The sequence below is a fragment of the Eulemur rufifrons genome, chromosome 29 (genome assembly GCF_041146395.1).
Source record: "Eulemur rufifrons isolate Redbay chromosome 29, OSU_ERuf_1, whole genome shotgun sequence".
NCBI lineage: Eukaryota > Metazoa > Chordata > Mammalia > Primates > Lemuridae > Eulemur > Eulemur rufifrons.
Window position 1 is genome coordinate 39,867,190 of NC_091011.1, and position 288,358 is coordinate 40,155,547.

At 34.9% G+C, this 288,358-nt stretch overlaps 1 pseudogene; it reads left to right on the plus strand.

Annotated features, from left to right (window-relative positions):
* Window positions 1-8,919: 8,919 nt before the first annotated feature.
* Window positions 8,920-199,369, plus strand: LOC138376979 (heterogeneous nuclear ribonucleoprotein A1-like 3; annotated as a pseudogene).
* The last annotated feature ends 88,989 nt before the right edge of the window (window positions 199,370-288,358 follow it).

Here is a 288,358-nt window from a genome sequence, read left to right on the forward strand (position 1 = left end):
AATGGCCTCCAGTTCCGTCCAGGTTTTTGATCTTCAGAACTATAAGATAATTTGTGTTGTTTTAAGCTACCAAGTTTGTGGTAACTTGGTACAATAGCATTAGAAAACCCATACAGTTATTAGAGGAAATGAGCTGGAAAGGTAGGAAGTGATGGCCAGAAAGTGAGAATGAGGTGCTTGAAACTGAGATTATGGAGGGAGGGAATGCCGTGTTTGGTAATGACAAGGCCCACAGTAAGACCAGCTATAGTTGAGGTAGGATGGATAAGGAGATCACTTGAGAAGAGAGTCAAGGAACCAAGTGATCAGGCTATAGGAAGTGAAGTATCACCTATGGGATAATGAAATCATAAGGAGAATGTCAAAGACGGATATTGAGCCAAGTGTATCCGTGCTTGCCCCTCTCTAATCCATTCTCCATTCTCTTTGAAATCTAACTCCTGTCATGCCTTTTGCTTTCTTAAAACTCTTCAATATCGTCTTGATAATGAATTTGGGATAAAATCCAAAATCTGTAGTGTGGTCCAGAGAGCCGCACATGATCTGGTTCCTTCCTGTTCTCTCTGTGTCACTTTCCTTTGCATTCAGTGTTTCGGCCACACGGACTTTCCTCCAGTTACAGGCATGAGTCACGCTCCCTACTGCCTCAGGGACTCTGTGCGTGCTGTACCTTCTGCTTGGCACACTCCTCTTTTCTTCTGCTCTCATTGTCTCTACTTAGTTAAATTTTCCTCATTTTTATCATGTTGGTTCAAATGCTGTGCCTTTAGGGAAGCTTTCCCTAAGCCAGTGGACTATGTCACTTTTATTATGTTGTGCTTTCATAGCATTTCATACACTTTTTTATTCACGTATCTCTCACATTCTGCACATATGTGTATACATGTGTGTCATTGTTTGATTAACTCTCCTGATGGATTGTAAACTCATTAAAGGTAGGAACCTTGTCAGTCTGTTTAATGTTGAAAAAAATCAGAATTTCCCTCAGACAGTGTTTTTTGCTTCCTTACTATTATTATGACAAACTTCTATTATCCATTGATTTTCACATTGCTATAAATCATATAATGTATTTAAATCCATCAAATTTACAGCTTTCAATTAGACAATAATAATTTGAAGCTACAGTGAGAAACACGTTTTAGTTGAAGCTTCATCTATTCAAGGATGAGAATAGGAGATAATTTTTAAATGATCTGTGTAGTAACTTTTCTATAAAGAACTTAAAAATGTGGTTGTATAGCTCACATTTCATTTCTGTCTAAAAATGGTCTTACTGTGGCTGTTCATTTATTCCCTATTCACCAGGACTATTGGTTTTTCTCTGCTATGTATGCCAGAGCAGTTGAAGATATGATTACAAGGAAGTGGACTTGTTCAGGAAATCTAAACTTTCATCCCAGAGGGTTGCTTGTAGGTTTGGATCAGAGTTGCAGGAATTGCCAACAAACTCACTGTCTGTGTACCACATCATGGTTTCCAGTATCAACTTTTTCAGTAACAAAAGTAAAAAATGGCAAAGAAAAATGAGGTAAGAGGAATTTAAGGATAAAAATGATTAAATGACATATAACCAAATGCAATGTGAGGAACTTGTTTGGATTCTGATTTAAACAGATCGACTGTAAGACATTACACATAAGATAATGACAGAATTTGAGCACTAAGTGAATGTTTAATGATAGTGTATTAGGTATATATGGTCATGTAACAAATTACCCCAAAGTTTAGTGGCTTAAAATAACAAACACTTACTATCTCACAGTTTCTATGGGTTAAGCATTTGGGCACCACTTATCTGGATGCTTCTGTCTCAAGTTCTCTCGTAAGACTGCAACCAAGGTGTCCTCTGGGGCTTCAGTTATCTGAAATCTTGATTGAAATAACGTGACTGAGGATCTGCTTCCAAGTTCACTCATGTGGTCGTTCGCAGGCTTCAGTTTCAAGCTGGCTGATGGCCAGAGCCATCAGCTCCTTGTTACACAGGCCTCTCCCTGGGGCAGCTCACAAGCAAGGCAGCTTGCTTCTCCCAGAGTTATGGCTCAGAAAGAGACAGACAAAATGAGAGAGAGAGAGAGAGAGAATATGATGATGAATGATGGCAAGTAGCCATGGCCTATGGAGGGGTGTGGATATTGAGGAATTGAAGGAGAACAAGAGAGAGTCAGAGAGAGTAAAAGACTATTCACAAGATGAAATTCACAGTGTGTTTGTAACCTAATCTCCGAGTGATATCCCATCACATTAGCCTATTCATTTATAGGTTTATAGGTTCAGGTCACACTCAAAGGGAGGGATTACAGCAAAGGCTTGGATACTAGGAGGGGAGGATCACTGGGGACCATCTAAAAAGGATGCTTACCACAGATATTAAGAAATTATTGCTAATTTTTTTAGGTATGATAATGATATTGTGATTATGTTAAAATATTCCTTATCTTTTATTGATACATACTAAAATATTTATGGATGAAGTAATATTAAGTCTGAGATTTGCTTCAAAATAATCCAATAGGGAGTGGGAAAGTGAATGGGAATATAAATCAAACAATGGGGCCAAGAACTGATGAACATTAAAGCTGGATAACAGAGCATGCAGATTCATAGTATTATTCCTTTTATTGTAATTTTGTGTTTGTTTGAAATTTTCTTTAATTTTTTTAAAGGAAATAAAGATATTTTGGTTTTCATCAACCTGATTTTTGTGTTTAAGACAATAGGTCTTATCTGAGTCAAAGAAAAACAAATTTATTCAATGTGCCTCCTAAACTCCAATAGTAGTAAAGTAAACATGGCATGTTTTTATAATTGATATTTGCATTGCTTTATGTCTCTTCACACAATGCCAAGTTCAGAAATTTCTGATATTTCAACAAATTCACATTAAGGTCTCATCTGTTTGAATAAAATTTCTGTGGCTAACTGTCACAGCAACTTGAGCAGACTACCCTATCTTAAAAGTCCCCTGAGGTTGGATACTAAGGATGACGACAACTGAGAAGAAAATTCACCAATTGGTAGTAGAATTATTCCCCAGGCCCACTCCAAATTAATTGTTAAACTCTGGCCTAGTAAATTTAAATACTAGCAGTAAAATGTGGCTGCATCTTTTTGTCTAAAGAAGTTGGGAGATAATATGTAAAGAATGCTTATTTTAAAAGCATTTATATGGTTAAGATAGAAACAGATCTATATATTTTTATTCTTCAGTTTACTTTATTTGGTAGATAGTAAGGACGTGGTGTTTTTCAATTCTCCTTGTTTTCCACCAGAGTATATAAAATGACCTTTTTTATAACCCCAAGGAACTAAGACTAGAAATATTAGATTAATAAACAAAAATAAGTATGACATAAAAAATGAGACCTAGTATCTGCTCTCAAGATATATTAAAGTTCGTCTAAGAAGATAATATTCATAAAAAGGACAAAATAAGTTCCAACAGGATCACCAAATGGGGGATAGAGATATTAATAGCAAGTGACACAGGATTTGGGAGGAGGAAAGGGATGACTGTGAGTTGGACTGCCAAGGGAGGGTTTCAGTGAGGAGGCAGAGCTTGTGGCTATAAGATTCAGAACTCTGACGAGAGAAAGCGAAGGGACTAAATGTCTCCTCTTCTTCGTATTGTGTGTGTTTATAGAAGAAAATATTTCATAAGATACTGAACACATTATTTTCATTTATAAAAGCAAGTGTAAACATATAAGACTACCTAATTTTTTACTTAAACCTGCCACAAAGTAACTAAACCTTTCCTCTGAGTAATTCTTTTACATGAAATTGCCACTGTAACCAGACAGAAACACTCACCGTATGCTTGTTTCTATTCCTTTGAACGGACCTTATGTGTCAATGAATAGCTATCATCTTTTGCATCACTATTTTGGAATTTGCTTACCTTTATGATGTTCCCCAAGTTCTCCGTGAAGACTTCCCTCATCCCTCAACTGATGGCATATCTCTTCTATAGTCTTCCATTGAACTCCTTGTCTGTGTCAAACATGTATTTGACAGTGTATTCAATATTTTTTGGTTTGTGTCCTTTTCTATGAGTGTCTGTAATATCTCTTTGGGTCATGGGTTAATTTTTTGAAAGACTAGGCCAGGTCTCTTCCTTTTTGTATACGTGAAAAACCTTGCAATAGTGGATTCGCAGTACATGCATGTTGAAGGAATCATGAAACAAAATGATTTGCAGAGCTTTGAGATTTATTGACTTTTATTCCACTGCTGAGTGTGTTCATGTGTCACCTGCTCAGTGATATGTATCGAACTGTTTTGTATGGGCTCTGTTCAGTTTCCCGGGGAGGATGTGTTACTTGTTAGCTCATTTACTTGAAGAGCTCTTTCTTGAGAAATCTTACAGGCTTTCAGGAGCAACATAGGATTAAAATGTTTTTAGGCTTCTCTTCCCTCAGTATGTTTCAGGTACTTATTGTGCTGCTGTGTCCCAGTCTAATTGCTGTGATGCTTTCTCTTGAGATGCCATACGAAAGAACAATATGAGATGTACCGGTGAAAACAGTACAATCCAGTGGGGCAGAGATGATAGCAGAATCATGTTGTCAGATTAACCTTTAAGACTTCTTTCAGAATTTTGTGTAAGGGGAATCAATTAAAGTAATTTAATGATAATTTTGAGTCCATTGAGTCTATCTCAATTGTTTGTTAATTTTTTTAAAAAAGATTAATACTTGGATAGTATATTTGATATGGAATTTATATATTGTCTTTATAATTTAAAATGTAGTTTATATTATATCTGATCTGATCTCTTTTTAAGAAGACACTAAAGCATGCTCAATGGACTTCTGAGTTGACAAGGAGGCTGTCCGGCAGTTATTGAGACTTGGAATAAAAAAAAAGTAAAGCAAAACAAACAAAAGCAAAAACAAATAACAACAATACTAAAACTAACCAGAATATAGAAAGATATACAAAATGAAAACAATACATTTATTAAGATCTGATGTAAAAAATATATGTACCATGTCCTAGAAGGAATTTTCACTAACAAGCCTCCGATGGACCACTGAGAGTTTGGTTACACAGGAAGAGGGTAGCTTTCTAGCCGCTACTGCTACAAATCATTGCTTCAGAGATATTGGATATTTACTAACTAAAAGTAAAGCCATTCTCTTAATTCAAGCAAGTAGATTTCTGAGCAATGTAGAGCTTTTTTATTGATGTCTGGAGGTTCATTCCTAGCTTTTCCTGTAATGCAATTTTTTCATGGGGAAGAGGTGATATATTAATAGTACAACCATGTATAAAAAATTATTTGCAGCAAGGGGTGGAAATGGGAAGTGCTAAAGCATGCATTTTGAGAGGTGTACTTTTTTTTTTTTTTTGCATTTTTTTCTTTTATTTCAAAATATTATGGGGATACAAATGATTTTGGTTTCATGGATTGCTTTTGCAAAGCTTGAGTCAGGGCTGTAAGTCTGACCATTACCCAGATAGTGTTCACTGTACCCATTAGGTAGGTTTTTGCCAATCTCCTCTCCCCTCCCTTCTGTTTAATTTCCATTGAGTTTTACATCCCTCTGTGCATATGTATGCTCACTGGTTAGTTCCAATTTAATAGTAAGTACATGCATTGTTTGTTTTTCCATTATTTAGTTACTTCACTTAGGATAATGGTCTCCAGTTCTATCCAAATTGTTGCAAAAGGCATTAATGTATCCTTTTTCATGGCTGAGTAGTATTCCACGGTATACATGTACCACATTTTCTTAATACACTCATGAATTGATTGGCACTTGGGTTGATACCATATCTTTGCAATTGTGAATTGTGCTACAATACATATTTGAGTGCAAGTGTCTTTTTGATGATAGAAAGACTTCTTTTCCTTTCAGTAAATACCCAGTAGTGGGATTGCTGGATCAAATGGCAGGTCTACTTTTAGTTCTTTGAGGAATCTCCATACTGTTTTCCATAGAGGTTGTACTATAATAATTTGCAGTCCCACCAATGGTGTATAAGCATTCCTTTCTCTTTGCATCCATGCTGGCATCTATTGTTTTTGAACTTTTTAATAAAAGTCATTTCAACTGGGATAAGGTGATATATCATTGTGGTTTTAATTTACATTTCCCTAATGATTAGTGACATTGAGAATTTTCTTATATGTCCATTGGCCATTTGTCCATCTTATTTTGAAAGCTTCTATTCATGTCTTTTGCCCACTTTTTAATGGGGTTGTTGTTTTTGTCTTGCTGATTTGCTTGAGTTCTTTATAGAGTCTTATGATTAACCCTTTATTGGATTTATAGCTTGTGAATACTTTCTCCCATTCTGTAGGCATTCTATTTGCTCTGTTGATTATTTCCTTAGCTGTGCAGAAGGTTTTTAATTTAATTCAGTCCCATTTATTTATTTTTATTATTGTGATTACCATTGGGTCTTTCTCATAAACTCTTTGCCTAGGCTATATCTAGAAGAGTTTTTTCCTACATTTTCTTCTAGAATTCTTATGGTTTCATACCTTACATTTAAGTCTTTTACCCACCTTGAATTAATTTTTGTGAGTGGTGAGAGATATGGATCCCAATTCATTTTTCTGCATGTGGTTATCCAATTTTCCCAGGCCCATTTATTGAATAGGGTTACTTTTCCCCAGTGTATATTGTCTATTTTGTCAAATACCAGTTGGCTGTATGTGGATGGTTTTACATCTGGGTTCTCTGTTCTGTTCCATTGGTCTGTGTTTCTATTTTTGAGACAATACCTAACTGTTTTGGTTACTGCAGCTTTGTAGTATGGTATATAAAGAGTTTTTTTCCCCTTGTTCATAAATTTTTGCTCCCAATAAATTTACTTTTAGAAATCTATCCTAAGCAAATAATCAGAGACAACATGATGCATATCCCCATTCCATTAGGTATTATCACCACAGGTTAGTGGACATGTCTGCTAGTCACATAAAAGTATTTATTAACAACCTGAGATTTGACTATAAACTGCTATGTGTGCTTCATTTCTGTAGATGTTGTGTATTGTTTTGTGTTGTGCTGTGTGCACCATGTATGATAAGATATTTGATTTTGCTGGGGATGACATAAGATAGGGAGCTCCATTCACAGCTTATGGGACTTTAAATCTACACAGTTCTAGGAAAGCAATTTTTAATATGTAACTCAAGCTTTAAAATATACAAATTGTTCAACACAGAGATCCCACTTCTAATAACCATCATAAATCAATACTCAAGTAGGTAACAATTTATATAAAAGGATAGTCAACATATAATCATTGATAATGGTTTAAAGTTGAAGAAACCTTGTTTGTTCAAAATTAAATTTTATATTTATTCAATAGAACTTTAGGTTTTCATTTAAGAAAATTCATGTTTTCACAGATAAATAATCTACAAAATGCTGTTGATAAGTGAAAAATTACATTTCTAAACAATGAATCTAATTTTATATTAACAGTATACATTTATCTATAAATACATGTGCAGAGAAAGGGAATGGAATCAATAAATAAAAATGTTATCTGTAGAATTTACCATGGGTGATTTTTCCTACTATCTTATATATTTATTTCAAAATTTCTATCAAGAGTATATATAAATTATAAAGTCTGAAATGAAACATTCCAAAATAAACCAAAAAGCGATCATATTTTCTTTGAGAAAATTAAAAACCTTTTGAAAAACACCATGGATTTTTAAGACAATTCTTCTAAAAATTCTCATTCTCCTACATTGTAGGATATTAATAGAACAAAAAATATGATGGGAGAGTAAAAGTCAGGTTCTGTTCGAAAATCTCCAGGTTTCCTCACCTGACCTTTACATTTACACAACACTTTGCATGCTACCATCTGTCAATCGATTCTCCTAACTGCCCTGTGAGGTTGGCAGGTCAAGTTTCATTTCCAGGTCTTACATATGAAATCATTGAGACCCAGAGAGGTTAAGTGACTTGCCCAAGGTATCCCAGTTAGAAAGTAATAAAACCAAGATTAAAAACCCACATATCTTCTAGTCACACACTTCCCTCCCCCCCCCCCATTGCTCTAAACTATTGTGCTGAAAAATTAGAAAAGAGAAAGACAGTGATTGTGTTCTCTTGAAAGCTATTTGAGTGCATTTCTATTAGTGCCAGACAGCTTTGAAGTCATTGATTGCCCCTGCGAGATGATGAGATTGTGCTACACAGAACTTGGCCATCGTTACCATGTGATTTTCAATTAAGAAGAAAATCAAAAGTATCCCAGTGTCGTGGTCATAACTTGAAGGGTTCAGACAAGCTACCAGCTGCATACAAATCAGCTTTGTCTGTGTGTGCAGACTTTAGTCTTTCAGAAGAAGTGCTTTTTTCACACTTGTGGCCTAGCTATTTTATTTTTCATGCCATGGATGTTGTCATTTGTGAATTAGGTCTTTAATTTATTTTTGACTCTTGGGAAAACTTATTCCAGAATCTTCATTGAAAAATCACTACAATGATACAGAATGTGAAAGTGCATTTTTGAGAACTGAGCAACTCTGAGAAGTTCATTAGGAAGGCAACTGGGGAAAGTATAAAAAGCTCTAGACTTAAAGATCTGGGATCAATACAGCCAAGCTGCTGGTCTAGCTGTCTAACCTTCAGCAAGTCGCAACTCTTCAGCTTCATAATTCATAAAATAGGACTATTAATCTCTATCTCACAGAGTAGTGAAGATTAAAATGAAATGACACATGCCAAAGAGTCTAGCTGTGTATCAAGTGCAGATTTGCTGAATACATATCTGTTTTGTTTTATTTCAATGTAGTGGTATAGAAACAGATTTTTGGGATAACATTAGCTAGAGACTTTAAGAGACCCCCAGAGCATCTTGCTGTGAGAAAAGGTGATTTTATGAAGGAAATGTGGGTGGTGCCATGTGACATTCCCTTATGAACTGGCCACTGAGGTGGACATGAAGGAGCCACAGAAAAATGCTGTCATCATTCCTGCTAATGGCAGCTGCTCAGATGTCATCATTGACCTTAATGTAAAGGGTAAGAAGTGATCTTTCTCAAGTACATTGTAGAGAAGATAAGAAGGACTTATCCACCTCATTCTATTTTTTGTATCTCAATTATAAAGCAAGCTGCAGCTGTCAGAAAACAAAATTGACTTGACTGTCAATTTTATTGACAATAATAGCTTTATCTTGTTAGTGCAAATAACACAAAGTAGTATGTGAACTGCGTACTTGAAGTCAAGCAAAGTCTGGATTGATTTTATTAAGCATTTTCTTCTTGTTTATCTCTTGGTACACTTTTTTGTTGACCTGTGTAAAAACTGAATTATTTTAGTAATATGTTTATAAGAAGATATGTAATTTCTCCAAGCCAAAAACTGGTTTTTATTCTCCAATTTCTATCCTACCATCAATGGGGTATAAATTCTGGTTCCAATATATGTGGACCTCAGTTTTATATTTTAAAGTTCTACCCCAATTAGTCACTATTTCACAAGCTCTGTATTTTTATTCTGTTACTGATGTCTCTAGGTCCCAGGCACTCTGAATTTTATTTTTAAATAATGTACTTGACGTAATTTAGTTTTAGGGTCTCCTGGGTGTCACGAATGAAATGATTTCATGACCTTGATATCATGCTCAGCAATCATTGATGAATCTTCCCTTAGGATGTCTAGAAACTCTTAACCAAAAATTAAAGATGACAAATAATTATCAATGTCTCAGAATGTATTAATAATAACTTAATATTAATGCTAATGTAACAACACATCAGGATACTTCTTGTGGTTAAGTATGAAGATGCAGAAATCTTTTGTCAAGTTACCGAGCCAGAGACGTGCTATGATCATTTGTTTGTTTATCTTTGTTCTCGGCGCTACACCTAGTGACTACTTGGAAGGGTGTACCGTAGGTATTCCTTTGCAGAGTATATGACCAGGCCCTGTGTTCTAGGTTCATTCATTCACTCATTCATTTAACAAATATTTCTTGGGTGCCTACTGTATACTAAGCACTGGAGTTACATAAAAACAAACTGGAATTACATAAAAACAAAAATCCACAGCATTGTGAAGCTTATATTCTAGTAAGAGTGACCAACAATAAACAAGTAAAATAAATACCGTGTTAAGAAAGGTGTCCAAGTTACTGCTGTCAAAGATGAGTGCGATGTGCACTGCCTAGGGAATGGACACAGTTGAAGCTCAGACTTGGGGGGATGGGGAGGCATGGGCAATAATGTATAACCTGAACTTTTGTACCCCCATAATGAGCTGAAAAAAAAAATAAAAAAAAATAGTTAAAACAATTAGTTGATCTTCTCATAAAAAAAAAAAAGAAACCAGTAAGTATGTCCACATATGAGACTTGCCTCAAAAAGTTATTTTAATTGATCATAAAATATTTGAAAATCTCCAGGTAAAACATTTTCAGGTCATGAAAATTCTACCATTGTTAACATGTTGAAACATGACCCTATCCTAGTTTGTACTCAGATGACATGGTTTAGGATTGGTTACTAAGCAAATTATCTTGAGTATTTGTGTGGATAACCTTGGTTTTAGTCACTATCACTTTGTACATGGTATATAACAAAGCAGGGTCTTTTTCTATGGCTTCTAAATGACCCTGAATTTCTTAAGAGTTGTTCTGAAAATATTTGAGCTGCAGAAGCCTCATTGGAAGAAGCATGTGACATCATCTTAAAAGCTGACCACTTTCCAAGGCAACTTGTATTTGGAAGTTTGCTTTAGACAACAAAAGTTAATATATCTATCTTATGACTTTATCATTATTGACTGAACTGCGTGAAATGTCAATTTCATGGCAGCAGCCCATCCAATAGATGGCAATCCTGGGCAGTGTTGCTCCTGGGCTCATAGACAGCAACGTGAACATCGCCAATATTCTGAGGGCTTGGGAAGATCATTATTAGGTAAGACTAGGAAGGATAAGCTGAACCACAAAATTATCTTGTTTATAACAAGGCCCAATAACAGGACCTGGACTTGGCTCTCTTGGAATGTCTGGGTGGACGTCAGAACAAATTGCACTATTAGGATTTGATAAAAAGCCTCATTTGCTGCTTAAGTTTAAACATTACCCAGATGAGTAGAAAAGAATATGGATAAATATTCAGCTCTTTGCTTTTTCAATGTCTCCCAGTGGATATCATAGTGGTTGGGTGAACATTTAAGAAACAAATCCTGGCAGTTAGAAATACTGTGTTCCATAAGTCCTTTGGGCTCCGTGTGGGAGGTGTGAGTACCTAAAAAAAAAAAAAAAAAAAAAAAAGAAAATCTAGGTTTTGTTAAGGAGGAAGGGTTAGCAGATGGTAGGTAAAAAACAGAACCAGCTGCACACTCCAAATTAAAATTGAAGCCATCACACATTTTGTTTGCATATGCTACTAATAGTTGCTTTGAAATACAATAAATTGTCCTGCAGGGTCAACATAACAATCTAGTTGGCACAATTTGTACTTGATTGTATTCATTATTGTGTTTGCTTGGGTTGTGAATAGGGCTTTACTATTGTTGAGTAAACACCAGTTTAGTCTTTTCTTCAAGGCATATCCATATCCCAACAAACAAACTTATTTAAGGATGTGTGCTGCAAAATATTAATAATATAGCAGCTGCACTATTTAGGAAATATAAGAGGAAAAGTAGTCACTTAACTCAGAACTCATAAAAAAGCCTGAAATTGTTTCTTATTGTACATCTTTATTTGTCCTTTATCATTTAGAATTTTTTTTATCTTGGACCTTGTAATAGTCTATGGAGAATATGTGAAACCTATATTCTGATTCCATGGAGTAAAAGTCATTTTGCAGTCTCTCGATTATGCTCACTAATTCCATTCTTGGTTTTTTGCTTTTTATTATCTAATGGGCAAAATATATAGTTTAGCCACTATATATGTTTCTAATTTAAAGGAATGCGAACAAAGTTAAGTGATGACGATTTGTTGCTTTGAGTGTTGAGCATTTTCTGCTGTTCTGTTTCCTCCTCTTTCTCAGTGTTTCTGGGCACTAAATTTGAATTCTGAGTGAGTTCATGTTACTGAGAATAGTCTTTAATAATTTGGTCTTATTATGTCTTTCACACCTGAGGTTGTAATGAGTAGTTTGAGGTTATAGTAGTGTCACTTTTGAGAATTACAGTTTCAGGGCCAAGACAACGAGTTGAGAGCTGTTAAATTCCTGGGCCACAAAAACCAGTACTAATGAAAATATCGCCACTTGTAAAATCACTAAATTTTATCTAAATAGACGATATGGTTTTTCAAAAGCTTCCAAATGGTGGTCCTTGCACACTTCTAACACTTGGAATTAATCTTATATTCATTGCCAGGGAAATCCAGGTGAGCCACTATGTGCAGAGCAGAATGCATTAATTACTACAGTTGACTGTCACACCTGCTGTGATTTCCTTTGGAAATGGTGGCTTCCTGGTTGCACAAACTGACATACTGCACCACACAAAATTATAATGTCTTCCCTCTCTGGCCAACTACGTACTTGTCACCTCTATAACCGTTACAATCTGTATTTATGTAGGGTATTCAGTTTTACTTTTTGCTTTGTAATGTGTCTCAAATGTATAGAGCTGTAAAACAAGCTTCCAGTGTATCCATTGGTAATTTTTATTTTCCATCTGTTGAAGCCATTTCAAGAAGCTGGTCTCTTACTAGCTCAAACTCAGAGCCCAGAAAATAATAGTTTATAACATTCCCATGGTGTTTTTATAGTCATTTTTTTTTCCTGGTACTTAATTTTTTCCTTCTCTGGGTGACAGTTTTTTACTTCCAGCATAGAACTGTAGGTGTTTGGCTGTCTCTTTTTTGATTTAATACCACACACTGTGTTCCACTGCTACAACATGTGTGTACAATAAATTTTCTTGTAAACTGAGGATTTCAAGGCTAAGACTCTGTCAAGCTTATATTTTCAGAGCTCTTGAAATATTTTCCACTTAGTAACCTCTTTGCATTACTTGAAAAGCTTTTATGGAGTATGTCAGTCAAAAGGATGACTCTAACCAAAGAAAGAACAATTTAGAGGTTGATTTTTAGCATTAGTATAAGCTTTATAGGTGACTCGATGGCTGTAACCATTTTCATTGGAAGAGTGTTCAAAGGGCCAATATTTTGCCTCCATTTTCATGGTGTATACTAAGGGAGATAATTGCTTATCAGATATCCAGATATTGTCTATTTTCCAAAACTCAAAATTACAGTGTCCATTTTTAATTACTCCATTTTGAGCTTATGTTTATAGGAACAGAATATGAGACATGGATTATTGACAAGATGACATCAAAGTAGGTATGTACAGGTATTGGTGTATATATCCCAATCCTCCATTGGGTAATTATGTTTCCTTGCTTGACCAAAATATCGGGGTGAAAGCAGTGTTTTCAAAGACAAGTGTGTCTCTGTGTTTCAGAATTACTTGGGTCACCTTCTACATTGACATTGGCCTGCCATCCACAGAATCCAGGACACACACTACTGATCCTATCAGTAGTGATGGGAGCAATTTTAATTTATGAAGACTTCCTAGGTGACTCTTATGTACTCTTTGTCCAACAAAGAGTGTATGTGTGTTTGTGTGTGTGTCTGTGTGTGTGTGTGTGTGTGTGAGAGAGAGAGAGAGAAAGAGAGAATACAATACAGCATTTTTGGCTGCACTCAGCCAGGTCGAAGAGGGTGATGGTGATTCTGCAAGGGGTGCTGAGACTTGGCATTACACGTGATAGGATGATAGTGCCTGGCTATAAGACCTGGGACATGATCCAGTGTTGTCCTTTTGACTTCAAAGCATTTTGATTTTTCTCTTGGCCTCCATTGTGGCAGATTGCTACAATGCAAATTCCCAATTCATATCCCCTTGTGTATTTAATAAGTAGCTCTTTGCCCTCATTCCAATCCTGAATTATCATTTTGGAAACTTGTCAATGATAACTACTAATATTTACTAAACACCTTTGGGGTGGCAGGGCTGGTTCTAGATAATTTATATGCATTACTTTATTTCATTGTCCCAATTATTTTGTAAGTTTCTCATAAGGACCTTTTCCATAGGTTTCAGAGCTAGTAGGTGGCAGAATATGGAATTAATGTAAGGATTGTTTCTATGACCTTTTTATTTAGTCCACAAACTCTAGTGCCCATCGGATGTGAAGCCTATTTTAATTTTAACCAGTTTCTCTTATGTTATAATGAAGTCTTTCTGCTGAGGCTCTGTTGAATAGATAAATATTATATATCCATGGACAGATCTGGATTGACTATTTGCCTGGAATTTCCAGTGTTAACCATTGCCACCTGTGTCTTAAGCTCCCATCACACCAGGTTAGACCTCAAGTCTGTCTTAATCTGTGCCACTGCATACTTTGCTTTGCTTGGTATCAGTGTTGGCCCCCACCTCAACTGATTTCCCTTGCAAGTCACGTTTCCAAGTTTATGCCCACACACAGTTGCGAGCCAACAAATATGTCATTTGTGTAACATAATTTATTTAGCATTCCAAATGAAAAACCCATGGATGCACTTGTGATATTGTTTATATTCCAATTCAAAAACATAAGGTATGATTTTTTTTTGTAAGTTTTCCTTGAACAAGAAATTCTAAGGCAGAATTTTAGATGAGACAATGCTTTCTTTACCACCCTATTTTGACTCCAAAGGTCTTCATCTTAATATTCAATGTTTATTTTAATTAATATAGATATTGTCTCTATCTTCAGTTGGAAAAAAACATACATGCAATAAACAATAATACTAAATACTTTTACATATATTCATCTTTCTTATTTGGGGGGCACAAATTATTCTGGTGGCAGAATCCAGTCCCTTTGCTTGTATGGTCATACTAAGACTGGGCTGCCATGACTGTTGAAATGTCTTACACTTCTTACATCCCTCTTTTGAGGGAGAGAGCAGAATTTCTCAAAGTGTCTTTCATGGACCACTAGTAGAGATGCCCTGGGGGAGATATTTCATGATCATATATGCAGAAATTCCTGTATAATATATCCACACCTTTCTTAGAGATTCCCAATACACTTTAATGTATTTAAGGCTCTAAGAAGTCTTGATGAGAAAAATCTCTTTTTGTTTACTATACTTATTTGACCAAATCCACTTTGCATATTATAAATATCAACATCATATGGAATTGATTTTTAAAACAGTATTAATTCTTTTTCCTAGTTTATCCTATTTATTCAACAGTCAACATTTAATAACATTTTTATAAAACACCTGCTATGTACCTTGCAGAGAGATACATGCATAATCAAGACACAATCTTGTCCCTGCCCTCATGAAACACACAGTCTGCTGGAAAGACCAACACATGCGTCAATAATGCTTCTGTTGGTATGATATGCATGCTCAAGGTATGGGCACATAAGAGGAATAATTAACTCTGTCTGGCATTTGGAAATTAAAAAAAAAACCTTAATTGTAAAGGATGAGTAGGACTAAGCCAGGTAAACAAAGGAGAAAGGACCATTTTATGTGTGAAAAACAGCGTATGGTGAGGCATTGCTGTACGGAACAGCAAGTTGTTATTAAAGGATCAGCAAGCACCATAGTATTGCTGAGGCCTCAGGAGTGCTGACATAAAGCTGGAACCTAATTATAAACACTCTTGCCTGTTAAGCAAAATAGTTTTCACTTTACTCTGTGGATGATGGGGGAGCTTCTATTCTGTAGGTGATGGGGGAGCTTCTGTTTTAAACTTTAAGGACAGTCCTGACATTTGGTACTCTCTTAGCCTCACCCAAAACTATTGTTAAAAAAAACTATTCTCTATCTATATCTTCACAATATAAAATTATCTTCTCTTTTATTCTTCGATGAATGATCATAGAATAAGAAAGATGCTTTTGTACGACTTTAACCAAACTTTCAAGTGTGTTATATCACCATTGCCTTCCTTCTGTATGGTATATACATCTACCCTTCTAACAAATTTGTTAGCATAATTGAGATGGTTATTTGACACATAATTTATAAACAAATAAGAGATAACAAAATATTTTCTGCAGGATTTAGGGTCCTTATCCCAAATGTCCTCAGTTTCACTTTCAGAATCTTATTAAACTTGGATGCTAGACCATGCATGAAGGATAATATGCCTTGCTGTTAGTAAAATGAGTGCTGCTTCCGTGGTAATCACCTTAGATTGGCTCAGAACAGCGTACCCACTTCTGTGGCTGCATGGAGAGAACACTGTTGCTTAGTATGACAATGTCAATGGAATATGCCATTCTATTAATCTCCAGCCATGGGACACAGAATTTCCTACATAATGTGGTGATCAGCCATTTCTGTTATGATTTTATGGCAAAGGCCAACTGGCTAATGCTTTAATTATTGAAGAGATATTTTCAGAATTACAGCACAGAATTCACTTAGGGTGATTTCTCTCCATATCTCAAGGACAACTAGACTGTCTTGGAGGGCACTGGGATATTTGAGACTTTGGGTGATAACCTTTTCTTTTTAATTTTCAAAATTTATTTATTTTTTTTGGTTATAAAAATCTTTATTGAGGAAATGTGAAAATACAAAAGTATTTAAAAACTAGCCAGAATCCCATCACTCAGAGAAAACCATTATTAAATGTTTAGTACTTCTGTCCATATCCGTCTTCACTTCCATGACAATATCCATGTCTTTTTCTATGGCCATGTCTCATAAAATAAGAACAATAGCACCTAACTCTTATTGAGCCCACAAAGCCACTCGGGAACGTGCTATACTTTCATTCACATGTAAATATACATATGGGACAGTAGCTCATTTCAAATATATATATTTAAAATTGATGGCAATCTTGCTGTACAAATTCAATTCTGGTTTTTCATTTAATTCCTCACTTCTAGTAGTAAGAAGTTGCATTTCCCTAGAAATTCTGTATAACGACTTAGTGTCATAGAAATGTATGTTGGTTTATACAATAGGGATACAAATATATTGCCTAACCTACTATATTTAATACTAACATTTGTTTGAAATAAGTTTCTATTATTGTACAACATTTTCATTATTATATAAACCTGAGGAAATATTTTGAGTTCTTTTTAAGGGTAGTTAATTAAAATCCTTATAACTGACCATTGTTACATAAAAGCTAAGAGACAGATTATAAATTCTAGAAATTAGTATCAGAATCTATTTTTATTTTTTGATGTAATATATTTCAATTTTGATTTTTTTATAAGGCATAATCTGAGTTTTGAAAAATGTAAACACTCGTGCACCAACATGCTTATCAGATATAGTTTCCATGATCCAGGAAGGCTCTTTTGTGCCCCTTCCCAGGCAGTCTCCTGCACATCTCCCAGAATTAATCACTCTCCTGATGGATTAGTTCTGACTTTTTTTAACACAGAATTATACAGCAGGTACTCTTTTGTGTATAAAATAGCTTGGTGTTTTTTTAACGGAATTAGTAAGTACTATAGCATCAGTAGCAAACTACAGGTTGTAGGACAAATCCAGTCAATAAAGTAAATAAACTTTTGTAAATAAAGTTTTATTGAAACACAGCCACAATCATTTCTTTACATATTGTCTGTGGCTTCTTGTGCATTTCAACAGCAAAGATGATTATTTGAGACAGAGACCATATGGTCTGCAAAGTCTAAAATATTTACTGTGTCTTTACAGAAAAGTTTGCAAGTCCCTTAAATATGAAATGTGTGTGTGTGTGTGTGTGTATATATATAACATATACACACACATACATATGTGGATGTAATTGTTGAAGTATCAGGAGTGCTGAGAGAAGTAGAGGTAGATAAAGCTGAAACTTGATCATCCCTTACCTGTTATGCAAAAAAATTTTCACTATCCCACAGGTGATTGGTAGCTTCTGATGGTAAATTTTAAGTGCAAAGAGTAGGCTGCTTTTATGAAGCATCATGTTTTTGAGACTCATTAATGTTGTTTCTTGCATCAGTTGATTCCATAACTTGGCTATTGTGAATAGTGCTGCAATGAACATGTGCATATAGTCATCTCTTCATCATACTTATTTCAAGTCCTTTGTGTAACTATCCAAAAGTGGGATTACTGGATCATATGGTATTTTTAGTTTTAGTTTTTTGGGGAGCTTTCATATAGTTTTCTATAATGGCTGTATAGTTATGCATTGTTTAATGATGGGAATACATTCTGAGAAATGTGTCATTAGGGGATTTTATTGTTGTGCCATCACAGAGTGTACTTACACAAACCTTAAATAGTCTAGCCTACTACACATCTAGGCTATTTGGTGTAGCCTATTTCTCCTAGGCTACAAAACTGTACAGAATGTTAGTGTATTGACTACTGTAGGCAATTGTAACACAATGAAGAGTATAATTGTATCTAAACATATCAACATAGAAAAGGTACAGTAAAAATATAGTGTAAGGTATAATCCTAGCACTTGGGGAGGCTGAGACTGGAGGATCATTTGAGGCCAGGAGTTTGAGACTAGCTTGGGCAACACAGTGAGACCCCATTTCTACAAAAAAAGTGAGCCGGTTGTGGTAGCATGTACCTATAGTCCCAGATACTCAGGAGGCTGAGTTGGGAGGATCCCTTGAGCTCAGCAGTTCGAGCAGTGAACTATGATCACAACACTGCACTCCAGCCTGAGCAACAGAGTGAGATCCTGCCTCAAAAAAAAAAAAAAAAAGGAAAGAAAAAAGAAAAAAATATATAGTGTGAGAGATAAAAAATGGTACATATGCCTAGGGTACTTAGCATGAATGGAGCTCACAGGACTGGAAGGTGTTCTTGATGAGTCAGTGAGTGGTGAGTGAATGTGAAGGCCTAGATCATTACTGTGCATTACTGTAGACTTTATAAATACTGCACACCCAGGCTACACTAAATTTATAAAAATATTTTTGTTTCTTCAGTAATAAATTAACCTTAACTTGCTGTAACATTTTTTCTTTATAAACTTTAAAAATTTTTAAACTTTTTGACTCTCTTTTAATAACACTCAGCTTAAAACACACATTATACAGCTGTACAAAAATATTTTTATATCCTTATTTTATAAGCTTTTTTCTATTTTTAATTTTTTTTTACATTTTGAATTTTTTATAAAAAACTAAGATATAAACACATACATTAGGCCAGGCCTACACCAGGTCAGGACCATTAAGACATCACTAGGGGATAGGAATTTTTCAGCTCAATTATAATCTTATCGGACCAACATTGCATACTCAGTCTATAATTGACTAAAATGTGATTATGTAGTGCATACCTGCATTAATTTACATTCCTTCCAACAGTAGAAGCTTTTTATTTAAGATTTTTTATTTTGATGTATTCCCACTTGTCTATTTTTGCTTTTATTGTCTATGCTTTTGGAGTCAAATAATCATTGGTCAGCCCATTATTCTGCCCAGACTGCAATTATTTTCATTGTGCTTTACAAAATGTGAAAGAACTCCCACCATTTCCTAATTTCCCAGTGGTCTACTTTTTAGTTCTTATATTGTCTTCTTGATCTTGTGAAAAACTTAATACCAGTCTAATGTAGACTGTTGTTCTTTGTGATAGGTTCAGAACTATCAGTTGTACTCCTTTTGCCAATCATCAAAGGTTAAACATTTTTTACCTAAACAAAAAATAAGTAACAGAATGAGTACAAGTGTAGTAAACAACATAGGTTTCAGGCACCAAAAACTCAGAGTAGAATGCTCATTGGCTGAAAGCAATCAATATGATACCTTTCACTTGTCTTGGAAAGCTGATGGCACTGAGAGTAGGGGAAAATATATATTAACAGTGTTCTGTAATTGATGTTTATATATATATGTACATGCTGTTTTATATGTATATGTACATACATACACACATGTGTATGTGTTTGTGTGTATATATGTGTGTTTGTTTACCTTTTAGGAAAATATTTCAGAGATAAATGGCACTATAATTAATCAGTAATATTAATCATAGTATTTACTTAATTTTAAAAGGTCAAACAGATTTTGAGATGTTTTCTTTATTCTTAGTCTATATTTTTTTCTATGCCAAATGAAGCTCTGTGTACTTCAATCATGAGTTTTCCAACTCTGAAGCACAAATTATTTGGGAAAGTGGTATAATTAGGGAATGACAAAACAGTTCTTATCTACAAAGTCTAGAGGTGTTTGAACCTTGGTATCCTATCTGAAATATCTGTTTAACTAAGTTGGGAAATTTAGCACCAGACTTTCTAATAAATCTCAAAGGCTGATTCTTCCCTGACTGAAAATGAGAGGTAGAATGTCAATAAGAGTATTTCAGCCCTCAGTCTGTCTGGCTAGTTGGCTTCATTGGTTACAGCATGGTGCTAATGAAGGCAAGTTCAAGGGTTAGAGCCCCTGTGTGGCTTAATTAGTTTCATACTGAGGAAAACCTCTGTTCCAGGGCCTGAAATGCTCTCTAACTTTTGCCAGCTGTATCACCAATGCATGCAAGTTACAAGGAACAAACTAGCTCATCATTATCAGCAAAAATGCATGAAAATTTATGAATAACCTGCTAATAGTGACTGGATATTATGGTTTGATCTTAAAATTGCTATTTTCCAGAAGATACACCTCCACAAAGAATTTTTCTGCAGTCAAATCTACAAAGATATGGAGAACTTCAAAAAAACTTCACTCGAATTCTCTGGTAACTTCAAATGCCTTTGGAAAATTCAGGAAAAATACTTTAAGTAGGTATGTCAAGTAGGATGTCTTCTGCAAGATTATTTACCCATATAAACACTGTCTTTCCATAACTTAATATTGTTAGGATCTCTTTGTTTTTATTTTTATAAGCATTGAAAGTTATCAAATACTATGGGAATTCTAAGAGTTTACTCATATCTTTGCCAATTAGTCATTTATTTAATGAATATTTATTAAATAAGCTTAGTAGACATTGGAGATGCTTTGGTGAACTTACGTAGGTGTGGTCCTAGCACTCATAAAGGTTACAGTCAAGGTGGAGAGGAGGCTAAGCTCTAAGTGGTAAATAATGAAATGAAAGAATTACAGACTGTAGTAAATTAATGGCCTAAGCAACTGAATACTGAGGTGGAGAATAATGGGGGTGGAATGGGATGAGGTGGGTTGAATTCTGAGTACATATTTTAAATAGAGATGAAAAGGAAAGTCTTTCTAACAGAGTAGAAATTTCAGCTGAGATGTGAACCATGAGAAGGAAACTGCTATCCAGAGAAAAGAGCAAAGAATAGTCCTTACAGAGAAAAGAGCAAGTCCAAATGCCAGGAAGGAAGAAATGTTGGGTACATACAAGGAAGTGGCCAATAAGATTGGAGAAGACTATTTAAGATCAGACCATGTTATGTCAATTTTTAAAATTATTTTTTCTGAATGCATTAGAAAAACTTAGGGGGGTTTAGTCAGATGTATGCAGGATGTATCGAAATTTTGAAGAATCACTCCTGCCACTATGTGGAAAGCAGACTGTAGAAAAGTCAGAACAAAAAGCAAATCAAATCAAAGTATTTTGAAGCAATTTAAAAAATTATGGGGATACAGATTAGTGTTTAATGTCTATTTTGGATAACTGATAACATTTGTTGGTAGATTGTGGGAAACAGGTGGATCCAGGATTCCCAGCTGTGAATACCTGGATCTATTGTGGTTATTAGGGATCTAGGTGAACCTGAGAACAGAGTAGATTTGTAGTACAGGGCAGAAAATCAGGGGTCCAGTTTTAAGTCAAAATGTTTCTAATTGGAATCTTCATTTTAGTTTTAAAGTTGAACGTTTTCTGATAATTGGATATTTAAAGAGTTATTGATTATTGAATAAAATTATTTTTAGGATTTCTTAATTCATGTGGTAATGTTTTAACTTTTATATTGACTTTTTTAATGAATCAAATAATCTTATATTTTAAATACTGGCTTTTTAACAAAAACACCAAGTCTATGCTACTAACAGAAATTTTCAGGTCTATTCTACTAACAAAAATTTTCTTTTTCAATGTAGACTTTTTGCAGCCTAATGATATTTTTTTAAGGTAAATAACTTTTTCTAATAACTAACATGGGGACAGGAGAGTGGAAAGTTGCCATATACTACAGAAAGATCTAAGGATAAATTACTCAAATGAGGAATCAAATTTTATTGAGTGGTTGCATTTCTAAGATCACCCTCTTGGGTGTAATTTCTTATAAACAAATTATAAAATCAGTATCACTTTCATGCACAGAGTGTTTTAACTTAAAATTCATTACAGATAACACCTTCAAAAAGAAGTCTGGTAATCTCACAAATTACTTACCACACTTATCTCCATTATAGAGGAAAGACAAATAGTAAACTCAATAACTGAGACACTTACCATATTCATTGTTGATGAGTCAAACAGGTTATACTTACTTTTTAAAAAAAAAAAATTTGTGATATATTTTTCCTCTACATTTCTAAAACAACAGTTTAACAATAGTTTTAACAACATTTATGTTGTTAGCCATTAAGTTAGTGATTATGTATGTCTTCTTTAGAAAGATTTAACACCATTATCTGTCCATTTCATGGCATATGAGAAGTAGCATATTGGAAAAGAATAGAGTCAGAATGCCAGAGGCAGCCACTCAGAAAGTGGAACAAATGATGGCTAAAGTCTCACCAGGACAGAAATTATTCATTCAACAAATATTTGCTGAACATGTGCCATAAAATGTTATTGCTATTAGGGATACAACTGTGAATAAAACACATTTGAATTGTTGCCATCGTGATGCCTATGTTTTAAGTAGGGGGTAATGACTTAAGGTGTCAACGTCTATACTAGACCAAGTACGACAAGACCTATTGATATCTGGACATTTGATGGACCAGTTGTTTCTTCAGGCCTCTATGGATGGCAGAGACAGTCCAGAGTGCAGGCATATGTAGAGTGATCACTTTTCCAGTTCTGCAGCATAGAGGTGCCTGCTGTAGTGACACCTCTGATGTCTGTGGTACAGGTGTTTGGGGGGTGGCTGTGGAGCTGTGGTCTTGATTACGGGTATGTGTGGAGCAACAGTGGTTCCACAGTCTAAGGTATGAGCTCACTTGCTGTGCCAGTGGCTTTAATATCCAAAGTCTAGGTGCTTGCAGTGTGGCCATGAGGCTGGGATCTGGACTGTGGGTATGTGTGGAACATCTACATTTCCAGGGTTCATGGTATGTTCAGAGTCTGTAGGGACTGTGACCCTTTTCCTGGATGGCAAAATAGTGGCTCCTTCTAGATGGGGGAAACGGCAGCGTCTTCCTCTCTTGGGAGTCTCTGATAGCAATGGCTGTTGGTTACATCAGTGGTAAAAGCTGTTGATATCCTCTGTAGAGCAGGCTGCTGGCCTCCATGTTGGTGAACACTAAGGGGATCTCTGCTGAGAAAGCTGCAGGAAGTCTGTGGCTGAAACATGGGCTGTTGAAGGCCTCAGTGGCAAAGGCTTCTGGGGTCCTCCACATCATAGGCCACTGGGGATACGGTAGGACATGCCATGTGGCTGCGTGGCTGACAACAGCCCAGCCTTCTTTATTATTAGGCATCTTCAGAAGTCTCAGGCATGCTGATCTCTGATCTCCCGAGCAATCTTTTTTGTGTGGTTATTCTTTTTTTTTTTTTTTTTTTTTTGCTTCACTGTTGTGGCACATTCTTAACTAGACTCCTGAGTCCTTTCAGAAGTGTTTTTGTTTGTGAATAACTGTTTAAATTGTTGTTATTTGTGGAGAGGGGATGCTTATATCTCTTGCTTTGTCTTCTTGTTGATATCACCTTTACATTTAATCAGTCATTTAAGGGAGAAGGCACCCTCAACATTTTGTGTGACCCATTTTATGATGCCAATTTTTATATAAATTAGTTTCTCTTAAATTTACTTTGGAATATACAATTCAAATCCTGCATAATCATCAAATATATTAATATTAATACAATTTTATTTGCTTACTTTGTTCACATTTTGATCTAATGCTTAATAGCTAAACAGCATTCTTTAAAAATACTTTTTTATACCCAGACTTTTTTATATTTCAAAATCAACTTTTCTTTCTCAAAGTCTCTGATTAGTTTTGCTGGTCTTGTTGAGGGAGTGAGTTTTCATGGAGGAAGAGCACTAGACCAAGAACTGAGAGGAACTTAATTCTAGCTCTGACCTGTGATTATAAAACTGTTTGACTTTGGGTAAGTCACTGAGCCCCTCTTCCTCACTTAACTTCAGTTTCCTCATCTGAAAAAAGGTAGGCAATGTATCAAAGGATACATTAAGCTCAGGCTTATACAGATTCATATTAGCATATGCTGTTCACTGTTACATTGGGCCAAATGTATCCCAATACTTAGAAGCCTACATGTCTTTATGTATGATGAAAGACAACTTTTGAGGACTGAGAAATAATCCATGTGAAAATAGATATTGGTTGAAGTTATCTTTCCTATTTAATATTGACTAGAATGACTGATTGTTCCATATAATAGTATCGATATAGTCTGAATGTTTGTATCTCTCCCAAATTCGTATGTTGAAGCCCTAATCCCCAATGTGATGGCATTTTGAGGTGAGGCCTTTGGGAGGTAATTAGGTCATGATGGTAGAGCCCTCATGAATGGTACTCCTATAAGAAGAGAGAGGAGAGACATGGTCTTTTATTTTTTCACTGTGTAAGGACACAGCAAGAAGGCATCCATCTGCAAGCCAGAAAGAGAGTTTTCACCAGGAACCAAATTGGCTGGCACCTTGATCTTGGACTTCTCAGCTTCCAGAACTATGAATAATAAATATCTGTTGTTTAAGTCACATGGTACTTTGGTACTTTGTTTTAGCAGCTCAAGCTGACTGAGACAATTATCTACAAAGAATCAGAATATCCGTAACATAAAAGAAAAAGAGACCTATGATAATTTAAAATGAATTTATTATTTATTGATTTATATTAGAAATGCAATAAAATCAGATTCTAGGAAATTTCCAAGTTTATATAGTATTGCTTTCTTCTTAGGTGAGAAAAATCATAAAACAATTAATGTTTTATTCTGCACATTTTGCTCTTGCCATTATTGATGGATGATATTTTAACATTAAAGATCAGATAACCTTCTGATGCACAGCCAGTTTTCCTCACATGACTCTTTTGATAGACTTAGATGAATCAACTAAGTAAGAATATATGCTAATTTTGCTTCAAGGGTATAGGCTTGGTAAAAAGGGGTAAAAGGAATCAAAACTATGGACTGGTGTCTTTCTGTAGTGACTTGAAAGACAAGATTATAAAAGTTATTTAGTTATGTAATTGTTTTAAATCTATTAGTTTTGTAGCACTGCCCTGTATTTTTTCCCAGGGTAAGAATTTATTCATTCTATAAATAATTATTTATTAGACACAATCTAAGTTATGACTTGACCAGGCTCTTAGAAAAAAATATATAATCCTATGGTCATTCTTATTTAACACAGCCGATTCTTTTCGGCATTCTCTTAAGAAGTCAGGGCTTCCAGCATTCTCCCAGGAACAAGGGAGCAGTGATGGTCTGCGTAAGTTGCCTTGGCAGCACTGATCAGCTCTTGTCATAGCTCTAAGGAAATAATGTGCAATCACTCTGAGTGCTGCTCCCTGACTAGTTTTGCCTCCTGGCAAGAAAGTACAAGGCTCTTGTCAGTAACAGTGATGGCTCCAATAGCAGATGCTGAGAAAAGTAGGGCGGAACACCTCTAGGACTTCTGACTAGCACCCCCACACAGCATTTAATAATGGCCACAAGCTTTGTCTGATTTGGGATGAAAAAATTTGAGAGAGTGCTGAAGATTTCACATCTCTTTGAGCCTTCGTCTTCAGGTTGAGTGCTGCCCACTGTTTAAGGGGCTGTGAGTCTGTAAAGAAAGGAAAAAGAGGTTTCTACTTTCCTTATCTCTATCAACTTAACTCTTCTAGTGGTCCCTGGGAGTGACTCATCCATTCAGCTATGAAATAGATGTACAAAATATGTCGGCATTGATTAGGCACCCATTCCGGAAACCTTGCAACATCCACATGCAATCAAGATGAGGGTTGCCACGGCGCTGTACGCTCCTACATGCAGACAGCAAACAACTCTGAAAGTGTCTGCTTTGTTTAGTCTAATATCTAGGGCAAATACAAATCTCATTTTTGTTTGTTATATTTCTTTGTAAAAAGTGGATTCAAAATAGAGTTTAGAGAATGTGTGAAGAGTCATAAAGATATCTAATATTTTTAAAGATCTTATTCTGTGAAGGGGATCCTTTTTAGCATGTAAATGGAATTCTTTGGAGAGAGAACACAGGCGTTGTCCTCAGAGTCTCCTGAAGCCTAAAGTGTGGATTGCTAAGAGGTACTTCTAAAAAGTGAGCTCTGATTCACCAAGTTTTGCAGTAAATATAGAGGAATGTGTGTTTGTGTGTGTGCGGTAGCCAGTGTCTCCAGCATAGCTGGGTGAGGGCTGTGGAGGAATAGAACATGTTCCTAGCCTTTTATCCATGGGGATGGTTAGGAGTGAATTTCTCAGGTCTGTTGGAATCCTCTCTCCGTGCAGCTGGCATCTGGAACAGTGGTATTTCATCCAGACGAACTTTGAAATCTTGGGATGGGCCTTACTAGTCTGAAAGCATATTGTGTTATCTCCTGCTTTGAACGGTCACCTCCAAACTGATATGTTTCCTTATTCTCTGCCAGGGTAGATCCAGGTTGTGTGGAGCCTGAAACTTATGCAATCTGGAGAGCCCTTCTTATAAAAAGAATGTAAAATTGTGAATATGAAAATATCTAATTATTTAGCAAAGTTATAATAAATTACACATTTAAAAAGCTGATAAATACTATAAACATCACAAATCTCAGGAAAAAAAAAAACACATTTACAATATTTTTTTCCTTGCGTCTTTGTTTGCATGGTCTCTGGCCATCACTTTATGTGGCAGTGAGTCTTACAGTATTTTCTTTAACAGAGTAGACAGTGAAGTTAATCTTTCCTGTAACATGGTTGGTTTATTTATTTTTAAATTAATAATTTTTAAAAGTTTATTTTGGTTTTATTACTTGGTATGATAATGTCATATACATTCTTAGGATTTTTGTCAAATTTGAGGAAACCTCTATCAAGAGTGTTCCACATACATATCGCACGATTTAGAAGAATTTTCTGCAGATAATCTTCTGGCTACAGCATCTTAAACTTTGTTTCTTCTCCCCTAGCTTCTGTTGCAATATGCCTCAAACTTCATTTCTTTCCCATTTCCAACATATTCCAGCTCCAGGTACCACAGCATCATTTCATTATGTGACCCCTGGTCTGCCCTTTTGTGTCACCTCAATGGGTGAGTTAGTATAAAGTTCAGAGAGGGGATTCCTAAGACCATTTCTATATTAGAATTGTTGGCACCAATTAAACTATACTTGGAAGTGATTGAAAACTTAAAACCCTATTAATACATATTTCACTAAAAAAAATTCTATCTCCCAAATCAATTGCCTCTTATTCATATATTCCCATGGCCACTCCAATACCATTTTATAGGAGGGGCATTGTGATAGAAAGGAAGTCTGAATCAGTGTTTCTCCTGAGTAACTAAGGCCTAATCCTGGGCCCTGTGTTTTAGAGGGTCTCTCTTTGGTCTTTCCCCGTCTGTGCTCCTCTCCACAAATCTGGAAGGCAATAGAATGTGTCCTCCCTTAGCTGGTGCCTAACCCAACTCTCAGCCCCTCCACCACCTACCACTGTTTTCCAGATATCTGGAGACATGGAGCTCCTTGCCATGCATAGCCTCAAGCCCGCTTCCAGGGCATGACTGGGAATCTCCCCCACATACATCCCCTCATTCTGCAGTCCAGTTGTACAAGTCCCTGAACCAGGGTAGGGGCCATGTGCAGGAGCGGAGGTGGGGAGAGTACAGATGGAGCTCAGACATGTGGGTTGGAATGACAAGCATGCTGGGGATCTTTCCTTGTAAGATGGAGTCTGGAGTATGAAGCAGGTGTAGGATGGGCTGCAGGATGTATTTTTGCCCAAGTTCCACAAGTTTTAGGGGTTAATCGTATTGTAGACAAATAATAGAGACCCGAAGCCCTTCTGGCAAAATCACTTGCTTTTGCATTTTATACAAAAATATGACCATGTGAATGCTTTGCTAGCATCTCCCAGGGCCTTGGAAGGGACCTGTGTGAGTGTGGCGTCCTGAAGATCAAGCTGCATTAACTTCTCAGTAAATATCTGTGTTCTTTGCCATTAATGAAACTATACATCGAATCAGTGTGCCTGTTGGCATCTCTCCATCAATTACATCACCTTCCTATTGAAAAAATACTAAAAGGCTTTATGTATTAATCTTGAAAAATCATTAAAACTAATCTTTGTCATACTTCATTTATCCTAAGTTCTATTATCAGTAAAATTAACTACATTTTAACAGTATCAAGAAATTTTGTAATATGTAACAACTTGGATGAACCTTGCGTGCATTATGCTAAATAAAATAAGCCAGTCACAGAAAGACAAATACTACATGATTCCACTTATATGAGTTACGTGAAATATTCAAATTCATAGAATCAGAGTGGAGTGATGATTGTAGGGGCTGGAGGAAGGGAAATGACAAGTTATTAATCACTGAGCATAAAGTTTCAGTCAAGCAAGTGAATAAGCTCCAGAGATCTGCTGTAAAACATTATACTTACAGTTAATCACAATATATATTGTATATTAAAACTTTGTCAAGAGGTTAAAGCTCATTTTAATATTTTTACCACACTAAAAAATATTGAGAAACCAAAACCAAAAGAAAAAAGAAAAAAGTTTCTTGTTAGCCAAAAATAAACACAAACTTCATTCAAGTTCATACATTTTAGTTATTGAAGAGTCCTCTAGCCATTAAGTTAGTCATTATGTATGTCTTCTTTAGAAAGGTTTAACACCATTATCTGTCCATTTCATGGTGTATGAGAAGTAGCATATTGGAAAAGAATAGAGTCAGAATGCCAGAGGCAGCCACTCAGAAAGTGGAACAAATGATGGCTAAAGACTCACCAGGACAGAAATTATTCATTCAACAAATATTTGCTGAACATGTGCCATAAAATGTTATTGCTATTAGGGATACAGTTGTGAATAAAACACATTCGAATTGTTGCCATCATGATGCCTATGTTTTAAGTAGGGGGTAATGACTTAAGGTGTCAACGTCTATACTAGACTAAGTACGACAAGACCTATTAGACTTAGAAACATGAAGTTTACTGATGACCCTGACATGAGCACAGTTCAGTAGGGTGGAAGTCTAATTAGAGTGCATTTAAGAGAAAATGACAGGGGTAAAATTAGCAAATATATTTGTAGGCACTTTTTTAAAAAGTTTGCCCTAGAGGATGGAGAATGATGAGGCAGTACCTAGAAGAGGTAGGAGAGTCACTTACTTAAGGACATAAATGTCATTGTATTTTGTGTTGATGAAGAAAATCCATTAAAAGGGAAACAATGCATGATCAAGCAGAGAGAATAGAGAATCATTTGAATAATGTTTTTGATTAAGTGAGAGGTGATGAGATCTAATGGAGGAGTAGAGGGTTTGTTCTTAGGAGGAGCAATGATAGTTCATTAAAGGGAACAGAAAAGAATAAGGTGATATGAATCAGATGCAATTGGTTAGGCCAATGTGATAGTGGGAACTTTAGAGCAAAGGTATCAGGTGAAAAGCAAGAATGAAAAAGAAGATATTGGAGATTTCAAAAAATATTAGATATGAAATAATCATTTATCAAAGTGAGAAAAATGAATAGACATGGGAAATGTAGTAGGGTTGAGGGCTGGGCAGTATTAAAGGCTCACTGGGGATTGGTGATTATGAACTTAATGTAAAACCAGCCTGGGAGAGTCAGTATGAGTGTGTGTGCACATGCGTATGTGTTTGTATGTGTGTCCTGAAATTTTTCTTTGCCAGAGACAAGTTTGAAGTGGGTAAAGATTGAATTGAATTCCATCATGGTTGAAGCATGAACAAGAAAAATAGAAACAAACAAAATAAGGGAGTTGAGAATGTGTGCAGGGTGGATAAGGAAGATATGAGAGTGAGAAGAACAATAATAAAGTTATGGGACCTATTGATTGTAAATTCATTTGGGCTCAAAAAATTGTAGGAATAAGTACAAGAAAAGGAATGTTGGAATAATGGGAGGTGGTTGTTAGAGAGTGGAGAACTTAAAATTGAGAGTAGGGCAAGGTTCCAGAATTTGGCAATGACAAAATCAAGGGCTTTATTGAAGTAGAATAAAGAGATTTTACTCATATGTGAAGAGAGGAGGTCAAGGAACTAGAGTGCTGGATATGAAAAGCATCACATTTGTGATTATTATTTTCAGGAATTATGCTAGCAGTCATGTTGAAGAGAGTGACAATAAGCCAGGAAACTAAAACTTTCAGGGAATGAGATAGAGTGACGTGGAGGTGGGTAGATGACTTCAAGAAGCAGTTAGGGGGTGCTGCGGACTGGTGACATGAGATTCAAAAGTGGGGAAAGAGGGAAAAAGGCAGTTTTAAAATATTGACACTGTCTAATCTAGCTTATTAAGTATATTTTGATTATCCAGAATAACTATGACACATTTTTATAACTTTCAGTATATTTTAATTTAAAATACACAGAAATGTATATATTTTAGAAAGATTTTACTCAATACCCATATACATATATGTGTTTTTACTATTTGGTGCTTAAAAGTATAATAGATGCGAGCTAAAATATAATTATATTGATACATTGAAAAAATAATTAATTTACATTTACCTTTAAAATTATTTTACAATAGAAAAATAAGTTGGTCAATGGATAAAGAAATACCATTTAATAAAATTCAATACCTTTTTATGATAAAACTTATCAAAATAAGATTGGAGGAAATTTATTTAACTTTGATAAAAGGTCTCTATTGAAAATTTATAGGAAAAATTATACTTAATGATAAAATTTGAGAAATAATTCTTTCAAACAAGCAATTTCAAATGCCTGCTATTACTACTTTTATTTAATATTATATTTTAAGTTTCAGCCAGCACAGTAAGATATGAAAATGTACAAGAATTGGAAAGGAGGAAACAAAAACACTGTTTACCTGAAGATAATATAAATACCTATCTCGAGAATTCAAGAAAATTTACATATAAACTATTAGAATTAATAAAAGAGAAGAATTATTAATTCTTATCAATAAAATTAATATACAGAAACTATTTGCATCCTATATGACAGTTTAAAACAATACAGGTAACTTCAAGGTAGGAAAGCATTCTTTGAACCACCAAAACTATAAACCAGAAGTTGATAAATTTTATTATATTAAAATAACAGCAACATTAGCAACAGCATCTCTTCTGAATTACAGACACTAAAAGAAAAGAAAAAGATAAGTCACAGCTTTGGAGATATTATTTGAAATACATATAATTCACAAAGGATTAGAAACTTGAAAATACAAAGAAGTTTGACAAATCTTATAAAAAAGGAAAAACTCAATGTAAAAACTTGGAAAATCAGAGATGTGAAACCAAATAGTCAATAAACATGTAAAAATATTCAACCTCAGTGGTAAGCACGATAACACAAAATTAAGTCCTACGGTAGGCAAAATAAACACCCCCAAAGATCAAAGATGTTCCCAGAAACTGTGAAAATGTTACGTTATAACGCAAAGGGTATGTAATGTTGCAAATGGAATTAGATTGCTAATTAGCCAACCTTGAGATGAGATTATCTGGATTATTTGGGTGGGCCCTATATAATCATGGGGTCCTTATAAATGGGAAAAGAAGGCAGAGAATCAGAGTTAGAGAGAAATTTGAAGATGTCACAATACTGGATTTGAAGATGGAAAACGGGATCATGAGTCAAGGAAAGAGGAATCCCATAAGATCTAGAAAAGGCGAGGAAACAGGGTTTTCCCCTGAAAGCCCTGGAAGGGATGCAGCCCTGCGTGCTTCTTGATTTTAAACCCATTTTGAACTTCTGACTTTCGTAACTGAGAGTGATAAACTCGTGTTGTTATTAATTTGCGTTGTGTGTGTGATAATTTGTTATGGCAGTATTAAAAAACTAATATAAGCTCCAATATGGCAAAAAATTTTTAAATTTTAAATTTTAAATATGGCAAAAATTTAAGTCACCAGGATAGCAAAGACGTAAAAGTCTCACAATCCCATATGTTAAGAATGTGGAAAAATGGGAAGTCTCATATACTACTGGTGATAGAGCATAAATTATTACATCCTCTTTAAAGAACAATTTTGCAATGTCTAAAATGTTTATAACCTCAGAATCAGCATTTTTTTCTAGGTCTATCTTAGAGAAATTATGACACATATGGACAAAAAGACACATACAAGAATTACTATAAATATAGTATGAAGATTTGAAATAAAAATAATTTTCCATCAATTGTAGAACAGATAAATAAATCTGATGGAATTGTATACACCAGGTGAATGGACTAGAGCTACTTATATCAACATGGTTAAATTGCAAAGATATAATTTTGAGCAAATAAAGCAAGTTTCAGAAGGTATAGTATGTACATGTGTGTATACACATACATACATATATAAAAATATATATATATACTCATATATAATACACACATAGGTGTATATATATTACATCATTTGTAAAATTCCCAAACAGGTAAAAATTCTCTCTATTGCTTTGGAATACCTAATTATGCGGTACATAAAAAACATCTATGGGAACCTAAATGGCAATATCAGGATTTTGATAACATCTAGTAGAGTTTGAGGATTGGACAGAAGGGTTTCCTTTTTAACTATAATGAAAGTATGGATGTTTCTTATCTTATTCTCTATGTTTTTTAATATGCCTAAAATATTTAATAAGTAAAAAAATAAAGTACATGTATAATTACTTAAATTATAGTAACCAAATTTGGCTATGGTAACCAAAACAGCATGGTACTGGTATAAGAGTAGAGGTATAGACCAATAGAATAGAATAGAGAATCCATAAATAAAACCATCTACCTATAACCAACTGATCTTCAACAAAGCAGACAATAACATACACTGGGGAGAGGAAACCCTATTTGATAGATGGTGCTGGGAAAACTGGATAGCCACATGCAGAAGAATGAAATAGAACCCTATCTCTCACCATATAGAAAAATTAATTCAAGATGGATTAAAGACTTAAATGTAAGGCATGAAAACATAGAGATTCTAGAATAAAATGTAGGAAATACTCTTTTAGACATTGGCCTAGGCAAAGGATTTATGACTAAGACCCCAAAGGCATATATAGCAACAAGAAAAATAAACAATGGGACTTAATTAAATTAAAAAGCTTCTGCACATGAGAGTGGGAAAAAATTTTAAAAATGCTTTGTCACAGCAAAGGAAATAATCAACAGAATTAATAGAAAACCTACAGATAGGAGAAAATATTCTTACTCTATACATCTGACAAAGGACTGATATCCACAATCTACAAAAAACTCAAATTAGCAAGAAAAAAACACACAACCCCATCACAAAGTGGGAAAAAGCTATGAACTGAAGTTTTTTGAAAGAAGATAGACAAATGGCCAACAAACATGAAAAATGTTCAACATCATTAATCATCAGAGAAATGCAAATTAAAACCACAATGAGATACCACCTTCCCCTATCAGAATGGCCATTATTAAAAAGTGAAAAAAACAATAGATGCCAGTGTGGATGCAGAGAGAAAGAAACACTTATATACTCTAGGTGGGACTGCAAATTAGTACAACCTCTGTGGAAAACAGCATAGAGATTCCTCAAAGAAATAAATGTCGACCTATCTATCATTCCATAGGGTAGGTATCTACCCAAATGAAATGAAATCTTTATTAAAAAAGACACCTGTATCTGAATGGTTATTGCAGCACAATTCACAATTGCAAAAATGTGGACTAGGTCTAAGTGCCCTTCAATTCATATATATATATATACCACAGAGTGCACCTCAGCCAAAAAAGAAATGAAATAATGTGATTTTCAGCAATGCAGAGTGAACTGGAGATCATCATCCTAAGTGAAGTACCGTAGGAATTGAAAACCAAACACTATATGTTCTCATTAATAAGTGTGAGCTAATAGATGGGTACACAAAGCCACAAAGCAATATATGTAAAGGACAAGAGAAACTAAGAAGGTGGGAGGGCCAGAGGGTGAGTGTGGGATAAAAACTACCCTCATGGGTACAGTGAATACTATTCTGGTGATGGGCACGCCACAAGGCCTGATTTAAGCATTATAAAAGATAGCCATGGAACAAAACATATTTACCCCCTTAATTAATATTTAAAAAATAAAAGCTAAATAAAATTAGTTTAATTTTACACTGTATGTAGCAAGTGTTAGGTGATCATTGCAACTAAGCACAACTTTTTCCACTGAACAAAGACTGGATCAAGTAATTTTTCTAATAAAATTGTATAAAACTTCCATCCTAAGTTGTGATTAACTTTGGTGGCAAGGCCATAAACTGGATGCTTTTTGCAAGAATATTCCAATTTTTTCAATGGCCTCTCTTAATCTTCGACATTTATCATTCTCCTAGGAAAAAATATAGGTTTATTTTCACCTCTCTTGATTTGGAATGTCATCTACAAAACTATGTTAAAAATAAATAAATTCAAATTGATATAAGATATTTTATTATTGGAACAATATAATTTTTACCCTACCTTGTGGGTATGTAAATTGCTACACTTGAATTTTTAAAATGCTGAATGGTATCTGCCTCAGATCCACCCACAAGGTTAGAGACAAAATCAACTTCTGTCTGTCGTATTATCAACATCTCTCCTTTCAAGGGTCATCCAGATACTTGCAATGGGCCCCTTGTTTTCGCTCACACTATTCACATATGGGTGTTCACTGTCCAAACCCAGTAGTCTGGTTTTACTGCTTTCAAATCAAGCTGGGGCATGAGGGGCTTGGTCTAAGGTAGGGGCTGATGACTCTGGTTTCCCAGAGTTACCATGTATCGTTTCATTCTTTGCATCCTACAAATCCCCAAGGCCATGGAATAAGGTGCTGCTCTTTATCATTTGAAGGATCTATCAAAATACTCCCCCTTGATCTTGAGGAATCATGTTTTGGGGGCTTTTCTTTTCACATCAACCTACAACCCTAAATGTTTCCCCCTTCCCCAATCCCTCCACTGTAGTCCCACGTCCACCTTCATTTTAGTATAAGTGGACATAATCTGCCTCAGTGAATCTCTAAAAGCAGACACTGGACTTTTATTTTTTAGGGTATGGAAGCTGGCATCAGTCAGGTTTGTGATTTTTATCTTTTAAGCATACAGCGAAAAAGAACATGTAATTTATTTGGCAGTATTCCTTGTCTACTCCTCAAAGAAAACTGTGGTGAATTGTACTTCCTGGAAGGTTAAGCTCTCTGAATTTTGTCTATAGTCATATAAATTTGCCTAAACACTTTTATCACATATGCTCCTGAGTATGCCAAAATTAATGCCAGAGAGTTTCACTGGTCCCGTTGAGGGCACAGTCTAAAGGGATTGATGTAAGAACAGACAGCAGTCTTGTCCTGGATCAGTCTCAAAGGCTAGGGGGACAGAGCCAAGCCTGCTAATCCTGCAGGGGGTCATTCTCACAGTCCAAAGACTCATCTGGAGGATGCATGATCCTGCGAATTACAAGGATGATATCAATAATGTTGGCATAATCAAATGACAGCTCACATTGTTAATCCTTCTCAAGTCCTCTGGAATCTCTGGCGTGCCTGATTCTTTGTGATTGGAGTGAAGTTGAACGGGCCAATGTGTCTGCTTAAAATTGCAGCACCGCACGTCTGCTAGGAGCTTGGGCTAAATTCACAGGCTTTGTTGTGAATCGCCAAAACAATCCAAGAGAATTCATTTCCTTAAATGGTTATATATCCTTGATGTATTTGCCTCCTAATGACTCTCTCATTCTGCTCAGCAAAATGCTGTAGGACACCAATAGCCAATTAATAAGTGCCTTTAAATTAGACAAATGGTCATTTCATAGAATAGTGACATTCACATTATTTGAAGAAATCACACATGGAGAATGGTAGCAGATGTTTTCCACTCCCACCATTGACAGATCAGGCAGGATACAGAGACTTAAACTGCACCAGGAGGAATTTAGGTCAGTGTGAGGAAATCAGCGTGCATTTAAAAACTCTTTGTGTATGTTTAAAATATGTTATAATGTTTTAAGAAACAGCCCTTCCTTTAGAAATGCTGTTAGAGAGCTTCTGTTGAGAGCTGCAGCTGTCTGGGTGCATTCAATGGAGATGATTCAGCTGGGAGGAGTATTATCTCACAGGGGGAAAAAGAGTTCAGAGGCGTGTGAGTATACGGTTAAAGAATTTTTAGAACCAAGATTCATATTCTAGAATAGTAGCATCCAAAGTGGGACTGCCTTTCCTAAGGATTAGACAAGAGTTTCCACTGAAGTCCCGGAAGAAGAGATTAGAACTAACACTGTTTGTTTTTTGATTTATGCTTTATGTTATATTATTATTATATTGGTGTTCTGTTAATATATTTTTGTTTTATAATGTACATAATAGATTCATTTGTTAGAACATGACTATAACTTATAAAAAAGCTACTATGTACATCTAGAGTGCTGGCAAATTCTTATTTACGATTTTACTGATATGGGTGCAGCTTCAAAACAATTCAGAAACTCTATAATTCTCTTTAAAAGTCCCACATGGGAGCAGAAAGGCCAATGACACCTTGATGGTGACAAATAGCTTCTGAGACCAACGCTGTGTTTAGCCCGTGTCAGACCTTGGTAAGAGTTTGAAGAGGCAGCCCTGTTGGTGAATGTGTCCCTGGGCAGTGCCTGGCTTGGCAACCAGAATATGGGCTGGATGTCAGCCCATTCCCTTCTCTTTGAGCACTCTTGTGCAGAGCACAACCTGCACATCCTTACGTGGCAGCCTGTCTAAGGCAGATGAAGGACGCTGGGGACAGAGCAGTTGAAAGACTGTTGTATTCTCTCTGCTTCCCTTCCCCAGAAGAATCACAGAGCTAAAAAAAAAAAAAAACCCACACACACAAACTAACTCTTTAGATCTGCTGAGATGATTAGCTTTGATATAAATTTAGGAACCAGAAGGAGAAAGCAGTAAGAATGCTTAAATGTCAAAATACATAATGGCTTGCTCAAGGATACACATATGCTAGATTAGAATTTAGGTGTATCGTTATCAAAGGGTATCCAATAGAATCATAAAGAAAATTGAGTTTTAGTATAAAAAAGTTATCAAAACTAGATACATACAAATTGAATCAAAGGCCTCATGAATCTAGATTTTCTTTATGTGTACATGTGCTTTAAATAGGTATTCTCTGTGTCTATGTAAAATAATATATAATTATTAGAGTTGATGTTTTAATAATACAGCGAAGGAGCAACAGATTATATGCCGACAGGCCTGAGGTTGTAGTCTATGAACAAGTTATTGTCTCGGAATCTCAGTTTTCTCATTTTTAAAGGAAGGGATCAGACTATATACTTCATAAGATTCTTTAAAAGCAAAATACTAGATTGTGCACATAGGAGGTTTTTAGCATTTCAACCCCTAGTAAAATGGAATAATTAAAGCCAGTGACAAAATCATATACAATCCCATGGATAACAAACTCATCCATTTTCTACCTGTGGCAATAAAGAATTAACTCAGCAAGTTTGTCTTGTCCAAACCCTGTACATTCTAAAGAGAGATTTGGCCTTTGTCTGGCTCCTGGGAGGTAACCTCTAAGCCTTTGGAATATTCTGCCTGGTAAGAGTGTATTTGCTTACCTGGAGGCCTTGGCCCATACCAAAGAGTCTATATTAACAATGTGATTTAAAGTGGGGGTCTTGAGTCATGCAGATCAGCTTGAGGTTTTGACCCCCTGTTGGGTCTGGAGACTAAAGTCAGCCATGTGAGTGGTCAGCTATGCCTATGTGGTTGATCCCCCATTAAAGACCCTGGACGCCAAGGCTCAGGTGAGCTTCCCTAGTTAGCAATGCTCTATGCATGTTGTCACACATTTCTGATGGGCGAATTAATTGGTTAAGCATGACTCCATTGACAGAAGACAACCAGAAGCTTGCAACTAGTGTGCCGGGAAATTTACTTGATATGCTTTTCCTGTTGCTGATTTTAATCTTTAATTTTCCACTGTAATAAGCCATGTCTGTCAGTATAATAATTTATTTTTTTTGTTGATCTCTCTGAGTTCTTCTAATAAATCATCAAACCTGAGGCCGGTATTTGGGAGCCCCAAATAATATTACGTCTGATTCCAAGTGGGCTTCCTGGATATCATCTTGCGTATTGCTGTTTCCTCCATTTTTATCCACATGATCCTTGGATTCCTTGTACTGGAAGAAGTATTGCCTCATTCTGATGGATCTTGGTGCTCTTGCCCCAGCTGTCACTGTTATCTGGAAAATCCACCTGGAGGCCACGTAGCTAGTACATTGCCATTTTTTAAATTGGAAATCGAGATTTATTTAAACAACGATAAGTCAACAGGAATAGGAGCTGGTCCAACAACCCTAGTAACGGAGGTTTCTGAGTGTGAAATGAGATCAGTAGATGAGGCCTGACCATCAGTCAGGAAGCTCAGCCTAGCTGTTCCAGGAGGGCTAGTGGTTTCAGCTTCTGGCTCAGATATGAGCCTTCAACATATTAATGAGTTTTCTCCTTAAGACTTAGTTCATTTTCTCTTTGGTTGCCCGAAAAGACAGTAATACTGCATGAGCTTCTCAAGAAGCTGGAGAATCCGCAGGTCACTGTGAAATGCTGTCTCTTCATCTGTTTTTTTTTTTTTTTTTTTTTTTCAAATTATTAATGCCTGTGTGCCCCTAGTTTTGAAAGAAACTCTAGCGGCAAAGCTTTTATTTTATTTCCTCTTCCAAGGATCATGATAAATTGTTCCTGAGGAAACAATATTAAAGCATCTCAGTGGGCCAGATAGCTCTTTCCCAATAAACACAAGAGTTATGTCCATGTCAGACTTGGTGCTCCATTAGGGTAAACTTCCTTTGGGTAGTATTTGGGAGTAAGGAGTGGGGGCAAGAGAGGCGACTTTGTTCCTCTTAGTACAGAGAGCTGGCTGTCAGCCACCATTGTTGTTATTTGTTTGGTTTTTTAGTGCATACTTAGGATGGATAAACATCATTTTTTTTCTCCCCAGAAACCACCTAAGTTCTTTATGCAAAAGGCTCCTAGCCCTACCAAACCCTCCAGCAACCTCTAGCTTTTCCAGTTGGCTCAGACATATTAGATTAGGCTGAGCTCACACAACTAAGGACAACACATTGGAAAACCATTACAACTTTTCTTTTTTAATTTAAAGATACACCTCTGACATTCAGTTCAATAGTTTAGACCACAGATCAAAAGGAAGCAATCCAGAGGAGCTTTCTGTTGGCCTGTTACGTACAAGTATAACCACATTATTGTTTATAGCTGGCATTCACTGTGATCTGTCAGGTTATCTGATCTGTTTGGTTGGCTATATGTCATGGTGGTTCATGATATTTTGAATATCAACCCCTGGCTGGGATGAAAATTAATGTCAAATGCTTGGATCATGAGACTTTTTTATAGCTATTGGAAAGGTAGAAATGGTAGAAAGGTAGAAAACCTTTTGCTGTCTATAAAACAACTAAGAATATAGGTTTTGTTCCTTCTGAGCTCAGATTGACACATCAGTTTATTTCTCAAATGCAGCACTTTTTGTTGCTTCCTCATATTCATTCTGCTTTTCTTCCTGGATAATACTGTTAGCCGAACACATTACCATTAGCCAAAGTTGTGTTGCTCAGCTTCCTTTGTAGGAATATTTGAGCATGTGCTTCGATTTTGGCAAATGAGATACAAGCAGTAGTTTTAGGCATGAATTCAAGAAAGTCCTTAAAGAGAGAGGCTGAGACCTTTTTCACCCTTTTCTTCTTTCATTGTTCTTCCTGAATGCAGATGTGATGGCTGGAGCAGTGGGAACAATATTGCATTACAAAGAAGACTACAACTAAGGATGACAATTTAGTGAGATGGAAGGAGTCATGTCCCTAAAAACTTCATGCATCATTTATAACAATGCTAAACTGTCTTCCTGTGGATCTTCTTTACATGAAAGAGAAATAAATATCTACCTTGTTTAAGCCACTACTATTATAAGATTTTCTTTTGTTTTTAGCTAACTTTAATTTTACTTGAACAGTGAAATTCCTTCCTTGTTCTATGATTCTAAGTATAATTGACTGTACTCATTCCTGTAAATCTAAATATAATTGAGTGAACAACCAAGAAGCCTTCTGATAATTTCTAACCACTAAATCATTGCAAAGCATTCTCTATCGTGTAATATAGAATCAAAATTTTTTCATTTACTAGATGTACAGACTTGTGTAAGAGAGAGGTCTCTCTAATGTGCCTGTTTTTCTATGTCCTGTAAAACCAGCTTATGGGACTGCTGTGCTGATTAAATGAGATGATGTATGTAAAGTGCCTACCACTCAAAGGTATTCTATAAATGTTAAGTGCCCCTTGAAATTCATTTTCTGGTAACCTATAAGTTTATCTTTGTATCATTACTGCTTAGCACATTGCCTTGCTGAGAATACACACTAAATAAATGATTCTTTAATAAAATGAGGTAAAGCTTCTATAGGGCATATCTCGATTTCTTCTTCTCATTGCCTTTTCACTCTTTGGGTTATACAAAATGTTGTACTAATGTTCAGCAAGATTGTTGGGCCACTTAAACTCCCAATTTACAACCAGGGAGTTGGTTTAGAATTGGGTAGAAACTGGCTCTTTATTCCCTAGTGTGAAAAAAATACAGAATTACTCAATGTACAAGATTCAGTTGGAGATGGAAACGAGCACTGTAGTTGTTTTGAATGCAATAAGCACCATTTGTCTTAATGGCATATATAATTTAGAGTCAAGACATAATGAGCAAAATTATTTCTGTATAAAATTTTCAATAACATTAATCTCCAAAACATGCAATGGGCCTGTTTTAACAAATTAGGTAATTTTCTTCTCCCCAAACACATACTACTATCTTCGTGTGTTTCTGTTTTCATTTCTATCAGAAAGAGAATCAAGGAGGTAAGAAGAACTGATAAAGACCCTGTGGCACAGCCTTTGTGTTAATGTAGGAGTTTGCCCCAAACCAACCTGAAGACATGGTAAAAGAGAATTTTTCCTATTTAATGACCTGCATGATCTATCATGATTTTTTTCATGTGCAAGCAGTTTTTATTAATTGTGCTCTCTCTGTTCTTTTCTCAGGAGTGTCTATGAAAAAGATCTGGTACCATCAAAAATGTTTTATGATCTTTTCTTCATATCCTGTGGTTCAGAGGGCATATTTCAGATGTTAGAGAGGGTGGGGTTTGGAAAGAATAAAAGGGTGGCAAAATAGGTGAAAGGAAAGTGGAAAACTTTCTTCTTCACCTCTATAAACTCTCTCTGAAAAATACCAGACCTCTTCACCCAGCAGATACATAGCATTTGAGTGATACTGTTTTAGTTCATCTTTAGCCTAAAGGAAAAGTAAACTTACTGAAATAATGACATCATATTGGAGACTCTATGAGAAACTATTATCAATAAAATTACAAATCTCTCTGTATTCTTTTGTCGCTTTCCAGGATCCACTAATATGGACTATAAAGAAGGCCACTCCAATTTGCTATCCTATATGATGTATTTGAAAATTATTAGAATTTTTAGAGGACATTAAGAAATAAATAGAACATGGAGAAAAGTAGGATAAAAATGCAAGTATTCTCAAGACTTGCAGATTTGGGAATTAAGAAAGTGGAAGGGCTAACTTTGAAGTTGAGCATCTTATGTGAACAGTATCTCGTGAAATGTTACTGAAAAGAGTCCCCTAAGCTTTGCTTTATAGATTCCATGCTGACACACACATCAAACTGTATTTGGATGAAATCCAGATATTATTTCTATTTTAAGTAAAATTAGTTGAGACCTCAATGGCTTTAGGATATTTCAGATAGGTATTTATCAGGACTTTGTCAACATATAGTGCCCTCAGGGAAGATCTGAGGAGCAGACAGTCACGGGGAGGGAGGATGAGACGTGGGCGGCAGACCTAGGTGAAACACTCATGTGACAACGGCTGTCTGAGGCTATGCACTCAGTCAACACCGCGGTGTTCTGACAGGGTCTGCCTCTTCCCGCTGTCAGCGGTGAGCGGATCCCGCAGTATCAAAGGGCCGGAGTGAGAGCACAAACACTGCCCCTGAGAATAGGTTTTGTGAATAATTTGTTCACACTGACAGATTTATTTATTCTGTCTACACTTGTGCTATCAAGGTCCTGGGAGAAATTCCTTTCCAAATGTACTCTGACACATCCTCGTATGCTTCACATTAGGAAATGATACTGCTTTTTGGAGATATTGGGACGGTGTGTGCAAATATATACTCTATCTAAATCACCTCATCCGTGAAACATTTATCCTCACAGAAATTTGTACCCTCCTAATGCATTAAACTCAAATCCTATATGCTGAAATACTAAGGAAGCTATGTAATAATTAATGGATACATATATGACGCTGTTTCTTTTAAACTCCCCTACTGCTTTATTTATTTATTTTTACCATGGGGGCATGAAATTGCTTTTATTTCCATTTCTTTTTCTTCTAATGTTTAATTTCTTTTGAAAATATGAGTTAGGAACTTTGAAGCCTTCTTTTTCTTTGTTAGGCTTTTGTGTTTAAGGAAATGTACAGTAGAGCAGGCAATATGCAAACTTTAAAATCAACTGAAGAGAAAGATATTCTTTGTTTTTATTGTTGTTTAACAATTATTTTTACATGAAAAACACATTATTTTTCAAATTTTTTTTCCATTAGAATTAAAGCAGCTTATGTTTTAAAGATCATGAAATCAGAAAATATCTAATCCGTTTTGACATTTGTAGTTTTTAAATGCTCAAGGAATATATTTTTCATCTCAAAGCATTTTAGATTTGTGTTTAGTTATGAATATTCTCCCTGTCACTTAGGTGGGTTAGCATATAAGGAATGATTTCATCTGCAAGGCAATTACCAAAACTGTTTCTAGTAGGATCTAACTAATCAAATCATTTATTTTAAAACCACTAATAGGATATATGTATATATTTTTAAATGAGATATCTGTGATATATAATAGCAGTTAAATGTTGATTTTTAGACATTATACGATTCAAAAACCTACAAGGTGATACTTTTCCATTTTTGATATAGTAGTACTAGATATTTTTTGATACAATTTTTGAAAGTTGTTGAAAAATTAAAAGCTATTCTAAGTGTGTGTGTATGTGATGCATGCATGTGTGTAGATCTTTCTTCTACTAGATCGTAAGCTTCTTGATGTAGGGACAAAGTCTTTGAACTCTATGTCTCCACCTTATTTATATAGTTAGGTACCAGAAACTTGCCTGCCACATTGGACGTATTCAATAAATATTTATTTAATAAATGAATGAATTAACAAATAAACAAAGCAAAAATTAAAATATAACCCTAAGAGAGAAGAAACATTTACAAAGATCAGTGTAAAATGGCCATTGCTTCTTTTTATGGGTAATTTTATAAACTTTTCGTAGAATTACATAATTTCCCAGCATCAGTAGTGCATTGTAATTGATTGTTTTATAAAGGTTAAATTGAAAGTGTTGTGTGTTTCAAAAGGCAAATGAAAACTTTGAAACTCATGCCCATGGTGTTAAGTGATTAGTGTTCTAGAGACTTGGAGTTAATTATATCTTAATGATCACATATTGTAGTTAGAGATTTCTCCTTTTATAATCCCAGTTTCACATAGATATCATAGTCTCAATCATGATAAATTGATAAAGGTATTAGAACTATGTTGGATGTGGGTACTCTAGGAAAGCATCATTCGTTGCTATTAGAATACTGGTTGGAAGGATAAAATAAGTCAGTATAGGTAACTTGCAGATGCCTTCCAAAATGACAGAGCTGTGTGTATATGAAAAAAATCAAAAGCCCTATACTAACACCTGAGAGTAAACCTCAATTTTCCTCTTAATCATGGCATTAAAGAGAGAGTCTTGGATTTATTGAAAGTATGACAAGATTAACCATCATAATATTAAAAAATAAAATTATGATTAAGAACTGATTTAGAGTAGTGGAATATTATGGTTGAAAAGGAACTTAAATATCTTTGAGTCTAGCCTCCCCCTATGTAATGCTCTTGATACTTAACAAAGAGTAAATAGTCCCCAAAAAGTTAAGAGACTTGACCAAGTTTACACAACTTGTAAGTGGTTAAATCATTGTTGAGAGCTAGCTCTGTCATGATCTTTCACACCTTTCATCACCCTGCCTCTCTGGAGAGAGCTATCTTTGGAACTCTTTTCCACTCCTTTCTGCAGCCCTTCATCACAGCAAGGCAAGTCACGGGGTCCAGTGCTTTTACATTTCTTCCATTGCCACTTATTTTATGGAAAAAGAAAAAGTGCTTTTATCAGAACCATCAGCAATTGAAATGGAGAGGCATTTGTATAAGTGTACTTTTTTAAAAACAAGAAAAGCGATTTTTTGATATTTGATGCCTTAAAAAAGACTCCAGTACCTAACAGAGCACTTACCTAGAGCATACAAGATCTATTTAAAAATGCATATTGGATTGTATGGTACTTCTACTTTTAACTTTTTGGAGAAGCCTCCATATTGTTTTCCATAATGTCTCTACTACCTTACATTCCCACCAACAGTGTATAAGAGCTCCCTTTTCTGCATATCCTCAACAACACTTTCCTTTTTTCTTTTTGGTACTAGCCATTTTAACAGGGGTGAGATATCTCATTGCAGTTTTAATTTGCATTTCCCTTGTGATTAGAAATGTCAAGCATTTTGTTCATATTTGGCCATTTGAATGTCTTCTTTTGGAGAAATGTCTATTTAGGTCACTTGCTTATTTTTTAATTGGAATGTTTGTTTTCTTTTTATATAGTTGTTTGAGTTCCTTATATATTTTGGATATTAACCCCTTATCAGATGTATAATTTGCAAACATCTGATACCACACCACAAATTGTCTCTTCACTCTGTTGTTTTCTTTCCTGTGCAGAAGCTTTTTAGTTTTATGTAATGACATTTGTCCATTTTTTCTTTTGTTTCCTGTGCTTTTCAAGGCCTATCCAAGAAATCATTGTCCAGACCAATGTTGTGGAGCTTTTCCCTGGGTCATTCTTCTAGTTGTTTTATAGTTTCAGGTCTTACATGTAAGTCTTTAATCTATTCTGAGTTGATTTTTGTATATGGTATGAGATAAGGATCTAATTTCATTCTTCTGCATATATATGTGTGTGTGTGTGTGTATATACATATATATATATAGTTTTCCCAACACCATTTATTGAAGAGACTCTCCTTTCCCCATTGTCTGTTCCTGTTACCTTTACTGAAAATAAGTTGCCTGTATATGTATGAATTTATGAATTTATTTTTGGGGTTTCTATTCTGTTCCATTGCTATATATGTCTGTGTTTATGCCAGTACCATACTGTTTTGTTTACTATGCTTTGTAACAGATTTTGAGATCAGGTAGTGTGATGACTGCAGCCTTGTTGCTTTTAGTCAAGATGGCTTTCAGAGTCTTTTGTAGTTACATTTGAATTTTAGGATTATTTTTCCTATTTCTGTAAAAAATGTCAGTGGTATTTTGATATGGATTGTATTGAATCTGTAGATTGCTTTGCGTAGCAATTCCACTTTGGGGTATATATTCCAAATAAATGAAATTGGTATATCAAAGAGATATCGGTACTCCCATGTTTAGTGCAGCATTATTCACACTAGCCAAGATAAAGAAACAATTTAAGTGTCTACCAGCAGATGAATGGATAAAGAAAATCTGGTGTGTACACACACACACAACAGAATACTACTTAGACTTTAAAAAGAAGAAAATCCTGTCATTTATGACAACATGGATAAACCTAGAGGACATTATGCTAAGTGAAATAAACCAGACACGGAAACAAATATTACATGATCTCAATTATATGTAGAATCTAAAAAAGTTGAACTCATAGAAGGAAAGCATAGAATGGTAGTTATCCAGAGGTTTGAGAGCAGGAGGGAGGCATGGGAGATGTTGGTCAAAGGGTACAAAGTTTTAGCTAGGTAGGAGATATAAGTTTTGGAAATCTATTGTACAGCGTGATGACTATAGTTAATAAAATGCATTGTATACAATACTTAAAGATTGTTAACATAATAGATTTTAAACATTCCCACAACAAAAATGTGTTAGAGGTGATGAATATGTTAATTAGCTTGATTTCAATTCCCAGTGTATACATATATCAAAACATCACATTGTATATCATAAATGTATAAAATTTTGTCAATTAAAAAGTTAAAAAGTACATATCGTATAAATAACTATAACTTTAAAAGCAGAATTGTTATAGCGTGTGACATCATTTCACAGTTGAACTTCCTTAAACATCAGAAGATTTATTGTGAATGCTAGATTCGGAGATGGAAACAGATCCAAAGGGACATTTGGCATATAGCATCTTTCTTGGTGCTCTCCTTGTGAATGGTCTCATTCTAGCATCTTGTAAGTTTTGTCAGTAACCCACTAAAATGTTTATCCTATTATTTGCATATGAAAGATCTCTTTTTCTAGTAGCATGTAGATCCTCATTCTTATTTAGAGATGAAGTTGGCTTTGGTGTTTCTAATTTGTTTACATCCTTATATCTCTTTCCACAGCTCAGTTGTTAGTTTGACAACTATTTCCTTCAGTCAGACAGTATTATCATGGCTGTGCCAGTTAACAAGATTTGCTCTGTAGAAACCATTAATGAATATTAAAGTCTTGTTGTAGGAACATTCTGTTACTCACCATTCCACTTCCCTGTCTGCTTTTTGAAACTAGCTAATTGCAAGCAAGCTTTGATTCCATTTCAATATCTATGTTTTTGAAGCAACTTTTTACAAATTAAATCTTACAAAGACTGTGCAATAATATATATCCTAATTGTGTTAAGAAAGTATGACTATACTCCAAGTTATAAAAATTATATTTATAAATATTGATAAATGCAAATGGCCATAGTAATATTCCTAATGTATATATAGGATCTGTAGCAGCTGGAGTCATAATTTGATGTGTTGTAATCTATGACCAACAGGTGGCAGCAGTTCCCAGAAGGTTCTCACCAGAGAGTATATAAAATCATACAACGGTTTAACTTTCTTATGCTTTATTCTTCACTAAGGTTGTGTAAAACACAATGTATTTAAACTGATTGATAGACATCTCTGCTGCTTTAGAAACAAATTACTTTATTCAACTGTGTTTAAAATTATACATATAATGTACATTTATTTATTATACTATGCTGAAATATATATAGTAAACCAATAACTAACTGATTTCCTTTGTGTTGAAGGAAGTTGAGAAGTAATGATGCATTGAGTACATTAACTCTTCTAACTCTACATCCCTGGGGATGTTTTAAAGGAATGACTTTAGTGATTTCTTACAGATTTCCATTTAGGTACAACACAGGACTGGATTTTTGTTGTTATTTAGAAGTAGGGCACACCACAACTGTGGGAGTTTGTAAAATTCAGAATGAGATGTACTGACAAGACCATATCTGATAGTTCTGTAGTGTGCTGTCCTTTATCAAAGAGGATGTTTTGCTGTGTACTTCGTTGTGCCCTTGAAACTTTAAAATCATATATTAATTGATTACTTGATTTTTTCTAATGTATCTTTCATCAAAGAACACATTAACACAATTAAACAAATCAATACATTAATAGAAAAGTTATAGAACAAATCAGGGTCATTTGAAGATGTACTCTAACTAATTAGCCATCTAACAGAATGACATCTCCAACTCCCTCCAATGTTACACAATCAGTGTTAAAAATAATAGTCTAGTATCTGCTTCAATCCTTGATTTATTACATATTTTTGGCAGTGTATAGTGATGTTTTTGGTTGTCACAATTAAGAGGGAGGGTGTTGCTACTGGCACCTAATGAGTAAAGGACAGGTATGCTGATAAACATGTTACAATGCACAGGCCAGCCCCCCATGAAAAGAATTATCTGACCCAAATAGTCAATAGTGACAAGGTTGAAAAACCCAGGTCCACAATAGATAGTCAGCTAGAAAAATCAATTATATCTCTATCTTAGGAATGCATACACAGAAAGGCCAACAAATTGGAATCCAGGTGCAGAAGCTAAAAGGTGAAACTACAATTACAGCAGGCTTTTTAAGAAAAAAAGTCTATCCTTTGATGCATCAAAAGACTCTAGTGTAAAAAGTGCTCTTTCCTGAAAATTATGTCTGGTTCAGGAGCTCCAAGGGGCAAGTTTATGTTTCTAACCTTCTACAAAGAAAAAAAAAATCCCTTCATAGAGCCTCATTAACTACCCAGCAAAACCAAAAGATTCAGCATATCCAACATGTTTGCTAAACAAATCTTGCAGTGAATATAACCATTGAATTACTACCACATATCTAGTTGCCTTTGAATTTTCGACGTTATTTTCCAAAGACTAAATGCCGAGCAACCATTCTTTCCCTAGTTATCTTGCTTCAATATTTACAAAAACTGCTTTTCCACTTTGTGAATTAAGGGAATATAGGGAAATCTCATGGAGTTACTCTCTTGCTTTTTTGGTCTGACTTGTCCTTAAACAATTTGTGAGTGTGTGTGTCTGTCTGTCTGTGTTCTATGTGGAAACATTCTAAATACTGGAATCTTTCCATGTTCTAGAAAGTGCTAGTAAAAAAATATTTTGTGAGACTGTGACTACATGGACACTTAGAGAATATTTAGAATATCATCTTTGTTTAATACAAATACAGTTATTTCAGCGCAATAAATAGAAAATATCACAGCACATTTTTTAAGATTACTGTTAGGCACTTTATATAATATTCTTCTTGTAAAAAATGTACTATATCAGGGCCTTGAAATCTGACTTGGTTTAAACTTTCATATTGCTACATCCACATGTAAATGGTTTAAATTTTAAACCATTGCTTTCATTCCTAAGAAGTTTCACCGTGGCATCTAATAAGTACCTTTCTGATTCAATTGAATCTTCTTTGTAAAAAGAAAACAAAAAAATAGCAAAACAAGAAGTGGAGAGGTTAAGCTGATACAATAAACAAGTTTAGTGTAATGATCCAAAGCTCAATATGTCTGGAAAAATTTCTGTATCATCAGGTCCTTAGATTTCCAGCAACTAAACAAGCAGAAACTCAACTTCTCCATGTTGCAAAGTCTTGACTTTCTCTATTTTGTAATGAAAAGAAATGTGTCTCTGGTTTTATAGAGCAAGGTTTGTGCTTTGGTTAAACTGATAAGCATTTTTCAATTTTCTATACAGGGCTTATTTGCTTCGTGAAGGATGTTGTATAAAGAACAAAAATGAGATTAGAAATACAACTTTGGCCAAATGACATTTTCACATATTTTAGGATACTATGAAACAGAGAAAAAAAGGAAGGAAGGAAAGAAAGAAAGAACAAAAGAAAGAAAGAACAAAAAAAGAAAGGAAAGAAAGATCTGATAATATCTATGATGCTTTTATATTTAAACACATTGCACCAAAATGAAAGTGTATGACAAATTGTTAACAACGACTTGTATGTTTTTGAGGAATGCTTTGGGTAGTATATAAAACAATTCTAAGAAAAAGATATTGGTCTTCGTAGGATTTATTTTTTCTCCACATGCATTCTCTATAGTTCTTTATTCTGTTTTAAGTCTTATATAGTAACACTTGCATAAAGAAAAAATTCAGAATATTTACATGAGGCCAAGATTTTCATTTCTGGTTGAATTGGGGACAACATAATTTGTCCATTTTTTTTTTTTTTTTTTTTTGCCATTATTACTGAAGAGACAGCATAGCTCAGTTGGTCATGTTATATCTCATGTTCACTTATTTAATGACTGCTTACTGAGCGTTTACTATGTGTGATGTACTCTTCTGCTTGCTATCCATGAAATGTTTTAAAATCTTTATGTTTAATGTTCCCATTTTAACATTACTATAGTTCTCTCATGAATGATTGTGCTTATGACTGTTAGTGAAGTAACTCTAATTATTCTTATGGTTCTCAAAGTGACTTCTTTTCTTCCAAATACAATTATGAGCACTATTCCGCTTGGTGATTGGGTATAAGAATTTAGAAAGACTTCCAAACATCTAAAGAACAGAGAAAACCTGGATAAGTCAAAGTACTGTTTCATTAATTAAATTTCTTAAGTACTTTCCAAATTGTTTTGTGTAGCATTAATTTATATGCAAGCCCAGGCAAATGAAAACTTAGATACTTGAGGTGAGTTCATGTTTTGTAATTCCAAGCATTAAGCAATTGTTGACTTCGGATTTTAGTTAGTACTCAAATAAGTTGAACATGACCCACATAGGGAGAAGGGAGTGAATTCAAGATATTAATTAACTCTTTTTAAACCCGGTGTCATAGTTTAACTATAAAGGTTCAGTATAGATAGTAATCTCTTGTTTAAATACAATATGAGATATTAGCCCAGGTCACCCATTTGGGATATGGGAGTAAGGAAGCCTGCTTTGCTTTAAAAACCAGTATCAAGGTGGGAAGAGAAGCAAAGGAAAACTTCCATCTTCTAAGAAAACTAAAATCGGTCTCACAATATATGTAAAAAGCAAAGCAAAGCAGAACAAAACAAGACAAAACTAAACACCATCAGTAGCATAGCTCAGTAAAGCATGTTTCTTCTTTTTCTCACATATATCCTTCATGTTGAATGTTGCTATAATAAAATATTCCATTATATTTTTTAAGATTCAACCAACCAGCTGGTTGTAGTGGCTCACATCTATAATCCCAACAATTTGGGAGGCTGAGGCAGGAGGATTGCTTGAGCCCAGGAATTTGAGATCAGCCTGAGCAACATAGTGAGACCTCATCTCTACAAAAATTTTTTTAAAAATTAAATTAAAAAACTTTTGCACAACAAAGGAAATAACCAATAGAGTGAATAGACAACCTACAGAATGGGAAAACATATTCACAAACTATACATCTAACAAAGGACTGATATCCAGAATGTACAAAGAACTCAAACAAATCAGCAAGAAAAAAAAAGAAAAAAATGACCCCATCAAAAAGTGAGCAAGTGACATGAATAGAAATTTTTAGAAAGAAGATAGACAAATGGCCAATAAACATATGAAAGAATTCACACTATTTGGGTGATGGACACATTTATAACTTTGACTCAAAATGTACAAAAGTAATTCCTGTAACCAAAATGTTTGTACACTTATGATATTCTGAAGTTAAAAAAAGAAAAAAGAAAAAAATGCTCAACATCACTAAGCAACAGGAAAATGCAAATCAAAACTACGATGAGATGCCACCTTACCCCTATCAGAATGGCCATTATTAACAAGAGGTGCTGGCATGGATGCAGAGAGAAAAGAACACTTATACTGTTGGTGGGACTGCAAATTAGTATAACCTCTGTGGAAAACAGCTTGGAAGCTCCTCAAAGAAATAAATGTAGACCTACCATTTGATCCCGCAATCCCACTGCTGGGTATCTACTCAAATGAAATGAAGTCATTTAATCAAAAAGACACCTGCACTTGAATGTTTATTGCAACACACCTCACAATTAGAAAGATGTGGAATCAACCTATGTGCCCTTCAATTCATGTGTAGATAAAGAATATGTGATATATACATATCATGGGGTATAACTCAGCCAAAAAAGGAATGAAATAATGTCAATTGCAGCAATGTGGTGTGAACTGAAGACCATTATCCTAACTAAAATATCTCAGGAATGGAAAACCAAACACCATATGTTCTCACTAATAAGTGGGAGCTAATAGATGGGTACACATGGGCACAAAGCAATATAAAGTACATGAGAAACTAAGAGGGAGAGAGGGCAGGAGGTAAGTGTGGGGTTAAAAACTTACCTGTTAGATGCAATGAATGCTATTCTGGTGACAGACACACCATAAGCCCTGAAGTATGCATTATAAAAGATATCTGTGTATCAAAAATACTTTTACCTCCTCAGTTAAATATATTTCTAGGTATTTTATTCTCTTCATTGCTATTGTGAAGGGTACTGAATTTTTGATTTGGTTCTAGTTTGACCGTTGTTGGCGTATAGGAGTGCTACTGATATGTGTACATTGATTTTGTAACCTGAGACTTGGCTGAATTTATTTATCAATTCCAGCAGTTCCATGGCAGAATCTTTGAGGTTTTCTAGATGTAAGATCATATCAGCAGCAAAGAGTGATAGTTTGACCTCTTCTATCACCATTTGGATGCCCTTGATTTCCTTCTCTTGTCAGATTGCTCTGGCTAGGACTTCCAGTACCATGTTGAATAGAAGTGGTGATAGAAAGCATCCTTGTCTGGTTCTAAGCAGGAATGCTTTCAATTTTTCCCTGTTCAGTATGATGTTGGCTGTGGGTTTGTCATATATGACTTTTATCATTTTTAGTTAAGTCTCATCTATGCTTATTTTGTTAAGAGTTCTTATCATAAAAGGGTGCTGAATTTTGTCGAATGCTTTTTCTGCATCTATTGAGAGGATCATATTGTGTTTGTTTTGGCTTTTATTTATGTGGAGAATTACATTTATAGATTTGCATATGCTGAACCATCTCTGAGATGAAGCCTACTTGGTCGTGATGGATTATTTTTTTGATAAGCACATGAATTCGGTTTGCTAGGATTTTCTTGAGAATTTTTGCATCTCTATTCATAAGGAATATTGGTCTGTAGTTTTCTTTTTGTGTGCCTTTTCCTGGTTTTGGTATCAGAGTGATGTTGACTTCATAAAACATGTTGGGGAGGATTCCTTCCTTCTAGATGTTGTGGAATAATTTCTGCAGGATAGGCACCAATTCTTCTTCGTAAGTCTGGTAAAAATTAAGATGTGAAACCATCTGGTCCAGAACTTATCTGTTTAGAAAGGTTTTTTATTGCTGCTTCAATTTTGGTACTTGGTATAGATCTGTTCAGGAATTCTATTTCTTCCTGATTGAGCCTAGGGAGGCTGTGTGTTTTTAAGAATTTGTCCATATCCTCCACATTTTCAAGTTTATGTGCATAGAGGTTTCTATACTATTCATAGATGGTATTTTGTATTTCTGTTGTATCAGCTGTAATTTCTTCTTTTTCATTCCTGATGGAGCTTATTAGAGTCCTTTTTTTTCTGCTTCTCATTAATATAGCAAGAAGTGTGCCAATTTTGTTTATTTTTTCAAAGAACCAACTTTTGTTAATCTTCCATGTAGCCTTTCTGTTATCGATTTCATTTAGTTCTACTCTGATCTTTGTTTTTACTTTTCTTCTGCTGGGTTTGGGGTTGGTTTGCTCATCCTTTTTCAGTTCTTTAATATGATTCATTAGACTATTGATTTGTGATCTTTCTGTCTTTTGGATGTATTCAATAAATTGTGCTGGGAAATCTGGATAGCCATATATAGAAGACTAAAACAGGATCCGCACCTTTCACTTTTCACAAAAATCAACTCACAGTGGATAACAGACTTAAGCCTAAGGCATGAAACTATAAGAATTCTATAAGAAAATGTTGGAAAAACTCTTACAGACATCGGTCATGGCAAAGAATTTATGAAGAAGACATCAAAAGCAATCACAGCAACAAAAAAAAGTAAATAAATGGGACCTGATCAAATTAAAAAGCTTCTGCACAGCCAAGAGAACTATCATGAGAGCAAACAGACAACCTATAGAATGGGAGAAAATATTCTCATGTTACACATCCGATAAAGGGCTAACTAGAATTTATATAGAACTCAGGAAAATTAGCAAGAAAAAAATCAAACAACCCTATCAAAAAGTAGGCAAAGGACATGAACAGAAACTTTTCAAAAGATGATAGACTAATGGCCAATAAACATATGAAAAAATTCTCAATATCTCTAATCATCAGAGAAATGCAAATCAAAACCACAATGCAATTATCATTTAACTCCAGTTAGATGGCCTTTATCAAAAAGTCCCAAAACAATAAATGTTGACATGGATGTGGAGAGACTGCTGGTGGAACTGCAAACTAGTATAACCTCTGTGGAAAGTAATATGGAGATATCTCAAGGTGCTATAAGTAGAACTACCATTTGATCCAACAATCCCATTACTGGGCATCTACCCAAAGGAAAAAAAGACATTGTATAAAAAAGACATCTGCACTGGAATGTTGGTAACAGCACAATTCACAACTGCAAAGATGTGGAAATCACCCAAGTGTCCATCAATACATGAGTGGATTAATAAACTGTGGTATACGTATACCATGGAGTTCTACTCTGCCATAAAAAACAATGGTGATCTAGCACTTCTTGTATTATCCTGCATGGAGCTGGAGCTCATTCTACTAAGTGAAGTATTCTAAGAATTGAAAAGCAAGCACCACAGGTACTTACCATCAAATTGGTATTAAATGATCAACACTTATGTGAATATATAGTAGCAACATTCATCAGGTGTCAGGCAGATGGGAGCGGGGAGAAGGGGATGGTTATATTCACACCTAATGGGTGCAGTGTGCTCCGTCTGGAGGATGGACATGCTTGAAGCTCTGACTCAGATGAAGCAAAGGCAATATATGTAACCTAAGCATTTGTACCCCTCTTATATGCTGAAATAAAAAAATAAATAAAATAAAAATACTTGTACTCCCTTAATTGATATTTTAAAATTTTAAAACAAGATTTAACCTACCTAAATTCCCAAATCTGGTGTCCTAGGGTTTACCACCCTTGAGGACCTACTATTCAATATGACTTCCACCATTAGGGTTATGTCCTACTAGTGGCTAGGCCTAGTGGATGGATCCCTATACTGGTCATCACAAATACAGACCTAGTTGCCTCCCTTATTGCTTCCTTAAAAGCAAAGCAAAATTCTCTCAGGTTTAAGATACCAGGTTTGTTCTTGTCAGAAGTAGGCAAAGGGAAAGGAGAAATTCAGGACACAGAACTGTAAGTTCAGCTGCTTGTCCCCATGTAAACAATCTCCTGCCTTTTCATCATCTGGAACAGTTTTCCCCACATGGATCATTTCTATCCTCTTCCACGGTACACTTGAGGCTTTTGGTAAATTTCCACCTGTATGAAATGTCTTGACTGGAGGATGAGGTGGTGGTAGGGGTAGAACATCCATATCACAATATACTCAGTCCTCTCTTTTCCCCAGGAACAGGAGTTACCTGTTCCTGTTGATAAGCAAATTAGGTCTGTGGTCAACAAATATTTGGAGAATACAAACAAGGGTATTAAATGTACTAGGTGTATGCTCAGTAAATATTAATGTGTCCATTTTACATGCCCTTATAACAGAAGCGTATATGAAACCTAGAAGAGCACAAAAGAAAGATTTAAAAATATATTTATTTTTGTATTGCCAAAAGAACTTCTGCATGCTCTTTCATTATGAATTATTTACATTTAAAGAAGAAAGTAAACTATTGTGATTCATAATGAACAAACATAATATACGGCTGCCTAATTTTTGATGCTAAGACTCACTGCCCACATATGAAGGGGTTCGTTTTTTTTTTTCAAAGTCACCTTTTGGGATAATGGAGTGGAGTTTAGGAAGTATAATTGGTTGTACTGAAAAATAAAAATTTTCAGTTATTATATATACTAGAATAGAATTTTTTTAAATTTATGCAGTGATTTTTTTTAAAAGATAATGTATAATTAGGGAAGAAAACCAACTAGAAAAGATTGCTAAAATGAGTGTTTAATATTTCAGTATTTCTGAAATTAAACACGTAAATAAGAGTAAGATACTATGCATTCAGCTTTTGTAAATAATATTCAATTAAAAATAAAATTAAATAGATGTTTATATGAGAAAGAAAATATAAATGATGTAAGATGTGAAACTATAAAAAATTATTCACGTACAGTGAAAATTAAAAATTTAATTTTAAAAATAGCATGATTAGTGGACATGTCCTCAAAAGTAGTAGATTAGCTGCAAAAGCCATTTAAAAGTGATGTCCTTTTTATCTAGATTATTTGGTATTTGTATACATTATTTTAAAAGATTATCATAAACAAGATAAGAACATGACATTGAGCTTAAAGAAACTGTTATCAGGAAATTGAAGAATACACATTGTTTAATTGTGACATTGTACCTTTCAACAATGACACAAGTATCAAATTTTACAGTTACTAAAATTCCCCACATTGTTCTGACATAAAGAAAACAAACTTTGTTACAGTGAACAGGAAGAGGAACAAAAGAGGCGTCAGCGATGTAATAACATACACAGGGTTAAACAGTTCTTTTTCAAAGAAATGTAGAACTAAAATATTCCTAAAGGTCACATGCCATCTCTTCAGCCCATTTAAGTCTTCTGAAATGCCACTCTGAAGTAAAATAACTACCTCTCCAGAAGAGTCATTCCATTAGAGAGCCAACTAACATCAGTACAGAGATAAATGGGAGAACAGAAATTGATTTTACACTTGTGCTGTAAGTGTGGTCAAATGTTATAGGCCAGCACATCAAATAGGATTCCAAAGAATTGCTCTGCCTGAAAAATAACAACATAAGAGGATGTGGTTAAATACAGCTTAATAATAGGTCTGATGTGTTCAGTGTATAGTAAAATATTTATTTACTCTTCCCTATTTGTAATACTGTATGACACACTCATATATCAATTTTCTTTTTGCTAATAAATTTATCTCAATGTCCCTGCAACAGATATGTTTTATCCTGACTCATTACTATACATGTACTTACAACCATGCAGGCATGTAGCAGCAATGATTTATATCAATATTTTGTTTGATTTAGGATGTATAGATTGTGCCTAATAAAGATATTTTAATTAAATTTTATTTTATATGATGCCAAGTCCACATGCAAATGTTATCCAGATGAATATTTTAAAACTACTATTTACCAAAACTATTGAACTTCATTGGACCCACTGGAAGCACAAGATGAATGTTTACCTTTCAATTTTCTGTAGTTCCTTTGCCTTCTCCACGCTGGTAAGTTGCTATAATGTTCAACTGGGACTCGCCATTTCTTTTCAGATATTTTACACCTCACTGTGGTTGAATAGAGTCAGGTGTGATAAATGTGATACAGTGGATTCCTTCCTTACTGCACTAAAGAGTCTCAGGAGGTAAGTAGAAAGCCTGGCAATGACATTTTAAAAAGCCCTGGTGTGTTCTTGGCAGCTTAACAAGAAAGTCATAGCTAATATATTTTTTTTCCTCGTGTAGACATTTAGGGTTGTTCAAGACCGAGATAGCCTTTCTTCACATATTGCTGAGCAAGTGATCAATTCCAGTGTAGACCAAAGGGTGAATGAATTCCAACAAAATAAGGAAAGATTGGAAATTTTAGTTCTTTCTTAAAGATGGTTCTACAGAGTAGCCATTGAAATCCACTCTGTCTCTTCCCCATTCTTTCCTTCATGCTTGTCCACCCTGTGTCTACAGATTTTATAATCTCCCACCCTCTCCACTACCTTGGCTTATTTCCTTTGATTCCTCCATGGAGGAGAAGAGAGACTTTGAGCCATGCATATCATCCATACATTATTTTAGGATATGGGCTGTCCTATGGAATTCAGCTCTGTGCTCTGGGGGGAAAAAATCACTTTGTCTAACTTTAAGTGTAATTTTGAGAGAGATGGAGAAAGTGTCGTATTTTCAACATTCTTTTACTAGAAGTTGCACTTTATTTTTTTTTTTTTTTTTTTTTTTTGAGACAAAGTCTCACTTTGTTGCCCAGGCTAGAGTGAGTGCCGTGGCGTCAGCCTAGCTCACAGCAACCTCAAACTCCTGGGCTCAAGCGATCCTCCTGCCTCAGCCTCCCGAGTAGCTGGGACTACAGGCATGCGCCACCATGCCCGGCTAATTTTTCTATATATATATATTTTTAGTTGTCCATATAATTTCTTTCTATTTTTAGTAGAGACGGGGTCTCGCTCTTGCTCAGGCTGGTCTCGAACTCCTGACCTCGAGCGATCCACCCGCCTCGGCCTCCCAGAGTGCTAGGATTACAGGCGTGAGCCACCGCGCCCGGCCAAGAAGTTGCACTTTAAATGCATTACTTTCCACCTCTTGAAATCAAGATTGACTCTAAGAATTTAAAACACAGCTTTATTTTCTTGGTTAGGAAAGTAAAACGATGTAAAGAGTTAATACAAAAACAGAGTACGAATCCACTCATGAATTGATGGGCATTTGGGTTGTTTCCACATGTTTGCAATTGTGAATTGTGCTGCTATAAACATTCGGGTACAGGTGTCTTTTTTATAGAATGACTTTTGTTCCTCTGAGTAGATGCCCAATAATGGGATTGCTGGATCGAATGGTAGGTCTACTTGAATCTGCTTAAGGTATCTCCATAATGCTTTCCATAGGGGTTGCACTAGTTTGCAGTCCCACCAGCAGTGTATGAGTGTTCCTGTCTCTCCTCATCCACGCCAACATGTGTTGTTTTGGGACTTTTTGACAAAGGCCATTCTCACTGGAGTTAAGTGGTATCTCATTGTGGTTTTGATTTGCATTTCCCTGATGATTAGGGATGTTGAGCATTTTTTCATATGTTTGTTAGCCATTCTTATATCTTCTTTTGAAAAATTTCTATATGTATACCATGGAGTATTACTCAGTTGTAAGAAATAACAGTGATATGGAGTCCCTTTTGTTCTCCTGGATAGAGTTGGAACCCATTCTATTAAGTGAAGTATCTCAAGAATGGAAAAGCAAGCAGCACATGTACTCACCAGCAAATTGGTTTCCCTGATCATCACCTAAGTGCACATTTGGGAATAACATCAATTGGGTATTGGACTGAGGTGGGGGGTGGGGAGAGGGGATGGGTGTATAACTACATGATGAGTGCGTTGCACACCATCTGTGGAATGGACACGCTTGAAGTTCTGACTCGGGGGGATGGGTGGGACATGGGCAGTGTATGTGGCCTGAACTTTTGTACCCCCATGATGATAAGCTGAAAAAAAAAAAAAAAAAAAACAACAAACCACACAAAACAGAGTACGTTTGAATGCAGATGATTTTGACAGTGATGACAGGATTGTGGAATTTGGTATTAAGAAATACTTCAGGTCTTACCTTTCTTTCATACTTGGTCTTCTTGGTTAGATTAGGCACCTGAGGAATCAAGGGTTATCAGGTTACATAAAGATGACTAATTCCCCACTAAGCCCAGACTGTTTCTGTTGCCATTACACAATGTTAACCACCCCCATCTCTTGCCCTTTCCAGCTTTAACCTTCTTGGCACATAGTTCTGAAATTAGGTCAATGTAATGTTTCCATCTTCCTTGAGGAATAAAGTGCCTTTTCCCAATGTAAAAATATACAGATAATAAAACATATATTTTTTCATATGCCTATCTTTTGGAGATAAATGTGTCTTCTCATATCATTTTTATTCAATATTATACTAAATTTCCTATCTTGTTCACTAAAGCAAGAAAAATAAATACAAATATTCAAATTAGACAAGAAGAACTAAACTATGTTAATAGATATCATGAACGTCTATGTGGAAAATCCTGAGAAATCTACAAAAAAGCGTCTAGAGCTAATAAAGGAGTTTAGCAAGTTTCCAGGATACAAGTAAATCTACAAAAATCAATTATGTTCCTACACACTAAGAATAATAAAAAATTGAAATTTAAAAATTACTATTCCAAAAGTGAAAAAATTATGACATATTTAGGGAAAAAATTGTCCAATATCTAGAACCTTGTACTATATTTTATGTTTTATTTATTGGCCATGTTTCCTTCTAAACTAGAAGTTTTTCATGCAAAAGGGTACATCTTATTGTCTATTCTATATTTAGTATCTGACAGCATGGTAGGAGGTCAATAAATATTTGCTGAATAAATAAATGAATTATCTCCTGAGTCTGTGCTTATAAGAGATGAGACTATAAATGCATAATACGCTACAGATACACTTTCTTTAACAGTCCTAAGATATGTTCTGACTATATACATCTGTAGCAGAAAGGAAATGTCAAAAATTATTTAATAGCTGTTGACGACACCCAAGAGATGGTAATTCAAAGCCAAGAATGTCCCCAGTCCATTTCTTTTAATATAGAAAATATTTCAGCTTTTATCTATTTGACTCTAAGTATATTATCTAAAATAAATCATAACATATTGGTTTCATTCTCTATATTAAAAACTAAAAGCATTGTAGAGCAACCTTAGAGAAAATCTGAATAAATTGGAAAATATCAAGTGTTCATGAGTCAGATGACTTGCTTCACACCATGTACAAAATTTAACTTGGATCATTAATATAAAGTGAGAGCAAAAGATCTTATGCAAATCTTCTGGAAGTGAACATAGAAGAAAATTTTTGTGACCTTGAGTTAGGCAAAAATTTATTTACTAGAACAATCCCATAATAGTAAAATCTATAAAGGAAAAAATAATAAATTGAAATTCATCAAAATTAAAATTTTTTCTCCTTTAAAAGACACTTAAGAAAATGAAATGTCAAACCACTGAATGTGTGAAAATATTTGCAATGTCCTCATCCTGCACATATTAATATAAAGAATACTTATAGCTCAATACCGGGAAGACAACCCAATAAGAGTTGGAAAAAATATCAGTCATTTTATTATAGATGATATATGATTGGCAAATAAATGCATTTGTCACTAGAGAAATACAAATTAAACCCATACTATGATACCAAAACACACTTTATTAAATGGCTAAAATAAAAAAAAAAAACAGTATTCCTAGAGTCAATAAGGTTATGCATCAGTTGGGACTTTCAGGAGCTGCTACTGGTAATGCAAGAGGCTACAGTCATTTTGGAAAACATATTTACAATTTCTTATGAAGTTTCACATATACTTACCATATTACCCAGCCATTCCATTCCCGGGTGTTTACCTAAGATAAATAAAAAGACTTGTATTCATAGCAACTATATTCATAATAGTCAGAATCTGGAAAAAAAACAAATGTCCATCAATTGGTGAATAAACTATGATGTATCCATGCAATGTGATGTATCACAATATAAAGGAATAGACTACAACTACTCATAGCATTATAAATCTCAAAAGCATCATGCTATGTATAAAAAGCTATACCAAAAAAAAAAAAGGCTACATATTGTAAAATTCCATTCATATGAAAATTTAGAAAAGTGTGACACTGATAGTAAACAGATCCACAGTTGCCAGAGGATAGGGGGTAAAAGGGAACATTTTGGTCTGATGAGAATGTTCTATATCCACATTACCTACATTTTCAAAGCTCATTAAATCATATACCTAAAATTGGTATATTTTATTATATATAGATTATATCTCAGTAAAGCTGACTCCCCATTCCCCTCCACCCAGAAGGAATCTGAGCTTTGTTTTGGATCAGCTGAATTTGAGGTTTTGTTAGATATTCATGTGAAATTGTTTAGTGTGAAACTGGGTAACAAGAGAGACAATCAAACTCAAGTTCTTGATCTGAGCATAGAGATGACAAAGATTGACTACGGGTCACATGGAGGAGAATATTTAAAATGAAAAGATAAAATGTCAAGTATGGGACCTTGTATGTTGCTGAAATTTTGGGGATGGATCATCACCTAATTTGACCAAACTGAATAGTTAGAGTTGATTACTACCAAGTCAATTTAGTCAAACTAGCAATTATAGAGAAGTTAATGATTATTTCACATTGTTAAAGTGCTAAAATTGATCATTGTGCATTGACTTATGACTGTAAATGCCTTTCAGAAGTTTTTACTGACATACATGAATAAGTATCTTGAAATTAGACCAGTTATCCTTAGAAATGAGGATAAAAGTCCCATAGTAGATAAAATAATTAGCAATAAATATCAAACTGACAATAGAGCTCTTTGGCTTGCTAGGGTTTATTATAATTATTGAAATTTGGCTACTTCTCATTCATGACTTTTCAAAGTCTTTTGCCATAAAGATTCCTGACAAATTCCAAGCATAAAACATATGTATGTTAACTAACTCTTCCAAATTTTATTTGTTTCATTTACTTATTTGTGCTTCTTCAATTGTTAAAATACATAAAAATTTAGCAAAAATTCATAAGACTTACAAATGTCATGTATGTAAATTCAGTTAAAATTATGGTCTCCTATTGCATATCTTTAAATACAAATTTTAAATAAGGCTATTTCAAATTGTCACTCTTTTTGGACTCTAATTTCTGACTACATTCAAGTGGACAAACTGTAACTGTAATGTTTTATTTATGATTTTTAATGAAATTTTCAGTTCATTTACATTGCTCATCCAATTTAATTTTACAAGTAAATTTCCTGAAGCTCTGAATTAAGTCTTTTATATGGAAGTTAACAACTCAGCATTTTCTGCACTCATTTTCTTTAATTCTATAAATCTATAAAAGCAGACAAATTGAAAAGCCAACTTTTTTGTTTTTATAAGAATATAATTCACATACGTTATGTGTAATTGTTTTCTTCTCCATTATCAGAAAAAAAACATACATGTTACTTGATTTTACCAAAAAGTGATAGTGGATTTACCAGAAAATCATACTGAGGTCCTCTTGTCTTACTTCTGAAACATACTATCTGGTTTCACGAGCACTGCTGCTCTGCTGGGTGTGCCCTGACTGTGAGTATATTCAGGAGGCTGAAAGAGGAGCTCACAAAAGCCCAAGAGTAGCCATATACACAGTTACTCTTTAAGGACGTGGCCCTAACAATTTGTTTCCTTCATAAACTATTGTAACTCATAGAGCAACTGAAAAGAATCCTGCATATTTAACCATATCTGATTGAAAGATAGAACTGGTTCACACTTGGGAAGACGTTACCAGTAAACAGAGTGTGAGGGAGATTTAAAACCTCAGGGCAGATTAGCAACAAATCTTAATAATTGAAGTGCTCCATGCCAGACAGCTCCCAACTGGCCCAGTCAGTGACATGCCAGTGAGTGCAAGAAAACAGGCCCTCTGAGCTCAAATCCTTGCTTCCCCTAATGAATTACTTCTTCACTTCTCAGTGAAGCCAGGTGCACATACCCATGTTGGAAGAACCAGGAGCTGGTGTGACTGATGAGATGACTTCCTGTGTACATTTTGCATATGTATCCTCTCAAGAAATCTTAATTACCCAAAGTAATTTGTGCAAGTCTCCTTCTTAAAACCCTAAGGAAGCTGACATGTGGAAAGAATGATTAAAAGTAAAATGAAACTAAACAAATAACAACAAAAGTTGAAAAATGAAGATGGTATTACTTGTACCTAGGTCCCTTGATACACCAAAACTCTCAGGAAGTATTTAGATTTTGAAATATTTAAGTTATGAGTTCACATGTTGAAACTTGCTATTTTTCTCAACATATTCATCAAGAACATGACACAAATGATAATTTTTGATATTCTTCTTGAAGAATGAACCCCTGATTCAATCCAGCTCAGTATCAGAGCAATATAGTAGCAAATGTATACAGAGTTATCAAACATGCATCTAACATCCATAATTTGTATCTCCAAATAGGAGCTTTATACAGAATGCTATTCCTGAAATATAACTCCAAGAAAAGTCCAATGAAACTAGATTAACTTTATCCCTTTAATTTTTTTTTTTTAAGTCTAAAAAACTTAAAAGTTTTTCTCTGAGAAGTTTAGTTAATTGGGTAAGTGTCCTTTGGTTTTTTTGTCTATAGCTGTACCCTTTAATGAAGCAAAGACTATCTGAGAGTCTGAAATCCTAGAATTTGTCAAAAATAACAATTCTAAAAAGGGATGGAATGATGTAATCAGAGAATGATGATATCATGTGGTAATAGCAAGATAAGTTTTAGAACATTTATTCAGCTCTAAAATTCAAAAATTTTATTTTTTTGAACTTATCATAAGGATTGGCTGGTACACATTTTATATGAAACTAATTATACCCTAAATATTTAGTTGTTATACTTGTCATGGGCTAAATTTTGTCTTCCCTGCCAAATTCATATGTTAAAATTCTAGCCCCCAGTGCTTCAGAATGTAACCATAATATGGAGATAGGTTCTTTAAAGAGGTAATTAAATTAAAATGAGGATAATAGGGTGGGCCCTAATCCAATATATCTGGTGTCCTTATAAGAAGAGGAAATTTGGACACAGACAGACACAGAAGGAAGACAGTACAGAAGGCTGTCATCTAGTAGCCAAGGAGAGAAGCCTGGTACAGGTCTTTTTTTCATAGCCCTCCCAAGAAACCAACCCTGCTGACATCTTGATCTTGAATTTTTTGCCTTCGTAACCATGAGAAAATAAATTTCTGTCATTTAAGCCACCCAGTCTATGGTATTATACTTTGTTACAGCAGCCCTAGCAAATTATTAATAATAAAATGCTTTCTGTTGAAATGGGCTACATTGTAAAAACAAAACTCTACATGGGGAATTTTGTACTGAAAAAGATAAGTTACCCAGATTTAAAATGACATTTTAGAAAAAAATTATGTCCTCAATCATAATATTTGGAAGTTTCATGCCAAACTTTATGTAGTTTTTAATCACAAAAAAATAATTAATTGTGGTGTGAAGAACATTCTTGATATACTTAAGTTTAACAATTTCACTTAACAATTTTAAAAATCCACACACATCTCTTGTTAGTTTACCTTTGAATTATAGATACTCAATTATAGATACTCAAAATCCTCTCCTCAGTGCTGTCATTCACACTGTATTAATAAAAGAGAACTGTTTAGAATGAGGAAAGTGTTGCCACTTACTTCCAAATGGTATTTTAGTACACATTAAGAGATACCAATTAATTTTGAAGGATTTTGTAGTGTACTATCTTTATGCAGTAGATAAATAAAATTAAATTTATCTATAAGAAAAAAGAAAAGAAGAAAATTCTTTTATTAAATAACCATAAAATCAACTTTGTATTATTTTTTTTTCTTTTTTTCAGATTCAGCTTGGAAGAAATCAACTTTGTGTTATTAATGATGTATGATAGAGCTGAGTTTGGCAAATATTCTTCTGCAAAATGCCAGATAATAAGTATTTTAGGCTTTGCAGATCATATAGTCTCTGTTGCAATTATTTAACTCTGAAGCAGCTATTGATACTATGTAAATGGATAGGTATTGCAATATGCTAATAAAACTTTATTTACAAAAATAGGTAGTGGTTGGATTCAACTCACAGGTTGTAGTTTGCCAACCCTGTGATAGAGGATAAAAGGTGTACATAAAAGAATACAAAAGAAAAATGGCCTATTGTGTGTCATATTCGGTTTTGAGGGAGTTTTGTTTTGTTTGTTTTGTTTTTTAGTTGAGATTTTCTTTTCGTAAAACTACAGGATCAGAATTTCTTCCACCTGACCCCATTTTAAAATAAAAAAAAAAAAAAAAAGCAGATTCACTCTCTTTGGTGAGGTAAATTTGTAACACTGTTATTTGTCTAAGATTTTGAAAAGTAGAAAACATAATTTTATAGTTTTTTGTAAGGGTTTTATTTATACAGTTTTCCCTAACTATATACGAACTAAAATAAAATCCTAAGCCCTCCATTGCTGACTGAATGGACTCATTCTTGGTCAAGGGGACCCCAGAGAAACCTTAAAAATGAGTTCCCAGTCATGATGGGATGGAGGTCAGACATTCCTCATTATACTCCCTCCCTTACTAATAGCTGTCAGGCTTTAATCCTAAGGGCTAAACAGAAACCAGTCTCATGATCCAGACCAGCAATTTTTCCTGATAAGAGACCACCAACCATGAAGTGCTTTTAAGCACTGTGGAACACACACGCAGAGGGTTTTCATGTCCTTGTTTCACCTTTTTGACATAAGAGGGCAGCCATTTCTGAACATGAACCCCATAGAAAGGCATAAAGCTCAATTATGCAGTGCATGTTTCCCTTTTCATAATATTCATGACTCTTCCTATTACTAGGTAGATAGTGAGGGATTCCTGGTCTCCTAGGGACAAAAGTGGGTGCTGTTGCCCCCATCTTGGTCCTGCCCAACCCTAATTCTCCATACTGAAAGGAGGGAATACCCTACGAATCTGCCAATCATAACTTAGCACACCAGTTGCAAAAGAATGCAGAGGACTCTCTAGCCCACGGGCCAAGCAGCATAGGTATCATAGAGTCCAGCAGTCACCTAGAACATCCTGTATGCATAGTAAGACTCCCAACTGTCCAGTGAAAGTGGTTCCATGGTGATGTCTGGGCCACTGGGGAGGTCCCTATCCAGGAACTATAAAATAAGATGCAAACCATAACCAAGTCCCCCCTTTTATTTTTGCTGCCTTCCTTTGGCTCTCCTTTTGCTGTGACAATGAGTGTGGTCATCATCTATGGTGTTATGTATCATGCTCTATAAACCTATATCTTGCTCTTATCCTATAATCCTATCTTTCTCTCCTCAATAAACCTCATATTTTCATGCTTTCCTAACTGTAGTGCATCTGGTCATTCTTCAGCCATGAGTGGGCCAAGAAATCTGACATTTCAGACTGAAACCTGACATATTTGGTGCCATGACTCAGATGTTTCTCTCTAGGCAAGCTTGCAATCCGTAGTCTTGCCCTTTGCTCTCACTTTTCCACCCCTGCCATTTCTGTGACTCGTATCTTTCCGCCTATGCAAGCCTTTCTTCATAATGCTCTTGCTCTGGGATTTCCTGTCCTTGCTTTGGCTTTTCTACCCTTGCCATTTCTGTGACTCGGATGTTTCTATTTGGGCAATCCAGCTCGCCTTTCTCCATGGTAACACTCCTGCTTTGGTTCTTCCTGCCTTGAACGCTGGAGGGGGCTATTGGTGCTTGGTTTCGCTTGTCCACCCTCCCTATTTCTCAGACTGCATGGTTAAGTTCTTGGCTAAACCCACGTATGTGACGAGTTTGGGAACAAGTCCCTTGTGGTAGGGAATTCATCTTTTAATTTGATTCTCTTTAGAAAAGAGGGGTTTGTGCTGTAAATTTTATGTTTCTGGGCTTTGAGTTGGTTTTGATAATGGACTTTTCTTTATGATCTGATAGGAAAGAAAAATCCCCTTCCTGTGTTAAGGCTATTGATGAGCCCACCCCTAGTTTTATCAGCACTGTCTGGTTCACTTGCTCACTCGGTAATAAGCAAAGTGGGACTCAGTGCCTACTTTGTTAGGGTCCTTTTAGGAACTGAGGGTTTATAGAGCCCATGGATATGCCTGCACATGAAGAGATCTGGGTTACCTTGAGGCATCTCTTCTGTGTCTGTCCCCAGCATGTCTCCCCCACAGGGGGTACAAATACCTACACCCTGGTTTTATCAGGCCTTTCCCCTTCACCGTCAAGTTGCTTCTTTCGCTCTGTCCCATGATGTGCCTTATTAATTGTGGCTGGCCACCCAATCAATGGTGCTTTTACAAATGAAACAGGCTGTTTTACCAACAGATATCCTTGTTCTGTCACTTAATAATGAGAGGATCCTAGGTTGGAGAGGTCGTACCAGCCCCTCTTCCATCAAATCAGAAAAGAGACACCTGGACTGGTACTTCAGCCGCATGGCTGGGGCTGTTACCTGGGCATGCCCAGCTCTAACAGATCCTAGCAGGTATAGCCTCTTGCCTTTCTCCTTTGCCCCTTGGCCATGGGGTCATCACGTAGGGAAACCCAGCTCTAACTGACCCCAGCTGGCAAAGTCCCCCATGTTTTTCCTCAAACTGGGACAAGTTTGATCCAGATGCTCTAATATTTGATCTTATTCTGCACAACTGCCTGGCCACAGTACAAGCTGGACAGTGGAGAATGGTGGCCACCACAAGGGAAGCTAAGTCACCCCACCATCTTACAATTGGACCTCTTTTGCAAGAGGGAAGGAGAATGGGCTGAAATACCATATATGTAAGATTTCTTTTATTTACAAGAAAATCCTCAGTGGTCAAAAGTGTGTACAGAGCCAAGTGAGACTACAGTGTTAAGAGATCCTCCTCAGGTTCCCACCTATCCTGAGCTGCCCCATACTCAGGAAGGGCTAAAGGGGGCACTACAAAGGGGTTGGTGTTGCTGTCTGTACCTTCACCAGGGGGAAAGGAGGCTCAGCTCCTGCCCTTGGTGGAAGCAGTGGGGGAGTTTGGACTAATCCTGGTCCATAAGCCCTTTAGTTTAATACAGTTAAAACAGGATCTGGGCAGCTACACCAATCACCCTGATAAGTATGTAAAGACGTTCCAACATTTGTGTCTAGCTTATGACTTGGCTTGGAAAGATGTCCATGTTATTCTAAGCCAGACTTTAAATGATTTTAAGAAATCCAGAATGTTAACGGAGGCACAAAAATTTGCCACCAGATTACCTATTTCAGATCCTAGATATCCAGTGGGTAAAACAGTGGTACCTGCAACTGACACAGCATGGTTATAAATCCTCAGAAGAGAAGTGGGAAAGAGAGAACATTTCTAGTATGAGTCCAGGCTGACCTCAAGGCCACCAGGCAAAAGGCTGTCAATTATTCTAAGGCCACTGCCATAAAGTCAGGGCCTGAGGAAAACCCCATAGTCTTCCTGGATCAGCTCTGGGAGACAATAGAGAGACGCATGACTCTCAATCTTAACTCCTATGAGGGAAGAGTGATGTTAAAAGACAAGTTCTTGACCCAAGCAGCACCAGATATTAGGAAAAATCTCCAGAAGCTTGTCCAGAACCCTCTCTGGTGACATGGTGGCTGCCACTAATTCTGTTTTCTATAACAGAACTTCTGAGCTTGAGTCTCAGGCTCAGGAGGAGTGGAGGAAGGAGGCTAGGCATGCCCAGTTAATGGCAGCATTAGCGCTCACATTCAGACCAAAGCCAAAGCCTCCACCAAAGGAAGGGATTCCTGGGGTCACATCTGCTGACGTGAAGGGCATTGGGCCAAGAATTGTCCCAACAGGGACAGGCCACCCAAGGCCCCTTGTCACTGGTGCCATCAAACAGATCACTGGACTGCACTCTGTCCTATGAGATCATCCCAGGAGGGGAGTCAGTCCCCATACCGGATCATGGTACAATAATGAAGCATACCGCTCCCATCTGCCCTCTGGCAGATAATGATCACTGGACCGGAACCAAGGGTAATCCTCCTCGTGGCAGTTAAACCAGTAAATTTTGTAATACTGGGGCTGCCTACTCTGTCCTCCTCAGCTATTCCGGAAAACTGACCACTCAATTATGTATGGTCACCAGAGTCTCTGGGGTCCCTACCAAACAAATGTTTAGTTTCCCTTTGCTTTGTTTGTGGGAGGACATGATTACAGAACATTTATTTCTGATAATTCCTAATGGCCTGCCTGTTTGAGGGCCATAGCAGCCATATATTTATACTCTTGCTAGAGGCCACTTATTAGTGTTTATTGACACTTTTACTCATTAGATTGAAGCTTTTCCTTGCAGGACTGAAAAGGCCCCTGCAGTTTCCCAAAGAATTCTGGAGGATATCATATCTAGTTTGGTCCTCCCCCAGTACTTACAGAGTGATAATGGTCCTGCTTTTGCTCCACAGGAAATGGCTAGATACCAACATGGCCTTCAAGTATCTCAGTTCTTGAAGACATTACAAGAACACAAGCTACTGCCTAGAGACCCTTTTTTCCCTAAGTCCTTTCTGTCAGCTGGGGAACTTCATCAAACCACAGCTCATAAAAGCATAGGATGGGTCCCCCACATCTCAGCTAGCTCTGGTGTGGAGAGGTCTTACTTTCTACCCCAACCCCTATCAAAATTCCATGCACACCTGCTTGTATCCATCATTCTCAGGTGAAGCCATGGAAGGACCAAAATGAAACTCATCTGGCCCTCACGAACAAAAGGACTCTAACACCAGAGACAAATACTCATGTACTCCCTTGGAGGACCTCCAGTGCCTGTCCAAGTGGACTCCTCCTGCTGTAGCTCCTTCAGATAAGTGACAAAACTATCCATGAGCAAGTCACTGTTTTCCCTGGCAAACCAAACTTCCACTTTTTGCTTTTATGGGAACAGCAGCTGCTGTTGGAGCAGCAACAGGAGGCACATCCAGGGACTGCAACAGTCTTTGGCTATGTAGGCAGCACAAGCTCTGGTGAAAACTAGCCATGCACTTGCCCTCTTACAGGAACAGTTGGATTCACTGGAGCAGGTTGTGTTACAAACTAGGCGGACCCTTGATCTTCTAACTGCAGCAGAAGGGCACACCCACTTGTTCTTAAAAGAGCAGCGCTGCTTCTATCTTAACAGACTCCATCAAGCTACAAATGGTCCTAAGTTCTCCACCAGCCCTGGCGCCAACCTTCTCCTCACACTTACAACTACCACAACCTACCGAGAACATATACCAAAGTCCCCGGAGAGAACCCCAGGGAACCTGTAAGAGGCCACCCTAATAGGGATTGACATCCCTACTCAGCACAAAGCAGCCAGATGAGTCCACAGCCCTACCCAATGGTTTGGGCCTCTAGAATAGAGAGTGGGGAATATTTAGATAGAAAAGTTCTTTTAAAACTATTTTCCTCAAAATAGCTTAATACTTTTTAATATCACATAAAATACTATTTTTAAAGAGATTCATCCTGTGTGTGCATGTGTTGGTTCAAAGGACATGATTCTTTTAATATTTGAGAAAAATTTGGTACAGGGAACATTTATTACAAAACCATTTCTTGTGGAACAATAACGTGTAGTTCCATGGTGGAGGCTGCCTGATGTTTCTCAGGTTTAAATGGCCCAGGTGAGATAAAGGAAAATTCAGCAAGGTCACAAGAGAGAAAAGATTATCCTTAAGTAGGAGAGATTACTGTGTCGCAAGCATATAGAAGGAAAGAATTTAAGTATTTCTGGTAGCCTGCTGTTTCCTAAAAGGAGATTTTAGTAAGAAGGAACCATTAATCATTTAGAGACAGTTTAGGGATATTTACACATGGTATTAAGAAAAAAATGATTAAGTATGAAATGTCTGATTTCCTTAAGTACTATGTTTGACAGTTCATATCTCTGACATTCCACTTTGCCACTTCTTGGTTTTGTTGTTTTGTTTTGTTTTGTTTTGTTTTTTTTGAGACAGAGTTTCGCTCTTTTGCCCTGGCTAGAGTGCCATGGCATCAGCCTAGCTCACAGCAACGTCAAACTCCTGGGCTGAAGCAATCCTTCTGCCTCAGCCTCCCGAGTAGCTGGGACTACAGGCATGCACCACCATGCCTGGCTAATTTTTCTATTTATGTATTTTTAGCTGCCCATCTAATTTCTTTCTATTTTTTTTTTATAGTAGAGATGGGGTCTCGCTCTTGCTCAGGCTGGTCTCGAACTCCTGACCTCGAGCAATCCTCCCGCCTCAGCTTCCCAGAGTGCTAGGATTACAGGCATGGGCCACCATACCCAGCCTCCTGTTTTATTTTTATTGTTAAGGTACATTCTCATTCTTTCAAATGCACAATTTGGCTTGTGATTATCTTTCAATAATTTTTAGAGCAATTTTTGTGAAACTATGAATAAGTCAAAAAATAAGTCAAAAATTCGTGTTATTTTTGAATATGAGTTCCATTCCATCGTGGAACCAGTGCAGTACAGACAGCTAGAAATATCAATAAGTGTTTGGGAAGGATGTGGCTAATGAATGCACAGTACCTGGATGGTTTAAGAAGTTCTATTCTAGTGGTTTTAAGCTTGAAAATGAGCCACATGGGCAACCTGAGAGCAAGGTGGATAACGATGAGCTAAAAGCTATAGTGGAAGCAAATCCATCTCAACCTACATGTGAATTAGCAAGGTTGGATGTTACTATTACAAAAATATTGGGCCATTTGAAACAAATGGGCAAGATAAAGAATCTGGATAGATGGGTACTGCATGAATTAAATGAATGTCAGAAGAGAAATCATCTCAAAGTTTGCCTTTCTTTGCTGTCATGACATAAAGGTGAACCATTTCTACACTGAATTGTTACAAGTGATGAAAAATGGATTTTTTTTTTCACAATCACAGCACAATGGTATGGAAACACACATTCCAAAACTGCATATTCATCACAAAAAGCTAACGCTGTCTGTTTGGTGGTCTGGTGCTGGTATTATTCACAATAGCTTCATGAAACCTGGTCAATCCATTACAGCGAATGTCTACTGCAACCGACAGTATGAAATGATGAGGATGCTTGTGATTAAGCAGCCAAGATTGTTCCATAGAGACAGGTCAATCCTCAATGCTGGACCACATGTCACACAAACAACATTGCTCAAACTACAGAGGCTGGATTTGGGAACTCTCTATTATCCACTGTATTCACCAGATCTTGCTCCAACTAACTACCACTTCCTCCAGGCTTTGGACCATTTCTTGCAAGGAAAAATATCCAATTCTCAACAATCTGTGGAAAACGCCTTTCACGATTTCATTGCCTCTTGCTCTCCAGGCTTCTTCACTGCTGGCATAAACAAGCTTCTGCTATGATGGCAAAACTGTGTCAATAGTTTAGGTATATACTTTGATTAAATTGTACCACTTCTTGTTTCAAATATAGTAAACTAAACTTGATTCAAAATCGGACATTTCATATTTAATGACCTAAATCGATTCAAAGACCAACCTTTTTTATCCAGAAATGCTGAAGGGAACCTACTCAAAATAGTTGGCTCTATAAAACACAGGAAGGACTTTAAGAATTCATTACATTAAATAATATAAATAGCATGTGTGCTATGAAATACAATTTCTCTAACCAAAGGTTAAAAGTTCTGGCAATTCTCTGGTTGTTTGACAATTCTAAATGAGACCTTTTACCTAGAAACACATTCTGTAAATAAGTTATGAAATATCCTTGTAGTCATTTTGCTATGGTAATAGCATGACATTTGTCACTAATATGATGCAGATATATTGTTTATATACTTAGGGTGCCAGAAAATTTGATATGACATTAAAATGTAACTGAATGCCTCTGGTGTCAGTTCTGGCTCATTTAGACACTGTCTTTGAATGAATAAACAGCTGAGTTTATGGCACCTTTTAATTTTTTTCTTCTACTTGATTTTAATAGATTATTACATCTCTCAGAGCTATTTGAAATGCTTTCCTTCATTCATTTACAACATAAATTAACATGTCATTTTTTTCTCATGAATTTTTGAAAGCAGATAGGGTGGTGACAGTACTTGTACAGTGTGCATCTGTATACACATTTCAAGGCTTCAAGTCACTTGTAAAACAATAGGCCCAAACAAGAGTCTGTCATAGCTATGTGATTATTTTAAGCTAAAATTGCAACGTTGACCTTAGAAAATAAAACAATGACAGAGTCATGGTAAAATAAAATTCAATTTTGGAAATAGCAACTACTGGTTGTTATTTACTTTCTATATTCTGAAACTGGAGGTTACCATTTGACTTTGAGAGGAAACTTTTTTTGAATATTGATCAATATGATTCCAATAATCTTTTCACATTTGCAATATACACTGACTTCTTTTCTTTTTTGGCACTTAAGTAAAATAAACATAATAAAATTAAAAATAAATATAATCTTTTACCTGTTGGATAGAACTACAATCTCTTTTGGTAAACAATATTATCATTACACTCTGTATGGTAGTATACGATAGCTTGACATTCACTGCAATATTTTGAAATGTATATTAATTCATCTAATCTTTCTCTTAATATTTATCAATCTGTTATTCTGTATTCTCACTGCTTCCTATGGATTTCATTGATTCAATGTTATATGTCCTTCTTCAATGATGTGTTTGCTATTATAATACATCCCTGCTTCTCCCTGAATTAAATATCAATCCATCTCGGAATCAACCAATATTTTCTACTATTTAACTTTATTGTTTCTATTATTCTCTTCAAGGTATTTTAGAAACTACACTATCTGGATAAGTGTACGTAACAAGTTTTCTACAGAAATTAAATTTTTGCCTGTCCTAATCTGCAAATTTATCTAACTCAACCAATCAGCTTAATTTAACTGAACCTGTAGAGACATTCAGCAGAAAAACAATACTTCTCCTCATCACTATTTGTGAAGTTTTCATAATAAATATAATAAGTAGAACCAATAGTATGATTATATAATAGAAGTAAGGATTCTTTTAAATAAACAGTACTAAATGGAGGTATGCTGTTTTACTATGCATACTTATTATATTGCCAAACTATATGAAATTATTCATATTCATCCATTGTGGACCTACAAAAATTATAATTTTGGAAGATTATAACCTAAATTAACTCCAGAAAAGCATTTTTAAAGAAACACTTACTAAACCTAGCTGCAATTTTACCACTCAGACATCCTTCTGTTATCTCTTTCCAGAGATTTTTCTCAGTGACCATGTTTACACACTAAAAACCACATAAACAAAATTGGGATCACAAATGAATTTAAATATTGCTTTAAATATTCTTTATAATTTTTGTGAGACTAAATACTTTAAAAATTGTATTTATGACTAAATATTATTTTTTTATAGAGGCATAGATGGTAGCAAAGTTGCTTACTTTGCCTGCCTTGTTTATTATTGTACCCTTAGCACCTAACACACTATCTGGCACAGAATAAACAATAAATATTTTCATTTGAAATGATTAAGCGGAATGATTAATGTTGAGAATAGTAATGGCTGGTGGTCAAAATCCCTTCTCCTCTCTGTGATTTGTCTTCATTCTTGTTTTCTTGTTTATCTTTTCAGTGACTTAGCTATTTCCCCTGCAATATGAAGCCTCTGAGGTCACTCCTCAGAGGGTGTAGCCTTGGGCATGTGCACAGTCACCATAGCATGGCAGTGGTTTTAGCAGGCCCCTCTTTGTCTCTTTCTCTGCTTCTGTTAGTATCACACCCTGATTTTGGACTTTCTGCATTACCAGCTGATGGCTCTATTGTTTTAGACAATGTCATGGGACATGCTTTCTCTAATTTCTGATCCAACTACGTTTAGATCCCTTTGCAGAACACCCCAATCATTGCAGGTGTTCCGACTCAAGGAGGGCTCTTCTTAGCTCTCCCTTCCCATGTGTCTCTCTGATAAAATAGTTGACTTGTGGTTTAACTTACTGCTCTCATGGAGCTACCTGCCTTGTCTTAATTGGGTACTACTCAAATCATCATCATTTGTGACAATTTCCTTATGCTCAAACTTCTCCACACTCTACTTCAAATAAAGTTACTTCTTTTGGGAAGAAGTTTGGAACTCCCTGTCTTATTGACTGCCATGTCCTTGGGCCACAATCTCTGCTCCACTATGCTAGATCTGGGAGTGAGGAAAGTGGCCTGACTCTCTCTGCGTGAGTCACCATGAGCATGGTGTTGGGCAGAGGTTACTTTTTTTGTTTCTTAAAAAGTTACTTCCTTTTAAAAATTTATTTTATTTTTTAATTGACAAATAAAATTTATATATACTTATATGCATACTTTGTAGAATAGCTAAATCAAGGTATTTAACATATGTATTACTCTATATGCTTATTTTTTGTGGTGAGAATATATAAAATCTATTGTCTTAGCAATTTTTTTTTTTTTTTTTTGGAGACAAAGTCTCGCTCTTTTGCCCTTGCTAGAGTGCCGTGGCATCAGCCTAGCTCACAGCAACCTCAAACTCCTGGGCTTAAGCAATCCTTCTGCTTCAGCCTCCCGAGTAGTTGGGACTACAGGCATGTGCCACCATGCCCGGCTGATTTTTTCTATATATTTTTAGTTGTTCAGATAATTTCTTTCTATTTTTTAGTAGAGACAGGGTCTCGCTCTTGCTGAGGATGGTCTCAAACTCCTGACCTCAAGCGATCCTCCTGCCTTGGCCTCCCAGAGTGCTAGGATTACAGGCGTGGGCCACCACAACTGGCCAACAATTTTTAAGTATAAAATATATTGTTATTAACTGTAGTCACCATGTTGTACAGCAGGTCTTGAACTTATTCCTCATGTCTGATTAAAATTTTGTGTCCTTTGACCAACATCTTCCCAATTCCCCAAACCCATAGACTCTGGTAACCACTATATTGCATTCTGTTTCTGTGAATTCAACTCTTTTACCTTCCACTTATGAAAGAAATCAGGTAGTATTTCCCCTTCTGTGTATGGCTATTTCTCATAGTATAATGTCCTCCAGGTTCATTCAGTTGTCACAAATGACAGAATTTCCTTTTTTAAGGCTGAGTGGTATTCCACTATGAATATATATCACATTTTTAAAATCTATTCATCTGTTGCTGAACAATTAATTTGATTCCGTATCTTGGTTATTGTGAATACTGTTGCAATGAATATGAGAGTTTTGATTGCTATTTCTTTGTGGTCTATTTTGAAATGAGATAATGTGATGCCTCCAGTTTTGTTCTTTTTGGTTAAAAATTGCTTTAGCAATTTGTGGTCTTTTGTGGTTTTATAAAAATGTTAGAATTTTTTTTTTTCTATTTCTGTGAAAAATGCCATAGGAATTTTGATAGGTATTACATTGAATCTGTAATTGCTTTGGGTAGTAAGAACATTTTAACAAAATTAAGTCTTTCAACCCATGAACACAGGGTAAATTTCCATTTATGTGTGTCTATAATTTTTTTCATCAATATTTTATAGTTTTCAATGCATAGATCTTTCTCCTCCTCTGTTAAATATTTTTCTAAGTATTTTTTTGATAGCTAGTATAAATGGGATTGTTTTCTTTATTTCTTTTTTAGATAGTTTATTGCTACTGTATAGAAATGAAAGGTGGCTGCTTCTTGGCTTGCCTCACTGAACACAGAAACTCTGTCCTCCTGGCAAGGTGGGCTAAGACAATTAGCCCGTGAGGGTTCTTGGCCTGCCACACCTGAGATCTGTGTGAGAAAGGGAGGCCATGACCTCTAGGCTGCATTTGTTAGGAAATTAGCCTCTGCAACTTAGAGCTGAGGAAATGAGAAATGCTGGCAGTCTGCTTCTCCAGTGGAGATATCCCTAGAATGGAAGCTAGGGGGAAGGGAATTCCTGTCTTTGCCACACATGCCCAGAGTAGAGCTCCTGTCATCTTAAGCTGCAGGGGAGGGTGAAAATGGAAGAGGCAAGTCATATCTCAAATGTCACAGATTCTTATTGTTCTTACTGTTCTTATTGAAATTTAGATTTTCTTGAGTAACTGTCTTCATTTGCTGTCTGCCCTTAACAAAATTTTCTGAGACTTTACATTTTCTCCAGAAATAATTTTCATAAGTTATATTTGTTTCACTGGGGAGCATGTGTGCCTGCAGAGCTTCTTGCTCAGTCATTATGGAAATGGAACTCCTTTGTTAAGTTTTCAATGTTGTCCACAAATCACCTTGGGTGGGTTATCGCTATAATTATTAAATTTGTATTTATTCTGTCCTTTATATGTTTTTTTTTCTTTTTTTATTGCTTCCCTTGGGAACTTTTCTTTATCTATGACCTTGGGAACTTGGTTATGTAATGCCTTGAGGTAGCCTTTTTTGGGCTAAATCTGGTTGGTGTTCTATGAAATTCTTGTACCAGAATATTCATATCTTTCTTTAGGTTTGGAATGTTTTCTTTTATTATTTCTTTGAATAAACTTTCTATCCCCATGTCTCTCTCTCCCTTTTAAGGCCAATAACTCTTAGATTTGCTATTTTGAGGCTATTTTCTCAATCTTTTAGGCATGCTTTGTTCTTATTCATTCTTTTTTTTCTTTTTTCTCTTTTAACTGTGTATTTTCAAATGTCTTCAAGAAACAGATTGTTTCTTCTGCTTAATTAATTCTGCTGTTGAGAGATTCTGATGCATCTCAATTTGTCAATTGAATTCTTAAGCTCTACAATTTCTATTTTTTTAAAATATTTCAATCTCTTTGTTAAATTTCTTTGATAGTCTTCTGAATTCCTTTTCTGTGTTGTCTTGAAGTTCATTGAGCTTCTTCAGGACACCTATTTTACATTCTTTTCCTGAAAGTTCACCTATCTCCATCACTCTGGGATTGGTCACTGGTACCTTATTTACATCATTTGGAGAGGTCATATCTTCCTGGATATTCTTGATGCTTGTGGATGTTTGCTGATGTCTAGGTTTTGGAGAGTTAGGTGTTTATTTAATCCTCACAGTCTGGGGTTCTTTGAACACATCTTTCTTTAGAAGGTTTTCTGGATACTCAAAGAGAATCAAATGTTGTGGCCTAAGTCTTTGGTCACTGTAGCCATATCAACACAGGATGTGTCCCAATCCCAGTAGTGTTGCCACTCTTGCAGGCTCCTAGTGGTACTGCCTCAGTGAGCTTAGGGAAGGTAGAAGAGAATTTGCTGGATTGCCAGGCAAAGTCTCTTACTTTCTTTCCTCACTTTTTGTGCTGGGCTGCTAGAGTTGAGGGAGGAGTAGCATGAGCACTTCCTCATGGCCACCAGTGCCAGGTCACACCTGAAGCCAGCCCAGTCTCACTCAAATCCAGCGGTGAGTGTGGCCTGGATACCTCTGCTGTTCTTTGTCATATTGATCCAAGGTATTACATGGAAAACTCTAATCCCTATAACTTTGTGCTGCCAGGGATTTTTTTCACCTTTCTAAACACTGTGTTTAATTTGAGGATACTGTATTTTCTGAATAAAATGTTCATTTTATTGTACTGTATGCCCCAATGAACTACCACCATTTTCCCCCTGCATGTTCTATTAATAATTTGGGAATTGCATTCTCTGGATAGGAGTTTTAAATCTCTGTGTTTCTTTTCATAGTTCGACTTACCATCTCTTTGTCATTATCTCAGAATCTCATTTATATTTACCTGTCACCAAGACCACAACTTATCTTATATTCTTGTAAATTGTAACTCTGATGATCATATATTTGTTCTAGGTCTCAGTTTGCTTGGCACTGACTTGTTTACACCAGGGATTCCAGCGAAATAATTATGTTGCCCCTTTCCCTTGATAGTGGCTAGATATAGATAAAAATTTTTGATCTGTCTGATTTTTATCTTACCAACAAACTGTGCTCCTAATAAATGGCCTTATGTACCCATTGTAGTATAGTTCTAACCTAATATTTTATTTCTTTACATTTTTATGTAACAACAAAAAAGTGAATGGGGATCACAATATTTTAAGGTTTTCTTTTTGTGTTCTCCTCTTCTTCTTATAAATTGTTATATACCACAGGACAGAAAACTTACTACAGTAAAACCTGAAGCAAACAAATCACAGAGAAAGCAAAAGAAGAGCTGAGTTTGTGAAATGTTCAGTCAAATTTACATGAAAAATTGGTTTAGAGGAAATAACATAAACTTTCAAACCCCATAAGGTTTATATAAACAAAGACACTAGACATTTAAATGGTGTCATTATAACAATGCATTATACTGAAATACACAGGTAAATAGCTTTTGGCTGTCCTTATTATAGATCGTTATTTTCTAATCCTTAGAAAATGTTAATAAGCATATCAGAAATGGCATTCTTTGCTTTTGCCACTTTATCTGTTAAACTCAGAATGGATTTAAAGCAATTGTAAGAAATAGATTTATCTCTTCACAAAACCAAAGTAATAGATAAATTCTTTTTTGTTGGATTAAGGAATGAATCAGTGTTTATTTAATATTTAAATAGCAAACGATACAACATAGGCTGCCAAATCCACATAACAAGTATTATTCTCTTATGATGCTTTTAAAGACATCAAACACATATTTTAAATGAGATTTTAAAACTTACTGATAGAACATATGCCAATTCCAGCAGCAGTATTTAAAAAATGATTGATGAAATAGAAGTGCATCTTACAAGAAAATCTCAAGCCTTTTTAGCATTTAAAGTATACATTTTGAAGTATGAATATATTTGAGCAATTGATATCCATGTTTTTTAGACTAAAATTTAGTTTGAATCTTGAGTCATTATTTAAATTATTTTTTATTATTTGAAAAAGAAGTCATTTCTTACTCATGTATAAATGTGGGATTTGTTTTAAAGGCACATGTAACTCCATGTATAGTTTTAAGTAGTAAGAAATTATCTACTCTCAAATTTCTGATAGAAAAGTACTCAAAATATTTGTTTGTAGCCAAGGGGATAAAGAGAGGAAGACTCTTAGGAATTATTTCAGGGATTCTCAGTGGTCCACAATGATGATATGCTTTCAGAAGTCCTCAGTGATTTTCACTTTCTAGCATTTATCTCAAGGGCCTATATCATATTCCTCCCAGAAAGATCAGAAGTCTTATGTAGAGAAACAATTCAATCACTCACATATTACTCATCTATTAACCTTGAAGATCAAGAAGACAACCAAGATATAAGCAAACAATTATTTTAAAATGTCAAAAATAGATTCTACATGTATTTTATTATTGGGTCAGAGCCATTTTTCCATCAATCACAAGTTATTTAATGTTTATAAAGAATTCTAACCAGCTTGAATAGATGATGTACCAGGTTCTGTGAGTTCTTAGTAAAACTTTAGAAAATGTCTATGGAGAAGATATTCTTAGAGACAGGTAAATGAACAAGATCAAGAAAAGATAGCTGGGTTTGAAGGAAGACAAAAGTGTTAAAGAACAGAGGATTGTGCCATATTGTAACAATAAAATTTAAAAAATTCCTTTTTTTTCTGACTCTGTTGTCTGTTTTAGTTTGTATCTTCTCTCTCTTTTACTGATATCTTTAGCCATCTACTCTCATACCATCTTAATGATACATTGGGGAATTTGTTTTTCTGAGGTTGAAAATATCTAGATTGTTGCTAGATACAATGACATTTTTTCTACTCTATTACCTTTGGTTTCTCAGATACATTTTGAGCAGATCACCTCTGCCTTCCCTGAGCCTCTGAAGTATTTCAAAACCCTGGTGATCTGAACCATCTTACTTCTTTCTCTTTCTTTGATTTCAACAACCCCTCCCTTTTTTCTTTCCACAGCTTTCCACTATTCCATAATTATTGTTTACACCAGGGATCAGTCTTTTTCCTATTTTTCCCCCTTTATCTCTTCCCTTGAGGATTTCACCTGTTCTTCTGACATTAGATATTGCCTCATCAGTGATAATCTCTAAGTAGGAAGTGTGGTGATGGAAGAGTAATGAACGAACCCAAGTCTGAAGGTTTTCACAGAAAGAAACCAGGCAACCCATAATTGATTTTTTTCTACTGTTTAGGAGGTATGGAAAGAGGGTCAACATTTTATGTTTGTTTGCTTTTTAGTTTTATAGGGCTTTTTAGAGGAAAAACTTTTTGCCTTTCTTAAATAGTTTGCCATAAAAATTATAAATAGATTAGTATCAGAACATTGAAGTGAATGGAAAGAAAAAAATTGAACAAAGGTAGTATGTTGGTATCGTCTATGTGTAGCTCAAAATTTGTTCTTCTTCATTCTTCATAGACTTATAGCAATATCCTAAACATCACTTAAAATATCACTCACAAGGGATTTCTGAACGGGTTTTTCACTTAAAGTTAAAACTTGCAATTTGACGGTATTTTAATCAACCTTTTTGGGCTTAATTTTGCTTATTATCTATAGTTCTTGGCCCAGGGTTCACTTTATGCCTTTTTAAGGAGGAGGACAACAAATTATTAGTGTGTTTTCTGGAAAGCTTTGAGCAAAGCTGAATTTCTCTTACATTGTTTATTTTGTAGTTGGTAATATGCCCTAAAATTATGACTCACATAATTTTATTGAGAAAAATGATATAGCAAGTATGAGGAGGGAATATAATATTCTTTATGCCTTTTATAATTTATTACATAGTTATAAGGCAGATTCTCATGAGAACAGAAAAAATAGATGAAACTCTCCCTTTTTTGGTATCATTTCAATGCATAGTGAGGGTTTTTTTCTCCCCTGAGGAAAATATATTATATATAGTAAGCTCCTTTTTAAGATTTGCTATGGTTTCTTGTATTTGGATTTATGCCTTTGTTAACAATCTGTGTGAAACTAAAGTCACAACACACAAAAATGAGAATGTAATTTTTGTACAGTAGCCCCAAATAGAGCAACATACTACTGCAAAAATTTCACAAGATGTTTCAGGAAACTTAAGACTGTCCTTTGGTCATACCCTTGCCTGGTCATGAGATGGGAGCTGGGACATCAGGCACTGGTAAGGAAAAAAGAAAAGGCAAGTGGCAAAATGTGCCAGCTATTCAGCACTATTACTTAAAAATTCTGTTCTCGGAAACCTAAATGCCAGCGTATCACTGATCAGAACCTATTAGCACGGTCACCCTTATACACAAGGAAGGTGGGGTCTTTAATTATATACATGTCTACATATAAGAGGTAAATGGCTAGTGGATGGGCAACTAGCAGTCTGCCGTACAACACTAAACACATATCTCAAGGGTAAATTTGCATAAATTTTCCTATTCATGTTTCACAAGAACCCTTCCTGTTAGGTAGATGTTACCATTTTCATTTACAGATGAGGGAATGGAGGTTTAGATGGGTTCAGTAACTTGCTTGTGGCCACATGGGTAGCAGGGGTAGAACAAGGAACTGAACTTATCTCTACCTGACACAGTTGCTGGGCTCTTAACCAACATACTTCACTGCCTCTGAGTTGCTGGTCCCTCATCTCTTGTTGCTTTTATTTCAGGAAACCAGCACTGGATTCCAAAGATAAATTAACTCCTCTGAATGACATACAGGAAACCCAGGGTGATAAACACAATATACTTTTTAGAACAATTTCAGGCCCAAGATGTCTACAAAGACTTTTGAATCTGCTTGCTTTGCATTTTCTTGACTTATTAAGGAGACAAGGCACCATGACTTGGCCTAATACTGTGAAGAGCATTCAAAGATGGAAAGAACTTCTTTTTATGAAGTGATATATCAAATCTTATGTTTCTGAGAGTGGAGGCATTCTGGTTAGCTTCTGTGCTAAAAAGATAATAATTCTGAATCAGTTGATGGATAATTAGAGTAGCAGATGCTATTGGTTGATTAACCTAAAACCTGTTCCCAATTCTCTTTTCCTTCCTTGCCTCTAGGGTAAGGGCTGCATGAAAAAGCTGCATCCTTGCTGTTTCAATCTCTCTTCACACCATGGATGGTCAGGTGATACAACTCTGGTTAATGGAATGTAAAAAGTCTCTTGAGGATGTTATTAGGAAATCTTTTGCTTTCCTGTTGAAAAGGACAGATGCAGCAGACATCTTCCTTTCTTCTTTCTACCTGGATTTAGAACAAATGAGTGGATCTTTTGTTGCAGTTATTTTACAACCAAAGATATTCAGAGAAATACTGGCCTTGATATCGAGTTACTGAATCAATGCTTCCAGATTTCTTATTTTCTTTATCTACTCTTTATTATGTTGTCCTTTACTTCACTCAAAGTTATTTAATGACTAATATAATTAGCCATTGTCTTTCAACAAGCACATAACCACCACTGGATTGATTTGTTTCAAAAACAAACAAAAAACTGGGATGTATTGTCTTAGTGTAGTGATATAAAAATTCCTTTGTAAGCCTTTTTGGACTTGAAAAGTAAATAAGTTTCATATTGAATTTAGATAGCCACAATAGAATTACTAACAAAGGATTATTTTGTTTGACAGGATTTTCATGTAGAGTCAAAATGAGCATGAGACATTAACAAAAACTGGATTTGCTTCATAGCATGTTATCAGCTTTTGGCTTTCCAAAACCGGGTAAACTAATTATCTCACTCTGCTGCAGTTGTCATAACAAAATATCATAGACTGGGCCTTGAACCATAGAATTTATTTTCTCACAGTTCTAGAACCTGAGAAGTCTAAGATCAAGGTGCTAGCTGATTCTGTTCCTGGTGAGGACACTCTTTCTGGCTTACAGATGCCAGCTTCTTGCTATATCCTCACATGGTGGAGAGCGAGAGAGAGTCCTCTGATGTCTCTTTCCCTTCTTGTAAGGACACTAATCCCATTACAGGGGCTGCACTCCCATTACCTCATCTAAACCTACTTCCATCACAAAGTTTCTGCCTTCAAATGCAATCACATTAGGGGATTAGAGCTTCATATATGAATTTTGGGAAGACGCAAACAGTCCATAGCACCAATCTTCTAAAACACAACGGCTTAACAGGTCCTCAGTTTCCCCATCCTGGAAAGAAGTCCAATCCACTCACTGTTCATGGGATGCCCAACAGTAATGATGATCCATTGTGCCACTTTTTTTCCTCTCTTCTCAATCTGGGCTAACAGGTAATATAACCTTATGTAACTCAAAATTTTCTTTTTCTATACAAAAAAAGAATTAGCAAGCAGAAGCAAGGAATATGCTTTAATGTTTATTTATTGTTTTTTTCTCACCAGCAGAATCTCTTAGCTCTTTCTCCATTTCAGTATTGTTTTGTAACCTTGGGTCATATCTAAATTTCTTTTTAGAGTTTAAATTATGATATGCATAATAAATAGCTGTACCACTTTAATTTATACATTTAATTGTTGTTAATTTATACTGTGTTTGTTCTCATTGTCTATTTTACATAGTTCATGTGAATAGTGGCTGAGAATTTACTAATGAGACTGTACATTAATGTAGATGACAGAAGGATGAGATTTCAATAAAGACAGGGAAGGTGTTACAGATGATGAATGTGAATGAAATTTAAGCAGCAGCATTGAAGATCTTGGTACTATTTTCTGTGGTCATGATGGTGGAGAGAAAGTGTGAACATATTAGTATATTTCTCAGATTTCTATTTTGTCTGATGGTGATGGCCTGGTATTACCTTATCTGAATTTGGGTGAATTTAGGTCAATAAGTCCATTTGTGGACATACTAGCTTTGAAGTATTTGCAAGATTATCAGATATAGATGTTCAGTAAGCAGTTACTTACATGGATTTAAGCTGGTAGCTTAAGAAAAACAAAAACAAAAAAATAAAAACAATAACTAAGCTACAGATCTCAATTTGAGAAGCAGAGAATAAATGACTGTAGATGAATTCATAAATGCAGATGAGTTTGTCCAGAGATAATGTGTAGATTTAGAATGAGACAGAAGTGTGCTTGTGAGGGATCCTGAGTAACTCCATCATGTAAAAGGTGGATGCTTAGGTAGAGAGCAAGGGAAGTTATATAACAAAAGCTAAGGACGTAGAGCTATTTAAGGAGAAAGACACCAAAAATATCAAATCCTGCAGAGTATAAATAAAAGATAAATGCTAAATAATGCCTACTGAATTCATTCATTATAAGAACATTGCTTAACATAGCTGGTGGCAGAGGGAATAGGGATAGTGGAAAAGGAAAATTTTATCAGTATATAGGACAGTAAATGTAAAACTACTAGATAGAGAGAAATATAGATGGAAGAATATATACATTTTTTAATTTAAACTTTTATGGTAAGCATGGATCTATGCTGAAGAGAAGAGCTAATAAAGAGATATTGAAAATGCTAAAAAGAATGGGATTAATAAATGGAAGATACTTTAAGAAGGAAAAGAGGCTGTGTGTGTTCTGTATTGTAGGGAGGATGGAGAAAGGCTGCAGCAAGAATTTGGGGTGCACTGGTATGAATACCATTGTTAAGAAGTTGAATAATATCCTTCCTTCAATGGGGAAATATTAAATATTTTTAATTAAGATATCAAAGATATTTTATTTATATTTTTAATTACAATTTTAGTTAACTATGGTGAGAATGAAATAGAGAAAGTAAGACTTGGTTCAAGAACAATGGAGGAAAGTAAGGCAGAGGGAGACGGACAGGGAGTAATTGAAGGAATTTATTTTTTTTTATTTCAGCATATTATGGGGGTACAAATGTTTAGGTTATGTATAGTGCCCTTGCCCCAGCTGAGTCAGAGCTTCAAGCGTGTCCATCCCCCAGATGGTGGAATATTAATTTGGAAAGATCAGTAGTGCTTAATAACCCACTAGATGTGGAGAGTAAAAGGTGGAATAGATAGAAGATTTGAGGGAGATTTAAAGTTCCTAATATGGGCACCTGATGAAAACATGACAAAATAACTAGGAAGAATTTGAATTCTGAATTCAGACGCTCCATTTTAGACATTCTTAATTTTGACGGCCTATGGAATATACAACTGGAAAAATCATTTAGATGGTTGAAAAAGGAGGATAGGAAAGTTGATGGACGACAAAGGCTGGAAATAGGGCATAGCACTGAGACATGGATGATTGCTGAAAGCACAGGAGCGGAGGCATTTGCCTGTGACACTAGGTATAGAGAGAGAAGATGAGGCCTCACATGCAAACTTGAGGAATACTAACGTTTAGAGGCAAGTGGCAAAAGGGAAACCAGAGGGTGAAAATTATGTTCAGAAGGGTAAAAATTGAACTAGAAGAGAACAGAATCACAAGAAATAATATCCAATCAAATTCTGTTCAAATGCTAGAACAAGATCAAGTTATATAATTTAGAAGTGTCCATTGAATTTGCCACTGGAAGGACATTTGTGATCTGAAGTGAAGATGTTTTAGTTGAACGATGAAGAAAAACACCAGATTACAGAAGGCTAAATTATTTTTTTCTCTTTTTTTTTTTTTTTTAGACAGAGTCTCGCTCTGTTGCCTGGGCTAGAGTGCCGTGGCGTCAGCCTAGCTCACAGCAACCTCAAACTCCTGGGCTCAAGCAATCCTCCTGCCTCAGCCTCCCGAGTAGCTAGGACTACAGGCATGTGCCATCATGCCCGGCTAATTTTTTTTTTTATATATATATTTTTTAGTTGTCCATATAATTTCTTTCTATTTTTAGTAGAGACAGGGTCTCGCTCTTGCTCAGGCTGGTCTCGAACTCTTGATCTCGAGCGATCCTCCTGGCTCGGCCTCCCAGAGTGCTAGGATTACAGGCGTGAGCCACCGCGCCCAGTCAGAAGGCTAAGTTATCAATGGTACTTGAGGAACTGCAGAAGAGTGCAAACCACTCTTTCAAGACTTTGGTTAATGAAACCAGTGAAGGAGAGGACACAACAGGAGAGGAGTTAATGTTATTCTTGCCTTAGGTCATTTTTCAGTAGAGTTTTGGATAACTACAAAAGCCCATGTTTATTGTTTTCCATCAAAGTAGCACTTGCTTCAATATAAGCGTCAATGATACTGCATATTTGTGCTCTCTTCTTTGGATCCATGTTTCATGGACTTAACAGTGTGGAATTGCAGATGTTAATGAAATAGTCCAAAGAGGAAACTGAGGCCAATATCATTTAAATGTTATGACTTAAGACACATACTACTTTGTTAGTGATTAGTGGCAGAGATTTGTAACTTTCTTCAGGGCTTTCTTTGTAGTCTCATAGATAACTTAATTTGATCACCCTAAACAAGATTGAGTATTTTAATAAAGTCTTGACTAGTGCCATGTACACTGTGATGATAACATTTAAGAAATATCAATTCTATCCTGGGAAGTGATGAGTGTCCTGTAATTACTTGTTTTCATCAGAATCTTATTATTCCTTTTATTGCTTGTTTTTATCTGCATCTTATTATTTCTACCTATGTTAGTGACTATTTTAGTTTAACTTTTCTATTAGGTTACAAATTAAGTTTAAGAATTTTATTTTTGGCCAGTAGTGAAAACTAGAAAATCTGTTCTTCGAAAGATTGTCTTTGAATACTCCAGCTGGAGGTTACATCTTTGGTCACAAACCTACCTCTTCCCAGCTAAATTGTATCTTGAAATATTTGATACCCATATGAGAGTCTTTTTAAATGCCACATGTTCATCATAGTGAAAATGTTATGCTATTCTTATTTCTTAGAACTATTATTTGTATATTCATCTTATATTGCTACTTGAAAACTAGTGATGTCTTTATTTGAGGTTGAAAGCAGCTAAAAATATTTCCTTGGCATTTTCAGCCTTTTAAAAATAGGATTTTAGATGTGGCCCATATATACTGGCATTACATATTTATATATAATTTATATGCTATCAGTTATATATTAAATATATAATATATATGAAAATGTGTGGCAAAAAATATGTACCTACGTATCAATAATATAAGAAAAAGTATTTTATATCTACTTAATTAAAATGTAAATAGGGAAACAAATGACCAAGAGATCAGTTTATTCTGTCATGCCTTCCTTAATGACATTAAAATCAGCCATAATACAATGCCTTTTCAATGCTAAAATTATTTTATATTAGCTGAATGTTGACATCAAATAAGAAAAATTTTGAACAGATATAAAACATGATTGATTCCAAAGATGTATATCTAAAGAACGTAAATTCAGATACAGATTAAAAGATTCTAGAAGCTATTTAGCTCAGGTTATTTTTGTTTTTAAACTTGACTCTGAGCAAGTTCTGAAGGTCTGTGAAACCTTTTCATGAGCTGACCCTGGAGACATGGGGCTGCGGGGAGGCAGGGCAAGGGTTTGGGTAAGTCATGACCATTCCTACTAAAATCTTACCAGCTGGGAATTTATTTCTGTTGCATATTGAGCTTCTCCATGGGCTTTCATTCAAAGAAAGAATTTTATAGTTTAAAAGTGTGATAATGCAGACTTCTACTTCTCCTTCATTGATAAGAAAGGAACTGACTTCTTCCAGATCACCCAAGTGAGTTGCAGAGCCAAGTACAGAGTACAAGTCTGATAACCAATAGTTCCTCCTCCCCCAGTTTACTAAAACCATGTTATGCATATAAGGCTACCGATTTTTCTCATGTTTTCCTTGGAATAGGGAGAAATTCCATGCAGACTCATGATTCACAAGATTTTAGTTTGAAGGGGATTTTTGAAATTAAATCTAAAGTCTCTCTTCAGGCAGGAATCACTCTTACATTAGAGAAAGTGGACATACCTGCAACTTCTTGTAATGGGTCTAGGACAGGAAGCCCGCTATCTCCTCAAATAACATATTTCATTCCTGGAGTGTTCTCAACATTAGGAAGCACTTTCTTGTCTTAGCTAAACCCTTGTTACTGTACCATCAACCTATTAGACCTCAGTTTTCTCTTTAGAGTAACAAATAATAAATCCAAACCATTTTCCCTTTGGTAGCTAACTGTTTGAAAATAGTTACTGTGTCTCCCTGTAGAATTTTGTTCTCCAGGTTGAAAATTCCTCATTCTTCCAACTCTTCATCAGGCTGTCTGACCACTGAAGAGTATATGGCATTGTTTCTTTCTGTTACCAGGGCAATATATTTCTAAGACTGCAGTCTAGGATTCTCCTAAGGGAATATTTAGGAGTGAGCATAGGGATGTAGCCAATTACACACATATTGAACTCTGACTACTAAGTCTTTTCTCTTTTTATGTGAAGTGCTGAACATTTTGTTGCCTGTCAACCTATATTTGTTTAGCTGATTTTATAACCTAAATATAGAACTTCCTGGCTCTTTCTAATAAATGTAATCTTATTTATTTCAGCCTATGTACTATGTTATGCCTATCATTTGAAATACAGTCGTGACATTTATTATGTACACTGTGGTTATATTTTCAAGTCACCTTGAACTTCTATACACATGCTTTTATTCCCCATACAAGCTGTAGATGAACATTGAGAAGCACTACTATGCCAAGAGAAAGACCTACACACATATGCACACACATGCACGCACATGCATATACACACACCAGGTAGGCATAGAAACATTACTATTCATACATTGTTTCTAACCTTTACGAATTAACCAAATTGTACTTTCAGTGTCCCGTATTATACCATCTTTTTTCATTACCATATTTTAAAATACTTTGTAAATCTCATGCTAAAATTAAAATGCACAGAGTCTATATTGTATGGCCTTGACCTGATAACCTAGTTAACTTTAAAAGAAGAAACAATATTTTTAGTGTATCACAATTATGTGAGTAATTTAAACTTATTGCTCATTATGTTCCCATTATCCCCAACTTTGAGATGTGCAGTTAAATATATTCACAGCTTCACCCCAGTCCTCTCTCTGTAGTTTCCCTGTCACCTCTTGTTTGGAGGAGGAAAGTTGTCTGCCAGTAGTTTCTTTAGGAAGCACTTATGTAACAATATTACCTGAGTTCTTGAATGTTCAAAATGGTTTTTTAATAACCTTTATTCTAAAAAGACAATTTGGCTAGATATAAAATCCTGGAGATAGTTTCTTTTTTTTATTATCTTCTGATGTTAAATGTTATCATGTAGAAGTCTGAACTCAGTGTAATTCCTCTCTCATCCACCCTCTCATCCTTTTTTGTCTAGCTGTACAAATAATTGCAATAATTCTACTAGGACAAATCTTGCAATTTCTCCTGTGATTTGGAATGAAATTATAATCTGTAGATTTAAGGTTTTCTTTTCTAGTATTTACAGGAAATTTTCTTCAATTACATATTTTTTCCTTACACATTTTTTCTATTTCATTGTTTTATTAATCTTCATTGGGTACTCAAATTTTGTATATGGTGGGACCATTTTCCAGTATTTTCTATTGGTGACTTTCTTTCTAACCTTCCCTTTCCTTCCTCCCTTCCTCTCTCCATCCCTCTCCTCTCCCTCTTTCTTTCATCCTTTCCTTCCTCTCTCCCTCTCTCCATCTCTCCTTTCTTTCCTTCCTCCCTCCCTTTCTTCCTTCCTTCCTCTCTTTCTTTCTCTCTTCTTTTGGGACTCAGTTGGTTGCCTTTCTCATTGCCGTGCTGTGTATTCTACCATAGTCTTTGTGGTGTTTATTCTCTCTTATACTTCCTGTAGTTAATCCTTCTTTGTAAAGTAGTTTTGTATTTTTCTTCTATCTGGAGTTCTACCAATTCATTTTCTGCTCATATTGGCTGGCCATCTCCTCCCTGAGTTCTTCTATTTCATCTTTGTGGCCTTCTTTCATAGCTAAAATTGCTTCACTAAGGTTTTTTCGTTAAATATCATAATTGTCATCCACATTGAACAACATTTTTTCTGACATTCTTTGTATGTTTGTAAAGTTTTATAGATTCTTTTCCCATTTTTTCTTATAGTTGTTTTATATGTATGTATATTTATCTTCCTTTCTTACTCATGTTTGAATGTTTTGGGATTTTCTGTATCCGCTATCTGTAGGAGGTTCCAGACAATAGTAAAAATGTACCCCACAAGATCTATGCATTTTACAGTAAGACACACAAGTTTACAACAAAAAGTCCTATGGTCAGAAGAGCAGACAATTTCTTTGCATGCTCAGTATTTCCAGCACCTAACACCTTCCCAACCTGCACACTGGCAGCCTCTCTGAATCCTCATCAGGCATTATGTACATGATTGTGCCCAGTTCATACATGAGATCCTGGGCTCCCAGCTGCACCATGTTGAGGAAACCACCCAGGAAACTCCCGATCTCATGGCCCACCTTTGATGCAAAGCATGAACATACTGGTGATGACATGGTAGAAGAAGTTGACCCAGTCCTCCAGCCACTCAAAGGACAAGGACAACCCTCTTCATGCAGCTTAATTACACTTCTCTCTAGATGATGCACATAAAGAGGAAGAGAGCCCAGGTAAACTGAGAAATGGCATTTGCCAGTGCAGAACACTTCACTCCAAGGTTCACTTGCTGGAGAAAAAAGAAGTCATTGAGAACATTGGGAAAGTTGTCTGCAACCTTATGATCTGGGCCATTACTATTTTCTGGTTGAGGAAATATTAAACTTGTGATGTTTAAATAACATTAAATGAAGTTTTACAAGAAGTACTGGAATAGAGGTCATCAATAGGCCTACCTAAGTTTGGACCCAGCTGGGTGCTGCCTAAGCAGGAGCAGCAGGATCAGCAGAGGTTAATGAAGAGATTTCAGCAAGGGAAGCAACAGAAGAGCAGAACAAGCAAGCTCCTTTGCAGGATTATGCTTACATGCTTCAAGTTCTGGCTCCTGTACACCTGGCAGATTAGAGTATCATAAGCAGAAGAAATGGCAAATACCACTGAAATGCTGGTAACCTTGGTAACTGTGATTGAGAGTGTCTTAGTGTCTAATTCCATCCTCCTGAAGTGGTCAGCAACATGGCAGCTCATGAAACTGATCATAAAGACCATCCCCTGGGCCAAGAATGCTGGGACTGATGGGGTCTACAACTTCTTTCAGAAGTCAGAATACACAGGCAACCCAATCTGTGGTGCTCAGGAATACCCTCAATTACTATTTTCCCCATTTTAAAGGTAAGAAAAATGAAGCTTAGAGTGGCCATTTAATCATGTTTGCAATTAGAAAATGGCTCTCCTTTCGTATCTAGACCACTTTGGACTTGGTAACATGGTTCTGGGCATCCTGATACATAATTTATTCAGTAGCACCAATCCTGCTGCTCAGAATTGCTCAAGGCCTTCATGTTCTGAAATGTGTTGCCACAGATACCATCCACATAAGAAAGTTCAATTTAGGTCCAGAGAAATTCCAGCAGGACATCCCTGTCCTCACTATGCACTGTTCCCTGGGTCCCATTCCAGCTGAGCAGAGTGACTAGACAGCTACAGTTAGAGGTAGATAACAGCAGGGTGAGCTCTATTTATTCATTTATTTACTTAGGGTAAGAAACATTTAAATATATTTAAAATTTAAAGGGAAATTCTAGAAGTAAGGAAATTTTGAATATTTCTGAGAAAGGAAGTAAATGGCAGGTTGAGGTATTTGTTTTGGGCCTTTGATGGAGGGCTTGATTTTGTTTAGGAAGTGCGCAACCCCATTCTTTGAGTCAGAACACAAATAATAACCTTGGTTGTGTACGGATTTAAAATTTATTTGTGAAGATAAGAGACTCTGAGAAAGATCATGCTTAATGATCTCATTTTTTGGACAAGGCTGGAAATGAGATTTTTTGTTGAGAATTGTGGTAGCAGGTTTTTTTAAATGAGGGATTTGCAGAGGGTGTCAAAAGTTTAGAAAATCTGGGAAAGGAATGGATAATGATCAAATGGTTTAAAAATACTATGTCAGTGGTATTGACAACCCTACTGAGGTTAAAAAACTAATTTTAGGCGACCTAAAATGACAAAATAGTATTTTTTTCCTGTATTCATGTCATTCTGATATAGGAAGAGAGAAAAGATATTGCACCATTAATTTAGGATGAGTTTATGCTTGAAAAATATTGGAGAAGGGCAGTGGTACCAGGAAGTTGAAGGAGTTGGGGATAGGGTAGTGCAATAGATGAACTGCAGCATTCAGACAAGATTGGGAAGAGAAACCAGGAGGCCAGGAGCAGTCTGATACAGTAGGAGAAAATGGGAGACCACAGAATCCCAGGTCTCAATAAGATCAAAATACCCATAAAATGGCTTGAAGGATGTGGATGATTAGATGATTGTGCCCAGGGAGTAGAGTATTGGAATTTAAAATAGGAGGTAGAAATAATGCATTGATGAGTTGGCATTCCAACAAATTTCCCTTCCTAGGCTTTTGGTTTGGGAGGTGTGGCAGATGAAAGAGTCCACTAGAGGGGGCTGCATGAGAAATGGTATCTTCATGCTACAGTACATGCCAGGTGGAGATGAAGGTGGACGATGATTATGATATAGATGAAAGTTACTTTCTGAAGGCTTACTGTGTGCTAGGCTCTGTCCTAAGTTCCCTGCATATATTTACAGGTTTGATCTTCATAATACTCTGTGAGGTAAGTACTATTATCATCCCAATTTATACATGATCAATTAAGTTGCCCAAATTTATAGAGCTACTAAATAATAGAGAATGGACTTGAAAATAGAAAGACTAATTTCAGAACCTGTACTCTTAAACTATTAGGCTATACTGCTGCTTGGAGATAGACTGTTCTGAGAAAAGGTTGTAAAGAAAGTGCGTTTGTTAATAATGTATAGGAAATCCCAGAGGGCACACTGGAAAATGTTGAAGGTGGAGGGGAGCAATGGGAAAAGGCAAGGAGGAGGCCAAGAGCAGTAAGATGGTGATTAGGGATGTGAAGTGCAAAGTCACCTTGCTTGCGAGAGGATCTCTGCTGCTTTAAGAATGCAGAGAAGATGAACACTCTATTCTTACCAGGCACTCTTATGTGTTACATCATTCATCTTTTTTTTGGTAATGGAATATGCCTCCAAACATTTATCCTGTGGAAATAGGCTCAAACCAAGGATTCTTACACATTTTGAGTCATGCATCCTTACATGATGAAAGCTTTATATTTTCTCTCTAGGGAGAAAATGCACATAGGCATAAATGCAGATGGAAAATGTTTATTTGCCAACATTGTGGGAGAACTGGAGAAGGTATATGATTTTGGAAGAGACCTATAGGAATGTAAAGACTGGATGATATTTCCCAGGTGTCTTTATAAGATAGGGAAGGCCCTGTGTGATAAACACAGAGATTTGGAGAGAACAGAATGTGTGGATACTAACAAGAAGAGAAATAAATCCAGTGAAGTCTTATGAGCTGCTCCTCCATGACCTCACAAATTTTATTACATCCATAAAACTCATGATATGTTTGATGTGATTGGAATTTCACGTGGAGGCAAGTGAGAGGAGGCAGAGCTTCACTTCTGGTTTGAAGGTGAGCACAAAGCAGACTGCCCTGACTCCAGATCAAAACAGAAAGAAGCACAAGGAAGGCACATATAATGTGCTTTTCAGTGTCCCAGGCCCTAAACCTGGAGTTTGGCTGAAATTTTGCTAAGCCTCTAAGGGCAGAGAAGATCCTAAATCCCATCTGAGTCACATGCATATACTGGCAAGACTTTTCCCCTGTTATTTCAAGGGCCTCTCTGAAGCACATCCACACAGCTTAGGCTAAAGCCTTGATCTGTGAAGATATTTCTCTAACACTATTTTGGCTTCAGACAACAAAAAAGTGTGACCCTAATCAATCACCAGCAGCCTCTTCAGTATATGGGAATCTAAGGATTTCTGAGAGTTTCCATTTGTGTGTGTCTGTTTTTCCTTCATGCTTCACTGAAGATTGAACAAGTTCAATACTGAAGCCCCTTCCTGTACAGACTTGAGCACTGTGAGTGTCTTACTTGTCGTGTCAGTTCTCCGCTTTTACCATTTTGTTCCCTTTGATGTGGGACCTGCGCTGGAGGCATTCTGAGGGAGAACGTGGGAAGTTTGAAAGTGAGGCCACCTCCACTGCCCAGAGGAATGCAAAGCCCCGGCACACACAGGGCTGAGTTCAGTTTTCTTCTGCTGGTAGAAGGGGAGTGTTATTTCACAGGCTTTTGTCTGCTTGATGTTGCTGAAAAAGCAAAAGTTCTCAGGAATAGCTCTGTGATATCACTGACCTCAATTGATTTGGAAGAAACAGTAGCTTCCAAGATGTTTCTGAGTTGTCAGACTGAAGCCTACATATATTTCCTATTTTCTTCCTGTCAAAGAACGAGACCATTCTTGTTAAAAATGACTAGAGATTACATTACATAGACTTTGCACAATATTTTAAACAGGCATCAAATGTCTTTTCATGTCTCTGTCTCTTAAGGAACATAGGAGATCCAACAGAGAAGGTAAAGGACCCAAATTAAGCAGAATTAGAAACAAAAACTGTTCACTTGGGTGGGACTTAATTAAATATTGAGAACTAGGCATATGAAATATAAAAGTGAATTTGATACTCTCAATGCCCTCACAAGGTTTACATTCTAGCTATGAATGTAGACACAAAGGTAAACATAATGCTGAAAAGCTTTTAAAATGATACTCATTTAAAAAGTGACATGTTCATACAAATGTGTAATTTACCTGAGCATCCATATGTGAATTTCAAAAAAAAAAAAAAAAATAATAATAATTAACGCAATAAGCTATTTTTTAGATAATAAACATGGAGATAGTCCTAGACTCCTGAGTTCATTTGGTTTGCTCTCGCAAATTTCAGCATGTTTATACAATGTCTGAGCTCATTTCAGGGGTATGCATTCAGGACTGAGAAGAATATTTAGTCTAGAGGTGCCCAGATGTGGTAGACACGATTCTAAAATGATCCCCAAGGACCCATGAGCTTGTATAGTCCTCTTCCCTTGAGTGTGCAGAGTGTATATTAACCTGTGAATACTGTGAAGTATCACTCCCACAATTATGTTAAATTATATGGCAAAGGGGAAGGGATTTTTCAGATATAATTGAAGTCCATAATCAGTGGACTTTGAGTCAATCAGAAGGGTGATTATCTCGAATGGGCCTGACTTAATCAGATGAGCCCTTTAAAAGAGGAACTGAAATCCTCTTTGAGTTCTAAAAGTTTCTTCCACTGGTCTTGAAAAAGGAAACTGACATGGAGTGAAGGGAGGCCACATGCCAAGGACCTGAGAGTGCTCTCTAGTAGCTGAGAGCTATCACTGGCTCATAGCTAGCAGGAAAATGGGAACGTCAGTCATGCAACTTTAAGAAACTGAATTCTGCCAACAATGACATGAGCTTGGAAAAGGACCCCAAGCTCCAGAAAGGACTGTCATGCAACTGACACCTTCAGTGCAGCATGTAACACTTTGAGCAGAGGGTCCAAGTAAGCCATTCCTGGACTCTTCATTCAAAGAAACGGTGAGAGATAGTACAAACATTTTGTTCTATGCTGATGAATTGTGGTAATTTTGTTATACAGGGATAGAAAATGAATGTACCAGAGTTAATCGGTTAACTAGTCAGTGAACATCTATTGAATGGCTACTTTGTGTAGTAGATATGCTTATTTACAGACTTCTGGGAAAGAGCTGTTTAATATTACCCAATTTTATTCAGAAAGTGGGCAAAGGGCTCTTGAAATTCTTGAAATGCTATGGGCTGTGAATGGCAATTGGCTGGTTCTTTCCTTGGGCATAACAATTAATGGTACACTGGGACATTTTAGTTTTTTCTGGAAAAGTTATATAGATTCCTGTGTTTATTTTAATAAAATACTTTAAAACCAGTACATGATAAACATACATAATAATAAGAGATATATAATAGATAATGAGTGTTGGGGACTTACAAAGTCCAAGGCACTGTGCAAGATATTTTATTATGAATAGCTCATTTCATGCTCATATAACAATGTAAAATTAGCACTATGATTTTCTGTATTTTACACAACTCAGGTTTGTGAACTTTAAAGCCGGGATTTAGAGCCACATCTGTGGCTTGTCATTTTGGTAGTCATTTCTATAATCCAAAATAAGTGTGTGAGTCTTCTACAATATTAAATTTCATGGTGATTAGTTTGCATTAGTTTCCTTCCAAAGTATTGTTATTTGCGATAACATAAAAAAAGAAGACAAGGGAATGGAGCAAGGCGACCTCATAGAAACCTTCAGGGATCATCCTTCTGGATGAACACCTAATTCAATAACTATTCATGAAAAGAAGAACCAAAAATCAGATGAGAGATCATGCTACCTGGTTTTAACCTTATATTAAGGAAAAAGGCACTGAAGAGGGGAAAAAAGATAGTCTTGGATGGTCTATGCCACCCCTCTCCCTTCCCCTGATAGTGCCAGGCCAGCATGCTGAGTGAAGGGAAAATCTGTGTGCCCACGGGAGGGAGAGTGAAGTGATGGTGGGGCTTTGAATTGAAACTCAGGGGTTCCCTGGCACAGGGGAACACAGTACAGAGCCGAATTATGCCAGTGTCCAGGGAGGAAGTATTTTGACCAGCCCAGCCAAAGGGAAATCCTCCGACTCAAAGCTCAAGTTCCAGAGGGCACCACCACCTGCAGACAAAGAAGAGACTGAGACCTGGACTAAATTTGTAAGGCAGTTGGGCCAAAAAGGCTGCAGTCCTTGGGCAATTCCTGTGGCTTTTCTGGTCCCAAGCCAGTGGAGTTGGGGTGCACTGAGCCCCGGTAAAGAGTAGGAATTTCCTACTAGATGAGGAACAGGGGGAGGAAATGGCTTTGCTATTAGAAAGAAATGAATAGCCAAAGAGCAGAGGAAAACGTCTAACAGAGTATCTATAAGGAGCAGCATGAGATGAGTCTGGGAAGCAGTCAAAACTATGAAATCAGTCTCTTATTTCCTACTAAGAATGTTATACCCTGTTGAGTAGACAATGGGAACTATTCAAGGAGTGTGATCAGATTTATTCTTTGATAGTATTCTGAATAGAAGTGTGGAAGATGGTTGAGAGGAATACTGAAGTAAGGAGACAAATTATGAGTTTTTCCCAATAACAGTCCAAGCAACAAAAATATGGTGGTTGTATCTAAGACAGTGGCAAAAATGATGTGAATGGAAAGAAGATGATAGATATATTGGAGAGGTATTTAAGAAGTGGACTTAGCAGGATTTGGTGTCTATATGTTGGCTGGGGATTTTAAAGTTGAGATAGGTTTTCAGCTCTGTTGAGTCCAGTTAAGTATCCCTAACATAGTGGGAGACATTGGGTTGGGCTGGAGGAAAGAGGGGGACTTGATATTTACTTTAAGATATATTTTATTTCAGCGGTGGTAAGGTCCAATGGACAGTTCGATAACAGCATCTGTGGCATCAGAGAAGGGCCTGACCCAGAGACAAAGATTTAGGAGTTAAGGATTTAGCTGATGCTACGGGTGTAACTTAAATCTCTGTGAGAGAGTGTAGAATGACGGAAAGGGCACGAGGAACCAATCCTGGGGCAAATAATCATTTAAAGGGAAAGTAGCATAAAAGTAGCTGAATATGTAAGCCAAAAGCTGCCAGCCGAAACATGGTGGATTTATAACAGTGAGGACAAAGCCAAATGAGCATATTTCAAAGTTGAAGAAAAGGTAAACTTTAGCATATGTGGCAGAGAATTTGATTAAGGTAAGGACGAAAGGGTGTCCACTGATCTGAATGTTAGGGGATACACTGGCATTTGCATTTTTGCTTCCAGTCACCACTTTCCTTTGTAGTATTGGTACCTTGATTTTGTTTTGTGGGAACTTGACCTTCCCCGCTCTGGGTTCATATGTATTGGTAAAGCTGAATATACCCCAGGATCCAGGGGTGAGACACATGACTTAAACCAAACGAACAACACTTTCTAGCCTCCTGGTCATTGTGATTGATTTAGGGAAGGCACACAACACAGGTCAGGCTAATCAATAAGATAAAACGTGCTGGACTTTTTTTTAACCCTAAGAAAAGAAGATTTCTCTTTCTGGTTAGGTGCATAGAGTAGGAGCTGGCCCTGCTTCTGCCGTACTGTGACCATGTTTACCCTGGGAACGGAGACAACGCTGAAGAAACCTCCTTTGTACCATCATAATATCCTGAAATAAAAAAAAAAAAAAAGAACTGGAAGGAAACCACAATCTGACTTAAAGCTAAGCTCAACCCTGTACTGTTTAGTTACAGGGTCTGATATATTCCTTTTGAACCCCTGAAGCAGGACAGGGGTGTTCGTTCTATTAGTGTAAATATACCTTTAATGTGATGATTTTACATTCTTCTAAGAAAAACAAATTTATTTTATTTATTCATTCAAGAAACAGGTACTGAGAATCTATCATGTGCCCAGCACATTTTTAGGCACTAGAGATAGAGAAAAAAAAGCCTTTATTTCCCTAGGATATGCATTTTCATGGGAGATACAGACAGCAATGTAAGTAAAAGCATGTGCACACACACACACACACACATTCCATAATTCAAATAGTAACAAATGCCATAGGGAAAATAAGAATTAAAAATTAGTGTGATTTTATGTCTGTTCAATGTGGGAAAGATAGAGAGGTCAGGGGAGAGAATTGCTTCTCATCCTGTCAGTGAAAGGGAACATTATTAGAAAATCTAAAGCATCGAAATTCACTCAACAATCCCTTGATCTTCAGAAAAGGGGCTTTCCCTTACTTGTTTCCTATCCCATACTCCCAGGAAAATTTGCAGTAGCGTTAGTGTTTCTCTTTGAGAAGTTCAGATCCAACTTTAAAAAAATATTTAACTGTGTAATATGAATTGCATCTGAAGAAATAGCATCTAAAGGACTTGGTTGAGGTCATTCTGGGTTTTATGACCTTCAACGGTGAATACAATATTAATTTCAAAAGGGAGATCACCTAAATTGGACGGACTTTGTAATGAAATGCTGTGTGAAAGGTGAATATTCAATCACAGGCTTCAGTTGTTGCTTTTGAACATGTTTCTTTAAAGCTGGGTTAAAGAGGATGGCCTGCCATAGGATTACAAGAAAAGGGCTGTCTTGGCAAGCGAACAGACCCTAAGCTGTGTCCCTTTCATCCATCTTTAAAATTAAAGTGAGGTTCAGCAGATACCTTGAGGAAAAATATTAAATTGCAGATTGTGCAGTTTTGTTGTGCCTGCAATTTCCCAATGTTGCTAGTGAGAAGCTGAGAAGGCCCTTAAAAGCCTTTGTGCTTGGCACCTGCAGAAATCTAATTTCTGATGAATAGGGCCCTAATTGGGTCAATTATTCTATTATACTGCACAAGAGTACTTCAAACTGCTGCTTCAGTAAAGAGAGGCGCTTTAGTCTCCCCATTGGTGTTCTCCAATTTGAACAGAACTCAGAATCTCACGTTTAACTTTTCCTTTCCCAGTGTCAATTTTGTCTTTCCACTCTCAGTTTATCATATATGAGTCAACTGCTAAATTAAAGTGAAACCATGTTTTCACCTCCGAAACCATGGCTAAGATAACAAAGGAGATTTTTTTTTGACTCCTTTAAAAATTGTTTCTCATACATTTGCAAATACATGCAGCAACTACTTTAGTGCATCTTGTTGGAAGGGAATAGTCTTTTGATTAATTATTATCTTTAGGGGAGGAATAACACAGAAGAAGAAAGAAGAGTTTGCATTTTATTTGTGGATTATATTATACTTTTGCACATATGTAAGGCTCTAATTTCAATTTTATTTGCTTATTATTTCAAAGGATTGCACCAGTTTCTTTTTCATAATCACATACAACTTGGGAGTTAGCAATGAAAATAGAATTTTGAAACTGACACATCATGACACTTATAGACTCATTATTTTAATGAAATTTATTTCTTAGACATTTCCTTTATGCTAAATGTTCTAATTTGTAACTTAAAACAGAAACCACTGTAATTAGTATGAGTACTTTCACTCATGAGTTGGTCTGTGCAGAGATGGAATTATGCCATTAATGGCTGTTTATTGAAAAGGCTGTAATACTGGGCAATAACTTATACCCTATGAAGAAGCTTTTGCTCAGGCTTGGGTACAGCAGAGTGGACATCATCTTAGCTTTTGTAAGAGGCCAAAAAGATGCACATAATTTAAAAAAATGAATTCAATAATGTGTTTAATGACATATTTTGTAAGAAACTCCAAATTTAGCATCCAGCACATATTAATGACTCAAAATGCTAATATTCTTTCTTTTTTGAGATATGCTAGGGATTACTAGTCCCTGATCCTGGCATAACAGAAAACAAAACAGTGAAAAGATGAGCAAGGCACAGTCCTTATTTTTAAGTAGTTTGTAGTTTAAAAGGAGATTACAAATTGCATGCTTAATTGTAATATAAAATATTCTATAGTAAGTGTCATCAGAGGGCAAAAACAAAGTACTGTGAGGGCTTAAAAAGCGTGTGTGCGGATATGTAAATGCATATATTTGTGTGTGAATGTGTGTATTTCCATTTTGTAGCATCCTGTCAAATTCATTTTGTAATCTTTGAGCAGATGCAGGTCTGGACTTAAAAATGTCAATTCTGTATCTTTTCCAAGGTATGCATTGATACTTCCCACAGCCTACACTGAAATTGATTTTTCTACGCTTGCTCTGATAATCATGAATCTAGCAAGGAACATGGTTTGATTGATGTTATGGTGAGTCAGAGGGAATAAAAATTAGTATGCAACTTTTTCTGGTTTCTTTCCAGCAGGGCCTAGAAGAAGTTGTATGATTAGTGCTTTATGAGAATTCTCTATGGATTAATCTACCTCATAGAGACAGTACTATTGTGATTAACTTTCTTCCTCAAAGAAATTACAAAAGTTGAAAGTTTTATTTTTTAAGTCTTTTCATTAATTTAAACTTAAAAATATGGTAAAGTATTTATAATAATATACTTTTGACATTCTCTCATTAATATATTGGTCCCTTTTGGTTTTATTTAAATCAATGTTTTAACTGTACTTTTTCATTTTCCCACTTATCATGTATAGTTCTTTGCTATGTCTATTGTTATGTAGTTTTGCTACTCCTTTAAAATATTAGCTTTCCATAGAAGTCCCATTACCTAATCGGTCATGAATTTAAACAAACTTAAAATATTTGTCACATCTGCCATTGAAATAAATAAAATTCTAGGGATCATTTATGACAACTATGTGCTACAGTATCTGAGGTATTCTACATACGTGATCTCAATTAATCCATATGAATCTTTGAAAGAGATAACAATATCCCCATTTTAAAGATGAAACTGACACCCAGAGAGGTTCATTTATTCATTCAAGTTTGCACAGTTAATAAGTGGCCAGGTTCATTTTGTCTGAGTCCAAAGTCCTGTCCTTTTTGACATTCTATTCATCTCCAGTCCCTAAGTTACCACCTTACACCTGCTTATGGAATCACACAGTTTTAGAAAGTTCGAAATGCTTTCTCTCCTGAAAAATTCCTTTGAATATACATTCCCACAAACTTAGAAGCAGTGGTCTAAAGATTAACTTTTTCCCATCATTTTTAAAGCTCAAACTTCAATGTAATGTTGTTCCCAAAATAAGTGGAACAGATATGGCTTTGATCATTAAATATGTTTCTTTGAAGATATAAAGTAAGAGGAGGAATGCCTCCTTCGGGCAAAGAACCTTCTCCCACAGTTCTCAATATAGCTGAGCAGATTGGGTCAAATATGCTATAGGCTTAAAATGCTCATATATAGACTTCAAATACTACCCTCACTCAATCATCTCTCCTGCCTTCAGTCAGTCAGTTGGTCAGAATCATTCAGTCAGTGATTATGTGGGAAAAAAGACACAGTCTTTGCCCTCAGGGAGTTCTTAATCTTTTAGGGGAGGCCAGACATGCACACAAATAGTTATAAGGCAGGATGTAAAAGACACCTCAAGGAGTCCAATAAGATTGATGTGAAATAGGAGAAGCAGAAGAAAGTATCATAAACAGAGAATCCTCTGATCTTTTTTGACTGTAAATGCCATGAGTGCTGGGACCATGTGTGCTTATTTGCTAATATGTCTCTAGCATACAGCATGGTGCCTGGCACATAGGACATGCACTATATAAAATTAGATAAATGCATAGGTAACCCATTATACATACTCATAATTTCCAGGAAAATGAGGCGGTACAATCTCTTAGCCGATTATTCATGCATACCGTGTCTAGAGTAAGTTGCAAAATGTATCCTTTCTTCCCTTATCAAGTCCACAGTGGTTGTATAGAGTCCATTTCAGATAAACATCCATGGGTTCCCTTCACACTCTGGGATCTCTTCCTCTTCCTCCCTAAGATCCTCTGGACATTTTCTGCCCTCTCTCTACTACCCTCTTCTATAATGGAGGGACAATGACATCAGATACTCCCTAAGGAAGCTTTACATCTTTCAAATTCACCATAATGAAACATCCTAAGATGTAAATAAAACTTTGTCTTGCCTATTACTGACTGACTTTCAAAGCATAACCCAGATCTACTATTTATTATAGGGATAAAGTCTTTGCTATTATTTTCTTTTGTGTTAGTAAGATCTCCCTCTGGGATGGAGGAGGGAATAAAAAGGCCTTGGGAGCATGTGTGGCATGGAAGTGGGGTGGAGCAAGGTGACTTTTCCTGATGTGCTAGAGTGAATAAGCAGTGGTAAAGAATCCCTTGACACAGTGGAAGGGAATGTATTCTTGGTGGAGAGAATGGCATGTGCAGAGAAAGGGATTTGTAGCACATGGGGCATGATTGGGAAAGGGTGCAATCATTTTACTGGAGTCTGGGGTACACATGGTAATGCACTCAAGTTGCCAGCAAGAACATCTCCATTTCCATCTGCAGAGCAGATGTCATGCTCCAAATCTTCTCCATCCAGCTCTGAGTTCACTTGTGGCTGCAGCAAGCCACTCTGAAAAGAGCTAGTGGCTTTCACTATAAACACTCCCTGCCTGAAGACTTTCTTAGGGGCCAGAGGAGTTTCCTCAACCCCAATTCTGGCAGTCAGAAATGTGCCCCTGCAGTGAACCTTCAGTCAATGCCCCATCTTCCACCTTTGGTGAAAACCAAATCTACAGGGTAGTTTACGTGATTTCTCAGAGTATCTCTTGAGGTGGAACGCTGTAGCATGGTCATAAACAATACCCTTTCTTGTCCTTGTGTCTTCTGTGGCTAAGTTTTTCATCAGAGCCTGCTTTGGGAGGAACTTAAACTAAGACACCATCCTAAAACTTATGATTCACTAAGCCCTTTACTTTCCTTAAAAATAAATAAAGAAAGAAAAAAATATATATTTGTAATATATATGTATATATAATATAATATATGTGCACCTTTTCCTGGTGCATATTTGTTTTCCAAACAGAGATGTAGCCTAGCAAAGGAAACCGGAGAGAGAACTTGGACCTACAACTTTTTGATTTACTACACACTGCCTAGATCAACAGGGGACATGCTACTCCACCCTAGATGTTCTAAGCATACTTCCTTGAATTTACAAATGTACACAAAATCCAAAGACTTCTTTTAAAATTATTTTTTCTGTTGTCTTCATTTCAGTTCCTCACATTAGATGGCCTTATAATGACAACTATTTGAGACTATTTTAAACCTATATTTACAAATCTTTTCACTATCATATTATGGTGAACATTTGGGGGGTCCTGTAATATCACTTTAGCATCCATGATCTTTCCTGACCATAACCTAATGTACGTGGAAAATTGTATTCATCCACGTAAAAAACCTTCTGCTTTATATCTTGTGGACATCAAAACCTAGGTTTTTTTTTTTTTTTTTTTTTTTTCAATTTTTCACCATTGCTAACTTTAGTATTCTTTTTTGGTATTAATTTGATTTTTCCTCAGATTGTTGTCTTTTATTACGAAAACACAATCTCAACGAAAATATATTCATTTTATTACCAGCCTAATTCATCATTATTTTACACTTTCTAATAATTTACTGACTATGCTACCTAGTAGTGTCTATATAATTGATTGACATTCCACATAGTGTTATGAAGTCTATATGCCAAAGGTTTTTTTTTTTAATTAAAGGGCTTAGACATTTAAAACCAAACTTTAACATTGTAATTATTTTGTTAATAATGCAAACATTATTTTAGAATTAAAAGATTTTGCAAGAACTTGGCATGAAAAGGGTGTAAATGGAACATATAAATATTAATTCTATATTGCTCCTAGTGTCTTACATTTGTACTTTTTTATATTAGGGTAGAAAGCTAACTGAAGGATTTACAAAAAGATAAAGAATAACCCAGCAAAGGGCAAGGAGATTGAGATAAATGAATAAGCAGAAACAAGACATGTTTAATCAAGGAGAGTAATGTATTTCAAGAAAGATTTATTTAATTTCTGTCATCCTATTACCTCTATCATAGTTTTGGTTAGAGATGGACTTTATTTGGTAGTGGAATAAGAATAAGATTTAGAGAAAGTTACTCTTCTGTCAAACGGCTTATAGCCACCCAGATTATACATACGGTAGCATTATGTGCTCAAATGTGAATATTTTCTTAATCATATATTGAATGACCTTAATATTAATATAAATTCAATATTTTGGGCTCACAGGGACACTCCTAAAGCATGTTAAGAGTAAAAGGTTATTGATGTACATCAAAGATAACTAAACTCACAATTTCTTAGTCTCACATATTGCATCAATTAAAAAATCACTTGAAAATGTGTTTTCCAATGAGAAATTTTAATAAGAATTCCAAAGAAAATATGAGTTACAGTTATTCATTAATTCATAAGGACTATAAATTTGCTTATATGTAAACTATTGTTTAGATATCATTACACGGTTTTAGAATTTTATACTATCTTACTTTCCTTGGCATTGCTAAGTAATACACTGAAACTTAAATTTTGGGGGAGAAATCAAAGTCAGTTTCCTGCAGAGAAAATGCTAGATTTGGATTCAGAAAGCAAATGGATATTTTTGATCTTTAAATTTCCCCCTGCAGGTGATTACGGTTCAAATCATGGTCTAAGCCTCTGGAAACTGTATTAAAATGAGGATTCTCATTTTGTCTGGTAAAGCGAATACTTTGCATAACATATACTGCCCCAGGTACAAATACTATTTTTATAGAAAGTGTTAGTACTTCTGCTCTCTAAAACAAAGTTTTTCAAAATAGGATTTTTCAAATGAATAAAAAAATTTGCTTTTATATAAAGAGAGTTTCTTAAATGTGCAAACACATGGGGAAAGCTTTCTACTAATATGGACGTTAAAAAACTTTACAAATTATTAGACCAAATCTAGACTCCCAAAGAAGATGAGACACCACATAATCTTAACCAATGCTGAATCCTATTTGCTATTGACAAAATGAAACTAATTGGGAATTGCTTCCCTGGCATAACTCTTTTTTATTTCAGTTATAGACTTCTTTCTTTGTGTTTGTATTGTGTTTGATAATGTTCAATGTACCTTTACAGGTTTTATCTCCTTTGATTCTCTCATATGATCTGCTTTGTTCCCAGCATGTCAAAACTAGTCCAGAATGACAGTCATAAAATTGTACCTTTATGCATTGATTGATCCTGATACATGGTCAACTCAATTTCCAGGTAAATCAAATGGTCTCTTCAATGTGCTTTGTAGATACATACATTTGCTTTCTAAAATCTCTCTCACTGGTCTGTTTTACCCCCAACTTTAAATAATTAATTAATTACTTTCTCTCATTCACTCATTCAATCCTCAAATATTTACTGACATCTGATTTAGTACAACTCAGTGTGCAATTCCTGTCACGGGCTAGCCAAGATATTGAGTTCAAACCTTATCGCTTGACCCAACAGAGCATGCACGGGGTTCATGTTTTCTCTGGTGTTCTAATTGGAAGCAAAAGTAACAAATGCAACCTATTTAAACAAGAGAAGATATTACTTTAGCAAAAAGATACTTATTACAACATAAATACTGTTCCCCTCAGCAGAAATGAATTCAGGTTTCTGCAGATTGTCAATTTTCCAGTTAAACTCCCATTTTTTGTGATGTTTGCCACATGATTATCAAAGGGTGTGGCATCCAATAACCACAAAAAGCTAAAAATGGATAGTGTGCTGAAGTATTCTTGACCTCCAGTCTCTATTAACCTGTTCCTTTGATTAAGTCAACTTTGTAGTTTACACAGAGTTGGAAGGCTATTATCCAAACTGATTCAAGATAATTATTCATTAGGTAGTCCAAATATATGCTACAATGGCTCTTCCAATTACTATTAAGCAAAGAAGGGAGGGTGAAGTTACGTATTGCCTGGACTTCAACCAGTAGAGAAAAGTTTGGATTGAATGAGGTCGTTTAGAACATTTCCTGGTAAAACAAATAGATGGTTTGTTGAGTAATAAAAATATTACTATATAGTATTATATAAACAAACAAGCATTAAATTGTATCTGCCTTTAAGACATTCTCAGTTAAGTTCAGATAAAATAAATAACCTGAAAGAGAGGATAAAATAATATATAAGTAAAATGTTGTGCAAAGTAGGAAGGAGGATATTATTTTGGTAGGGGATGTTAGTAAAGATTTATGGAATAGGTAGCATTTCTGCTTTGTAGCATCAGAAAATACTGAATATATGAAAATTGGAAGGAGGAGGAGGTCAACCATGGCATATAAAATGAATGATTTGAACAAAGATATGGAAATGGAAACAAGGACTTAAAAGGAGAGCAGCAAGTTCTAAATTTTCCTGGGGTATGAGTTGTATATGGGCTTGTGAAACTGGGCATGGTCCTGCACATAGCTGAGGGATGAATTTTGTAATTAGGACTCAGTTGTAGACAGCAAAATCCACTCTAGCTAGATTAAATAGAAAGGGAATTAAACAGTTAATTAAATATTTCATAGCATCATTGGAAAACCCTGGGAAGGTGCTCTGGCCTGTGTTTCCAGAGCTATTTCATAGGTCCAGAATCACATTAAAAAAATGACTTGGCAAGGGAACAACGCCACATTAGTCACTCCAGGAAGCAACCTTGCTTCCTCTAAAACAATCGGGGAAGAGATTCACTCAAAAGGAGATGTTACTGTAGCTTCTTATCCAAGAATAGGGATTGCCTATATGGTAGAGACTCTCCCATAGTTGCAACATGCAGCTACTCAACATTTATTGAAGAGCCTTATGCCTACCATTTGATATTCCCACTTCTTTCAAGTCCCGAAAGGGTGTCCATATTTTACGATAAGCAGTATGCAAAGATCCAGCTACAAGAAAATTTGAGGCACGTGCTCTTTATTTTCTAGCCGCTGACAGAATACCACAGTCTTAGTAGTCAGAGAAGCACTGAGTGATCCAATATGTCGTATATTTTAAAGAGCTCTTGAATGACGAGACATTGCTTGGTGCCTATTGGTACCCACTGGGTAACCTTCAAAGATTTTTGAGTAAGAGAGGAACATATTAAAGACTGGGCTTTGGGAATACTAATCTGGTAAATAAGCAAAGTGATTTTTTAATAATTTATTTCATGTTTCTGTCTGAAATGAATTATATACGCTTTGGATGTCAACTGAATAGGTGGGATATTTGCCATTAAAAAATACCTTGAATGAAGAATCGTCTAGAGGTTTTGATTTCTTTGTCACTACATTGAAGAGATAATTGAGTCTGGGCAAAGAAAAAGATAGCCAAGTAAGAAGAAAGTGAAGAAAAGGCAGCTAATAAAAGAAATCTTGGAAACACCTATATGTATGGGTTATAATAAGGTAGGGAAAATATAAAAGGAGAGATAAAAGAGGAGAGATAATAAGTAGGAAAATCAATCAGCATGAACATTTAGGGAAAAAATGGAAAAAAAAAGATTGACTCAAGACTAGGATGATCAATAATGATACATGCTATATACTTAAATTGAGTTCTTAGAATTAACAACTGGATAAAAGTGAGCTGCTATATATTTTAAAATATCAATTTCTGTAGAGTGGTAAGGATGGGGGTTTATTGCTGAGGATTAGGGATTGAGTGCTCTTTGAAAAGTCAAGGCAGGAAATATAGTGGAGGTAACGCCAGTGTAGTCTTTTCCATAAATAAGAGAGAGAGAGAGAGAGAGAGAATGAATCTCTGCCTCTTATTTTATTATTTTTAAAAATTTTTTTCTTTACAGTGAATCTTTGCCTTTTCATAGGAATTTTCAATGTGCTAATGTTTATTATAATCCCTGATATTATTGGATTTATGTATACACTTTTATTGTTTATTTCCCATTTGTCTCTTCTATGTTTTCTCTTTGCTGATTAATTTAAAATTAATTTTGGATTAATTAAAATGCTTTGAATATATATTGTTTATTTAGATATATCTGTTTATGCTATTATAATTTTCTGTTTGTCCTAGAGAAGATAGTACCCAGTCCTTACTTTTCATAGTCCATTTAGAATTATACTTTAGCAATTTACCAAAATGTAGGAGTTTTGCAACTACATATATGCATCTACTTTCATTCCTATACTTTTTGTTGTAATGACGTGTTATATATGCATATGATACAAACTCTGCAATATGTTAGAATGTTTGAACAATAAGTATTTTAAAAATTTAGAGAAAATATATTTTATATTTACCTATATATTTACAATTTCCAATGCTCTTCATTCCTTTTTCTAGATGTGAATTACCACCTAGTATCATTTCCCCTCAGCTTGCAAAACAGCCTTTAGAATTTTCTGTAGTAAAAAACTGCTGGCAATGAATTTGCCTAGCTGTCTTTTTTCTGAAAATGTCTTTATTTTCTCCTCATTTTAAAGAATATTTTCAGTGAATATAAAATTCTAGGTGGAAAATTTACTTTTTTCCCAGCAATTTAAAGATGTTCCACTGTCTTCCAGTCAACAGAGGTTTCTAATGGAACTCAGCAATAATTAAGACTTGTTGTGCTCATGTGTATTAGATGACTTTTTTTCTGGCTGTTTTTGGGATTTTTCAGTTTGTTCTCTAATTTTTATTTGTGAGTATTATATGCCTAGATGTGGTTTTCTTTGGATTTATTCTACTTATATTTGACTGAATTACTTGCATCTCTAAATTTAAGCTCTTCCACAATTTTGAAAAAAATTCAATGATTATTTCCTCAAGTATTCTTCTACTCTCCCTTTTTCTTCTTTTCTTTTACAACTCTACTTGCATGTATTTTATTCTTTACAATTTTGCCTGAGGTATCTGAGATTATGTTCATTTTTTAAAATAAATTTTATATTTTGGAATAATTTTAGACATGCAGAAAAGTTGCAAGGTAGTACCAGGAATTCCTGTATACCTCTCACCCAATTACTCCATTGCAAACATCTTATATTACCATTGTACATTTATTAAAACCAAGAAAACATCCTGGGTACATTACTGTTAAATAAACTGCAGCCTTTCTATGTGTTTTGCCATTTTATTAATTAATTTCCCCTTTCTGTGCCAAGATCAAATTCAGGGTACCACATTGCATTTAGTTGTCAAGTCTGCTAAGTCTCCTTTGACCTATAGCAGTTTCTCAGTGCTGCATGACTTTGAGAGGTTAGAGAAGTACTGGTAAATATTTGTAGAATCTTTCTCAACCTGGGTTTGTCTGACATTTTTCTTGTGATTAAACTGAGGTTATTGGTTTTGTAAAGAATAGTATAGAGGTGAAGTACTCTTCTCATCACATCATATCAAGAAGCACATGAGATCCACAAGATATCCATGGTGATAACTTCATCGATTAGACAAGAGAGTGTTTACCAGATTTGTCCAAAGTAAAGTGACTATTTTTTCCCTTATCTTTGGAAATGAATCAGTAAGTCCAGCCTCCCCTCACCCCAAAAGTAGGGAGATTCAGCTTCGATTCCTAAAAGGGAAACTAGCTACATATATAACTTGGAAATCTTCTATAAGAAATGTGTCTCTTTTTAATTTTTTGAGGAACTTCCATATTTTCCTCCATAATAGCCATACTGATTTACATTCCCACCAAAAATATGTAAGTGTTCCCTTTTCTCCACATCCTCATCAATACTTATTATCTTTTACCTTTTTGATAAGTTATTTTAATAAATGTAAGGTGATATCTCATTGTGGTTTTTATTTGAATTTCCCTGGTGATTATTGATATTAAGCTTTTTTTTTTTCATATACCTATTGGCCATTTGCACGTCTTCTTTTGAGAAGTGTGTATTTTGCCCATTTTCAAAGCAGGTTTTTTTTTTTTTTCCTTTCTATTGAGTTGTTTGAGTTTCTTGTAGATTTTGGAGTTCACCCCTTATCAGATATGTGGTTTACAGATATTTCCTTCCATTTTGTAGTTTGTCTCTTTACTTTATTGATTGTTTCATTTACTGTGCAGAAGTTTTTAGAGACAAATATAATCTCATTTGTCTATTTTTGCTTTTGTTGCCTGTGCTTTGGGTTGTATCTAAAAAAAATTATTGCTCAGACCAATGTCATAGAGCTCTTCCCTTTTATTTTCTTCTAATATTTTTATAGTTTTGCATCTTAAATTTAAGACTTTAATCTATTCTGAGTTGATTTTTATATATGGTGTGAGATAAGGGTCTAATTTTATTATTTTTTCTTATTTATTTAATCACTTATATCAGTATGTACTTATGTATATTTATTATATGTTATATATTTTGTGTTATAATTCAATAATATATTATACTTATTTTGTTGCTCAAATTATTTCAGCATTGACTGTGGGGAGTACTTTCAGGTTGGTTTCTGTGTCACATGCCCTCATCTGTTGAGTACTTTGTTACTTTTTGCTACTATAAGATGCTCCAAGCTCATCTTATATTTTCCTTGTTTCAGCCTTAGAATAAACCATTTCGCCAAGAAGATCTGGTTTCTTCTTTTGGACAATAGTATTTGAGCATTGGATGCTGTTCATTTTATTATTTTTTTTTTTCACTGTGTGCTCCATATTGGATTATCTGTATATTCATCTATCTTCAAGTTTTCGGCCTCATATGGCCTTTCTATTCTGCCATTAAGCCTTTCTCTCCCCAGAGATCTGGTCTGACTTTATATAGAGAATTTTCTAAATTCATACTTTGAGTTCATTTATTTTTATTGTTTGTATTCCTCTACTGAGAGTCCAAATTTTTTTCATTCATTTCAAATGTATTTTCCTCTGCCTTTATTTCCTTAAAAATAGTTATGGCTTTTTAAAAATCTGTATTTGCTAATCTTAATGTCTGGATTGTTTTAAGATTGTCTCTTGTTGGCTTTTTTCTCTTGAGAAAAAAAATCACATTTCCCTATATTTTTCATATACCTGTCTGCCTTAAATTTTGTCCTGGACATTGTGAGTGACATATTGCAGAAAACCTGGATTCTGTTGTATTCCTTTGAGAATAAGTTCTTTTTTTTCCCTTCCATCTCCCACCTCTTTTAAGCTATAATTTAACTTGTGTGGAGTTGAACTACAAACTCTGTATTTCTTGCATTGTGCAGCTCCTATGATCTAAATGTTTGTGTACCCCCAAAATTCATATGTTGAAATCTTACCCCTCAAGGTGATGTTATTAGAAAGTGGAGCCTGTGGAAAGTGATTAGGTCATGGGGACAAAGCCCTCACAAGTGGGATTAGTGCCTTTAGAAAGAGACCTCAGAGAGATTTCTGGCCCCTTCCACCAATGTGAGGTTAGACTGGGAAGTTGACCATCTATGAGGAAGAGGGCCCTCACCAGACACCAAATCTGCCAGCACCTTATTCTTGGACCTGCCTACTTTCAGAACTCTGTGAAATAAATTTCTGTTGTTTATAAGCCAGTCTATGGTATTTTGTTATGACAACCTGAATGAACTAAGACAGTAGCACCTTAACTGTCATTTGTTTTTGAGTCTTGCCTGTGTTGCTTGGAACCTACCTTATGCATGTGTGGTTCAGGAAGCAGTCATTAGGGCAAAGTCAATGACTCACTCTTTTCATAGATTTTCCTTCTCTGTTTCCATAAAACAGTAAGACTGTAGGTTTTGTATCAAAATCTTAGCTGTTGCACATGGTACTGACAGGGTAAAATTCAGGCTGAAATTATTAAACACAAAAATAAAAATATCCACCCAGTGATATTCCCTTCTTCTCAGATAGAACCCCCCAGAATCTGCTTCTATTCAGTCATTCTTTAGTGTCTATGGATAATTGTTTCTTTTCTATTTTTACTAGAATACATAGTTATGTTTTGTGGTCTGTTGGTTTAACAGGGCAATAGTAGAAGCAAAAATATTAAAAATGACACAATTTTGGGGGAAAATATACTTGGTTTTGAAATATTCTTTATATATATTAAGATTATATGATAATATGAATATTATTTCAAATACAATAATATTTGTTGGGATATTTTCTAATTTTACTTCCCAGACAAGGTATGATATACTAAATTTACTGATTTGCATTTAGAATTAACAGAAAATGAAACAAACCAAGCAGGGTAGACTAGTGAAAAGAGAGGCATGCTAGTGTAAAAAAAAAATCTCTTATATATAAGAAAATTTAAGACTTCAGATAATGACAATAAGCCCATTTTTGTTCTGTGAGTTCTTCATTAATATGAATCACTGATATACAGAATATACATCTACACTATAGTAGAAATTTCAAATTAAAACTATAGTAGTACTATGCAATTGTTAATCTATCTAAAACAATATAATTCTAGTGTATGCTTTCTCTATTTTACTTCCTAGCTATGAAAAAAGGAAAATTCACGATTTCCTGTTTATTATGCCTATTTTTGTTATCCAACAAAAGTCTTGTTCATGAATAGCATTGCTTTAGAAAACTCAGAAGTTAAATTTGCAGCTCTTTTGCCAGATGCACTCAAATGGGCATTGTCGGGACTGTTTATTTTTCTCTCCATAACAGAATCTAGCTTTTATTAACAAAAATGTATTCTTCTAAAATACTTAATTTAGAATCTTTGTTTAAGTGGAGGAAAGATTAACTCACTCTTTGCCAAAAATTCATGTTATGATTTACCAAGTTAATTTTTATAAGATTGACAATATTATAAATTTTTAAATGCCTATATGGTATTCAGTTTTTGTCAAAATTGAATTCAGGCACTGTTTTTGCTTATACGTTAATATAAAATAATTATATTTTTCACTAATAATTCCTGCCAAATTAATAAATATCAGTAATAATGGGAATTGTGTCCCTTCATTTTGCAAAATAAAATTTTTTGTGCCTGCTTATTATGATTATGTATAATGTTTCTTGAAATATTTTTGACACTTGCCATTTGTACTGTACTTTATATTTTGCAAATTTAATTGTAATCCTTCAAATAATGTTATAGCTCTTTTTTACCAAATCAATCACGTAGAGACTTACATTACAGTGTTTTTCCTCTTTCATATGATTGGAAGTGTGTGACAGAGAGACTGAATCATTTGCACATGTATGTTTTTCTGAGAAGCACGTGAGAATAATTTTCTATATTCTGCTCTTAAAACTGCTGTTAAATTTATCTGAGTTCTTAGTCCATGCAGTTACCAATTCTATAATAATGAAAATCAAAGAAAATAATAAAACAACAGGCTTAGTAATGCATGGCTTTTTAACTCAAAGAACTTCCTTTTGATTTCTCTTTAAGGATTCCAACTTTCCAGTTTACATCCTGCCTAAAGTTGCTTTTCTGGCAATTGTTATTGTTTAATAAAAGAATTTTGTTGGTTGTTGTTTATTTAATTAAAGAAGACTTGCTAAATAAGAAAGCAGAGGGTGGTTTAATGGTACTCAGTGCCTAAATTTGCATTCTGGTCCCACCATTTATTAATTGTGCATCCATGAGCAGCTATCTCAGCTTTTTTGTCTGTTAAATGGAGCTAATATCAGTACTTTCCAGATGGGTTTATTAAGAAGATTAAAAGATTAAATGAGATATTCCCTGTAGAACTTTCAGAGTAGCATCTGCCACATAGCACGCATACCCTATAGTATTATGCACTGATCCTATGTGTTATGGACTCTCAGAATGATGCAACAATATGACAATTCATAACATCAAATATGTTAGCATTTATTAGAGTAAAAAAGCCCTCTCTTTTACTTTTTTGTAAATATGACATACTTCCATGTATGATTTTTGCTATATTGGTGTTATTATGACACTTGATTATCCCCGGTGGTCCGTAACAAAGAATTGAATCTAAATACAATAAAGGATATAGTATCCTTGTCTTTAAAATCATAAATAATGCCTCTTTTTTTTTTTTTTTTTTTAATTTTTATTTTTTGTTTGTTTTTCAGCTCATCAAGGGGGTACAAAAGATCAGGCTATATACATTGCCCATGCCTCCCCATCCCCCCGAGTCCGAGCTTTAGTTGTGTCCATTTCCTAGACAGTGCACATGGTGAAAGGAATTTCTTATAAGAAAGAAGATAGTTCCTTCAGTGTAGATTTCTTTCTCCTCTCATATCTTACAATATTTCTGATTTTTTGCACAAGTGATATATTTCCAAACTCTGCTTTGCAATACACCACGTAATTTCTCTGTTCCTCTTAACACCAGGTAATTTTTTAAACTCTTCTCAGCAACATTGCTCCCAACTAGACACAATCCACTCTGCTTCTTCCATAAAATAGTGATAAATGAGTAGAGCAGTGACCTTTTATAATGAGAAATATCACAAGACTGCATTTCTCACAGTATTTCAAGTGCATTTCCTCCTGAAAGATCATAAGAAACTGCCTTTTATGTTCTTCTCACTGTAAAATTGGTCAGCTCTTGGATTTTGTGCTGATTCTTTCATGTGTAGAACCAGAAGGGATAAAATTCACCACATTCTATTAAAATAATCAAAGGCTTTGGAAGCCTATTAATGTTCTTATTTAAATGAACAGAATCATAAAAATTATGTAAGAATATTTGCTTTATTATATTTCTGAATATTAGTCAATATTTCCTTATATGTTTAGACTTCTGAGTTGTAAAATTCTATCCTAAATAGCCTAAGGATTTAAGAACAATAAGAAGAATATTATAATGAATTGGGCCTTTGATAAAATGGGATTTTTGTTCCCACAAGCTTAAAAGCAGAGCTTACATTAAATTATAGTTTTATGTTCTTGACCAACCCAAGCAGAACTGAAGCATCTGGATTAAGCGAGGTTGTGAGAAGTCATCAGTCAATTCTTCATGGAAAAACCCATACCACTGTAGTCATTTTGAACCAATAGATGTCAATTTCATGCTTTCAGGGAGAAAGTTATTCCAGTAATTTTCTTTAGTTGTCATTTGTAATATTGAGAATAAACTGTACCTAAGCCTCTGTGATAGAAAGGGTGGTAATTTGTACACATTTAGGAAAAACTGTAAATTCTTACCAGTGTTTCTGAATCTCGTAGGGAACAATATTACCACCACAATAATAATATGAAGTGCTTTGAAAGAATAATATATTGGATAAAGTCCAATGATAAAGTCTTCTTCTGATTAGAGAACAGGGGAAATGAGGCATGGATTAAGAAACTTTTGAGCTTGGAGTGAGACAAGACAGAACTTTATAAGGTATTAGAGGGAGCCCTATTCAAGCTTGAGAACACTATAGAAACAAAATAGGCATGTATGCAGAGACGGTGAGGGCAAGTTCACAATGTCACAATATGTGTGGAGAAACAAGTTATTGGTGGAGCAAGCATCCTGGGTGGGTGGGTACATGTAGTCCTCTGATCTCTTGGCATCATAGTGAAAAGGAAGCTTGTGTCATACATGGCTGGATGCACCTTTATTATACTACAGGGAAGGGATCCTTTACCCTCCACTCTTACACTTTCTTTTAGTACCAGCATGTGTCAAAAGTCAGGCAAATTCCTCTCCCCGGAAAGACTATTGTTCCCTTCTCAGAATATATCTTTGCTTCTCCTACTATCATAACTAGGATTAGGTCATACCATAACTGGGTCAGAGCAAGGGATTAAAAAAAGATGATTAAAAAAGGGTCTCTACCCCAAAGGAAATACAAACCTAGCCTCAGGAGCCAGGGGATTACATGCAAGACTGGACCCTGAGGATGCTTCATCAAAGGGGTCAGGACCTAAGTTAAAGAAGGAAGAGTTTATTGATTTGGTAACACTTTCTTGAAATACAAGATTTAAAACCCTGCCAAAGATCACAAGAGATAGGAACAAATGTGCTATGGTCGTGTTAAGTGAGGTCAAAATGCCAAGTTTTCTTTGTCAGACAGTGGAAGAAGGATGAAAAACTCAGGGGAATGTGCATGCTTGAGTGAATATACTATGTAATGCTGAAAAATCCACCAGATTACTGTGTTCTGTAGGAATGCCCAGAGGATGTCACGTTTACTCAGGTGATAAGGCTGGTAGTGGTAAGAAAGTCATAAGAATCACTAATAAGTTCTGTGGTTATTTTCTGTTGCTTAAGAATGATGGCAGGACCATCCATTCTTATTACTGATAGCAATAGAAAAGACAGATCTCTGTGGAACAGGTAGGCAGGGCTTAACTATCCAAAGCACAGCAGATGCAATTATTGTAAAGACTGGCAACATCCAGGTGGAATTCAGGGCCTCTTGTACCACAGAAAATTATGGAGATTATTAATAGAACGTGATGTCCCAAGGGGCATAATATTTGGGTAACCAAAAGGAATATCAATCAACTTGCACCCTCAGGGGAATTTAAGAATGGATAATCAGGAGGCTAAGGATAGTAAACCCAATAAAAAACCACAATCCCTGCCTCGTCTCTATACTTCAGCCAATTATCGGACCTGGACACTGTTAATTAAATGAAAGGCTGTATTCCTAAGAGAAAGAACTCTGAAAATCATGACACGTACATGGTAGTAAATTCCTACGTTCTTCTCTTAAAGAATTTACAACCATTTACTTGTGTAATATATACTGGGGAAAGGGAAACATTTTGAGGATTCTTGGACACAAGGTCCGCGTTGACATTTGTACCCAGAGACTCAAATAGTTGTCATGGTCACCTTGTTAAAATGGAGACATGTGGGGAACAGGCAATGAACAGGGTCCTGGCCCCAAGGTCTGAATCACAGGGGGTCTATTGTAGACTTATTCTGTGATCATTTCTCTGAATGTATAATTGGGACAAACATACTTGGTGCTTGGCGCAAACTCTACGTTGGGTCTTTGGCCTGTGTGGTAAGAGCTACACGGAAGCTCGTGTGGAAGTCCAAGTGAAATGCTCTGAAACTGACCCACCTCTGGCTTAGATAGTATATCAACACGATACTATATCAGGGAGGAGGCCATAGAGATTAGTGACACATGTAAAGATCTAAAGGATGCATGAGTGGACATAGCCATCATGATGGTATTAAATTCACCAATCTTATCCTTATGGAATCCAGATGGATCCTGATAATACCTCAAATGAGAATTGCAAAATAATGAAATAGAATAAACAGTTACATTGTTCAAGATTAGAGTTTCCTAAAAGAGAGAACTGAATTTACATCCTGACAAAAGGGTATATGTCAGGGAAAATTGGCCCAGGTGAGCAACATGACATTTTCTAGTAAAATTACAGGACACTAGAATAAGAAAGAAAAATTTGAGCTTTCAAGGAGAAATATCAAATCTCTTGTAAGGACAAAATGTCAGATTGGCTTCAGATTTCAGCAACATTCAACATCAGTAGACAAGGGAAAAACATATAAACAGAAAAAGATAAAAGTATGTTCTGAAGAATACAAATACGTAAAGCTGCTCTTCAGTTAGAAAGGTCACAGTCAGGCTACTTTGAACATGCAGTATTTAGGGAAATTTTCTACATGGGCTTTTCTTGAGATTGCTAGAGGGCACACTTTAGATGAAAAGAGATGACTGGTGAAACTATGACAAAAGGACTGGCAATAAACATTAAAACTATTTAATTGTAGAATTAAAACTGTAATGAGTGGATATGGGGGACTAACAACACATAAGTGCTGTATGTCTTGACAAAGCAGAGAAGACATGTCGGGCAATACTTGCTAGGGAGAGGAGCTAAGGTGTAGATTAAGTAGTTTCTCACAACGCCTCATTTCAAATAGCTGAAATTCAGAACATATTATGTTAGTCTCACAAATCAAGCAATATAAGTATAATCATCTTCAACATTACAAGGGTACTAAATTAAAAAGAAAATCTTACTGACTAATACACATTATGTTGGTGAGGAAAAGGGATTGGAGGAATCAAGGAAAAGAAAATATAATATTTTTATTATTGCAAATATTAAAATATAAAATTGTTTTAATAGTAGAGAACAAAAAGCTTCATGTAAAATTATAAAGCTAACCAGACTAGAACAATATTTCATAAAAGCAAAAACTACATACACTTACTCCCCCCATATGTCAAGAAGCAAAGAAACAGACTAAAGTGAAGAAAAATTATTCAAAACACTATGCAAATAAAAATTAAACAAAACAAACCTGCTAAAATCAAATGTGTTTATTGTGTTAATAAAATGTAAATTGTCTCAAGTCATCTATTAAATGACACAAAATTTCAGATTGGATTTCAATGAAAAGCTAACTCTGGGCTATATAGCAGAGAACTAAGACAAAAGTGAAAGCAGAGTTCATGATCTTAATATCAGACAAATTGGAAGTCAGGTCTAAAAGCAATAAATGGGTTTCAGCTTCTGCCCATGAAGGATTAATTGCTATGACAATCGCTGTTCACTGTAAACAACTAGAAAACTAGAAAAATATGTGAAATAATGATTTCCAGAGGGGCAGAAATGTGACGTCCAAAATGTTAAATTAAGTTTAGCCTAAAGCTGCCTTGTTACCTATTGTAAGTTTGAATAAAGATTTCTCCATATGTAGTGAACTGTAACCTAACTCAATGTGTACAGAGGCTATTACCTACTCTTATAACAAATAATGGAGTCTCAGTCAACTACAGGCAGCCAAATGTTCAAACTGTGCTCAAATAAAGCCAATGATGAGCTCTAACTGATCCAGTTGCTTCTGTACCTCATGTTCATTTTCTATACATCGCTTTCCTTTTTCTGCCCATAAATGTTATCTGACTATGTGAAAGCCTTGGCGGGCTCTGAACCTATTCTGGTTTTGGGGACTGTCTGATTCACAAATCATTCTTTGATCAATTAAATGCTGTTACATTTAATTTGTCTAAAGTTTTTCTTTTACCAGAGAGACTAGAAACAATTGGTATGGGCCCTAGTTTACTCACTGGAGACAATTTCCTGATTGCATTACAGGGAGAAGAACCAACACAAAGCCTAGCTGAAATGAAAAAGAAAAAGAAAAAGAAAAGAAAACAGAGCTCAAAATTCTGGGAGGCGAAGGGGCTAGAGTTTGAAATTTTGAAAGTGAGGGACAGGAAGGGACTAAGAAAAGAGGGAGGGTGGGAGAGAGAGGTTAGGAAAGTGCACACTTTAGAGAATTTTAGAGGGGGCTCTCTCAAGTCTTTGGCTGAGGACTGACAGGTGCGTGTGCATGCATGGGACAAAACATTCCAATGTAGAAGAGAGAACCACTGAAAACAGTGAGCAAAAACAATTCAGAGAGCTCTTATAGGGCCAGAAATAATTTGTGTTTCTCTATTCAGAGTGATGAAATCTTGTACTGCATGAGGCATTGGGTAGAATCCACCATAACAAAGCTTTTTAAAATCAAGTCTCAAATGATCAGTTGGATCTACACATAATTCACCTGTGCCCAGTACAAAAGCTAATACACTTTAAAGGAATACATCAAAATCTAGGGCCAGAAATATACATCCAGAGTGAATTTTATACATGTATAAAATTTACATCCAGAGTGAATACAAATTAACAGACATGCAAAAAAATGCAATCCATAACCAGGAAAAAAAAATCAGACAATAAAAAAATGACTCAGAAATCATGGCTATGGTAGAATTTGTAGACAAGGATTTTAAAATAGTTTATTAAACCCATAAATATATTCAAGAATTTAAGGAAAATGTAAATGCAATGAGAAAAATGGAAAATAGAAAATACAACTAAATGGAAGTTCTAGAGATTTAAAAAATACAACATAATGTATGAAATAAATATACACTGGATAAAATAACATCAGATTTGATATTGCAGAAGAAAAGATCATGAAATTGTTGACAAAATCATAGAAATGATCTAAAATGAAGCACTGAGGAAAAAACAAAACAGAAAAAATTTCTAACTCACCTTTTAATGTGTTAGATTATCTTTGTGAGTTCAGTACCTGATCTTCATCTATGCAAATTAAATGGGCTTACATTGGAGAACTCTTCTTATAGAGGTGATTTTTGTCTACTTCTGCTGAGATCCAAGATTTATCTCTGACCTGAGACAACTTCAGCCCCCCTTAAAGCAACAACAACAACATTCTGATGCTAGTTTAAGATTCGGTTTCCCTGTTATAGTGCTATTTTTAAAAAATCCAACCACACACACAGGGCAACCTGTATGCTCCTGTCTGTCCAAATTTCATGACTAACAAATCTGTAACAAGCTCATGAATTTTGTTTTGTTCTATCTACAATCTAGCTTTTCTATAGTGGGAGAATCTCTCAGACTGCCTAATATTCTCTACATCAGAAATTAAAGGTCTATTTTTATTTTTAAAATAAATAAGAGTTACAGATAATACATGATATTAAGGGATGTTTATCAAAATGTTTATTCTAGTGATTACATTATGGGTGGTTTTCATATACTTATTTTTTCCTGTTTTAATTTTCTAATCTTTCTGTACTAAGCATAAATTACTTTCATAAAAATATGTAGATTTTTGGAAAAAATAAAACAAAAGAATGTGTAAGCTTTCTTGATTTCTGTTTTTGGGTTAATATGCCTAAAGTTCTTTTTGTTCTCTGCTTCCTTACTTATAAAGAGACCATCCGTAGCTATGAGATACTGACATATTTGTTACTTAGAACCAATCCTTTCAAGAATTTTAGTCTTTTGAGTGTAGTTGTTTTCTCTCACCTGTATCTTCAAGAGTTACTTTATCTTCTGAGATTTCCTCTCATTGAAGAGAATCAATGAGCCATTTCTAACTGGCCTGTTTTATATCTTTTCCCATTTCTCTCAGTGGGGACTCCCAACCTTCTGGATGAGAGATTATGAATATTAATTCATCCTATCCACCTATGCCACAGACCACTGGATCACATCTATAGTCATAGCAACCGGTTTTGAGACCTGTTCATGTCCTCTCTAATTTAAGAAGTTGCCATATTTTATAGACTAAAATAGTTTGAAGCACAAGAGTAGAGGCTGTATTCTGTGGTTTTGTATTGCTCTGGTCTATATTTCATCTGATCTTTTATAAACAATGATCCACTACATTAATGGACACCTCACTTTTTGATGAGTCACTTTGCTTAACCATCTTGATGCCTAGAATATTTGCATTCAGGAATACTTTGACAGGAACTTAAAATAAATTATTAGAGTTTTAAACTTTTATTTCTATAATCAGTTAATAATGTATAACAGACTTTATCTCTCAGTCTTTGATACTTATTCCAGAAGATAAGAATCATGGTAAGAAATGCATTAATTTCATGGTTGGTGTGGTGGTCAGAGATAGGATGAGAATCTGAAAAGGTTTGAAGCTCAGGGATGAGTGGAAGGCCAGGCCTGGGGTTAAGAGGAAGGTGATGGTGTGAGATGATGTATTCTACAATTTGAAGCAGGCATTTTGACTTAGCTGAGCTAAAAAATAGTCATTTCAAGATTTTCTACTGATTTAAAGATGGCTGAGTAGGACAAGGCTACTAGCCCATATAGGGCTTTGCATCCCTTGAAACATGTTCTATCCAGACCATAAAACTCTGAGGCAAACAGATTGGTGAACAGCAGAGTCCTGGTCCTGGGACCAAGAGGCATGCTGTCTAACTTCTCAACCCTTTGAACTTGAACCACCCCTACTAATCATGACTGATTTGATACTCTGAAGGGGCCATTGCTGATGGCTATTCTGATTAATGCCATGTGGCAGTAGTTGCAATTCCCTGTGACTTTCCATCTGGGTAAATAGCTGTCATCATTAGGTAATGGCTGCTTTGCTAGGCTATCAAATTACTAAGCAGTTACTACAATCCAGTGATGATTTAACATGATTTGATTTAATAATTAGTTATGATTTTTCCATTTCTACTTCTAGATAATAACAATTTAAAGTGTCCTCTTTTTGCCTTCTTTTTCTCACTCTTCTGGTATTTGTGTATTCTGTCATAAATATACTATATCATTTTTTAGAATGAAATAATGGAGCATCTAATGGCCACTATAATTTAACTGTCATAATTTTCTTTAACAGTTGGAATATAACTCTTCATTTTTTCTCTTCTTTTTTGCATAGTTTCAGGGGTTATAGAAGCCTGGGAGCTATAAGGAATGAAATTTTATATTAAATCTCAGGAAAGAACCTGGATGGGTTGATGTGATTAGAAACTCTAATGCCATCTATAGTGCTCACTGGGATAGGAGGAAAGTTATCAGGAGTGTGGGATGCTTAAGCCCATTTGTGAAAATTTGCTAGATCCCCCTACATCAAGAGTTATTCAAGTTATTGGTTATGTAAGTTTTCTACAATGGTGATTACTGATCACCTGAAGAAATCACCATATAATCCATTGCTCAAACAAAGGCAAGTTTATTGCTTACTGCAGAAAGAGAATATGCTACCTTAACAGAATCCTAGTAGCACCTCCAAAGGGGAAATTTAAAGGCAGAATATTTACAACTTTTGAGTAGCCTGGTTCAAGGCATGTCTTTCTATGTAATATACTGAATGCACCTGAGAAAATTTCATTGTATAATAATATATAATTGTAGACAAAGCACAGTGAAATTTTGAAGAGAATACTCAAACAGTAACCAGCCATTTGCTGAACTTAGTTGAGCTATCTGTTAGAGAAGGGGTTATTTTATCCTAAAGAGGGCCAGCTGAATAGTGTATAGTTCAACTAAATGTATTTTCAGGAAAGAACCTGGATGGTTTACAGCTCCATGTTCCTGAGGAAACATTTTCTGAAATAAGAAAGTCATGTTAATAAAGACTATAAGTTTTAGTGGCTGTAAATGGTTTTTGTTCTCAATACATTGACAAAAAATAAATCCATAAAAATTAGGAATATAAAGAAAGGGACAAAGAAAAGGCTAATTTTTATAATACTGATAGTAGTATCGATAGTATAATCCATATCACTTGTCTTGTCCTGTGGAAAGTATTTGACATAAAAATATCAGTGAAAGCTTTAAAGTTTATCCTTTTGTCATATTTGGTAACTTATGTCCTAGGTCAACTGTAATATTTGACTCTGATATCCCTACTACTTCTTACTTTGTACACAAAGTAATGCTTCTTAAATATTAAAACCTATGTGAAGGAAATCTTTGAGTACACTTAAACATCAAAATTATCCAAAATAAAAATTGAGCCAGTAAGGATTCCTGGTTATTAAAAATAGGGTCCAACTCTAGCTGACCTAAAGGAAAAACTAATTTATTCTAAGGATTGTCTAAAAAAAAAATGCATTGGAAAATTGAGCAGAGGATGCTATTCAAGTTATTGCAGTAAGTAGATTGTTCATTAATGAAGAATGTCTCAGAAAGGGAGGAAGCCTGGGTTTTACTGAGGCAGATAAAATAAGGGAGTCAGGTGGAAGTCAGTCATGACTTAAGGACATCTGATCCTACCACAGGAACAATGAATAAAATTGGGGTGTTTCCAAATCCTTAAATAACTTTTTTGAAATAAAAAAATACAGGACAGTCAATTGGTCCAGCTTAGCTCACATGCTCACCCTCTATTTTCTAAGCAAAGGAGGATATATTGATATATCTGTCCTTATGCCTTCCATGACGGGAATAGGAATCCCGATTTCCTCTTTAATGGGATTTCCCAGTAGGAAATTATTCCAGCACTGGAGCAGGCAAAACCAATATATCCCTATTCATGGGGGATTGGTTGCAGGACCCCTTACAGATACCAAAATCTAAGGATGTTCAGGTTTCTGATATAAAATGGTGTGGCATTTGTATATAACTTATATGCATCCTTTTGTATATTTTAAATCATCTCTATATTACTGGCAATACCTAATACAATGTAAATGCTATGTAAGTAAGTTTTATATTGCATAGTTTAGGGAATAATGCCAAGTAAAAAAGTTTGTACTTGTTTAGTTCAAATGCAACCATTCACTTTTTTCTCCAAATATTTTCCATTCCAGATTGCTTGAATCCATGAATGCAGAACTCATTCCATGTTGGTTGAATCCATGGATGTAGATTCCATGTATATGGAGGGCCAACTGCATATACACATTCATATAAAGGCACGCACATGTATGCACACACATGTGTGTGTGTATGTGTGTGTGTAAGAGGGGGAGGGAGGAAAAGGAAGGAAAGAAAAAAGAAAAGAAGGAAAGGAAGGAAAGAAAGAAGAAAGAAACTATGAAACAATTGATATAAAAATTCACTCAGTTAATACTTCTTTAGAAACTATAATCCAAGGGTCACCATCACCATCCTTAACAAAGATGTTTACTTTGGGTTTACCTTCTGGCTGTCGGTTTTTCTCCTGTGCTCTTTACACACCTTTTCCAGCTCCCAGAAACCAACTTTTCCCTTTCATTGTTCTCACTGTTTGGAGGTCTTGAAACTTCATCTCCTTTACAGGGCACTCTTCCTACAGTGGGAACATCAATAGGTGAATGAGGGGCAAGACACGCTTCTTGCTACTGTTCCATGACCTTTTTATCTATACCTGCATAGATCCCTGGGGCCTTTAGTTATTGAGAGATTGGAGTAACTAGATGGGTTTACTGTAGTAAGAGGGGAAAATTAAAACTGTATCTCTTGTATGATTGTACTCCATAGTTGAAAATAAAAGCAAAGACTAAAATTAAATTCTTCACATGGTTTATCTGATGAAAACACTTTAGGTCTTAGCATATCAGCCTTTTCTTTGGCTCCTTAGTAATCCAAAATGTTATCTCCTGAAGCTTTGAAAGTGCACGTCTCCAACTTCTTTTTAGGAATATTCTATGCAGGGCCGCAGCAATCCTAGCAGGCTATAAGGCTGAAATCTAGTCTTTGATATTCATTTCCTATGGCTGCTATAACAAATTACCACAAATTTGACTGCTTAAAACAACAGAAATTTATTCTCTCATAGTTCTGGAGGCCAGAAGTTCATCATCAATTTCCCTGGGCCAAAATCAAGGTGTCACCAGGGTCACACTCCTCTTGAAGGCTCCATAAGAGAATGTCTTCCCTCTTCTTTCAGCTTTCTGTGGCTGGTAGCATTCCTTTGCTTGTGGCTGCATCATTCCAATGTATACTTTCATTCTTACATTGTCTTCTCCTCTTCTGTACCTGTAACCTTCCTCTGCTTCTCTCTTATATAGATAATTGTAATTGGATTTAGGGTTTACTCAGATAATTGAAGATTATCGCTTCATGTCAAGATCCTTAACTTAATCACATGTACAAAGACTCTCTTTCCTTGTAAAGTAACATTCACAGGTTCCAAGGTTTAGGACTTAGTATCATTGGGTGGCCATTACTTAGCCTATCACATCATTGCTCTGCCAACTAAGCTACTCACTCAAAATGGTCCCTTTCCTACTTCATCCTTCTAGAGGGGGTGCCTTTTTGAAATTCTGAATTTTGAAATATGTAAGGTCTCAACAATTTTGGATTATATCCCTATATTACTTTCTCAGAAAATATTAATGTATTCAAATTTTAAGAGCATAACAAAAAGTGACTTTCAGCCAACTCTGTAGAAAGATGAGGCAACCATACAATATCTGAAACCAAAAGGCTGAATAAGATTACTTACTTAAGTAAAAGAGAGCCATGTTGGTCAGACTCAGCCTACTGAAAAACATAACTGATTTTAGATGGACTTTGGGGAAAGTATTTTTTTGAAGTTGGGTTGTTTACAGCAGAGGAAGTAGATCAACACAGTCTTTAATGAGTATTCATTAGAGTGAATCTGCCACCTATTGGCTGACCTTCAAAGCCTGAGACTGATACTGATATAGTCAGCTTACTGAGGGATGTTCTTGAAAGGTAGGTGTCTTTGATTGATTACATGGGATTAAAACCAGTTCTGTTTTATAGAACTGACATTGACTGATTACAAGGATTAAAATCAGATCTGCCAGATCTGCTTTAATGACTGACAGACTTTCTAGAAGCGTGGGGACATTTTAAAATAAAAATTCTAAGTGCACACTAAACTGGTATGTTTTCTTCTCACAAAGTATCTCTTTTAGAACATTATTCTTGAAGACCAAAAATCTTCTCATAAAATCTTTTTCAGGACCTAATTGATGAAATACTTTCCTAGTTCCATTAATTCAAATTTGGAAATGGATGTAGCTTGAACATGGCAGCTCTGGCAAAAACCATAGAAATAATTTGAATAACAATTTTGTATCATTTGGTCAGGACTTCTGAGGTAAAGTTGGGATGGTTAATGGGTATAAAAATATAGTTAGATAGTCAGAATGAACAATATTTGATAACACAACAAAGTGACTATTATCAACCATAAGCTAGGGTATACTGTAAAATAACTAAAAAAGTGAAATTAGAATGTTCCTAACACACACACACAAAAATGATAAATGCCTGAGGTGATAGATACTCCAATTAACCTGACTTGGTTAATTCACATTGTATGCCTACATCAAAACATCACATGTACCCTGTAAAGATATACAACTATTATGTATCATTATAATTAAAAATAAAAGGATGTTTAAATCTATGAGGTAGAAAATTTGCCATTCTTCAATATGTCTTATCATTTAGTTTCACTACTACATCACTGTCTTAGCTGTAGAAATTCTCATAAACTTACAGTGATCAGATCTGTGCTGGTATTATTTTCACTAATAGCAAAAGAATCTCTAGTGAATCTGACAACTTATTAAAACTTTTTCTAAATTTGAAGATTTTGGTGCAGATGAAATGTCTAGGAGAGTGAGGATATTAGGTAGTATGGCCAATTTATGTATTTTATTCATTTTCATATGATGAAATAATTAAAATGATCAAAAAATTTGAAATAAAAATGCCTATGTGTCAGGAAGGAATTTTATTTCTTATTCCTATCCTTTTTCTTCCCTATCTGCTACCTACTTAGAGGAAGAAAATATAAGAAGGAATAAAATATAGTTGTAGATGTGATTCAACTATGGTCACTGGGCTATGAAGTGTTCAGTGGTACAAGGGGTGGTTTGACTTGTAGATGTTCTGTCCTGATTAGTCTGAAAGACTTAAAGCCCGCTCCCATGATGCATCATTAGGCAGTGCCTCACTGGAAGGAGTCTGGCAGGCACTCAGAATGTTAAGGATTGTGCCGTTGCTTCAGAACCCTAGAAGAAGGAAAGAAAATGAGAACAAGACCAATGATTTCTGGGGGAAAAGAGAGGAGGAGAGACACCCTGAGTTCCAGCCTTAGTGAACTTTGAATTAGAAGATGAATGAACAAGAAAAGTAAATAAATGTTTTATGTACCATCTAGACTCTGCATGTATTAGAGATTAACTAATGACAAGTTTGGTTGCTTACCAGAAGATACTTTACTGATTGCCTTCCCTTATACTGCTTTTCTTTTGCTTGGGATGCTCTTCTTTCAGCTCATTTTCATGCTATAATGCCTATGTCATCCCAGAAAGCCATGCCTACTCCACTGTAAGAGATGTTCTTCTAGCGAACCATCACTCTGTGTCTTTCCTTCATAACACTTATACCACAATATGTAATATCTTGTGCAATTTTTAGTGTTACTAATTATCTGCCTCTTCCAACAGAAGATACTCCATGAAGGTTCAAGGATATGGTGAATCCAACTCATTCTGCCTTGTAAGACTTATAATTATTTGGGAAGCATCACATAATGGTGTGTTAGTGCACATCTTTTCCCAATATAATATTCTGTGATATCACTTTGGTTAGCTTGAAATCAGCCATGGTGGAGTATTTACACTAGGGATATTGGCAAATGCTACAAAGCAGGCTTTCTTTTTCTTAGAGTTGTTGATCATTTTCCAGCACACCACTGCTAAGGACAAAGTTGTTTTGATTACTATATTCTTGGTTCCTAGTACAGTCGTGGGCAATAAATAGTAAATATTGTTGAATGAATGCACAACAAATTGAGAAGTTACAATTATTTTCAGCTACAGTATATATATATACATATATTTTCCTTAGTTTCTAGGACTCTCACTTAGCAAATTCAGACTCAGTTATCTTTTGTTTGACAGCAAATAGGTAGGAAAATAACACTATATGTCAAAAATTTTTTGCTTACTTTTGATAAATATTTTTAAGACTATGTATTACAGGAGAATTTTTGCTTTGGTATACATCCAAAGTGGTTTTGAATTTATTAATTGTACTAGATTATTGGAATGAACATTATTCAGGGTAATTGGGCAAGGCAAAAGTCAGCCCCCTTCTAGGAGAGGTTGGACAGACACATTGTAAAGAGCACTGGCCCAGTGAATCAAGTGATTGATTCCGGGCTCTAACTCTGCTACTAATCAGTTCTGTGACTTAAAGAAAATCATCACATTTTTCTGAGCCTCATTTCTCTAATCTCAAAAATGATAAAATTGAATTGGACAATACTTTAGCTTCTTCCAGTTTTAAGATCCCACATTTAATCTTTCTTGCTGGTATATTTTGTTATCTTTTAAAAATAATTAAAACCATATCTAAAAATTACTGGGAATGTATGTCCTGGGCATACCTTCTTGTCATTTATTAATTATGCCTTTCTACTTACACATCTGTATCATCTCTGTGACTTGTACATTGTATTCATATGTCCCTTCTCCTGCTATCTCTCTGCTATACATGATAAAAATTGGTATGTTAATTTTTTTAACCTTTCCTGTTCTTTTTCTTCCACAATCTGAAGCTTCCCTGCTCCTCAGACTTCCCAGTACTTAACTTCAAAGTCCTCCTTAATCTATTTTATACCAAACTTACTTGTAGAACCCTTGCTATGCCTCTGTTACGTATAATTTCCCCCACTAATTTTCTTTTTAAATACTTTGTCTATGTTTATGGTCTTTTGTACAGCTCTGTGTTTATCAAAATGTTCTTTTAGTGTGTTCTTTTAAAAGCAATTATAGTAGGCAACAAACTGTCCAAGCTTGGCATTTTGTACTTCGTGATTAAATTATCCTACCTCAATACAAACCTAAATTTCTTTTTGTTCCCAGCACCAAGTAGCCTCTTTATTATTTTTTGCCTGTGTATAAAATGTAGCACAAAGCAGTTCTTTGATAGGAAGACTTTTCAACATTTTTATTTGATATTCATTTGGAACATTGTACCGCTTATTTTCCTTTTTATTATAAAAAGAATCCTATAGATCTTCTTAGAGTAGTTGAGAAGTTCATGCTTTAAAACAAGTTGCAAACATCTACTGCTGCTCATTCATATTGTAGAAAGTTAGATAATTTTGCTTATACATTTTGGAAGGCATAGAATTTTATTTTTTCCTCCATCTTCCATCTTTTGCCTCACTGTTTTGTCTATGGGGCTTTCATTATTGCCTACCGGTTTAGCCACTTGGCCATCATATTCTCTAGTTTACACCAGAATCCCTTTGCATTATAGGTTTGAAACTTTTCATTATATCAAGGTATAGAAAATCATTATAATCAGATTTATTTCTTTATCAAGGAAAGTGTGCATATAGCCTAGAACTCTTATAAGCCCTTTAGAATTATTAACATTAATTGTTTCAAAAGGACTATGAGGTAGGTACTATTATTAACCTGATTTTAAATACAAAGAAACAAAAGTGAAGGTAAATTAAGTAACTAATCCAAAGCCAGGCTACTAATGACACAACTGAAACTTGAACCCAGGCTGTCTGGCTCGAGAGCCCAAGTTCTAACCCAATATTCTATGCTGTTTTTAAAAGATTCCTTCTTGAATCAAATCAATAAAAAAATTCTAAGAAAAAAAGGATCTGAAGTAATAAAAATTTCTTGTGTTTTGAAATTTCATGTTTTGTCCAAGCACGACTGAGCTCGTTCTCTTATAAAAATCTCAAAGCAGTGCTTTCAAAAGGAATGAATGCCTGGCCACGTGATTACCTTTGTTATAAGCTCTTTTGCCACTCTATTTTATGAATACCTATCCTTTTCCGTACTGAATAGTGCACATTTTAAATAGTAAAAAGTCCTATTATAAAATACTTATTGAATTGATTTTTTGAAACTGTGGAATTATTTCAGCGCTTCAGAAGGAGAAGAAATGTTTAGAGAAGGTAATTGTTTTGGTAAATAGCTTTAGAGTATGTAGAGTGCAGCCCAAAGCAGTCTATAAAGGGAAGGGATATAAACATAGTGTCACTAAATGACATTGTTGGTTAACCTAAAATTGTAAGGATTTTCATTTTTGTATTATTTGAAAGTTAATGACCAGTAAATGATAGTAATGAAACTACTGAAGAAAAGGGGTGATTGTGATCTTAATTATCTGTTAAATAACTACTCATTTGCAGAAATATTTATTTAGTATTTTAATCATTATTTTGCTTCTTTTACATAATGGTGTATATAACCAATTTGGTGAAAACTCTACAAGGGCAGAGTACAACTTCTCCTGCAGATTAGTAAATCTGTTCAATTGAATCTAAATTAAAGAGGACCAAAGATAATTCTTATTTTGGTTATAATTATAATGGGAATACCCCAATAATTCTTGAATATTTGTACTGGTAGTCCCAGAGCATTTCCCTCAATTTGCTGGCCTGGACAACTAAGTGATTTATTAATAGTACATGCAGATTTCACTGCAGTCCAAGGACTGTGATAAAGGGTGAGTCATTCTCACTCCTCTCTACCTCTCCCCGGCACAGCTTGTCCTCTATTACTTTCCCAAGCCTTGCCTACTTCTGGGAATATGTAATATTATTCCTTTCTCCACCACAGTCCAAGACTATATAATAAAACCAATATATACAAACTCTGTTTACATATTCAAATCAAAGAGACTTTAATCTAAGGAAATATTTTTTTTTTTTTTTTTTTTTTTTTTTTGAGACAGAGTCTCACTCTTTTGCCCAGGCTAGAGTGAGTGCCGTGGCATCAGCCTAGCTCACAGCAACCTCAAACTCCTGAGCTCAAGGGATCCTCCTGTCTCAGCCTCCCGAGTAGCTGGGACTACAGGCATGTGCCACCATGCCCGGCTAATTTTTTCTATATATATATTTAGCTGTCTGTATAATTTCTTTCTATTTTTAGTAGAGATGGGGTCTCGCTCTTGCTCAGGCTGGTCTTGAACTCCTGAGCTCAAACGATCCGCCCACCTCGGCCTCCCAGAGTGCTAGGATTACAGGCGTGAGCCACCGCGCCCGGCCAAATCTAAGGAAATATTATTTCAGAGAGGTTTAGCTTTGTTTGTGGTTGTGTTTTTCTTTTTCTTTCTTTTTTTTTTTTAGACAGTGTCTCACTCTGATGCCCGGGCTAGAGTGCCATAGCATCAGCCTAGCTCACAACAACCTCAAACTCCTAGGCTCAAGCCATCCTCCTGCCTCAGCCTCCCGAGTAGCTGGGACTACAGGCATGTGCCACCATGCCCGGCTAATTTTTTCCATATATTTTTAGTTGTCCAGCTAATTTCTTTCTATTTTTTAGTAGAGATGGGGTCTCACTCTTGCTCAGGCTGGTCTCGAACTCCTGAGCTCAAATGGTCTGCCTGCCTTGGTCTCCCAAGTGCTAGGATTATAGGCGTGAGCAACCACGCCTGGCCTAGGTTTTTTATCTTTAGTTTATCAGTAGAACATTCTGGTGAACAGAAAGTAAAGAAAAGATCACCTTTGAAAAGATCAGATGAGTCTGATGAGAAGATAGAAAAATAAATTTCTGGGAAAATGCATATTGATTTTTGTCTACTTAGTTATAATATAAAAGCATTCAAAGGATTGATAAAATTATATAGTGAAAATAGTGCTCAAATTAAGAAAATAGTCAAAGATCATATATTTCTTTTAAGCTGTGAACTTAAAAGATTGCTTAAAGCAGTTACTTCAAGATAATAATAATCAACTGGACTCACCTATACAGGGATAAATATGTTTTAAGGCATTTTCAAACTTGGTATTAGAAAAAAAAAGTTCAGCAGTTGACAAACCTATGAACCTAGTGTTACATATTGTCACAAGTTTTAATGAAAAGGAAAAAAGGAAGACATTTTGTTTGTCCTCCTTTGATGTGGGGGAAAAAAAATCTTTGAATCTCCCTGGTACTGGCTTTTATTTTCAAAAGAATATTGCTTGTTGAAATTCTTGAACTTCTTTTTCCTCACCTCTAAACATCTTTAGAATGTTTCTTTATGTGTTACAAATAAACCCATGATATTCTAAAATATTTATTTTTGGTATCCAAACTATGAATGTAGCATGTAGGATTTAATACAGTAAATTAATAAGTAAAGAAGGAGAATCTCACATTTCTAAAGATTTAACATTTTGGAAAGATACTTTGTTAATGCCCGTTGAAATCTCATTTTATTATTATTGATGCTGCTATTGTTGTTCTTTCAAAGAAACTCCAAAATTTAGGAAATCACTGGAGATAAAAATTATATTTAAAATTCTGGGAACAAAACATTACAAGTAGCTGGAACTTTTAATAGGATGTCTGTAAGTTTCTCTTGAGTTTTTGCTAGTCTAAATATCATGTGGAGGTAGATTCCAGAGGCTGCTCCTCAGATATTTTCATTAAGTGAGACTGGGATAGATTCCAGATATTTATTAAGATGAGAATTTGACATAGATGGTCCAGAATCTTAGTTTAAGAAAAAACAATGTCTTTTCTACAGACATTCATGTTGGGAGGATGATATGGCATAAAGCAGAGGGTGGCCTCCACGCCAACGGTTAGCAAGGAGCCCAGGCTCCTAGTCCATGAGGAGATACATTCTGCCAACCACCTAAGTGATCGTGGCTGCAGTCATGCTTCCAGGCTGGCTCCCATGAGACACCTTAATTGCAGCCTAGTGAGACCCTAAACATACCACCCAGCAAATCTATGTCTTCACTCCTGACCCAGAGACACTTAGAGATAATGGATGTGTGCTGTTTTAATCCTTGAAATTTGTGGTGATTTGTTATATAACAGTTGACCCCAATCTAGATTTAAGAAACACTTCTGGACCAAAACTTGATTGCAATATTCTAAAATATTTTACTTAACTTCACCTACTAAATTCTTATTGTAAAGAAATAATGCTCTGCGTATCCTTTGAGAACTCGTGGTAGAATGACTGCCCCATCTTCATGAATAGACAATGAGGCTGGATTGGATTTAAACACCACGCGCTTCCCTAAGGCATTTTGTTATCACGTCAAATTTCTATATTTTTGCGACCAGTTTTTGTATCTCCCAGTGCAATGCACTGCTTGAGGGGTTTGAGATCACATTTAAATAGAGAGAGATGAGAGAGAATAAAAATAAGGAATGATCTTTGGCTGATGAGATTAACCCAGTAGAAAATGTGTAAAATTTGTACATAAAATTTATACTCTCCGAATTGAATCACTGACTTATATCAGAGGGAACAAAAGTAAGCATTTAGCATGTGTGTTGTTGTCATTAAGCCAAAAAAGTAGATTTCTTGTCAATTAAGGACTGCATTTTAAAGGGAATAATCATATTCTGTATACTGGAAATGAGCAACTTTGATTAGGAGTAGAAATGCTATAGATTTTATTCTTCAATGAAAACAAATTTTGGTATGCACAACCGCTATAAAGAAGGAATAAGATTGCTCTAAAGCTAGTGATAAATATTCATGGAAATAATCTAGACAGATAAGAAAATAACCAGTTTGTGCATGTAAGGTTTTATCCCTTGATTTTAGAAGGGATTATTTTAGTCATGTGTTTAGAATTTTTAAAAAATCTTGAAGCAGAGTTGAATAAAGAGAATATAAAATTGGTAAGTATTGGAATCGAGGACTGTGCTGAATCTCTCTTGAGCTCCAAAAATAATCCAGACCCTCTAACAATGCAGCCTGGTCCAGGAGGCCTGGTATTCTGTCAACAGCCTCTTTCTGTTTCAGGTTTTAACAAATAAAGGTGTATAGAATTATTTTTATTTGATAACACAGCTGGATTTTTTTTTTCTTTTCAACTTTGAAGGTTTGTAGTATGGCTTCTTAAGTCTCACCTACAAGTTCAGCCCATGAGAGATGAGATCTGGGAAACGTTAAAAAGATACAAGCAATACTGTACGACCATGACATGCATGGCTCCTCTTGCTGCTGGCCTCCTTTTGACATTGCAGCCTAATTGCAGACTTCTCTGGATGGAATCCTGGTTATTCATTTACTAGATATGTCATCTTGGAGAGTTTCTTAATCTCTCTAAGCTATATTTTTCTTCTTTCCAAAATGGGGATTATGATTTCCACTTCATAGTAATGTTGTGAGAATTAAGTGAGATACTCTATGTAAACCACAGGGAATTAGTAGATTATGAATGTTAAATAAATATTGGTAACGATTTTGTTTTTCCAGTAACTGGACCCTTTTGCCACCTTTCCTAGGGCCAAATCTAATTCTCAGTAATGTCGCTTTCTGCTTAGGTTCTCTACCTATGTGTCTGATTGGTAGAACGTCCCCTACCCCCAACATTCTACCAGTTTACCTTCCTGCACTGCATGCCCTGCCTTTGATTGCACACAGCTGTACTGAGTCCAGATTCTTTGCCATAGGCCTATGATTATGTCTAGTTCGGGAGTTTCACAGCCAGGGTTTAAACTACTTCCTCGTTGACTTAAAATTCATTCAACAAATTTTGATTGAAATTATAAGGTAGGGCACAAAGGGTACAATATCTAACACCACACAATCCCTGCTTACATCTTGCCTAGAAAGATAAGAGGTTGGAGCCATGTCTATTTTTTAGCAAAAATGTTAGGTTTATAGTAGATGTTTAAATAATATTCACTAAAGTACAGTAGGCCCTGTTTTGCTTATCTATAAAATGATTTTAGATTAATATGTCTCAAACACAAGTTCCAGGCATACTAATAAATGCTTAAGATAGAAGAATTCTGAAATAAAAACAAACAAAACATAACCATAACAAAATAAAACTTTGAAAAACACAAAACAGCAATTTTTTTTTTTTTAAGATTCACAGTACCTGTTAGCATACTAAAGGCGTTGAGAAATTCTGAATTAAGTAAATCTGTTTGGTAGTTCTTAAAATTTCTAAGTCTAGAGCACTTTTCCACATCTAATAAGACACTGTTTTATACGATATCTATTTAGGAAACACCGTAAAGTCTCTTTCACCTTTATTTGTCGCTACTTCCAAATCTATAAGAAAGACCATCGTCCTGGAGAGTTCCACCATCAGAATGCCTGGGTCTCCCGTAGCTCCATCTGAAGGGAAATGCCTTGACCAATTGAATGTGCAATGATTAAGTAGATATTTTAAAGAGCACATTCCCATAATTATTCTGTGCTAACTGATTAGACAAGAATAGGCATGTGACTCAAGGGCTTCCCCCTTTTAACCTGACATTAACCAATTAGTTTTACTCTCTAAGCAATTTGAATTAAGAAATATTAGGCAAATAAGATATTTACAGCTGAAACTTAGAGATCATTCTACATATCTGGGTTTGCAAACTGGTGCAAAGCACATACGTTTCTGTATTTAAATATTGTATTTGCCCACCTGTTCATGGAGCATGCACTGTCCAAGTCACTAAAACCTCCCATTCCCTAATCCTTGTATTCATCTGCTTCATTCATGTTAGGTTTCAGATTCCTAAATCCATCTGTGATTGCCTCCCTTGAAATAAAGAATATCTAATGTGGTTGGGATGTAATTTGTAGCCCTTAGAAGTAATGGAAGAAGCAGCAACACATCTGTATTTGGGATGATATTGTGGCCATTCACCTGAATTCCAGAAGAAAAAAAAGTATAGTATCCATGAAAAGAAACTAAAGTGAAATGAGTTCAATCTTGCATGAATAGTACATTGACATTTTTGCTCTGTAGCCAATTGGTAAGATCAAAAACAGTCATCCACTTTAAGAGAATAAAGAACCATGCAGGTGGTTAAGGTCCACATAGGGATGTTCCTACTCCTGGCATCTTACTCGAACTCAGCTCCCATATTTTTTCCAGGAAAACTCTGACTTCTTGTGTGGAGCCTGGGAGGGTGGAGGGCTGGTGAGCACCTCTGAGGAAAAAAGGGAGAGAAGTCATGTCAAGTACTGCCACTTGTTTATTTAGAACAGTGATTCTTCCCCGAGCTCCTCGGATTTTAAATTGGCATAACTTGCATAGACATGACCAGCAAATCGTTTTTGTTTCTCTTTTAGCAGGACAGCCTGAAGTCCATAGCTTGGTGAAAGAAGCTGAACTCCACAAGCTATGAGTACCCATTTTCTTTAAATCACTCATTTAACTTGACCAAATAGGTTTTGGGTTGCAATTGTTGCATTTCCTTTTCTTTCCTGTAATACCCAAATTTTCTCACTACCCTGTGGGCAGCGAGTTTCCTTTTCTTCTTTGGCGAAGGAACAGTAGTTATAATTTCAAATGAAGTTATTCAGGCACACTTTTGTTGACTCTTAATGGAATCCTTTTTAGAAATAAATGGAGGCATTGAAAGTATATTTCCTCTTCATCAACAACAGGTTACTAAATCCCACAAAGGCCTTTTAAAATGCTGCTACTTCTTGGGGCAGCTGATTTCTATATTTTGGTTTACTCTGAGTGTGAGGAAAGAAGGTATTACTCAAGGTACTCATTTCAGAAATGCCAGAAAACAAATACTTCTTACACCTTTATTTTCAGGCATTATTGTTTATGAATCGGTAAAGAAAAGCTGACACGCAGAGCTTGTGAATGTAAGGAGAGGACATTGTCCATCTTCTGCACAGACTGTTGAAGTTATTACAACTATAGAAAGAACTCTGGCCAGAGGCAAAACCCGAAAATCATAAATGCTTTCCTACTGTGACTCACAAAATTGTTCCTGAATACCTTGCTTTGCAGATTATCATCAAAGTTGTTTTATGTGACAAAATTGGCACAAACATGTATAATGTTCCCTTCCACATTACCAGACAAATTGGAATCCTTTAAACTGTGCTAGTGTACTGTCTCCCATGTCCCTAGCTATTGTTTAAATATTTCAAAACTGTTGAAGAGGAAACTTTACATATGACTCTGTACTGTAGGAAAAACAAAACAGAATGGAGAGATTTAACTTCTAATAAATGCAGAGCTAGACAACCACATACCATTGGTTTTACCCTCTTTTAAATGAAGGTGTGTGCATTCATATTGATTTCCAGTCATTTTTATATCTGGTATTCCTATAAATCTAGTACAGATATTGAGAATCTGAGTTTAGGAGTCAGAGAGGCTTGGATTCAAACATGACTTTGTAACTTCCTGGTTGTCTGATCTTGGGCAAGTTACTTTACCTTTTGGTTCCCCTTGTCCACATAGGCAAAAGTTGTGAAAATATCTCCTTATCAGAGTTTCTTTGAGATGAGATGAGGTAAGACATGAAAATAACATGGCACTGAGCCAGGCTGTAGTAAGCACTGTAGCTTATGATTCTTGGTTGCTCTGAAGCAAAATGAAACAAAAAAAAAATTGTGATAAAAATATTAGCACTAATTTATAAATATTTTCTTTGAATTCGGCAGAATTATTCAAATACAATTTTGCCTAAAGACAATATTATTATGCTATTCATTCAACAAATATTTATAATATCCCGCCTATGTATCAGCCTCTTGGGATATTTCAGAAAGCAATAGGTACACAATGTTCTGCCCTGCTGACATTCATAGCTAAGTTTACAAACTTTTAACAAAAATTCTTTATCCTTTGAATGCTTTTTTCCCTTTATTATGCCTAAGAAGCAATAATTTTAATTACATTAAATTGCTATAAAAGCACATGCAAATGAGTCTAAAATCTTAATTTGATTAGGAATTTAGAACTTCTCTTTAATATCAGATTTAGGAATACAAATTTATCTCATTTGTATGTTTCATAACTTTCTGCTCTTACTTTGAGTTTTTTGACTTTGCCATGCTGTGCTGCTGCCTTTGAATGTACCCTCAGGTCTTGGAAAAATGTGGCTCAAGGTTATCATATACAGCGGCCAGGAATCAGAAGCTGGACATGCAGGTCAAGGGTCGGTTTCCAAGGGAGCCTGGGGCTTAGTCCAGTCTGCTTGCCTTGTAGTGGGGTCAAATGGGACTGACGTATATTACCTGCACACCTACCCATTTCTCTCAAACACAGCACTTTATAAATATGCTGAACAAGACCTACCCAATAGTTTTCCTGATATAACAAGACTACTTAATATTTTTTATTGGCACACACAAAAAAGCTTTTTATTAAAAAAAAAATCCCTGCTCTTCATTTTCCTTTGTCAACATTAGACTCTTATAGTTGATTCAAGGCACTTCTACTATTATGTAATGATTCAACGTGTTTAATAACATTTTTTCATTTAATAGTATTTGTGGAATCTTGTTAAAGGCTTTTGGAAAGGTGTCTATGTTTTTCACTCCCCTGCCCCTTATCTCCTTGTTTATTCATTCTACAAACTTGACTTTTTTCTATAAAATAAATCTTTCCAAGAAGAAAGGTTGCAATATGTTCTGTTTGTTCAAATATTTATAACTTCTTTGTTTATTTGCATTGGCATTGAATTTACTTAATTAAAATAGGTGACAATTTTAAAATTGAAAACAAGCAGGACAAATTTCTCCACAGGTGGGTTCTGAACTTCGAAAAATATTTATTTAAACACATTTAAATATGTATAAATTCACAGTGATATGAGACAATTTTTTTTTTGTAATTACAATGACAATGCTTATGCATCTTAGACAGTAAATATTCATCACCTCAAGGTACCAACTTTGCTCAGAGTTAGGAAAATATACAGGAAGATCTTTAAAGTAGGTGGAGCAAGTTTGGGCAAAAAAGGGAATAGTATGATTTAAAGGCAATGACTACCTTGTAATATGGCACAGGCCATTTGTCACATACATTCTTGAGGAAGCAGCATTAGGACACACAAAGGTAACACAACAAGATTGAATAAAACCAGTGCAGGTGGCAAACAGATTTTGGAGTGGAGGGTTCCTTTTTAATTTTCTTTTTTAAAATCTTACTTTGGAAATTGGACATTTATAAAATAGCACATGTTACTGGAACTTCTCCCAGGTGAAAGGATAGATTTACTTTCAATATAAAATTTTAGTTGTTAGAATAAAAATAAAAACTTTGTCAAAATCTTTTGCTTATTTACACTTACATTCTTATTCAGATTTGGATTGTTTTTTGGAGTAGCAAGAATTTGAGATTTTAAGTATTGGCTATTATTTTAGGAAACATACTTAGGTCTGTGTTTGGGGTGGCGGTGTCACAGTCTACATTGTAGTGGATTCAAGTAATAGAACATAAATTTATTGTGTCACTAAACCCTGTCAGGCCTACCATTAAAGTATCTTTTCTATCTAAGCTTCTAACTATACCTTGTTGTGTTACGACTTGATATTTTTACAAATATTATTTATTTCATCTGAAATACCCCACCACCATATACATCTAGCAAAAATAATACTTTGAGGAAGAGATAAAGAATATCATTCTCTGTGAAAATTTTTTCTGAAACTCGAAAGGGCATTTGCAACTCCTTTCATTGTGTGGGCAGTGATTAGTTTTATAATAATGCATATCATGCCATTTTAATGTTATCTGGATATGTGATTATATCCCTTGCTAGACTTTGAAATCTTTGAAAGCAAAGACTATATCTCATTGAACCTTACTGTGTAGGAAACCATATAAAGTAGACACTCAAAACTGGGAGCTGGATCAATGGAATCGATATTGTCTTCAAATTAATATTTTATTTGGAAAGTTAAAATTGAGTCTAAAGATTTTTAGGGAGAAACAGTCACTTATTTGATAAATCAATTACTTGCAAATGCCACAATAATTATTAGATATAGGAGTTAAATACTTCTGGGATTAAACAGTATCTTTCTACAAAAATTTTATGCTGTTATATTTTATGTATAAATTACATGTATTATATCATTATATCATTTTTGATAGATAAAATGGACTTGTAGAAGAGAGATTAATGCATATACTACCTGTCAGCATGCAGGTATACTTTGCTAGCAGCTAGAATGTGTGTCTTTTTTTCTTAAATTTCAGAATATTAATGGGGTACAAACGCTTTGGTTATATATATTACCTTTGCATCTACCAAGTCAGAGCTATAAGCATGCCCAACCCCCAGACATTGCACAGCATAACCATTAGGTGTGAATTTACCCGTCCCCTTCTCCCCCCTGCCACCTGCCTGACACCCTATGAATGTTACTTCCATATGTGCACATAAGTGTTGATCAATTAGTACCAATTTGATGGTGAGTACATGTGGTGTTTGTTTTTCCATTCTTGTGATACTTCACTTAGAAGAATGGGCTCTGGCTCCATCCAGAATAATACAACATATGTTAGTTCACCATTGTTTCTTGTGGCTGTGTAGTACTCCATGGTATACATATATCACATTTTATTAATCCACTCGTGTATTGATGGACACTTAGGTTGTTTCCACGTTTGCAATTGTGAAAAATTATCTGAAATGCTCTGCTTCTGTACACCTCTTCTTGCTGTTTTTCCTGTGTAGAATTCATTTCTCCCAGATATCTGCATGGTAGCTCTCCCCCTTCTTTTGCATTTTTACTAAATGTCACCTTAGGGAAATCTACCTTATCTAAATATTCAAACTCCCGATACATGGTATGTTAACTCTTTCCTTGGTTTAGATTCCTTCTTAGGAATTATCATTATTTAACATACTAAATATTTTACCTATTGATTTTGTTTATTTCTCTACTATAAAATCAGTCACATGAAAAAAAATTTTGGTCACATAGTTTACTATTATATCTTGAAGACGCAGAGCAGTGGATGATAATCCTTAATCTCAAATACTCTGAATTTGGGCATATCCTGTTCTTCCTCACCCCTCTAAATTTCTTATGGCATCCATTGCAGCATCTCCGAGACCAGGCCAGACACTACTTGGGTCCTGAGCCAATAGTGGCAGAAAAATATCTTGTTAATATTGAGATATTTAAAAGCATTTACTGACAAACTTGCCTTAAACTCTGAAATTTTTGAAAACAAAATCCATTTATTGCTATATTTTGTTCTCTATTCTTCCTTGAATCTGGCTTGGATTCTATTGGATTGTCTTCTGTTCTTCTATTAGATTAGCTCTTTCTTCTACTAGATTGTCTCCTAGTGAATTGAGAGCCTTGGAACATTCTTTCCATTGAAAAATAGGATTCCTAAAATTGTGTAAGATTGAAAAATTTATATAAACCAGAAAGATTGGTAGTAATATTTGAGAGCTTTTAACATTAACTTAGACAAACTTTATTGCTTGAGATTTTTTTTAAACATTGTTTTTTATATCCACTATTGTAAATGGTCACTATTTTGCTCAAGCACTCCACATTCAACCTCTATCTTATTTCCTGTCAATATATGATATTTATAGTTCCTTCAGAGAGAATATTACGCCATCAGACATTAACTTCCTCAACTACATATCAATTTCTCTACAATTTACCTATATTGATACTCGTTTTAAAAATATTTAAATTTGATTATAATATACACAATAACATACACAAATTATAAGTATACAGTGCAGTGAATGTTCATGAAGTGAACAGATCTAGGTAATGACCATCCATATTAAGGACCAAAATCTTACCAGCATCTTTTCAGTACCTCTCATTCCCTTTTCCGATTAAACTGTATCTCACAATAATCACAATTCTGACCTTAACTCCATATGTTTTTAGCTGTTTTTTAATTTTATATAAATTAAGTCATATAGTGGATACATTTTTACTATGTCTTCTTTTTCGCCCCAAATAATATTTGTGCTGTTAATCCTTGCTTGTGGATGTAGCAATGGTTTGAAACGTTTTATTGCTGTATAGTGTTCCATTGCATAAGTATTCAATGCTTATATATCCATTTTACTGTGAATAGCCGTTGGTCAGTTTCCAGACTGAGCTAACAAAATATTGCTATTAGGAATGTTCTTTTATATGTCGTTTAGTACATATATGCACATACTTCTGGTAGATACATACTTAAGAGTAGAATTACCTATTGGATCCTGGAGTATTATTCCTCTGTTCAGGGACAATAGATAATACCAAAGAGTTTTCCAAAGTGATTATACAAATTTAAACTCCCATCAAAAATACATGAGAGTTCCATTTGCTTTATATCCTTGCCAAAAATTGTTGTTTTCTGTCTTTTTCATTTAGTTACTCAAATGGATGTGTAATAGCAGCTTATTTTGATTTTAATTTGCATTCCTCTAATTTTTCAGAGTTCTGACAATGGTCTTTGTAGGATACATAACAAATATTTTCTTTCTGCAGCTTGTATTTTCAGTTTATTTTTATTGTCTTTTTATTAAGTTATAAATCATAATGTAGTTCAAGTTTATTAACTTTTCAAGTTTATGGTTAGTGCTTCTTGTGCATTCTTTAAAGGTAACTTGACCTACTCCAGGTCAAATACAGTAGAAATAAAATACAACTGAAATTCAATACTCAGTAGATTGAGGATTAAAGAGAGAAGTGATACATTGGAATATAAGTTATTAAAAAATATTTGGAATGAAGTATGTAGAAAAATAATAATGAAGATAATAAATAATAAAAGAGAATGTAGGAGATACAGGGCATAAAGTTTAGAAAGAGAAACTAAATGGTCTATCAAACCCCCTTTCCCCAAAATAGAAAAGAAGAAAGAGAAACTGGATAGATAGGACAAATACAAAATAAATAATGAGATGGAAGATTTAAGCCCTTACATATCATTATATATCTCACATATAAACTGACAAATCCTGGAATAAAAATAAATCAATAAAAAATGGTAGCTTAACAGGTAAGAGGACAAAAGACTTCGAAAAGAATTTCACATGACCAATAAGCATATGAAAAGATTCTCAACCTATTTAGTAATTGGAGGAATGCAAATAAAAAATGAACATAAGGTACCATTACATATTTATCAGATTGCTAAAATTACAAGATTGACAATATCAATTATTGGTGAGAATGTGGAGCAACTGGAACTCTGATTTCAACTTATTTGGTCACTTTGAAAAGGAGGAAAGTAGTGAGAGAAAGAAATTATGAAGGGCTCTTACAGCTCTGGTAATAGTCCATTTTCTGATGTGGGTGGTAATTACATGCCTGTACTAATGAAAATGCATTAATAAGTATACTTATGATATTTGTACTTGTTTGTATGCTTGTTATACTTCTATAAGATGTTCAATAGAAATAGTCAATCCTTTTAACTGATAAGCTCAATATTCTCACCAGGAAACATAGTGCAACTGCAATTCAGAGATTTATTATCACACAGACTATTACAAAGTTAAGATTCAGGCTGAAAATCTGTATTCTATTAAATGTTCCTGAATAGGGTAACAATGTAGTAAATCATTTAAAAAAATGAATGTAAGTGAAGTATCACAAGAGTGGAAAAACAAGCACCACATGTACTCACCATCAAATTGGTATTAATCAATCAACACTTAATGTGCACATATGGTAGTAACCTTCATTAAGCATCGGGAAGGTGGGAGGGGGAGGAGGGGATGGGTATATTCACACTTAATGGGTATGGTGTGTACTGTCTGGGGGATGGGCACGTTTGTAGCTCTGACTTGGACAGGGCAAAGGCAATATATGCAACCTAAACATTTGTAGCCTCATAATATTCTGGAATAAAATATATATACACACACACATATATACATATGTGTGTGTGTATATATATAAATTTAAACAAAAATGAATGTATATGAAAAGGTACACCGAAGGAGTTTATGAAGTTATTTAGTGTATATAGTATTGATTTCATTTTTATATATCAGGGAGGTAAACACCAGAAAATTTCATTATATAACACTACAAAATGTTCTGTGATCTTGAAGTTCAAAATCAATTCTGATCAAGTGATCTCTAAAAATTTACCATGTCTTCCGAACATTAGAGGAAATGCAATTCATGTACAACCTCTTGCACTACATTTGCAAAAATACTTCCCCATGGATATAATGACTTTCCTTTGTCTTCATCATTTAAACCACAGTTTAGGAGTCCTTTCATTAGGATAACCTTTCCCTGACTCTTAAGTAACAGTATGATGTCCTTCCTACCTTTGTATTTGTTCCAAATTACCGATTGTTATAGAACTTCACTAATGAATTTTATGGGTTTACTATTTACTTTACCAAAGCTTTGAAGTCCTTGAAGATAGGGATTACATCAAACAAAAGTACAGCATATTACGCATTTATCCTTAGACTAGAATATATAGCACATTTCTCAAATATATTTATTGCATAGTGAGTAAAGGAATACATTAACGAATGTGGTGCTAGTCTCTGACCAATAGTCGAGATAGTGCAGTTACTAAATTGTGAAAGCAATTTTGAGAAATATCTCTTTTAAGGCTACATTCACAAATGGCAATGATGAGGTAATATAGCTTTTACTGGAAGTGAAAATTGAAGTATTCCACAGGCCATTTTTAATGTAATTATCTCTGATATCAACTTTGTTACAGTTTTGTATTTCTTTTTTGTATGTCTGCATTTAACACTTAAATTTAGTTATTGCTTTCACAGCAAATAATTTTGACATAGTTTTCCATATTTGTCCAATCAGATTTTACTCTCCCTGAGGCAGCCTTTGGAAGAGAAAAGCACAAACATTTATTTTATTAGAATTGCCAAGGTCTCAAACCATGTTTGGATTTTATATATTTTCTAGTTGTTCTGCAGCACTGTTTTTTTCCCCTGCTTCTCATAATACTTATAACATACTTATTTCGTCCCAAGATAATAATTTCTCCTCATTTTCTTGGTTAGTAAGTGCATACTAGTGCTTTTTATATATCATGAGAGTTCATCTCCCAATTACCAGTGACTGTTTTGATATTATGTATCATTTCCTAAGAGTCTAAATATTTCTTCATCTATTTCTGTTTAAAAAGGGCCAGTGGGGCACATATTAAATACATGTTTTCTTTCTACATTTCTCCTATAAAGGAAAATATATATAAACACCCACTTATACTTCTGCCTATCTAGCTATCTATCTGTCTATATATTTATATTTTTTCCAAAAAGAAGAATCAAAGCTATCATAAAAACTAAATTTTCCCGAATGTGCCATTAAAATTGAAGAGGCCAATCTTGAATATGTACTCAAGGAAATCTCAGAAGTGTGAATGATTGCTGTTTGGGGGAGTGTATTTCTCTGATGCAGCAATAATCTACCAATCTGCCTTCCAATTCTAATTGTTTGTTTGGATTTTATTTCTTTCTATAAATAAGGTAATGAGACTCAGGGCTTGAAGGGCAGAAATTTAATTGACAATGCAATAAACAGCCACCTAAAATAAGCTTTCACAAAATGATACCACTACTCATTGGAAAATTCAACTGTATTCAGAATGAATATAAATGGTTACCTTTTGCAATATTGTATGAAATTTAGTACCCTTTGAGAATCCCTTTCAATCAGTATTAAGCAGAAGATTCTTTTAAAAGAAGTGAAGATTAGCAATTATGTTTTGAGATTTCCCAATACTGCTTTAACATTTCTCTGGTGGTTTAGATGATGTATCTGTACACTTCAGGGTAAATTCACAAAATGTAATACAAACTGGCTATGTTTTATTAGGAAAAAGTAGAGCAGATATTTTTACAGGCAAAAATATTTTTTAGTTCAGCACCTGCACTATTTTGCTTTAGAAAATACTGTCATTTTTGTGGCAGTTCAATGCTAATTCAGATAATATATTTGGTTATATTTTATTTCCAGTTGTTGATAACTTTCTCAAAATAACATTAAAAAGTGATGAGAAGTTTATATTATAGCAGAGCATAAACCATATGACAACAAAGGCTATTGTCATGAAAACTCTGCCCAACTAATAAAGTGCCTTGCTATAATATTTGGGACGATAGTCCTTAAAATAAAATTATACCTTTAAAAACATACAGAAATTCCTTGAAATTTATTAATAGAGAATTTGAGTGCTGAAGTTAATTTTACTGAGAAAGAGAAAAAAATTATTCATTTGCATAGATTTTTTAGTTTGATCTAAATTTCTTAACATTATTTCTCTTGGTAATAGTATTTCACTAGACTTTTTAAATCTATCTATATATATGCATTTCAAAAGTATATTTTTATATATATTCATATGTAAAGATATATTAAGTAATATTATAGCTATCCAATTTCCCAGCACCATTTATTGAATAGGGAATTCTTTCCCCAAGGTATGTTTTTGTTTGTTTTGTTAAAAATCATTTGGTTGTAGCTGTGTGGTTTTATTTCTGGGTTCTCTATTCTATTCCATTGGTTTATGTCTCTACCTTTACATCAGTATCATAGTGTTTTCATTAGTACAGACTTGCAGTATAATTTGAAATCAGATAATGTGACACTTCCAGATTTGTGCTTTTTACTTAAGATTGCTTCAGCTATTTGGGCTTGTTTTGAGTTTGATATGAAGATTAGGATTATTTTTTCTAGATCTGTGAAAAACAAGGCATTTCAATGGAAATTGCATTGAATCTATAAATCACTTTAGACAGTATGGATATTTTAACAATGTTGATTTTTTAACTTATGAGCATGGAATGTTTTTCTCATTTGTTTGTGTCATCTATGATCTCTCTCTTCAGTGTTTTGTAGTTTTCCTTATAGAGATCTTTCACCTCTTTGGTTAGTTATATTCCTAGTCATTTTCTTTGCAGCTACTGTAAATGGTATTGAATTTTTGATTTGACACACAGCTTGACTGTTATTACTATATAGAAATGCTCTCCCCCACATATATATATATGTTGATTTTGTAACCTAAGATTTTTTTGAATTTATTTATCAATTCTAGGAGACTTTTGGTAGAGTCTTCAGGATTTTCTAGATACAATATCCTATTGTTGGCAAACAGGGATAATTTGACCTCCTTATTCCCTGATTTAGATACACTTTATTTATTTCTCTTGCCTGGTTTCTCTGGCTAGGACTTCCAGTACTAGGTTGAATAGAAGTGGTAACAGTGGGCATACTTGTCTTGTTCCAGTTCTTAAATTGGATATCCACATGCAGAAGAAAGAAACAGGATCCCTATCTCTCACCATATACAAAAATTTAACTCTTGAAGGATTAAAGACTTAAATGTAAGACTGGAAACCATAAAAATTCTAGATCAAAACATAGAAAAAAGTATTCTAGACAGCAGCCTAGGCAATTTATGACCAACACTTGAATGACAAATACAGCAACAGCAAAAATAAATAAATGGGACTTAAATAAATTAAAAAGTTTCCACACAGAAAGGAAAATAATCAACAGAGTTAAGAGACAATCTACAGAATGGGAGAAAATATTAACAAACTATACAGACTAATATCCAGACTAATCTAATATCCAGAATATACAAAGAACTCAAACAAATCAGCAATAAAAAAACAAACAACTCCATTAAAAAGTAGGCAAAAAACAAGAACAAATACTCAACATCACTAATCATCAGGGAAATGCAAATTAAAACCACAATGAGATATAGACACCATTTTCTCCCTATCAGATTAGCTATTATTAAATAATCCAAAAACAATAGATGTTGGCATGTAACCAGCGAAAAAGGAAAACTTATACACTGTTGTTGGGACTATAAATTAATACAACTTCTATGGAAAACAGCATACAGATTCCTCAAAGAACTAAAAGTAGACCTACTATTCTATTCAGTAATTCCACTACTGGGAATCTACACAAAGGAAAAGAAGTCATTACATCAAAAAATCACCTGCAGCTGAATGTTTATCACAGCACAATTGACAATTTGCAAAGACATGAAATCAACCTAAGTACCCATCAATTGATGAGTGCCTAAAGAAAATGTGGTATATAAATACCATTGAGTACTACTCAGCCACAAAAAAGAATGAAATGATATCATTTGCAGCAACTTAGATGAAACTAGAGACCATTATCTTATATGAAGTATCTCAGGAATGGAAAAACAAACACCAAATGTTCTCCCTAATAAGTGGGGGCTAAAGAGTGGGTACACACATTCATACAGTGATGTAAAGGACATCAGAAATTAAGAAGGAAGGAGATTGGGAAGGTAATAAGGTATGAAAGCTCACCTATTGGGTGCAATGCACACTACTCTGGTGATTGGCACACTAAAAGCCCTGACTTCAGCATTATACAATTCATCCTTAGAACAAAAACACTTGTACTCCCTTAATATTTTGAAATAAAATTTTAAAAAATACATGTTAAGATTATATTTGTACTATTTATTATATTAATTATACTACCTGTATTAATACTAGTTTAACATGGGTTTTCAAATTATTAGACTTATTGTTTAAATAGAATTCTACTTTAGGATCCAAGAGATTTAAATAGAAGCATAACTAAATGTATTTTATTTGTAATCATATAGGCATATGGATCATTTACACTTTATGCTTCTGGACCATATTTTTTTCTTTGTTTCACTTTATTTCAATTTTTAGGCTTTTTTCAGAATATTTTACATCTTTATAGCCAGATGGTACCTTACTCTTTGGCTTCATTAGACCACTTTTTACTTTGAAGAAGGAGTATTTTGAGTGATTATATGATTTATCTCATTCTACTTCAGATTTTCACACCCATCCAATCTGTAAACATGGCTCATCTGTGAATTTGGCCAGCGTTGTTCAACAGTGCTTATATGAAATGTGTTGATGATCTTTGTGCTGGCTGCAGGAAAGGTAATAAAACCAATTAGGCTAACTATGATCTTTCTCCACATTAACATGATTTCAGAATTATTAACCACTTTCACATGACTCTATGTACATAGCCACAGTTGATTACACTGTAAGTTATAGTAGTCTCTATTACATAATGGATCTGCTTCCAAAAATATACACACAGTCAGCAAAGCTGAATTTTAGTTTTGGGAACCAGATCCTACTCTTCAGAGAAAATAAAGTGGACAAAAACTTCAATTTTTATCAGTTTAAATATTTTAGTTGTAGAGATAGCCAAAAATATAGCAAGGTATAGTAAATGACTTTACAAAGTTGCATTATAACGCCTTGATTATAATTGTTTAAATTTAAACACATCAATAAAAAATTAATTAAATTTATATAATATAAATTGTATGTCTTCTTTCCCTCCTTTCAAAAGTCTTCTGCCAATATTTAAGACAAGATTGTGTTTATATACATTTGATAAGAGCTATTAGAATTTCTATAAGATAACATGAGACTGCAATGACAGTTACAATGGGAATTCCATTTTTGGGGGGTGGCGATGGTAATCCAGAAAATTTATTATTGTTCCTCAAATAAACATTATTTGGTATTCTAGTCAGAATCCCTCATTTGGCTTTATTTTGTTAAAATAACAAATCACTTCATGAAGAAATCTGGCTCAGTAGCATTTATGTTTAGTTATAATTTGTGAAAGACTCCTTATTGTTGTCCTGATGTTTTATCATGTGCATGTGGGTTACTGTTGGTTTGAGCAACAATGAAAAGCCATATCACACTCCAGGATCTTTCTGCCTGTAGAATGGTTAACAATGATAAAACACATTTATTCTTGGCAGTCTTTGAAAAGTACCTTGGAGAATTACTATAGCATTATGTACTGTAAGCTTCAATGAAACTACAGAGTAAAGTATGATATTCACAGGCTTACCGTATCCTAAAAGTATTATATGTTATTAAAGTAGAAAAGCTTTTTATGTTGATACTTGTGTGATCCCTGACAATGAGATAATATAATATTGAGAAAAATCAGTAATGTTGCATAGGAGAGAGGTAGCCTGTTAACATGCTTACTAGGTAATGATGTATAACAATTAATAAAAAATTATTAATTGGGAAATTGAATTTTCTTACAAGACCTATAAGGCATTACACACTTTTCTGGACTGTTTTAATTTTGTCAGCATCTGCCTTCATGATGACCAACTTGTTAAACACACTTGGGGTGGCTTCTTCAACTACAATATGGTATTGCTGCTCACCATCAGAGCTGTCACTTGTCCTGTACAGTGGCCCACCTGATCCCTGGGCATAGAATGACTCCCTAGCATAGAAATGACTTTCTCAGTCTTTCTTTATAACAAAGGGACAGGGAGGAAGGACATAGATTGGAAAAATTAAAAAAAAAATGATTATTATTGCACATCTGCCAAGAAGAATTCCCCAAAGGATATGCTGGCAGTGAGTATAATTTTTGAGAGCAAAATTATAGTATGGTAAACAAGAGTATGAATTTTAGTGCTGAAGGGGATTTTTTTAGAGAAGCGTTAAGCTTACACAAACTATAATATATTTTACTTGCTTTTATAAGATAGATAATTTATTTCAAAGGTTAGTTAAGATAGGATGGGCCCTAACGTTTATTGAGTGTCTACAAAATACTAAGCATCATGTTAGGCATGAAAATAGATTTTTGGTAATGCCCAAATGCAAGAAAGGCATTTTCATTCCATTTTATCAATGAGGAAATCTTCTTCTATTAATTTACATTGCTGTCTGGAACAGCTCAGAATACATTCTTACCCAATTCATAGTGGCAGTGCTTGAAAGTTCAGGTTCCTATTTATAAAACTTGAGAGTGAGAAAAAGCAAAAGATTCTAATGGCACTTAGGTGACAGTGTGCAGAGCCCTGTACTCAACCAAAAATACAAATGTCATATTTTTTGATCTGGAGAAAACTTGCATTTAGTAGTGAAATATGACATGAAAATGGTACAAGAAAACATAAAATAGAAATGTCTAGTAATTGCTTATACTGCTATAAAATTTCTTTGGCTCTTTCACAAAATTGTGGCATTTGAACCCCAAAGCAATTCTGAGAGATGAAGTTACAATAACAACAATAATTAAACATTTCAGAGTGTTTCCTTTGTGCAGTGTTTATGTATTAAATCCGTTAATCCTCACATCCAATCTAGGAGGTGGTACTTTTATTATACCAATTTTAGAGATGATAAAACTGAGGCACAGAAGTTAAATAATTTTTCCAAGGCAACAGAGATAGTAAGTGTCAAAGATATGGTTCAGCTACAGATAGTACGGTTCTTGAACTCATGCCTTAAACACCATGTTTTACTGTCTCCATGTGACACTGGTTTGGAAGACTGCCTATAAAGCTTACCTTACACCATTATTGTGAGAATTATGTGAATTGACACATGTAACGATCTTGGAGCAGGGCCTGGTGCTCATTAAATGTCAGCTATCATTGTCATTGCCTATATATTCAAGCTTTAATGATGCACTGTTCTAGACTGGAAAGGGTGGCTAGTTTGGGAAATTTGTACAGGAAGCAGAGCTTTGAGCAACATCTCTTTATTATCTCTCATGATTTTGTGTATTGGCTGGGCAGTCGATTCACATGATGTCAGCTGGGGCTGGAGTCATTTAGGGACTCAGTTGGTCTGGAACCTCTGGTATGGTTTACTCTCACAGGTCTATAGCCTCAACATGGCTTCAAAAATTGAGTTCAGCTGAGATGCTAAGACAGATGGGCCTCATTTTAATCCATGTATTCTTAAGGTGTCTCTGTGCCAGTAGAGCTCCTCCACATGGTCTACCCCTGCCATCTCTCCTATGGGACAACCAGTATTCTTTCTTACATGTGCCCTCAAGGTTCCCAAAAGCACAAAAGTAGATGCTTTGAGGCCTTCTTATGGCTGAGAACACTGGCCAGAACTGGCACATTCTCATTTTCTTGATAATCTGTGTGTTGAAGTGAGTCACAGAGTCAACACAGATTTAATATAGGAGGTAATACATAAAGGTATATATACAGGGTCATCTTTATTGGAAGTTATCTTTGGAAATCAGCCAACTCAGGGACCTAGTCATGAAATCCTATGTCTCTCTTTTAAAATTCAGTATATAAAGTTATAATGTATCCCTTTTAGTTGTACCATTTTGAGTTTTGACAATCATATGTAGGCATGCAACCCCCACCACAAACAGGAAATAGAATATTTCCAACACCTTAAACAGTTTCCTTGTTTTCCTTGTGTCCTTTGTAAGTAATGCCTCAACCTGCTCCCAGCCCTGGACAACCAATTGTCTAATTTCTACCTTGAGGTTTGCCTTTTGCAGAATGCTGTTTAAATGGATTCATACAGTGTGTAGCATTTTGGGCCTGAATTCTTTTACTTAGCCTGATGCTTATGTTGTGTCTGTCAGTAGTTTATTTCTTTTTATTGTGGAGTAATATTTCATTTTATAAACATACTGCAATTTGTTTATCAATTCACTAGTTGTTGGACAGTTTCCCTGTTTCCAGTTTTTGGTGATTATGAATAAGGCTGTTAAAAGGATTCATGTACAGGTTTTTTGGTGGATATGTTTTCATTTTTCTTGAATAAATACATAAGGATGAGATTGCTGAGTCATATGGTAAGTGCACGTTTAACTTTATGAGAAATGCCAGACTGCATTCCAGAGAGACTAGTATGGTACATTCCTACCAGGAATGTCTGAGAGTTCTAGTTGCTCCAAATTCATGTTAGCACTTGGTATTATTAAATTTGTTTTTGTCCCTTTCTAATGGATATGAAGTGGTATTTCATTGAATTTTAATGAACAGTGATGAGTATCTTTTCATGTGCTTATTTGCAACCCGTACATATCTTGTTTTATAAAATGTCTGTTTAAATCTTTTGCCCATTTTTCAACAAGTTGGTTTTTGTTTGTTTTTTGAATTTTGGGAGCTTATTATATATGCTCAGCAGTAGTCATTTTCATATATAAGCTTTGTAAATGTTTCCATTCAATCTGTGGCTTCTCTTTTCAACAGTATCTTTTAAAAAGCATAAATTTTAATTTTAATGTAGTCCAATTTATTTTTTCATGTTTTTTAAAAACTTTCTTTGTGAGAAATCTTTAACTAATATTTGACATTCTTTCAATGTCACAGAACTTTTCTTTATTTTCTTCAAAAAGTTTTATCATCTTAGGTTTTACATTTATGTCTATCACTCATTTTTTGGTATATGGTAGGAGGTATGAGTCATGAGCAGAATCTGGAAGAATAAAACAATATGTTCTGTTTAATACCTGGATCTTCTTTTATATTTCTTATTTATTTATTTATTTTTATTTTAGCATATTATGGGGTTACAGATGTTTAGGTTACATATATTTCTTATATAAATTGATAAGGAAGGTAACATATTGTACATCAAAACACTCTGGAGGCAACTTGAAATCAATTAGCTTATCTCTACTGGCTGGGGTTGTTTGCATGTTGATTTGAAGTGTTTCCTTTTACACATATAAAGAGCAAAGGCATTTATTTGGCTGTAAGTTTAACAAAGTCCTAGTAAGATTATACATACTTCCAAAACAATTTCTTCAATTACCTTCAAATTGATTTGACTCTAAATTTTTTTCACTCTGTTCTAGCAGTTTTAAAACACAGGAAGAGGATATTTAAACTAGTCCCAGCACTGGAACCCCTAATTTGTGCTTGGGCAGGCCATTAAACCGTTTCAATTTTCTCACAAGCAAAATGGAAATGTAGAAAACAAGAAGTGAATTATTTTATATGAAAATGTCTTAAAGAGTATAAAATGTTGTAATAGTAATAAAATTCTTGCTTAACCTCCCACTATCCTAACTCATTTTAAGCATGTCCACTAGAATAATTTTCTAGGTTAAAGTTTCAAGCCACTCCAAAATTCACTCCCTTCTAATAATTGTTCAGTTCTCAACAGATGTCTACAAAACATAGCCATCTGCTCTCTCTTCTGCTCTACCCAATTACAGCTTGCCTTATTCATACCTCAGTACTTCTTTTCTCCTGTTCTTTCTTTCATTGTTAGTGTGCTCAGCAGTTGTCACTCCTTAATTATACTCTGAGCTTCCTGAGGCCACACAATCAAAATGTAAGAACATGTGGGATAGAAGTTTCAGGGTTCTGAAAATTTCCTATGGAGGTCTAGAAAGTGGAGGTTCTGCTATAATTGATGAAGTTGAGAAGAATTATATGATTATAGTAAGGACTGGTGATACTTTTTTGGGAGGATTTACTGATACTTGCAACTTCTTGACTACTTTGTAATTTCTGTGTTTGTTTCCACATATAAAGATATGGGTTAATGATCATGTTTTAGAAATGTTCTATAAGCCTTTGGCAGAGGGTAGTATACAAGTGTACAAGTATTGTCTTTCTGTCAATTGTGTCTTAGAATTTGCACAGCTTGAGAAAATATGTATCTTTTCAAGGCATTTTATCCTAAGTTGATTTTGTTTCTTTATATTCTGGTTTGATTGATATTGAAAAAAATCTCTATTTCAACAATAATTCTTTGGGCTGGGCGCGGTGGCTCACGCCTGTAATCCTAGCACTCTGGGAGGCCGAGGCGGGTGGATCGCTCAAGGTCAGGAGTTCGAGACCAGCCTGAGCAAGAGCGAGACCCCGTCTCTACTAAAAATAGAAAGAAATTATACGGACAACTAAAAATATATATAGAAAAATTAGCCGGGCATAGTGGCGCATGCCTGTAGTCCCAGCTACTAGGGAGGCTGAGGCAGTAGGATCGCTTAAGCCGAGGAGTCTGAGGTTGCTGTGAGCTAAGCTGATGCCACGGCACTCACTCTAGCCTGGGCAACAAAGTGAGACTCTGTCTCAAAAAAAAGAAAAAAAAAAAAAAAAAAAAAAACAATAATTCTTTGAAAATAACACAGACTGGAAAAAATAAAACTATAGTTTATCAGAAAGTGTTATATCCCCAATTGAGATGCAATTTATAATGGTACACATAAATATTTCAATCACCTAAAGTATCATATTGAAAACTGACTGTGAGATCAATACTTGTTGAAAGAATCCAGCAAACCTTTTGTATGAGAGACATCATTTCCTACACATATTTTAAGATATTGTGGCCTTAGAAAATTGTGTCTGGTGTTCACAAAGTTCCAGTGGGTATGGATTTTATGTCAAATGAAAGTAGCATTGATGTTGTCAGGGTGTAATAGAATTATGTCCTGTTAGAAAGAAAAGCAAAGATAGAATAAAAATAATTCTTTGGCATAAATAAAATAAATTCACTGCTTTTTTTTTTTTTCTAAATCATTCTCAGATTTTATTGCACACATTTCTGTTGTTTCTTCCTTGTAACTTCTCTTTTCATTGTTCTTTAATTTTAAGTGGTTCATTCTTTCCTACCACTCTTTTATCCCCTTTCATTAAGAAGGCATAAAACCACGTTCTAAGTGGTCAAAGTCTAAGCTGCTTAACGAGTTTTTACTAAATATTTTTAGAGCAGTTGTTTTCTTCATTTATTAAGAAATGAAGCTATATAGTTTTCAGAATATTTTGAGGTATTTTATAGAAATTTAAAGATAATTCATATCGCTAGCCTCTATATTGAACTGCTGAGAGTAAAAAAAAAAAAGATCAAAGTCAATCTTAATCATTTGCTATTGAGGATTTTAGATTCACAGTCTGATCTCACTTGCTTTATTCTATATCTGTTTGCAAAGGCTCCATAATTATTTCTATTTATTTGTTTCAAAGAAAAGACTTTGATGTTTCTTTTCTTTTTATATTCTAAAAATCAAATGAGGCCTAAGTTTTCCTGTAAGTGTCACGCTGTCTGAATTCAGATAACCTTATGATGTTGTCATGAATAGGGAGGCCTGGAAGCCCATTTCTCACGTGCAGAAGACCAACGCACAAAAAAACTGCCTTTTTTCATCTTTGTTGCAGAAACATAACATGTAGTTAAAAAGAATAATCAAGTTCTATTAAGGACTTTGTTCCATTGAATTAAAAGCTAAGAGAATAGCATGCTGATCCTAAACTAATAATTTTAGAATACTCTAACCAGCTTGCATCAACTGAATATTAAAAGAGGTATTAGTAGAAGAAATTATCTAACTTCTGATTCTATGAATCTATTTGACTTTTCTACTTAACTCTTCAAATGTACTATCAGTGAAATACAGCTTCACATCCAAGAATTAAAGTTATGCCTTCAGTGGGCTTACATCATTCATCGTGTCGTTACATACTATAGAACACTTACTAGCAGTCAGGTGATATTTAGACTTTATGGAGATGGAGATACAAAATCCCGTCCTTTAAAGAATTCAGTCTGTACTGAGAGAGTCAAGCAAACCAACAATTCCAACACAGTGAAGTAAATACTATAAAATAGCATCACCATGAAGCCGTAGTATAATGACTTCTATCCTGGTAGGGTTAAGTTTGAAATGTGATATAGTGTCTAGTTCATAATTGAAAATATCTCTCAGTAGTTACAATGATGTCCTGGGTTACCTACAAAAATTTGAAATTTACAGTTTATGACTAAAGCTATAGGAAGGAAAGGAATTATCTAAAGAGAAGGAATAAAATGGGACGTGAGGAAGACTGAAAGTAGAATCCTAAGATCTTAAGAGAACAATGGAAGAAGCAACAAAGATAGAGAAAGAGAAATTGAGCAGTAATCACCAAAAGATGGGAAGGACTATGAGGTGTGAATGGCACCACAAAAAAGGGAATGGGAGAGAGAGCTGGAGAGAAGGCTGTGCATAGGAGAAGTAGCCAACTAAAGCAGTGGATGAAGGAGTCAATTACAACACACTCTGAAATGTGACCAATGGCTTTATCATTTGGACAGGTGAGCGTAGCCTTAAAATAAGCAGTTGTGAAGGTAGCAACTTGGAAAGGGATACAAGAAAAGGGGATGGAAAGTGTAACCATGAGAAAAACCCCTGCATGGAAGGACAAAGGCCAATGAAGCATAATTACAAAAGGCAATAGAGAAATAGGCCAAAATACATAAAGACTTACCACAGAAATTGAGAAGGGGGAAATTTTTAAAAGAAGAAAGTGGTCAACTGTATTGTTGCTACCAAGTAGAATTTTGGTGAAAATAATTCAGTGGGTTTGGCAATAATATGGATTTAATTTACATACTGATTTGTGTGATTATGTGGCTCATGCTTATTTTCTTTGTTCTGTGTGGTAAGCCATGGGAGGGCATGGTGCTAGTCCATTCTGTATAGGGCTGATGAGGCTTGAGCACAATGATAGGCAATAAGGAAATAATCCAGTAGAAATAAGGGGATTGAAGGTAGAGAAAAGGAATGACTCTCAGAGCAATGACTTGAGTACAGAGGGGAAGGTGGGATTTGGAACAGGGTTCAGCAAATAACAGATAAATAAGGAGGGACTTTTTTTACTTATTTTACCATTTTGAATGGCATCTTTTAGTTCTATTCAGGCTTAAACATCTTTTAGCTAATGGGATGAATCTTAAACACCATACTACTAACTGATTGTGAAATTGGAAAATCCAATTTTCAGATGAAAATAATTTCTGCATATTTCAAAAATAATTGTAATCCTGTTCCCTATCTTAAGGCTTGTATATCCTCTAAGCATGTTAGTTTTTTTTCCCCGAACCAGGTCATTTCAACATCTTCAAAAACAAGGACACAACATAATTATATTGAGATTTAATTCTTAATGTCAATGGGATGAATTTAAAGCTTAGGAAATCAGTCTTTAAGCCATTTAAAAATGTCATTCCAGTCTACTTCACTTGTTTTACAACTGAAGAAATATGTATTAGGAATATGATGTTGATTTTGTCATAGCATACAACCCATTCAGTTAAACCCTAGCTGTTTCTTTTTCAGCAAAGAAACACAAGGAAACTGTCAATATATGAAGTCATGATTGATTGCATTTTAGCCTCATGCTATTCATTCTGTTATTCTTTGAATTCCTTAATTATTTCACATTTAATTGTTTAAATTAAACAATTTGGGAACACTTGCTAGAGTTCTTCAGTGGTAGATGCATCTACAGTATTTTTACCTTTAACTTATGCAGAAAGTTCTACTATTTAAGAGAAATAATAGATATGATAAAGTATAGATTAGAGAGAGTAATTATGACTCTTAAACATGTGGGTAGGAAGAATGATGAATATTTATCCTAAGTCTTTATAGTAGTCTTTTGTGTTTAAGTTGGCATTTCAAAGGAATTGAAACTTCTAAAAATAACATGCTGACAGTTATACATTTGCCTGCAGTAGTGCTCACATTGAAAAGCGATTTAATTTGATACACAGACTTCCTCAGCTTTGTCACAATCAGGCTCGTTTGGGTTATCAATTTCCTGGTGAAATAATTACACTAAGAGCTTAACAGTCTTTTCTTATCCATTCTTTTAGAAGTAAGCATGTTTTACTGAAATCATGTACACAGCTGTGTTTTAAATGACACTATTTCTCTCACATATATGAAGGCTGATTGTCCTGACCTTTGCTTCGGCACAATTAAGTTAAACACTCAGGGGAACACTTTACTATATTTAACATAATATGCATAATGGTGTTACTTAGCTGAGTAAGATGTGGGCCTGCCCAGTAAGTGCTGGTGATCAAGAGAGAAAGGCAGACTCACATGTAAACGATGCATCTATAGGGCTAACCGTAATTAAGGACACTAGGATAACTGTAGTAGAGGGTTTCCTATATTGTTCCCTTTGTCTGGACCACCTACCTCAAGCAGTTTTCTTGACCAATATAAGGTATGCAGTATTTCCATTCTCTCATATACTATACCAATTTTTATGCTCTGTTGGAAATTGTTACCCCTGGTATTGAATCTTGACATCACTCATTGCTTGGTGAGTGGCTTAGAAGGCTTTTCTTGGGTCTATGTCCTAGCTCTGAGCAATCTTGCCACAATGGCTCAGGAAAAAGGCACAAACTCATTTCATCAACATGATAGCCACAAAGGATCAGAAAAAAATTCCCCTAAAATGTTTTGAGAAAGTATTGCTAATTATTTTTTCTTCAAATATATCCTCTTGGGGGAAAGACTGTAGATTGTTAACTCATGAGGTAGATCTTCCTTAAGTTACATTAAGAATAAGTCTGTGAATGGACTTCATCCTCTGCTGCTCCTGCTTCTTTGTGGTTAAAACCTCTACATTTGGGACAGAGGAAAGAGCAAGATAGCCAGATAGAAATCTCAAGCAATCATCCCTTTGTATGAACACCAAATTCAGCAACTATCTATGCAAACAAGCACCTTCAGAAGAACCAAAAATCAGGTGAACAATCATACTACCTGATTTTAATATTATATCAAGAAAAGAGGCACTGAGGAGGACATAAAAGACAATATTGCATTGCCTATGCCACTCCTACCCTATGCCCTAGCAGTTCTATACCAGCATGCCAAGTGGAGAAAGAATCTGCGTGCCCAGGGAAGGGAAAATGAAGTGATTGTGGGACTTTGCATTGAAACTAAGGGCCAACAAGCACAGGGAAACACAGCACAGAGCAGAATTCTGCCAGTGCCCAAGAAGGGAGCATTTAGACCAGACTAACCAGAGGGAAATCCTCTGCCCTAAAACCCAAGTTTTGGCTAGCCCCATCACCACCTCACAAAAAGCATCCCATTTCAAAGACATCCAATTTCCACCATCAAAGAGAGACAGGGAATCTGCCCACACACATAGCTCACAACTGCTACAGCCTACAAACAACTAGCAAATGAGAAAACCACCATGCTAAGGATATCTATAACCAAGGCATCCACCTAGACCCTAGATCACTGTCAAAGCACCAACAATAAAGTCAAAGGTTCTTATCTGACATATGCTACAGTCACACCATTATGAGTGAGGGGGGCAGGAAGCCCCGTCTAAATAAAAGAAAATCTGAAAATAAGAAGTAACAGCTTCTCCAGATGAGAAGAAATCAGTGAAACAACTCCAGAAGTATGAAAAATCAGAACAATAGTACACTACCAAAAGGGAACACCAGCTCACTAGCAATGGATACCAACCAAAATGAAAATATTGAAATGACAAATTAAGAATTCCAAATAAGCATTTTAAAGAAGTTCAATGAAATCCAAGAGAAAATGAAAAACCAATGCAAGGAAACCAGAAAAACAATTCAGAAAATGAATGAAAAATTTACTAAAGAGATTGACATATTAAAAAAAATAGAATTCTGGGAATGAAAAATTCATTTAAGGAAATACAAAACACAGTGGAAAGTTTTAAGAATAGACTAGACCAGGCAGAAGAAAGAATCTCAGACTTTGAAGACAACTCTTTTGAATTATCTCAGTCAAAAATAAAGAACAGAGAATTAAGAGGAATGACCAAAGCCTACGAGACATATGGGATTATGTAAAATGGCCAAATATAAGAATCATAGGGATCCATGAAGGTAAAGAAGAAAATACAAAAGGCCTGGAAAGCCTACTTCAGGGAACAATTGAGGAAAACTTCCCAGGTCATGCTAAAGAGTTAGACATCCAGGCACAAGAAGCTCAACAAACACCTGGGAGATTTATTGCAAAGAGCCAATTGCCAAGACACACAGTCATCAGACTGGCCAAAGTAGACATGAAGGAGGAACTCCTAGGAGTCATGAGTTGAAAATATCAAGTAACTTCAAAGGAAAACCCATCAGGCTAACTGCAGACTTCTCAATGGAGACCTCACAAGCCAGAAGGCATTGGGGCCTCATCTTTAGTCTTCTTAAACAGAACAGCTGCCAGACTAGAATTCTGTATCCTGCAAAACCAAGTTTCAAAAATGAAGGAGAAATAAAGACTTTTCCAGAAAGCAAACACTAAGGGAATTTGTCAAGACCAGACCTGACCTGCAGGAAATACTCAGAACTGTATTATACATTGATCAGCACAATGGAAACCTACCAGTGCGAAACTACCCAGAGCTAAAGCTCAAAGGTCATATAAAACAATAGCATGAGAGTTAAAACAAAGCAACAAGGTACTACTCAACAGAATGAACAGAACAACTTCCCACATATCAATTCTATAAATCAAAATGAACAATCTGAATTCCCCACTCAAGAGACATAGGCTGGCTGAATGGTTGAAAAATACAATTCAAGTATCTGCTGTCTCCAGGAAACACATCTAACCCTCAAAGTGAAGGGATGGAAAAAATGTTCCATGAAAATGGAAACCAAAAGAAAGCAGGTATAGCCATTCTCACATCAGATAAAATCGATTTTAATTCAACAATAGTAAAGAAAGACAAAGATGGTAATTTCACTATGGTAAAGGAAGCAATTCAACAAGAAGACCTAACAATTCTACATATTTATGCATCTGACTCAGAAGTGCTCAGATTCATAAAGCAAACCAGAATAGATCCAAGTAAAGAGATAAATAGCAACATCATAATTGCTGGAGATTTCAACACCCCACTAACAGAACGAGATTGACCTTTCCAAGGAGAAAATAAATTTAAAAAAACTGGTTGTAAAGGGGACTCTAGAAAAAATGGACCTAAGAGACATCTACCAAATATTTTACACTAAAACTACTGAAGATACATTCTTCTCATCAGCATATGGGACATTCTCCAAGATAGATCATATCTTAGGCCACAACACATGTCTCAACAAATTTAAAAAAAAAAAATACAAATCATACCATGTATCTTCTCAGACCATAGTGGAATAAAACTAGTATTTCAGCAGTGATTTCTGCTTAGATTCTCAGAAATGTGTTCCTCCAATGCACAATTATAGCCTCGGCTAGTTCTTCAAGGGGAAATTTTTCACAGAATGCCCATGCCCATTCCTCTGAAGTTCCCTCTTACTCTAGAGACCTTGATCCCTCAAATTCTTACTGTTTTGACAGCCCTGAATTCCAGTAATTGTTTCCTTAGTGCACTGAGATAGCCACAAGTTGCAGAGACCTGTTTTCTTGTCTGCATCCATGCCCCCATGCTTTTATTTTCTATCAACAAAAGTCCTAAGGGAAAAGTGAGCTGTCCAAAGTGTGTTAGGTAGCCAGGTAGTATGCCATATATCAAAAAGTTGATTTGTTCTAACATATTAGACATTTTTTCCTATGTCACAGCTGTATGCTTTCCTCAAATTTCCTTTAAAAAAATTATTTTCATAGTAATGATTTTTTTCCAAGATGAAGATATCAAATGGTATGTATGTAACTTAACATTAGAAGTGGAACAAAGATCTTAATTTCTCTTTACTCATTCATTTATCTTATTCATGAACAAATACATTTAGGCTATTGGTTGGGTCTATCAATTATTGTCTTTAATTTTTTTTAGTAGAAAAAGACTGTTTTCATGCTGAGAGAGACTTAATGCATAAGAGTCTCTAAAAAGAATAAAGATCTTCAAGAAATATGATTAACAGGTTTTCATTTTATCCTACATTGTGTATTATTCGTAATATGTCATAATGTTCATTCTACTTAGGTCCTCTGCTTTACGTTTCTTGGGGTGAGATAATCCACAGCCTAAATGCATATAACTATAAAGTATTATGTGAATTGTCAAAGGAGGTATGTGTTTTTTCATGATAATTCTGAATAAATCACCATATAAATATGAAATGCAATGGGAATTACAGTTATACTAGTGCTTCTGAAATGCATATGTTCTCTATTTCCATTTTGATTACTGTTGTCTTCAATTTAGTATGACTATTTTATGTGTGAGGTTTAGTAACTTACCTGTTTGGGCTCTGCTTCTCTTTTTTGCAGCGAACATTGCAAAGCAGCTTTTAGAACCATATACTTAAAGCCAAAGGGTACTATCACTTCCGTGGTGGAAGGGTGAGAGGAGGATAATTGAATCACAAAATGCTTGTGATAAAATGTGCACTGTGAAACAATGGAAACAGGAAAACAATGCCAGAACGCTGCCCACAGTAGAGAGAACAAAGACTGATTCTAAACAAGAGCTTGCTAAACAAATCAGTCCCTATGCAATTAGATGGAAAAGCACTTAGCAACAACATAAAAATGACAGACTAGCTGGAAATAGGCACAATAAAAGATGACTCAGACTCTCTAAAGTTTGCATACTTTATAGCATTATTTTCAATTCTACATAGAGTTAGCTCACAGGAGATGTAACAATATGAAGCACAAGTGATGGGAGAAAAAGAAAAAATTTCTCGATTACAGACATAAAGTTCAAACTAATTTGTCTTTTAGTAAAGAAACTCAAATCTTTTTAATTAATTCCCACTGGAATTCCCACCCCCTCCAATCTTAAGGATTGATACAGTTCAGCTTTGTTGTAGGTAAAAAATTGACATATTAAGATTTCTGAACTTTTGCTAAACATTTCTAGTTCTTTTATTCTTTTAAAGTCTCATATTTTAGAAACCGCTCCCCCTGGGTTCTGAAACAACATGATTAAATATGAATATATATTTCACTACCTCCCATAAAAGACTATTCTGTATAACATGCACATATCTCTTGGTGTAACATTATTGTTTTAGTTTTATAGGTTCACATCTATGAGTTTTTAGTCTGCCAAACCCTCCTGGAGTGTGTGTGTGTGTGTGTGTGTGTATGTATATGGGGTACGTGTGTGCTTGTGTGTGTGTGTGTGAGAGAGAGAGAAAGAGAGACAGACAGACAGACAGGCAGACAGATAAAGCCTAGGCAATTTGCAAAGCCTGGGACTCCTTGTTCAAAAGTTATTAATTGCAAGAGAGTGACAACAGAACATTAAACCAAGTATGGGACCTTTCTGAGCACAGGGGCCAGTGTGACTGCATAAGTTTTCGCCCATGGAACTGGACTTAAGGGAGAGAGAGAAAGAAAGAGAGAAGAGAAAATAAAGTATGCATTTTATAACAGCTACTGTCATACCCTAAGGAGGAAATGTTATAACAATTTTAAGGCTTGTTTAATCTGATGACTTTTATGATTTAGATATGCAAGTTTGGGATCACAGGTTAAAGTGGAGTCAGTCACTCTTCATAAAATTGGAAGTTGTGGTTTGGGGCATAGAATTCGGTGAAAAAGATTGAGACAAGCCATTGAGGCTGGGTGTCACATAAGAGAACTTACACTTGAGTTCAGGGTTAGAGAGAAATATAAGATTAAAAAAAACCCCTCATATATACATGAAACATACACACACACACACACACACACACACATACGCACACACCCCTCATGATGGCGGAAAGGCCAGAAGGGACTCTGGAGAAGAGAGACATCTAACAGAGATTTTTAAAACTTTAGTCTCTCTGCAGACTGTGTCTTCTCATATATCTCTACCTTGAAATCTTCAGTATGGTCTACTTCAATCTGTATTGATGACATAGAAACATTTGGAAAAAATGAGTCAGAGGTTTAAAAAACTCAACACTTTCTAATTATGAGTGAATTATTTATTTTTTCAGGGAAATGTATTGCAATGCTTACCTACATAAACATATATACCCTCATATTTTTTTCCTGAGAATGAGCTGGGGACAAGATTCTTATCATCTCTCTGATAAGAAAGGGATCATTTTCAATATATATTCAGAAAATTATTTAACCATTAACTCTTTGTCAGCAATTGATTAGAGAATGAGTTTTACAAGACTATAACATGACTGGCAGAACTTTGGCAAAAGGACTTTGGCCAAAGGTGATTGTACTTGTGGATTTTTGACTAGAACAAAGCTGGCCGTAAGAGGAACAAAATACATATTATAAGCAAAAATAAAATATGCATGCTTTATGTTCTCACAAAGTGAATGTAATACAAATAAAATGGGAAAGGAGAAATGATATGGAAAGAAGAACATAGAATAAAGTTTCTAATTGTGGAATAGGCAACAGGTGAAAGTCAAAGATAGCATTGAAAACTGGCAAAACAGTAAAAGACTTAAAAAGATGACAGAGAATTAAGGGTATTTTTAAAAAGGTATGAATATGAAGATGACCTCTAAAACAAAAACAGAACCCTTACAAATAATAAGAGAAATTTTTAAATGTCAAAAAGTAAAGAAAACCATTCACATACAGAAAGAAACATAGCAAATATCACATAATAAACAGTTATAAAATATCACAAAAAAGTTGAAACCAAACATCACAGCCATATCATAAATGTGAATAGGCTTAGTTCATTTCATAAAATAAAAAAACAATTTTCAGTTTGGCTCAAAATGCAAAACACAATGATATACAAGAGACATTCCTAAAGCAAGTGATTCAGAAATTAAAGAAATATACACAAATGTATCAGGCAGATAGAAGTAATGAGAAATCACAGATTGTGTTCCTGGTATCAGTGAAGTAAAATTAAATCCAGAAATTATTAAACTTAAAAATTAGAACATTTTTAAATGATAAAAGCCATAATTGACAATAGAGACATAGAGATATAATAGTTATGTATGCATAGCAGTTATCTGTATCATCTCTATCCATTATCCATCTATCTATCTATCTGTGAATGACAAGTAGTACAACAACCACATCTATAAAACAGAAACTACAGAAGGTAAAGATGACAGGAACAAAGAAATGCAAGGACATGCAATAAAATGAAATGATCATTGCAAGTCATTTTTTCAAAATATAAAATACAGAAATTCAGGTCCTTTTTTATTGCTGTAAAATTTCTTTGTTCTGCTTAAAGGAGATTTTTGTTCATCACTTTATATACAAGTTAGATGAAGTGGAAAAGAAAAAGTTATAAGAAAAAAACAGTACTCCTTCAGCACTCTCCAAACCCTCATAGTGCACTATCTGTCTGCTATGGTTTGAATGTTTTTGTTCCCTCCCAGACTTATGTTAAAACTTAATCCCCAATGCAATAACGTTGGGAGGTGGGGCCTAATGAGCGGTGTTTAGGGCTCCACCCTTATGAATGGATTAATGCCCCTATAAAAAGGGCTTGGGGAATGTGTTTGCTCTCCTGCTTTCCTGCCATGTGAGGACCCAAAGTTCCTCCTTTCCAGAGGGTGCAGATTCAGCAATCAAGGTGCTACCACAGAAGTGGAGACGAGGCCCTCACCAGAAAACAGAACCTGCCAGTGCCTTGGTCTTAAACTTCCCGGTTCCAGAACTGTGAGAAATAAATTTCTGTTCTTTATAAATTACCTCATCTGTAGTAGTCTATTATAGTAGCACAAATGGACTAAGACACTTTTTCCATAATATAGCACTTATTAACTTGTTTATTGCTTGTTTCCCCTATTAACCACATATACTCACTGCTATATCCCTGGCACTTACAACAGCATCTGGCACCCAGTATTTGCTTAAGAAATGTCTTTAGAAAGGCTGAACAACTGAGGGAATGAATCTTGTCTGGCACTCAATGATCTCTTTCAATTTAAACCAAAAGTTTTTTTTCAATTTATTATTTCTTCAATTCTTGTTTTTCTCTGTAAATTCATTTATCTCTTTCTGAGATCCTTTAATCAGATATTTTGTCTCCTAGTTCTATTCCAGAATTCCCTCCCTTTGGACACATGATTTAAAATTTTCTTTTATCTTTATTTTATATTGTGAAAAACTCTCCCATTTCATTGTCTAAAGCTCTAATTTTTTATTCTTGTATAATTTTTAAATACATAAAGTGTAATTTATTCATTTTTTAAATCTGCTTATTCTAGCTAATTGCCAAGTTTGTGTAGTATATCTCCTACATATTCAATGACATTTTTATTTAAAGTTTCTTCATAATGCGTCATTGGCTGTTCATCTATAGGAGCAGATACCTTGGTCATTCTGTTTAGTTTACTCTCTTTAAAACATACAATACTATGCATTAAACACTGATGGTTTTTAAAAGAAAAAGATTAAGATCAATTTGACAATTTTAGAAAGATCTTTTGGGCACTCTAGAACTTTCATTTATTATTACTTCATTTTTAGTTTAATAATAACTAATTGCAAAGCACTCTACTGCACACCAGGGTGAAGGTACAAAAGCAAATAAAAAGTTTGGCTTTTATTGGAGGACATATATGTTACATGTAAATCTACATATGTCTAGTCCAGAGTGAGTCTCAACAAGAATTAGCAATTGTGGAACATTCAGCAATGACAAACTAAAATGTGTTATGTTTGAGAGCAAAGAATTAAGCATTTAGCTTTAATAAAGCTGGTTTTCCAGATTAGGACACAGAAAATCTGTTTTTAAAGATTTGGACTGCAAAGAAAGTTGTCTTAACTTCTGGGCACACTGATTTGTTCTCTTTATTGTGTGATGCACTGGCTTTACTTGCTTTCCTCATCACAACTACAAAGAGAAAGTGGGATACATTCCATATTTGTTACTTTCAGAACCTTAGTGGTTTAGTTGTGATTAATGAATAAAACACACAAAGTTACAAATAAGCATTGAATAATATTTAGTGTGAAATTCAGCAGGCTTTATAAACAGGCAAATGTAAATCATTTCAGCAATTTTCCTTCTTGTTCATGCCAATTAGTTTCCACATGAATATCTACATGTTTGAAGGTTTTTTAAATTGATTCAGCATTTCCTCTCAAAATCACAGGTATCAAATATCTAGCATTTAAATGTTGCTTTAGCCTGAGACTAGAAATGAGCTGCAATGCAACTGCAAATGCATTTTGAATGGACTAGTTTTGATTTTATCAACCTTAGTAGTTTATTAGTTTTATAACTGCATGCAGACACAAAATATTTATTAAAATAAGGTTTATTTTTTCTGCTCACCAAAATGTGCATAATTAGGCAAGTTTCTGCTCTGGGTTTACTAGCTGTGCCTCTGCTTTATGGGTATTTTTTAAAAGACACAGTACTAATAATTTTGTACCTGTGCTACTGTTATAGCCTGGTAAAAAGGAATAGTGGCCATGATGTTCTAAAAGCACTTTCTGGTCATTAGGTTACTGAGATTATATCACTCAGCGAGAGTCTTTTCTTAACAAGGAGAAAACAATGACTGGAGTTTATAGTGTTTTCCAGACATGCACTGAGACAATTTTCAATGACTAATTATGACTTAAAAGAGCAGGAAAATGCTACTAGAAAAAAAAATCTATCAGAGGAGTTAATTTGTAGAAAGAAGGAGTACAGTTTGAAAGCAATTTTGTAAATTCCAAGTATAACTACTTGCATTCTTCAAAACTATTTTTATCTTACTGACTTTAATGATAGGTCATTGGTTATAGAGGAGATAAAATGCTCATTTCGTAACTGTGGTACCTATATTTGTTTAAGGCATGCTCAGAAACAAGTCAACTAGGTACCTTTAGGAAATTACTGGAGGAAAATTTAAAATACTAAAGTCTATAGTCTTTATAGTCAACACATGTTATAGCTTAAAATTTGCTCCCTAGTCTTCAATGGTCTCACATTTATTATATTTTATTGATGATCCTGAAATTTTGAAGAAACTAGATAGTCTCCCACTCTAATTCTTGAACATATTCTTGAAATCACAAAATTTTGCTACATATGTAACTCATGTGTTAAGATTTCATAGACCCCTGAGTTAAAATTTTAAAAAACTGAATAATTTATGTACAAATTGAAAAACTGCCTAATGGTTATTATTTTACCTATAACTCAATCAAAATGTTAAACAAATTTGGACTATGGTGAAGAATTGCCAGTGAACAGTGGGTAGGATGAGAAAGGCTGCTAATTTACTTTTAAACCACTTAGATTAAAATTAATATTGCCTTGCCAGCACAGGCCTAAACATATGAGAATTCATTTAGGAATTCAGCAATTGCAAAGAACTGTAATTTGCTCAACACTTCTATTTACCACTGAATTCTAATAAGACCCATTATCATAATTGATCACTTATGGATGCATAGTGAAGTTAAAAAAAACCCAACTCTTTCTGACTAGTCACAGCTTTTATAAAAAAGAAGTATTGGAATGATTATATGTGGGAGAAAGTAACCCTGAGTCAATGCACTATTCCCTCTAAGGGAGTAATCTTTTATTATTTATATAAGAAAATAAGTTCCTCACTCTTACAGTTTGTCGAAGTCTTGTTGTCCCAAGTTACAATGTCTTGGAGCAGCAGTTTCCAAATGGTTATTATTATTATTGTTGTTATTAGTTTTACCTCTAGGACCCTTCATCCAGTCAAAAGCACATTTGGAAGTCCATTACTTAATGCAGACAGCACTCTTGCAGCTGTAAAGAGGGAGTGGGTGTTTAGAGCCTGGTTTCTTTTGGTGCTTTCATTCATTTGTTTTTAGTCTCACCTGATGGGACTTGGCTATCCCCAGCCTTTCTAATACGAGACCACTTGTACTATCAAAACATTTCGGGGACATTCACATTGTCGTAGTGATATTTTCATGTTCGTTGATTGATGGACCAGTGAATTTTTATATTGAGGAACCTCTTGAATAGTTCCAGGGATTTTTCAGTCCTCAGTCAAAAAAACTCTCACTAGGCTTTTTGGGCAATGCCCTGCAGATGAATGCCTCTGTGAACACTTGCTAGTTGTATTCATCTGATCAATTTAGGTACTTGGTCACAAGTGATAATCTTTTAATAATTGTGGTCAGCTGAATGGCCCCAGTGATATTTATAGGCATACCTTCTTTTATTGCATCTTTCTTTACTATGCTTTTCAGATGTTGCATTTTTTATAAATTGAAGATTTGTGGCAAATTGAAGATTTGTAAGTCTATCCATACCATTTTTCCTACAGTATCTGTTCACTTCCTGTCTTTTTGTCAGATGTTGGTAATTCTTGCATATTTCAATGTTTTTTCATTATTGTTGTATCTTTTATGATGATTTGTGATCAGTGATCTTTGCTATTGCTATTGTAATTATTTTGGGATGGCATTAACTGCACCCATATAAGATGGTGGACTTGATCAATAAATGTTGTGTGTCTTCTGACTGCGCCACTGACAGGACATTCTCCCCCACTCCCCCACCATCTCTCTCCCTCTCTTTGAACCCCTCTAGTCCCTGAGACAAATAATATTGAAATTAGACCAACTAATAACCCTAGAATGGTATCTAAATGTTCAAGCAAAAGAAAGAGTAGTACGTCTCTCATTTTAAATCAAAAACTAAACGTGATTAAGCTTAGCAAGGAAGATATGTTGAAAGCCAAGAAAGGCCAAAAGCTAGGCCTCTTGCACCAGTTAGCAAGCTGTGGATGCAAAGAAAATGTTCTTGAAGGAAATTATAAGTGCAAATCCAGTGAACAAATGAATGATTAAGAAAGCAAATAGTCTAATTGCTGATACAGGAAAGTTTTAGTGGTCTGGATAGAAGATCAAACCAGCCACAAAATTAAGCTTAAGCCAAACTCTAAGTCAGAGAAAGACCACAACTCTCTTCAATTCTATGAAGGCTGAAAGAGGTGAGGAAGCCTCAGAAGAAAAGTATAAATCTAGCAGAGGTTGATTCATGAGGTTTAAGGAAAGAAGCTGTCTCCATAACATAAAAGTATAAGATGAAGCAGCAAGTGCTGATGTAAAAGTTGCACCAAGTTATCCAGAAAAATCTCGCTAAGTTAATTTATGAAGGTGGCAACACTGAACAACAGATTTTTCAATGTAGATGAAATAGCCTCATACTGTATTGAAAGAAAATGCCATCTAGGACTTTCATAGCTAGAGAGAAGATGTCAATGTCTGGCTTCAAAGCCTCAAAGGACAGGCTGACTCTCCTGAGGGGTTAATGTAGCTGGTGATATTAAGTTGAAGCTCATTTACCATTGTGAATATTTTAGGGCCCTTAAGAATTATGCTAAATCTACTCTGTTTGTGCTCTACAAATGGAACAAAGCCTGCATAAAAACACATCTGTTTACAGCATAGCTTAATGAATATTTTAAGCTCACTGTTGAGACCCACTGCTCAGAAAAAAGATATCTTTCAAAATATTACTGCTCATTGACATGCACCTAGTCCACCAAGAGCTCTGATGATGATGTTCAAGGAGATTCATATTGTTTTCATGCCTGCTAACACATCATCCACTCTGTAACCCATGGATTAAGGAGTAACTTCAACTTTAAAATTTTATTATTTAAGAAACACATTTCATAAAGTCATAGCTGCCATAGCCAAGAATTTGCCATTTCAGATGTCATTAAGAAAAAATTAGTGATTTATGAGGAGAAGTGAAAATATATGCACGAATAGGAGTTTGGAAGAAATTGATTCTATACCTCATGGATTCAAGAAAGATCAAAAGGTTCAAGACTTAAGGGGATTAGAAGTGGAGCCTGAAGATGTGACTGAATTGCTGCAATCTCATGATAAAACTTGAATGGATAAGAAGTTACTTTTAATGGATAAGCAAAGAAAGTTGTTTCTTGAGATAGAGTCTACTGATGGTGAAGATGGTATGAACATTGTTGAAATGACAACAAAAGATTTAGAATATTACATAAACTTAGTTGTTAAGAAGCAGCAGGGTTTGAGACAATTGACTCCAATTTTGAAAGAAGTTCTATGGTATAAAATGCTATCCAACAGCATTGCACACTGCAGAGAAATCTTTCATGAAAGTAGGAGTCTCAATGAGGCAAACTTCATTGTTGTTTTATGTTAAGAAGTTGCCACAGCCACCCCCACATCCAACAACCAACACCCTGATCAGTCAGCAGCCATCAACATTGAGGAAAGACCCTTTATCAACAAAAAGATTATGATTTGCTAAAGGCTCAGGTAATCATTAGCATTTTTAACAATAAAGTATTTTTTATTTAATACATGTATTTTTTTCTAGACAATGCTATTGCATACTTAATACACTATAGTATAGTGTAATCATAAATTTTGTATGCAGTGGGAAAACAAAAAAAATTATGTGATTTGCTTTATTTTTATGTCCACTTTATGGTGGTGAGCTGGAACCTAACCAAAAATATCTCTGAGACATATCAGTACATCCTATGCTCTGGAAATTTTGAATGTTGTCTTGCATGGCAAAAGGGATTTTTCAGATGTGATTAAATTAAGAGTATTGAGATGGGATAAGCCCTGAATTATCAAGGCTGGTCCAACATATAATCAGAATGTCTTCTAAGAAAAGAGAGTCAGAAGATTTGCCTAGAAAAGAGGAGAGGCAATGTGATGATGGAACCAAGAGACTGGAGTGATGCAAGGAAGGGGTCATAGACCAAGGAATGCAGGTGGCCTCCAGAAGCTAAGACAGGTAAGGGAAAAAGACCCTCTCCTAGTGCCTTCAGGGGAAAAAAACAACCCTGCTGACCCCTTCATATTAGCCTAGTGAAGCTAATCTTAGCCTCCTGAATTGTAAGTGAATAAATTTGTGTTGTTTTAAGCCACCAAGTTTTTGGTAGCTTGTTACAGCAGCCCTAGGAAACTAATGCCTATCATTATCATGTAATGATAAAACTTGTGAGCATGCATTGTTTAGATAACAAAAGGCCTCCCTCCAGACATGGTAATCTGTTTTACTAGCAGAGTACTTTACAGCTTTTATAGGTCTTTTAAATTACTACCCCATTTGATACTTAAAACAATTCTATAAAGTAAACAGGAAATATAATATAATATCAATTTTATTTATGAGGACATTGAAGCTTAGGGAGCTTACTTGACTTACAGTAAAGCATTCTTTGATTCTTTGCCTAGTGCTTTCCCCTCTATCTAGTCCTGCTTCTCTACAAAGAGCTAAGAAAAGAATTTTTAATAAGCTGTATAGACCACAGGGGCAAGCAAATGCTCCCATAAACTAGGAAAATAGAAAATTCTTCACGGAGAGAAAATCTTTGACCTTAAATTCATGTTAAGCAGCAGTGTATTGATGGGTAGATGCTAGGTCATCTCTACACAAGAAAAAATTAAGCAGAATATCCATCCAAATTTATATTACTTAATATGGAATATGCAATTTAATATGGAACATAGTGATCTTATGATACCATAAAGATTTTAGAAAATAATAAAGATATGGACAGCTAAAGAGAATAAAAACTAAAATAAAATATTGGCACAAATTTTCATTTTAGTGATGTTCTTCTATTTTTAAATGTCATCCAGGGAGAAAGATGAGGTTAGAAATTAAAATGAAAAGTGCCTTTTTTTAGAATGTTTTGAAGGTGTTATAATGATATCCAGCTTTATTTCCATGCTGTGTCTGCAATCTCAAGTAGGATGATAATATGCCTGTCACCAAGCCTTACTTTTCTCATTTTCTATGGTCAACATTATAATTACTATAAAGGCAAACAATATGGCTGAGTACAAAGTACATTCAACAGGTAAAGCATACAGTATAAAGTCTATACTGTAACTATGCAAATGTCATCATCCTCAAAAGCACAAGCAAATATTGATTAAGAATTTTAAGCTCTTGAAGGTTGCTAGAGCAAAATGAATGAGCTTAAGAGTTTTAGAAGTTGTTTTTGCCTCAAGTGGGTTCCTGGAGCTGAATGATTCCATACATCTAAAAGAAGAAGGCAGCACATTAGATAGCAGAAAATGATACATTAGATAGTAACACCTCAGAAAACTTTTTAAAAAGAATGATAAAAAGTAGTCATTTTCATTTTTTAAAAAATAACTTTAGTAGAAATCCATTCTAAATTTAACCCTTACATTATCAACTGGAATTCATATTTTATTCCAGTTCCTCAAATATAGTTTCAATCTGCCATAATATGTCACTAAAGGAAAGAAGATCTCATTTAATAGGACATTATGGACAAGCTGATTTTATCTGAGTCCTTCACAAATTGGTTAAGGTCAACACTGTTATTATATCTGGAGACAATATTAGAAACTAACCCCAGCATTTTCACCAGAAAAAACAGAGGCCTAGAATAACGTGTGGATAGTGTCACCAACTAGGCTATTAATCAAGTTAAAAACACAAACAACAAACACACCCCAAGAATACTTTATGAACTCAAACGCAATTCGCTGGTAAATTCCACTTAAAACTGAATTCTCAAATCTGTCTACTATCTTCTCTCAAACCTCAATAGCCTAAGCTACTATGTTCTCTCTTTTGGATTATTCCAGTAGCCTATTGTAACCTTTGTTTCCGTCATCCTCTCTTCTTTTCCTCTAATTTGCTCTCTTCATAAAGCCAGAGTGATTTCTTTGAAGTTTATATGTGATCAAATCACGTCCTAACTGAAACCATTCCAGTGGCTTCCCACTGGTCTTGGGAAGAAGACACCCTGAGCTCCCCGACCTGAACCCTGGCTGCTTCTCAGCACAACTCCTGCTCCCCATCCTGCCCCACCCAGCAGCACTTTGCAGCCAGGCAGGCCTCCCGCGCGCATGCGCATGCTGTTCACTCTGGGAGGCTTTCCTTGCCCCAGTGCAAGTTACTGCTTTAGACTTCAAGTCAGGGCTGGCCTCCTACAGCAAGCCTTCCCTCATTTTCTGACTTATTTTAAAAACCCCTGTCACAGACTCTCATAGCAATATAGGCCTTTCCTTCATAGTACTTATGACAGTTGTAATTTCACATCTGTATGTATGGTACAGTCTCCCTTATGACAATATAAACTCCAGAAAGGCAGTGTTGGTATCATAATTTTTTCCTCACCATTAGTTACCAAAACCTAACCACAATTTCTAGACCCATAAAATTCCAAAGTAAGCTGACAAAATGAAAACTCTACAGTGATTTTCAAAGTATTTGAACAGTAGAAATATTTTATTAAAATCAAAATCTTACACATAATCTTAAAAAACAGAGCAAATAAAAGTGTGACACTAATAACATACATTAAGTTCAATTACATAACATTTGTGTAACGTAGAGTCATTAAAGAGAAAAGTGAATATTTTAGCAATCATAAAATATTTTGAAAAATAAACAAAAAATTAGATTGGGGATATGGCATGAAAAATTTCAAGGACAAATAAATCTTAGCATTCATTTCATCTCACAAATTTGTTCTGATTAGTTAAACAGAGAAAAACTCACATGTGTATTAATGGGAAGCTACAACAATAAAAGTTAGTATTTTATTCACAGAATGCTCTTCATTTAAATTGTAGCAGATTCCTGAATAGCAGAGACTTTTAAAAATTTTTTTAACTGGTTCAATCAATAGCAACCTCTAATTACCGCTTACATCCTCTGACTGGTGAAACATTTATAATGAGTAGAAGACTGGGCTCCTCTGTTAGTTTAGAATTCTATTTTTGGTGAAAAATAGTTTTTCAAATATATCTTAAAATGTAATAAATGAGTGATGGTATTTTTTATTGTCTCAGTTGTGTTGATGGCATTTGTCTCAGATATTTGTGTAAAGTTTCAAGACACTCAACATTTTTTCTGTTTGTCACGTTAAATCTCAAATCCATTCACTGACACTTTTTATCTGCTATAGTGTACGCTTTAACAATACAATACCCCACTGCCAAATAGAGCCTTCCAGCTTATTAAAAAATAAAAATATCCAACCCACTCCAAACATATTGTACAAACATGTTTGAGAGAGGTGATGTGTTTGTGATATTGAGTGAATGGATTGTTTTCAACCACAAAAATAATGAGTTTGTCTTATATGATATATTTACACTTCCACCTTGATTTGAGATGGTTACAAATATTTCTGGAAAAGCCTGCTATTTAATAAGATTGTTAATACATTTGACAATTTTGTGACATTTCCCCAAACTGTTTTTGAAAGATGCTGGCTTCCATAATTTCTTTGCAACATGTGGTGCTAACTTGAACACATTTCAGCAATAGATTCGTACTTGCCATCTCGGCAGTTGTTGACCTCAGTGGTTTCACACTGCCAGTACAGATGTCACTACATTTTTGCCAATATCCTTTATGGTGTGTTAAGAACGGATCCAAACACTAGCAAAAAATTCCCCTGTTGTCTAAGTGTCAAGTGTTTAAATTAATGCATCCTCCTCACATCCACCTGCATGTACAATATACAGTAAGTAAATGGAAATCAGAATTACGTGTGCGTTCATTTAGTTGAACTGTAAATGGAGCAGTTATGAATCTCAGTCCATAAATTCAAGTGCACAAGGGCTATAAATATTTAATCTCACAATTTTGTCCCTATTTATTAGGGTGAAAGTAACTTAACTAGTTATTTGAGTGTTTCTTCCTAACCCCGGAAGTGTACCAAGGTTCCCAGGGAGCTTATGCTAGGCCAGGTATTAGGACTGCCACTCCTGGTATTATGGGGTCTTCGAACCTCATAATGACTGCTGAAATATTCCACTTCCCTTTTCAGGTCCTGTGAGTTCTTCTGCTACTCCATGCCTGCTAGGACATAGGGATTTAAACATGGGAATCTACAGTCTTATGCCAAGACTCAGTTGCCAGTGGCCATTTCCGTTTTAGGTGGCTTCTCGTCTCCCGGGAGCCCACCCCAGGTCTTAGGGTTCAGGGTCCCTCCCTCCAGTAATTCTTTGCTCCCATCATTTATTCTTTATTTTTCCTTTCTGCCTGAGATAATCTTTTGTTGTTGTTAACTCTAGAAATAGAAAGCCATATTCTTTCCTGCCTATTTTTTAAGAAAAAAAATTCTAAGTTTTATAAGGGCTATAATTTCTAAAATATTTATCCACTCAGCCAGAAAATATTTGAATAACTACTAAATACCAAGCACTCTTCTCTGGGTATTTAGCAATAAGCAAAAAGACAAAGTTCCTGTGCTCGTGGAACTGACATTCTTGTGGAAGAAACAGAAAATAAGCAATTTAATAAATAAATATAAACCTAAGTGCACATTTGGGAATAACACCAATTGGGTATCCGACTGAGGTGGGGGGATGGGGAGAGGGGATGGGGGAATAACTACATGATGAGTGCGATGCCCACTGTCTGGGGAATGGACACGCTTGAAGTTCTGCCTGGGGGCAGGGGGGATGGGCGGGACATGGGCAGTATATGTGGCCTGAACTTTTGTACCCCCATGATGATAAGCTGAAATAAAAAAAAATTAAAAAAAAAATATAAACCATATTCTCTGAGTATGCTAATGTTTATGAAGATGAAGCAATGTAAGGGGAGGAATGGAGATAAGCTTTCTCTGAAAAAGTGACATTTGAGGAGACAGCTGAGTGAAAGAATTTGAAAAGAAAAATTAGTAAGTACAATGGCCTTGATGAAGGCTGGACATGGCTAAGTTTAGGAATATCAAGGCCAATGTAATTGGAGCTGAGAGGCAAGCGGAGGAATGGTCATATAAAAACCAATGTGGCATGTAACTCTCTCTTTCCACCTTTGCCCATTTATGAAGTGAGTATAAGGCTTGCCATCAGAAAAGAGAAGAAAAGCTAAAATAAAAGTAGAAAGTAAAAAGAATAGAAACTAATATCCTAAATGTTGTCTGGCTAACAAAGATTCCACAGAATTTCAAACTTGGGACAAATGTTTTCAGTCTTGTTGCATGATTATTTCTGGAATTGTTTCTGTTTTGGGTTATCTGACAATGACACTAATTGTATTTTCTCCCCAACGGATCCATATCATATACCTGTTGCAATGTTAGTTATCCATATTTTTTTCCTAATTGTATCTGCCTCCCCTTCAAATGTGATGAATTTAATTCACTTTGCTTATTACTTAAAGTTGCTTAATATTATTAAGACATTCACAGTAAATTAACAGGAAGATGACATTCTAATTGTTTATGTTCTTTATTCTTAGTTTAAAATGATACATAGACTTTGCAGGAACCACAACACTGTTATGCAAAAGTGCACAACATAAAATTCTTCAAGAATTTGGGCAGTGTTTATCTGCATGCAGGTAAAACTCAAAAGACATTGTACTTTCTTGTCTTTGAGTGAATGCAATGAACATTTTCGAGCTACCCCTTTAGTTCATGCACTATTGTCAATGGGTTGATATTGGTTGAAGAAATAGTCATTGACAGTAAACATTGTATTTTGATTTGAAGCCTAATTATATCAATGCCATTATCAAAGTTTATTTTTAAATGTGTTGCTATTAATGGTGATAGAGTTCCACTTTTAAGAATAATTATTACACATCACTTGAAAATAAATAACTTTTATGAGCATAAATTTAGACAGAATGCTTATGAAAAACATAAACTTTAGTTACTCTAAAACTAGAATAAGCTCCAAAACCATTTGTAATGATTAATGGAGCGCTATCAGGACTTAGCTGCATGTTCACTTGTTACTGTACAACACTCAAGAGTATGCATGAGCTTTGTCTGGCATTTAATGAAGCCCATTTCCTGTCTGCCTTGAAGAATATTGGCTTGCAAAAATGATTATGAGAAGTAATGCACAGACTCAAGTTCATAGAAAGATATGTAAAAAGCTACAAACAAATGTATGCTCAGAAATGGCCAGAAAAATGTTATTGGGGTTATACAAAAATGAGTTGCACCGACATCAAAAGTTAACGATAGCCATTGATGTGTTAACAAGTGCTAAAACCCACATTTGGGTGTGTAGTTTACTTATAAAATTCAAAAATATTTAAATGTATGTTTTAGAAATGCAAATCATACATTTCTAGACTACTTGAAGCTATATCAAAAGTTTGAAACTTTTCTCATCCGCAATTATCTGCATAGAATAAAGAACCAAAACTGGTCTATAGTTCTTTACAACCTAACCTGATCAGCCTTATAAACAAATAGAAAAAAAGAATAGCACAGACTGAGTGAGAGAAAACATTTATTAACTCTACATTTTTCAGAGATCCAACAGATTCCAACAGGCTCAATGTAGAGTCAGAGCCAAGGACATCATAGAAAATGCTGGCAGCACAAGCCAGACAAAGGAAACAAATCAAAAAGCATTGGCCTACCTTCTACAAAATCACGATAAGCCCAACATGGAATGTTGTGTATAATTGTCCTCTTTCTAACTCAAGAAGTATGTATCAGAGCTGAAGAAGTCTAGGGAAGAATACTTTTAAATAATCAAAGCAGCTTCTATAAAATAATAGAGAATAACTACTTCAGGTTTTAGTATCTATTACTAGAGTTCTCTTTCCAAGTCATAAATCTGACATGACTCATCTGTTTAAAAACCTTTTAGGAACTTTTTAATCCCTATAAAACAGTCTACCTTTTTTAACATAGGAGGCAGGGTCCAACACAATCAAGCTCCAACATAAGGTTTTAACTGTATTTCTAGTCATATTCTCTCCCCTCCCATGTTTGATTTATTCAGGAATATTCATCATTTTCCTAAGAACTACTTGAAATTTTACTATGCCGTTCCCTCTAGCATGAACTCCCTTACTCCCTTTTCCACCAATTAGACTTTAGCACCTCATTCCAATTATACTGTGTCCAGAAAGTAAAGATTCTGCCCAGTCTCCACCTATGTTAACAACCTTACCTCCTCCCATAGCAATATTTTTTCTCTGCTTTGTCCTACTAACAGGACCCCACTTTTTCCACAGTAGCCATGTGACCCCCTTAAGGAAAAAAGACATTGCCCAGACTCTTACAATTAGGTGTAGCCCATAATAGACAATGAGGTATAAGAGGAAATCATCTGGGGGACTTCCAGGACCTGGGTTTGTCTTTTTCTTTTCCCTTTTGTGAAGTCAGATGCCAAGGAGATGGGAATAAGAAGCCAGGAATCTTGTGTCCCTGATGGTATTTTGAGATGCTACATTTCCAGATTTCTTGTTACATGTGAAAGATTAATGCCTTAGTTTGTTTAAGACATTTCTCAGTTGTATCTTTTGTTATTCCAGCATTATAATTACTTGTTTGCATTTTGGTCTCCTCCAGTGGAACATAAATTCAAAAAAAACTTGTTCATCTTTTTTCCACAAAGTATAATATCTAGCACAAAGTAAGTGGTCTTTTATTAGTAGTGGCACTTTAATTGGTGCCGTTAACAACTTCATTCCATCAAAAGAACATTGATGTCTCCAATCAGAAATAGACTAGTAAAAGTTTTAATAAATGCATGGATCGTGGATTAATAACATGATTTATGGAAAAATTGTTGCTGTAAGGCAGTATATTTACTTTTTATAACACCATAAGGAGGCCAGCCATCAAATGCCTTTTGAACTACTATAAGCGTCAGAATATGGAACAGAGTATAACTTTTACTAGACCCAATGTGACATATTACTCCTTTTTTCATTTCAGAGTATTATGGGACTACAAACACTTTGGTTACATAAATTGCATTTGCACCAGCCAACAAGCATGCCCATCCCCCAGACAGCGTGTACCACATCCGTTAGTTGTGGATTTACCCTTCTCCTCCCCTCTGCCACCTGCCCGAACCAAAGGACATATTCTCTCTTTAATGAAAAAAATCCATGGAAAGAAAACCTATGTTGTTGAAGGACTCTTAAAAGGGAATCAATCAGAGGTACAAGATAGAAAGTGATTTTGCAACAAATAAAATTTCATGCCAAGGATCACAAATCACATTCAAAATTTCAAAGTCTTGGATTTCTACCTCGAGAAGATGGAAAAAAATGTACTTTCACTCTTTCTCCTGTTAAGTTCAACTAAAATCGTGGACATTACATACAAAAGAAGATTGTATATAAGAAGATTGTAAAATGTGGGGAGAAGAAGGCAGTTTGGTTAATGTTTTCGGGAATGACACTATGGGCTTCTTTTTACTTCATATATCCCAGACATAGAGCAGAAGAAGCTAGTAATCTGTAAATACCAATTGGCACAAACAACACCCCCAAAAAATTCTGCTCTCTTAAGCCAAAGGATAAGAAAATTGTAAACCAAACAAGAAAGAAAATAATTAGACAAAAATAGCTATATACTAGTTATACATCACATAAATCACTGTGGCTTGACCCCAGTCCACACTAGTAAAGACCAAGTGGGGATCATGGGTTTTCATCATCACCAGGTTGTAATGACACACTCCTCACCCTTAACCAAAATGGTATCACAGAAAGCTAAGTAAGAGCCTGGGACATTTGCCCCTGCTGGGTGGTAACAAGGCTCCTGAAGTGTCAGTGGAGACTAGATGGGGAACCTGGACATCCACCCCAACCCAGCAGTGACAAAGTACTCCTTTTCTCTCTTGGTGGTATCAGAGGAAGACTAGGGGACAGTCAGGACTTTCAACACTACCCATTGGTAATGAGGTCAACCCCCACCCCAAGTGTCAGTGGAGGCCACATGGGAAACAGTAAGGAGGCACTCCTATACCTCCTGGCAAGAGAAGTATTGGTAGATTCATAGGGGAGATCTGGAACTCTCACCTCCACTTCTTAGCATCCTCCAAGTGGAGGTAAGTCCAGGTTCTTGGTGATCCTCGAGAGAAAAGAAACTTGGGATGCACCATGTAAACCAAGCAAGTGACAGTGTTTTTATTGAAAACAAAAATACACTCTCAGAGAGAGCAGGCAGGCTCGAAAAGAGTAGCTGCACTGGGAAGAAGTGGGGTTTTGTCTTTTGAAATCTTACTAATTGAGAGGAGGAATACTCAATGCTAAGGGGTTGTCTTTTACTAAGAATCTGGGTAGTAATTCCTAGGATTGGGTTCCCTCTTATTTTTATACTTTACGTGGTTGTTTTTGAACAGTCAGGGTGATGTCAAGGGTGGAGAAATTTTAAAACCACAATGTAAATGATGTTGTAATTAGCCAAAGTTCATGTTAGGTGACAGGGATAGCTGACAAGCTGGTTGAAGCTCCTTCATGCCTGTGGTTCTTGGCCCTGCTAGTTAGCTTCTGCTTGAGGGTTGTTTACTTTGACACCTGCACCCAATCTTCAAGCCCCTGCATCTGATCTCAGTCCTGTTTCCTATCTCCTACTTTAACACCTCCATCCTCAAACATTTGAAAACCTAACCACACAGTTCTAAATAATCCACACATCAAAGAATTAGTCTCAAGAGAAATAAAAATATATGTTACATTAACTATAAGGAAAATGAAAATATAGCACAACAAAATTTGTGGGACATAACTAAAGCAGTGCTGAGAAAATTTATAACAACAAATGTGTATAAAAGAGAAGAATAGTCTCAAGTTAATAATCTAAACTCCCATGACAATAAGACATAAAAAGGAGAAAAAAACAAACCAAAAGTAAACAGAAGGTAGGAAGTAATAAAGATAAGAGCAGAAATCAATGAAATTGAAAATACGAAAATAAAGAAAATCAGTGAAACAAGGACTTAATTCTTTAAAATGGGCAATAAAATTGAAAAACCTATAGCAAGACTGAAAAAAAAGAGAGAAGGCATAAATTACCAATATAAGAAAATAAAATACACCATGCAGACATCAAAATGGTAACAAGGGAATACTGCAGATAATTCTAAAAATATAAGTTTTACAACCTAGAAGAAATGGGCCAATTTCTCAAAAAATACAAACTACCACAACTCACCCAATATGAAATAGATAATTTGAATAAACTTATATCTCTTAGAGTTTGAATTCATAGTTTAAAACTTCCCCAAAATAAATCAGTAGGGCCAGATGATTTCCTTGACAAATTCAATCCAACATTTAGAGAATAATCAAGGCCAATTATACACAATTTCTTCCAAAAAATAAAAGAAAAACTTCCAAATTCATGTTTAAAGCTAGCATTACCCTGATACCAAAACCAGAAAAGAACAGTATAAAATAGAATGCTATAAGCCAATATCTATCATGAACATAGACATAAAAAGTCTTAGCAAGCTATTAGAGCAAATAGAATTTTGATTTTATATATACACATGTGTGTGTGTGTGTCTGTGTGTGTGTATAAATTACACATCATTACCAATTACAGTTTATTCCATGAATCCAGGGCTGGTGCCATCATTGATTGTCAGTCATTATAACCTTTCATTTCAGCAGGCTAAAGAAGAAAATCATATAGTCATATCTGCTACTACAGAAAAAACTTTTTATAAAATTCAACATCATTTATGATAAAATCCTTCCAGAAAAATAAGTATAGAAAGGAACTTACTCAACTTGGTAAAAAGCATCAATAAAAAACCTACAACTAACATTACATTTAATGGTGAAAGACTGCTTTTCCCCTAAGAAAGAGAACAAGACAAAGATGTTTGCTCTTGCTACTCTTATTCAGCATACTTCTGCAAGTTCTAGCCAATGAAGTAATGCAAAAGAAAAAAAGAAAGAAAGAAAAGAAAGAGAAGAAAGAAGGAAGGAAGGGAGGAAGGAAGGAAGGAAAAGAAAATACAGATAGTAAAGGAAGAAATAAAACTATCTCTATTGGAAGATGTCATGATTAATTGTCTATGTAGAAAATCCCAAGGAATCTACCAAAAAACACCTAGAGCTAATAATTAAGTTCAGTGAACATACAAAATTCAATTTTATTTCTAAATATTAGCAATGAATACATCAATACCAGAATTAAAAATGCAATACCACTTAGAATCAATGAAAATAAAGAAAAAATACTTAAGTGTTAATATCTCAAAACACATATGGGGCTTGTATGCTGAAAACTATAAAATGCTTATGAAAGAAATAAAAGAAGGCCTAAATAAATTAAGATATGTACCATTTCCATCAACTGGAATACCGAACATAGTAAAGACATTAATTACTTCAAATCAATATACAGTTTTAACATAATTCATATCAAAATACAACCAAGAATTTTTATAGATGTAGAAAAAAAAATTCTAAAATTTACATGGAAAGTCAAAGGAATTGTAGTAGCTAAAACAATTTTTAAAAGAACAAAGAGGGAGGAATCAGTCTAAGTTTATGACTTTTATAGCTATATTGAGTATTGTGTTGTATTGCCAGAGAGGTACACACATGGATCAATGGAATAGAATAAAGAATACGGAAACTGACCCACACAAATATGACCAACTGATTTTTGATAAAGTTGAAAAAGCAATTCAATTGAAGAAAGAAAGCTCTTTTTCAATAAATGGTACTAGAGCAATTGGATATCCATAGGCAGAAAAACTGAACCTCACACTTTATAATAATATGTGTGAGATGGTCCACGCAATTAAATGTAAAACATAAAACTGTAAAACTTAGAAAAAAACAGAGGGAAAACCTTAGAATCTAAGGCTTGAGAAAGAGTTCACTAGAATTGACAACAAAATCACAATGTGTAAAAGAAAAAAATGGTTAAATTGGACCTCATCAAATTAAAACAAAACAAAAACTTCTGCTGTGTAAAAAAGGATAAAGGCATTAACAACCCCTTATCCAAAAAGCACTAATGTCTAGAATATATAAAGAACTCTCAAAACTCAACATTATAAACCAAACAATCCAGCTAGAAAATTGGCGAAAGTCAAGAGGAGACATTTCATCAACGAGGATAGGGTGATGGTAAATAAGCATGTGAAAAATTGTTCAACATCATTAACTATTAAGGAAAAATAAATTAATATCACACTGTGATATCACTGTGTACCTATAAGAATGACTTATTAAACTAAAAAATCTCTTATACATTGGTGGTATAGTAAAATTTGGCTGTTTCTTATAAAATTAAACATAAAATTATCGTATGACCCAGCAATTGCGCTCTTGAGAATTATCCCAGAGAAACGAACAGTTATGTTCATACAACAACCTGTACATGAATGTTTATAGTATTTTTAGTCATAATAGCCCCAAACTGGAAACAACCCAAACGTCCTTCAACGGTGAAGTAAACTGTGATACATTCATCTTATGGAATATATCTCAACAATAAAAAGGAACAAACTATTGATACAAGCAACAACCCAAATAAAACGTCACAAAATTAAGCTGAATAAAAACAAATGACAATCCCCAAAATAACACATACTATATAAATCTGTTTATTTAATATGTTTTAAATGACAAAATTATAGAAAGGGAGAACAGATTCATTGCTGCCTATGATTAAAGGAGTGTGGGCTGGAAGGATCTTTGTCTTGACAGATATGTTCTGTGTGACTCTATTAATGTCAGTATCCTTGCCAGGATATTTTACTATAGTTTTGCAAAATTACAGGGGCAAATGAGGAAAAGATTACAATGAGATTGTTCACTATTATTTCTTACAACTACATGTGAATTTACAGTTATCTCAAAATGTTTAATTCAAAAATTATGGAGAAAGAAAAACATTCAGACAAAATTACCAGCCTCATATAGTTTTAAAACCTGAATTCCATCAGAATGGCTTTGATGTTCTACCCAACAGCCACTCACAAACAACAACATATCAGTAAAAGGTGATTTTTCATTATATAGGATAATTATACAGTGATAGATTGAAATTTTTATTTCTCTAAGTCCCTGCCTCTAGAATTCAATTACTCAGGTCCTGAAATTTTAGCAAATTATTTTCTGCCACAATTTTTCCATCAATAAAAATTATTTTTTGATTTTCTTCAACATCTGATTTGATAAAATAAGATTTTCAACTTAGAAACATAAAATGTCAACATCTGTGCAATAAAACTTGTGTCTATAAAAAAGAACAATGCATTCTTTCCAGTAAGATCATCCATATTGAGTTTTATTTTGAATATTTTTCAAGATAAGCAAAATAATGAATAGCCCCTCCCCCCCAAAAAAAACACAAAATATACTTGAGATAGTCATCAGTGTGAGGGCTTAGGAGAGATTTTGACAGAATCATTCAACGATTCTTCTGTTCCACATGTTCACTATTACAAGAAAAAGAACCAATGGTCCCAATAATGAACATTTTAGACTTTTATAACTTTCTCAGTCAAGAAAGTCCTCTTTCTACTCAAAATAGGCAAGTCTGGAGAAATGATAGCAGTGGTCCTGTTTTACAGAGAAAGCAGTGTTTATATCCCAAATACATATATAAACTTTCAATTTTTTTTATTTTTGTCATTTGTAGAAATTTCTTTGTGTTTCTTCCAAAATGTTTCTTCAGTTGGGCTGCTGGCAGCTAGAAGGTGAAATGGAGACCTACTGGGTTCTTGTTTCATAGGAATGCTGGTTTTGTCTCATAACCTAATGGGCTCTACTGTAAAATAAGAAAAAGTGAAATCCTTGAAAATAAAGCCAGCCATAGTCTTAAAATCTTACCTAGCTTTGCAGGTTTCCTTTGTACCCAAGTGTATCAGAGCACTTAAAGTAGGATCTGTCTTCCTACTTTACAATGAAAACATGTAAAAATAATTTTTGTATCCTGGTAACTTCCCTTTAGACTTTTTGGGCTTTGCCTACTTTTTACAACATGTTTTCCCCTATTCACAATGGCAAATAGAAAAATAAATAAAAGCATTTTTTGTTGTTGTTTTCTTGGGTAAACAGAAACCAGATTTTTTTTTAAAAAAATTTCCTCACTTCAATGTGTTACTTGCATAGTTACTTGAATAGTGGCACCACTGCCAACTGTTCTGCTGGTGTTAGTTTCTAAAAAGCTTCTACGATTATCTTTATAAAAAGCCTCCAAACTAAAATTACATTTATGTAGTCCCATAATATTTTTGTCAACTGGGTCAAGATGTTATTATAAAATCATACCATAGTGTTAAATTATGTGGAAAACCACTAATTATAAATACAGCAAGAATTATGATTTCTTAATGTTGTTCTAATGTATAATGGGGTATAAAGTGTCATTTTTGGAATGAATTTTCATTGACGACAAGCAAAAATGATCTGAAAATTAGAAAATTCATATTATCATCCTTATATCTACCATAATGCTGGATTTATATAGTGTATTCTTTCTTGGAAATTGTTTTAGAGACAATTCATTATTTTTTACCACCATTTTGAAGGAGTAAAATCGACATTCTCTTTTGATTGTCTACCTGTTTATGCATTATATTTTCATTCATATTTTTCCTCTTTAAAAAAAGTAGTAGGATAGGCCAGGCACGGTGGCTCATGCCTGTAATCCTAGGATACTAGGAGGGTGAAGCAGGAGGATTGTTTGAGCTCAGAAGTTCGAGACCAGCCTGAGAAAGAGTGAGACCCTGTCTCTACTAAAAAATAGAAATAAATTAGCTGAACAACTAAAAATATATAGAAAAAGTTAATCAGGCATGGTGGCTCATGCCTAGAGTCCCAGCTACTCGGGAGGCTGAGGCAGAAGGATTGCTTGAGCCCAGGAGTTTCAGGTTGCTGTGAGCTAGGCTGATGTCAAAACACTCTAAACTGGGGAAATAGAGTGAGACTCTGTGTCAAAAAAAAAAAAAAAAAAAAAAAGTAGTATAATAAAAGCATTATATTTTTCAGTAAGTGGAAAAAATAAAAATGTAAAAATCAGTTAATTTTAACCAAAACTGTATGTAGAAATACTACTGTAAATGAAACAAAATATAATTAATTCCATGCATCCCAGGAATCAAGGCAAAAATGGAAACATTATGAGTTACTTATGGTATTACTACTCAGCCATAAAAGACAATGGTGAACTAATACCCTTTGTATTATCCTAGATGAAGCTGGAGCCCATTCTACTAAGTGAAGTATCACAAGAATGGAAAAAACAAGCATCACATGTACTCACCATCAAATTGGTATTAAGTGACTTAACTGAGCAACACTTAAGTGCATATATAGTATTAACATTCATTGGGTGACATATACACACACACACACACACACACACACACACATACACCCGTACATAGTGACATATGGTTTGAAGTTTCAAAGTAACAAACCTACTAGATATTTATTTCATGATATATTTTATTGTAGATTAAGAAAGTCTAAGTTTGAGAGCTTCATGTCATCCTTGTATACTCCTATGTGAGAAGCAATAAGCTGTTCTATAATAAACTCATCATTATTCTATTATTGAGAAGAAAAAAACAAAACAAAAAGAAAATAAGTAAAGAGGAAATGGAGACTTAAAATAGTCAGAAAAAATTACTAAAAAACCAGCAAAAACTAACGAGGTAAAAATGGCCTAGTCACAAAATAAGTGGAGCAAAGATTGATGGATTTTGTTTTTGTTTGTTGCCAAAAGTAATTCACTAAGTGAATAGGTAGACTAAAGTAAGAGCAAGGAAATCAGCTAACTGACAGAATTGTTTTGGAAGTATACAGTGAAATAAAAAGCTCCCTAATTATTATGGTTAGGTGCATTGTATCAAGGGCTTTAGATAGTTTTAACATACCTTCACACATCTTTTACCAATTTTTATCATGTTCAAACTCTTGACAATCTGTAGTATAGGTTAATCTTAGTCATTAAAATTGCTATATAAGGGAATTTTCAGATCCTAATAAAATATATTTTGAATTTTCCATAATTTCAGAAGATCTCAGCACAATTACAAACACAGAATATTTTAAAATTCATTTTAAAATTTAAACACTTGATCCAAGATTATTTTTACTTGGTTTCTTTCCTTTCTGCAAACTTTTCAAATAACTGTCAAGCTGCTTTAATTGGAAGTTGTTAGAAGTAGACTGCACTCATACTAGTTAAAGCTAGTGTGTGTGTGTGTATATATATATATATATATATATAAAGCTATATATCAAAAAGAGATTAAAATTTCCTTGCCTTGACACAGGTAAGTTTTGCCATTCCATAGCTATGATGGAGGGGGAAAAAAGGAGAAAGGAAACTGCGATAAAAAGAGAAAGTAAAAATGCCAAACCTTGTTTGTGTTTATATAAATATATATAAAGTTTCACTGTGAAAAATTTTTGATACAGTTTTCTAAATATAAATAAAATACTCCTAAACTAATGTATATTTAAGAAAATATTTGTTTCTTTCTTTAAGATGGTCTTTTCATTCAGTTACCAAAAATGGCTTACTTCATCACTATAACTAAATAAAATCTCAGATTTCTCTCCATTAAACAAAATGAAGTCTCAGGTTGTTTTTCTCAGAAGTTACAGAGCAGTGCACAATTTTTCAGTCTGTCTATCAAAGCCAGCTTCATATTTTATAGATAATAGTGGACTTTGTAAAACAGATGGCAGATTCTAGTCATTGTATGATTTAATATTTTTTCACCATATAAGTAAGAAAAAAAATTCCCAAACATTAAGGATTAAAGTAACTTTAATGTATTTGAGAGTCTTTTAGAATATTTATTTTAGGGAGCAAAAGATGTCATTCTTTTGATATTTATTTTTTTGATAAAGTCATATTAAATTTTTCAATGAAGGTTATACAAAATAGTATTAAATTATAAACATTATACAAATCAAGATATACATTTAAAAACATACTCCTCTACTAGGTTGGGAACAAAACACTTTTTCAGGTAAGTACACTCTACTTAACTTTTATTTTTTTTAATTCTAAAGTGTCACTAAAAAAAATGTTTTTAATCCAATTATTGAAGTTAAAAATGCCAGAACTGAGAGAGGCGTAGCCTTGAGAAAGGTTGACTTGGAACCATTCTGTATTTCCTTATCCTCCAATCAAGCAGTCAGGTTTTCTCACCTCTAGAATTCACATTCTGCTGACTATCTTTTAAATACATTAATTGGTTACACTGTAATTTCTGGCTAGACCCATATGAACAAAGAACGGTTACTGATGGCTCATTCACAGTTTTATTCCCTTTTGTGTAGTTGGCTAAGAGAGTCCCTCCAGATTTCTCTATCATCACCTACACAGCTCTCCTACTGGCTATAAAATACTGCAGCAGCTTGTAGGTAATTGATCAGACAAGTGAACTGTAAAATATTCATTTTCTACTTCAGCAGCCAGATAAATCTCTCGGGAAGAGGATGAAAATATTGCTTATGCACATCAGGGTCGGTAGAGTAATAGCAAGGTTGCTGATAAGCAGGGGTCCACTACAGAGCTAATACTTAATTCAGGGCTATGCCAAAGACTGAGAGCTTGCAGCTTCCTGGTGCCTGAAGCTACAAGTCTCATTATGTACTGAACCTGAGGCATCAACATCAGTGCCCTAGTCATGTTGCTCAAAGGATAGTGCTTCCTCTTTTAATTAATCAGGTTCATCTTGGCATAACATGCCAAATAGCCAATTAACACTTAGCTACTGTAACCAACATGCTAAACACTAAATTGTTAATGAAACCAGAGTGTGTAGAAAGATAGCCAGGCAAAGGATTATGGGAAAACAGGTTGGCTGATTTTTTTTTTTTTCATAGCACCTGTGTTATTTGTTTGTTTTCTCTTTACTTGGTTCCTTTCCTCACTGCAAACTTTTCATGTAACTGTCAAGCTGCTTTAATTGGAAGTTGTTAGAAGTAGATTGCACTCATACTAGTTAAAGCTACAGCAAAAAGTAGTATATTATTTTAATCTTGCTTTGTGCTTGCAATAGTAAAAAAAAAAAAAATGCTGAGAGACATTTGTCTTGGTCTTTTCCCTATTTCATGTCTATAACTAGCATTTTAAGCATTTTAAGGAGTCTCAATCAGTGGGATATAAACCTGAAACATTGAGTGTTATTTTTCTACAATCATCACTTTCACCAGAGCCTTGATACATTTTCCTTTCTTGTCCCTTAATGGAAACTTGGGCAGATTCTAAAAACAGTCCAGACACTGCAGTCATTACAGTTTAGTGTACTTTGTAACTTAAATTTGTAACCTTGGTTTCAAACTATTCTCCTTTCTGTGGGAAAGGCTTGGGCCCTTCTTCATCTCTTTTGAAGCTTGGCTTCTCCAGTGCAGATAAAGTGAGAAGGAAGAGAAAATACATTTTTTTTTTTAATTTCAGGAAATTATGGGGATACAAACATTTTGGTTACATGTTATGACTTTGCCTCATCCCAACCATGATTTGAAAGGTGCCCTTCTCCCCGCCACAATGCTTACCGCGTCCATTACTTGTGAGTTTACCCCCCCAACCCCCCTACCCTCAAAGAATATTACTACTGTGTGAGCACCTTAGTGTTGATCAGTCAGTGCCAGTTTGGTGGCGAGTACATGTGGAGTCTATTCTTCCATTCTTGTGATACCTCACTTCTAAATGGTCACAGTTGTCCTCCTCTCTCTATTGGGTGTCACTATGTCTTGGAGTTACTCTGATGAGATACTGATGCCCTTGTAGGGGAGGAAAAATAATTTTGTTCTTCAGCTGTCATAAATTCTTAGTGGGATCAAACTCCTGTAACAAAGGACACATTAACAAAACAAAAAGAAGTGTATTAATATGCATATCTCATAGATAGATACATGGGAGACACCCAGGGAATGAGCAATTCTTGAAGAGCTGTCTTTGAATTGCAGCTTATATAGCATCTTTGACAAAGCATAGTGAATTTTTAGAGAAGTACCAAGACAAAGAAAAAGGACTTTGAGTCTTTAGGGGCAGCAAATTGCAGGAAGATAAACAAATGGCAGAAAAAGGCTAGTTAGTAAAGCTTGTTAATTTAGATCCTTCTGGTGCCATCTTCCAGGCAGATAAGGGTCTTTCCTGCATCTGGTTCTTCTTAATTGCTTTCTGCTTAAAATAATCCTTATGCCAAAGAGACATTATTTTGAGGTGCCATATTCTGATCTTCCACACCCCTTTTCTGTCATGTTTTTAAAGGATGCTTCTCAGAGGAATATCTCTGTGAATTCTTTGGGGAGCCTGTGGAATCTCTTTACTTTCCAAAGTCTCTGCTGTACAAGGTGCAGCTGTGGTTCGACTCTTTCCAAATTTGTGTTCATCTCTTTGCCCTCTGCACAAATACTCTCACTGTGGTCCTGCCACCAGCAGGCAGCATTCTTGGAGGAAATGCTAGCAAGATGGTACATGCTTTTGTGATGTCCATTTAAATTTTGATGGGGAATTCATGCATTCCTTTCTATACCACATTACAGAGTATGAAGACCTCCTTCCCCACTATTTCTCCTTGACCTGCTACCTGTCTCCAATTCTTTTCTCCCCTGCACAGGCAAATGTAGGGTTGAGATGCCTAACTAGACATCCAGGTAAGGAGTGAAATGTTTACCTCTCTCATTTCAAGCACTACTAAGCTCTTTACTCCACAGGTCATTTTCTTAGAACCTCAACATTCTGTTTTCTTGAGGTGGAAAGGAAGTATTTTCCTCTCTGCCACAAACAAAGTAACAAGTTAAGCTAAACTGTTGTTTAGCAAGACCCTCCTATGGCTCTGTCTGTGAGCCTGACGACTCCCCTCCAGCTTTCTCCCAGTCTTCTTGTAATGTCAAGTGGAGGTGGGAGGGTTCCTTTAGCTCTTAATGGACTGTGAGAAAATGTGACTGACTCAATTTTTGGCAGTAATCAGTAGTTTGTGGTGTATTATTATTTTTTTTCTTTTTAGCTCTGAGCTACCTTGATAAAGCTGGAGTAACAAAAAAAATTTCACTCTGTCGTGTGTGTGTGTGTGTGTGTGCGTGTGTGTGTATAAAATCTGTGCTAAGAAGCTTAATGGAAAACCAAAAAGCAATCAGAAAATGTCTGCACTCTCTTCCCATGGCTTTATTTCTTAAGCAAGGGAAAAATGGAAAGACAGTTAAAAACAAGAATTTCTTGTTTAAAAGTGTTATCTATCTAGCAGAAGAAGGGTCAGAGAATGTGAATGTTCTCCCTGGAAATGGAGTGCTCTCCTATCACCTCCTCTTTCTCTCTACATGTTTCAGTACAGTCAACAACACATACCCACACATCTTTTTTATTTTTTCTTCTTCTTCTGTGGCTTATATCATCTTTGTTTGTGTATCCTGTGACTGCTGAAGAAATAGAATGTCCTCTAATCAGATTGATGCTGGCAGGCTAGTTCCAGGAAAGCAATCATTAATGGTCAACTAATTATATTTTTAGCCCTATTAATTGTTGTTAAAAGTGGTATAAATTCCCCCAACATTATAGCAACAAAGATTGAATGAGTTGATGGATGGATAAATGCAGTTTCCACATCTCTCCCAGTTAATGATATGAAAGTCAGTAGTTGAAGAAAACATCCCAGCTGACTTGAGAAGAACCACAATAAAGAAGGGGAGAGACTGTATAGACCGCCAGAAGAATCTGCTGAAAGGTGACTTACATTTCCTTCCTTGAAGCATTTTGTATTTTGTTGATTTCTATAATTTATGTCATTTTTATAATTATAAAAATTATTGAATTGATAAATATACTTTAAAGACCATAAGATCACAATCATATAAAAAGCACATTTACCAATAAAGGAGAGGACACTGAATTGTTAGCATTGGCTAATTTCAAGTAGAAGCCATACAAGCTAGTGCCTTTTTCCTATTTTTATATATTTTTAATTTATTTTCCAATTATTTGATAATGAACATGCAGATATTTTCTATGAGGAAACTAATCATTATTAAAATTAATTATATTTCTTCCAGTAGTTCTTGATATGAATAAAATGTGGTCACATCTTACAGCTCTGAGGCGGGAGTGAATAGTCAGCTTAAGATATATTTTGGAGTAAAGGATTGTTAATATCATTTAGTCTACAGAGTCATGGCCTCCTGGGGAAGCCAAATTGTACACCACAGGTTTTTAATGCTACAGAAAGTACATTAGAAAGAGATGCAACAGTGATGCTACTATGCAAATATAAAGTAAATTAAAGTTTCTGAGAGCAGAACAGTTACTCAGTTATAAACCTAAGTTGTAAATTTGCTCCTATATATTGCCTTTTGATCATTTGAAATAAATTCCAGAAACAATAATTATAACCACTTAATACAATTACTTAAGCACTTTTTAACGTATCCTTTTAGATGACCTCAGAACCTACATGTCTCTTGAAATTAGATTCCTTTCTACCTACACACATTTTTGATAAAACAACCTTGAAACAAGAAAATAGTTTAATTCCTTCTAAAATCTCAAGTCTTAATTATTATTGCATATATTCTTCTTTTAAATATTTTAAATAAGATATTTAAGAATACGAAATTCAAATAGCAATAATAATAAGAATCCGTTTTTCCTCCTCTCAGCTTAAAAAATATAAAAAATTGCCAACATAATTAAAACTCCCTTCTTTATTCCTGCCTCGTTGCTTTCAATTTCTTTCACCTTAGTAGTAAGCAGTGTGGTAAATTTGGTGTTTACATTCCTATAAACTTTATTATACTCTTACTTCATTTTTCTGTATTCATATAAATGTGTGATAGTCTTTCATATATTTTACGTTTTACATAAATAATATCGTATATAGGAAAGAAGAGATTTCTCACTCAACACAAGGTTCATGGCTAAGGCACCTATAATATAAGACAGATTGACAAGAGGAAAGCATATACATTTCTTTAATATAAGTTTTATGTGACAGAGGAGCCTTAGGAAATGAAGACCCAATGAAACAGGGGAATCTGTTCATTTTTATGCTTAGGTCTGATAAAGAGTGGACAGTTATGGAGAAGTATGATTGGACAAAGGGTATGGTAATAAACTGGAGGTAGGGTCTTAGCAAGGTCTGTTTGTTCAGATGCTTCTCTTTGTCCCTGTGCTGTTAGAGATAAGAACATTCCTTTCTTCCAGGGATAGAGAGGGTACCTCTGGAAAAAGGGTCTTATGATCTACTTCTGAGAAAGGTTGGTTGGGTTTTATGGCCTGCTTCAGGGAGAAGATCAGCTAATTCTTTCCTATGTTTTATGTCCTACTTCAGGGAAGAAAGGGTAAGGGGAAAATGAGAGAGACCTTCCTGCTTCTGGTGTTTTCTAAAATGCCAAGGTGACATATTTTGGGGTAGCATGTCTTTAATCCCATCAACCATTACTTTATATTGACTTCATAAAATAGTCTCATGTTTTCTTCCTAAAGTTTTAAATTTTACTTTTTTTATATTTAATTATTAAGTATCCAATTATTCTGAGGTATTGTATTACACTTGATGTGTTGTGATAGTCCAATTCTATATTTTTATATAACAACTAATTTCTCCAGCACTATTTCTTTTCTGCACAAATCTGTTCTACTACTGTTCCTTACTGACCTATAGTCAGTCCATGTATTAAGTTTCTATATACCTATGGGTCTATTTATTAACTTTCCATTTCATTGTTTTTGAAAGTTTTTTTTTATGTCATGCACAGGTAGAAATTGGTACCAATTTATAGAAGCCTAAAGAAAGCCAGCAAGGGTACTTATAGCCAGATGGCTCTGGCAACTTTGGGCTCCTTCCAAGAGTCCTGATGATTAAAGGAATCAATATCTGGAAATATGTATAACCCATTCATGGCACAGCAGTTGGGATGTTTGTTCTACACTGTGTTCCTAGTGTATTTGTCTATATTAGTTCTAACACCACACTTTATTAATCAATATGTTTCAGAAGTCTTAATAGGTAGTAAGGAAAATATTACTGTAATATTTTATTTCCTCCAAATTTCTTGACTATTTAGGACATTTAGCCCTTTTCCATATAAGTTTGATAATTAGCTTGTCAATGTTCATTGAAACCTCTAATACGATTTTTTTTTCATTGAAATTAAGGATCAATTTAAGAAAAATTGACATCTAGACTCTGCTGACTTCTCAATTTCATTACCATGGTATAGTTCTCCATTCATATGTCTTCAATATAGCTTGATGTAGATTTTCTCCATTAAGGTTAATAATATCCTTTTTAAAATGTTTTTAATTAATATTTTTGAATAGCATCTTTACTTTTTAATTTCATTTTAACTTTTATAATTAATTTATGAGTGTAATCTTTTGCAAAAGAAACACTAAAATTTGCTTCAATTTTGATGATTTGTTTTGAAAATTCTTTCAACTATTTTAAATAAATAATGCAATGGAATGAATATTTGTGTCCCCTTCAAATTCTAATGTTGAAATTCTAACCCACAAGGTCATGGTATTATTAATAGAAGGTGAGGCCTTTAAGAGGTGATTAGATCACGAGAGTACAATTAGTGCCATTATAAAAGAGACCTTAGAGAGATCTTTCTCTTCTTCCATTATGTGAGGACACAGAAAGAAGTCTGTAGTTTAGAACCTTGAAGACAGCCCTCACCAGATTCCAAACATATTGGTGCTTTAACTTTAGACTTTCCAGCCTCCAGACTGTGAGAAATAAATTTCTGTTGTTTGTAAGCCACTCACTGTATATTTTGCTATAGCAGCCCAAAGAGACTAATACAATTATATTATCTTCAGAAAATGAACATTTTTATTTTATTCCAATTCTTACTCCCTTTGTTTCAATTTCTTAATATAATACATTGCCTATGTCCTATATTATAGTACTAAACAGAAGTCATCATAATGTCTTTCCTTTGATTTTAAAAGAAAGGCTTGTATCTCTTTACCGTTAAGTATCATTTGCCTATTTCTCTTCCTCCTCTTTCTCCTCCTCCTTCTTCCTCCTCCTCTTCAACTTCCTCTTCTTCTTATAAATATCTTTATAAGAAAGAGAGTTTGCTTCCATTCCCAATTGGTTAAGAATTTTTGCCACCATGGGTGTTATATTGCACAAGATGAATTTTTACAATAAGATAAACATACTTTTCTCTAATGATCTGATTTTACGGCAAAATATATTTATCAGATCTTTTTTGTTCAAGTTATTAAGTATAGAGGTATGAATCATGTGAAATAAGGGAAGTAATAAAGTTGAAGAGTTGGCAATTATAGTCTAAACTTCATCAGTGTTATTTCCTGTGGGTTTCTTAGCTACCATAAAAAAATATCTTTTAACCAAAATATTAGAATTATCAGGTTCACTTATCATATCATACTTGAAGCAAGAGAAAAAATAGAAACATTTAGCATAATTTCCCTGTATTTAAGTATAGAATCAAGTAAAATATGATGTATTTAATATGCATTAATTGCTATATCTTTTTTGCCATCCTTTTAATTGATGATACTAATGAAATACAGAAAAGACTCTTTTCTAAAATGTGCAAATGTCTAATGGGAACTGAGATTTTTTTTTAATGTCTCTGTAACAGATACAAGACTTTGCCTGAGGGTGTTCTTTGAAAAATCAGAAACATTAAAAGAATATAAAGGAAAAAAAGAATCTTCTTTCTCAGCCTGTCCATGTTCATACTTAAAATAATTATGTTTGAAAACAACTTTATTATTTCCAGTTGTAATCAACGTACTTATTAAAATTCAGTGTGAATGAAGAAAATTCAGTTAGATTCAAATGTCCATATTAATATAAGAAATCTGCATTTTCAAATGAAAATGTAAAATATTATAATCCTAAAAAAGAGCTGAGACCACCCTCTTCCCACCACCACTGACTTTAAACCTGCTAATCCTAACCTGCCTTAGCCTGCATTTTCAAATATAGTTCTGTCAAGTTACCATCTACTCATTTACTCTCATCTTTATTTGCCTCTGGACTTTGAATCTGACTTCTCTGGCTATGGTTTCTCTCTCCCACTGTGCTATTAGATCCTTTGTTTTATGGCAAACATGGTCTCATACACTTTCAACCTACCAATAATATTCTATTTTTTAATTTTTATTTTTCTTCCTTTTTAATCATAATATTTTTAACAAACTCCATAGGTTTCTGCATGATACTGTTGGATTTTTACCCTATTTAAATAAATTTGACAATGTGGAGGAGAACTAGAGTCAAGAGATTTCCCACCACAACAACCACATAAGCTAATAAGTTATAAGCTGATACAATTTCTAGGATGCTGACAGAAGACATAAGACTCCTGGGTCATAGACAAAAAAATAATTTACTACTCACAGAAATAGCAGTAGACAGAGTAACATCATTACATTGGTTTCTTAAAAGCCAAATTCTACATGGCAACATGAAGTGTGGAGTTTGCTCATGACATGGTCAAACCATAGGAAAGAAATCCAGAACTTAGGAAATTTTCCACTTATATAGCAAGTAGTAAGCAAGAAGATTCTCAAATACTAGATGCCTACTTAACTGTTCAAAATATCTTTGTTGTTGGCATTGAAAAAGACATTCTCATCATGGGCAACATTGAGCCTAAAAAGAAAAAAAAAAAAAAGACATTGAAGAACATCACCTAAGAGATTATTTTGAGTAGTGTCAGAGAATTGAAGTGATTGAAATCATTACTTACCAAGGCAGTGGCAAGAAGAGGAGTTTTGCATTGTAACCTTTGATGACCATGACTCCATGGATAAGACTGTCATTCCAAAATACCATGCTGTGAATGACCTGAACTGTGAAGTAAAGAAAGCCCTGTTGAAGTAAGAGATGGCTAGTGCTTCATCCAGCCAATCAGGTAGAAGTGGTTCTGGAAACTGTGTTGGTAGTTGTGGCTGTGTTTTTGATGGGAATAACAACTTTGGTCATGGAGGAGGAAACTTTAGTGGTCAAGGTGGCTTTGGTGGCAGGTGTGCTGGTGGCTGATACGATTGCAGTGAGGATGGCCGCAATGGATTTGGTAATGATGGAAGCAACTTTGGTGTTAGTGGAAGCTACGATTTTGGCAATTACAAGAATCAATCTCCAAATTTTGGGTGCATGAAGGGGAAAAAACCTCAGAGAAAGAAACTCTGGCTCCTATGGTGGTGGAGGCCAATACTTTGCCAAACCATGAAACTAAGCTGGCTGTGGCAGTTCCAGTAATAGTACTAGCTATGGCAGTAGAAGAAGGCTTTAATTATTGCCAGGAAACAAAGCTTAGCAGGAGAAGAGTGCCAGAGAAGTGACATGGGAATCTACAGGTTATGACAGACTTGTTTACCCTGCCAAACACATTGATGGCAGGACCTATCTGCTACAAAGAAGGTATGTTTTGCACTATACTCATGTGTATGGGCAAAACACACCACGATTGTGTTTGTGGCTAATTGCATAACACATTATTTTAGTTTCTGTTCTGTGGAAGGTGTAAAGCATTCCAACAAAAGGTTACTTTAATGCAGATGTTACTTTTTTCCACCAATGCTGTTGATTGCTAAATGTAACAGGCTGATACTATTCTGAATAAATAGGTCTCTTTTAAAAAAATTGGTTTTTTTTTATTTCTTCTTTTTTATTTTTATAGACTCCAATTCAATCTGTGTTGGATCTGGTTTGCCAATTTCTTATGACTATCTCCTTCTTTCTGATCCTTTTTACTTCTCTGTTCATACTATATTTCTTCTCTTAGCATATCTTTTCTTTTTCTCAGTGTCACTAATGCCCTATAAATAAAATCTATTTTGCAATTGGAAACTTGTAATTTAGTCTTTATTTCTGGCAGAATTTTGAATTGTTTTTCATTTTTTTCTAAATTTTGCCTTTTTCTACATCTAGATGTTTTTATCCATGTAGATTCTAAATTTTGAAATTACATTTTGAAATATTTTTATGTATTCAAATACTTATATTTAATTCATCTGGTATTTGATTATCTTGTAATTCTCTAACACATGTGGTTTTAAAAATTATTTAAAATATTTTTCTTTTTCTTTTTCTTTTTTATGATAGCTTTGTCTGGATGTTGTCTTGTCATTTTTTGTTTTCTTTTAAGTAACTTGAATATTTCTGTATCACTTCCAGGGTGAAGAGTTGGTGGCTTACTAGATTTCTTAGTTCAAAAATGCTATCATCAGTTGGTATAGTAAAGTAGATTTTTTTAAAAGATATTTTTGTGTGTGTATGGGAACATAAGTTTTGTGTCTTTTGATTTTGGTCTATTGGATCTTTAATTTTCATTACATTTTCCTCTTTATTTTTTGTATCTAATTTTTAAAAATTATAATTAGATTGAGGTTATGCCTTTTGGTAAAAAAGAATACAGAAGGAAATTTTCATTTTAATCACAGTATATCAAGGGTGCCTACCACAACATAATTTATCATGTCACTGTTGACTAATTTTCTCCAGTGTAAAGTCCTCCCCCACCATTTCTGTACTAAACACTTTGGAAGTTTGTATGCACAGCCCACACTTAAGCAGTGGGTAGTTATAGTCCACCTCCTCAAAGATGGAGTATCTAAATAATTTTATGGAATTCTACGTGGGAGATCTGTCTCTTCTTTCCCATATATTAGTTTATGTAATCATTTATTCATATCAATTTGGACTCACGAATATTTATTTTACATTTGGGCTACCTTCAATGTCATATGTTGCATTAATTATATTTATTGAGAAAACATCCAAAATTAATGTATTGTAATATCAAGATCTATAATATTTTTAACTTTTTTAATTAAGAAAAAAAGCTCAGCTTCTATGAGAATGCAATAAAATTAAATTTTTAAACAGTACAAAATAAAAAGTTAAGAATATTAGACAAAAAAGGAAGTAAACTATGAAGTTTTAAAGGAAAATTAAAACAGAAGACTTGAATCAAAATTTGTACTGGGGGTGAAAAAGAAAAAAAAATGATCTTGCTGAATACCAAATAATTTCTTTGGAAGACAAATTTTAGCAGCTTTAAAATTACAGAGGTAAAATAAAAGAAACAAAATGATAATAGAAAATTAATATACATAAAAAAGACATGCTACCTAGAGCCTACATGGAGATAATTAATATTCCAAAATAAATGTACTACCAAAGTAATACTAAGATAAAAGTCATCAAATAGAGGAAATAATGCCCAAATCAAATTGCAAAAAGTTTTTTTGACTGCCAGATTCAGTAAAGTATGGAGATAAAAACATGTCTATTCTGTTAGGGGAAAATCAATAATATCCATATTTGGACATGTACTAGAACACATAAAAACAAATTCTATGATCTTCTAAGCATAAAAACAAATCAAATGCCTACAAAAAACTAGGACATTCTACAATTTCTTTTCCTTAAATTTGCATGACATAAGTAATGAAGTAAACAAAAATATGTAAAACAAAAATACATGAAAAAATAATGCAAAGGTAGGAAGAATCACTGGAATATGAAGATTCTATAATTTTGCAGTATATAGGAAATGGCGAACTTTTTATTAGAATAACCCCTAAGAATTTTGGAGTAAGACTCCAAAAGGAAATCTAGCAATAGGAAAAGTAAATAAGTGGGATTTAATTAAATGAAAAATTTTCTGCACAGCAAAGGAAATAATCAACAGAGTAAATAGACTACCTACAGAATGGGAGAAAATATTTGCAAACCATACATTTGACAAAGAGCTAATATCCTGAACCTGCAAAGAACTCAAACAAATCAGCAAGAAGAAAACATAACCTCTCAAAAAGTAGGCAAAAGACATGAACAGAAGTTTTTCAAAAGAAGATAGATTAAAAAAAAAAAATGAACAAATGTTCAATATCACTAAATATCAGGGAAGTGCAACTTAAAACCACAATGAGATATCACCTTATCCCTGTCAGAATTGCTGTTATTAAAAGTAAAAAAAAAAAAAAAAATAGATGTTGGCACAGTTGCAGTGAAAAGGGAATGCTTACACACTATTGGTGTATTGGTGGGAATGTAAATTTGTACAACGCCATGGAAAGCAGTATGAAGATTCCTCAAAGAACTAATAGTAAACCTACCATTTAATCCAGCAATCCCACTACTAGGTATCCACCAAAACGAAAAAAAGTCATTTTATAAAAAAGAGACCTGCACCCAAACGTTTATCGTAGCACAATTCACAATAGCAAAGATATTGAATCAACATAAGTGCCCATTGACTGATGAGTAAATAAAGAAAATGTGGTCACACAAACCATGGAGTACTACTCAGCCATAAAAAGAAATGAAAGCATGTTTTTTGGAACAACTTGTATGAAACTGGAGACCATTATCCTAAGTGAAGTATCTCAGACATGAAAAAACAGATACCACATATTCTCACTTATATGTGGATGCTAAATGAAGGATCTATATGGTCATAAAGAGCAGTAATGAACATTGGAAACTAAGAGGAGGACATGGTGGGAGGAAGGTGAGGGATAAAAATCCACCTACGGAGTACAATGTACATTCTTCTGATGATGATTACCCTTAAAGCCCCGATTCAGTATGATACAATTTATCTATATAACAAAAAACCCTTGTACCCCCTAAATTTTTTAAATAAAAAAATTGACAAATTCAACAAAATTGTACATTTCTCAAAAAATGCAATTTATCAAGCTGACAGAGAAGTAAAAATATTTCAGTAGCCAAATATTTGAAACATGATTTGAATTTGCTTTCATAAACTTTCCACAGAGAAAATCCTAAATCAAATGACTTTATGAATTTGGCCATGCATTTAAGAAATAAACAATACCAATAGCATAAAATATTCCAAGGAATCATTTCTTAACATTGTTATGGAGATAGCATAACCTTTATTTCAAAACCTGATGAGAACATTAGAAGAAAGGAAGATAAAGACTGACATTTCCTGTGAAAATTGATGCTCCATTTGTTTAGATATTGCCAAAGCTAATTCTCCATTTATTTTGTATATATTGCTATGTCTTCAAAGTTTGTTGGTCTTTTCTTCTTCTTTAACACCTACTCATCTGAAATCTAATTCAGAGTATTTTTCATTTTACATTTCACATATTATAGAGTTATTTTGATTTGCTTTTTTTTTTTTACATACATATCATGGAATACAAAGGATATTTTTTTTAACTATCTTCCATGTCTCTGCTTAGCGTGTCTGATCTTGCCTTTAGCTTATTACTAACTGGAATTTAGTTAGAATAACTGTTTTAATATTCTTACCTACTAATTTTATCATCAGTTAGTTCTGGATTCATTTTGAATAATTAATTTATATGTCTTTATTATGGTTTTAATATCCTGCTTCTCTTAATGCCTGCTAATTTTTTATTAAATGTCAGGCATTATAAATTTTACCTTATTAAGTGCTGGATATTTATGTTCTCCTCTAAATATTCATGAGCTTTATACTGGAATAAATATTTTTAAGTATTGTTCTTGGACAGATACATTACTTGTAAATAATCTGATAATATTGTGTCTTGCTTTCAAGCTTAATTAAGTGGGAGCAAAGCAGTATTTACTTTGAACTATTTTTTCCCCTACTGAGACAAGCACTTCTCAGTGCCCTACCCAATGCCCCATGAATTATGAGGTTTTCCACTCTGGCTGGTGGCAATAGGAATTATTGTTGGCCCTGTGTCAGCTTAGAGCTGTTACTGTTAGATTTGTTTTTTCAGTCTTGGGTAGTTTCCTCATATGCATGCACCGATCAGTATTTTGGCTGAATATCACACTTCAAGTGTCATAATACAAATGCAATTAGAGTCTCTGAGAAAGAAAAGAGAGAAGACAGAATAATATATTTGAAAAAAATCAATGGCTGAAACATTCCAGATATGATGAAAACTATAAGTCAATAGATCCAAGAAACTCAAAGAACCCCAAGTACAAAAAACATAAAGAAAATATACCAAGTGACATCATAATTAAATAACTTAAGATAGTTGTAAAGAAAACTGTTAAAAGTGTCCAGAGGAGAAAAGATACATTGCATATAAAGGAAAAAAGGCGGTGATGACAGCAGATTTATTTTCAGACACAATGCAAGTTGTTACCTTGCATTGTTATACCTGGCTAGGAGTTAGGGTGTGCTCACTGTTTGCTGCAGCTGTGGCATCATAGGCTAAAATTTCCTCTATGTCCTTGTTTTTGTCTCACATGTTGTCTTTAGATTTTCCTGAGGACTCTTTAAATAGGGTCTCATGCTTTCACAGTTCTTTCGGATATACCCCCTTGTAATAAGTGGTAAATTGTTGAGGGAAGGGAGATGTTTTATTGCTCTGTGATCATGTCTCAGTTTGTTGGTGAGCCTGAGTTTAGTATTTTCCTCCTCCTAAGTTGTTAGGGTTTGGTAAAACCACAGTCAGTTATACTTTGTTATGTTACCATAGTTTCCATTGAGGGCAAACCGTGTTTAGGGAGAGTAGAGGAACAGAGAGCTCCGGGCATATTTCAAGATGATTACTTTTCTCCTCTCTCTACCAGAGCATAAGGGGATTTTTCACTTATCTTCTTGCAGTGAGAGCTTGGTAGGGCTCTTAGACATAAAACTTATGAAAGTAGGGTGGGGTAGAAACCCTAAGACTGTTCTCTCTTATAGTTTTTTTGTGTTTTGTTTATTAGGTCTGTTTTGTTTTTGTTTTTGTTTTTTTTTCCTGAGATGGAGTCTCACTCTGTTGCCCAAGCTGGAGTGCAGAGATTCAATTATAGCTCACTGTAGCCTCGAAGTCCTGGACTTACACCATATTCCCGTCTCAGCCTCCTGAGTAGCTGGGTCTACAGATGTGGGTGCCACCACACCCAGCTAATTTTTATAATTTTTGTAGAGGTGGTGTCTGGCTACCTTGCCAGGGCTTGTCATGAACTCCACTGGTCTTGGCCTCTTGGCCTTAAGCAATATTCCCACCTCTGCCTTCCAAAGTGCTGGTATTATGGGCACGATCCACCATGCCCAGCTCTCTCTCTCTCTCTCTCTTAGCTTTTAACTCTCAAACTAGTCCGCATGGAAAATCCAACAATTAATCAACTTCAGTTTGAAATATTCCTATTAGTACTGGCTCCAGTTGCAGGTTTCTGCTTCTGGGCTTCCATTCTCAGTACAGTATAATCTCCATATCTGCCTGCCTATTTCTCATGTTTGCAGGGAAGCAGTCATTGTAAATTTTCAGTAAGTGTTAGTTTTTAGCATGACCTATTATCAAAAGATAATAGGTCATCATCATGTGGATTCCTAACTCATGGAAATAAAAAAAAATGGAAAAAGAGGCAATTGAGTATGGTAGGAAGAAATTGTATGGGAGAGCCTATGTGAAAGCTGGGGAAATGGTACCCGTTTCCTCAACAGGGGCCCTGTTGAGCAGAGCAATGATGCTGAGTCTGGAATTTTAGAATTACTATGTTAAGAGTGTGCTTGACATACCTTTAGGATGGATTATCTCAAGGCATATTATCTCATTTAATTAGCTGAAGGTCTCACAATGTGTATTAATGGAGTCCAATTTTAAAAAGGTTTCTTTTTTGTTAATACCTTGTATTTTTGTACATACTTTTCTCTTTATCATTCCCAACACTCCTGTGAGTGACATAAGCATTATGGTCTTCATTTACTTAGTAAAATGATATAGACATAGTGTATCAACCAAGTGATAGACCAGAAATTCAGATTTAGTCCCTCTAACTCCAGGTCTATTGCCCTAGCCACCACTCTAGATCTGACTTTCATGCTCTTTTTTCCATAGGTTGTATTTTCCTTTGGGATACAAGAATGTGTGTGAGTGCACGTGTGTGTGCGTGTACTACATATGGCTAAGAAATGATAGCTAAAAATCTTAGATAGCTACTAGAAGTTATATCAATATAATCAAGCACTAAACTTTTTTTGTACTGTCATAATGTCAATTGATGAATCTGCAGTCATAGAGCAGAGCCAAAGGAAACTCTAATAACATTTAAAATTTTTCCAATATTAAATTCAGCATTAATTTAGAAAAAGAAAAATGTAACCAGCATATAATCTGTTTTGAACACAGTTTGAGGTAGAGGAAGAAAACTTGAGGGAATAAAATACATAGTGCATGGAGAATTTGACATATGTGTACAAAATTTCATAATACTAATTAAGAAGATTTCATTAGTTTCCCCTGGCTGGACATTTATAAACAAAAAGCCATTTTAGTTCTCTAGAGTCAGAATGAGCAGCAAGCAAAGAAGGAAGAAAGAAAACTGGATTAATATTTTCTAATTTATGTTTCTTTAGCCAATAAACATACTAACATAAATCCTAAAAACAGAAAAAAAGTTGTGACTCAAATCTTATCTTTCTTGAGTGACACAATTACCATTAAATAGGTTGTTCTGAAGATAGAATATATGCATGTCAAAGAAGATTGATCTATAATTATATGGGGTAAAAAAAAGCAGTTTTTATAGTTTCTGTTCAATTTTTTTTTTACAGTGTTATTGGGAGCAAAGTAGAACTTTCAAAGTTTTTGAAGACATACAACATCAAGTGTCCAGTTTAAACCAATATATATTGATGATATTTTTGAGCCAGTAAAAATTTTAATTCATATTACATAACTGAGTAGAATTAAAATAATCACAGGTGACAGTTTATTATACAAAGATGAAAAATAAAGTTCTGATTCAGTCTGGTTGCCATTTTTAAGACCTCTTTATGACAGAAGATTATTTTCATAGTAAATATAACCCTAGCCAAGCAGAAGAATCTAAAGTCAGGTGAAGGCTTGTTTTTTGGCCTCTTTTTTGTTTCTTATTACAACAGAGTATGATCTCACAGGTACTGGAATAGCAATTGATAAAGAATAAATCAAGTATCTGATTAAAAAAATTAGTCTGAAAAATCTACTAAATTTTTTCTCTCAACTTAATTTTTGGTTGGTAAACTGCTCACAGTCAGATAAATCCAGATCAAATATCAATACTTACCTTCAAAACTCATTTGTGCTATGGAGCACACCTGCTCACATGCTTTCCACCTCTCCCCGAATTCTTATCTTGGGGTACTGTATTTTTCACATTTGTTTTACAGACATCGTTTTATATCATTTAATGGTTTTTCATTCAGTGCCAGTGAACCTTGTGCCCCATGTATAATATCTCTTTTTATTTCTAATAACTCTATGATTGATTATTTTCAAAGTACATTTGATTTTTTTGTATGATTCACCTATCCTGATCTCCCTTATTGAATTATGCTATTTATATAGTCAAAGTCTTGTCTTACTCATCTTCCCCAGTGCTTACTTAGTTCAATGCCTAAAATATATTGTGTTCAATATGCTTGTTGACAGAATAAATGAATGATTAGAATATTAAATCTTTTTTTATTTTATTAGGTGTTTTGGAGAAGCGTAAGTCTGTATCTTCAAATTAAATTCAACTTTACCAATTCCAGCTTCCTATGGCATTTTATGTTAATTTTTCATCTACAAGTTTGAATCATCTTTCCTTACTTTTTATTCCCACATTTAAGTTTTAGTAGCATGCATCAATGAGTAACTCCAAGGCAAATCAGTCATTTGATCTTAAGTAAGTAATTTAAGTGGATTTTTGAGTTTTAACTAAAAGAGAAAAATGAGAAATTATTATTAACTGATGGGGATAATTAAATAGGATAATATTTATGATAGTACTGTGCACATATAGGCTACTTCTGAAAAGTAAAACAGGGAACATCAGCTTATTTGGCTGAATCACTTATCTGATGTGAAATTTATCTCCATAAAGTTATAATGGATTTAAGTAAGAGACTTACATATCCATCAATGTGGCAGATTATATTAGTGATCTCCAAATATTTTTATCATTCTTCCACAAAATAATTTTGAGTCACTATGAACTTCTTTGCACATGGTTGTTGCTATCTAAATTTTTATCATATTTTGCTTAAGTTGAAGTTGCTGCAAAGATTGTCATTTTCAGTCTATTGTGAGTATTGGCATTGCTAAATGAAATTATGTCACTTTTAAAATGTATTCAATGAATTACAGATACCGTAGTAATTTGATATCCACCATAATCCATTTAAAATACATTAAGGCATTAATCTCTTTGTTAATAATAGGAAATTTTAAATACTTGCTTTTTCTCTTAGAACTCATATATTTTTTCCACTTCCCTACAAAAAATAACTCTAACATGTTTTATACTTGAAATCATTTTATAATTAACATACTGTACTATATTTATATGTATATAAATTTACATTTCCTTTATATAAACATAAAATAAATTTATAATTTATGTTAAAAATTTGTAAGATCATAATATTAAAATATTAAAATTGTCCTAGATTAAATTATCACTGAAATTATTTCTGGTATACAATCTATCAAAAACATAAATATATTATAAAATTTGAAAATAATCCTAAAAATAAAATTTTACTGGAAAATGCATGTTTTACTGGGATGTAGCTTTCACAATTATTTCATGTTTATTTTGATGGACATTTCAAATGAGGCTAGTTTTAGCAAAATGCTCTGTGTGCATGTATGTATACGTGTGTATGTTTATGAATGGAGTCATTGAGAAATCATATTCACAAAAAGTAGTATGGGAAAAGAGAGTTTTTACAGCAATGTTGTTTAATCCTGTAACCTGTTGCAGATTGCATGCCAAAAGTTAGATTGTGACTTGCCATCAAACATTATTTTTCATGAACATATAAGTCAATAAGTTCCTCTCCAATTTTGTTGAACCAAGCAAAAATTGGAAAGCATTTGACTTGCTAAATGATGTTACCCTATTTTTAGAGCCACTGACTTTCTCAGCAAAGACCTAAATTTACCTTTCATTTGGCATTCCAGGGGCTTCTTTCTGTATCCATGGAAAAGTAACATGTGAAATGAAGGATGAATGAGACTTCGGCCTTTGCATGTTAAATTAAGAGAAGGGGGCGGGGCCTGTAATCCTAACACTCTGGGAGGCCAAGGAGGGAGAATCACTTGAGTTGAAGACCAGCCTGGGCATTAGCAAGACTCTGTCTCTACAAAAATTTTTTTTAATTAGCTGGAAGTGGTGGTGCATGCCGGTAGTCCCAGCCACTCAGTGCACTGAGGCAGGAGGATCACTTGAGCCCAGGAGTTGGAGGCTGCAGTGAACTATGATGATGCCATTGCACCGCTAGCCCAGGCACTGGGCAACAGAGCAAGATTCTGTCTAATTTAAGAAAACAAAACAAAACAAAACAAAACCAAACCCTAAGAGAAGGGCAATTTCTAAAGGGATAATGGAAACTGAGAAAGAGCAAAACTCATCTCAGGTTGACAAGTTTTAAGAGAGTGGTGAAATAGGGCGGACGAGGTAGCTCACGCCTGTAATCCTAGCACTCTGGGAGGCCGAGGCGGGTGGATCGCTCAAGGTCAGGAGTTTGAGACCAGCCTGAGCAAGAGCGAGACCCCATCTCTACTAAAAATAGAAGGAAATTATCTAGTCAACTAAAAATATATATAGAAAAAAATTAGCCGGGCATGGTGGCTCATGCCTGTAGTCCCAGCTACTCGGGAGGCTGAGGCAGGAGGATTGCTTGAGCCCAGGAGTTTGAGGTTGCTGTGAGCTAGACTGACGCCACAGCACTCTAGCCCGGGCAACAGAGTGAGACTCTGTCTCAAAAACAAAAAAAAAAGAAAAGAAAAGAAAGAGTGGTGAAATAAGGATCTGGAAATGGAAACCATGCATTTTTTGAAAAGTTCTTTCCTTCACCCCTAATTGTGTGAGTACCATAGTTTGTTCCTGTTAACCTGAAAACTCTGTTGTTTAAAAAGATAAAAAAAAAAAAATGCTAGATAAAACGTAACACATATTCTTATAACCATAAAACTGAGTTAACAAGGGTGTAAGATAAATTCCTACAGGTCAAAAATAGAGGAAAAATAAAGGAAGACCCTGAAATAATGATTGGGATTTAGTACTGAGGAGAGGGGAGGAGATGGGGGTGGATCTTGAGTGAGAAAGGAATTAGCAGTGGTATTCTCAAGACAAACCTAGGACTCTATAAGCCAATCAGCACAGGTAATGAATAGGGACTTGTTTTTTTCTCAGCATCAGGTAGAAAAGTAATTTACTGAGAGCTTATGATATAGTGAGTTTATCCTTTAAGATGATGTGGGGTTTGAATTTGTAGTAGCTATACAGTCTAGGAACCATAAGTCAAGAAATAATCATAAAAGCCTCTTCCAAACTTGTGATTAACCTAAGCAAATACTAACCTGCTATAGAGAGACTAGTCTTCAGCAGGTCACTGGGGGTCTCACAGTTGGCAGATATTAATATTGAAATGTGAGCACACGGTCAAAAATGATTAGAACCACAAGAAAAATTCCACAAATACCACCAAAATAAGGAAATTAGCAGGAACAGGGATATGTCATATAATGAAACTAATTTAGAGACTATAAATAAATACATTTAAAATGATTTAAAACAATTTTTAAAAGAATGAAAATATATGATAAAGGATTCTAAAGGCAGCAGCATAGTTTTGTGGCTGCTGTTCTTAAATTTCTATGAATCTCCTCATAAAAATAGAGCTATTAAAATATAAAAGTGCACCATCTGGGGGATGGACACACTTGAAGCTCTGACTCTGGTGGGGTAAAGGCAATATATGTTACCTAAACATTTGCACCCCCGTAATATGCTGAAATAAAAAAATAATAAAAGATAAAATAAAATAAAATGTAAAAGCCAGAGACCCATGAATAATATCCACAGCACAAGTGAGTTCCAAGTTATTTTCATGAACCCCCAAATATTATCAAGTGGAAGAAATCCACAGACAGGATCTATATAGTATCAGCATGTGTCTGGAGGAAATAGAGGGAAGGCAAAGATACTACCACCATTACCATCACCAAATAACCAACAAGCTGAGTCATTTCCATCGTCCCTACTTCCATCGGGTAATGCTCACTGAGGTTCTAACTTCTGCCTAGCAACAAGGACATCTTCCCTGTGACACCAGCTCCAGATAGAGAGAACCACAATGATTCCAACTGGACAGTCGTAGCCCCTGGATGCTGCCAATACCACTTTCTACCTTTGTTTATCCAACCCAGGGTTAGTAGCAATTTCTTGTTACAGCAAATCTTTCTGTTACTTCACTATTTTCTGCTTGGCTTCTCATCACAGCCATGATCTCTGTCAATAATTCCTTCTATTAGATTTTGCTTGTTTGAATAGTTAGAATAGATTTTACATTCTCAGTAGGACTCTGATTGATTCAGATTATTTTCAATAAATATATGTTCCTCTGTATCATACAGGGAACAAGACTGGAAAAAAAGGAACAGGTAATCGTTCATATGGTTACATCCAAAAGAATCAGATTACCAAGGAGTTTCTGTATCTTAAAATAAGAATATTGAGGAAGTCAAATTTTCATGTAATTTAATATAGGTAGAACCTATAGAGGTTTATTTCGCCATTGCTATTATGACTAATTTTTATCTAAATTTATCTATATTTGGAAAAATTATTCCATGCTAATTGATTCCAAGTCTTTCTTCTACATAAGGATAAAATTATTTTACTGTATTGACCAATTTTAATTTCATATTTTCTATTTTAATTAAACCTTCTTATTAATTATAAGTGTAGCATTCAAAAAATTTTATATATCTAACACTGCAAAAGCTGTTTATTGTTTTAGATTCTGAGTGTGTATCTGGATATGTGAGGAGGGGTTTTCTTTTTAATTTTTCTGCTTCTGATATGTGCTGTCTAGAAATCATGTTACCCTTAAATAAAAACAATTTAACTTATAGAACGTATACACAATGTAATTCAGTATGAAACCTATCATGCTACAATATGGCCAGGACCAAAACTTGGTGAATAATCTGGTCTGCTTCGATTAAGTGTGACCTTTTTCTACACCAGATTCAGAGATGTCCCAATTAGTGTGACATCTCTTGTGAATATATGTTAATTTAATGACAATGTATAACGGATAAAAAGTAAAATACATATCACAGCTCTGGAAAGTGAAAATGTAATTCATTTCTCATTGCACTTTTTTTTTCATTTTTCTTCTTGTTTTTTCATTTATAATTCTATCTTCAAGTACATGGTCTGTTATCACATTAATAAGTGGAAACTATTTATAAATATGTAAATTTTAAGATACAGTAATGGGAGTTCTAATAGATACTAGTATATATCTATGTGATATTCAAATTAGTCACAGATTGTTCCACAAAATTATATTAATTTAACATTTTTATATAATGTTATGGGTTGAATCCTTTCTCAAAAGATGTTGATGTTCTAACACCCAGTGTCTGTGAATGTAACTTTAGTTGGAAATAGGATCTCTTCAGATGACCAAATTTAGATTAGGTTATTAGGGTATCCCTAATCCAATATGACTGTGTCCTTAAAAAGGAGGAAATTTGGACACAGGGAGGTATACACACAGGGAGAATGCTACACAAATATGAAGAAAGAGATGAGGGTGAATGTCTATAAGCCAAGACATGTCAAAGATTATCATCAAACCACCAGAAAGTAGGAGAGAAGCATGGAACAGATTATTTCTCACAGACGTCAGAGGGAACCAACCTTGCTGACACCTTGATTCAGACTTCTAGCTTTCAAAACTGACACAATAAATTTTTGTTATTTAAGCTGCTCAATTTGTGCTACTTTGTCATGGTTGCCCTAGCAAACTGGGCACATAGTTGAGTTAGGCTTCTTACATTGTGCCTTTTGTGTCTTACCTCTCTACTTCTACCTTGACTTCCATCCATATTTCTATTTCAATATGTATCTAATATGTATCCATTTCTACAACTATATCTTCTCTAAATGTGTATAATTAAAGAAGGATTTCTTTAAAGACCAAAATACTATAAATTAAAAACTGACATAAATTAATGGAGACATTGTGAATATTAGATATGCACTTAGAACTTTACATTTCTAGGATCCACATTGTGATTTACTAATTCAGTGTGTTTCTGTTGTAATATATTTTTACTGAGTGATTTCTATCCTAGCTTTAAAGAGATAGCAAACTCCTTATGTACTTAGTTTTATCCCCCAAAAGTACTTTTTTAAGACACTCACAAAAGTTATGCCCCCTTTGTGATTCAGTGATTTTAGGAGTAATGTAAATATTAAGAATATCTAGGTTTATTGACATGCTTGAATTTTAATGTAGTTGTATTCCAGTGTAAATTTCTGAGTAATAAAAATCCCACTTTCTGGTGGATCTATCTGTTGATTAACCTCCCTACAATGATTTTGATTTATCAATTATGCATTTTCAATTCGAAAAGCGTTGTTTTCTTTTCAAAACTTCCTGTTCATTTTCAATACTCATTTTAGGTGTAATCTTACATATTTAAACTATTCTTTCACAATTTAAAAAAAAAAGCTCTATGTGGTCATTTCAATGTCAAAGTCGTCAGGGGTCTATGCTTTGTTTTTTCTGACTCTTATTCATGGTGGCTTGGGGATCTTTGACGATCACTTCAATCTCTAATATTGCCTTGGCCCTAATCCAGGATGATTTCTTGTAGACAGGATTAGCATCTAATCTGCCAGGATACAAGGAATGCTCACAAACTGGGAGCAATTTAGCTCCAAAGAGTGTAGATTCAATGTGAGTGAATCTGGTCAAGCTAAGTCCTCACGGGGACTGGTCCAAGGTTTAATCTTCAAACTTGAGCATTTAAGCACTTGTTTTTAAGAAAGTGTCTCCTATTTGGTTTGTTTAGCAGTCATTGTACTCACTTCTTATTTCAGTTCATAGCATTTTGTTTGATTATTATTTTTGGGAGGAGGTTGGAACATCCTTAGAAACAGCCTTACTTGTTTGTGAACCAAAAATATTAAAAATATGTTTTATCCAGAGTATAGTTGTTTTGTAGCAGGAGGGCTTTTCAGCGTATCTTGCTCAACATGCTGCTGAAAGCAAAATTCTGTTCACTATGTATTTTTAACTTACTTGATTTTAGCATTATTATTTGAACACTTCCAAACTAGTAATTTGTCTATAACATATAAATTTAAATGCCCCCTAAAAATAAATTTAAAATATTTCAAATAGAAAAACTGTCAGCAAGGAAATGGAAACAAGAAGAACATCAAATGGGCAGCATTTTGGAAAGATTCACAAGGTAATATAGGAAATTTAAAATTTCACATATGAGTGTGAAATGTTAATATTTTGAAAACATAGACATAGCATGCTAAATGACCAAAGTACTATTTTTTATAAGGTATTTGTACTTATTCAACCCCGTGTTGCATCAATATGTTCAAGACTTTACCAGCCTTTATACATAAATCCAAATCTAAGAGTTTTCATTTTCCACTGTAAGTGAGGCAAAATTTTACCTCTATTCTCTTAGAGTCTCTGGTTGTGCCTTAGAATTAATCTGACATAAACCAGATTAACAGTAGGAAAGCATACACATTTATTTAATATAAGTTTTATATGACACAGGAGCCCTCATAAGGAAATGAAGACTCAAAGAACTGGAAACCTTAAATGTTTTTATGCTAGATTGAACCAAGAGAGGCAGTTGTGAAAAAATAACTAAAATATGTGGAGAAGCTAAAGGAAGATGGCCATTATTTTAATAAGGTCTGTTTGTACAGAATTCTCTCAATCTCAGTTTCATCCATTATGAAAAGAATGTTTTTTTTTCCTGGTAGTACAGGGAAGGCAGCTCTCACACTGGAATTTTATCTCCTGTTTTCAAGAAAAAGAAAGAGGATCAGAGTGTCCTTTCTGATAGGTTGTTTTTCAAATGCCTTTGACTCAAAATAGTCAATACTCCAAAGCAACATATTTTGGGGTGGTGTGTTCTGAACTCTTTTACCACTTTCTTAACAAGCAGAATTCTTCTTCAACAAATATGGCTCTTCATTTTCAAGGATCCTTCCATGTGTTCAGAAATTGATAATAAATGAAGACATCCTTATGCCCTTTGACCTTACATTTCAAAACCACTATGTTTTCCTCCTGCCCCATCAGCTCTGTTGAGGTAAATGTCTGTTGATCTTAAGTGTTGTCACCCCTACCAACGATGAAGCTCATTGTCTTTTGACATGGTTATTTGTAAGAAACATGGAGGTCCGTTGCTGTCACAAATCTACTACTAACCAAGGAATGACTTTTACCCAAAGTTGCTGAAATGTATGAAGATTGCTGATACTGAGTGAAAGAAGAGAAAGATATAGAAAATTATCCATTAGTTGCTGAAATGCTTCTAATTTTCTTCTGACAAATAAATATTTGCTGATTTTTGCCTATGCAACTATTTCAATTCTCTGCCATCAGCCATTGCCTAAAGCACTGTTGATAGCCTTTCTACCAAGTCTTCAGTCCTGGACCCAGCCTTAGTGAGGGCAGAATTTGGTACCTTAAGCAAAATGGGAAATTGCCTTAGATAGAGCACGGACTCTGAAACATTGTTGCCTGAGTTTGGATCTCAACTCCATCATCTCATAGCTCTGTGATTTTTGACAATTATCCAACCTCTCTAACCTTCAGATTACTCCTTGAGTAAGAATCACAATAGTGCGTACCTTGTGCAGTGGCCAAGAGGATGATATGTAAAACATTTAGCACAGCATCTGTCAAATAAGTAAGCAAATTCCATTAATGCTAGCTGTTATTATTATTACTAAATTAAGAGGCACTTTGAGCAACCGATAACTAATTGAAGGCAGCTTGTATTCATAATGCATTTCAGATCCTGTGTACCTAGTGATTTCTTCTGCTTGTGGCCATTTGATCATTACTTAACTCCAGATAATCGAAGTTAGTGTGAAAATCAGGATTATTCTTACTTTCTTTGTCAGTTAAGTACAGTTTTATTTTGTTTAACCTTAGAGGAAGCAAATGGGAACCTTTTCTTTTTTGCCTTGCTAAGGTGCATTTTTAATCCCAAAAGACTCTGCAGCTTTACGTATTAACCAAACTCAGTAACTCAGAGTTAACCAAAGTTATGCAATACATAGTATATATGTATGGAAACTTAAATAAGTTCTGTTAGAGAGCAAAAGATGATTAGGAGTGTGATCTGTAAGCCAACATTCAGTTTAAATGAAAGGGGAGGAGAAAGTGTAAAAGCGAAGGAGGAATTGCAGCTTGCCCAATTGCATATAGATTCAGTAAGTCTGAAAAGCTAAACACTTAATAATATTGATCTTCCCACAAGGGTTTCTTTGCAGCTAACTTAGTTAGTGTTTATTAACCATTCTCTACCAAATACTTGTCTAATACCTTAAAAGTCTATTTCAGCAGCTATAATCTCTACCAGTGCTAGAAAATACCTCCCTATCATGCCTGCTCCTGTGGAATAACTTAATTTATATCTATTTATCTAATGTTCAAATGATGAGCTGAAAACTGAAAAATTCAGCAATCAACTGGTTGTTTTGTTTACATAAAATTAAACAAATTAGCTAATACTTTTTTTTACTAAGCTGAATAAAAAGCAGCAGACTTATAAAGATGCAGCCTTAACAACATTTTTGATAAGAGGAGAACACAAAATAGTTTAATCAGCTTGTAATGGGTTTTAAACATTTTACTATGAACCTGAGAAAGATAGTTCTAAAAAATAACTCATACAGAAATAATGATTAGAGATGATTGACTACCTTCAGATGCAATGAGAGCAGATACCCATTGATAAAATTTTTATAAAGATGAACGTTTAAGATGTGGAAACAACCCAAATGCCCATCAATACATGATTGGATTAGTAAGCTGTGGTATATGTATACCATGGAATATTACTCAGCTATAAGGAATGATGAAGATATGACATCTCTATGGTTCTCCTGGAGAGAATTGGAACCCATTATGTTAAGTGAAGTATCCCAAGAATGGAAAAACAAGCATCACATGTACTCACCAGAAAATTGGTTTCCCTGATCATCACCTAAATACACATCTGGGAACGACACCAATTGGATGTCAGACTGAGGTGGGGGGCGGGGGAGGGGATGGGGGTATGCCTACACAATGAGTGCATTGCGCACCGTTTGGGGAATGGTAACACTTGAAGGTGCTGACTCAGGAAGGGGGGGGTGGGGAAGGGAGGGACATATACGTACATGATGGGTGCAATGCGCACGACCTGGGGAACAGACACGCCTGGAGCTCTGGCTTGGGGGGAAAGGTGGTACAGGAGCAACGTATGTAACCTGAAATTCTGTATCCCCCATAACAAGATGAAATAAAAAAAAAAAAAAATGAACGTTTAATTTTAAAATGTCATTGTATTTCTTAGATTTGCTCATATTCAAACAAGGAAATGGGAAAGAAGAAGAGAAAAAGAGGAAAGAGGAGGAAGAACAGAGGAAGAGAGAAAGAAAAAGAGGAAGGAAAGCAGGAACAAAGAAGGAAGAAGGAAGGAAAGAAGAGATGGGTTGCCCAGTAATCATTATGCTTGGTTTACTTATGCTATTATGAATTTTGCTGCATTCTAAGAGTTAAAGAAAACTGGTGGCATCTGTGATTCTCCAGCGTCAGTATTCAGAAGATTTGCCATGGCAGGGAAAATATCAATAAAGAGTGTTAGTAAAGAAAAACGTAGTAACAAAAGGAAGAAACTAGTATTTATCAATTACTATGTGTCAGACATAAAGCTAGGCACTTTCCATATGTTATCACATCAGTTTCATGTCATTCTTCTACTCCTGCTCATAAAAGTCAATATTGATATTCTTCAAAAACAAAAGTAAATAAACATATAAAAGGCTAAAAAAGTTATCAAAGTCACACTTTTAGAGGGTAAAGGAATGGAAGCCATATTTATTTGACTCTAAAACCTATACTCATTGCAGAACATAGTACTGCTGAGAAGAGGCAACTCTTGCTCCAACTTTATAATGGATTTTTTAATAATCCGATTAATCCATATCTTATCCAGAGGTTATTTCAACTCTCAAGAGGCAACTCCATTTCCTAGCCAGTTTTAACCTCAGAGCAGGGACTGAAATACATAATAATAAAATCAGTGATCAAACCGATTTGATCTTTCAAATGACTGAAATTATTAGTCTATGACATAATGACAATAGTAACAACTAAATGAACTGATTGACTTGATTACTTCCTTACAGATTTCCTTTTTAGTTTTCTATATAGTCTTGGAAGTTCCACTAAATCATATGGCAATGCATTGAGTCACCAAAGTTCATTGCCCCATTCCTTTATTTATTCTTTGACCCATTTCTCAATTCTACAACTTCTATTTTAGGCCTATGACAGTCAATGTTAGATGAACCAGGCACAGTCTTTTGGTTGAAGGTGCATACAGATACTAAAAGACACATACAATAAAATCCATGATCTCAGCACAGTACAATGAATACTGATAGAGTTATACAAAAAATAACATGAAGACTTTTACACTTTGGGGGTGTGTCAGATAATATCTTCATGAGAAGGTAATCCTTGATTTTGGTTTGGAGGAATGATTTATGCTAAAGGATTTGGGATGGGGATCTGTTGCATTTAGAAGAAATAGTATATGCAAAGGCATCTAGGAACAAAGTAGCATAGCATTTTTAGGAAATTGCAAGCAGTTTGGTAGGTTTGGAAGCAAAGAAAATGAAATAGACCAGTAATGAGCAACCATAAAAACTTTATATAATTTTTCAAAATTAGATGAATATATTAACATATAGGCTGCTATTATTTTTTCTCTCTCTGTTTTTATTTTTAATTTTAAAGACAATAATTTCTCTTGAATAAACTGAAATAACCCCTATATTTCAGTTTTAAATAGTTTTCTGTGACCAAGAATATGATTTGTGTCTATTATTTCTGCTTAGACCATTGAAGTTATCAGAAAGCATCCCAGAATGGATCAATAGAGTATCAAATTGAGAAAGTAACTTGATTCAGCAGTATTTAGGAGATTTTCCTTTAGGTTATAGTTTCTTAGTAGGTGTTCAAGAATCTAGGCCTTGTGAGCTTTTGAAACTGTCCTGAGGAAAATAAATCTTAAATGATCATTAGTCTAGTAACAGGGAAATTAAAACCTAAATATGTTTAATTTTGCATGATCTAATATTATTAAATAAAGATGCTTTATCAAAATGTGTTCAAAACCAAGGCAAGCATGAGAGATGCAATTGTTTGAAGAAATTAATATTCAGGGACTTAAAAATTAATGTAGCACATGGCTTGCTTATCTCTGTTCACAAAAAATTGCAATTTTTGTGCTTTGCTCTTTATGAATTCTAATTATTTATATATAAACTGCCAGATTTGTAATGCTCAATTTGCATGTGCAAATAAAGATTCTGGTTACCATCAAAACGGGTCCTTGAATATAAAATGTCCTAGGACAAGCTTGGTATTACCCAAGTTTGGAAAGACCACCTGTAAATTCATAAAATCTGACTTGTTAGCTCAGTTGCTTAGAGAACAAAACCTAGGAGTCACTCTTAAGAGGTTAAAATTTTAGCTATCTGAGCTTTGTTAAACAGGACTGACTAACCATATATTTCATTATTTTTAGGACTGAATTCACCTGACCTGGCCATTAACTATAGGCCATTAACTATAGCCTTGGATATTGAAAAATTAAAACTCTCTGAGCCAGAGATTTGTAATTTATGAAAGAAAAGGCAGAGGATATCAACAAGGTCATCCCTCTCAGTTGTATTAATTTCTTTTCATTTTCCCTGGTTCTATTTGATGGTCAAGATTTTAGCCACTAGATAGTATCATTGGTTGTATGGTTAAACTAGGAATTTCCTTTCCCAAAATATGTATTACCCTCAAGTGGTCAAAGGTAGGATTGTCCCTGAGAAGGAGGAAAGAGCAGAGGAAGAGTCACAAAGTCATTCTTGGCACTGTACAACACTTATGATAGTTTCTTGGGGGAAAAGTACTTTGTTTAGGACTTTGCTTATGGCAGGGATCTTACTGCTTCTATGAACAATACTGTGAGGAAAATGCTAAGGATAGTGTAAATATCTACGCATGGTCTGATTTATTCTTTACCTAAAAGAGCATTGCTCTTTCACCCATGTGAATATGACTCAGTAAAGCTGTATGGCAAATGTAGAAATATTTTGGAAAATATTACTGCTTTTTTCCTATACTAATTGAACAGATTTTGATCTTGCTTAAATTTCTGAAGAAACATATTTTTTGCAGTCATTTAAATTTCCAGTGGTTTATAATACATTTTCTAGGTTTTTTTTTTTAAGTAAATTTGATTAGATTTAGTTTTTTGACTCTAAGGGGGAAATAGTATGGCCAGCTTGACAGTGAGCATACTATGTTGTTCATTTTTTGTCTGCACTTGAGTGTGTGTATTTTTCAAAAGAATCCAAAGTTTTTGAGAGTCTCATGGGAATCTAAAATCTTAACAGGTTATAAGCGATTTTTATATTGTATCAAAATGAACTCCTGTTTGCAGGGAACCTAAGGTCAGCCCTCTCTGAGCGTGTGTTCAGCCCTGGGCACATCATGGCCTTCTAATTCCTTGCTGTGCACAGGAGCTTTTCCCAGCTTTTACTCCCCCGTGTATCTCCTTCCCCAGCCTCTTCCTTCCCAGGATTTCCCGTCTCTGCTTGCCCTGATTTTTATCCCTTGCCACAGGTGGCTGCAGCTAGTGTATTTGCTTTGAGATGCTTCTGGGGAACACAGGCTGGGGAAGCCGCTTCAGTCAGGAGAAACAAAGGCCAGCCTATCTGTGACTCTGAGAATCACAATTAAATACACAATTACAATGAATTCGAGTAATTATTTGAGTGTTTATTAATTAATTAATTCTTTTTTTTTAAATTTTTTATTTCAGCATATCACGGGGCTACAAATATTCAGGTTACGTATATTGTCTTTGCCCCACCCGAGTCAGAGCTTCAAGCGTGTCCATCCCCCAGATGGTGCACTTATATGTGCTCTTAACTGTTGATCAGTTAATACCACCTTGATGGTGAGTATATGTGGAGCTTGTTTTTCCATTCTTGTGATACTTCACTTAGTAAAATGTGATAGTGTCTGCTCCACGTTTTCTTTTGCAACTTTTGCCAATTAATTAATGGTCCTTTCCTAAGATAGAATCCAGCTTGAGTAGTGTCTTAGCTCAGGCAGCTAAAACATATACCATAGACTTAGGTGAGTGGTAAAGAAAAAAACATTCAGCACTCGTTGAAGCATGGTAAGGTGGACTTTACTTAGGACCATTGCGATAGATATAGGGAACACTGCAACAGGATCTTGCAGTGGGGGAGAGAGATAGGGCTATATTCTGAATACAGCATGGACAAGTGGGGATTTATAGACAAGGAGCAGTGTGGGTGTCAGTGGGTAGAAAATTACTATGAGGAAATACCAAGGTTGAAGGGTATTCTGGCTAAACCCTAGCAGGATTCTTTCTGAAGACAGGCCAAAGTGACCAGATATCACCTAGGGGATGATGGAGGATGAGGAACTTGATCAGATATAGAGGGGGATCAGAAAGCAAGGATGGGAAGTCCTAGCTAAACTGACTTAGCTAGGTTCTTTTGCTAAAAATGGATTTTAGAAGAAAGTGCATATATGATTCTAGAAGTAGGTTCAGAAGCTTGACAAAGGTTTCACCAAGCAAAGAACCCTAATCTTGGCCTAAACAGCAGACATTTAGTTCATACGGTTCTAGAGGCTAGGAAGTGTAAAATCAGTTGCCAGCAGATTTGGTTCTTGGTCAGAGCCCTTTTCCTGGTTGCAGATAGCCATCTTCTTGTCTTGTGCTCACATGGCCTTTTCTCAGTGAAAGCACATGGAGAGGACACTAATCCCATTATGAGGGCTTCATTTTCATGACTTCTAAACTTAGTTACCTTCTAAAGACCTTACCTCCACATACCACATTGGGGCTTAGGGGTGCAACATTCATCCTTTGGGGAAACAAACATTCACTTCATAACAATTAAAAAGGGTTAACTCTATTATTTTTAAAAAGAGATTTTATAAGTAATCAAAAAGTGTATTATGTTACCAGATATGCATTCTTAATTAACTCAATAGCCTTGCTTACCTCTGCAAAATAAAGGATTAATAAAATTATATAGATGATTTGATCCAGAGAAGAATTTAAATATTGGTTTAAATTACATCTCTACTACACTATCAATCTGAATTCTCTGTGTTAGCCTCTCTGTTAGAGTAAATGAATAGATAGACAGAGGTCTTTTACTAGTCTAGAACCTACCAATTGATGGGATCTAGGAGAAAATTCTATAATAATTAAAGACAAGTAAAGGTGGAGGGCTTTAAAGGCTGGTTATGTTAGGAGAGGTCTTTATGTGAGGAGAGACAGAACTTCTGGGTCAGATTTTCTGTATGTATCCATTGAATGAAAGATACATTCTCTTTTCAGCAAGCATTTTTTGAAATTATTTTATAACAATTTTCCCACAAATATTGTAGGTAACGTTATATTGATCTTAAGTGTATAGAATTTTCATAAGCTTATATAAATATATCTTTGACAAGATTATAAAACTTGACAAAATGTGTCAAGTGTTTTCCTAAAAAAATGTTAAAAAAGAAGATCATGATTTACAAGAGTACCACAAAGTAAAATCCTAGGTTTAGAGGCTTAGTGTTCTTTTTTTCAAATTAAGCTGGATAGACATGAATTTGTTGTCAAAAGTGCAGCAGTTTTATATTTGGCAGTTGTGAAATATATAAACTTATCCATTGAATACAGTGATGAAGAACTCTACAAACTTAAGGTAAAAGTGAATAGATTGTACAAGACAGTGACTAGATATGAGTATAATAGGTCTGCAACAATATTGGACAAGTGGCCAGGTTAAATACAAAATATTATGTAGCCTGGTGGAAAAAAATAATGTGCACATACATATATATCTCAACTCTGATCCTGGAGTGTAAGCATAGCTTATGATTAAGCACAGATCTGATGTTTTTCTTTAATAAATCTAGTCCCCAGAGGGCTTAGAACTTTTAAGACTCTAGTTTCACTTCTTTTCCAGATCATCTTCCATGCTATGTGATCATTCAGTTGCTATTCTGGGAATAAAACTGATAAATTGTTGGGTAGCTGTACTTGCTCTTTTTACTACACTAAGCTGAAATTGGACTCTTTGTAACTCTCCCCGTTGATTCTAGTTCATTGGCACAACACAGAACAGCTTTCTTTTGTCTCTCTATAGACTACCCTTCAAATCTAGGTTTTAGTTAATAATATTTTTTTTAGTTTGTTTGTTTTAATAATACAAAGTACTTGTCTTAGTCTATTTGGGTTGCTATAAAAAGTCACTACAGACTGGGTGGCTTGTAAACAACAGAAATTTCTCTCTCACAGTTCTGGAGGCTGGAAGTCTGAGACCAGGAAGGTAGCATGGTTGGGTTCTGGTGAGGGCTGTCTTCCTGGTTCCTAGACTGCGGTTCTTTTGCTGAGTCCTCACATGGTGGAAGGGGAAAGGGGTTTTTCTCAGGGCTCTTTTATAAGGGCACCAATCTCATTCATGAGGCCTCTGCCCTCATGACTCCTCCCTCCCAGAGGCCCTACCTCCCAACTCCATCACCCTTCGGGTCAGGATTTCAACATGCCAACTTTGAAGAGGACACAAACCATTAGACCACAGCACCACTTTCACCCTTTTCTCAGTGTATTTCCTTTATTGCCTAGATGTTTTTGCATCTTGAATGCTTCCTCTTAAAATGTGCCACTGAAAAATGAAAATGCTATCCCAAATAAGATCTGAACAAGGCAGTCCAAAATTGTATAAGTTTATTTTTAGTCAAACCATCATTTGTAAGTGTATTTTAAGCTTGTGTCCAACTAAAACAATGGCAGTATATTTTCACATAAACTACTGCTAAACTAAGTCTAAAGTGAAGGATATTTGCAAAACTAGTCTGTTTTTTTCTGTACCTGAAATTAAGAAGTTTTCTTGTACTTTTACATGTTTCTCGATTTTAGCTCTTCTTTTCATATTACAGAGAAACTTAGTCTGAATTCACTTGTATTAGCTATTCCTTTCAATATTGTCTCTTAAAACTTTATCATCATCCCATGCGTTTTTCATGTCTATGATCAGTGTGGAGAATTGGAAATGTCTCTAAAGACAATCTTCCATATTGAGATTAATCTATTGATTAACAGTTTGGGGACATAGATATTAAATCACCTATTGAATCCAAGCCATACCGTGAACCTTGTCCTTATAAATATAATTAGAAACTGACAAATGTTTCATTGAACCTAAGATGATGTTTTTTTCTAATATAATAGATCATAATAGAGGAAATAAGATCTTCTAAGAGAACTTCTTAAGAAGCTCATATTAACACCAAATAGACATTTTATTTATTTATTTCATTTCAATAATCCCAAGGCTCTCTCCAAACTGGCATGTTTATTATGGATAAAGCTGCCCTAAGAATCTGGTTCAGAAGTATAATCAGAATAACTGTTCTTCATAGCCCTTAGCTGTATAAAACCAGAGAGACCATTTGGAGTCAAACAATTTAAGAATGGTACTTTTCGAGAAGCTGCAGTGAAACTCTGCCATCAGTACCATTTTAGTCAGTATTTCGGCCATAAATAGATGGACTCAAGTCTTTCCCAGTAGAATTTCTTCCTTAGTTTATTGAATTAATTGTTTTACTTGGTTTATTGAATCTTTACCTTATGAAAACAAACGCTTAGTATTCCCATAGTGTAAGCAGCAGACTCAGATATCAAATTGAGACATATTTGACTCCAAAACTTTATTTTACTGACACTATGAGCTCTTTGAATTTCAATTTTTTTCATTTATGAAATGAGGAGGATGCAGTAGATGCTATCTAAAATTCCTTCAGCCTCTAAAGTACAATTCAATTTTATTCTAAGTATGAACACGAATGGTGATATAAGCCATATGTATCTGTAGAAAGAACTACTTGCAAATATGCCCTATTTGGGAGCAATTTAATTCTCCCTTTGTTTTTGACCAAATGTCAAGAATATAAGTTTCCCTCCCTCCTCTCTCTCCCCTCCCCCCATAGATTTCAGGCATTTTAAACATCAAGCAGAGATTGCAAAAGGCTCCACACTGGGATACACTTTCAAAACAATTTAACCACTTTGAAATGTAAATTTGATAAGCCAAAGCACTACTGACACAGTTACTGTACTCCTTGCAGAGCCTTAAGCAAGTGTAAATGAGTTCACTTTGTGATAAGAACCTTCACCTGTTGGAGAACAGCATTTAGAAGTAGCCTGTTAGCAAATTCTAAGATATCTGGAATGAAAAGAACATATTAAATTGTGAAGGGAGATTTGAAGGGATATTTACCCACCCATGCATATCTGCAATCATGGGCTAAAGTCTGTATAACCTAAGGAATCCCTGCTATTTTGTTTAATAATGTTACCTCTTCAGTTTTGCTGTGCCAATCAAGACCTGCACTGTCAGAATTTTTGGTTATGAATATCCTATGTCTGCTTGGTCACACCCTGGTGTTGTGCAGAAAACTCTCAATATGATCTGAGACTGGAGTCCAGGGATGTCTATAGAGAAATAATTATTTATTAATTATATTTATTGGAGGAGGTAAGAGGTTTTGAATTTCTTATAATTTAACAAGTTTTTAGGCATTCGTTTTAAACAAAATATTAAAATTCATTTTTAATGTAATTTATTATGTATATGGAAAGAGCCTAAACTTACATGCTAATGATTTAATACCATTCTTTGAAGTCTTCTAATTTTTCTTTAGAGAGGGAAGTTGTATCTATAATATCAGATGGATGTGTGATGGTTAAACTTAGTTTTTTCACACTTTTCCAGCCAAAATGGAAGGATTGCTAAGTGTAGATGAGTCTGGAAGTCTGATCAATAGGTAGCTGGAGAGAGGCCTTTTCTATACCCTTCCTCATCCTCTGAGCTCATTAATTTTTCAAGAGCTAAAAAATGGAAGATTTAGGTGCCAGGGAAATGCTGTATACGTAGGTTACTTGGTTTGCCACTAAATCTTGGCTTTTTAAATCAGACTTTATAGGTACCTTGTATAGCATAGCCTTAGCTCATTCCTTGCTTATCATATCATCTGTAGTTACCATTTACATTTACATATGTAGACTAACTCAATCCATTCCTTCATCTAAATCTTAGACCACTATATTCCTTGATACATTTTTGCCTGATTACTTTCATTTTGCATTTCCTGAGTCTGAGTCAAAGTAATGTGAAGATTCCAGGGAATAGCTGTAATATTACTAATGTTATTACCTTATTACCTTTCAATTAAAAAAAGAAAGCCCCACACCTAGAAATGTGGTAAAAAACAAAACAAAACTGTTCTTTTGAGCTAACTTGCCTAATTTGGGGAGTTAGCATTCATGGAGTTGTGCTGAGCTTTGGACAAATCCTAGCTGAACTGTTGAGGACAGATTATTAGTGAACCCACCAAGAGTTTTTAAATTAAAAACAACAACAATAACAACAAAACTCCAATGCCACATAAGCATTTTTTGTTTTGTGTCATTTACTTTCCTTTTATTTTATCCTTTGATTGTTCTACCTCTTCTCTTTTTTCCCTTAAATACAGCATTTCCCTGGTGTTTCACCCCTTAAATACATCCACAGGCATACTTTCTAACAGGAACAAAAAAAGCTCTTCCTTCATGAATATACATTAAAACGGAGTGAGAGACTCCCTCCTATCTGTTTGATTGTCAGTATCCAGTGTCTAATAGAATATTGAATTATTTTCTTCAAGGCTCCCTGCTTAAAAATCAATGTTCTGCTAGACTGAGCAGACTGACAGTAGTATAAGGTTGCTAGACCAACAACGGGATGCTCTCAGAATTGGAATCCAAGGCTGTCTCTGGCAATGATGAGGGAAATAAGAAAGAAAAAGTACAAAGATCTAAGTGTCATTGCAGTCATGAGGACTTTTATAGCTTTTTGAGGAAAGGGGAAATATAGCTCAAGCTCAAGAGGATATTAATTCAAATAAAAGGATTAAAACTATCTCTTAATTACTTTTAGGCTTGGATGAACTTTGCCATTTTTTGGGTTTGTTGAGTATCTCAAATATTTTCCTAAATGTCTGGAGGTTTTTTTTTTTTAAATCTTTCTCAGCTACCCTTGTTCTACAGAACTTGCATAATTTATGGTAAATCCAAAGGAAAATATTTTAATTTGTTTTACAACTGAGAAAACATTTGACTTTATGCTTTTTCCTACTAATGTTTGAAGTTTCATTTCAAACCAACGTTTAAGTCTTTTAGAAGCTTTATGTGCAACAAAACGGCATTTATTTTTAGGGACTAGATATAGCCTTTGCTAAATGCTATCTAATATTACATTTATTATCAAAAAGAAGGAAGGAAATTCTAATGAGTACACATAATGCAGGGCCAATGTGATATCATTTTGGACATAATCTATTGTTTTGAAAAACAGCGAAATACAGCCTTTCCAAATATATGCTGAATGCACCAGCATTTATAAAATAAAGCCTTTTGAATAGAAGTTTAATTAAATTAATTTCCCTTTATGTCAATATTTTTGGTAAATGTCACTTTGATCACATTTATCTACTTTTTAAAGTATAAACAAGAACACGATGTTTAAAAAGTATATGTTTGACCTAAATTGTATGTCTACATTGAATTTAATATAGCAGCAACTTGAAGTAAATTCATAAGCATAATTGATCTTACTTTCTATGTTTAATTACACATACACACACACAAACACATACCTTTTAATTCTCAAAACAACATTAACGAAAGAGTGATTTTCAGTATGGCTGAAAAAACTGCGTGCCATCCTATACTCAGGTATTCTGCAAAAAGTATTTCTGTTCAACCAACCCATTTTCATTATCTCTTTTTTTACTTTTGGGACTTTTCTTGGCGCTCTATTAGAGTACCCATCATGCAGTGAATGATCAAAATAGTCTCATTCTGTTGATAGCAATAACTTTTTGGTCTAAAAAGAGCCATCCCACCTGTGAATATAGCAACAGAGCATCTTTTCTATTGCAATGGCTTTCCAACTGCAGATACCATTTTGCAAATTTCTGCAGCAGATATTTGTTACAGGCCATCAAAACAGTATCAAGGGCTCATTTTCATCTATATAACAGAATGTCATTTTTACTATTTTTCCCACCAATGTACCTTGAAGTATTTGATTTCGCCTGATATTTTTTCAGAAGGGGAAATATTATGTTTTATTTAAAAATACATTTCATCTTTGGGGATAACAAAAAGCTAGAATCAATTAAACTGTGGTTGGTGAATATATTTCTGAGATGAAAAAAAAATTAATTGGGGATCATTGGACATTCAACCCCACCAGGCGGCATCCCCAGCATTGAAGTCAGGGTAGTTTTATCTAAGCACTTAGCTAAGTTTTCCTCAAACTGACTATGTCATTTGAACAGAGGAAACCCTCAGATCTGCTATGAATGAGCTATGGCATAGGATTTCCCAAATCTACTTCTAAAGTGTTCTTATAATCTCTCTAGAAAGAATATGCATATAACTATCACTTAGTTTCTTTAACAGATTTGAAGTCAAGATGGGCCAAGATCTAAGGAAGTTAAAAGAAATTAACAGGCTGCTTTTGACTTCTTAAAACACACACACACGCACACACACGCACACACTTCATTAGATTTTCGGCACATAACCTTATTATTTTATTCAAATAGCTGCTTCTTACCTTATTCCTTATCTACTTTTGGCTTTTAAGAAATTACATTTTAAAGACTCTTTGGTTCTTTGATTTGTTTTGCTTTTCTCTGCTTTTAATTGCAGAATGGCAATGACCTCTAAAACAAAAACAGAAATTTTGAAGTTATTAATGATTTACTCACAGCTATCAAAGACATAGGAACCAGGGAGGAAATAGCTGAAATGCTCTTGTTAATATGTGCCATTAAAAAGATAATTATTGTGCCAGGCCCAGGAGTACGAGACCCTGCTGAACATCAAGGCCAAGCTGGAGGCTCAGATCGCCACCTACAGCCACCTACTGGAAGACGGGAAAGACTTCAATCTTGGTGATGCCCTGGACAGCAGCAACTCCATGCAAACCACCCAAAAGACCACCACCCTCAGGATAGTGGACGGCAAAGTGGTGTCTAAGACCAATGACACCAAAGTTCTGAGGCATTGAGGCAGTAGGAGCAGGGTCTTCTTATACCAATAAAAAGTTCACAGGTCATTAAAAAAAAGGATAACCATTAAAATGCTTATGATATTTGTATTAACTTTCCTCTTTTTATAAAAGCTGCTTTTTCCTCACATCTTTGTGCTAAGCAGAGTCTTAGAGTCTTCTTATTTATTGCAATTTCTCTGTATATCTTCTATATATTATAATTTTTAAGTCTTTTCTGAGTTAGTTTTTAACTCATAAATTTAAAACGTCATAATGTCTCTTATTGTTCTTTCAGAAATACATATTTTATTTGGCCACATACCATTGAAGACAGGTTCAATGAAACTTGGAACTGCTGAAAACATTTATTAATCTTTGATTGCTATTTGCAGTTGGAGGTAACTGTCTCCTCACAAAACTTTCCCATTCAACTCAGTGAAAATTAAAATTGACAGAAACAATTTCTAGAAGGAAAGTGGAAAAAATGAACAAAGAAGTTGAAAACATATATTATCTCCTTTTTTTACATTAAGGCTTCTGTACTTTGTTATAAATTCCTTTCTATTTTAATAATATTTTAAATGTATAAAGTGCACACATTCAAATTACAAAATCATATAAAGTCCCTTACTTTGAATGATAAGAAAAAAACTGTTGGGGATAGTTCATTATATACAGACTATGTATGAGTCAACTGATTCTCAAAACTACAATGACAAGAGGTATAATTAATAGACACAAACTGAATTAAGAAAGAGTTTTAAGATCACAACACATTAAAATATAAAACACCTTATTTTGCCATGATTTTGCCAATGGTATTGGTTAAATGTGTAAACCATTAAAAGATAATGCAGCATTATTCTTTTCTCTTCATTTTGTCTTAAGTCTAAGTGAAAGACACAGTCAACTGAAAAAAAAAAATTCAGGGGCAAATATTCTCGTGTTCCAGGGTTTCATGTCCAGATGTTTTTTCCTTCCATTAAAAACTTATGGGTTGCAAAGTGGCACCCCCATCGACAGTTCTATGTTTTATGTTTGTTTCCCATGTCCAATGTATTAAAATGTAGGAAAACTTACCTGTTTATCTGGATATTCTACATTATTTGAAAACTAGGTGACGATAACACTGGATTCTTAAGCCATGTTGGCTGGGCCCCCCTAGCTCTTGTCTTCGTCAGATAGAATACACTTTATTAAATTTGCAATAATTCTCCCTAATCCTTACTGTTTTCCAGTTAAGTGACTTCACTCATTTATGTTAATTGCTTGGCCCTCTAAGCATTCCATTTGCAACCCCTTGTATAAAAGGTCTAGCTTTATCAAAGTCCTCAAGTTTGAAGTCTACTGGGAATGCTGGGCTATTAGGAGGCCTAGATGAGACTGGAATCTATTCCCAGATAGTCTCGGGATGGGGTAGTGAAAGCAATGGTTTTGAACCCTGATTACACCTGATACTCCTTCTTATCATAAATGTTTTATAATACTCATTTTCCTAAAGTGAAATGGAATTTCAGGATAATTGAACCTACTTCTCTACATAATTTATATAATTATATAACATTTATATAATAGCAACATGACCAACATAAATGCCTGGTCATGATTATATTAGAAGAAATAACAAAGTAGTCAGATGTACGCCCCTAAAGAGATGCACTGTGGAAGTGAAAGTTTTGAATGTAGACTGATCCAAGTGTGTAGCTTTGACTACTCTAACAGCAAAAAGAGCATTGCACTAGGCAACGTGATTTTCTGACATGGTTGGTGTGGTAAAGAATTCTTGGTAAAGCTTCAAACAAAACAAAATAAACAATTTTTCTTTTATATACATGGTAATAAATGTACAGGGCTAAATGTAATTAAAACCATGCAAAAACTGCTTTGTGTAGATCTGACAACACACAAGTGCCGTCCTACCTAGGTTCAGCACAGTGCAAATGGGCATGTCATTGTTATGCCCAATCTGTTATCTGGGCTATTGACTTAGAAAGTTAAATGGCATTTGGAAAAATGCTTTGGTCTGATCTCATTAGACGATATCTAACCAGATATACACAAATCCTACTCCATCTCAATAAATGGCAATAGTGCTTTCCAATGGTTCTGCCAACCAGAGCTAAATAAAACAGCAGATGTCTCCAAAATGCCTCCTAGGAGATAGCACTGGACTCTAATGAGAAACAGTTGTCTAATGTAAACAACTTACCAGAATTCCTGGGCAAATATGACCCGAAAGGTAAATGGTTGACATTTTAGATTTGAATTCACAGAGAAGGAAAAATTTTCTTATTTATGTGGTTTGCAAAATCTTACTATTAATAAATTAGCATATCAATTCAGCTGCAAAAAATATTCCTTTCTTTGAATTAAATTATTTTTAGTATTTATTTTCAAGTAGTTTGCAATTACTTTTGGAAGTCCCTTATCACTACAAAGATAATTTTTTAAAAATTTGAAAAACAAATTTTCATAATTTTTATATATGCTACATAACAAACAAGTAAAAAGAAATAATTATAAATAAAATATTTAGTTTTAGGAAAAAATATTATTATATATAAATATATTATTTCCATCTTTAATAAATATATATCAAAGTAATTTTAATTTTTCTACCATTTAGCAGCTAATGCAAAATGCTTTATTTATTTAAATTCTAATTTGTAAACATAGATGCTAAAAATTACATTTTATCTCAGGTTTAATTTGGGAATGAAATATAGATTGAGTAACTTTCTATGTGCACAAGTTATGTGCATGCCCATTTGACCTCCAAAATCAACTGCTATGTCCACTTGATATGCTCTCAGTCAATTCTAAATTTGTCATTGATTCTATTTCAAAGGAAGAAAAAATCAAATTGCTTAATTTAAAATAATAGAAACTGTCAACATTTCTTCCTGTTCCCCATTTGTTACTCTCAACAATTCTGTCCTGGAAATTAAAAATCTCTTATTCTAGGTTTTTCTTATGATTCCAATTTTCAATTATCATTATTTTTTGACTTTGAAAGGAACTTGGTTGTAACCAAGAAACAGATGAGTAAAAGAACATTATGGGATTCAAAGTGAGGGCAGTGGAGTCGAGGAGTGAGCAGAGTGTGGCTGTCCTGATCACTGTTGCACCCCAAGGAGGGGAGCCACTGTGAACAGAAATGGGTCAGAGGAGAGGGAGGAGGACCTCACTTTATCCCCACCTCTGTGGAGGCAGAGTTTGCTTCTACTTCCAAACTTAGCAGTTCAATGGACTGACAATTTCAGCATTTTACAGCAGTGTAGAGTCCCATGAAGGAAAAACTACTCTTGTTGAGATTTTTAGAAGTGAAATGTCACCATCTAAGAGAATAGTTACTTTTTCTCTGATTTTTAAATTAATGCATTTTTATCATGGAGAATACACAAAGAAAAATATAAAGAAAAAAACACCCAAAAATCTCTGAGAAAAACTATTATACTATTAACTTGTAGGTATGTTTCCTTTTAGTTTTTGAGTGTGAACATTTTGCATAATGGATATTTTGACATGTATACAATTTAAAAATCATAAATTTATTTAATCTTTTATCACAAAATACCCCAATCATTACAATTCTTCATAAATATAATTTAGAAAGAATTTTATTATTGTTTCCTTTGTAGGTGGATATTTATGAGGCTTTAAATTTTCTTTATTAAAAAAAATGCTGAGGTGAAAATCATCTCACAGAGATATTTTGTTGACATTATGAAATATTTCCTAGAAGTTGAGAATTGCTATGTCAAAGAATGTGAAGTAAGATTTCTGAGACACTTTGCAAAATAGTGTTCCAGAAGAATCCGACCCATTTCCAAGTTTACATGTAGAATAGGTCTGACTTATTGCACCTCACTTACTTAAATAGTATAACTAAAATTACCAAATTCAGTTTATCCATGCTGAAGATGCATGGTCACTTAGTAGGCATCTTGTTTTTCAGATCCATAGATCAAAAGAAGATGACAGATGAGCAATGTACCATATGATATTACGAGTGACAGAAAACAAGAGAGAGACCATAGTCACATAACATGTATTAGTGTATATTGTTACAATTTTTCTATTTTATTATTAGTTGTTAATCTCTTACTATGTCTAATTTATAAGGTTAACTTTATCATAGGTATGTGTGTATACATACACAGGGTTCAGTACTATCCATGGTTTCCAGCATCTACTGGGGGTCTTGGAATGTATACACTGAAAATAAGGAAGACTTACAGTTGGCCCTTGAACAACACAGATTTTAACTGTGTGGATCCACTTAAACATGAATTTTTTTTCCACCAGATGCAGATTGAAATACACTATTCGTGGGAAGCAAAACCCAGTATAAGAAAGGCCAACTTTTCAAATATGCAAGTTCCACAAGGCAGACTGTGGGATTTCAGTTTGCATACATACACACGAGAGGTCCTGGAACCAATCCCCCGAGTACACTGAGGGATGACTGTACTTTTAGGAGGTGACTAGGCTATGAGGGTTCCATCCTTGTGGATGTGATTAATGCCTTATAAAAGGGCTTGAAGGGGTGAGTTTGCCCATTCCATCCCATCTGCCCTCTGAAGACACAGAGTTTGGACAAAGCAGCATTCAAGGTGCCATCTTGGAAGAAGAGACCTGGGCCCTCATCAGACACTGAACCTGCTGGTGCCTTGATCTTGGACGTTACAGCTTCAGAACTATTAGAAATAAATTCCTGTCATTTACAAATCACCCAGCAGTAACAAACTAAGTATTTTGTTATAGCAGCAGGAGCAAAAGAAGATACCCTACTTTAAAACCTTTCACCTTTGTCATAAAATGCTTGCTAATAATTCTCTTTCTTTCAGTCCATCACATAGTCACACCATCAGACAACCTAGATCTCGGATGATACCCAGAAGAAGATATAGTCACCTATCAATGCTTATATCATTTATCATGAAACACTTATACTAATATACTTTTACTATATTTAAAACATATAAGGCCACTGAGAATCTGTTTCTAAAATTTTTTTTATCAAAACCATTTTATGAAAGCCAAGCTCAAGATACATGTTCTTGACAATTTTTAATGTATCAAAATACATAATTAAATAATTGTAATAAGGTTTTCAAATCTATGTACGATAGTTCCACAGGTAGTATTTATTTTGATCCCTAATCCTATAAGGGTGACTGTTTATTCAAATGAACAAATTTCTAAGCTTTATAAAGACTGGTTTTCATTTATTTATGGTCAGAGTGAGACATTCTCTTCCTTTGTATTTAATAAGAGAATTATAGAATAATAATGAACTATAAGAATTATTTCACTGTTATTTTTTAACTTGAAGAATATTTACCACCTATTTATGGTGGATATTGTGAAATCATTCACTTTTTAATATCTTTAAATATTTCTTTGAAAAGAATCATAAAATATACTATACCATTGTGATTCTTTTATCTCTTTTAAAGCTGTCGTCTTAGCTGTCAATTTTCCTCTGGGAAGGTGTTCTAAAGATGTTTTTGAAGGGCATCATAGTAAGGCTTTAAACTAAGTGCCTAAAACCATTCACTAAGAACACAGGGTAAATTGGGTTATGTTGGAATGACAGTATATTCATTTGCAAGTCCCCTGACACAGTGATTTAAACAACTTAGCTTTAGCATTTACAGTCAGCTCCCAGCTGCAGAGGGAAATTCAATGGCCTCATTATTGTGTCTGAACTGAACTGTGTCACGCAATAGGAGAGACAGAGGCAGAGGCAGATTGGGGCCTTCCGGTTCATCTGCAGTTTGAGCTGGTTCAGCAGTAGCCCTGAAGTCGGGAGGGAGAATAGCCTCAGCTCTCACGTGACAAAGCTCTGGTTCCCCCGTAAATCCTAAACGAATGGCAATTTTTGCTCTTTGAGACCTGCAGAATTCTTTTGAACTTCTTTTGGATTCAGGGATCACAGGGATCAGCTTGACTCTGGGAAGCAGGATGTGTTCATTCAGAGGCAGCAGCTTTGGCAGCCAAAGAGGATTGTCAGAGCCTATTTTCCTTTTAGCAGCAGGAGTAAGTACTGTAAAGAAACAGGGCTCAGGGAGGCTGCATGATGCATAAACAGTATGTAATCCACCGAATGTGCTGGGAATTAGAGAATAAGGGAAGAGGAACACAATTCTGCTGCTGCTGCACTGTGTGGGAGACACTGCTACACTATGTAGAGTACTGCTCGCTAAAAAGGCTCTTTTTTTTTTTTTTTAGAGGAAGTGAGATATCCCATACACATTGAGGTTCCCTCTCTTCATTATGAATTTAATCTCTATAGTTTATACTATCCTTTCCCCTTGCCAAAAAATTTTAAGATTCTGTCACTGAATTCTGAACTCATACATCACTTTCTTTACACTACTAAATCATGATACTTATTAGATCTCATTAAAATATTTAGAAAATAGGATAAGACGGAAGATTGTGGTTTAATAGCTGAAATCGACTCATCATCAAAATAAGCAGAGGGCAATGCCGAGGATGGCAAAGATGATACTGTTTTACACACACAACGGAAAAAAATACACTTCAGAGAAATGACTTAACTGTTATGTGGAAGATGAAATGTTTTCGTGGTGATTTGTATTATAGCCAGCATTTGACTCTTTGAGAAAACTTGCAAATACTCTGGACAGGAATAAATAAAGAAGACTGTCATTAATCATTGGATATTTATGCTAAGAAGGACTGTTTTCTTCTTTCTTTGTGATTTGTTTAATGGCCCACACAGCATGACTCCTGAAGTCTATGGCTCCAAGCCCTGAAGGCTACATGTCCAAAATCCAGCACATGCTCTCCCCGTGCTAATTTAGCATCGCTATTCAGAAGGAGGAAACGGAATGCAGGAAACAGCAATAGGAAGAAGAAGGACTTGGCCAAGCATAACACTTGCAGCTGCATTTCTGCTTCTGGGCGAGCTGTGATTTGCTAGCCCTTCTCAGCAGCATGTCCAGGAGAGTGAGATTTGGCATGGGCTTCTGCATGGCTTTCTTCTTGCGGAGGAAAAAAAATGGCAAGAACCCTATTAGTACATTTTAAAATCGCCCTCTTATTTCCCATTGAAAGGGGAAGACTTTAGGCTATTTCACAGGATGATAAAATAATGAACAACTAGTCAAAGGTCATAAAAAGAAAGAATGTTTCCTAGTATGATAACATTTGTCAGCACAATCAGGTCATTTGGGTAGAAAACTGCCTTTCATTTATTACTGTGGTTGTGATTTTCAATTTCCAAACATTTTACATTAAGGAAAACTGTATCAATGTAAACTCTGTGCTGCTACCTTAGTCTTGGAAACAAAAGAAGACATTTAAGAAAAAGACATTATAATGTTTGAATTTATCAATAAATTTTGACTTTTTATGCTATCACATTTACTTTTTCTAAAATTTGTGGAACTGATTTTGACATGTTATCTGTGCTACACATAGTGCATCCAAATTTGTTCTGGGTAGCCAACATTTTTAAAGTTTTGTTCATCTCTTATAAATATTCAAATGTATGACTTTGTCAAGGACAAGGGAAAACTTCTTCACCCTCTGAAGTTTTGTTGAAATTACTGACAAGAGGCAGATAAATAGAAAAAAAAAGGATAGAAATTTATTTGATCATAGTTTTATGTGACATGGGAGCCTTTAAAGTGCAGACCCAAAGATACAAGGTTCAACGAAGTATGGACAGCTGTGTAGAAATAGGATTGCACAAAAAGGATATGATCTAATACTAATAGACTGAGTGGGGAAACCCAGCAAGTCCTGTTTGTCTAGATTCTTCTTGGCCTCTCTAAACATGCACTCCTTCCTTCTGGGTGTGGGGCAGGACTCTTTTTGAAATGGGGGTCTTATGACCAACAGTGAAACAAGATAGGTCAGATTACTTCTTTATGGCCACTTTTTACACAGAAAGGTGGAGAGAAAGCTAGAGTCATATTTTTGGTTTTACGGCTGGCTTTGGGGGACAAAAGTTCTAGTTTCTATAACCCACATTGGGAAAGAGGCATTCTAGTTTCTAAGACTAGCCTCAGAGAGGCCAGAGACAGGAGGACAAGAGAAGGTCAGAGAAAAACTTTTGCTTCTGAGGTCATCATTTCGGGATATTGTTTTCTGAGTCCTAACGGCTTCTAAAAGAATATAAACTACTGGCCATTGGCAACATGTTTCCCAGTAACAGAATTAGTAGAATTTGGCATTATTGGTAGCCACATGACTACCATTTTGTTGCTTTAGAGTTCTGAAGAACAAGGAAAGGAGAAAGAAAATGAAAGACACAAATTGATTGTGTCAGATTGCTCTTCCTCAATGCCAGGGAAGTGAACAGGTAAATGGAAAAAACAAGCTCTTGAACCAGAATATAAAATTATGGTTGTCTTTAAAAGACTCTAAGCCTGCTAGAGTATCCTATTTAGGGCTTGTAAGTCTTCATTATGTGTTGAGTAATAAAAGGTCACCTAATATTCCTGTCTTAAACATGCTTTTCCTAGTATATACCTGATTCTAAAGATAATTATTTAACATTCATTCATTAGACATTTGTTGAGCATGTATTATGTTATATTATAGAATGTTTGTTAGAGGCTAGAAGGATGAAGAAGATATGATCTCTGCCAGGCTTGCAGTAAGTATTAACAGTATATTGAAAGGTAGGATACATTTTGTTCAATAGTAGGTGTACAAGTATTATGCGATAGATACCCAATGAAAAGGCAATTAATTTCAACTAGTTTAATTTTAGAAGGCTTTGTGAAGAAATTGGTGTTTAAGTTAAGCCTGAAACAGTGATCAGAATTTTCATAAAGCAAAAGAATTCATGGGCAAAGGGACCTAGTTATCAAAGCTCACACGATAATTTGGAAAGACCGAATTATAGAATGCATAGAAATAATAAAAGGATGGATGAGAAAACATTGAGCTTGAGTTTATTAGTCAATAAATGTCAATGAAATCTAAATGACAGCACAGTACATGTAGTGGTTAAAATGCATTCTGTGAGACAACACAAAATAAAACCTTTGTTCATATATTGTCTATTCTCCTCACCCATAGGAACATTCCTTAGCTTTCCTAAATTTCAACTGTGAAATATGTTAAATGCAAAACCTATGTAATTGGTTTGTCATGAAGGCTTTTACTGAGATACTATAATATAAAATATACTAATACTGTGCCTGACAGTCAATAAATGGTAGCTGCTATTACATCACTATCATTAGCTTTGTTGTTGTTATTATGTAATCTAAGATAAAGTCGGAACCATAGTCTGGAATGGAAACTATGTTATGGAAATGTTATGCAAAGAACTGAAAGCTATGCTAACTTCACCATAAATTATACTTTAATTGGAAAATATATTTTCAAGAAGGCTGTGATATCATAAAAGCAGCTTTACAAGATGGACTCAGGCACATGAAGGTTGTGGTGAAGGACGGGTCCCCAGTTGGGAGGCTCCATCAATAGACTGAGCATGACCAAATGAAAAAGACAGATCTGGCCCAGAGATAGAAATGATAGAAATTATTGGCCATTCTGCTTGACTAGGAAAAGTAAGACACACTTCAGATAATGATTACATTTGTATCATGAGCAACTGGAATCAAAGCAAGAGAAAATACTTTCAAAGATGTACAATGTGTTCAGTTTGCTTTTAGTGTTAGAGGTTCATGTGACCCGAAATTAAAGTCTTGACCAGAATAGCAATATCAGTACAATTGATGTACATTTTTTAATAGACTAATATAAATGTAATCATAAAGATGGGTGCAATTTCCCAGAAAGTGAAAGTATCATGAGAAGAGACCAAGATTAGAATCTTGAAGAACTGCAATATTAAAAAAAGAGAGAACAATAAAGAAGTTTCAAAGGTTTTAAAGAGATAGATTTATTCCTCAAATATTTTGTTTAGTTATAGGCACCATACTTTAAGAGGAATATGGACTATTGTAATAATTTTATGAGAATATGAAGAGACTCAGAATGTAAAGAGAAAATGAAGAAAATTAGAAAAACACTCAAGAGGCTGTAAATCTCGGAGGACTGCCACATGGAAGAAGCACTTGCCTTTCTCTCCTTCTCCTTCCTCTTTATTTCTCTTCCTTCTCCTTTTTCTATGTGGAGAGAAAAATAATTGTTGTAATTTAAAATTCAGCAAAGAAAATTGAGACAAATCCACTAGACATAATGCAATCTATTTTACTACAAATATCTACTACCCCACGGTTACACATTTACTACCATTCAAGTTCTGTCTTGCTTGCTGTGAATTTGGGGATTAAATATTACAAAAGGCACAAATCATATGCAAAAAAATTTAATGTGATAAATCAACCTATTTTAAAATCACTCAGTTTTACATTTGCTTTCTCGAAAGGCTATTAAATGTATGTCAGCATAGTCATATAAACATATTATATAGCTATATCTATGCTTATTATTTATTTCACAGAATAATTTGATTATAAAACATGAATATTATTCAATTGTGATACGGTAGATATAATTCAAGAATTTAATAGCTTAGTAATCTAGGTTTCACTTTATTTTTATTTGAAAAATACTACTATTTGGGTATCAGCAATTTGAAGAAATTTTCTAGGAAGGTATTACTATGCATTCTTGTTTTACTTCTCATAGAAAAAGAGTAGGAAGCACAGAAGAATGATTAAAATCATTAAAACATTTAATGAATATTTTATTAATTATCGCTAAGGGCTACATTAGCAGGCTGTTGGTTATTGGGTGAACCGCATCTACCATATCAAAGATGAAAATTTAAGTTACAAATAGACTCAACATCGTTCAATGTAATAGGTGTATTTTATTGACATTTTCTTCAATAGCTGTTATTGATAAGGCTTATCATTGTTTTTGTCTCTGTTATTCCCTCCAAATCACAATGTTGAATATGCCCTAACAAGAAATTTCTCTTTAATATTGAGTTCTGAGGCAATTTCTGAGCTGTTTATTTCCACAGCCCAAAGTTAATTCTTTTAGTTATACTCTAGAGTTAAGCTAAATGTTGTTCCACTTTTTTCTCATATTGTGCCCAAAAGAAAAGTGAAAATGTTAAGAAATTTTCAAGCATTTAAGTTAATCAAATGATGTACAATTTGATACCCACAATATTTTAACCAAAAGTTGTAATTTAGTCACTTTAAGTCAAAGAAACTTGTTTGATACTTTTAATTTCCTCTTTACCAGTCCTTATATATTAAGCAAAATTATGAAACAAATTTATCAAAAGGGTAAGTCTTTATAAGGGGAATCAACCTATGGAAACACAGTTCTTTCAAGCACATACTCTTAGACATTTTGATCTGTAATTTTACCCTGCCCTCTCAGACCTCATATTTACTTTACTTTATTCAGGCAACAACAAACACTAATAAAATAACTATGTACTGGTGAAAAATGTACTGGTGAAAAAATGAAAGCAACAATACTACACACCTGTTCAGACACACCTATGCAAAACCAGTGTTTTCTTAAAGATCTCAACTGATATATGGAAGCCATAAAAATACCACATAAATAAAACAATATGGTAATTGTTATAATATGGGAATGTACAAGATTTCATGAAGATCTTAAAGATGTAGGGGTTCAATTATAATACGAGAGTCAGAGAAGACTTCATCAAAGCTCCATAAGGCCAGGGAAATGTATCCATTTGATTTACTACTGTGTTTCCAATGTTTAGAAACAGTTCATGTTTCTGTTAGGAGTTAAATGTGAGGATTGAGTAGTGGAGTAATCAAATGTAATAATGAACTAATTAATTCATTAATGAAGAAGTGACAGAGTTGGATCTTGAAGAATCTTTAGGAGTTTTGCACTGTGAGGATTCAGGTGAAAAAGGAGGCCTATTTTAAAACAGTGGCAAACACAATGGCATTGAGGAGGTGGATTCACAAAAGAGCAACCAAAATTTTACTCCAGTACATTCTGAATTTGAGATGTTCGTGGCAATTCAAGTAAATATATTCAGTAGAAAATTGTAATTGAATCAACACTTTCAAGACATTAAAGCCATTTGTATATATATTTTGTAATTGAAGCTATGGGAAGGAATGAATGAGCCCTAAGAGAGATAAAAGAGACTAGGCTGGGTAATGAACCAACATTAAAAGTGACATAATCTCCATAGACATCCACGAAATTCTTATTTACAGCAGATTTTTCCTCAGATGTTCATGAAAAAAAAAAAAGAGAGAGATGAATCAATAGCTTGATGGAAGGCAAAGTTGAGCTAAAATGTCTTTGAGCATGGTTTTTGGCAGAGAGAAAGGAGCCAATGAAAAGAAAGAAGTTAGAGACGCAAGAACAGAAAAAGCTTGACAGGTCAAGAAAATAGAGAGTGAAGAAATGGTTGTCATAATGAACATGGCTGAAAGGCCTGCACTTGAAAGAGAATGGTACCTCCACCTCTAGGACAATAAAGAAGAATCTGAAAACTCTCATTAAGCGTGAGAAGGAAGGAAATTGGAGAATGTTTCTATTTGGTTGTCTCCATTTTCATGATGTAATAAGAAACTAGGTCATTTGCTCAAGGCAATATGTTGGTCTTGGTCAAAGGGGGTATAAGAGAATGATAAAATCTTGAAATAAACTCTGTGCTGACTGTATGTGGTATCTGATAGAAATGAGCCAAAGAGTTACTGTCAAACAACTTTGGAGACACACCTGAATCTGGAGAACCTAAGTTTGTAACAGAGTCAGTCAATACCTTTGAGTAATTTCTCTAGGAGTGTTTGGCAATGGGGATAGCGAAAAACTGGAAGTTAGTTTGTCCTGGGAAGAGGGACTGGCTGGGAGAACAGTGTCAGGTCAGGAGAGTGAGATCATGTTTGTCACAGATACAAGCTCAGGCTGATTCCAAGAATGGTACTCTGGAATAGTACAGTTAGAAACCCAAGGCACAGGGGAATTTAAAGAGGTGGAATAGCAAATTCTGTGAGTGTGAAAGTGAGAATGAGGATGAAGGAGGGAAAATTATGGTTATAAAATGGGGATTTTCAAATGGAAAACTGGAGAGGAGTTGAGGATAGTATCCTGAAAGTTAGCATAGCCCCAAAGTGGGAAGAGACATTGGTGGCAGCATTTTTTCACTTTTAGATTAATCTAATGCGATATATCAGTCTACCCTGCAATTTGTTTTTATTCTGTCATGAAAATTAAGGTGGAAAATAACAGCAATGACAACAACAACAAAACATTTTTAGTACACTGTCTAGGCAAAGACTCAATGGAAAAAAATGTCATGATTATCATCAGCATAATTCTTTATCTTTTAAAAAAGCCTTCACTTAATTCTGGGACTACAGAAGTGGGCCACCACGCCTGGCTTTCAGCAGTCTCTTAAATGACAGTAATAACATAACAACCTATCTTCATCTATGCACATCTCAAGTTTACAGAATTTCTCAGGGATAATTTTCTTCCTAAAACTTTATTTCTTTGCTGTTCAAAGGAAATCTGCCTTTTAATTTTACCTCTGAGTTAATCTGTAGACTCTGTTGCTACAAGGTTGTTAAACATTTGGAAGGAAGGCTTTCATTTTCTAGAGCCAAACATAGCAGATAATGATGAGAATAAGATTCAGAGTTTATGGAGCTCCAAGAGCAAAGGTGTAAGGAGTTAGCCTCCTTGAGGGTACTGGGTCAGGGCTCCTCATAGGAAGAAATGTATGCTGATCACAAAATTGATATGTATTTCACTCTTAAACAACATGGTTTGAACCGGTTGGGTCCACTTGTATTTTCTTCTGCCTCTGCCACCCCTGAGATAGCAAGACCAATCCCTCCTCTTCCTCCTCTTCTTCAGCCTATTTAAGGTGAAGACTGTGAGGACAAAGACCTTTATGAGGATCCACTTCCACTTAATGAGTAGTAACTAGGTTTTTTCTTCCTTATGATTTCCTTAACTACATTTTATTTTCTTTAGCTTACTTTATTGTAAGAATATGGTATATAATACCTATAACATACAAAATATACGTTAATTGATTGTATGTTATTGGCAAGGCTTCTGGTCAATAGTAGGCTATTGGTAGTTAAATTTTTGGAGAATGAAAACTACACAGGGGCTGATGACACTAACCACTATATTGTTCAAGTACATGCAAGACATGCCGGAGAATATGTGAAGGTAATTATCAGTGGTACTAGGTTAGCATTTATCTACCAGGAGGGTGAGAATGCTTCCAGGTTACAGGCAATGTGGGGATGAAATAAAGGAACCATGCCTCTGTAAATCCTCCCCCAGTTCTTAACCATCTTCTCTTTCTCCTTTCTCCACTAACAGCCTTGCAGGCAAAATTCATTAATGCTGTAGTGTGCATTTATGCTTTTTATTGTTTTCTGTATGTCTCCTAAGAAGACAACCGCCCTTGATATCATGGTGATATTTCAGCAATTCTTTATAGCCCTTTTCTAGTCCCTATTATTAAGCATTTCAACTTCATTAATAATTGATGTCTACGTTTAAGTCCCTGGTTAGAAAATACCTCTAAGATTTTACTTTATTAGCTTTTGAGTAAATGTTCCCCAAATCTCCTCTGCATTTTGTTAAAAATGAATGTTATATATCTTTTGATAAAACCTACAGTTAAGTGCCTAATAAAATACTACATGACTAAAATGACAATTAATATTTTAACAGTATGCTGAAGTATGAAAATTCACTTGCAAAGGTATGAATCACTGGTTTTTCATTTCTTTAATTCTGTATTAATTGGTACTTGAGGCAATAAACCATAACATATAACTCTGGCTTCAGATAAGCTTTAATGAGAGCCTGACCTTTGCTTGGATACTTCTGTGACAGTGAAAGAGTTCAAGATAACCCTTTGAAGCTCAAATTTATGAGATAAATGTTCTTAGCATTTCCTTATCTTAGCCTGAGCTGATTATTGGGGATATTCTGGGATTTATAATTGAGATTTGGAAGAAAATTATATTCTATTATGTCCAGTTCAGTGTAAGTTTAAATAGCATTAGTGTAACTTCTTTAGTTCATTATCTTATACCTGGAAAGGAATTGAGGTTCAGAGATCAGCAAAAGTCATGCAACTGTCCTAAAAGTATGGTATGAAAATAGTTAAAGGACCACAGAGGCCGGGTGTGGTGGTTCACGCCTGTAATCCTAGCACTCTGGGAGACCAAGGCGGGAGGATCGCTCAAGGTCAGGAGTTCTAGACCAGCCTGAGCAAGAGTGAGACCCTGTCTCTCCTAAAAAATAGAAAGAAATTATCTGGACAACTAAAAATATATAGAAAAAATTAGCCAGGCATGATGGCACATGCCTGTAGTCCCAGCTACTCGGGAGGCTGAGGCAGAAGGATTGCTTAAAACCAGGAGTTTGAGGTTGCTGTGAGCTAGGCTGATGCCACGGCACTCTAGCCTCCTGGGCAACAGAGCGAGACTCTGTCTCCAAAAAAAAAAAAAAAAAAAAAAAAAGACCACAGATACTTTCACTGTATTGTCATACCATCTTGTTTAAAAGGGGCCAGTACTTACTCATCTTTTTATGCCTAATAGCACAGTGAAATCAGTATTTAAAGTGTGTCTTGTTATTGATTCACCGAATTCAGGTCACAAAGATATTTTGCAGGTCAAGTGTTTTAAAGGAAGTGTAACTAAAAAACCTAAATACAGAAGATTTAAAGTGTTTTGATGTACAATTGTAGACAAATACCTTCAATTTGAAAGAATTCAAAGTCATTTTTTTAAAGTTCGAAGGCAAAACTGGAACTGTGGTACCATATTGAGAAAGCTTGAATTTGAGTTGACAGAGGAAAGGCAGAGGATTGTAAATGTGGACAAGCATGGATCCACATACACTAATGAGATCACTCAGATTTAAATACCAGGACAAAATCACTTGAGAGTCCTTACCCTGCTCATAAATATTTTACAACAATGAATTGTTTCAACCATTAGCAACTCCTGAAACTATTACCTGCATTGACATGCCGGACTTTGCTTTCTCCTGGTTCTCTTTATATGCTGGCCACTCTTTATCAGCCAGATTTTGGGCAAAATGCTCAGTATGTGGTAAATGAATAAATGTGTCCCATAGGATTACCTCTCATCTCCTCCCACATTTCAAGCTAATACAATTGTGTACTAATCAACCTCTGATGAAGGGGTAAAGCTACAAGACTCATGTATTGTATAGTTCAAGATGGAAGATCAGGCTCATAGGTTTGTTTCCTGTCTTCCTTCAGTTAAAACTGAAATAAAAATAAAAGGTATAATAAATTAAAAAGTAATAAACCCATGGCAGAGGAACAGAGAAAAATGACAAAAACATAAAAGATATCTATAATTTTCTGGAGGATAGTGCTATTGCATGGGTTGAAGATGAGGTAGGTAGAGAGAGTAGCATCTATTAATATTAAGGAAACTACAGAAGAGTCAGTGAGGAATTTGTCCAGCAAAATTTCAAAGAGGCTCTGTTCTTAGAAGCACTGATGATTTTTAGAGCCTTAGTGAAGGCTCAGAGTAAGAAGAGTGTCTGTAAATGACAACCTCAGAAGTTTGTAATGCCACACTCCCTCCTCTGTCTACCCTGACACACACACACAGACACACACACACACACACACACACACACACTTGGGTTTGCAGTCTGACAGACAATTCCATGCCTGTTCACCCTAAAGTGAACTTGTCAATAAAAACCCAATACAGAAATCCTAGTGAGAATTTCTTCTCAATGTATAGAGATCGAGCTGGGAATAGACCTACAAACCTAACAACACAGGAAAATCAAAATAGATGCCCAGGTCTTCTGCCTTAAATATAAACAAACAACCAAGGGCCTGTAACTGCATGAGGAAAATCACCAGCACTCCTTAAAACAATACCCAATTAAACCCTATTTGATAGGATTTTACAAAAATCAAAGAACAGGTTACAATAAAAATTAAATAAATGGCAAAAAGAAAATTAGATATGAACCAGGGTGACATAAAAATTAAGCAGAGAACAAAATACGATTATCAATAATAGGGAAGCACCATTCATGGTGGGTACAAGGGTAGTCTCTGGAACAAACTGCCAATATTTGAGTATGCTATTTTAATTATTGGTTATGTGGCATTGGTCAAGTGACCAAGAGCCTCAATTTTCCTCTCTGTCAGAAATAGGTACTCTTTAAAATTTTCTTTCATCAAAAGACACAAGAGAGAATGTGAAAAGCAAACCTAAACTGAGATAGGACACTGGACAATATTATTAATATAGAATTAGCATCATTGGTATATCAAACTTTCTTACCAATCAGTACGTAAAGCAGCATTAATAGAAATCACATTAAAAACTTAAATAGCATTTCAAAGAAGAGGAAATGATGTTCAACTTATCATTAAGCAGGGGAATGAAAATTAAAAGGGCAACTAGATATTATTTTATGTGATCTATGTTGATAAACCAAAAAGTGTGATAATACCAAGTGTCTGGGGTATATGGACAGGCAGTAACTGTTTTATGGTTTAGTGGTTGAAATTTGATTTGACTCCATCATATTTTGAAAATAATTATTATCATCACATAAAATTGAGGAAGTACCTATTTGAAAACTGAGCATTTATTCTACCAGGTATGTACCCTCCATCTATACTTTAAAAGTATGAGTCTCAATTGTACTGGTCTTATAGGTATTTTTAAAAATTAAATAGAACAAAATAAACCATAAAACAACACATATTGCATATAAATAGCACATATAATAAAACATAATATAGAAATATGATAGAAGACGTTAGAGTAGTAAAGATTGTTTGGAGGAACTTCAGTTTTATTTGTATGTGTGCCCATGTATATAACTTGTGTTAAAATGCAAATTGTACCTTACTATGGATTGTGACCTAAAAGGTTTGAAATCAACTACACAGTAAGATAGTTACACATTGAACAAAGTTCAGAGGCAAGAATGTTCATGAGAGCATTGCTGTTAATAGCAAAACAAACAAACTGTAAAGATCGATAATATCTGTTGACAGGAAGAATAGCTAAATAAATTGTGGTAAACTGACACAATGAAATACTATTCAGTAGTGAAATGATGATCAGCAGCTTCGCACATCAACAAGGATGAATCTTGGAAACCTAATGGCCAGTTGAAAACATCACATTGTAAAAGAACATACATAGTAGGATTCCATTTTATAATACTTAAAAACAATCAAACCAAACAATGTTTCATCATAATTCCTTATATGCTATGGCATTACCACATATAAATTTATTTAATGAAAATAAAAATAAGTGTTTTTGTGGCTTAAGATTTTTTTTCAGGAAGAGAATTTTACCACAAATTATAATAGTTTTCCATGGTATAGTGTGATTTCAGCCAAGTATCTTTCCTAGTTTATGGGATCTTAAAGAAGGAAGGCCAAGCAATCTAATTCTTACAAAGGTGATTAGCAAAATAGCACCCCTGTAGGAAATGTGCTGCTTTTTGATGAAAATACTACCTTATCCAAGTTATAACCATCAATGACTTTTCTCTAATACAGAAGTTAATGGAATTATAAGAAATTTCTTTAATCAGACACAAAACGTCCCTTAGGAAAGTAAGGAAGGTAATGGTCTACAGTACTTCAACAGCTTGGAAGTGAGAGAAAGTAAAGTTTTCCTGAGTATAGAAAGAAAAGCAAAGTTTAATAAGCCAAAGATTAATAGTTGATTTTATTGAGACTAGATTGCTTAACATCTCTCTGGCTCTTTGTGTTTCTTTAAACATTGCTCCGAGTTTTGTATTGACTTAATTTTATAAAGCCAAAAAATTGCTAATGATTTAGACAACTCAGTTATATGTTTATGGGAAAATAATAAATGGCTGAATAAAGCATTTGTCCTAATTCAATTACTTATATTTGAGAAAAATCTCCATTCCACACTGGGCCTAAGCAGCACTGAAAAGATATTTCCATTCACTTGTTCACAGCTTTGAAAATTCAGGTACATTTGGCCTGTCCCATTGCACTGGCCTTAAATTTTTCCAATCTAGTATATGTCATAAAATTAAGCCATTTTTATAGATCTCATCAGTTATAAATTTTTGATCCTGTTTTTAAAAAATGCATACTTGTTTATAAATATATATGTACGGAACTATATACATATGTTACCTTATATATTAAATACAAAGCTTAATTTTGTCTTATTTTTAGATTTTAAAAAATCTAAGTTATATTATTTTATTTCCCTGTAAGGGTTGCTTTGCATTTTCCTTGGAGAGTGTAGCCTACATTTTGAAGACTGATGCTCTAACCCAAAATTATCTTCTAACCCACAGAGCCAGTTTGTGTTTTTTGCCAACAGCTGTGTTTTGCTACAATTAGCATAGTTTCTCAAGGGGTGGGTCAATAACCAAAATGAATCCTACATGCTGCCATACCTTCCAAGATAAGGTATTAGAAAGGAGTCTCGAATTCCCAACCAGCTCTAATGTGCTGTAAAACCCAGCAAGATAACCCCCAAACCTACCCGTTTCTTTATAGAGTTTGCCAGCCTTGCCTGATTTCAAAGACCTGTCTTATGATTGTTAGGTTGTCACAGGGAAAGTGGGAACTGAAAACTCAGCCTGGAGATACAGCAAATAGCGGGTCTTTCTCTCTTTTTTAATTGGACCATTCCTTCTCTATAGTTTCTATGTAAAAACAGAGCTAAAGAAAGTGGTAATAAAGAGCAAGAATTAAAAATAAATAAAGGGAAGATATGAAGTAAAAAATATCAGTGAGGCTTTTATGAGACTAGAAGCCCCAGAGTTGAATTGCTGGTCCCTACTGCTAAAACCCAGCCTTGTCCTGAACAAAAAGTTACAAACACAATGGCAACAGCACACTTGCTTTTTTTATGAAAATATAACATGTTATTTCTGGCTAAGAGGAATAATTGCTCTGAATTTTGACACTGAAAACAGCCAGGAAACCAAACAAAACTTAGAGCAGTTCATGCATTAGATTATAACTTTAATATTTTAAATAATGCAGTAATAGGCAATCATTCATTGATAAAGCTTATTTATGCCATAGACCTCTTTGACTAAGGAAAAAGAATTGAAAATAAGACAAGAAAAATAGGTGAGGATAAAAGCAGAGAGATATGTGGCAAGTAGTATAAAGAGACATTCTAATATGAGTTGAGTATTAAAAGGCAAATGAACAAAATATGGACTTGTTATTTCTTTCAAGAGTGGTGAAACAGTAGTTTTAATTAATAAGTCCAAGGAGCAGAGGGCTAAGAGGTCTGGTTCTGAGAATTCCCTTTGATATTTTTCTGAAATGAGATTTACCCTCTGGCCATGTCAGTAGTGCCCACTCCTTCTATTGAGCAGCACAAGGTCTCTCAAACTCCACTTCAACTAGGCAGACTAACTGCAAATGTACCTTCTGATGTGGAACAAGTCATTCCTCTCTAGCTCCAGCCTCCAGACCTGGCTGGGTCTGTGCGCTTGTGGTCTAGAGCTGCTGCTTATACCCTGCTGGACAAAGAGGCATCTATTTGAAATTTCATTTTTATGTCTCCTTAACAAGACTTTCTAAGGGGCGGGGCTAGTATGAAGATTCATTTCCTTCTAATATGTATAATGCAACTTACTATTTTTTTTAAAATAAACAAATCTGAGTGTGTATATTTAAGGCCTACAGCATGATGTTATGGGATACATAAAGATAGTAAAACAGCTACTACAATGAAGCAAATTGACATATCCATCATCTCACATAGTTACCCATTTATGTTTGGTTTTTGTGTCAAGAACAGCTAAAATCTGCTCAATTTGCATGAATCCCAGATGCAGTACAATCTTATTACCTATAGTTCTCAGGCTGTACATTAGATTTCTATACTTCTTTATCCCACATATCTGCTATTGTCTCTCCTCTGACCTACACTACCCTATTTTCTCCTCACCCACTCACCCCTGCCCCTGGTAACCACTGTATTGTTCTCTCTGCATTTTTTATTTTTATTTATTTAGATTTCACATTGAAGTGAGATCATGCAATAGTTTTCTTTACCCATTTGTCTACCAACGAACAGAGGTTATTTCCATGTCTTGGCTATTGTGAATAATGTTGCAGTGAACGTGGGAGTGCAGAAATCTTTTATGAGGTGGTGATTTCATTTCCTATGAGTATGTGCCCAGAAAAGGGATTGCTGGGTCACATGGTAGTTCTATTTTTAATTTCTTTAGAAGCCTCCATGCTGTTTTCCATAATGGCTGCACCAATCTACATTCCCACCAACAGTTACAAGTGTTCCTTTTCTCCACATCATTGCCAACATTTGTATCTTTTGACTTTTTAATAATAGTCTTCGTAATGGGTGTGAGGTGCTATCTCATAGCGATTTGGTTTGCATTTCTCTGATGATTAATGATGTTGGGCACTGTTTCATATACTTTGTGATTTTTACTTCTCCTTTGGAAAAATGTCCATTTAGGTCTTCCATCCACTGTCTAATCTGGTTGTTTTTCTACTATGGAATTGTATGAGTTCTTTATAAACTTTGGATATTAACCTCTTATCAGATATATGGTTTGTAAATATTTTTTCCCAATCCATTGGCTGATGTTTCACTTTGTTGATTGTTTTCTTTGCTGTACAGAAGCTTTTTAGTCTGATATAGTCCCATTTATTTATTTTTTACTTTTGTATCCTGAGCTTTGAATGTAGAAATATTAAGAATTACTATCAATTTTTGCTATAAATAAACTTTTATTTTCTTTCTTCTACACATATGTCATGCTTTCGACCTTAGGAATTATTTTGATATAGCAAAAAAATAGTGGTGCTGATTTGGAAGTCAAATATAATTTTATATATTATAATGCTTAGCAAACTATTACCTGCCAAAGAATTTTAGCAATTTTTTACTTAAATTTTTTTTGTCCTGTTCCAAAGAGGATTTAAAGTGATACATACACACAACGCACACACACAAACACACATACACACACAGTCTAACATGGCAGCCACTAGCTACATGTGGCTATTGAGTACTTGAAATGTGGCTAGTCTGAATGAAGATGTAATATAAGCATCAGATTTCAAAAACTTACTATGAAAAAATATACGCTATCTCATTGACAATTTTTATACTGATTACATGTTGAAATGTTAAGATTTTGGATATATTGGTTTAAATAAATATTAATAGTTTTACCTCTTACCTTTCACTTTTTAAAAATGTGGCTACTAGAAAATATAAATTACATATTTGTCTCACATTAGATTTCTACTAGACAGCACTGATATATAAAATGCAGTGAGATAAAATGAATACGATTTAACACTTTTCCCTGGCAACATTATTAAACACTTTCCTGACAAGAGAAGCTCAGAGTACCTTTTTCTAAACACAATGTTCAGTGTAGCGTGGGATAAAACTAAAACAAGGACTGAAGAGCTGTACTCCTAATTTTTGAAGATTTTTCTGCCAAACAGCCAGAGGGAATAAAAATTCATTTGACTGGGGACTATAGCATGATTAGCTGGTGATACTGAATACAATTGATGAACGTTTCTCTAGTTGATTTATTTTAGCAATAGTAGAGCATCTAAATGGTGAAATAGATCAGAGTCTCTGTCCCATTTGCTTTAGTTAAGAGTGGGGAAAAAATGTTGCCACCCCACAGTTTTTGGACTGAACTGCAGAAATGAAAATTAATGAGGCTTATTTCCACAATGGACTGCTCTGGGTCCTGCAGGAGTCAGAGGGCAATGGAAGTACATAATTATTTTTGTTAAAGAGACATGGCCATAGGATCTAGCTCGGTTTCAGTGTGATTTAAAAGGAAAGATTTTGCACATATTTAATTTGATGTAAGTAACTTTTGGTAGGAGTGGGAGCTGGAAGACAAGATGCTTTCTGTGATAAGGTACCTAACTAGATATAAATGGAAACACATATTAAGATACCTCATTGAGAAAAATTAGAATGTTTAGTTCCTGCCCCAACCCCCTGCTCCACATTGTAAGTCCAGCAGCTGAAATGAGAGCTATCATTTACTCTTTGCTTATGGTTATCATGAAAATCAAATGATCAGATAAAAATCACAGATTATAAACCATATTGAAAAATGTAAAAGATACGAAAAATTTCTCTTTTACTTCATACCACATTTTTCATTTTTACCTGCTCAGTATGTATAATAAAGTTCCTTGAACTCATCCAGATAATTTGTAATCTTGACTAAAGAGAGATGATGAATGACCCCTAACTATAGATTCCTTAGACCTTCTTTAATTGATATTTTAGAAATCATAACCTTTGTTAACAAAAGACCGTGGATCTGTGGAGGCAAAAAGAAGAACTTTATTTTCTGAAAGCAATCTGCAGTTTGGGGAGAGGCAGCCTTCAGAGCAAAACAAAAGTGTCTTCCGAGGCAGGGCTGGAGAAAGAGATCATAAAGACAAAAACTGCAAGATGTTATGGAGGCGGGGATCAGGTACAAGGTCTGGATTGAATGACCCTTAAGCAAGACATCACAAGTCTCTTTTGGCTGGCCTCAGGTGGTCTGCTGGTGGGCAGTTGGGAAATTGACAGCTTTAATGTATCTGGCCTCTACAAGAACTGGTTTGGCTGGATTGCAGAAAGGGTGGTCTTGTGACACTTTTACAACACATTTCTGAAAAAACAAAGTCATTTTCTGAGCATGCAGGGCACATGAGCATTCTTCCACCCTGCTGTAGCTGCCCAGGTCTGCTTTTCACTTCGGGTGTCTCAGTCACAAGGAGTCCATTTTGTCTGCTGGTTGGGGCATACTTTTAACACTTTCTACAAAAACTATATATATATTTATATTTAGTTATAAAAATATTTATAACATTTATAAATGTATATTCATTTATAAATAATTTATAAATAATTATATTTGTTAAACACTTTTATTGTATTTATTTATTCTTACTTTTTTTGGACACCTGGCTATACTTCATGGCTTTTTTTTTTTTCATCTGTTATAGAATACTGACATCTTTCCAGTTGGATATCTTTTCAAAGTCCAATTAGATATTTAAGGTCCTAACATCTCCAAAAGATTGTGAGTTCCATGAACAGGGACAAGGCATCTTCAGTTCCTAGCAAATTATTGGGAGTATAACTGACAAATAAATTTTGTTGAATGAATGGACAAATGAATGAATACTTCTGGAAATAGTGGGGACACTAGAAATTAACACTAACTGTACTAAGTAAAATAAATTGGTGTCAGCATTTTAGTGATTAAATATTATCTAAAAATTTTAAATGTTCATAGTTAATTCCGAAATTACACTTTTGAAATTTATACACTATAGACATATTTATTCAGCACTTAAATGATACATATACACATACCTACAGTTATATTTACTGCAGCAGTTTGTAGTAAAAAATAAAACAAACTAAAAAGTCCAACAAAAGGGGATTGAGAAAAAAACACAGAAGATTCTACAACTCTTTCAAAAAATGGGATAGCCCACTATATGTTCACATAGAAAGAGATTACATTGAGAAATCAAATAAGTAACATGATATTTATTAATATTTACGGAGTCTTTACTATGTTCCAAGCAACCTTCTAAGAATTTTTAATTCGTTGAAATATTTAATCTTCACATTATGCCTATAAGGTACATACTGTTATTACTCCCATTTTACAGATCAAGAAAGTGAGGTACAAAGGGATTAAGTAATTTGCTTTAAGTCATACAGTTAGCAATTAGTAGAACCAGCATTTGAACTCATGCTGTCTGGCTCTATGGACCACAGCTTTAATAATCTCTCATTCTCCTTTTAAAAAATATTCCAAATATATGCCTATAAACTGTAGAAAGTAATATTTCCTAGCTCATATGGATTTTTTATTTTTGTGAAGGTTAAAATAGATTATTATGTGGAGGTAAGGGGAAACTTCCCCTTTCGCCCGAAAGTTTGCAAAGATCAAGTCACAATTAAGGCAGATTAATAAAAGAAAGGTTTATTTTCCATGCATATGGGGAGAATCACAGAGTGATTATTCAATATCTCAGTGAAATTCAGATATTTTTATACATACCTTTAGAGGGGAGGGGGGATATGTGGAATACAGGTAATTCTGTTTAGGAGCAATGAATGTTTCTAGGAATGATGAATGGATGGGGAAACAGATTGGCTTGTAAATTAACCTGAGAGACAGCTATTATGTTTTAAATGATTTGGGCCAGATCTAGTAGCATTCTTGATCTTCTTTCCTACAATGTATTGAGATAACAGGGAGGGGAAGAGAAGCCCATTTTTCTTTTGATCTGTCAGTCAGGTTTTTGCAGATGGAAAGACTCTTCCAATGCTTTTTGATCTTGAAGAGCCTATAATTCAAAATACTCTTTATACAAAGGAGTCATACTTTGGGGGTGAAATTTCCTGAGCTCCTTCATTTGAAAACCCTTAGTTCAGTTTCTGCCATATCTTATGAAATGAATGTTTATATAGTAAAGCTATATATGGAAGTAAACAAACATATGCATATGATAGTATTTAAAGTGATTTCACTCTGATATCATGATGCTAACAAGTTTTATATTCTATGTTTATACATTATTTGATGTATTTACAATAAGCATTTATTGTTTTATTATCTTAAAAATAGTTTCAGGTTATATGTAAAAATGAAAATGATTTAGCCAAAAGTAGTAATTATTTCTGGCAGCGATAAATGTCTTCTAAAAATGTAGTGGATATTGTTAAGTATTTTCTGTCAAACTATTCATTTGAAAATTTACATTGTATAAAAAAATAAGATTCAGGTCAAGAGAACAAACATTATATTTAGTTTAATTCATCTTCTTTAATCATAGCTGAAAGGACAGCCTGACTAATAAACTATCTAACAAAAAAATATAAACTATCTAACTCACTGTCTCTAAGACTGACCACAAGGACATTAACCTTAAATTCGCTGTTCTTGAGATTAATCACCTATCTTTTAAGCTTAACTATTTGCCTGCTGAGAATGTTTTTACAGCATTTAAAAGGAGCTGAGCAAACAGAAGGGGAGTGTGAATCCTCCTTCCCAGACCAGCTGGGGCGGGGGGGGCACACTCCAGAGTCTCCAGGAGGAGGAAAAAAACAGGACAAAATAGACACCCTGACATCTCACAGCTGCTGCCTGCTAATTACCCCACAACAATACATTTTTCTTTATTCCTTTGCAGCCCCCAATAAAAGGCCCAAAGCCACCTGACTTCAAGGCTAACACTCCTTTTATTCCTTTCTTGTGTTGAGCCCTTTCTCCTGCTGTTTAGGACAAAGTAAAATAAACATACTACTTTCTATCTTAATCTTTCTGTTGAGAATTCTTTCTCAAGCCTGTGTATGAATTCGCACCCTAACAATAGCTATTTATTGAAGATGTTTCATAGTATGATATATTTTGAATTTAGGGTGATGGAATTGAAATCACTGATTTTTCCTTTTCAATAAAATTAATGTGCCCCCTTCTACCAAACCATGATATATCCTGATAAGTAAAATGTTCAATTATGATTTTGACACAGAGTAGCAGATATTTTTTTTGAAAAACAGCATATTCCCTTGTAAGGTTTGTTTTGGGGATTTCTTCAGACTTTCCTATGTTGATTTATTAAGTTATATACATTTGTTCTGCATAACTACTTAGAATTCAAATTTAGAGTTTTTATAGCTTTAATTCTGCAGCAGACATTTTACAAAATTAACTCAATTTAGAATATGTTAACTAAAGCAATATTTTTACAGGAAAGAGTCTGTCTTTATTCCCATTGCTTTCCTTCCACATTGCTTTCTATTCTGCAGATGATATGCTATTAAAAATAATATGTCATATTTTTTAATGAATACCCTAAAGAAAAATGTGGAAAGAAGAAAAAGATGGAAACGATATGTGTCGATCATGAAGGAGAATTGTTATCCAGCTTAGAGAGCAAAAATTAAATGACTAAAAATATCTAATCAACACTGACATTTTCAAGTACCAGCTGTGCAATGTGGCAGGATTCATCTTAGTCTGCAAGAGAGCTTACGTAGCTACTCAGAGCCTAGTGAATAAAGTATAGAACCAGAAGTCAGGAAATATGTTGGCAATTCCAGTTTTGGCACTCAATGCAGAAATAACTCCAAGAATATTCATCTGTTTAAAGGGGATATTGATAACTGTACAACACTGATAAAAAATATAAACTAAAAAGTTTATAGAAGATGGAAATCTAAAAGCTGAATGTCTTTAACATATAATAGATACTTACTCAGAAGCCAGTTTTGTGACCCTTAATTTTGAGAAATTAAGTATAAGTTGTAAATATAGCTTAGTATTCTCATTGATAAGGTGGGGATTATAATTGTATCTATCTCTTATGGTTATATGCAGATTCAGCGAGAAAATGTGAAGAATTTAGCAGGATAGTTTCAACAAATTTTAACTATTAATATTACATCTAAATGATGATAAATGTCCCCAGATCCTTGATTACTAAGTTGAAATTAACATTATTTTCTTATGTGGGACCCCTTTCTAGTTGATAAAAACTAAATCAGCATCCTCTTATGTATTTTTAACTGAAAGCCCTTTGGATGGAATCAATGATAGACTTCCCACATATCAAATTCAAGTTCATGGGAAAAAGAGAAAATTCCTCTCATTCTTTTTGGAATTAAATTATATTTAATTTTCTAATCCAGTGGAAACACTAGAAATTTTGGTGTACTTATTTAAATATTATAGGGTATAAAGATGCTTGGATGCGTGGTGATTTTAGTGATAATGTCTTATATAGTTAAAATCATATGATATAAACACTTTCCATTTTGTTTTTTGCATTTTGAATAAATGTAGAAAATTTTTCAAATTATTAGTCAAAGATAAACACTATTTTTTTATTTGTTTACTATATGTATTTATTATATGAATATGTCATAATGGAATAAGTCTCTGCCCTATTACTGAGCATCTAAATTGTTTCCAAATTTCTTATTTTAAATGCCACTTTGAAAACAAATTCAAGCATAAATATCTTTCAGTATATGGTATTTTTTTTTCGCTAAAAAGTGTATGATCTTTAATTGGACACTGACTACAAAACCAAACAAAAATAGCTATGAAGGATATTATTGGGACAATTGGAGCAACTGAATATATTCTGTATTAAACAGTATTATATCAGTATATGGTATTAATATAATTCAGGAGGGATTTCCTGAACTGGAATTATTGAATGGAAAGAAGTATATATTTTAAGAATTTGATATAAAAATGGCTTTCCAAATAAAAGTGCTGTATTCAAAAGCCCGTTTCATCATATGTGCATCAACATTGGGCTTTTCTGATTTTTTTCTGAAATTTTAATAATTTCATAGTTAAAGAGTATTATGTGTTTTGTTTTTTAAAGTTTTTACTTATTAGATTGATTGGCTTTCAATATGGTTATTAGGTTTATTTACTTTTTAGTAACATCCAGTTTATGTTTTTGCCAGTTTATCTATTGGATATTTTTTTCTCTATTACTTTGGTAAAATTAGCACTTTATTATTTAAAGTTATGAAATATAGGTTGTATATGGTATAGTTTCCTGGTATGTTCTTTTTATATTAGGTTTGTTATTTTTAAATGCTCATAATTTAAAATTTCATGAGGTTTAAATTTCTAGATATTATTTTGTGATGTAACAATAACAGTGTTTATGAAAAGATTAACATTGAAGAGAATATGTACCTGATACTATGGGTAGATATCATATAATTTAATCTTAAATCCATCTATATGAGTTAGGTATTAAAATTCTCCCTTTATAAATTAGTAAATTGAGTGAGTAATGCCTTCCACATTCTGGTCTGGCAGGCATGTAGGGAGCTTAGAAGTCACCACTCTTTTCTAACAACAAATAAAAAGATAAACAAGCTGAAAAATCAATAACTCTTTTTAGATCCATCATAGAAGTGAAGTCATAAGACAATCTGCTACCACCAGGTTGGAGAGACAGACAGGCAAATACAGAGAATCACAACTTATCAGAGCAGAAACTCACAAGCAGAAGCTTCTGCGGGAACCAGTGCCAGGACAGGACAATCTGAATTGTCATTGACAAATTGCTGCAGGCTCAGTTTAGAATAATTTTTTTTTTTCATCATCACAAAACTGTCTTTTACTAATAAAACCAATGACCCCACACACTTTTTGTGGACATCAACTTTTTTTCTTTCAATTTTAAACGGTATTGTGCATGTACATATTTTTAAAGTTTAGACACATTTTGCAAAACACAGTTGTGGACACAAATCCTAGAAATGACTGGAGATGACCTGAAATCTTATTTCAAACACTTATTAACTATTAAGCGGACTTTTGCAAGTCTCTGTCCTGTGCAGTACGTGCCACGTCTGCTTTGCCTTCAGGGACTGAGAGTGGGAACTGCGGTCACACAGCTGCCAGGGAACAGACACAGGAAGGGGCTCAATGCAGAGTCACAGAGCAGCGCACCTGTCAGTATCTGGTGGGCGAGTGGGAAGGTGTCAATCCAGCTGGCTTTAAAAAAACCCTGTAAATAAAATCTCCTCCGTTTACTCCACTTTATCTTTCCCTCAGCATGCCAGTCAGAAAGACGAGTATTTTCACATGTACATGTGATTAAGTGCCTGGGAGACACCCAGGAAGACCCAGTCCTAGGGCTACCCATACACAATTTTGTGAGTTGTACCTCCAGGAGCCCTATAAGATTCTCTTGGTGAGGACCAGAGAAAAATCCCTTCTTATTTCTGGCAAGTAACCATTCTGAAATATGCTAGAGCATTTTGTTCTTCTTAATAAGACTTGCTCTAAGGAGAAACTATTTTACAAGAGTCTAACCTGCTGTGATTTTACGAGAGCTTAACTGCACGAAGAGAAATGTCCAACTGCAGCTTCCCCTAGCCATCTTGTCTCACCTATGGGGTGGGAGGTGTGGAGAGGCACTGATGAAATTCACAGTCCTGGGATACAGGCTCACCAAAAGACTGAGGACTATACAAGTCTTCCCCTTCTCTACATCTTACCACTACATTACTAAAGGCCTGCTTATTGCAGTTTCTTTTGCCTAGTTCATCAAAACTGGATCTCAACAAAAAATTACAAGGCATACTGAAAGGAAAACAATAACACACTTTGAAGACACTGAGCAATCATCAAAACCAGAGTCAAAGATAGCAGGAATGTTGGAATTATTAAACCCCAAACTTTCAAAAACTATGATTTATTTATTTTTATGTTAAGGGTTCTAATAAAAATTAGTATATAAGAACACATATGTAATATAAGCAGAGAGAGGAAAAACATAAGAAAGCAGCAAAAAGAAATTCTAGAGATAAAAAATGTAACAAATGAAGAATGCTTTTAATGGGCTCATTAGTTGACTGAACAGAGCTAAGAAAAGAATTCTAAGCTTGAAGATATAAAAATAGAAACTTCTAAAACTGAAAAGCAAAGATAAAAAGACTGAAACAAAACAACATGATATTCAAGAACTGTGGGACAACTACAACATATGTAATATATGTGTAATGAAAATACCAGAAGCAGAAGCAAAAGAGAAGGAAACAAGCAATATTTGAAGTCTTAATGACAGAGAATTTCTCAAAATAAATGTCAAACACCAAACCACAGAACCAGGAAGCTCAAAAGCACCCAAGAGGATAAATGCCTAAAATATTACACCTTAGCTTATTATATTCAAACTTCAGAAAATCATTTTTATTTGCCAGTTTTTTAATTTTAAATTTCAGCCTATTATGGGGGTATAAATGTTTAGGTTACATATATTGCCTTTGCTCCACATGAGTCAAAGCTTCAAGCATGTCCATCCCCCAGACTGTGCGCACTGCACCCATTAGGTGTGAATATACCCATCTCCTCCTCCCCTGTCCCATCTGATAGACACCGATAAATGTTACTACTACATGTGCACATAAGCGTTGATCAGTTAATACCAATTTGATGGTGAGCACATGTGGTGCTTGTTTTTCCATTCTTATGATACTTCACTTAGTAGAATGGGCTCCAGCTCTACCCAGGATAATACGAGAGGTGTTAGGTCACCATTGTTTTTTGTGGCTGAATAGAACTCCATAGTATACGTATACCACCTTTTATTAATCCACTCATGTGTTGATGGGCACTTGGGTTGTTTCCACATCTTTGCAATTGTGAATTGTGCTGCCATAAACATTTGAGTGCAGATGTCTTTATTATAGAATGTTTTTTTTTTTTTTCCTATCAGTAAATTCTCAGTAATGGGATTGCTGGATCAAATGATAGTTCTATGTTTAGCTCTTTGAGGTATCCCCATATTACTTTCCACAGAGGTTGTACTAGTTTGCAGTCCCACCAGCAGCAGTGTATGAGTGGTCCTATTTCTCCGCATCCACGCCAACATTTATTGTTTGAGGACTTTTTGATAAAAGCCATTCTCACTGGAGTTAAGTGATATCTCATTATGGTTTTGGTTTGCATTTCCCTGGTGAATAGAGATGTTGAACATTTTTTCATATGTTTGTTGGCCAATTAGTCTGTCTTCTTTTGAAAAGTTTCTATTTCTGTCCTTGGCCCACTTTTTAATGGGGTTGTTTGATTTTTTCTTGCTGATTTTCTTGCATTCTATATAGATTCTAGTTATCAGCCTGTTATCTGATGTGAAGCATGCGAATATTTTTTTCCCACTCTGTAGGTTGTCTGTTTGCTCTAATGATAGTTTGTTTGGCTGTGTAGAAGCTTTTTAATTTGATCAGGTCCCATTTGGGGGACCTTGAAATATTCAGCATGCTAAGGTGCCATATTTTGGTGTAGCATGTCCTGAACCCCCTCAAGACTCTTCCTTCTCTATGCATTGGAAGAAGGGCATTTCCTAAGACTGACTCTCCAATATGTGATCATATGTTTAGATATGATCCAAATCTCATTTCATTTCATTATTTTGTCTGTTTATGAAGAATTGAAGCTCAATTGTGAAGCGCATTGCATACAGCCTGTGTTACTCTATTGCTGTTTGACTTGATTTCATCTCCTGACTTGTGCTCAAAGCTTGCATAACCACTCTATGAACTTCAACTCCAGGGAATCTTTAAACCCTTGCTTTTACTGCATATCCTACTTATTTCTTAGAATCTTCCTATCTGCACCCCATCCATTTTTCTATCTCTGTTTTCTTAATTTGTCTGGTGTAAAATTCCCCTACTAAGGCTGAACCTAATATTTCCTCTAAGGGGTACAGAATGTGCCCAAGTTCCATAAGGATGATTTTGAACTGAAGATGTTTGAGAATCAACAAATGCAGGAAGAGTCTTTCTCTGAACTCCTCTTATTGCCTAAAAATAGATCCTCCAAAAAAAATCTAATTATCAAAAATTCTCTCACTGGTTGGGAATTTCATCAACCAGGGAAGATTGACTTATCACAGGACAAAAGATGAGAAGTTAGCATCACACCCAGGTATACATAGTGACAAACTCTCATATCTCCCATTTATTCTCCTAAGGCCCTATTTGTATTGCCTAAAATCTGTTTTCTCTCTCAGAAGTGAACTTTCTTCCCCTTCCTTTCCACTATTAAAATAGTATATGTTAATAAGTACCCAAATCTTGCTGCTCCTTTCAGCATTCACTTCTTTTTGTGATGCCATAGTTCAAGTAAAAATAAAAATTAATAGATGTGTAAGCCTTTTGTCCTGTTTATCTGTCTTTCAGTTTAATTTACAGCCTCCCCCCCCCCCACCCCCAGCCATTGACCTCAAAGAATAGAGGAAAGGTTGTTCCTCCCTTGTAACCTCTTCTACGATGTTTTCCTGATCTCCTCGGAAAATCTGAGTTGCTTCTTTTCTGCCTTTCCAAAACTTTGTATGATATATTTGTCTAGCTTCAAAATGAGGTCCGTTCATGGCTACGTAAGGGAGAAAAAAATATATTTCCTTTTGCCTATCCTCGGTTCATGGCTGAGGCCCCTATAACAAAAGACAGATTAACAAGAAAAAAGCACACAGATTTACAGTCTTCCCTTTATATTATCTGTGGGTTCTGCATCCACATATTTACCCAATCACAAATTGAAAGTATTAATAAATAAATAAATAATATCACAATGAAAATAATATAATAAAATAGTATTACAACTATTTGCATAGAATTTACATTGTATTAGGTGTTATAAGTAATCCAGAGATGATTTAATGTACATGAGATGTTGTGCACAGGTTATAAGCAAATACTAGGCATCTTATATCAGGGACTTGAGTGTCCTCTGATTTTGGTAACCTTAGTGGGTCCTGAGACCAATTACCCACAGATACCTAGGGACAATTGTATTTGACATAAGTTTTATGTGACACAGGAGTCTTCATGAGGAAATGAAGACCCACAGAAACAGTGAAACCTGTGTATTTTTATTCTAGGCTTGATGTAGAATGTAGAGTTGTGGAGAAATATGATAGACAGAGTATGATCTAATGGTAGTAAACTGAAGGAAACTTATCAAAGTCTGTTTTTTCAGATTCTTCTCTGTGTCCCTGTATCTTCAGAGGTAAAAATGCTCCTTTCCTGTGAGTACAGGGAGAGCACTTCTCACACGAGAGTTTGGTTTAGGAAAAAGCTGGAAAACCCTTCCTAATTTTTATGACTTGCTTCAGAGGAGAAGAGGAGGGGGAAGATCAGAGAGACTTCCCTATATTAGGTAGACAGTGAAGGATCTTGGGGTCCGCTGAGGACAAATGTGGGTGCCCTGAGCAATTGCCACATGGCGGGGAGGAGGGAATGCCCTACCAATCTGCCAATCAGAACTTAGCATGTCAACTGCAAAAGAATTCAGAGGATTCCCAGCCCGTGGGCCAAGCAGCACAGTTACAATGGGGTCTGGAATGTGACCTAGAACAACCTGAGGCTAATTATCATGTCATTCACTGAAATCTGCATTGTGGTTTAACCTTCTCAAATAGCCTTTTAAAGAGACTCATGGGAGCTCTGCATGTGCAGTTATGTAAGACTCAGATTATGTAACTGCCAACTCACTATCAAAGTGGTTCAATGGAGATGTTTGAACCACGAGGATGGCCCAGCTTAGGCAACATAAAACAGGACCCCAGATCAAAACTGGGGCCCTCCTATTATGGCAGGGAGTCCCTTCCTTATCTGTGGTGAACATATCTTACTTTACTCAATAAACTTCACCTCATGCTTGCCTTAGTTTGGTGTGATTGGTCATTCTTCAGCCAAGAGCACAACAAAAACCAAGAACAGACACCTACGAACCCAGCACCTACTTCTGTGGTTTTCTCAAGTTCATTTAGCTTAAAATGTTTTGGGGTATTGTGTCCTGAAACTAATGAATTATATTTATGTTTGCCATTGTTACAAAGTCAGGAACTCTATTTTATTAACCTGTGTAATGGTAAAACCTCCCTATGTCTTCCATTAGTAGGTGTTTAATAATAATTCATGAACTGATCAGGGTGTTAATTATGGTTTATGTGTGCTTTACATTGAATCTCCTTGTAAATAGTCTACTTTCTCCTGTATCCACTTTGAAGGTAGACTCAGATCTTAGTTGTATCTACCTGAATTTCCAACCTCCCATAAAGGAGACCTAGAAATAATGACACACTATGCAATCTATTGCATTAAATCCCCTCTGTAGACACTTGGTTCTCTTTTTCATTATTTTCGTTCCACTCTTCATTCTCTTTTATATTTTATTATTTCCCAAATATCGTCTAATCACTCCTATTGTTTTAAGTAATCTGGCTCTGCATTCAATCATACATAAATAACTCATGCTGCAAAGCAAAGAACTCAGAAGATGAACACTTTTAAAAGCTGTTATTTAAATAGGGTGATTTGAGTGGGTAAATTTTGTTGTCTATCCCAAATTAAGTATTAATAAATAGGTCTTCTGCGGGAAAAGAAAGGGAAACTGCAGCAAAGAAAGGTTTTTTAATTTTATATAAATTCTTATTATTTAAAATAGACTAGCAGACCACCATTTAAATGATTTCTCTGAGGAATCATTTTGTATAGTGGAGAAATATTTTCTAGCACAAATAATCATTATTAATTTATCTTCATTAAAATTTGGATTTTCATATGTCAGATTTGTTTGGCAGAATAACTTTTATTCTACTGTTTTAAATTTTATTCTGACTTAAGTGAAGTCTGGGAAATGATCTCCAAGAGATATGTCATAGAAGCATTTAGCTTTCATTATTTTATTGGTTCAACAACTAATCACTGCGTACTAAGTTTTCTCCAAAATAAATGAAGTTTACTTAATGAGTGAATTCAAGAAATAATGAATGAAAGTGAAGATAAAGTATCCATTTCCCTTAGGGCCTGTTGAGTTGATTTCAATTCTTTCACAAATTTATTAGCAACACAATTGCTACATTTTCAAGCTATTACAGGCATAGTTATTTTAAGTGGGACATAATTGGCATGTGGGTGAAGACCTTCCTTTTATTCCTGATGTTTTTGTGCTTTTATTCCCCCTCATGTTTCTTTGAAGTAGCTTTGAATGTGATTTAAGGAAGAGGTGCTCTAGAGCTCTCCTTGCTTTTTGTTAAGTAATTCAGTAATTCCTTGACCTCTGGTTTTTGAACTTTATCTCCAATAAAACTCAATTATTTGCCTCACATCACACTGAAGACAATTAGAATATATGAGTTTGAGGCTACAAAATAGCAATAATAATGAAAGAATTTGCAACCACCCAATTTCCATATGGAAATTTTCAATTGCAGCTCAAGGAATGGCTATGCTGTAATCACTCAGGCAGCAGCTGCTCAAAGTCAAGCAAAAACAGCATGTTGTTTTTTTTTTCCTTTTTCTATGACTCCCCCTGCCCCCAAATTTTTAAATTGATTTTTCCTATAGAGTTCTTTATTTCTATGCCTATTTCTTTGGGTTTTATATTTTAATTTTGGGATCATCATTTGATGTGATATGCTGTGACATAATGGATAACTCTTCAATTGAATGTCATATGGAATATTTTCAATAGTTTATTGAAATAAAAGATCAGAGCACCCATATTAGTTATTATTATTGGTTTTGGAATACTAGCTTATCTTCTTATTATATACTAATCTGTGTATCATTTGTGTGAAAATATTGCAAATTCATACTAGATTAAGTAAATCAAATGCTAATCATAGAAAAATAGATGACACTTGTAACAATGGGGCAAAAATCATTTTTATAGTATAAATTATGTTTAAAGTTTATGCTTAAGTGGAATACAGACCCCCAAAACTTGCTAAAACTGTAATTTTCAGGCCTTGAGAATCACCTCTCCAAATGCAGGATTTCAGTGCTTTAGGAAAAGGGTCAGAGTTTCGTGGGACACTTTGCAAAGTATAAGAAAGAAAAAAACAATACTTTCAAGCTGAAGAAATAGTGCCGTTTGAAACACTGCATATTAGAAAACAGAATTGTAGGTAAGATAAGGCAGACCCTCATCAACCTAATACTAACCTATTACCTGGCTTCTGCAATCATGCTTACCTATTGCATCAGCCACTTGAGACCCCACCCCTCGGACCACCCCAACCTAATAAAAATGGAAAAAACCCAGTAGACAGGGCTCAGAATTTGGTGGCAAGACCCCTCTGAGCCCGCCAGCGAATAAACCTTGATTCTCTGACTCACCTTGTGCCGCTCGGTTTGTCCTCGGAAGCACCCACTGTAACACTTGCTGTAACAATTTGGTTCCCTGACCAGGAAACCAACTGCGCTGGCCCCTTGAAGCCACTGGTGCAGGGACAGGCACAGGGGCGGGCGGGACCTTGGCAACAGAAGTGAACCACTGCCAACCACCATTTTGCAGAAGATCTTCGCTCCTCGGGAGCTCTGCTGTCCGCTACAGGGTCCCAAACTTGCCCGGACACCTGGGAGGGACGGGCAAGTCAGATCAAGTCTGGAGGCATCGGACCAGGTGAGGTCCTGGGACCCCTCCGAGTCAGGCCCATCAGAGGACGGAAGAGAAGCTTGATCACCTCCTGAGCTCAGGGAATTCCCAGAGTGAGATTGTGTAACCTCTGCCTGTCTGAATCAGTGAGTGAAGAGTGACTGTTTGTGGTTCCACAGCTATGGCTACAGAACCTGAGTGGGTCCTCACCTGCCGTTCTGCAGTGTCATCGTATGGCATAACGGTGATTCACTCCCCTAAAGGGAGCGACCAGGCCCAGGGTTTATACGGGCACACCTTCACCAGGAAGTGCCTGAGTTCCCGAGAGGGACACAGCCAGGCGGACACCTGAGAGAAACCCCCCCCCTTTTGTCTGTTAAGCTGCAACAGTGTTCAAAGGTCTAGGATGGGTAGCTGTAGAATATAAGCCTATAGTCCTTAAATGCATGTTAAAGAACTTTACAAAGGGTTTCACGGGAGATTACGACATCACACTGAGTCCCAGTCAACTTAGAACCCTCTGTGAACACAAATGGCCCACATTCAGGGTCGAGTGGCCCGCAACAGGAACTTTAGACCTCCCCACTGACTGAGCAGTTTGGGGAATCATAACCAGAACTCCCAGTCACCCCGACCAATTCCCTTACACATATTCATGGCTAGAGATTGCTCAGATCATGCCCCCTTGGGTCTGATTCTATGCTAATAAGGGACAGAGCAGGATTATTGTGACCCAAAGGATGAGAGATTCCAAACTGTCAAAACCCCTCTGTCAGGAAGCTTCTGAAGAGGAGCCACCACTACCACCCTACAACCCTACCATGACACCTCCTGAAGTACCCCAAATCCACCAGACACCCCACCGCCATCAGTCTCCCTGCCACCAGTTCTGGACCAACCAGCTGCTGGCACTCCCATCACCTGCTGGCTACGGTCAGCTCAGGCCCCAACTTTGGCCCTCCAGATGCCCCTGCATGAGGTGCGAGGTCCAATGTAGGTTATGGGGGATGGGTCCATTCAGCCAGGTCAGCTGGTCCTGTACTATCAGCCCTTCTCCACCACTGAACTGGAATCACCACACCCTGCCATACTCTGAAAAATCTCAGGCCATCATTGACCTCCTGGAATCCATCTTTTAGTCCCACCATCCCACTTGGGAAGACTACTACCAGCTGCTTCTGACCCTTTTTAACATGGAAGAATGACACCAGATTGTAGCTGGGACCTGGAGGTGGCTCCAGGACCAGGCTCCTGCAGGGACCTTGGACGTGGAGCAATGGGCACAGAATACAGCACCCAAGACTAACCTGGATTGGAATGTCACTTCCCAGAGCACACGTGAGGCACTCAGAAGGTATCGGGAAGCTCTCCTCCATGGGGTCTGGGGAGGAGCCAGAAAATCAACCAACATGAACAAAGTCGCTTTGATCACCCAGAAGCCAGTGGAATCACCAAGAGAATTCTACGAGCACTTTTGTGAGGCCTACTAAGTCTACACACCCTTCAACCCAGAGGTGGCTGAAAATCAGCGGATGGTGAATGCTGCATTTGTTAGACAGTCCTATACTGACATCTGACAGAAACTCCAGAAACTTGACGGGTTTGCAGGAATGAACGTCACACAGCTGATGGAAGTGGCCCAGAAGGTCTATGTTAATCAAGACCAGACTGCCCAGAGGGAGAATGACAAGAAAATTAAACAGAAAGAAACTCTCCTGGCAGCTGCCCTTGGAAGACCTGACCCGGCCAAGAGACCTGGCTCGCCATGGGAAGGAGGGCCCAGGAGACAAGGGACCCTGAAGCCTGACCAGTGCGCCTATTGTAAAGGGATTCCTCACAGGAAGTGTGAATGCCCAACAAGAGAAACCACCCACCGCCAAACAGGAACCTGTCCAGGGGCTTCCAGCAAGAGCCGGACACCCAGGACCTCATTGGTCTCACTGGGGTGGACTCAGAATAGGACTGACAAGGTTTTTGGCCCCTGCAAGCCTATGGTTGTATTGGAAGTGGGGGGCCAACAAATAATGTTCATGGTAGATACTGGGGCAGAACACTTGGTGGTAACAACCTCAGTGGCTCCACTTACAAAGTGGGAAACCACCATTGTGGGAGCCACTAGAACTCGAGTAGCTTGACCCTTCTGCCAATCTTGAATGTGCCAGATCGGGAGAGGGGGGCACCAGATAAGACATGAATTCCTATACATACTCTACTGCCCTGTTCCTTTCCTAGGTTGAGATCTCCTGAGCAAACTGGAAGCCCAAATCACCTTCCACCAGGAAGGGACCGCAAGCCTCATGCTCGGCACCCCAGAGACTCTCATAATGGCAGTCACCGTGCCCTGGGAGCCAGAATGCAAACTATATTATGAGGCCAAAGAGGAACACAACCCACCTGACTTTTGGCAGGATTTTCCATAGGTATGGGCAGAGGACAAACCACCCCCCACCCCCGTCCATCTTGTACACCAACATGCACCCTTGGTGATCAGATGAAACCAGGCGCCCAACCAACCAGGAGATGACAGTACCCCATCCCCAAGGAGGCTCGAGAGGGAATTCAGGAACACATCGATAGGCTCAAGCGGGAGGGGATTTTGGTGGAATGCCAATCCTCATGGAACACTTCCCTCCTGCCAGTCAAGAAGCCCAACGAAACCAATTTGATTGCGATGTGCACCATCTAGGGGATGGACACGCTTAAAGCTCTGATTCAGGAAGGGGGGCGGGCAAGGGAAATATAGGTAACCTAAACTTTTGTACCCCCATAATACGCTGAAAAAAAAAAAAAAAAAAAGAAAGGCCCAATGGAGGTGGATACCAGCCTGGCCAAGACATGCAACTGATTAATGAGGCTGCAGTGACTCTCCACCCAGTGGTACCAAATCATACAGCCTCCTGGGCCTCATTCTTCCTGATGCTGCCTATTTTTCCTGGCTGAATTTAAAGGATGCTTTCTTCTGCATGCAGCTCACTCCGAAGAGCCAGCCTCTGTTCGCTTTTGAGTGGGAGGATCCTCAGAGTAGAAGAAAAACCCAGCTGACCTAGATGCCACTACCACAGGGATTTAAAAATTCACTAACTCCATTCAGGGAGGCTCTAGCCACAGACCTCATGTCCTTTCTGTGAGAAGAAAGTCAGTTCCTTGATATGAGCCACTGGTTTGGGTGGGTCAGATATTCCACTGGAATGCAGGATCTGGAAGATGTCACAGAATCTACCCCTAGATTTCAAAAAGATGATATTATCTATAGAGAAAGCTAAGAATCTTTATGACCACCAGCTATGTGACTCCAGAGTGGCAATTATAGAGAAATAAACAGGGGGACGGTGGATAACTATTATCATTATTTTTAGCTAGGTCTGCACCTTGTTTTTAGCTAGCCCCTTACCACAGTTCTTGCCTTGCACCCCTTTTTATTAATTTGTAAGGGCAGTTTCATTTTGAATATTGGATTTTTATCTTTCTTTTCCTAATAACTTTCTCTTATTTACCTCAGTGACAGTAACACTTTTTGTGGTCCTTATGAATATTTTCTTTGCTTGTGGATGAGAACAATATTTGTGAGTGATCTAGGCTTGGGTCAAATATATTTCAACTGGCATTTCAAGTTATTTATAAGTTGTAGGTGGCAGGGCTATGCTTCCTTCACATATGCTCTCCAGCATCTCTGACTATACTTGACACACTATTAGCATCTGATAAATGCAGTTTTTTTAAGTCAGATATTATATATTTCTGGCTGTATTTGTGTATCCACCCTCTGGCACACAAGAAGAAACTGATGATTTTTGAAAAGTCTGTTGTAAATTTGAAGCACAAAGTTAAGGAAGGAATGAGACAAAACTGTGTTTGTTTCTCATCTCCAAAATTTACTACTTGTGTGACTGACATTGGTCCAGTTATTTCATCCCTGAAAATCACCATTGCATCATCTGTCAAAAAGGAAAAATAATAATTCTATTTTTGGTGCTGTAAGAATTGAAAAATGGCATATAGTAGGTAATCAATATAATTGCCATTGTTTTCTATGTCATTGTGGGGCACTCAAATTTTACTCAGGTTAGAACTACTTACTAGTTCAATCAATTATTATTGAATGCACCTGGATCAATGGTCTATCAAAGAAATTAGAAAGGAGTAGGAATAGTAATTGGCACTGTGGTGAGCTATACACATTTGGTTTTCTAGGGGAATCGCGCTTTGTGGCTGGTTGTTTCAATATGTGTTTTGCCATTGAAACCGTATAGATGTGACAGAAGGTTTTTAGCTTTTGGAAGCAATTGACAGACCCAAGCTGTTTAAAGACAATACTGGCAACTACCACAACTAATGACCAGTTCACAAACACAAGAGAAAACTTAAAGGAACACAGCATCCTAATCTCTTTAGTTCATTGCCCTGTCAGGGAACTGAGGCTAGCACAGCATTAATTTAGAAGTGCAAACAAATGGTGGATTTATGTTAGGGAAGTCTATAATAGTGCAGGCATTGAAAGACAAAAAGAAGACGAGCAAGAAAAAAAATAGAACAAACAAAAACATATTTTGCAAGTGTAATATTGCAAAATTACAAACTGGGAGTCAGGAAAAGTGCCAGCTGTAGGTGTGGTAGACAGAGTTTGTTCTTAAAATTATTATCTGAAAGTGGAGTCAGTGCAAGTAGATGGAGATTAGGTGGGAAAAAGTCAAAAAGTTTGATATAGTTGCTGAAAATATTTTTAATTTTTTCCTCTTAAATAAGAAAATCACTTCTTTCAATTGCTATTTTGCTGTGTAGTCCAGTGTATGAAATGGATAAAAGCAAAAATGCTTTGGATTAAGGCAGTATAGGGATTTTGAAACAATGATCTCAATTTTTTCACCCCTTTTTATCCACACCTTTTGTTGTATATCGTTGCAATGTCCTTCCACCTTGGATGGGGTGATTTGCACCACCCTTTTGTATGTGAGTAAGCCATAGCATTTGTATTGGCCAATGGAATAATAACAAAAGCTTAAAATGGGTTTGTGCACTGGGGCTTTGTGTTTTACCTGTACTTATGCCATCACAGTTAGCAGGATATACCTGGAATAGCTTGCTAAGTGCTTGCTAGGATGAGGAATATACAAGGAATAGAGACAAGGCCAGCCTAGATCAGTTGACAGACAATAATCCTGCAGATACATGAGCAGGCACGGCCTGCATGAATAGATCCACCTAACTTAGTACAAGTGCCTCCAGACACATGAGCAATAAACACTTAGTATTTTATGCCACTGAGTTTTGTGGCTGATTGTTATTCAGTGTTATTGTAGCAACAAATAACTGATAGAAGAGCCTCAAGTGCTAGCAATTCATTCCTCCAGTACCCCTGTGGTTCCTAGAGAAACCACCAGAGTTTTAGAAAGCATAATTTGAAAATTACTAGTCTAGTATAAGCTTACATGTGGTCTATATTTTCATATATTACCTGTAGCAGAGCATGTGGCTTGGTTGTCATGATATAATAGATCTGGTAAGGAAAGAGTTCAGTGATATTTCAGAGGGCATCTTTTTTTGCTCTAGAGATGATAACACCTAGGCTTAGCAATATTATGATTCATTTAAGTTGATAAGATTTCCAGAAATTAAAAGAAATATGTTTTTATTCCTGGCAAAAATATATAAAAAATTTAAAGCTAAATTTTTACCAAATTATAAAATATTGACACCTAAGTATTTTCTACTAAGGTTTCAATATGTAGCAAATTATTATGCCTATATCCCCTACCTTCTTCAAGTGAAAATGTAACCAGGAATGGTATACGTTTTCATTATTTTATTCTACTATTGCTCTTGGTTTGAGCTGTATTATTTTTTATGGCTGGTTGTAGCATTAATATGCTGATTCACTAAAACATCAGTAAATTGGTATCGAACAACTAGCCTTAATCTCTCTTTCTCCATTTCTTCACAGCCCATCCTACTGATTGAAGCAAAGTAATATTTTTAAAACTTTACTTATATATTAACGCTTATTATATATGTGTAAAAACTATATGCAAAAGCTGACATGTAATTAATGTATAATATATATTTGTGTATGCATATATGTGTGTATGTGTTTTAATTTTTAGTATGTTGGAAATGAGTAAAGACTTGGGTTTTGTGTGATATAAAGACTTTTTTGATAGTGGAACATCATGTAATGATACTGACATAAATGAAAGGGAGAACTCTGTTATTTATAGCTTCAACGGAGAGAAAGCTGCCACACAGTTCTACACAGGGGGTTGCACACAGGGACAGGGTAGAGCAAGCTGTAGCTGTAGGAGGTGGCTTATATAAGGTTTAGAGAGCAAAGGCCCCAGGCCCCCTAAAGTTTCACTGAGAAATCACTGACATAAGGCAGATTAATTAATTAAAGAAAAAAACATACACGTTTATTTAACGCATATATATGGGAGCCTTCAGAATGAAGACTCAAAGATACAGAGGAATTGTTTATTTTCATGCTTAGGTTTAACAAAATATGGACAACTATACAGAAATATGATTGGATGAAAAGGGTATAATCTAATGCTAACAGACTGAGTGGGGAAACTCAGCAAGGCTGTCTGTCTAGATTCCTGTTGGCCTCTCTGGGGATACGTTCCTTCCTTGTGGGTGTGGGGCAGGGCCCTCTCTGGAATGGGCTATTATGGCCTATAGTCAAACAACATAGGTCAGATAAATTCTTTATGGTAAGTTTTTACACAGAATAATTTTAAGTGTTATGGCTGGCTTTGGGAAAAGGGGTTCTGGCTTTTATGACTCTCCTTGGGGAAGTGGGTTTCTAGTTTCTATGGCTAGCCTCAGGGAAGGACAGGACTGAGCAGCAGGAAGATAGGAGAAGATCAGAAAAGAACTTTTGCTCCTACGGTCTTCATTTTAGAATACTGTTTTCTGAGCCTCATCAATGGCAAGTAGGGTAGGTTAGCTAGGTTTGGGGGGCTTCCTATAGATTGGTTAATTTTAATAATTTTAGTGGACTCTAGAGCAATAGGTCTATTTGTAGCTGCCTGGTGCCTGGCCTAGGGCAATTAGGGTGAGTGCTTATTGACCTTGGAGTGTGAGAGCCTGATAAGAGAAGTGGTTGGGGTATAGACTTAACTGTTCAAGAAAGGGAACTATCTGGGTCTCCAGCTAGAGCCTCAAAACTGGGCCAAAGCAGCACAATTAAACACACACACACACACACACACACACACTGTATTACACTTGGTATACTTATTTACAAAACAATTATTTTTACAAATTGTTTAAAATACTATAAAACCAAAGCAACATGTATATTGATCTTTAGCTTATACAATGCTATATAAATTAAGGCAGAAATATTACTAAGATCTGGGTTTTAGTTTGCGTTCTTCTAAAATTAGAGTGTTCTTCATCTTTTTTAGCTAAAGGAACTTAATTGTGGGTGAGACAGACTTAGTCACTACAGAACTTAGGGCCTAGGAAAGCACAGGTAAGTGCTATTAATGTTCAGTAATGGGTACAGAACAGGATGCTAAGGGAACACAGAGGTAGGACACCTTACCTGGACTTAGTGGGTGATGATGATGGATGACTTCCTGACGAAAGTGCTACTAAGGCAAGACTTTGACAGAGATGCATAAATTACTATACAAAGTCTTATAGTAAGCACTCAGCAAAAAAAATAAAATTTGAATAAACCTTTTTTTCTTTTTCTTTCTTTTCTCCTTTTTCTTTTTTTAGTGATATACAGCAAGAGATACAGTTTGGATTTTCTAGCCTTTAATAAACTATTGCAATTTTTTAAAATAATTACAAATTTTTAGACCTTATTCCTCATAAGACTTGGAGTTCATGTCCCCCCTGCTGAATCTGTGTGGATTTGTGACTTCTTAGCACAATACATTGCAGTGGAGGTGACACTTTGTGACCTCTGAAGCTTGGTCAGAAAGGACCACACAGCTTCTGTCTGGTTCTTTTGGAATGATAACTTTCTGTGAACTCTGTTTAGACTATTCCTCACAGAGCATGGCTACCATAGTGAAATATATCCAAGCTATGTTGAGAAACAATGAAGAAGTGCTCTGATCAACAGTTCCAATTCATTCCAGCCTCCAGGTCATCCCAGTCAATTCTCAGTCGAGGTCAGTGAAGAACCTTCCAGATGATTCTAGACTATAGCCATTTACATGACCTCCATGCATTTGAATCTTTCATCTGAGGTACCAGAGCAGAAATAAGCCATCTCTCTGTTGTACCATGCCCAAATATCTGACCTATGAATTCTGTTAGCATAATAAATTGTAATTGTGTTATTCTACTAAGTTTGGATTGGGTGTTAGTTAATAACTGATAATGGAACATCATTAATTACTTGTATGTAAAATTATTTTATTTCTTGCTTACATTCAGGAAATTTCAAGTCCTAGATTAACTTCTTGGCTGTATATGTAGAATACAACTAATGTTCTCTTCTTCTCATCAGTCATGCAAGAGTGTATTCTACCCATAAAATAACACATGCAAGTAAGTGTATGGCATATCCCAGCAATTTTTTTAAGTGATTAATTATAATTTAATCATAAAACTTGAGAAATGGGTAGAATTGAAATTGGAAATGTGAGCACCAGATCATGAATGTTATTTTAAGTTAAATTAAGAAGTTTAAGTTTATGCCAAGGGCAATGAAAAACTGCTTATTTTAAGAAGTTATGTTTCCAAATCATATTTGTATCTGAGAAAGATCTGAACCAAAGTGTGGTTTCTGTGTAGAAGATGGATTTCAGGGGTCAAGTCTGGGGATGAAGTGGCCAATTAGAGAACTGTTTCAGTAATTGAGGTGAAAGATGGTTGAGATCTCACTTACCATAACAGCAGTATAGATGGAAGAAAGTCAACAAATTCAATGAATATATGTAAGGTAGAATCAACAGAAGTTTGTGATTTATTAAGTGTGGGTAGTTGGGAAAAATAGAAAAGCAAGAATGATTCCTACATGAGTGACAAACAGTGCAATAGTTTATTAAAAGAGGTTGGCTGATGAATTGACATTGGATTCAGCATCACTGAAAAGAGCATCAGCATCACTGGAAGACAGCAACTTCATGTAGTGGTAAAATGATAGTCCTGAGTCTCTTATATTATAATTCCTAAGAAAATCATTAATAATTTTACTTTTTATTATTTTTCTTTTTAATTGAAAATACTTGTCTATGTGTGGTCTGAATTAATTAGAAATTTGTCTCCTGTGATCAGTTAGATGCTCTAAATGTGAATTAATTAGAAAGGAATGAACTGATACATGAAAAGAAAAGAAAAAAAATTAATATGCATGACAACATCTAGTGATGAAATGCATAGTAAACCTTGCCAAGTCAACCACATAAAAATGCTTCATGTTTAGAATTCATCCACATTCTCTCAACTCTAACCTGACTACAAGGAGATTTTGTTGTTGTGAAGAAAAATGCATGCACCATAGCTTAATAGCACTATGATAAATTTGAGCTAAGTAGGTTCACTGTTGCTATAGAGGGCAATAGCAACATTGCGTATTCACCAATAACTTCCTCCATCCTTCATGTCTTTTCCTTTAATTTGTTGCTGACTTAGGACAATGAGAGAGAGTTTTCTGTCAATGGAGGCAAAAAGTCATTAGGTTGCACAGTCACATGATCATAAAAACACATGGTACCAAAAGTTCATATTATGTTCTACAGGTTATAAAATACTCTTTTTGCATATAGTAAATGAGATATGTCCAGCCAGAGAAAAGGTTTCTTTCATACTTTAAAATGACTGAAAATGCATTCATCTGTTGATGGACACTTAGGTTGATTCCAAATCTTGGCTATTGTGAATAATGCTGCAATAGATATGGGAATGCAGATACCTTTCTGGTGTACTGATTTCCACTCCTTTGGATATATACCTAACACTAGAATTGCTGGGTCATATGGCAGCTCTATTTTTAGTTTTCTGAGGAATCTCTGTACTGTTCTCCATAGTGATGGCACAAATTTACATTCCCATCAACAGTGTACAAGGGTTCCCCTTTCTCCACATCCTCACCAGCATTTGTTATTGCCTTTCTTCTTTATAAAGGCCATTTATCTGGGGTGAGATGATATCTCACTGTAGTTGTAGTTTTGATTTACATTTCTCTGATCACTTATGGTCTTGAGCATTTTTTCATATATCTGTTGATCATTTGTATGTCTTGTTTTGAGAATGTATATTCAAATTCTTTGCTCAGGTTTTAATTGAATTAATTGTTTTTGTCCTATTGAGTTGCTGGAGCACCTTATATAGTCTAGTTATTAATCTCTTGTCAGATGAGTATTTTGCAAATATTTTCTGTGTGTTGTGTCTCTTCTCTCTGTTGATTGTTTTCTTTGCAGTGCAGAAACATTTTAGCTTGAGGTGATCTGATTTGTACAATTTTGCTTTGGTTGCCTGTGCTTTGGTGGTGTTATTCAAGAAGTCCTTGCCCAGACCAATGTACTGAAGCATTTCCCCAAAGTTTTCTTTTAGTACTTTCATAGTTTCAGGTCTTAGATTTAAGGGTTTAATCCATTTTATTTAACTTTTTTATATGTTGATAGGTAAGGGTCTAGTTTCATTCTTTTGCATTTGGATATTCAGTTTTCCCAGCACCATTTATTGAAGAGACTGTCCTTTCCCCACTGTATATTCTTGGTGCTTTAGTCAAAGATAAGTTCACTATGGATGAATTTTGAAACATATAAATAAAATAGTATGTTTGAGTATTTTTTTGAGTGCAATGGAAATTTTAAACTCATTTCATATTTAACTCATTTTTAACAATGATGTTTTAAAATAGATTCTATGTGGTTTATTGAGCACCTGCAATGAATGACACACGTGGTGTTTATTGGAGATTTAAAGTATCTATATAAATTCTCCTTACATTTTAGACTATAGTAGTCTGTGAGCAAGATGGCTATTTTTTTTTTATTTCACAATATTATGGGGGTAGAAATTCTTTGGTTACATAAATTGCCTTTGCACTGTGTGAGTCAGAGCGACAAGATGATTATTTTAAAGTATAAATTATCATAACACTTAAATATTGTTGCATAGAAAACAAAATCCAGTGAGAACACATGACAAAAAATGAATTCAATTCCATAAATATTTATCAAGTTTCATCCAAGTGCAGGGCATTGTTTTATACACTAGTATTTAAAAAATGAGTCTGACTGAATTTCTGTTTTCAATTCACTTGAATTGTTACATAGTAGTTAAATCTGTGGAATTCTCACAATAAACTTTTTTAAAAGTTTGTGTTGACTGTAACAGTAATACTCATTCATAATATAAAATTTAAAAAAGACCGCATTATTAAAGTAAATGTAAATCACCCAAATCAAATAAATAACCATCATTAATATTTACATTAGCTTTCCTTTTTGGAATAGAAACATTTTAACTTAATATAAACACATAAATAGAATTTTGAATCTTGAGATATTTAAATTTAATATCATACCATAATTTCTCTAGGTCATTGCCATTTCTTTAAAACTCCATTTTTTTTTGGCTGTCTAATGGTCACAATTGTTAATGGCATTGAGTCTTTGATTTGACGATCAGCTTGATCATGTTTGGTGTGCAGGAATGCTACTTATTTGTGTAGATTGATTTTGTAACCTGAGACTTTGTTGAATTTATTTATCAATTCCAGGAGTCTCTTGGTGGAGTCATTGGGGTTTTCTAGATATAAGATCTTATTATCATATCATCACCAAAAAGTTTGACCTCCTCTTTCCCAGTTTGGATACCCTTTATTTCTTTCTCTTGTCTGTTTGCTTGGGTTAGGACTTCCAGCACTATGTTGAAGAGAAGTGGTGACAATGGTGTACTTGTCTTGTTCAAGTTCTTTGGGGGAATGGTTTCAACTTTCCTCATTCAGTATAATGTTGGCTATGGGCTTGTCATTTATGGCTTTTATTATTTTGAGATATGTTCCTTCTATGCCTAGTTTGTTGAATGGTTTTTTTTTTTTTTTTTTTGAAAATACACTAGGTTTGTTGAATGCATTTTCTGCATCAATTGAATAATTATATGGTTTTTGTTTTTAGTTCTATTTATGTGGTGAATCACATTTATTGATTTACGTATGTTGAGCCATCATTGTACCTCAGGTATGAAGCCCACTTGGTCATGGTGCATTATTTTTTTCATGTGCAGTTGGGTTCAGTTTGCTAGCATTTTATTGAGGATTTTTTGCATCTGTATTCATAATGGCTGTTGGACTGTAGTTTTCTCTTTTTGTTTTGTTCATTCCCGGCTTTGTTATCAAGGTGATATTGGCTTCATAGAATGTGTTGGAGAGGATTTCTTCCTTCTCAATGTTATGGAATAATTTCTGCAGTATGGGTACCAGCTCTTCATTATAGGTCTGGTGGAATTATAGTTGTGCATCAATGTGGTCCAAGGCTTTTTTGGTTGGAATTTTTTTTTTTTTTTTTTTTTTGGTTACAGTTTCAATCACACTGCATGTTATTGGTCTGTTCAGGAATTTTATTTTTTAATGATTGGGTCTTAGGAGGTTGTGGGTTTTCAGGAATTTTCTTTCTCAACATCATTCTACATGCAACATTACTTTTATTGAATTTGGCAGCCCTTCCTTGCATATTGCTATTTGGATTACAGGTGTCTTTTAATTCTGTAGAAGATAGAGTTCTCATTTCTGTTTTATCTTCTTTGCTATTCTAGGGAGATTTTGGGAGAAGTGGACAGTATTATATTTGCTGGTGCCTTATTCTCTTCTTCTTATTTATTTATTTATTTCAGATTAGTGTTTTTCTGGTCAGGGATATCTGCTGAAGGCTGATTGCACTGCTGGAGAGTCATTAATTAATTGATTTCTCTCCCTAGGGCAGAAAAACCTTTTGGTAAGGATAAATTGTAGGCACTGGAGGGACCTCTCCACCCCTCATGTATAAGAAGTAATTAAAACTCTATAATGAAAACTTACACTCAACAGCAGTTCAATATAATGATTGCAGTTCAAACATTATCCTAATCTCTGGGGAGTTATGCTTTTTATAAAGAATGAACTACTGAGTTAATTAAGAATACAAGTGGAATTTTGGAGTTAGAGTTATTGCTTTAAGTAATTTAGAGAGGATAAAAGAAATAACAAAAGTATTTATTGAGCACTTACTATGTGCAAGGTACTATTTTATGTCTAGGAATAGTACTAGGTACTATTCCTAGACAAAGATGAATTTCTTTTATTTTAACTTATGAGATAAAGCTATAATTATCCTCAAATTAAAGATGATAAAGCTAAGATTTAGTGAGATTGTATAACTTCCCTAAAGGAACATGTTTTGTAAATGACAAAACAAAACTTACAGTCGAACACTGCTAAAAATTGTCTGCGGCAAGGCAAATAAGATTTTTAATTGTGTTTATTCATTCAATCTTTTATCCATTTATTTATCCAACAAATACATGAATGTACACTAAGTGCTAGGCAACATGTTAGGTCTTAAGGGCACAGCAGGAAAACAAAATAAAAGCAGGTCTTACTAAATTTGCAGTGGAGTTGAGAAGATAGACATTAAACAATAGCTCACATACTTGAGAAGTAACAACTGTGATGACATTTGTAAAAGAAATGTCTTTTATATGCAGAAGCATATAACAGAATCCAAGGTATTCGGTGGCAGGTCATGTTAATTGGGGGAATTCAACTTTGGAATGGAATGTACAGGATAAATATGGATTAGGTAAATAAGGGAGTTGAAGATATAATTCTAGTATAAGGAACAGCAGAGAATGTACAAAATTCCTACTGTACGAGCACATCATATTTGAGGAACCAAGAGAAAGTCTATCTGTCTAGAACACAGAACAAGTAAAAGGAACTGGCAACTGACATGGCCAGAGAGGTTATAAGACTCAGATTTTAGTACTTTGTATACCATATTAAGCATTTTGGATTTTGTCATAAGAGCATGTGGGCTCTTAAAATATTTTTTAAATTTTAAATTTTAAAATATTTAATTGACAAATAAAAATTGAATATATTCAAAGTAAAAGTTTTAAGAAGTAGGATTAAATCTATGGTTAACCTGGCTGGAATGTGAAGAACTTTTTAAAGATAGGCACTGTCTGAAGAATGCTTTAGTATTTCAGATGAGAGGTGATAATAACTTGGATGAAGATAATTAAATTGAATACAAACATATTTAGGATCCCAAATTGGAAAAACCTAGTAATCGATAAGTTGTCATATGACAAAGGAATGAGTTACTGATGATAACTATCAAGTTTTTGGCTGGAGAATCCTAAAGAAAGAGAGTGCCATTCACTAAGCTAGAGAGCACTAGAAGGAAGACCACATTTCCTGCAGAAAATCAAGGATAGATTTTTGGACAGAGTGAGTATAAGGTTTCTTTGAGACATCCAAAGTGTGATTCAAGTTGGCAGTTTCATATGCAAGTCGTTAGCTCAAAGAATAGGTTTTCGCTAGAGACACCCATATTGATGATCTTTAACACCATATTTGTGGATAAAATATCAAGAAGGGAATTTTAAAAAGATAGTAAAAGAATACCAAACACATTTTTAAAGACATTCCACCATTTGAAAAACTGAGAAGAGGAGAATAAGCCTGCAAGCAAAGAGAACAAAATGACAAGAGAGTTAGGAGAACAACCAAAAATGTGTGGTGATACAGAAGGAGAGAATGTTCAACAGTCTCTCGCAAGACTTCCGCTGTCTTGCATGGAAAGCCCTTGTTCTATTTAGCTACATGCCCATTCCATCACCTTTTTCATCACATTCACAGTGAAACCTTTTCTTAACACTGTCTTTCTATCTGGATTTCACAATACAAACTGTCACAGGCAACTAGTTATTTCTCTGCTTTGCTTTTTTTCGTCTTTTATCTAATATGTTACTTCTTTAGTTTTTTCATTGTCTCCTTTCCTGCATGAGTTATGGTATTTGTAACTTTTGCTCACTGCAGTAGCCCCTATCCTAGTTTAAGGCATGGCACATACTATGCCCTTCAGGAATTAGTAAGTACTGATGAGTAAGTGAATGAATGAATGAACAGGAGCGAACACCACTGAGAGGGCAAGCATGTAAACAAAAGTCTGACACATATTAACTGGACTTTGGTGGCGGCAGCAGGAGTCAGACTGCAGCGAGTTGGGGTTTAAGTGGTAGGTACACGAACAAAAATAGTAAATACAGACAACTCTTTTATATTAATACAAGCATTTCTATAGAGAGGAAGAAAAATAAACATGACAGTAACTGGATAGGATGGGAACATTGGATAGGGGGAGAACTTTCTAGTCTTTCCTTTATAAATTTTTTTTATTTTTGAAAATGCACACAGGGTTGAACATGTTTAAAAGGCCATTGGGCAGATGCAGTTGAGAGGGTGCAGTTGAATGGAAGGAAGGCAGCTGTATATAGAGAAGACAGTTGAAGACGGATGATAAGAGATCATTAATAGAGTTGGGATTTGGAGAAGACTGATGGGATCGGAAGAGCTCATGAAGGGATGGTCTTCTGAGAAGGTTGCTTCTGTCTCTTCTACTGCAGAGGGAGAGGAGGAAGCAAGGACGTAGGAAGGCTTAGACAGCAAGTTGGTATGTTTGGTAGCAGAAGTTAGGTACGTTCTCTGTGAGGTAGTAAACTAAGAGTGTCTGGGTTAAGGGAGGCAGTGGAAGTGTTTAAAGTGGAAAATTTGAAAAGGCTATTTAAAATAGTAGCTTTAGAGTGTGATAGAGAGTTGAACAGAGAAATAAGTTTTTGTCTGGACAATGTGTAATGTGAATAAGCAACTTATGCTAAATAAAAGTAGAAATAATTGAGCTTCAGAGAACACTTTTTAATCAATAAAATAAAGCTAATGGTTGGTAAATCTAATGATTTGATGATTTGTAAGTCTTGGTTTACCTAGATGGTAAATCAAGCTAATGATTGGTAAATCTTAAAAAAAATGAGACAACTGATAACTTGGATCTCTAATAAAAATAATATTTTCCAGATCAATTTGGTTATTTAAAACAAGTCCCTCATGTCAAATTTCAATAATAAAATTTGATTTTTTTTTGTAAACATTTATTCTTTTTCCCAAGAGCATTTTCAGATTACTGAGCATGAAGGCACATAAACTTGTGATATTAAGTTTAAAATATTGAATTTTTTCCAATATTTCTCAACATACATATGCTCATACATATATAAACCCATAAAGGCAAATGAAGTGTTGGTGTTTGATTTTAGTTTTTGTTGCCTTTTAACAAAATAAAACTAAACAACAAGATTTGATACGTTTTTCTAATTGTTTTGAGCACACAATTTAAATAAGCTGCTCTATCTCTAGCATTCCAACTGACATAACTTTCTCTAGAATTTGATCTGTCATTCTTCCAATTAGCAAAGCCCTGCAGCCGTACTATAGAATGGCTTTGTAATATATCTTGAGCTTTAACAAGGAACTTTTTGATGTATTTCAATTATGATGTAGAAAGTAACATCTTCTTAATTAAAGAAGAAATTTCATTTTGAGGCTGTTTAAAGTGCTATTAAAGTTTATGGTTGAAAGCTTGTTAAGATGAATCTGCCCTCTGTGTTTAAAAAAAAGGATATGGAGCAGTTGATCTGGAGGAGTGAGAAAAATAGTCAAGAAAGGATGCTGAGCACTACTGAGATTGGAAAGTAAAATTTAGTTAGAAGGTGATGGTTTCTACAAGACCAGATTACATATCAGTAGATATGTAAGCATAACTCTGTCAGCAGTAAGTTTTTGATCATAAAAATCTGGAAAGGACAAAAAGTTCCATTTGAAACTGAGGGAATTAAATGATGAAAATTAGAGGTGATGAATGCTCCCTGATGTGGTGATTCTGGGAGTATGAAAAAGAGAAATCTCAGTTTATGTGTGTCTTTAAGAAAAACCTTAAAGAAATAAAAATAGGAGTGCTGGAAGAAAAAAAAAGAAATAAAAATAAATTGACATATGGTTTTCTTGAGAGACATATACAAGTAAACACATATATAAAATCTCCAAACAAAATTTGAGCCATAAAATACATCTGTGTATCTAGCTTAGATGGAATAGAAATAATTTCTTCTCTTTTCTACAAATTAATTCTACATATTTTAAATAAAGCTTTAGATGAGTGGCCGGACAGTGTGTATTTTTAGGCTTAAAGAATCCCTAATGCAGACAAGATAGAACAGCTGACAATGCTCATGGTTTGATGACAAGATAGATTTAAAAAGTGGTTGGCCTGCTAGTGAGAGTGATCAAGAAAGAGAAATACTTGTGCTAAACACGGAAAACACTGTTTACAAAACACTAAAAATATGTGTTCTTTGTAGTATTTTTTTTAACATATATCACACACAGAGGAATGCTCTTTACTGAATATAAACACAGATTTATAGCATTCAGCCATACAGTGTTACAAACACATTAATATATAATGATGGTCAATTTTTCCTATTGTTGTCTAATGATTTACTGATCAGCATATTGCTAACATATTCTAACCAGCTTAAGGAGTTAATATGTCTAATGTCATTTAGTCTCTGAAGAGTAACTGCTTATCATTAAAATTTATCCCAGTTTTTTAAAAAATACCTGATTGATCTAACTCGATCTTTCCTGACAGCCCAAGAATATGGAGAATGCATATAATCTTCTAAAAATTATATAACTTGTATGTTACTGTGATTGTAGTTTTTGTCTGTCTTTATATGTACTTTTTCCTTTAATGTATACTTGCTTAAATTCTCTCAAAATTGGAAAAATATTATAAAATTCCACTAAAGATTTTTTTTATCTTTTGCCTTGAGAGTAATAATAGAAAACTCAGTAACAGAAAATAGAATATGTCTTATGTGCATATTAATATTAATATAAGGTTGTCTTAGTAGGCAAATTCATCATTAAACTGTAAAATTTTGTACAAAATAATGATGCTATTCAAAATTTATTGTATTTTTAGCAGATTATAAAGATTTTTGTTAACCAAAGGAAACATTTCCTGTTGCAGCATAAAAATTTTCACTTATTTAGAATTAGTCTTATAATTTTTTTCTTTTCTAATTATAAGTTATCTTTTATATTCTATTTTTCTTATATATCCTCAAAATGATACCACAATAACTACATGCATTATGGGAAAAAAATCCTTCTTTTGCTGACTAAAACTGATTTATTGCTATTGTGATAGGCACCTTGTAATTCCGACTGGAGAATGGGTGCCTGTGGATATGCTGCATTACTGGGTATATCCAAGGTGATATACCCAGGGTCTACTGCAATGGATATATTTTTTTATTATTTCAGAATATTCAATTCTTCAGAAATAAAGCAAATGGGATGGTTGGGACTCATAAAATGTGCTAAGTATAAATACACTGTTAATGTATAGAGTATGGGCATGTTAAACATTGATAGAAAGGGATGGAAGGAAGAAAATATATTTAATATTCATGAAGTAATAAATATACAATATAACATATATATGAGACGTTTGAGGTATTTAATACTCACAAGGCCTTAATTCGACTACCCATTGATGATACCTAATCTAACTCCATGTATCCTCTACCCCAAAATAAAAATAAAACTCATGGCTGTTCAGCAAGCTACCGCCATAGATCAGACATGCTTTTCCCTGTGTCTCTCTGGTAGAGCAAGTGCACTTCATTGGACCAGAGAACCTTCTGTCTGTGCACTCTTTTGCTCAATCGTAACTCTGGACCTTGTGACCACATCATTAGTTGGAAAGGCTGATGTGGTCAAGAGGTGGGACAAATGAATGAAAATTGTGTATCCAGGATTCAGGTAGTGTTGTTCGTTCATCAACTTGTACCTTACCCTAAGTGTGTTAACGTACCCAAACTTTACCCTTGTTTCTTAAACTAATTTAATATTCTACATGACTGAAGTACTTTAATTTGGTCTGTGAGCCTTTCTGTTCTATAACAGTAGTGTTCAACAGTAATTTTTGTGGTAGTTCACCTGGAGGCTACCATTAAATCAAGTTAATTTTGCACATAAGAGCTATCTACATGAATGAAGTAGAGCCCATGTTTCTATAGCACTTACAGTCCTCCTTGTACACAATTGAAGTTTTTAATTCACTCTCCCTCAAAACTTTGCTAGTCATCAAAAATGACATTTTGATATCTTTCATGCAGATAGTGGTATTTTTCTAGGACTTAACATAACTATAATTTTATCAAAAACTTCTAATATCCCAACATTTAGCAAGAATATTTTTTCTTAAAAAAAAAAAAAAGACTCCTGGATATATGCCTCTCTTCTTTGCTACAATGTAATGTTTAAAAATGTTTCTAGCTTTGACTGGGAGGGAAATCTGTGAATATTAGAAAATGTGAAAAATAATTAATTTTTTTCTGGGAGACTGCTGGCCCAATAATATCAACAATTGTTATGAGACATTTAAGGGCAGGAAAGGTGTCTATAATTTTCAGGTGTACTCTTCTTTACTTCTAGGACTCCTTGACGATGCAATGACAAGAAGAGTTTTTTTTCAAGTCATCAGTATGCCCCATCACATATGAGCTGTGACCTTGGGGAAATTATTTAATATGCTAACAATTCCCCCTGGAAAGAATTGCAGTAAGTAGTGAATAGGATATAGTATGTCAAAGATATTTATAAATTATAAGCTAATATGTAATTACTATTATAATATATTCCTTATCAGGCTGATTTATGATATTGGAAAGGGTGTTATTTTGTTGAGATCAATGGCAAAGAACAATTGGTTTTCTCCTTGTGGCTGTGCAGGATATTTCTTCACAGCTGATTAAAACATTATGCCATCTTTTGGCAAAGTGCAAAAATAGGTATAAATGACTGAATTCCCCATCATACTCCTGTCAAAATGTGTCTAGAATGTTTGAAGGGATAATTAGCAATGAAATATTCTCTACTTTTCTGTCACAACACATAAGAGCACATGCTTTTAAACATTCTTCACACTAAAAAAATGCTAGAATGGAAATATCATGGAAACAGTCTTAAACTTGATATGCTACATGCTCATTCCATGTCTATACTGTTGAAATCCACCAGTATTTTCTCTTTTCTTCACTACTTTCCTCTTCTTCCAACTCCTTCTTTCCTTATCTTTCCATTTCTTTGGCATAAAAATTTGACATGGCCTTGGCTGTCAGCTGCTTTAAATCTATTGCAATTATCGTCATTATGAAAAATTACTTGCCCCCCAAGAATTATGTAACATGCTAATAGGAAGAGATACAAAAATAGTCTTTATTGGTATTAGCTTAACTATGCTCCAGGCAAATCTCTGGTTGAACATTTTTTAAAACAGTTACATCTTGACCTTTGAGTTTGATTTTCTTTTTCAAAAACTCAACAAAAATGTAGTAAAAAGCATTCTCGTATCTAATATTTCAGTAAGTAAAACAAGTACTTTTTGAGGAATGACAATCTTTTTCCTTTTAGAAACAGATTAAGATTCAAGTTTCCTAAAAATGCCCCTTGAACACCAAAATGATTAACTGATCCCATAGGGCATAGGAAGGACACCTCAGAATTAGTATTGGTGAACACCAGCTTTGTAATGTCAAACTTTAAAATAATGTGTTAAAATCACATTATTTAAATATTTTGATTTTGTTATCCTAAAAATTCATACCTCTAAGATATCACTGACTAGCAAATGAAGCATTGAAGAAATAGAAATTCCAGCACCTTCTCATTTCACATGAAAAACGATTGGGACATTTGGTTTCATCCTCATCATGTAAAAAGCTTGAAAGTCACCATTCCTGTGCATGCAGAAAGCAAAAGCTGAACAAAATGAAAACCAACAACTTTTCTTGGACCTGTCATAGAACTGAAGTCATAGGGAAAATCACCATCTTTAAATCTGGAAAGACAGGGAATCCAGAGAGTCACAGCTGAAATATGTTTATCTATAGCAGGAGCTTCTGGAGCCATAAACTCAGAGGAACACTTAAATGGTAATCGTGAAAAATTTCTGGAGGCTAAGTGTGGACTAGCTTGAGACTGAAGAACTTCTAGGGATTGAAGTCTTGGTGGGATCCCAACACTTTCATAGGTTTTACCTCTAGGAACCAGATCTTACCAACTAGATTCTCAGGGTTAAGATCCAAGAAAGATCCCTGGTGGCTCTGGAGGGGAAGATAATAATTGTGAAATACCTTCATACCTTTCTCTATAATTAAGGCCTCCTCTCCAGGGGAAATGACTTTTCTAGAACCTTATCCCACCTAGGGAAAGAACATTTATTTGGCTCTAGCCCTAAGCCAAATTTAATCATAAGATCATAGAATTCTTCTTTTTCCCATACTTTACCAACACATCAGCAGGGTAGTGGTGTAATACCCACAGTAAAAGTACTTAGAGAAGCCCAAAGTCAGGAGTGGAGATTAGAAAAAGGACAGTAGAAGAATTTAAAGCCTATGGCACATGTAGCTGCATCAAACATTAAACACAAAAGTAACTTTGGGAATGAGTGGCATATATAAGCCTGAAGACAAACAAAACTGTGTATAAGCTGTATACTCTAGTTCATAAAGTCATTTCTTATGGAGGTATAGGTTCACAGTTGTTATATTACTATACATATATATTGAAATCGAACAATTAAATAAATGGATGTTATGAGCCAAGTTTTTCACTTTTGGAGTGGAAGGTCATCAAGAGTAGGAGGTTAGAATAATCAATCAGTCTGGTTATGGATTAATGTTGTAAGACTAAACTCAAGTTTAGCTTAACATAGATACAGATGGTTACATATGGAAATATTTGTAAATATGTGCATATATACAGTTAACTACTGTATACATGCATATATTCCCTTCCTTTGTCAGCTGAAAGGGCCTAAAACAATAGCTCTCCAGCAGTACTGAACACATCCGGATCCCAGTTCTTGGTTTATGATCCCGTTTTCCAATGAAAGTAACCGGGGACCTCTGTAGAAATGGCTGATTCTAAGACTATGGCAAGAAATATACAAGATGATGATGGAGCATTTTATTGCACCAGAAAGTAAAGAACTGTTCAAAAATAGCTCCAGGCTGGGTTCAGGGGCTCACACACACAATCCCAGCATTTTGGAAGGCTGAAGCT